This window comes from Drosophila erecta, unplaced genomic scaffold, assembly GCF_003286155.1.
Source record: "Drosophila erecta strain 14021-0224.00,06,07 unplaced genomic scaffold, DereRS2 tig00000126-arrow-pilon, whole genome shotgun sequence".
Lineage (NCBI taxonomy): Eukaryota > Metazoa > Arthropoda > Insecta > Diptera > Drosophilidae > Drosophila > Drosophila erecta.
This window is the reverse complement of record NW_020825209.1, coordinates 12,174,515-12,439,449: the sequence shown is the minus strand read 5'-3', so window position 1 is coordinate 12,439,449 and position 264,935 is coordinate 12,174,515. Positions and strand designations below refer to the sequence as shown.

Genomic DNA, 264,935 nt, shown 5'->3' with positions numbered 1-264,935 from the left:
AGCAAAATAAATATTAAGCAAAATTCATTTTATTAGAAGCCATACCTTTAGGAATATGAATTTACTACTAAATATACTGCTTTGTTTTCCGATCTATGATCAATCAAAAGATGTATCTTTAAGCAAATTAAGGAGTGCATTTTGTCTCAAGTAAGCTGGTAAAACCAGTCGCATATTAATTATTTTGCCTGCTATCGATTCGGTTTGGGTTTCCACTTCGCTGGGTCACCATCCCCAGAAGTTCCCACTTACCACGCTGTCCTCCACTGTTTTTTTTTTGTTTATATTTTTATTTCGCTTCCAGCTTTTATTTGTATTTGATGTAGTGGTTGTTGCTGTTGCGGTTACCGCTTCGGTCCGCTGTTGTTGTTGTTGTTGCCTTAAATCCATTAGGATATGACAACCCCCTGGTTAAATTCAATTAAATTGTTTTCTCTTTGGGTTTACATTTCTTGGCAACTTTATAATTGTTTCATGTGTTTAAACCACTGCCGCCGTCTGAAAAGCCGCCGAGGAACTGGCGCAAGTGGGAACGGGACCCCAGTTGGCGAAACAAGGACGACACGGAGGACAATGGACAAAGGACGATGGGCAACTGGGGACCGAGACGCCGGCCCGCCGGCCCGCCGAGGCGCAAAGCCAAGAAGCACAGCATAAGAAATGTGTACGTACGATTGCCCAAGGTAAAACGGAGCAGCAGGATCTGGAGGGGATCGGGCGAACCGGCCGGGTCCGGGTCCGGCTACGGGCTGGCAAAGTGGAACGAAGTTTTCAGTAGCCTCAAGAGATTTTCCCCAGTCTTTAGCTTTTTTTTCTTCCTCTTGCACAATTTTTATCCCTGTGTGTTGTTTCCCTCGCCAGTTATAAGTATAGTATATATACCACCCATGTCCTGGGCTCCAAGGATCTGGCATTCGCTTGGGTCTCTGTTTGCCGTGGTTGTTTCGTGAAATAATCAACGAAAACGAGAAAAAATGAGAGTAGGCTAGAAATAAATAATAAAACAAAGACAAGGCAGCCGGCAGATGCGATTTTAACTAACTAACCTAATCAGATGAAATCAAAGGTCGTAATAATTCAATAAAATCGTAGAAAACTTGTGAGCTTAGGAAACAATATCAATAAAATGACAGTGACACTTTCAGGAAGCACAGCGGATTAAATAAATTAATTAATTTATTTATTTATTAGGACTTTAATTTTTGCGTTTTAAAGTGTGTCTTTAATTGCTTTCAGGTTTTGCGCCCACACCTTTGTCACTGAATTTCCGGATTTCGAGCCCTCGAACATATTTTCGAGCATTCCATCTTGAACATGTGTTGGTTTTTTTTTCCACCAACCCCTGTACACTTCACCCTTGTTCATTTATTTTCCATTTTTTTTTTTTTTTTTTTTTTTTTGGACAGTCACAGTCGCCAGTTCGCGAAATCACAGCAGCGCACACAACATATCCAAAATGGGGGGAAAAAGATTGGAAATAAGAAACAAGAAAGCAAAACCCTCCGCTGAGGAGGTGGAGTTACAGTTTTACATGTGGTGGCGGTGACGGTGACGGTGACGGTGACGGTGCCGGTGACGTCGCCATCACCGGCGGCTGACGGACCAGAAAATAAGCATCCTGGCTCATTCCACAACGCTCCTGGCCACTCCACCTGGGCTGTCCGACTGCTCACCGCCGCCGAAGCTGATGTTTTTGGCGTGCGGTAAATGGCAAGGACGAGTCAGCGGTGGTCTCGAACCCACACCACGCCACATACCATACCATACCATACCATTCCATACCATGCCATTCCATCCCAACCCATAGCAGCGCAGCGTTTCGTTACTTGGCAGTCACCGCGCAAATGTTACAAATATTTGAAATATTTAAAATGGTACGCACACACAGGACACAAATATGCGCCTGTATGTGTTAACATGTGGATGGGTGGCCCCAAAACTTTCTCACCGAGACCTTTTTGCATTATTAATGGCAAATTTCAATTAGCCTTTTGAACTAAACGCAGCCAAGCGAGGTTCGACCGAAAAGAAGTTTGAAACAGTTGCACGTTTTCACGTTTGTGTTCTTGGTAAATATATAAATCTGTAAAAATTGTGCCAAAAAATTATTAGTATTTCTTTTTTAACTTTTGCAATCAGGCACAATGTTAAATTTCCTTCTAGTTATAGGCTAGAGTTATAGATTTGTAAGAACAATCTGACGTTTAATAGTCTGGTAACCACCCTCGCTAATGCCAATTTAATGTTTTTGTTTTGTTTGGCATAAAAGTCGAATGCTGAAAGTGTGTGTGTGTGTGGGTGTGTGTGTGTGGGTGTGGGTGAGCACCTGTGGACATATTTCAAAGCTGAGTAGGCAAACGAAGGGGATTCCCCACCTCGGCCACGCCTTCACTTCTTCCGCAGAGGACTTTCCGCTCACTTGGAAAAATCACTGCGTTTTCAAAACATTTTTACAATACGATTTTTCAAGGTCTCCACTCTTGAATTGTGGATGGAAATGTAACACATAAGCTACAGTTTAGTTTAAAAATGATTTTTCCTTTCATTTTAATTAATATCTATTGCACAGCATAATTTTTGCGAGTGCTGGATTTCAGCCTCCATAAACTCCCAGGGGCATGTGTGTAAAGGTAAGCACTTCCGCTTCCGCTTCCACTTCCACTTCCGCTTTCATGTTGTGCTCCTCCCCCCTGCCGCTTCCCTTTTGGCCAAAATATGAAATGAAAGATAAGCAAGCCCGAAATCAGCTTCGCACACAGAGGCTTCAAAAGGTAAAGTTGCCCACCTGGTTCGCCCGCACAGATCTAAATTATTTAGGGATAATTTGAGTGTGCAGCATTTTTGTTATGATTGCTCTGCTGCACTCATATTTACATATGTCCACGAGCTGAAGGAAATGAAAACAGTGAGGCGGACCAAGTGTAACAAAAGGAAATCCAGCCGAGCGCCAAAAGAGATGGAAAATTGAGCGGGCGGATGCTGAAATGTCCTTTGGTTATTTTGCGGTTTTTGTACAATATATATGTTTCGGTTTTTTTGCTGCTGTCTGTGTTTTGTCTTTTATGACAGCCGCTTCTCACGCCCACTGGCACTCCAATTTCCCCATGTCCTTGCATTGCTGCCCATGCCTGGCATTATCCTTTTGACCAGAAGCCTGTCGTACAGTGAAGCCCACCGATGCCATTTCTTAGCCGCATAACCGCAAGTACTTTTCAATGACAGCCGTTTGGCGTCCTGAGAAACGGAAACTGTGCAAAAACCCATTAACATTTAGTTATGCGATCAATCAAAATGTGCCGGAACTAGCCTTGTTTTTATTTACTCATGCATTGTTTAAAATAAAATGTGAGTGTCTAAAATGGTTTACAGCCCTGGCTGAGCAGGTAGGATGCTCCTCCATCGCCCATCGCCCATCGCCCATCATGGTTGTTGTCCTCATCTTGTCGTGGTTGTGCGACTCCTGCGGCAAATGAAAATTAGTTGTTTACTCTGTGCAACATAAACAAATAAGCGCAACGTCCACCGTCCACCGTCCACCGTCCACTGTTGCAAATGGAAGCTCCGTTGGCTGGGCCCATCGAGGCATTAAAAAGAAATCATTTATCAGAGCTACAGACGGCACCAGATGAGGAGCCATGGCAGCAGCAAATGCAAATTGAAAACCGACGACAAGAAGTGGGGCAGAGCCTCAAGATGAGGGGCACTTGCCGTGCTGCTGGGGCAATCCCAAATGGAATCTGTCATAATTCGCTGCGACGGCACTTGAATGCAGATACTCAGGGCTGCAATAAATCTGGGCGAGCTATTTTGGAATTTGTTCTTAGGACAGACGCGGTTTATTGCTCCCATGCAATGTCGCTGCATAATGACGAGATCACTCCCCAAATCCCCACCAGAACTGGAGTGGATTAGCACGCAATCTTATCGCGCTTATCAGAATGCTTAATATCAGTCAGGATTGAAAAGTAATGCATACAACATGGTGTTGGATATAATGTTTATTTATGTAGTGTATTATGTATCAATCGGCAGAACGAATGGGAAACTTTGCAGGTAGTGCTATCAAAGTGGCATGTTTATCATATGCGTTTCCGATGGATTGGGAGTGCAGTAATTTAGCTTGACATCAGGTTGCATCCACGCTCATTGAGGTTGCGGCTGGTTGGGAGCGCTCTTGCAACGCTCTTCAGATTGAAGAGCCCGCTGCTTGGCCTTCTCGTAAATGGGCATCAATTGGCCAGTCTCGCCCAGCTGCTTCAGCAGCTCGATGATGAAGGGCAGATAGTTGTGGCGGCGACGAGTGTTCTCCTGGCGGTAGCGACGCTTCTTCTCCTCCTCGAATTTGACGAATTCCCTCAGGGTGGCGATCTCCAAACGACGCTCCGCGTGACTCAGCGGCGATGGCTGGTGGACGAGCAGCTGGATCTGGCGCTCGTAGCTTCGCTGGGGATCCGAGACCAAGGCCATCAGATTGAAGTGGATCTCTCCGACGCTGTAGCGCTCCATGCGCGCCTCTATAAACGGTCTGACCACATCCAGCCAGTTCTGTTGCTGGCCAATCTCGGCCAGCTCGATGGGACCCTCCTGCATGCCGTCCAACTCGTACAGCTTGCCCTTTATTGGCATGAAGCCCACAAAGTGGTAACAGAAATCATCGGGCGAGCACGGAAGCGGATCAAGCTGGAAGAGCACGGGTCGAGCAAAGGAATTGTGTACTTTACGGATCTTCTCCTCCTTGCCCAGGCAATGACCACGGGTCCCTGGATCCAGATCCTGGCACAGGCTCTTGAAGTCGCTCAAGGTCTGACCCAAGTCGATGTCCGCATGGCGCAGATTAAGCAGCAGCGAGAGCAGCGCCTGCGTGGCACAGGCATTCGATATAACCTGGCGAGCGAAGAAGATGTCACTCCTGTCGGTGACCACGCGGCCAGCGGGCTTGTCGTCCACCCACTTGAACAGGAAAATCAGGCCATGTATGGGCTCCAGGTGGTGGAAGGCGTCTGCATCCAGGGTCCAGATCTCCTCCACCTGGGCACCCGTGCAGCCAAAACCGCGGATCAGCTCGGTGAAGACACCCGGGTCGCTCTCAATCAGGCACCAGTCGCCGTCGACCTCCTCGGTGGTTCCTGCAGCAGGATTCTCTGCGGCCATGGCTGAGGGACTTCTGGCTTGATGTGCGTTTGGTCGAGGAAGAGGAGGGTTTTTGTTTTTTTGTCTAATCGAAACCGGCTAAAAACACACGTCACGGTCGGAATTTTGGGCTCGCTGTGATTTTTGTGACACTTGACCTGCGCCGTTTGATGTGCACGCCTACTTGATTAATTGACTGCTCATTAATTGAGTTGAAACTCAGCCGTTAAAGGGGTAGTAATCAGCTATTGCCAGCATTTTTCTCAGTGCATAAAGAGCCGAAACCCATTAAACTATTTGTCCCTTCTTATCGCTCCTTCTGATTAAGCTTATCAATATTTTCCTTCCTTAAATTTAGAAACCGCTTTATTTGTGTTTTTATATTTAATTACCCGTCTGAAGATTACAGCTGCCTCGCAAGCTGGCCAAAACTTTCCTTTAAACGCCGCCAATTTACCCATTTGCTGTGCTCAACATTTTTAAGTGGTTTCCATGCACGCCGAACCTTAGGACCCTTTAAGGAATTTGAACTTCGCGCACAAATATTTTCGACAGGCATGCAAAATAAACCCGGAATTCCTCAGCAGCCACCCCTTCGCTTCCCTCCGCTCGTTTTCCCATTTTCAGTCATAATTTGGGGCTTTCTCAGCCATCGAGGACGCGCGCCGCAATTCGCCAGCCTCGGAATAAATGAAGCCCTAATGAGCCGCAATCGATCAACTTTGCTGATGTGATATGTGATGTGGCTCACCCTAATGCGTATACTCGCATATCCTCCTGATGCGGTGTATCTGGGCGTGGGAGCCACTGGGCCTCGCCAGGCGACCGCCTGGGGGATAATAAGTGCGTTGGAGCATCAAATCAATAAAACGCGCACACACGCGCATGGGACAGTGGGCACTGGCCATTGGATATGGAACATGGGACACGGGACACGGGACATGTGCGGGTCGCTCGTCCCACTGCCACAAAGAATTCGCTGCATCAGTGGCTGCAATTGCGAAACATTGTTAATTTATGCAAATTTAGCCAACGCCGCTCGCTTTGTGCAACGCCAATGAGGCAAGAGGCCCCACAACTGGAAGCTCCACGGCATCGTCCTAGCCGCGACCATGGCCAAAGCCGCGACCGCAGCGCCAACAACATTAACGGAGGAGCTGCAGCTGCCGCTGCCGCTGCCGCTGCAAAGGGCTGCGAAAGGTGGAAGCCAAATGCGGCCCTCCGGGTGCCCATGCATAATTTGACCCACCACCTTGCCTCATTTGCATGGGCCTCCATCGGCCATCGGCCATCGGCCATCGCCCGGATCCGGCTGCCAACCTCAAAGCCTATTTGGGTTTGGGTCCACTCCAGCCGCTGGGTTCCGAGCGAATTAGCACTCATCTGGCCAGAAGGCTGCTCATCGATGGCCACTCCGGCAGTCACAATATTAAGTACAGTCAAAACAATGCCAGCAATTCAATAAATAAGTAATGACCATATGTATCTAATGGATACTATCTATGCCTTGCTTTGCATTTGAAATGCCAGCTTGAACACGACTATCAACTATTTGGTAATTAAGATACAATGAACCTTTGCACATAATTGCAGTGTATACATATTTGATAATACAAATATATGGCTAACTGTATTTATTGTATTGTCTAGACACGCGAAAACCGCAATTTGACTACGCCTGCATTGCATTTACCATTTTTATTTATTGTTTTTTATTTTTTCAACTCGATATTTCGTTTTTGTTGCACGGCTTAACCGCATTAATGGCAAATAAAAAATGTGCAGCAAATTCCACTTAATTGTTCAATTTTCGTCAGTGGCCGGGTTCAAAGGGCATATGCAATGGGCCAGGGCAAGGGGCGGGGAGAGGGTCAGGGTCAGGGTCAGGGAGGCTCCAAGTTCAAAGGGACACGTGGGATCCATGACAGATGTGCGACCTCCGGGCAATAATGCACACTGCAGGTGTCCATTTCCACTGGTAATTGTGGCTTCCGGGGAGACGGGATTTCGCCGATTTCTTATGATTACTTACAATCCCTGTTCTTGTGTTACCTTAGATGCTCGGCCTCCAAGCGCTCCTCCAGTTATACAATGCCTTTGGGATCCGCTCAGCCTCCATGTCAGCTGACAAGTTCTGTCCCAACTGATTGGGATTTGGATTTGGAGTGCACTAAAAAGAAAATTTGGTAAGAAAATAGCCGCTTTGGCCAGGAAACTGCACCCGGAGACTTGCTCGTGGGTTACGCGGTCTGTTGACCCGGGTTAAGCCGGGTTAAGTGCAGCTTGACGAAGAAGTGGGTACTGTCTGTCTGTTAATATCTGTTATGATGTTTATTTAACTAGCTGGGGGCAAATAAAGCAAAGACTCCAGCCAACGGAAATGCGCAGCCCGCTTTATCAACATTTGCCTTGACGTTAGTGTGGGCCAAGATTAAGATTACGTACTCAAGAGTCAAGACAAATGGTCGGAAACAGAAGGTGCTGCCAGCCAAGATCTAAGATCTCAGATAACAAGTCTGAGTCATGCCAGTAGTTGGATTGCTAAGTGCGTGGTACCTGCAGCTATCAACTATATCAATGCCCCTTTGGAAAATGCCATATCACTCAATCGGCTTAGAAATGGCTGATTTGGTGGATTTGGTGGATTTGGTTGCTGTGGTGGATTTGGTGGATTTGCTGGACTTGGTTGATTTTGGACACTTTGTAGGCCTGTGTGTAACCTGCGCCGCAATACCATAAATTGGTTAGCCACACGGCTATCGCGAAAGCAAACAAGCGATTATCGCGTATTTGGCCAGCGTCAGCAGAGATTTTGCTCGGCAAGATTTCGCTGGAGATTGGAAGATAGCGAGATATTTTGCATAAAAACCCGGTAGGTCGGCATGCTGGGGATAGTAACGATTCTTCATTCGAACCAAAAACACATCCCACGAACACGATGACAACGAACCGATCCACCAGACTTCTGGTGTTGCTAGTGGTAATTGCATAATACCGGAACTACCGTCCTACCGAACCCCGGGTTCCATCCTAACTGGCATCGAACATGGTGGCAATGGATTTTGTACACCAGCTTTTTTTTTTTTTTTGCTTTTCTGTTTGGTTATCAATTTACTGACGAGTTGTACATGTATATATATTTTGTTGGAATCCAAACGGTGTGGCACTTGGATACGCACATGCCCACCTCCGCCGAAAATAATAACGCACCAATCAAAATCGAATCCGTAACCGAATCCGAATCCGAATCCGTAATCGAATCCGTAACCGAATCCGTAGCTCCCGGGACTCTTGTTACTTTGGATAACGTTCAAAGCGCTCGGCGATCACTCGAAAGTATCCTATGCAAGTGAAACCAATAAATCACAGTGTAATTGTTGAGGTCCCGAGACAAACAGTGCACCGACCCAATCCCCTGCAGCCCGCACCCACTAACACTATCCACCACCCACCGCCCGCCGGTGGCTTCTGCCTCTCTCTTCCACAGTTGACCGCCCTGGTGGCCAGGCAACAGGTGCACGCCGCCGCCGTGGGACTGAAGTGCGAGGGAAAGAGCGCCGTCTGCGTGGGACCACTCTCCTACCAGCTGTGCGTCGATGACCTGACCTCCGGTCCGGTGGTGCCCTGCGAACTGAACACCCGCTGCGTCACCGACGGCCTCGAGATCTGCGTGCCGGTCAAGTCGGCCGCCGAGGCGCCCACGGCGGCGGTTGCCAAGATGGTGACCATCACCGACAGCCCCGTTGTGAGTGAGTCCGCTCCGCTCGTGGATTCCACCAGCAGTGGTGCCGGCGTGGAGATCTCCACCGAGGGTGCTGGTGCACCAGCCGGCGTTGTTCCGACTAAGCCATCTGCTCCGGCGGTGACCACTCAGGCTCCGGTGGAAACCACGCAGGCTCCGCTTGAAACCACTCAGGCTCCGCTTGAATCCACTCAGGCTCCGCTGGAAACCACTCAGGCTCCGCTAGAAACCACCCAAGCTCCCGGCGAGACAACTACAGTAGCCATTGAGGAGACCACCACTGGATCGGAAGCACCACTGGAGCCGGAGTCGACGGTGCCCAGCAACACAGCTCCCGTGGACTCCACATTGTCACCCGGATCGGAAGGCACTAACCCAACCATTGAACCCAATGCGCCAGGAGCAGACCCCAACGCTCCCGCGGGAACTACTCTTGCTCCAGGCGAACTCGACCCCAATTCCCCTCTGGACCCCAACGCACCCGAAGAATCTACTAACGAACCCGGATTAGTTGACACCACCCTACCGGCTGACACCACTGTTGCTCCAGATTCTCCTGTCGAAGGATCAACCGCAGCTCCCGGAACCCCGGCTGATGTAACCACTGCCGCTCCTGGAAACCCAGCTGATGTCACTACTGCCGCTCCTGGCGCTCCAGCTGAGGGATCCTCTGCCGCTTCTGGCGCTCCAGCTGAGGGATCTTCTGCCGCTCCTGGTGCTCCTGCTGATGTTACCACCGCCGCTCCTGGCGCTCCAGCTGAGGGATCTTCTGCCGCTCCTGGCGCTCCAGCTGAGGGATCTTCTGCCGCTCCTGGCTCTCCTGCCGAAGGATCCTCTGCTGCTCCTGGCTCTCCTGCCGAAGGATCTTCCGCAGCTCCTGGTGCTCCTGCTGATGTTACCACCGCCGCTCCTGGCGCTCCAGCTGAGGGATCTTCTGCCGCTCCTGGCGCTCCAGCTGAGGGATCTTCTGCCGCTCCTGGCTCTCCTGCTGAAGGATCTTCCGCAGCTCCTGGTGCTCCTGCTGATGTTACCACCGCCGCTCCTGGCGCTCCAGCTGAGGGATCTTCTGCCGCTCCTGGCGCTCCAGCTGAGGGATCTTCTGCCGCTCCTGGCTCTCCTGCTGAAGGATCTTCCGCAGCTCCTGGTGCTCCTGCTGATGTTACCACCGCCGCTCCTGGCGCTCCAGCTGAGGGATCTTCTGCCGCTCCTGGCTCTCCTGCTGAAGGATCTTCCGCAGCTCCTGGTGCTCCTGCTGATGTTACCACCGCCGCTCCTGGCGCTCCAGCTGAGGGATCTTCTGCCGCTCCTGGCGCTCCAGCTGAGGGATCTTCTGCCGCTCCTGGCTCTCCTGCTGATGGATCTTCCGCAGCTCCTGGTGCTCCTGCTGATGTTACCACCGCCGCTCCTGGCGCTCCAGCTGAGGGATCCTCTGCTGCTCCTGGCTCTCCTGCCGAAGGATCTTCTGCCGCTCCTGGTGCTCCTGCTGATGTTACCACCGCCGCTCCTGGCGCTCCAGCTGAGGGATCTTCTGCCGCTCCTGGCGCTCCAGCTGAGGGATCTTCTGCCGCTCCTGGCTCTCCTGCTGAAGGATCTTCCGCAGCTCCTGGTGCTCCTGCTGATGTTACCACCGCCGCTCCTGGCGCTCCAGCTGAGGGATCCTCTGCTGCTCCTGGCTCTCCTGCCGAAGGATCTTCTGCCGCTCCTGGCGCTCCAGCTGAGGGATCCTCTGCTGCTCCTGGCGCTCCAGCTGAGGGATCCTCTGCCGCTCCTGGTGCTCCTGCTGATGTTACCACCGCCGCTCCTGGCGCTCCAGCTGAGGGATCCTCTGCCGCTCCTGGCGCTCCAGCTGAAGGATCTTCTGCCGCTCCCGGCGCACCAGCTGATGTTACCACCGCCGCTCCTGGCGCTCCAGCTGAAGGATCCTCTGCCGCTCCTGGCGCTCCAGCTGAGGGATCCTCTGCCGCTCCTGGCGCTCCAGCTGAAGGATCTTCTGCCGCTCCCGGCGCACCAGCTGATGTTACCACCGCCGCTCCTGGCGCTCCAGCTGAAGGATCCTCTGCCGCTCCTGGCGCTCCAGCTGAGGGATCCTCTGCCGCTCCTGGTGCTCCTGCTGATGTTACCACCGCCGCTCCTGGCGCTCCAGCTGAAGGATCCTCTGCCGCTCCTGGCGCTCCAGCTGAGGGATCCTCTGCCGCTCCTGGCGCTCCAGCTGAAGGATCTTCTGCCGCTCCCGGCGCACCAGCTGATGTTACCACCGCCGCTCCTGGCGCTCCAGCTGAAGGATCCTCTGCCGCTCCTGGCTCTCCTGCTGAAGGATCTTCTGCCGCTCCTGGTGCTCCTGCTGAAGGATCTTCTGCCGCTCCTGGTGCTCCTGCTGATGTTACCACCGCCGCTCCTGGCGCTCCAGCTGAGGGATCCTCTGCCGCTCCTGGCGCTCCAGCTGAGGGATCTTCTGCCGCTCCTGGTGCTCCTGCTGATGTTACCACCGCCGCTCCTGGCGCTCCAGCTGAGGGATCCTCTGCCGCTCCTGGCGCTCCAGCTGAGGGATCTTCTGCCGCTCCTGCTGATGTTACCACCGCCGCTCCTGGCGCTCCAGCGGAAGGATCTTCTGCCGCTCCTGGTGCTCCTGCTGAAGGATCTTCTGCCGCTCCTGGCGCTCCTGCTGAGGGATCTTCTGCCGCTCCTGGTGCTCCTGCTGAAGGATCTTCCGCAGCTCCTGGTGCTCCTGCTGATGTTACCACCGCCGCTCCTGGCGCTCCTGCTGGCTCAGTTATACCATCGATTCCGGTACTTCCTGGCGGAGCTGGCTCTTGGCCTTGGCATCCTCGACCGAACATTCCAATCCTGCCGCCAACCTGGAGGCCTCTTCTTCCTGGACAAAATGGCTCAGGTGCTCCTGGCAGTGGGCTAATCAATGGCAGCGTCAACCCGCCCCAACGCCCACATCCCTTCTGGCCCAACTGGCAAAACTGGGTGAACAGCTGGCGGCCAACAAAGCCAGTTCCTGTCCAACCGCAGAACCCTCAACAGCCTGGAAACAGCAATTCCGAGAACGCCGAAAGCGTGGAGCAGGCTGCTCCAGTTCCACCAGCCGAAGGACCAGCGTCCAACGAGAATGCCTCCATTGAGGACAGCAACAAAGCTTCCAGCGAGAAGTCGAAGGACAAGCCAAAGTCCGGCGAGGATCAGTCCAAGGAGCAGGAGCAGAAGAAGCCGAGCTCTGAGGAGAAGGAGAAGGACAGCAAGGAGAAGAACGACAAAGACAGCAAGGAGAAAAAGGACAGTGACAAAAAGGAAAATAAGGACAAGTCCAAGGAGGAGAAGGAGAAGGACAACGAGTCCCAGAAGGACAACGAAGGCGACGACGAGCCGAGCTCCAAGGAGAAGAAGCGATTCGTTAAGGAGCTGATCAACAAGCTGAAGAAGAGCGACGAGTGCGACGAGGACGACGTCTATCCGGATGTCCGCGACTGTCGCAAGTACTACCGCTGCGAGGTGAAGAACTCCGGCAAGCACAAGTTGGCCCACCTGCGCTGCGACAAAAATGAGCGATTCGATTGGCTTGCCGAGTCCTGTGTGCCCAAGGACGAGGCCCGCTGCCTGGAGAAATAGGACCTGTGCCAGTCCACATCGCCACCTCCGTTCGCCCTGCCGCTTTCCTATGATAATCCACAATCAACTGTAATATTGGCAATGATATTCTATCTCCATTTGCTTGGTCCAACCTAATTTATTGCGCTTAAATATCCTTAATTTGTTTGTTTTCCCTATTAAATCTTGAACTTCATGAAAATCTGGCAAATCAATTGTCTCCCTGGGCTAAAAACACCATCAGATTTCCATGCTTAAGTGCGTTTAAAGCACAGCTGTTTTAAGTCTCGTCCAGTCGTCCTTCTTGTTCCCAACAATTTGCTGATTATGCCTCCAATCCGCCTCAATGGTGCATAATGAGTAGGGGAAGTTTGGCAAAGTTGCCGCGGCGCTTCCTTAAAGCATCTCAGCTCACTTACACTCGCCAAGCTTTTTTCCTATCTAAATATTTAGTGTAGCATACAATTTTGAAGTGAAATGTAAACAGGAGCAAAACGCGCTGAGGGGAAAGTGCATTGGGCTGGCTCCGGTTGAGGCCAGAAGGCAGTTATAGTGGAGTCCCTGACCCCCAACTGCAGGATACCGGATCCAGAGTGGGGGAGTGAAGCAGAGCAATACACTTAAGTTGATTCGCTGTCATCCATTGCAGCTCATTTATCATTAGATGGAGTCACACAGGACCAGGCCTGGCGACAGTTTCAGTGTCGTCTAAGCAGGAGGAGGAGGAGGAGCACGGAGGTGGATCAAGGACGGGGGACATGGGCGCGTCAAGAGCAAGCCCAACACTTTGCTGGGAACGAAAAGCGGGGGGACCACGACTACGACGACGACGACGACGACGACAACGACGACGAAGTAATTCAATTTTTATCGTGGGTAATTTTGTAACGAGAAACGAAGCAAGCAAATGCAATGGGTTTGGGGTTTGCAGCTTTACGGGTATATAAATATATATATCTATATACATATATATGTATAGGGGATGCACGGGTGTGGGTGCAGGATATAAAGGACCGTCGCTGACCGTGCTGATAAGAGAGAGATGGAAATGTTATACAGCCACTGACACGGGAATTGCGTACTGACACCAAAAGCCAGAGCCTTAACCCTCCAACAGCAGAGGGACCACAGCCTATTCCCATGGATGCATCTATAAAAACCTATCCCAAAACGACTATTTCTCGCAGGTATCACGATCCACGCGCTGTTACCCATGCCAATTAAAGTTGGCATGCTGATTACTGGCTTCTTTTGCGAGAACAAACGAGCAGAGTAAACAGGCGAGCTTGTTGGTTAATTAATCAGATTTCGATTTGCAACTAGTTGGCAGCGTTAGAGGGTTAAGAGCAGAACGGGTCGAGGTCGAAATAGACATGAACGGTGGGCGGCGGGTGGTGTCGTGACACGGAGTGGTGCAACGCAATGTGCGACCATACGTTGAAAATTCAATTTGCCTGATGACTTGCTGTGGTTTAAATACGGCCAAAAAGCGACAGCGCACATTAAACTCATTGCCGCCGTTGTGGCCAAACGGATAAAAGGCGAAACGGACCGGCGACGGGCACCATGACTACAGCACCATGCTGGACCCGTTGCCCAACAGATTCACCCATCCATGTCCAGCCAGCTGCACATTATATACTTATGCATACGATGCAACAAAAAAGAAAAAAGCGACGAGCCACAAAAAAATAAAGAACAAAAAAAGTCACACAAGAGCAGCAGCAGCAGCAGCAGCAGGACCAGGACAAAAAAATAAAGCCAGCGGAATGAGACAGCGGCGCGCAAAAAGCGTAAACTTTGTTAACTCCATTTGACAACACGGCGGGAGTGGAGCAGAGTGCACGGAGCACGGAGCAGGAGCATGGAATTCAGTGCCCCATAGTCCGGTATGGGTATGGAATCCAGGCCGACAGCCAGGCCACATGGACGCACACGGACCCACTTGAAGCCAGGCCGTTGATTGCATTTCACGCGCTTGGAAAATCAATTTTTATTTAATTAATGTGCCTCGTTGTATGCATTACACATATGCCGGACCCGAGCCATGGTGAAAGTACTACATAAAGCTAGCGATATATAGGTTGATGTAATATCCACGTAATAATAGCGCAGCGTGCTGAAGATTTAGTTATCGGGAAAAGGGTAAACCTCAACCCATCAAACGCAACCTACTCCACAGCTTTATTAGTTTGACATAGTTTCCCGGCTAAGGTATGTTCAATTAATGAGTAATATTTTCCTCATCTGATGTGTTTTTCTTTTTTTTTTGTTTCCTTTTACAACCACTCGTCAGTGGATCCGCTGCTCCCACTCATCCGACACCACCTTTTTACTAATGCCAGCTCAAGACTTCTTTCCGCCCACGCGATTCCCGTAGAGCTCTACCTTTCGCCAACTCCTGGAGCGCCCACGAAACCAAAGAGAAGCCCTCCATCTATTGTACACCAACCGCCGCCAGGGCATCCAACTGACCGAGCTTGGGTCTGGCTTTGGGAATTCCCGTAGAAGCCAGTAACATCAATCAGCGATCCCATCTAAATGCCATCAAATGGCATTTTCCACCGCCGCCCGTAAGGAAGCACAATGACGCCGCGGGGAGTTTGCCGTGGAGTCAAGTGGTGGGTGGATGAGTGGGTGGGGTTTTCCTTTTTTTATTGTGGATCTGCAAGGTGATGCAACAAACAATGGCGGGAGCACGCTAACTGGCAACTTGTACTTCCATATTTAATATTCACATTTCAATTGTTTTTTTCCTCTCTTTGTTTTCATTCCGGCGAGTGTGTGGGTGGATGGGTGGATGGTGTGCACCCGAGTTTTCACCATCACCCAAAATGGATTCATTGCGCAATTTATCCAGCTTGGGGTTCGGTTCGGTTCGGTTCCTTGGCCCCAGTGAGTTTTTCCCTGTTTGCTTTGACTTTTGAGCTTTCCTTTACTTTTCTTTACGTTTCTTTTCTTTTCTGTCAAGGAATCCGGCAACAGCTACTCCTGCACATCCTAACCCATCGCCAACGCTGCCTTGTATTTATAAAATTTTCATAAAGTTTCGTGTTATTAAAAATGGAATATATTCTCGCGCGAATACGCAATGGAATATTAATAGCATGAAAGAGCTTGAATTTTAATACAGATCCGCAAATAACTGGTACATAAGTAGCAGCCAAGGCAGCACAGTTTCATATCCTTTAGGAGTCAGGCATGAGCGAAAGTCCTTTTCCTGTCAATGGAAAATCTGTGCATATCTCCGTAAGGGTCAACATTCACGTTTTCACACACTTGCTTGCCGCACTTTCAGAAAATCATCAAGATAAGATCGCGGTTAAAATGTTTAACGATTTGCGAAAAATCCAAATCCATAAAGGATCCACAGCCAACTATTTGAGTAGTTATGAGTTTGAAATTGGTCAGTCACAATATATATGTACATATTTTAAAGCCAGCAGCTGGCTCTTTTTGTTCAGTGCATACACGCATCCATGGCAAATGAAGGTGTTCCGTCAAAGGAAACATGCTCGGCGTTTTCACAATATATCACAGCGTGAAAATGGAGCATGGCCAACAGGATGACCCAGTAAGTGAACCCGAATCCGGAGTCCAGACCAATCTGGGTGCCAAAGTTCGCAGCCAGTCAGGCCGAAATGCTGTGCAGGTGTTGGCTGCCAAAGGTAAAGCCAGGTCCTTCTGTCCGCCAAGCGGATGCGGGGTAATTGCCTTGAAAGGCCGCTGAAAGCCCTCAAACAAATTATAAATTGTTTCTCCACGGCGAGTGGCCCGACTCAAAAGGGGTTAACAACATTTGACGGCAGCAGCCCAAATTCAACTCACTCATTACCCCGACTCTGGATCTGGATCTGGCTCTGGCTCTGGCTATGGCTCTGGCTATGGCGCTGCTTCCAGGCCCATCTGCAGCTCTAGCTCCTTGTCCTTCTTCGCCTGTCTTATCTGAGGCCGCTGATCCATCACCTGGCGCATGGAGCATGGCGCCTGGAGTCGAAAGTGCCGGGCTCTGGTGTCCTGGGTCCTCAGTCCGTTGTGAGGCATTTTCTGATTGCGTGTGCATTTTTAATGCCGCCTGACTTTTGGCCTTTCAGCCACTACGCACTTCATTCATCAATGTGCCTGGCCTAAATGGAGCCACTCTCCACTGCCTCGGTGGCCACCGCCTTCTTCCCGTCAAGACAAATGATGATGTGTATCCAGATTCCTTTTCGACATTTCCCTTTTGTTTTACTCGCTGCGGAGCTGACCTCCTGCTCCTCGGTTTTCGCATCCTACTCTTTCCGCAGGTCCGCTTACTTTTGTCGGGTGGCTTGCACTGCTCATATGGTGTTATTATAATCATGTGCTTATCAGGCCAAATGCAATGGCAAAAATGGCTCTTACAGAATGAATATTACTATTTGGTTTTAAATGCACCATTCTGTAGTGGATTAAACTAAAACTGTGCAGTAAATAAATCGAAACGAGCTTCAATTCAAAAGATTTTGTTGCCTACTTTCGGGCAACTTAAAAGGCGATTTCTCCAATTCTGCAAAGATAAACAAACATATATGTATGCACATTTGTATGTAAATATTTGAAGGGTATACCAAGTTCGGCCATCAGACAGTCGGTCTCCTTGCGCTCGCAGTGCTTACTTTGATTTTTATAAATTTTAGATGGCACACGCCTTTGCCCTTTGCCATCGCATCGCATCGCGTCGCCTTCACCTGCGATTCTGTGCTGTTCGCTAATGAAATATGAATAATTAACACTGTGTTTTCTTTCTTGTTCTACTTCATTTGGAGTTCATTATTTTTGGCTCACTGCATTTGGCCCTGCTATTTGACTTTTGGCCTCGCCCGCGTTGTCATATCTTGGTGAAGGGATTCTATTCCGTGATTTCCGGCTAATTACGCCGTAGTGGAGCCAGTTATTTCGTCAATTATTTATGCAAAAGCTCTTGCAGATTGGTAGCAATTTTGTTTGTTTTCTTTACCGCTTCGATATTAGATCGCTTCAGCGATTCGATACCGATTCTCAACGATAAGCTATCGATTAAAAGGCACTCGGTCCACATGTCCTCAAGTCTAGTAAATAATTTCTTCACTAGTAATTTTTAATTTTCCATACATATGTATACAAACCAACCATAAAATATTGCCTGTAAATATATTGGTATAATATAAATAAGTAAGTTTATCGAAAACAATCGATTGCTTGTAAGAGGTGTAGTGTGAAAGAATCGAAAGCAGAAGAACGCATCGTTTAAAGTTTTTTGAGATGTGTTTAAAAAATGACATTCTATCTGGAACACGTGTTTACTGGCGATATGATTCACCTGGACGAGGGTGTCCACATTATGGGACGTCACTCTAATTGCACCTCTATACTGAAGTACGACTACATGTCCCGATTCCACGCCCTTGTTTTGGTTAAGCATGGCAAAATTTTCGTCAAGGAGCTGGTAAGATACGTATTACGATGGTGCCGCCGATAGTAAACCTCTTCGCCTTCCCCAGGAAACCTACAACGGCGTATTTATCAACTATTCGCTGGAGCGAGTTGGCACGGAATGGCAGGAACTGTCCGTGGGCGATGATCTGTGCTTTGGGGTTAAACTATACGGCGAGGTCGCTGAGGAGATCCCGATTACGTTCGGGATTTTCACCGTTAAGGAGGAGGAGCTGCACCACTCGCTGGCTGTCGACAACGGTAATGGACAACACAACGGAGAGCCATCCAGTTCCCCATAAACCGGGTGCAGAAATGCAAATGCCCCACTTAACGACACAATCCCGTTTGGGGCGTTAATTTTCCAAGCCCGATAAGACCATGGAACTGGATCCTAAGGACCAGAGTCCTTGCATACAAATCGCCAACAAGAAGCTTCTGCAGTCCGACAAAAACCACACACAGTTGCGGCTGAAATAATAGGAATTACTTATTTGTATCAAGTACAATCAACTAATAGTATAATATTTGCACTTTCCTACATTCTAAATAGAAATGTATACCTATGAAACCCCTGAAAACCATTTACAAGAATATTTTAAAACAAAACCTTTAAAACACTTCTTTGTGTTGCCCTGTAATTTCTTAAAGAGTAATATATTTATGTATTGTATTTTAGTATTAATCAGCATTATGTTTGAATTCAATTGTTAGCTAATGCTTCGATTGTAGCTGTTTACTTTGTAACCCTCTGAGTATCTCGCAATCCTTATTGCCTTTGTTATATGGCTGTTAATTATGCAAAAAGATATCAGGCTACGTGTGGAGATTTGGTAGCTTTCCTTATGACGACCACCACAATTGGAAATCCGCCATAAAACGCAACACGCTTTTTAAGTTGTAATGACCACAACGAATATAGAAACGTCCAAGCTAACGAATAAGTTGTATTATAGAAGTTAAACTGTTTTGCCATAGACTGCGTGTGCTTCAAGGGATATTTTGGACGCAACCCGTGTCAATTGTAGCGCTTTCAGTGCCGACGCCCCTGACTAATTTGTCACTTTTGTTCTCGCCTCGAAGGGACTTTCAGAATTACTTGTTTGTTTTTCTGTATAATACCAGTTGCCATTTTTGGCAGTTTTTTTTTTTATTTATTTTTTGCTTACAACCCTTTTCAAGGGCAATTTCGTATTCAAATGTTGTTTGGCTCGGTGTCTGTCTCGCTTTCTCTGCATTTAGTTGCTGTACGTGTTCGTTGTGACCTGCCCCGCTTTCCATTTGCCTCGTAGCCAGTACTTTGAGACCACATCCCCACCGGAGAGCTTTCATTCGCACGTAATTAGCTGTTAATTTGGACTACCACTTGGCAGCCGGGCGTGGAATTTACTTTGTAACTTCTCCATGATTCGGTTTGGGACAGGGCGCTCATGGGGGAATTGGGAAAAAACGTTTTTGATTTGCCACAGGAGACATGGGTTTCGTATAGTTTATTAACTATGCCTTTGCTACACAATACGTTTGATTTTAATTGGCGAGATTTTCGAATGTCAACAAATGTTTTGGGTGCTTAGTCTAATGGTTATGTAGTATACATATATAATGTATAATATTATGAAATATAGTATAGTTAGTTTAATACATATGTGCGCTTACAACAGAAAGTACGCTTACAATACATAATACATAATGCAGGACTTAAGCATGTCGCATGTGCAAGTCCTCTCAATTAAAGTGTAGAACAATTTTAATATTAACACGATATTCCTTACTCATTACTATTGGTATTAATGATTGAAAAAAATTTAACATAACATGGTATGTAGGGGCTTAACATTAGCCTGTTTCAGTCTAGCTTGTCCGAGGTAACCACTTCGTCCACAAACTTCTGAAGCTCGGCTTGGGCCTCTGCGTCGGCGGCTTCCATGATCTTGTTGAGAATGCGCCAGTGAAAGTGCTTATTCAATAGGCCCCGCTTGATAACAATGGCGGGCATCATGATGTCGAAGTGCCGTGGTCTCCAAGCGGCACGCAGCCGCGGAATGTGGATGCGATTGTTGACCACCTCGTAGTCGTCCGCCTCGTAGATGTTGTGCTCCACGCGCTTCTCCTCGCCTGACAGGTTCGGCTGCTGTGGTGCGATGTTCCTAGCCCGGCTACGGGGCTTCTTTGGCGCTGGCGGAAGTCGATTCGAATCTGGCTGGCGGTTGACCAGCTTCGCCATCCATCTAACATGCAGTGCGGCCAGCGCCTGGCACTCCGTGTGGGTTAGGTTTGGGATGTCGTGGCACAGTCCTTCCAGCATGTCGGACAGCACATGCTGCGGAAAGCGGCACGAGTCCGGGATCCAGTTGCCACTGTCACCAATCATTGTGATTGAAATGGATTTCCGAATGGATGTTATGCTGAATGAAAGCTCCCAACGCGGATCGATTGAGTATGCGATCGATATATCGATACTATGGTCATCGGCTTACTCAGTGGGTGTATTATAGACCGTGCACACTGGCATTAAAGCAAATGTAAGTGTTGAAAATACAAACATAGTTTTATTATGAATTCATAATAATCTCTGAACTTTTAAATACCTATATTGGTTTAGGCTCAGTTTTAGAAACCATTTACCCATACAAGAATGGAAGCGCACATTTAAAGAGCTACTAACTGTGTGGCACCACAACATCCTGGCCGTTGGACAGCTCCAGTTTCGTGTGAGACGTCACAAGGAGCAGGGAGCAGCAGCCATTGGGGCACCACCCCTGCAGTGCAACCGCACCCGCTCCCACCCATTTGGGGACCCAAGTAACCCCCGGAACCCGACTGACAAGCAAATTACTTGACCGGGGCCACACCAACCACAAGTCCAAGGTATGGCTGGCAACCGTTGACTTTGCAGCTAATTATAAATGAAATCCGATATCGAATGGCACACTGGGACACGCCTTTGTGCAACACCCAGCCGCCACCACCCGCCCTCTCCCCCTCACACACACACACACACACCGAATCAGCCATCGAGTACACAGACAGTGCCAATTCATTTGGAGTTTTGGAAGTCCTGGTCTTGGAGTCCACAGTTCTGGAGTCCTGGAGTCCTACCGGCCGCCAGTCTGTGGTTCTCGGCAAACAAACAAATAATGAAAACACCACAAAGGAGCGGGAGGGGCGGCGTGGCATTGTGGGCGTGGACCGAGAACAAAGTGGAAAATTCATAAAATGTCATTGTCGCTTTATTAAAACGCGCCAAAAACCTTCACGACTCCCCACCACTTGCATCGCAATCTAACCCCCATTTCTAACACACAATTATGCAGTGCAAGAAATAATTCTTGAGTGTGTAATTGATGGATACAGAATTTACTGATATGCGCCTAAGGGTAAGGAATTATTTAATTTATTTGTTATATAATGTAGCTAGTCCGAAAGGTATTTTTTTGTTGCATGCCTAAGAATGTTTGTTGCATGTTGCTTATGCTTTGGAAACCTTTTAGGTGGAGTATTTTCACCAGTGTACCCACACATAGATGTCAATCGTGGTACAACAAAGGGGGGTGTTTCCGAGGGTGGGGTTTCGAGATGGGTGTGGGTGTGTGTGTGTGTGTGTGGGTGGGGGTGGGGCGAATGAGTGGGTGTGTGCTTTGGCAAATTGGGCGGACGGCGACGTTGTCTGCTTTGCCATCGACAGCTGTTGGCGTCATTTACAAAAGCTTTTTGGCCGTTTTATGGGATTTTGCAACAGTTTCATTTTCATTTTGCGCAGGGCGCGCACTCACACTCATGGGCGGGGCAGGGAGGAGGTGGGGGAGGAGTTTTGGGGGTCGCATAATGCCGCCATTAGAAGTTGCCGCCAAGCACTTGCTAACGCCAAAAGATGATGATGAGCAGCAGCAGCAGCGGCAGCGGCAGCAGCGGCAGCAGCAAGAGCAACAAGGACCATATGCCACATGCCATATATGATGTGTATGCAGTGGCATGCGCAGCAGGGGTCCCAAGCCCCATATTCAAATACTACTTAGAATATACTATTTTTCATAAGTGCTAGATACCCTTGAGAGTAAATAGTAATAATCAAACACGCTGCGATTTTCCCAAAGAACTGTAGCCTCGAACCCCCCTAATAGCATACAAGAAACGCCCATGCATGTTACGCCGCAGTTGTATCTGTAGTTGTGCGATGTTGCGACAGCGATAATAGCTGCAACGTTTGTTGATTCGTTTGCCGTCTATATACATATGTACGTGTGTCCAACTCCCCTCCAAAGCCCCCAAAAAACCCCTCCCACGCGCCCATAACCATTTTCCCTTGCCCATTTTCCCAAGCGTCGTCATCGTCAGCGTCATATTTGAACTTTTAATATTGACGCCATTTAACACGTTCGGGTGGAAATTTTATAAATGACTCTGTCTGTCGTTGGCTGGCTCCCTACTGCAGCCCCCTTGCAACCCCCTTGCAACGCCCTTGTAACCTGCTTGTAACCTCCTTGCAACCTCCTTGTAACCCCCTATGACCCGTGTAACCCGTGTGGCCCCGCCAACCTTCGATCCCCATCGACGCGACAAGGAACAATGATGATAATGATAATGATAGTGACGATGATGGCGATAGCGCTGATTATGCGGCTGATTTGGGCCGTGAGTGGTGCGCCCTGAAAATGCAGTTTATTCGATGACTTACCCGACTCTTTGTGGCCATGGCATGGATAATTGAATCAATGGAAAATGCGATCAGGTCCCGCAAGTCACTGCAATTGCTTTGAAATGGGCTCCAGCTGGTTAAATGCTCAAATTTCATCATAAATCCATTGCATTTGGAAATATATTTGAGTATTTTTATGTTATATGTTTTGCGAACCGAAAGCTGTAATCCGAAACCGTAGTTTCAGGTTTCCCGAAGTCACTGCTCAACCTGCTGGAAGTCACTTGCGGCTTTTGGCTGGGATTGTCTGCGAATTAGCTGGAGGCGAATCACTTAAAGCGACCGCGCAGCTCAATCACAGCGACTCCAGGACTTTGGGGGCGGAACACTGGGACATTAGGACATCGGTACATCAGGACATCGGTACATCAGGACATCGGGACATCAGGACATCGGGACATCAGGACACGACAGTGGAGTCACTATCGAATGTCAGGAGTGTGTGGCATCTTATAAATCGATATGAGTGTCTGTTGCACAGACAGCGCGACTGAAACTGAGACTGAGACTGAAGTTCGATCGTTACTGCCGCCGCCCTGAGTGCCTGTGCTGCATACACTGCAAGAACTCCACTAGTTAGTTGCGGAATATCACCCACTTAACCAATTGCTTAAGCAATTTGCTGTAGATAGACCAAAGTGTAGTATGTTTTTGACCAGAGTATACACAGCAGTTGTGCGTCTTGTGGCAACTGGCCAAAAGGTGGCACGTTTTTCTGCCTGTGCAGCTGCGAGGGGTGCAAATGGGCGCCGGGGCTGTGGCATCGCGTCATCTTGTCAAATATTTCGCGCTAAATTAACACGACAGCGCGCCCAAATGGAGTAAGAAGATGTCAGCCGGGCCGAGAGGACAGACCTGGCACAGAGTCGCTGGTTGCAAGTGCCGGGTCCTCAAAGGACGCAAAAAAAGTACAGCTCAAGTGGTGCAGGGGCGTTGCAAAAAGGGGGAATGGTGCGGATGGCATAGCCATGTGCCGGCTCCTTGCACATACTGGTACATAACTCAAATAGCGACGCAGTTGTCTGCCCCCTTTTGTGTGTGTGTGTGTGTGTAAGTGCATAATTTGTTGGCTTTGTGCAACACCCTCCTCAGCACGCCCCTCGCGCCCTCCTACCATCTACCCCCGTGCATGGCAGACGAAGCCGTGCCAGGCATCAAGACAGGCCAAAAGTCGTTTGGTCGACCAGGACATCAGCCCGCAGTTTCGAGCCGACGATCGGACTACCCTACTGATACCCTACATAAATCTCAAATTGATCTGGCAGCTATGAAATGATCTACTATCTAGGTATCTAAGGTATCTAAAAGTGATACTCTAAATTTCATATCATATTAGATCCTAAAAGATCTCAAGGGCTTCCAACAACTGACAAGCCCCCAGAAAGGGTATAAGTGGAAAAGGAGACTGGAAAGATGCTAGCAACAGCTGCCGCTTGCAAAAGTTAACACTAACTAAGGACAGGCGGAAAGACAGACAGGGTGGCAGAATGAGAGGGCTTGATAGACAGAAAGAGGCGGCAAGAGTTGGTGCGACAGACCAGACAGAGAGGCAGCGAGTGGGAGCGAGAGGGAGAGCGACACAGACACGGCATATTATTAAAAATGATAGCAGCAATTTAGGCGTCGGCGTAATTAAAATTAGTCAACCTAATGATGCATCATCATCATTATCAGACAGCGGTGGCAACGAGTTAAGCCTGCTATTCAGCCTGCCCCATTTTGTGCCCACTGCTTCAAATACCAAAGTGCTAATAAATCGGCATTTTTAGATCTTGAGAAAGTATCACAACGCGGAATAAAACAATAAATAAAAGGATGCAGTCTTATTTACTATAATTGAAGTACATTTTACAGTTCAATTATGTTCATAGATCATTAAAAATACTTATACACATCCAGTTGAATTAAACCCTATAAATTCTTATGAATTTCGGCTAAATGGCAACGCATGGCACATAAAGTTCTACGTAAATCTGCGGTCATAACTCTGCACTTCAAAATGCCAGTTGTAAGTACATAATTTTCAGGCATTTATCCCCCCATCGATGACGTCATTATGGGGGGCGCATATGGCGCAAAAATTGGCGGGCAGTTACAGGCACCCAAGGACGCATTAAAAGCCAATAAGAACATCCGTGATGAGCATGAAATTAATTTACAGAAAGCACTTGATGGGCTTATTGACAGACGCGGGCATCGCACATTTATAGCCGGCCATGTTCGCTCTAAAACTGTTTGTTCTTCTGCCAGACTGTGAAAAATGGGGCGGGTATGGATACACATACACAGCTATACATATGCATGTGTATAGGGATATACATATATGGGGGGATGCAACCATAAACAGACGCACACTTATTAATTAAAAGCATACATTAAGGCCACACTCACCCACACAGACGCACACAAGGAATAGCGCTTTATGTGCGGCCAGATCATAAACTTCATAAAATCCTTATACGACCACCATCTACCATGTGCACTGCCCAAAAAAGTGCAAACCAACTATTCGATACTTACGTATTACTCAAATATATTAGCAGACCAATATGACTATTTTACTGGAACTATCTAATTTAGTATTGAATACACTACATTGCAAATGATGTATTTTTAATATGTATTATGTATTTGAAGCAAAGTAAGTTTCGTAGATACGTACACCTTTTTTCCCAGTGCCTGCTAACAGCAACATTTGGTGAGCATATTGAATCGCCTTCTTGGCCTTTTCGGGATAGCAATTGGCTTTGGTTTTGGGTTTCGCTTTGGTTTCGGGGCTTGGAGCTCATAAAAATTGGCTTAGACCGCATCAACGTTGGCCTGTGTGCTGTGTGTTGCGTGTGTGAGCATGATTGTTTATATGGGCCACTATTAGGCGAGTTGAAAAGTTGACATTATTTTTCGTTTATATTTAATCATAATTTCAATTAAAATTGCCTTTTACGACACTGCCAACAATGATGCCAACGGACTGATGGCAAAAAGGGAGTGCATCGTTAAACTCGTAAAACCGAGTGTGATGACTAAGTAAATCTCCTCGGGGGGTTCGAGCGATCATCTGGGATAGTGAAAGCAAGGGTTTTAGGGGCTGAGCCATTACTTGCAGCTGTGCGTGTGAGCATGGGCGAAAAGTTGTTAAGAAATTGGGGAATTAATAGCTTATAACAAAATAGAGGGAAATTAAAATTACTGCGCAAATATTTCTTAAAATATTAGAACATTATTATACATTTCAAATAGTTTGACAGAGTATCGACTGAGGATAAAATTTAAATTGCTAAGCAGTGATAAATTTGGGCAAAGCCTATTTGGTAATTAGTCATTTCATTATACAAATGAAATGTATTGATTAATCATCGATAACGATAACCTGGCCAGTTATTCAAAGAGATATATTAAACAGTCGGGCACAAATGCTGCATTAAATGCAAATGGGAAATAATTATCTGATTGTGATTCGGCTGCAAGACAGAGACAGGTGGGTGTCGGGTGCGAGAGATAGAGAAAGAGACAAAAACAAGTACACAGGAGTCAATAAAGGATCAAAGGAGAATGCAAATCGCAATCGCCAGTGTCAATGGCTGTTTTCATTTTATTTGCCTGCTTTATTTATTTTCTAATGATTTATTTATCTCTTAGCCTTTGTGGTCCGTCGCAGTAGCTGCAGATGTATCTGCATCTGTATCTGTATCACTGCCTGTGGCTGTATGTGCAATTGTATCTGCATCTGTATCTATGTCCGTAGATTTGACTTTCACACATGGCACGTACCGTACCGGACCGGACAACATGAAACGAAATACAAATAAATATTTTCGCAACAGCTGCAGCTGAAAATAACTACTATATATGCCATAAAAAGCGCCTCCCATTCATTCGCATTCATTCAAATGCATGGCACTTGCTGCTGCTTGCAGTCCAACCCCGTTGCATCCCCCAATCCGGCGAGCTCCGGCCGGCTAACTGTACTGAACTGAACTAAGCTGAACTGACCTGACCCCTCCTAATCCCCTGCTAATAGTTCCATCTCCACGACCCTGCGGTCATTGCATTTGCGGGCAGTTCAATTAAATTTTCCCAGTTCAATGCATGCGGGTGGCCCAACACTAACTAACAGGATAGGTCGCCGATGAGGAGGATTCGAGTGAGGGTGACGACGGGGGTGGAAATGCATTTCTATCACTTCATATTTCTTTCTATTAGGTGGAAACACAAGCCCCCTGGCTCAATTAATTTATTTGTTTATTGCATTTCATGCGCCATATTTAAATCATTGGATTCTGGAGTCGGGGGAATCAGCCGATATGGGCGCACACACTCGCATCGTTTATCATTATATGGCCTATTAATTACCAAATACCGTTTGCCAGTCTGCACCCCTGCTCATCCAGGGCTCACTATGATACCCCGCACAAGGGGTATGTTGCATTCACGATCGTGTGGGTGACAGGCAAGTGGACAGATCAAATAGGTTGGTACTTTCGATCTTTTGTGCGATCAGAGTGCATAAAGTGCATAAAGAGCATAAAGTTCCATAGCTAAAAAGAGTTAAGATGTACATATTTCAGCGTTGGCATAGCTGCGATTCATATCTAATTAAGATAATAATATTAATATTATTGATAATAACTGGTATAATTGGCGGGTATCCGGAAGTCTGAATAAAGGGCATAAGCAACTTTCTTGTTTTCAAATTGCATTTGCACTTGTTTTTATGGCTTTTGCCGGACTCCCGGTCCTTGGTCCTTGCATCCTGGCTCTGCTTTTGACCAACGCCTGCAAACGGACGGACGGAATGCAATGGAAGTGCAGCTGGCGCCGTTCCTGCAGAGCTCCTCCGGCGGGAAGAAGAGTGGGGGGAGGGGGGCTCAATGTGGGGCAAATGTGAGTTGGAGGTGTTGGCTCCCCGATTGGCTGCTCCAGTGCTCCTCCTCCAGATCTGAGTTGCTGTTGTGTCTGGCGCATTTCACATGATAAATGATGCAACAGACTAAACGTTGAAAATAGCTGCAACGAGGACGCAGTGCAGGAATGAGTGCGGATCCGCCCCTTCATGTGGATGAGTATGGAATTGGGAACTGGGAGCTGGGAGCTGGAAACTGGGTACTGAATCGAAAGGGATTCAGGATGGGCGATGGGCGATGGGCGATGGTGAGGTTGATGATGATGGCAATGGTCGCCTAATAAGCCAACACACCAGAGCGTGACAAAACAAACAAATTGATGGAATGCCAGGCATCATAAATAATGACTTGCGATCCGAGCAACAAAGGATAATAATAAACTTGCAGCAGCTTCTGTCCCATTTTACCCTGAGTTATGTGAGAGTAAGTGAATCCAGAGCGTCTGCCTTGGCCAAGTGGTAAAATTAAAAATTCCACTCGAGTCATACGGTTTAATTACTCGGAATTGATAAGCTTTTGTAGTAAGGAATTACACTGATGTGCAACGTATGCGAGGCAGCTAAATAGGTACAGTACACAGACTTTCCAAAAGGAGCAAAGAATTCATGTAATCATCCAGGCCTATATTTTCTTTCGATTTCCTTGCTACTTAAAAAGTACTTTGCCGGCTTTCGAAACCATTTTTATGTTCTGCTCGCTGTGGTTGGCATACAAAAGTCACCATTAAGCCGGTCCCATAAAAAACATATTGACCATGTGCCGACAATGATCTTAGTCGCTGGAAGGCCTTTAACAATTTGACACACGATTGTTCACATTTTTCGGTTATCTTGCCACAATGCCAGCCACCCCGCTACTCCCCCAATCCCCATCCAATTTTAAGGACGTGCGTACCGCGCACTTCCGCCAGCCTAAAAATAGATGAAAAATTATTAAGCCGGAGTTTTCATTCCTACAGTGGCCGCCAGGAAAGTGGCATTTAAATTGCTGCTTTGCTTAGGAACTGGAAAATATTATACCTTTATAGATTATATACATTATATATTATAGAACATATAATAGTTCTTAAAATGAATGGTGAAACATGTAAGTGTTTCGATGGCAAACTATTATGTTGCATAAAACATAAATAATATAAATATTGTTCTACTTTCACGATTAAATTATAAGTGCTAGATATAATGCCTAATTATTTGCCTCTTATTATTTTGACCTCACTTGCAACGTATGTACTACATGCGGATGACAATGGGGCGCGAAGAGAGTCCAAAAAATGTTCGAACGCATATTGTTAACAGAGGTCGGTTGTGTGGGGCGGTGGGCGTGGCGGGCCGAAATCGGATATGTGCACAACAATACACACACACACACACACACACACACACACACACACACACACACACACGCTCATGTGCGGCATACGACAAATTCCGCTCGGCCGGAATACATATGCAAAATGTATAATTAACCATATACACACTCACACTTTGAGGGGCAAAAGGACCAAAAGGAGCGTAGGTGCTGTGTGTGTGCGGGTGGGGGAGGGGGAGGGGAAATGTTACGGCCGCTTACACAGCCAGCCGGGCACTTGGACCACGCTCCGTGCTGATCCTGCCACTCCTTGCCATCCTGCCATCCTGCCACTCCTCGCACTCCTGCCACTTTGTCCTATCCGGCCGGACATGGCCGGCAAGGCATTGAATATTTTGACTTTCCCAGATACCCTGCCAAAGGCCAGGCACTCACGAATGGAGTAAAGCCTTGTGAGTGAAGCCACACCTCTAAATAGCTTTTTATAACATCCAAGCATCTGGAGATTTGAGATGTGGGATCATTTCAGACTGCCATTATGGATTTGCGGTGCCCGGAGACTTTCGGCACTCGCAGAGCATCCAGATGTCGTATACACTTCCCCAATAATTGCACCCATTCACTTCGCTCGGCCCTTTTTACGAGTGCAACCTGTGTGAGTGAGTGCGGCAGTGGCAACAATGAAACGGGGAAAATGTTGCTCATTTTTTGTCGGTCCTTCCGTCCAGGCACTCAACCCCAGAATTTTTGGCCCACCCAATCCCAGCCAACCCATCCGCTCCATGGTCCTGGTGATGTTTGGTCCAATGGCTGCTCCTTTGGCAAATGCTGCTGCTTCTGCTGCTGCTGCTGCTTCTGCTGCTGCTGCTGCTGCTGCTGTTGAATGCTGTGGTCAGCATTGTTGCCCCACCTGCTTCCCCCGTTTTTGCAAAAATATGGAAACATTTGGCACTAATTGCATGTGCTCAGCAGCAATGTTGCTGCTGCTGCTGCTGCTGCTGCTACTGCTGCTGTTGCTGTTGCGAAGCGACAGTTATGACAGCGGCAATGGAAAATGGAGGCGTCGGCGGCGGCGGCTGCACAAAGCACAAAAGAAATTGCGCAAAAATCGTTGTAACAAAAGAACAGGACACGCACACACACATGTAGCTGCCACATGCGAAATGGGACAATTGCAGGACATCATAAATGTTTGCCACACCTCGAAAAAGTCAAGCAACTTCTACTGCGAAAATACCTTTAATAGTGCCAAAGGCTTACAATGAAATGCAACAGTTGAATATGGAAAGATTTATGCTCACTTCAAACTTCAAACATCATACTGAAACATCGTGTGAAACACACAACTCGAGCGCTTTTTCCAGTGTATCGCAGGGCGAGGCCAAAAATGTTTCAGAAAGAAGCAAAGAATGAGAGAAATAATGCGCGTGGCACAGAACAAGGAAATTGGGGGTATGAGTCTGAGTGTGGGGATCGGGATGGGGACTGGCATGGCAGAAGGTCCTCCTGTTGCTCCTGTTCCATTCTGTTTGCTACTCCTTTCTAATAGTTGTTACACATACGCATAAAAGCCAACGATGTAGCAGTGGCAACCAACAGCAGTCGCTGAATGCGAGAAATGCGAGGGAAAAAAGCGGGAAGAGCGGTGAAAGTCCGGCGGAAAAGTGGAAAATGTGGGGGCAAGGACATCCTTGTAAATGGCAAATGACAAAGGCAACAATCCGCGGCATATGCACGTCCTGCATACGCCAGCATATTTTACTGACCATGGGCTTATGGCCCCCTATCGATACAAATCCAGCCCCACTCAAACATGAAAAGAGTTGAAAGATGGCCAATTAATGAAAAATTCCAGCATCACGGTGCATCATGGCACAGGACACAGAACGAAACATCATTTGACATCATTAGCGAGTTCTTAATCGGCTTAATTTCGAATGGTCAAATGATTTAATGGCAAAGTTAATAAATAGTTGTCATTTACTGTGCCAGATACTTTCAGTAACTATTTAGCATTTTAAAGCATTTTCCCATCCTGTAACTGTGGCAAATTGAGTGATTATGTCGCCCGAAGAGAGCACATTCCAAAGACCAATAACCGTTATTGGCAGGCCACTCACCTGTTACCTCAAAGAGCGACCTGGTACTTTTATGCCGTTTCTAATTGGTTGCTGCGCTCGTGTGGAAGCATCTCCAATGATGCTCCTCGAGACAAAGTGTTTTGGGCTACAGCAGCCAGTAGGACTTCATTTTGGCCATGACGAAGACATCAAGGGGAAAAAAGAGGCGAAAATTTATTGAAGAGCAAACTCATTTGACTATAACTTATGATTGGATTATCGGTTTAGTATGGCATTTGACAGCAGCCAGCCATGTGAGTGTGTCGGTGCGCCTTTGTGTGTCTGCGTGCCTGTGTATCTGTGTATCTGTGTGAGTATCTGTGTGGGCATCTGTGTGTCTGTGATAAGACATATGCCTGTGCGCCTACATGCAGGCTATGCAAGCCAAGAGCTTCGGTGGGAAAGTCATAAATGCGCCGCAGACAAGCGGAAAGATGCTGGCTGACTGTCTCCGGCACTTTTACCCCTTTCTCCTTTTCGGGCTGCTCTTTTTGGCCAGCACATTCGTCTGGCTGGTGGGCACTGCACAAAATACTGTGCATAAACGCAAATTTTCATTTTCTACTCATTTCTCCTACAATTAATCACTTATTATTGATAGGCATTAAGCAGAGCCTATATTATTGATAAGCATTAATAATAGCCTCTATTATTGATAAGCATTAATAATAGCCTCTATTATTGATTAACATTAATAAGAGCCTAAAGATGTTTGTTGCTTACTTATTTTAAATTATTTTAAGTGATGGCTGCACAGTGTTTCATTTTCTTAAAAAGCTGTCTATGGTAGGCAGCTGTTTATTTCAAATCAAAGTCTATTTCATATTGCACACTTGAGGATTTTCTAGGAGGATTTTCTGCTGTTGCATTAATTACACTTGATACAGTTTATAGCGGCTCACCATAATTTCTTTCGGTGCATCCTTGCTCCTTGGTCTTAGTCTGGCTCCGAGTTTTGGTTTTTTGGGTCTCGCTTTGGCTGCTTCATTTGGCCCTGGCAACATGCAACAGCAAGAGCAGTCAACGCGATTGCTTTATGTCTATGCTCCAGCCTGCAGCCGCCTGCCTCCGAGCATCCAGCATCCAGCATCCAGCTCCCAGCTCCCAGGTCCAACCCCCATCCGCTCCGCCCATGAGCACCCACCCATCGCCCTTCCAAAGCCACCCCCCTGCGCTTTGTGTGCGAGCCTGTTAGGGTCTGTTTTATTGCGCCATAAACACGCACTTAGGCACATACACGCAAAAAACATAACCAAATACGTAAATATACACTGCGAGTAAAGGCTGGAGCTAGTTCCACATTCTAAATCAATGATTATAGCTGTACATATAATACCAGGCAAGCGTTTCTGGGCCATCCGTTTGCTTTATTCGAATCAAATCTTTACAAGATTCTTTTCGCCTGTGTACAGATACTTTTGCATGTATGGCCTAAGTAGTCCCAGTTCCCCGGCCGCCTTCTAGCCATAACTTTCGGTAGCCTTTGCAAGTGTGTAGCCGAGTGTAAAATTTTGATTTTTCAACCTAAAATAAAACTCAAATAAAAGGGCGACGTCTTAGGAGCGACACAAAAGAATCTCGTGGATGTGGGCGCAACGGAGAGTCGGCAATTTGATAACGATTTCAAGTGTTGCCCCCGCCCCAAAAAGCATCGATGGAAAAATATGCGTGATAATAAGATAACGCCCACACGGGGCAAGGTGTTATTGAAATGTATGTTTCTTTTTTAATACCAAATGCACTACTTTGCCCAACTACCAAGTTACCGATCGATGAGGTTATACAAATATGCCAATTAATTACAAATGGCTTAATTTACAGTTCATTTTTCCGCTTTATTGAAAGAAATTCGTTATTGTTGGCCGTACGAAAGCATCGGCTTTTCCGTTCAATGGCAAATGAATTTTCCCTGCGGGCGACCTGAAGCATTATTTTCCGGTCTAATAATACGAGTAGGTCAAAGGACTTGGGGCCTGTATGGTGTGCACTTTGCCCAAACTTTAATGCATTTAGATGGGGCAAATGGAATGTCCTTGCTCCTGCTTTTGGTCCTGCTCCTGCTCCTGCTCCTGCTCCTTTGGCCAAGTGTCGCGCCATAAGAGACGCAAAAATCTCGGCATAAACTAATTATGTCTGCTTTTTAGGCGCTCAGGCAGGCGAACGAGCATTCGCACACATACGCACAGCCAAGTAAAGATATTGAATTTCCCAGTGAAATTTGCCTGCAGGAAAAGCTGCTGGCAGATTCAACAAGTTATGGTTGGGTGCGTGCATTATTTTCCTACCCCACATTCGGTGTGTTTCTCTTCTCTATATGCACGAGCGTTCAAGGAAAATTAAGGATGATCGCATTTTTTTTTCGATTTTTCCTTCCTTTCGGTTTCAATAAAAATGTGAAAAAATTGTTTTTGAGTGGCCTTAAGTTCGCCTCCTTGGCCATAATTGGTTATCCTTCGCACAGGACTCTGCTAAAATAACAGTCTGTTGCGCTCTCCGAAGAGAGCAAGAAAAACAGTGCGGCTCAGTGCGAAAGAGAGCCAGTAAATAAGGGAGAAAGTAACTCTCTTAGTGACCCTCTTCGATTAAGTGTAACAGTTAAACTAACACAAACTGTTACAAATAGCACTTAAGAGAAAAGTCCTACGGCCACTTACTAATAATTACCAAACCATAGGTATTCGTTTTTCTTCAAAATGTGCCATGTAATATTTTAAATAAATTATACATTTTTTAAAATTTATTTTTAAATGATTTTTAATAGAAATAAGTTTGTTACTTGATAGAATCCTTTTAGCCAAGACAACAACCCTCTAATATAAGAGTCGGCTGCCACAAATCTCTGAGGCATTTGATTAACTTAATGTAACCTCGACAAGCAGTTCCAATTTGGCGAACTCTTCTTCGAGAGTGTTCTCTTAATTCTGCTCTTTCGCCGAAGGACGCAGGCGCTCAGAAAATATACATTTTTATAGCATTGAAGTACTACTTTTTCGGAGTCAAAGGTTCATAGAGCGCGATATTATAATACTAATTGGAAGGGCTGAAGCAAGAAAGGAACGAAAAGCAATTAAACCTTTTGATATTTTTGACTTCAACTAAAATCGTGTACAGGGAAACTTGAAAGCTGATTAATCTTAAGATCTACTGTACATTTTTGCTGCTTTATTCGCTGCTTTATTTATTATATCACAGATTGAGATAGGCATATATATGTTCAGAACTGACCTTATCGGACAAGCAAAGATCGGGACTCTTGTCGTTTCCATTGGTGGGTACACCTGGGTGGGTGGATTCTCAAACGAAATGCTAGTCATTTAGATGCAGTCACTATTTGAAATTTTGTATCTTGTATCTTTTGTATGTTACTTCAGTGGGATTTTCTGTAATAGGTTTCGAAATGTTGTATCTTGTATCTTTTGTATGTTGTTATCGCCAATACGTTAGGATATCAAACTGATGGCTTGAGCGAATGGATTTCCAGTTTTCTAAGCAGCGCCAACTGCGATGCGATCGAAAATCTCGTATCACATTGTCCTTGGAACTAATTTCATGGAACAAACGGAGCTGTCAAATCCATGTGCCCCGTCCAGCCCGGAAAATATTCAGTTTGCCACCAGAGCTCGTCTGGAGCACAACTCGTCTCGGAGCAAATGACTTAAAAACGAAATTTTCAAAATTTTTGTGTAAGCTGTAAGTTACAAATCTTACAACCAAAAATAAGAAGCCAAGAAAAACCACCTTTTTTTCATAGTTCATGCTGTTGTTAACATTCACACTCGCCATTGCTTTTTTTAACGTTGGGGAAGCAATGGCAACGGTTCGCACTTTAACCGGCTAACAAAAAAAAAGTATACAATTAATATGCGCTTAATTTTTTTGCATTCAATAACGCATTTTTCATCGCAGCTCAGAAATGGACAGGATATTCTAGTTGGTTGCTATAGTATTGCTTTGAGATCGATGGTACCGGTTCTGCTGGACGAGTAGCTTGCGTCGGATCTACTGCAATATATATATATTATGAATATATATATACATATACACAAATATAAAAATCGACTTACACTACGTGCTTATATGTATACACTTGAACAACATTGGCGTTGCAATTTAAACAATTAAACCGCTAGGCGGAGCCAACAACTTCTTTGTATTCCTACATTCGGCAATTGGGCGGGCGAATCTGGCGGGGAATGGGGGAGTGGCACCGAGAATATCGGCATATCGTGATGCGGTTGCTTGCAACGTGTCACGGTTCTCTGCTGCTCGATAAATTTGTATTCAAAATGCAGCCCCAAATGAAATTATCGACCACAGACAGATTTCAGACGTGGATTCAATTACAAGGCATGTGCGCACTTGGACACTGGAGGAGGCTTGTGGGTTAAGCTGGTTAAGGGGTTAAGGGGGTTGTCCTTTGTCTTCTGAGCTGCACAAATACATACGCATAAATTTGCGTTGCTATTTACATAAATGTGTGGGTGGTTGGGCTTGGGTTTGAGTTTGGGTTTTGAGTTTGTGTTATGACATTTGCTTACGAAATGAACATCATTATCGGCATACTTGGGCTTCCCATTTAAGCACACACACTTATGCATGCACTGCGAAAAATTTTACCAAATAATATATAAAAGTATATTCGCTATGTACCATTATTGATTAGATAGCAATGCTTAGATGAACGCTGCCTGCTCACAAACAAGTGTTCTATTGAAAGAGAAAGCTTGCACACCTATTTTCTGAGTGTACGCCCGGGTGCTTAACGGCCAGTTCCTGGTGGTGGTTAATTAGCCACACAGATACACACACCTGATGAGCCACTCCCACGTCAACCACCCACCCACCACTCAGTTACCCATCTCGCAGCGTAATTGGTCTGTATACAATTATAATTATAAACCACTAATAAGATTCGAACACGATGCGATTTTCAAACTAGCATTGAACGTGGCAAAGCGATGGTGAATGAAACCCCCACCGAGATGGTCCACGTTGAATTGAACCCTTTTCCCAATTCCCACTTTTCCCGTCAGTTGTTACGGTTTCGTCGTCGTTCCCACATCAACAAGTTAATTTCGCATCGGCGGGCGGAAGGGGGGGTGGTGGGTGGGTGAGAAATAGGGTGTTTTTGAATCTCAGTGCATTCAGGTGGCCGGAAAATGGGGGCGTGGCGGGTCGGCGCTTAAGTGACTATTTAATGCGATTAAAATTGGAAAAGCTCCGCTTGACCAGGACACTCTCTCGAATCGAGGAGGGCGTGCAAGGAGGGTGGGGATCAAGGGATCAAGGGGTCAGGGGGTCAAGGGGTTAAGAGTGCCCCGATCGGGGAAGGGGTCACAGGTGAGCGAGCCCGGTTACGGATGACTCCCAGATGCACCGCTTCCAAATTGCATTTACCTGCCAACTCGCAACTCGTCGTCCATGCTGGCAAATGGAAATGATTGAGTTCCTGGGAAATCAAGTCAAAGAATATTAAACCGAATTACGCTCCAAAATGGACGAGAACTGCAAAACTGAGTTTCGAATCGATAAAGCTTCCTGTACAAAATCAATTAATTGCCCCCATTGCGAGCGATGAATTGGGAGCGGCTTTGGCGAATTTCGAGAGCTACAATGTAGGTAGGCATGCAAATAAATACACGTATTGAACTAAATAATAAACAGATTTTTTCTTTTCATAAATTGAAACTGGATTGGACATACAAGCATAGTTATTTGCACGCAGAATTAGCCTAATCGTTTATTAACGACTTGCTTTGCATTTCAATTTGTATCAACTTGAATATGAAATGCCATTAGACCCTTGAATCGATGACCTTGTCTAACTCGTTCACTTCCCCGCTTGAGCTGGGATTACGCGTTTCGAGGACCCTAGTCGCAACTCTCTCAACGACGGAATGAAAATGAAAATGGAAATTGACAAGTGGCCAAGCGACTGGCGACTGGCAACTGGCAACTGGCAACTGGCGAGAATGTGATGACCACCAAGAAAGAGGAATGCACTCACATGTGAAATGGAAAAAATTATAATCCAAATAAGAGAATGCAAAGGGATATGGATGTGGCGAGCGAGCCATTTGGGGTCAGCAGGATTCGCAGGACTCGCAGGATTCGCAAGATTCGCAGGAAAACCCCAGTTGAAACCGGGCTGAAACCACCGGGGGGCCTGGATGGATGGTTGGCTAAGAAGCCGGCCAAGCGGAGCGAGGCAATCGAAATCGATGACGGATACGCTGGCAGGACAACAAGTCATCGGCTGTCCCGCAGATTGAGCTCCTGCTCCTTGGCTGCTCCTTGTGCGGCTACTGCTGTAGCCATTTTTGAAAATTTCTTAAAATTCAATAAATATTTATGAGTTGATAATGCCAAAGGCACACACACACACACACACACACAGCTGGCATGGTCGCTTGGTTGAATTAAATGGATTACAGATACACAGTGGCGTCCAAGCCTAATGCGAATGTGATATGAAATATTTGTGAGCCCTAAATATGGATATTTACAAACTAATTTGTGTGATATTTGTTTGACTGCGAATATATCAGCTTTTATTCACAGCTTTAAGATACAGGCACAAAAATAACAGGCACTATTATCAATAGATGAAATAGAAATAAGAACAGCACTACTTTTGTGACCTCCACTGTGCAAGGAAGCGCTCAGCGCCACGCACAAAATGCAAACACGCACAGCGGAATAACATCAGCGAGCGAGATGGGGCGACAGCGGGCGAAAGAGACGGATATAGAGTGTGGGGTACACCACATGGGAGGGGGCTCGAAAGAGAGAGAGAGAGAGGGATAGGGGGATGGGTTCAAAGGGCACGACAAGATGCTTGGTTAGCCGGCTTGTGCTGCTCAAAGTGGAACGGAACACATCTCAAGTAAATGTGCATAATTCATACTCGCAGTTATCCGTTTGCAGTTCGCATTAGTGGACAATCGGGTGAAGGACATGCCACTTGCCAATAGTACACCACTTATTTAAGGACTAGTGTGAGGGGCATCTAAATAGGAAGTCAACTTTGTAGTCGGGAAACAACTAGCGTTGATATTGTGAACGCAATTGCGGAATAATGAAATTTCTTTAATAAAAAAATATAGTACATATATGATACATAATATATCTCCCAAGACATGTATAGATTCTAACTTCATGAGAAAGTTACTACGATGGGGCTCAGAATTAGTGATCACATTGTCCCTGGAACTAATTTCATCGAACAAACGGAGCTGTCAAATCCATGTGCCCCCGTCCAGCCCGGAAAATGTTCAGTTTGCCACCAGAGCTCGTCTGGAGCACAACTCGTCTCGGAAAACTACAAATTTCAAAAAGCCCCAAAATTCTTTGTAATGCGACGGGTAGGTTGAAAGTTTCGGCTCAATACTTTGCCAGCAAAAAAAGTACACTTCATAAACTGAGAAACTACACTAAAAATTTAACATTTTTTCTCTTTCAGAAATATTTTGGTTAGCTTTTTGTGTTCGCAACACACCGACGCACACGTACACAGAGAATCATAATGCCATGCAAGTTAAACAGATGAAAGCCATACATACACCCATTTTAATGAACTGAGTGCAGCTGGTAAGTACTTTTCTATACCATCTATACCATCACCTAATCCTATTGCCATCCAGCCAACACAATCATTTTAGCTGCTTACCGGTCAAAACTTACACAAATGATGAAACTAATGATGATCGTTCCGCATACCCTAGGTTAGATGATCGCCTGGTCTTTTTATAGGTTGGTTTGCCTAACTGAAGTGTTACTCATGTGCATTAATCGCACTCCTTCCGCAGGTAGAAGGGGATTCAAATCGATGGTACCGGTCCCAGTGGACGAGAGGATTGCATCGTTTGAATACAACTGTGAATGCTGTTGTTAAATGCTATGGTTGAGCCAACCATGCAGTCCGTTGAATGTTAACCTTTCGCTTGCCCTGTCTTAAATAAACGCAATTCATCGAAAACACATTAAAAAAAGTTTTGATCTGCGGCTTGTGTGTGTTGGTCCCTCACTTCAAGAGGTCCTGGGCTCTAAGCCATCGGCAAACACGTCGAAGCTGATGAACAAACTTTGGCAAACAACAAGCGCGGACCAATGCCCAAACTTATTTATAAAGAAATGTTGGCGGTAAGCTGCAGCACGCCGAAGCTTCAAATACTCTAGCTTACCTGGTAATTGTTTCAAATTTTGTTGGTTGAGATGCTTGGAGCTGGGCAGTGGAATAAGGTATTTTATTTTTGGTCGTACATTGTTAATAGCACAGTCGTAGTTCCCTTTTGGCAGCGTATGAAAACGTCGAAATGGAGGCGTCTTAATGAAATTCTGTGCATATTCCAGCACACGCACACAAACACCAGTGGCCACGCCCAGCCGCCCCCACGTTCGTGTTTTTTTTTTTCATTTTTTTCTGCATAACTGTAAGTTCGTCCCGTGCGATTGTCTTCCGTCTCCGTCTGGCTCAGATAGTTTCGGCGGCGGAGAGAGCGAGAGGAGGGGCAGTACGTGATGTACATATTTTCATAGATTCAATAATTCATAAATTTTATGCGCACACGCATACATTGATCTGCGCTGATTTGAGCATCCTTTCTGCGGAATGCCCATGTCCTGGCTTTTATTGGCATTCCACTGTCTCGAAACTTTTCGCAAAACGGGAAGGATCTTCGGGCCGCAGACAGGATGCCCCGACTCATTTAATCCACAGCTTGAAAACTATGAGCACATTGGCTTCCATTCAATTCCACACATTCACTTAATTATTATTAAACCAGCGGTATTTTATTAATGTATTTTGCTTCCTATTTAATTGCCAACGACAGGAAATAGATGAAAATTGGTGAATATTCATCCAAACCTTATTATTTATATTTTCTATATATATAGAAAATATATTATTATTCTATTATATTATAGATAATATATATTTCTAGTTTTTCGCAGTTTTTCTAAATGTTTGTCCAAAAATATTATATCATTTGTACGTTATCTAATAATTACGGTCCAAATATGGATTGTCATACCTCGTTGAGGTGGCTTTCAAATTTGGAAATTTTAATTTTTTGCCATTTTTTGCTAATTTTACTGATGTAATCAGTAGTTTTTCAGTTTTTCTTTTATCTATACCATTTTTAGCCAAGTTACACCCTTCGCATATATTGCATTTTTTTTCATAAATGGTATTTACAGATATTTTGTAAATAATGGTCCAAATATGGATTGTCATTATTCTTCGAGCTTGTAATTCGAATGCGATGTAACTGGAGTGTGAAACGTTGCTGGTCGCAAGTTGCGGATCGCTAAAAGCCGTCTCCAATGACTTTGGCGATGAGTTGGCTAATCGTGTTGCCTACTTTCGCGGGAGAGGCGGGCGGGAAATTCTGGTCATGGAATTTCAGGACATGCGACGAACATGCGAAGCACATGCACATATGTACATATGTACATATGTACGGACGTGGGACGACATCGTCGACACTTTCAGTTTTTTAACTCAATTTTCAATAAAAACAGTGCTGGAAACTTTTACTCGCTGCCTCACTTTGTTGTTAACTTAATTTCGTTTGGCGCTGTTCAGTTGGCAGTTTCGCAGGCTAAAAGCATTTCATTGTTGTCCAACTCTTTCCTCCTGCTGTTGTTTTTCCTGTTGTAATACGCACCAACATACCGAAAAGGCATTTTACACGCACCGAGAGTTTCCACTTACATCGACTGTAGCTTCCAAAGGCAAACAAAAGAAAAACCCATGGCCAAATGGAGTTATCGCCGATTGTGCATGTATGTACATATCCTCGATATGTGTGGCATTCCAAAGTCCTGACATCCTTGCACCGATTGCTAATTGAATTGATCGATTGCGATCCGCCTGCAGAGCCGATTCAAATCCAAGTCCAAAGGACCAAAGGACCACAGGACCACGACTCGAATCCATTTCAGTTACCGACCAGCTAGGTTACCCGATATTCCTCCGAGTTTCCTTATCGCCAAGCTCCCATCGCTCATTATGGGCATATTTGCTTATGGTGGCCTAGGGTGAACCACTCCGCACTTCCTCTTTTCCAAAATGTGGTATTTTAGAAAACCCAACTGTTATTAAAATGTTAGATAATGCAGGGCAATTAGTTCATAGCATCTAATGTTTGAAGTGATTTAGAACAAAAACTGCGTTTTGGTCCACCCTACTGGCCACAACCATCGATGCTATCGCCATCGTTTTTAGCCACTAATCACTCTCGAATAACAGGCCAGTGGCAGCGTCATAATAAAAATAATGATGTGACATAAAAACAAATTCCTGGGTACAATATGTGGCACTGCCTTCGTATCCCATCCATTTGAGCTCCATCACCTCACCACTCCACCATTCCCTCGATGTATTGTCATAAATCTTTTATTGATTGCAAATGAAGACGTCGTGGTAGTGAAAAGTGGGTGTTGCAAGGCATTCGATGTCTGTTCAATGGTGGTTGCTGGATCAGGCGACACACCGTGTGGCGTGGCAAGATAGAAATTGTATAAAGCGGCCAAGCTGAAATAGATATAAATATTTTAGCCATCGTCGCCAAGGCAGCTGGCTGTTGCTCCTGTGCTGCCACTTTCCATCCGCAAATACCCTTCCGCGGAAAAGAAATTGAGCCCATTGTATTCCCTTTACAGCATAATATTCCGTTTGGTCTTAGCACTAAGTACACTTAATAAGATTTCGGTCGTATTACTGCGTTATTATTCAAAATGTGCTCACTGCACTGAAATCTATAGACTTGGAAACACATATATTGTGCCATTCCATATGGCATTTACTAATGTTATATATAGGGTCTGTACCGATTCGTTATAATAGCCACGTATGCCATTGTTTGTCTGCGAATCTACTTTTTGTGCGTTCGTTTATCTTGTTTATCGCGGATTTCATTATGCCCGTGGTTGCGTGTCTTTTGCTCTGCGGTGGCTTATGCCGCCATTCGATTTTGAAAATGTAAATCTCTTGTCGTCGCCGCTGTCGATGGTGCCCCATGCCACCTTGCCACCTTGCCACCTGCCTCCTGCCGCTCTTGGCTTTTCCCTGTTGCCGGCTTTTCCCGACTCCTCTCGACTTGCCGCTTTTCCAGTGAAGTTGGTATGGTTAGATGGTAATGTCGGCGGGATCGTTTGTCAACATGTCGGCTGCGCTGATTGGTGATTTCGATCTGAATTATTAAGTTGCTTTTAATGCGTTTGCTTTTGCTTTTCGGCTCCTTGCCTTGGCAACGCTTTTCACTGGCCTTTTCTTTGGCACACTTTTAAGCCGCGCAGCTGGGGGAAGACATTAGGCAAATGTCGGGGAATTTTCCTGCACTACTGAGGACAACTAAAAACAAGCACAGTTCATTCTAGGGGTCATCAAATGGGCAGAATCAAATCAGAACAATAAATAACCAATCCATTATTACACGAATCATCGTAATTTTATAAATATTCATAGCTACATTTAGCAAGCGGAAATTGAGACATTAGTAATACTGAAAATTTATTGAGCTGATCAGAGATTATCCGACATGCTTAGAGAACTTTCTCATGTAGAACTCCAAAACATGGCCAGCTGATGCTAGTCCCCTTCGCTGCGCTTTCTTTTTCTGGGGGAGCCAAAGTCGAAAATCCTTTCGCCGCCAGGACTTCATAAATATGCCAAAAAAGCGGACTCTATCAAATTGCCGAGGCAACCGCTTCGGTCTCGGTTTCAGTGTTTGCAAAGTAAGCAAAGGAAGCAAAAGGGCCGCAAGTTGAGCAGCTAGTAAGCAAGTAAATTGAGACACGACGGACACGTGAGTTTGATAGATTGAAGGATATGCGGGGGGCACTACGCACACATACACACAGCCTTGTTTCCTGGAGCGCAGGAATCCTTCGGCGCTCGGCATCCTTGCTCGTGATTGCGCCTGTGTGCGTATTTCATTAACGTCGCCTTTGAAAATCCATTCATTTATCAAAAGCAAACTTCAAACACGCACAGCTCGCGTTGTGTGTGTGTGTGCCAGGATGTGTTCGAGTATTAGTGCGTGTGTGTGTGTGTTGGCAACAGATACTGCAACAATTTAGCAAGCAGCGCCGTAAAAACGAGACGGCCAAAGGGATCAATGAAGTATGCCTAAGAATCTGTCATTTATGACACATGACATACTTTATGAGGCCTGCCAGCGCTCAGCATCCTGGAGGCAGGACTCTGAATGGGAATTTGGCCAAGGACCTCGACTTTGGGGGGCCAGGATAATAACAGCGGCGATAATAAAGATAAGCCGAACGAAACTTGGCCAAAATGCAATTGAAAGTTTTGCTCTTGGCAACTTGACGCCGTCGTCCAGGAACATAAAGTCCGTGTCCTGCGGCTGTGCGTATCCTTGTATCGGCTTTTCATCCAGCCTTCCCCCTCCCCTTTTCCCTGCTCGCCCTCCGCTTGCCACCTTCGGTTTAGCTCCATCCTAGGCCAAAGTCATGTATGTATTTGTAACTCTTGAAATCTGCTCGTAAATCTCATAGACTTTGCTTTATCGAAGCTCCAGCTCCCGCTGCCGCTCCTTGTGGCATGTAATCCTTTTCCTTCTTTTTGCTGCCGCCTCGTAAAGCGCCTGGGAATTTATATTTATGGCTTGCCATGTTACACACAATACACACACACACACACTTGCAAATATGACGACCGCCCTGCCCCGCCCACTTTCCATTTGGCCAATTTAATGCGCTAATTTCGTGTAGAGATTCCCTTTCGGCATATGGAACACGAAATTATGTGCCTTTCAATTGGATTTTCAATTGATTTTTGCCAAGCAATCTAAAATTGTGCTACACTTGAAATTCTTGTACTTTGCAATTAACTAACCAGTTGCGTAATAATTATACTTGTGACTGGCAAACCAAATTTAAATGCAACACCTATTACTGGATTATTCAATCAAGCTTTAGTTTGGGCCAAAAGGCTGATTTTTCTGCTTATGTCAATTCATAAATATTAATCCCTTAATTACTATGCCTTCTATGTGAGTCGCCTGCCTTTTCGCCATTAGCCTTTTGTGTTTTATGGTTTCCCCAGTCCCCCGCGTATGGAATCGCTCCTCCTCGCTGGGCTCCAACTCCCTGAGAACCAGAAGGCCTGGCCAAAAGGCTGCAACTCCAATTCCAACTCCCCACTTCCCTTTTACCAGCTTGAGCTCGATGCGCATTATGAATTAAGCACAAGGCAGTGCGCCTCACACAATAATTGCAAACTGCTGAAGCATTTAATATTTTGAGTGCATTTCCGCGTTACGCGTTGACCAAAAAACCCGAAAGGGGAAAACTGTTTTAAAACAGCGGACGGGGAGGGGGCCATAAGCTGGCCAAAGGATCTGGAAGTGGAGTCGGGCATTTCCCCATCGAATCGAATCGAATCGAATGCAACGAAATCCATTCGAATCGAATCGAATCGAATCGATGGAAGCGGATGGAAATCGAAAGTCGAGGGCTGGAGATTGAGCCGCCGGCAAGGAGGAGGGAGAGGTCAGTTCTCAGTCGGCCGATACGCCGTAAAGTTAATAAAGAACCCCTGGGGGCGATAAACAATTTGCGTTGGTAGAAGTCGAGATATATGTATATAGTAGTGGGGTTGGAAAACCCAAACACGGAGCGCTTAAGGCGCACCAACGGACTGCGAACTTGAAATTCTAATTGGCATTTTATGCCATTCCGGACGAGAGGGGCCGTGATTGAGGTCCTGTCCGTATTCGTGGCCAGTTGCCGCTGCTGCCCGTCGAACAGGTGTGAAATCGCTGACGAATTCTCACGAATACGTTTAATCCGCTTTCGGATTTTTGCAGCTACGTTCGTGCCAAGGATCTGCCGGGAAATACAGTCAGCACTGGCTAAACTGGCATTTAGTACCTCCACTGTTATGAAATCTTACTAGATAAAGCGTTGGTAATTAGCTTAAACCTGTTTCGATCTTGCCAAACTTTTTATAACTCTATCTAAATCGGTTTACAACTTAAACAAGGAATTCTGAATACGATTTTAGACACCACCTTGCAGCTTGATCCATGGAGGTCGCACTGTACAGTGGAGCGACCTCGGCCGCTTTGCATTTTGTGGGTGATATCATGTTGGATTAAAAAGAGCGCTCCTCCACCTCCACCTCCATCCTACGCGTCCTTCATCCGGCTGCCCTGGAAATTAATTTCGTGCACATGTCCTGCAGCCTTTTTGCGGCAACTTTGTTTGGCGCACACACAATGGGCGCAGCGTATCGCACCGTATATCGTGTCACCCGGTCTACCTGTCCACTCCATCCTGATCCACCAGCCCCAACCCCAACCCAAAGGATCCCCACCAACGCCAAAGGACCAAAAAAGATGCAAAGGAACCCAAAGGAGGCGAAGGAAACGAATTGTCCACAGCCTCACGTGCTGACCGCAAATGTTAAAGCGGCGTGACTTTATTCGATTATATGTGAGTGTTGGAGTGTTGGAGAGTTGGAGTGTTGGAGAGTTGGAGTTTTGCCGCCCCACAGGCGGATTGGTTACGTAAAAACATTAGACCCGGATCCGTTTAGCATAACACCATTGTAGCGCCGAAATGAAATTGAAACCCTGTCATTTGACCGGTACAATTGTTTTCCGCTGGCCGAGAGTCCCTCGCTGCACTGAGCCAAAAGTGTGGAGCGTTGTTAATAGAAAAGCCCACTTTATTGGGTTTACTTGGAGTGTCTAATGTGTAAAGTTTGAGGTACATATTTATATGCTAGTTGCTTCAAAAGGGCTACCCTTAGGAACTATTCGTTAGCAATACTATTATTGTTTTTATATCATATGAGTGACACATGATTGTTCGTATTTTGGTTGCAGACTTAATGTGAAAGTGATTTACTTCTCAGTGCGCGGCCTCCCCAAGCGAATGGGCAGCCATTCGTGGAGTGCTGACAGATATCGAGTTGATGAACAAGTTTGGGGCAAGTCCTGGAGATTAATTTGCGCTTTGGGCGATGGTTTATCGCCGTTCACTCCCCTGAGGGTTAATGCGCCCTTCTTCCCCTTTTTTCCCGATTTTTGTTGTTTGACAACTCGTTGGTTGGCCGTCATACGAGCGCGTAATCGTAAAAAGTCTGCAAAATGTCCATAAATGGCGATTAAATCTTTATTTTCCGCCTTGGCGCACGCGGTAGTCACCCTGAAAAATGTACACATCACCCTTGATGAGGGTTGTGCTCGAATATGCGCTCGAATATTCGGTTATACGGTTATTCGGATATTCGGATATTTGGATATTTCGTTACGCACTTTTCTTGACTGCTGATGGACGTGTGACAGGCGCGATCGTGCAACCTGATGATTTAATAACTCGCCCAGGCGAAATTACGGATTTGAAATGCCCCTCGGAGGACAATGACCGGAAGGATAATGCGAGCCACGTCTGTTGGTGGTGAACAGTGCTGCGAAAGTGAAAGGATACAAGGATTATTTTAGCTGGAACTTAATAGAAGATTGGTCGTACTGCGTATCTTTTCATCTTTTTAGAGAGTTTCTTCAGCTCATTGAAACGTTCATACTAAAGGTATTTCTAGCCGAGAGTAAATTGTTAACAATCCTATTTTCTACACCTGTTAAAACAATGAAACTTGAAGGTGTTTTTACCGAAGATTTCAAGCCCAAAAGTTCTTGTTTTTGGTATTTATAATAAACATGTCCAAATGACTACCAATAGTTGAGTGCTATGCAGCAACTGTAGCTTAAAGATCCTGTTTCAAGTTGCGCTACATGCGGATATCTAGCTATGGGATATCACCAGCCTTGTTGGCCAGGGGTTGCAAATTTGCAGATACAGATGCCCCTGCCGCAAAAACTAACCATACGGGATAACGGTGAGACAGCGGTGGGCTCTCCTTTTTCCCTTGTTCCTGTTGTTGTTGTTGTTGGTGTCACCGCAGCGTATCCTCTGCGTGTGAGTGTGTGTGTGTGTGTGTGTGTGTGCGGCGTGTGTGTGATTGATGACAACTCGAATAGGCGATGATTGATGCTTATTTTACACTTTTCGCTACAACACACGGCGACACATGTTTGTTTGGGTGCTTGGGTGCGGCAAGGTGGTATTGGTGGCATTGGTGGCATTGGTGTCCTTGTCTATGTGCGTGTGCATTGGTGTGTGTGGCCGCGATCCTGGGAGTTTGGACTAACTGCAGCGGCGGCTGGTGCAACAGCAGCGGTCACAAAAGTGGGAAAAGGTCATTCAAATGAAGTTTTTTCTTTTCTGTTTTTTTTTTTTGCATATTTAAGCACAAATGTAACAGTTGTAATAACTATGTTAAATGCAAATAATTATGTTAAACTAATGTTAGGGACATGAACGACTTACAGATGTGGTTCAATAATAATCATTACAATTATTACTCTTTTATAGTTATAATTTGTATATTAAAAATATTCAATCCTATTCTTTTAACGCAGACTGTGCGCCATGGGATTATTACGAGTACACGTTCCGGCGTCTCCAGACGCCGCCGAGCCGCAATCATCAATGTCACCAGCTCTCCGTTCCACCAACCCGGTTCCGGAGTACTGTATCCCGAATCCTGCATCCTGCACCCACCTCGTCGTCCCTGCCCTTCGGAAACTTGGAAGTGGGTGCGATTCGATGTCGGTGTATTAGTAATTGTTTGATTTCACCCGCCTCCCGTGTGTGTGTGCTCCTCCTTGTGGTTTGCTTATTGCTGTTCGGCAATACATCATCGACTGGCTGACACTCAACCCACCAACCACCATCCACCATCCACTCCTCAGCGATACCCACGTTCATAGCCCATCAGGATGTCTGGCCAGAATCTGCGATGCCTTTTTGCATACTTACTTTCGCACAGTTGCGGTCTGGATAATAGCACACATATCTTGATATTTTTGATGGGCATATTTCCAAAAGTGAAAAGCCTGGTTTTGAAGTCTGACTTAAGCTGGCATAGTTGGGCAAGTACTTAGTGCTGTTTTATTGACCGCTGCTGTAGAAACATGCCTTTAAGAAATGTAACTTAAAACGCCACACAATATCAAATTCGAAATCCTGGCCATTTGGGCCAACTTGTAATTGTTAATTAGAGCTGACAACGAACAGAGTCGACCGGAGGGCTCGTCATAGACTGTGCGAAATGCATAATTCTCCGCTTACCAGGCCAATTGATTAACTTTTGTTCGATTCAAATTGACAGGCAAAACAGTGGAAATACCAAATTCACAACACATTTTGTAGCTGTTCTGTTCAACTTGCACTAACTTCTTGTTCATTGACATTGTGATCTTTGGTTGATATCTGTCAACGCATTGGCAAGTTTTGTATTTCACAGCTTAACTTTGATAAATGATGACATGCAAAAGTGTACAATTAGGTTGGAGATTTCCTTACATTTTTGCATTGAGCACAGTAAAATGGCAGTTAGTTGTTTGAATAAAAGATGCTCACATTTAATTACTGCCTTTTGTCACACTCATTAAGCTGAACTAGTGGCAAAAACAGCCTTTGGTAAAAAAACACCTTAATGGCTTAATTTAATTTTCTTTTTTGGCACTTTAAATGCGCACTCAATCACTTTTCCTAAAGCTTATTAGTTTCTTCTGGTTGCGAGTTTACATAGAAAATGTTGGGAGGTGCTGTACTGGGACGCACTTTCTTCCCACCAAATCCTCGGATGACAGGCAATATCTGTGGGTATTTCATAAAGTTCATAAATAATGTAGTTACAATTAAACTTGACTCACCTTGCGCGCCTGTCGCCGAAAACGATGTCTATGAACTTGAGCTAGTTTTCCGCTGGATAAAAGCGATCGCTTTCGGCGCTGCCAAACCTGCAAAAAGAATAGTTTAAATAAACAAATATGAGGTATAATATATTTCTTAGTTTCCTGGCTGTTGCCTCACCTGCATATTTACATCGTACCGAATCCGCTGATCCAATTGCGATTTTCTGGCCAACAACTGATGGCAAAGCCATCGCATTCCCCGCTGCAGGTCCTCCGCCTCGTCCATGTGGCAGATGAGCAGTGGACAGCCGCAGGATTTGGCCAGCTCTTCCAGGCCGAAAGCGTATTCCACGTCGTACAGCTGGACACCAGCCCGATGACGTGATGCCACCAGGAGCACTGGCTTCCCAGCCAATAAGGCGTTGTCCATCAGGCAATCGGTTAGCAGTGAGAATGTGCCCTCGATTTCCGCCGGATCCGCACCCAGATCGAAGCAATATATCAGGGCATGGGCGGAGGCATAGTAGTGCTTCCACAGGCGCTGCATCTCCACATTGCCACCGACTTCGGTGAGCCGGAGCTGCGCAGGTGGCTCCGCCGCTGATGATAGCATCTGATAGCAGCGCACTCCATTCGTGGCCACCTGGTCGTCGGGGGCACGTGGCACTCTGCTCAGGCGGTGTCCCAGCTCCGTTTTGCCACTGCCCGATGGTCCCAGGATGAGCACCTGGAATTCCTCCAACGTTGGCGTGGAGTTCCGACAACAGCTGATGGCTTGGTAACAACAGCAGTCGCGCAGCTTGGCGCACAGTAGACCCATCTAGCAGCACGTGGCCATTTTTTGGGAATATTTCTATCAGAATTCGATTGGTTTTCACTGCAACTCCATTTGGTTTTGGTGGAAATGCTTGTTTATTTACCAGCCACCGGCGGGCAGCTGACTGCGACAGGTAGTCGTCACGGGCAACGCCAGAAAGTCCAATGTTTTGGCCAGTATTCCTAGGCCAGTTGCCAAGCCAACCAAGTCGACGAGGGATGGCATTTCCACGTAAGTGGTTCCTAGTTCACTTTTTAATTGGGGAGGGTACTCCAAATTTGGGCCACTTTAGTCCGTGTTGCCCTGTGAAATACCTGTAATGGATATTTAAAATATTAATAAAGTACCAAACTGTGAGAACTAGATGATCGTGCAGTATGTCAACTTTTCATATAGCTGCATTCTGTTATAGCTAAATGCCCAATTCTTTCATTAGAACATTTTTTATGTCGCACTGATGTGCTTATTTATTTATTAAAATATTTATTTATTTAAATAATGCATTTTATAGTTGTAAAGCGTCTTAAAATGTTGTTAGCACTCGCCAAACGACTGTTAATATTAAAAGTGTTACTTATAAAGTTCTAAGTTCTGTGTTTCTTGAAGTTCGAATGAAAAGCTTTTGCCCATTTTTGCCGCTAGCTGGCGCCACTTGTCCCAAGATTAATAGAGGGATTTTTCTGCGACGATTTCCATGTTTTGCGAAGTCTGCTTCGGGACTTTTGCATTTCCCACTTTGCTTTGATTAAGGGGAATTTTCACATTTCCCATTTTGCGCCACCCCGACTCCTGCCGATTTTAAACACCAACTGTTTGCTGTTTGTTCAAACCAAACTTGGCTAGCTATTGATTCGATTGCATTTCCTGAGTGCCGACGAGCTGAACAAGTGGCCTTTTGCTTTGATAATGGTTAAATAGCCATTGCCCGATGTTTATGAATGTACATATTATCAATGCACACACATAATGTATCTTTGATGGAGCTGCGGTGTTTGTGGCTTTGTGGTTTCAAAGTGGCAGCAACCAGAAAGGAGTCCTTGATAAACTCGCGCTAATCGCTCTCCATGTGGCCGCGTGTGTGTTGCCATGTTGGCCCCACCCAAGTCCAAAGTCCAAAGTCCACAGTCCAAAGTCCTTTGTGCCATTCCATTGCATTATGATGTGAATGGAGTCTGGGCGCCTGGACCGCCCATTCGCCTTCATCTTTTTGGCCAACAAATTGGAAAGCAAGCAAGCTAAACGTTCGCCGAACTTTGGGTGGAAGAAAAGGCGTCTGTGGCCTTGAGGCAGTCGCCAGCCATCCTTTTGTCCAGGTCCTGCTCCTGCTCACCAGCACAAGGAGTGGAAAATTGAGGCACAGAATGTTAGATCTGCTCATTCCTCAATTGCTGTTTGGACACAAGCATTTGTTTAATGAATAACTCAGTGGATTTCCGTTTTTAGCTGTGCTCAACTTTGTAACAATTTAAAATAGTTGTACAAAACAACGCTGCTATATTTGTAATAATGTCCAACAGTAATGTTTTATAAATACGTGTATAATTATTTTAATAAATAATTTGTCCTGAACTTTCTGAAAATGTGCTTCCCAAATTTGATTTCAGCTGTGAGCGTTAAACAAATATTTGCTTTGCTAATTGAAATTTTGTTTATATGGACTTCATGGATTAAAAATTTATTTGAGCGCCATTTGCACTTCCGCCTCATATGAATAACAAGTTTCTGGGCTTTTGGCCAAGTCAACGACTGGCATTAGTTCTGCATGCCTTCGCCAACGTCTGCGACCATTTTAATATGCGCATTAATGCGGCTCAAAGCGGTGCGAAAAGTGACAACCCGGTAGCTGCGTCTTGCGTTTTGTCAGGTGGATGGATGGACGGATGGATGGATGGATGGACGGATGGATGGATGGATGGATGGACAAGTGCAGGATGTGGGGGCAGGACACGGCATATGCAAATACGCGGCTGCTGGAGCGGCAGTTGATTGCTTGCTGCACGGCACCCTCACAAATTGCAGTCGAATAGCGAGTGGCAACCCACTGAACTCGCCCAGCTTTAGCACTGTTTTATTAAGAAAATGTTTACTCGTTTGAAATTCGATACCTGCATTATTTTTTTTTTTTTTTTGCATATTACTAGGGCGTACGCCACACTTTTGGCAGTGATTTCTAGTGATTGGCATTCACAAATCCGCTTCACGCGTTTCCCACCGCGCACAACCGCTTGAACGGCCCTCGCATGTGTGGCTTTTGCCAAGCTTGAGTCAAATATTTGCACGTGGCTGACGCCGCAGGACCTCTCCAGCTCCACTCCGCGCCATTACAGCCCCCCAGCTAAATGAAGCGGCTCGCAATCGCCCGTAATCGCTCCTCGACGCACGCTGGCCACGGACGCCCACTCAGCTGGTGCCGCAGAGGCAGAACCAGAACCAGGCCCGGGAACAGGTACAGAAACGGAGCCAAGACCAGGACCAGGACCAGAAGCAGGACCACAACCCGGCCCAGACTTCATTCGATTATTCCTGCGCAGCAGCATCATTCCGTTCGCTTTCCGGTTGCCTAAGTTCTGGCTCCTTGCGTCCTTCGTCTGTCGTACTTATCCCAATCCGCTTTGACGACTACACCCGCCACATGGCGACGTCATATTTCCTTGTGCTTGGCGGACGAGCGTCCTTCTATGATTTTTTTTTTTTTTTTTGGTGCGGCTCTCGCAGATTTCGCAGATTTCCCAGCTTTCCCAGCTTTCCCAGCATTCCCGACTTTCCCGGCCAGCCGCACTCGTCGAGTCGTTCACCGTGGCAAAAGTTTAGCCAACGGAGCAGCAGCTTGCCTCGGATTTCATTTCCGGCATGTTGCGGTTACGTTAAGTAACGGAGATTGCATCGCTAATGATGCAATTGTGTTTGGCGGAAATGAAAGCGGTTTCGTGTGACGACTTGACGCGCTTAGTCCGCGCGAACACCTCGTCGCCGTCATGATCATCATCATCATCATCATCATCTTTTGTCCTGTCCATCATGGATTCAGTCCTCCATGAAAAGCCAATGAAGTCGAAGGATAACCGAATGAAAAACTATGTGCCCGCTAATTGCTAATTGTATCTGCTTTGCTTCGCCTTCCTTTGGCTTATTCAAATCGAAAAAGCGCCAAGAGACCGAACGGAAGTGGCTGTCAAGTAAGAATTGCAATAAAAAAACCTATAAAGAAACGAAAAAAATGAAATCAAGACGCTCTCGGCGCCTCTCGAACAACCTGCCTTAATGAGCTCTCCATAATTGTTTAATTGGATAAGAAATAGAGTCACGGATGCTTGACACACTTTGCCAGTCTGTCTGCGCAACATAAAAAAGGAAATAAAAATGGGAAAAAATTGAAAGTGGGAATGGAAACGGAAATGGAAATGGGCTGGGAACGATGCCAACGAATCGGAGCAGCCACTGACCTACTGGCCTATTGATTTTCCCACAACTTTCCACAGCCTGAAGCAGACGACACACCTCTCGAACACTTTCCCTCGCAGATTCGGAACCAGATATTTTCATCCAGGCTGAATGCCGAGCCAATATCACAACTAGCGGGTAGCATGAGGTGAGTTGGTAACGCACTTTCAATGGGAATACACCATTCTACCCAAGGATATTCACAGTAGGGACAGGGGTCAAGCTGGTCCAAATGGATCCGTGGACTGCAACAATAGGTGAGTGTACCTCTGCCATGCAGCGATTTTTGCCTTTTACACAGCACTTTCGCTTTTTTCCTTGGTCAGAAGACCGAGAAGTTGCCCGCCGCGGGACGCCGATTTGGTTAGCACTCCGGAGCATCTTCGTCCTGGATTTCGTGGACGGGCGCGCCGCTACAACCCAAGCGACTTCGGGTTGACTGGCAACGAGGAGTGGCGCCATCCACGGATGTTTAGGGACATGACCTGTGGGTATTTGATTAGTTCATTTCCCCTTTAGTTTAGTTTATTAATCCTTTTTAATTCATTGCTATTTTTCTCAGATGAGACGGATGCTGCGGCCATGGAAACCTTTCGCCAAGCACAACCACGTCGCCAAGCGTATGAAACGGGGATTAATCTGAGCAATCTGCCCGAGGAGTGCCTGGCGGATATGTCGGCACCTGGTTTTGATCTCAGCCTGCCCTCGCAGATGTCCGATTTGCGAGGAGAGCTCCTGGCCGATGTGTCGGCTCCGGATATGTGCGATGTCTCGCAAAGCCATGCGGATGATGTGTATGGTGAGATTCTGGACCGCTTTAGGAGCATTCGAGAACGCATCAATCGTTCGAACCAACGCCGCCGATCGGATGACTGCGCGATGCAACAGCATGTAAGCATTTACCTAACACCAATTTCACTCATTTATGGGTATTAATATGTATTGATGGAATGCACAGAAAACGCATCGCAGAATATACACCCACCGGGACCCGAGTGGCCATATAACCAGCCACGTGGATGAGACGACCATTTCAAATACACCCTCCATGGATTGCACGCCGGCTGGTGAGGGCGGAGAGCCTGGACGTCATCTTAATTTCTCGCTGCCAGACCGATCTGAGAACCTAATGGATGAGTCAATGCCCTCGTATCACGAGCCGTCGCTGCCAAACGAGTGCTTGGAGGTCATGTCCTCCCAGGACGTGCTGGAGAACGAGACCATGCCATCGTTCGCCAATAGTTCTGTGCTCTCGCGAAGACAGCCCACAATGCCGAGCGAATGTCTCGAGGATGTGAGCCAGCCCACTTTCGACAGGAGTAGATCTCGCAGACAGAGTTCCAGAAGGCAACTGACGCTGCCTTCGCAGAACCTTTGGGACATATCAGCGCCCTCGTTTGGCGACACTACCAACGAGTGCCTGGAGGATATATCAATGCCCTCATTTGCAGGGGTGTCCAATGTATCCAGGAGCAGAAGTCCCCGGCGGCGGCGGAGATCTAGGAGTGCGCGTAACATAAGTGATACATCAGCCCCAACTCTGGTCAATTCCCATCGAGGGCAAACCACAAACGAGTGCCTGGATGACGTGACCATGCCATCGTTTGGAAGATCATTAGGCGCCTCGCCGCGCCGAAGCCGTCGTCAAACGCATAGATCGATGTCGAAGTCAAACATCAACGACATATCTGAGCCCACATATGTCAGTATCTCAAGGGGACCCATGACTAACGAATGTCTAGATGATATCACTATGCCATCTTTTGGAGCAACATCGGAGGTTTCCAGGGGGAGAATGTCGCGGGGGCAAGCGATGCCCAGCGAATGCCTGGAGGACATGACAATGCCTTCTTTTGGAGCAATATCGGAGGTTTCCAGGGGGAGAATGTCGCGGGGGCAAGCGATGCCCAGCGAGTGTCTGGAGGACATGACAATGCCTTCTTTTGGAGCAATATCGGAGGTTTCCAGGGGGAGAATGTCGCGGGGGCAAGCGATGCCCAGCGAATGCCTGGAGGACATGACAATGCCATCTTTCGGAGGCATTTCAAGGGGCAAAAGTCCCGAACGACATCAGCGATCCATGCCGTCGAGGATGACCAGCGAGTGCTTGGACGATATGACCATGCCATCGTTTGGTGGCGTTGCAGGATCCTCCAGGAGGCAATTGACGCTTCCCAGCGAGTGCCTGAATGATGTGAGTGTACCGTCCTTTGCGAGGAGCAGTTCTCGAGCATCGAGCCGCCGGCAAAGAACCAATATCGACGACATATCGGCCCCCTCGTTTGCACACTCCACCAAATATGGAGACTCAATGGGATGCCTGGAAGACGTGTCAATGCCATCTTACGGCGGAGCATCGGAAGCATCGAAAATAAATCGATCAAGGCGACAGCAGCTAACAATGCCATCGCAAAATATTGCAGATATATCTGCACCATCATTCGCGAGTTCCGGCCGTGGTAATGCGACCAATGAGTGCTTAGAGGACATATCGATGCCCTCTTTTGGAGAGGTGTCCACCAAATCCAGGAGCAGAAGTCCCAAGCGCCAGCCAAGATGCGCAAGGTCGCCAAGCCCGTGTGATGCCCCAAGTACAAGACATCGTTCGATGACCAACGAGTGCTTGGATGATATGACCATGCCTTCATTGTGTGGAGCATCTGCTGCGTCCAGAAGACAAATGACCCTGACAAGTGAGTGCTTGGACGATGTCAGTGCCCCATCCTTCGGACGAAGCGTCTCCCGCGGTTCCAGCAGAAGACGAGGCACACTGTCAACCCCAAACCCATGTGCCAGTTCCACCAGATGCCAGTCGACAAATGAGTGCTTGGAGGACATAACAATGCCTTCGTTTGGCGCCGTTTCTGTGGCTTCCGCACACAGACAGTTGACCATGCCCAGTGAGTGCCTGGAGGACATGAGTGCACCGTCCTTTGCAGGTGTTTCTGGTCCATCTAGAAGGCACACTACTGGCCTACCCAGCGAGTGTCTTGACGACATGAGCATGCCCAACTTTGGCAATATTTCTGGAATAATGCGAGGAACTGAATGTGAGCCCGCATTTGGAAGAAGTAGATCGCTTGGTAGGAGTGGCCGAAGAAAGTCCTCCAGTGAATGTCTGGCGGATGTGACAATGCCATCATTTGGTGGGATTTCATATTCTTCCAGAAGGAAGAGTACCACACGAAGTCAGAGAGCCATGCCACCTATGACCGACTTATCTGCCATGAGTACTAATGAATGCCTGGAAGATGTCACCATGCCTTCGATTGGAGATGTCTCCAGCAGATCCAGAGCAAGTAGTCCGCGGCAAAGATTAATAACTCCGAGAAGGGGGCAGTTGACAAGCGAGTGCTTGGATGATCAAACAATGCCATCGTTTGGGTGTGTTTCACAATCTTCAGGTCGAAGGACTCCCAGACGACATTTCACGAATATCCCTGGCTCAAGTCCGGAATTTAATACTAATGAATGTATTGGGAATATTTCCATGCCTTCGTATTTCAATAACACGGGAGCAACCTTTTCGTCAGTGCAAAGGTCAAGACCAGGAGCACTGACCAACGAATGCTTGGATGAAGTTACCATGCCATCCTTTGGCACTTCTACCTTTGGCACGGCTACCAATGAATGTCTCGAGGACATTTCAATGCCTTCATATCGGGATCACACCGGATCGCTTAGGCATAGATGTCCAACACCAATGCAGAGCTCCAGACCAGAATGTTTGGATGATATGACTATGCCATCCTTAGCCAGTACAATGCAAACTTACGGAGAAACTACACGGTCGTCTAGAGGAAAAAGTCCTAGGCCAATGCAGAGCCCAAGGCAAAGGACATTGACCAATGAATGCTTGGATGATGTGACCATGCCATCATTTGGAAGATCCTACGGAGAACCGCTTACCAATGAATGTCTTGAGGATATTTCGATGCCAACATGTGAAAGTACAGGGTCGTCTAGAGGACGTAGCCCTATGCAAAGATCCAGACAAAGAGCGATGACTAGCGAGCGGCTGGATGACATGACGATGCCTTCCTTTGGAGGTTCAGCGCGTGGACACGCTACTAGTGAATGCCTTGAAGATATTTCAATGCCGTCATATGGAACGCAGTCAGGAATGTCTAGGAGCAGGTACCTCACGCCATCACAGAGATCGAATCAGAACGCGACCACAGAATGCTTGGATGACATGACCATGCCATCGTTTGGTGATCCAAGTCATGGAACTGGATTTGGCGAATGTCCTGAGGCCTTCAGATCGTTTTCAAGTCGAAGCCCCAGGCAAATCCAAATATTCCAGGGCCCGATGACCAACGAAAACTTGGATAACATTACCATGCCATCGTTTGGGACCTTCGGTCAGAGTCGAGCTACAAACGAATGCCTCGAGGACGTTTCAATGCCATCATTTATTAGAAACACCAACTCAATACCAGGAAGAAGCACCACGCCAAGGCAGCGGACCAGAAACGAAATGACGCCTAACGAATGTCTAGATGACATGACCATGCCCTCATTTGGAGAAGTATTTGCCACACCCCAAAGGCAAATGACTTTACCAAGTGAGTGCTTGAACGACGTGAGTCAGCCGTCCTTCGCAAGAAGTACTTCTGAGGGAACCAGCCGGAGACATGGGACGCCCCAGACCACAGGCTCGCGTGGTAGAAGCCCTAGGCCAAATCAAAGGTCGGTGACAAATGAGTGCCTGGATGATATGACAATGCCAACGCTTGGCGACATCTCCGGGTCATCGCGACGTGGCATAGACAACAGCCTTTGCCTGGAGGACATCAGCATGCCCTCAGGAATCCTAAATCGAACTCAGCACAGTGAATGCGCTGAGGATAAGGTGAGCGGAACGCAAGGAGAACCCTGGACCAACGAATGCCTCGAGGATGTGAGTGCTCCCAGCTTTGCGCCCAGCTCTCGAATGACCTCAAGACATATGCCCGAGATGACGAAGGAGTGTTTGGAGGACGTGTCTATGCCGCTGAATGAATCATTAGATATGAACGATTCGAAATCAATAGCGCGACGTCCCCCCGACATTTCATATCCCTCGGAATTGCTGGCCAACGAGAGTGCTCCATCCTATCACTCGCGCCAGGATAAATCCGAAAAGTCGGCTGATTGCCCTGCCATATGTACCCAGAAAACTGGCAGAAGTCGAGCCTGGGAAAATTCCAGTGGTGATCGATTGGAGGATGTGTCAATGCCCACATTTGAGGATGTATCCTATCAGCCACGTCGCCACCAATTGACCATGCCCAGCGAGAACTTGGCGGATCAGACTCAGCCGGAGTTCTTTAGCTCCACGGCACTGCCAAGTTCTACTAGAACGGAGAAGCACCAAGCCACCAAATCCCCTCGACAGGAGCAGAAAAGCAGCAGCAAGCAGCTCGCCGATGAGAGTGCTCCAGCTATACTGAAGGACACCACAAAGGGACCCTCCGAAGTGGTGAAGGAAGTGACCGTTCAGAGCTCGACCACTTCTGTGACCAGGGTTTTCCAGAAGACCCCAGAAACCCCCAATAACACCGGTCATCCCATGATAGAAGACCTTTCCATGCCGCAGTTTGAGTCCACGGGCGCTAGCACCCATCAGGATGCCTCCCTGCACGGCTTTCAGTCCATGGATAACTATAGGCCATTCGATCAACTGATTTACAGCCAGAACTCGGTGGGTAATCAAACTCAGCCCGAGACTCCGCAGCCAGCAAGATCCACATCTCGCAGTCGAATTGGGCACAGAACACCAAGAACACCCAGAACACCAAGCACACCAAGAACACCAAGCACACCGAGCACCCCGGGTAATCGAGGAGCAGCTTCTCCCAGCTCTAGTACTGGAACTCCAGGACAACCATGCGATATGATCAGCACTAATTATCCCTACGGAAAACCACACTGCTATAACCGAAAGCCCTGCTAGCTGAATATTTGTCTTGTAAATTGGTTTTAATACGGCCTGGTGATATATTTTTATATATTTTTTTTTAAGAGGGGAACAAAAAAAACTGCAAACGAAAACGTTGTTTAATATTCGCATTCTACGGTTGACTTATTAGGGGAATTAATCGGGCCACAGAGTTAAAAACTAGGTTCATTAACTTAATTCGGCATATTCATCGCAAGCAAAAACGGTTGGGAGATAGAATTTCAAAAGTGTGCAATTACTTACATCATATTGCAACAATTTCCGCGACAAAAAGCATGAAAGGTATATATATACTATATCTACGAAATTGTTAACAAATAGGTTCAGGAATCGGAGAGGAAGCTTTCAGCGGAAAGCGTTCATTGTTGGCTTTTGTCAGCCGTTTGGCCTTCTGTTGTTTCTCCAATGCTCATTTCCTTTGTTGCCGTTGTTGGTGTTACTATTACTGTTTTGTTATCGGTACTATATAGGGTAAGTAAGGGGTATCTGTATCTGTATCTGTGTCTGAATCTGTGTCTGAATCTGTATCTGTGTCTGTAGCAGATACTCAGACGAGCGTGTCGAGCGATGCGAGCTATTTAAAAACAATTTATTTTTAGCAAGTGAAGCGCCACAAGAGAAGCAACCTGTCGACCGCCCATAAAAGCCCTACACAGAGAGAAATGAGTAGGAAATGTAGAATGCTCAAAAACAATTACAATTTGGCGCCCACTAACACAGATTAAGCGCACATTTCCCAATTCATGTAACACATTTGGTTAAAAACCGGCTTTTAATCCAAGTATAATTCAAACCTTTTGTGATAGGTTTTTTTGCAAGTGTCTTTTGCATCGCTGCGTCCTTACCTTCACTTCGCTTCCCTTCACTTTCGCTCCTGTGACTGCGACGTTGATTTCGGTTTGAAAAATCGGCGAGGTCGACGAGGTCGGTTAGGAAGGTGCCAGAGGTATGCAAAACAAGAGCTGCAGATGCTTCAGATTGGTTTTCCAATTACTCAACATTTCAATGCAAATAACGCCGGGGTGCAAAACGGGATGGCAAACGGGGTGTATAGAACGAGTGAGTCAAGTCAGGAGAAAGATGGCGACGTAACGGACTGCGTGGGTAACCCGTTGAAGAATTGAATTGGCACACGCACACACATCCTTATAGCCATCCCTATAGCCATCCCTATAGCCATCCCTATCGCCAGCCCTATCGCCAGCCCCATCAACATTCGCATTCACATTCACATTCACATCGAAATCCCCGTTTGTGAGCGGCGGTTGAGATTGCGGCTGAGATGCGAAATGTGTGGGGGCGGTGACCCAGCTCACATCTGGGGCTAAATATATCTTTCGATTTCTTGTCAGAGATAAAATTTCAATCACGTTCACTTCACTTTCACTTGGCCGTTCCCGCCCACTGACCCACTCAATCACAACCAGACTCAACCTGGGGGAACTGGTCGTGTTGGCCAGCACTCAAAAGTTGGCTAAATGAGATGAGGTTTTTTCAAGCTAAAACTTCGGGTGTATTGGTTATTAATTGAATGTCATTGTTCGTTGAGTTCTACTCATACACAAAAGTTTTAAATGCGCAAACCAGTATTTTTATTTCATTTAGTTTTGTGTAATATTATAGCACCTAAGACTGTGTTCTAATATGACTGTTATTCAATCATCCATTTTTGTATTGTTTGATAACGCAAACATTTGCACTCGCATTATATTTGCCAACACTGGCATTATCCGCTGCTGGCTAACTTTTCGAACAAAGCAATCGTTTGTCAACACTGAAGTGGGCGCGAATAGTGAACTACTGGGTGGCGGATGCATAACTTGATTTTCATTTTCATTTTCCATCATCATTTCCCGAGGACGAAGAGTGGTGGCGGGAAAGCCTCACACGTAGCAGCCACTTAAAAGTTGAAAATTACAATTTACAGTTTTAGCCCCCGAAGACTAGTTTACACACGCGCACACACACATGCATGCATATTTAGTTTGTTTTTTTCTATTATTTCTCTTTTTTTCGCAGTTACCATTCAAGTGGCAGTTAAAATGGCTTCAGCCTCAATTGCTGGCATCCTGGTTGGCGTTTCTCCGGTTGCATCCACCATTTTACCATTCCACAAATTCACCGCCCTACCAATTCGCCAACAGGACCTGCATCCAACATCCTTCGGCCAACATCCTACATATAACATTCAACATCCAGCGACCCGCTGCATTAGGAAAGTTGACGCTGTTGATGCTGTGAGCGATTTATTGTTTTTGTGTAGAAAGCGTAAAATGGAACAAATTTCCCCATAACCCCCCCCTCGAAGCCCGCTCACTCACACACACACACAGAGGCATACACGCACACACTGTCACACACTTACATTCACAGCAGTGATGCCGGCGACCCATTTCAAAAAACAGGACAAATCGAACTCAAAACTAGACAGAGCGCTGTAGTCGAGTGCGCGACTATTGGATACCCAGTACTCTGATTATGAAAAGCCAGGGAAATTGAGACTCAGACTGAAATATACAAGCAGCTGTGTGCTGTGGTATAGAAAATATTCTTTTATATACTTTTCAAAGAACCAGGTATACCCTTACAATTGACGAGTAACGGGTATAATAAAACGGCATTAAAAGGACAATAAAGACAAACGGATTTGGGTGAAAATTCGGATGTTTAATCAGATTACCACACAAAAGGTAATTAATTTGTGTTCCGATTATGAAAGCAATTTATATAAAGAGCTTTGCAAGCTTACTTATAGGGATTTTATTAAAGTAGTTATTTTCTTCAGTTCATGTCGAAATTCAGTCAAAAAATCGCCAAAAATTGTTTTATACATACAATTTTATACATTTTTCTTTTATTTTCATTTTCCTTTCATTTTATTTTTCATATTTGCATAAATTAAATACATAAATATTCGTAAATTATAATTAATTATGACTAATTAATTATGATAAAATATGTATATTTTCTAAAACTGTCAGCACTTACGCGCACACACACACACTCGAAGTGTTTCCTGTGAGTGAGGTTGCATACTTTTAGGCGGCAACTGCAACTGCTGCTCCTGGTTTTTGGTTCTGCCAATCCTTTCCTGGCTCTTTCAGGACCATTCATGGCTAGGCAGTTAATTGTAATTCTGCAAAAATGCTGTCAAAGTTATGCAAGTGCGAAAATGTCCACGGGCAAGGGGCAGATGGCGGTTTTTTGGGAAAGTTGGGGCAGTTTGCTGCAAATGGAGCGGGCGGAAAATGGCAAACCAAGGCGTTGGATAACAGCAGTCGACCAAACCCGCATTTGTTTGAAAATTGCATTTTAAAGCCAGTCGACAGAATTTAAGCCGCCGGCATCGATTGCCCATGGACCAGAAATCCGGAAGTGGCCTAAATCTGAACAAGCTGGCTTCGTTAATCGTTTACGGTTTGCCAGCTCGTATTTTTAAAAATTCCATGCATTTGGGTGTTGCATAGTTATGGCCAGATGTGTGCAATGAAAAACAGCAATGCATACAATTTTTAGGCACTTCTAACACCTTTGTGAAAATATGTGTCGAAAATATATTACATGTGTTTCTAAACATATTTCTAACAGTTTAATAATACTAATCTAAATATTGACCATACTCGAGTGCAAAGATTTTATTATTTGTCCTTAATAAATCTCAAGCAACTATAAAGTATAACCTTATGGTTCTTAATAATTTCGATCTTCAGTGATTAACTCAACAATTAGCGTTCAGCAAAAAGCATTCATTTAAACCACTTATCGCTTGATTCCCTAGAATTTTCTTTGCTTACATTTTGTTTTGCAAACTTTCACGCATTCTATTCTTGACGAAATCTACAGTAGCTGTGAATAACTTTGTTTACATTGCCAAACTTGGTGTATTTGATATACAACGCCACCAGAAAAGTTATGATATTCAAAGGCGAACTCCATGGCAACTTTCTGCTATACTATATAGTAGTCTTTTAATAGCATTTTAAAGCCTTTTGGTCTCCCAAGGCGATAATTCGCCGGAAAGATGAGCCCCAATTTGGCCGCAAATTGGACTCGCGAAACCAAAATGTAATCCTATAATAACATGCTTTAATTTTATTGAATTTTGTAGCCCATCGAAATCTTGTCTTTGGCCCACTTTTAACCATGACGGATTCAAACTTTTCTTGGCTCTGCAATGCCAACAAACATACACCCACCCATGATTTATCCGTTGACGTTTGGCGAATTTGGCAAATCAGTGCCGGAACTTTCGCAAATGCTAAAAGCAATATTCACACGTTCATAATTTACAATCGCAAAGTTTCATCTGCCATTTGGTTGGCTTTCTGCATATGCGTATGTAGGTATGTATGTATATTCGTACGTCTATATATATTCCCACATATATTACACTTTTTTTCGCCCCCCATACAGGAAGGAAATTATTACTTACATCAAAGATTTGCATACATCGTCTTAGTGGGTTAGGCAACGGCAAATTTGTCCCTGCCAGGAAAAGCGGGAAAAGCGGGAAAGTCGATGGTAAGAATGGGATTGTGCGGCAAGTGAAGGAAGAAGTTAAGTAAAAGAATTCGAAGGGAAAACTTTTGCCTTCAATGAAATGAAATAAAATTGCATTACAACGGCACAAAAAGGGGGCGGAAAGGGGTTCCTTTGCGACGTGTGCGAAAAACTTTCGCCTTGCTCCCATTTTTATTCCTGCCAATGGGCAAAGTAAAGTCAAGTCAAGTCAATGAACGACACACACTCGCACACACACTGGCACACACACTGGCACACTCACTTGGACGCACATAAATTTGTTTAACCCGCACATGTGTCAAAGTTCTGCCCTCCCCATCCCGCACCCCTGCACTCGTAATTTTCTTCTTTTTTTAACCCAATTTCCGCAATTAAGTTTATATCATTCACCTGAGCTGACTAAATCAGAGGCAAAAGCAAAGCAAAACCGAAAGCCAAAGTAAAATTTCCTTGTCCAAGGACGAGGAGAAACTGACAGGTGAACTTTGAGCCAGAAGATACTACGTTTATACGCCTGCTGTTTGCAAAATGAATTCGAAAATAATAGCCTGCCCATTTGAAGCAGTTTCAACATTTTCAAGTGATATCACATGTAAGAACGCTTTAAAAATCCCACGATCTTCATCATAAAAACACGTTTTTGTTTATTAAATTTGTTAGCACAAATTTGTTAGCCTTGCGTAAGAGGCAGGCGCATAAACTTGAATGATATGCGTTTGTGATTCTGATTTAGTGATGGTCGCATGCCAAACGCTGCAGTTGGCAAAAAAGGGGAATCACACAAAAGAGCCGGGATTCCCCCATTTCGCCTGTGCGAGAATGGTTTTGGTTCTCTGATTTCACTCTCTGTTTGACTATTGCTTCATTAGGGTTCTATGCAAGTGATAGACATGGATATAATGCAGGCGATACAGGTGCTGCAGATACAGCTGCAGTGACAGATGCAGATACAGCATTTGGCTGCTTAATTTCCAGATAAAAACATGCTTACTGGAGTTCAAAGAAGCTGGATAAAGAGATTTCCTTTCTGTTTGCCTTTGTAGGCAACTACATACTTAGCATGACGAATGAAGGAACTGAATTTAGGCCGCTCCCGGATTTTGTGCGTCTCGTATGGAAACTCCTTTCCTATCGCGGAAAACAATAGTTATTGGCCTCACAGGGGATAGATAGATAGATCCTACGGCTCTATAAATTCCAATCGTTGGTCCTCTAAGGATTGCCATTCTCTTCTCGGTTGGGGCTGGCCAGCGTTTGTATATGGATTGATATAGTGACGCAGCAGACAACGAACACTGTCTTGGGGTAATAAATGGCAGGACAAGGGAATTTGCCAAGTTAACGAAGCGTTCTGGACCAGGCCAACACACACACATACACACACACACACAAACATAGGCACACAGTGAGAAAAGCAGTCGACTTAAGACGCTAAGGACGACGGGGAGAGCAGGGAAGTCGGGAAGCAAAGAAGAGCTGCATTAAATCCATGCTTGTTTGTTTTTCATATGTACTCGCAAACAAGGACGAGTGCCACATATGCACCTATCGCACAATGTATCTGTATCTGTGCTGTGCATGCGTGTGTGAGTGTGTGTGTGTGTGAGCGGCGCGGCTTTGCGTTAGTGGAAAAAATAATTCTAACAGCAACTCAAACAGGCAAACAAACAGGCAAACAAACAAACAAACAAACCAACAGAAAACATGAAAAGCGGCGCAAAAACGAAGAAAATAAAAGAAAACTGCACTGGAGAGTGAAAGAGATAGGCGACAAAGTGGATAGCGAGAGGGAAGCGCAACATTTGATGTTTGTGCTGAACAAACTTTGGCACGAAAACTTGCTCCAAAAGACACCTGAGCTGGCTTTCCTCCTCCATGTGCCCCAACCTCCAGATATCCAGCCAAAAGGCCCGAAAATTCATCCGTACCCGGCCACGCCCATCGTCCCAAGGATCGATCACGTGTTTGAAATGCGCCGACAGGATACACGGGGAAAAATTCTTAGCAACTGCAAGTATGCTGCAAAGAATACAACATTGTCCAACTATTAGTTCCCATTCGAGTTGACTGGAAACGAAGAAACCTAAACCAGTTGAAAGCACTTTATCGCTAAATCGATGGAAAATAAGATGGAAAAATATCTAAGACAACCCAAAGGAAGTGGGCGAAAGCAAAGGTTTATTGCATACTTTTAGACACCATAAGCAATGTTCCGAAAGCCCCAGAGTTTTTCTCAAAAACACCATGTTTTCTGTTGCCGTGCAGGAAACACGTTGGGCGCCAATGGAGGGACATGTGTTTGCATTCAATTCATTCAAATATATTTTCAGCAATTTTTTCTTGTCATTTCATATGTGATGATGGGTGCTGGGACCCCCGCCCCCCGCCCCCCATCCTGCGTTCTATCTTTCACTTGTGTGTTTTCTCCATTCAATCATTTCATGGACAACATGTAGCCTAGACATCTATTCCATGTCGCCGTGTGTTTGTTGTCTGGTGATTGACCCACAAAAAAAAAAAAAAAAAAATATAGCAGAATCGAGCAATGGCAGTAAGGAAAAGGAGTGAAAGCCACCTGAGTGGATACCGCACATCCCGTCCCTTTTCGCCTCCGTTGCACAACAAAAGACTTGGCGCCCGATTTGATTAGCAAGAGTAGCAGAGCGGCCACATGGAATAGAATGCTGTCATGTGTCCGTACTGCTTTTCCACTCTCCACATTTCCACCATTTTTTGTATTTTTTTTCTTTTGGGTCGTCTAAGTGCTCCGACTTGAGACACAGAGCATATAGCATATACCATATAGCATATAGCATATAGCATATAGTACGAGTGTACACCATATATCTTCCGAATGGGCTGGACGATTGCAGATGCATTTATGAATTGCACATGACTTGTCGAGAGTGGTGCAGAATGGTCGATGGTTTTTCTGGATTGATGGGGTTGCAGCAACCACAACTCGGATGGATGATGCAGAAAGGGAAAAGCACTTAGCCGGGTGGTATCCTGAAAAAAAGATATGAAACCAGTTCTAGAAGTACCAAGTAGAAGTTCCAAGTGCAAGAAACTAATATGTAATATACCATTTTTTATATCCGTTACTCGTAGAGTTAGAGGGTATACTAGATTCCTTGAAAAGTATGTAACAGGCCCACTCTTACGCAGAAATTCAAAAACATTAGGAAATGTCATATAGCTGAAGTTCTAAGCTCCATAACTCAACTTATCCTAATCGGATTTTGAAGTGGCATACCTCTGAATGTTTCTCGATCTCAGGACTTACAAATTATTCATTATTATTCATTTTATTATTTTTTCCCCAATTTCTAACGATATTCCACTAGCTGAGTAACGGGTATCTGATAGTTGGGAAACTAGCCTATACTATTCTATGTTGTGTATAGTATAAACTTTTTACTTTGGCTTGAGCAATTATTGGGAAAACCTAGGCAATATCATAATTGCATGTGTATAAATTAAATTTATACAAATACTATGTGCACACATACTCACTTTTACTATTCGCAGAATAACCAGTAAATCAAATGCACGCCAATATTGTGCGAGTGTGTGTGCGTTTGAATGGAGGTTGTGTAAAATGTAATGCAGTGCCGTAGCCCCACAATTTGGCTTACCTTTTTGGCTCAACACATTTTGGCTGTTCCGGCAGCCTTAGATTCTCATCCCGTTCATCGCATAAAGTGTGAAAATGCCAAAAATTGTCGTACGTTGCGGTTTTTTTTCGACTTCCAACCTGTGTCCTTGCACCCGCTTTGGTTCTGCAGAAAAGAAGAAAAAAATGAGAAAAATGAAAAAAAATATCGCAATTTTGTGACTGGGCTACGTGAATTTTACACCGTTTTTACACCATAGTTGTGTCTGTGTGTGCGTGTGTGTGAGTGTCTGTGTGTGAGCAAGTGGATTTGCTGTTTGCCTTAGTACTTTCCGCACACTGAAAAACATTCATAAAGTTGGCTCACGCTTAAGTAAACACGAAAAGTGTAAAATGATTTCATCTGATGATGATTTGGCTTTGGGAATTGCACGCTCCATTGCGTCACTTACGAGTCCTGCACTTGTGTAAGTGTGCGGCATGCAATTATGTATTATTACACACACCACCCACCCACACCACACCACACACACCACACCACACACACAGCCAAATGAATTTCCACGAAATGTAGAGCAAACAAGCTGGGAGACATTTACATACACTCGTAGTAAAGCACAATTCCATTCGCTTATAGTGGATGCTCTCTAAGGTGAAGTTTCCGAGATTACTTGGCAGTAAATGCACTCTTAGCCACGGTAACTCTGATTTAAAATCTCAAGCATTATGTATTGGTTATCAAATCACTTATTTGCTAGGCATATTTAACTGATTTTTTGAATTATTCAGTCCGCACCGTATTTAACTGGTCAAGTTGCGCATATTTTTTTGCATGTGGCAGTCGCTTAATGAATTTGTCTAACATGATATGATGCGGAAGAGGCCCTCGGGTATTTCGGGCTGTCAACAAAACGCATTCAACTGGATGCATTTCCTCCGGTCGGCCAGCTGCAATTTGACCAATTCGCTTTTGGCTTTTAATTAAAAAATATGTTTGCTTATTCGTGCGTTTGTGTGGAAATCCTGAATCAAGCGCGTCGCAAACCGCATTAATCTGGCAAACATTATCGGACTGATTTAGCCGCTTGCTTTTTTCGCCCCAGGCTTAGACAAAGTGGCATTTGGGGGTATTAGCCTAATGCCAACGCAAATCCACCTAGAATAACGAACTGTTTATGGCCGCGAATCCCCCAAGATGATTAGCCAAAAGCAAGGCCAGCGGCAAGATGGAAAGAAAATCTTTGTGTAATCTGGCTTTGAGGTCGAAGTTACAGGGACTCTTTTATTTGTACTTTATTATCTCGTATCCGATCACTTGATAGATTGTTCTTGCCTATATTAATAGGTAAAATGACTTGAAGTAAATATTTTTATAAATCACAAATTCCCGATTTAGTAGAACTTAAAATAACATAAAAGCGAATACAAATTCCACTTAAGCAGCTTCTTGATTAATCTATATAACGTTTCCGCTTCATGGGATTCCAAAAACGACTAAATAAATTGGCGATAATCTCGTTGCTTGGCAAGTGTATCCTTGCGGTGCGCCTAGGAGTAGGCAATGCTTTTGATAAGATCAACTCGGTGGCACACTCTTCGTGTGTTAATGTGGATTTCTTGGGGATTTTGGTGGTGGGGTGTTCAACGCACACTTGTTGAGGATGTAACTAAAGGCACCCACATTCAACGCGACACACACATTAAGGACTTCCCACACACACACACAGAATGGGTAGAGGGCGTGCTAAAAAAGTTTTCATAATTGACGACTCGCTGCAGGATCCCGGGGCCAACACTCTTTTGTTCTCCGCATTTTCTCCCGGTGTTCCCCGTTTCGTGGCGATGATGATGGGCAAATATTTTACGTCATTAATTAGCGCATGGCAGCGCGCTTGAAACTATTACGTAATACGATAACACCAACAACAGCAACAACAACGCGAACAGCATAAACTATTATGTGCAACATTTTTAATGACGTTAGTGGGTGGGCTTTACAAAGGGATTCCAGGATGAAAAAAACCACAAAACGCACATTGTTCGAGGCATTCCTCGTCTACTTTCCTTCACCTCGAAATTTGCCCTTTTTGGTGATAAAAGTATAAGTTTGCGTATAAAATATAAGTGGTAAAACGAGTTGCAAAAATGACATTAATATTTGTATTTGGTTTTGCTAACAACAGTATTTCCATTATTATAACTGAGTCTTTAATAAACACTAAGAGGGTTCTCGCTTAATTTTATTATAATATATTTACTACAAAAGGGTGTTCGCAGTTTCGTTTTACAGTGTTAGCTTTTCGCTTGCTTACTTTTCGGTTTCTTTCGCTGTTATTTTTGATGCCCTTATAATTAAATTATTTTGCGCAAATTTGTGCACAGTTGTTGCCTCCCACACACAGACACACAGACACACACACAGCGACACAAAAGGACACTCTCACGCACATATTAGATATGTTATCATTACTGTATAGCGCCCTCCCGCTCGCACACTCCAGTTCATCTCTCCCTCGCAGGATAATGAGAATTTAAAGCGCCATAAAGTGGTGCTACAGAAGATGGAGAAGACTCTGGGTGAGTTGGATTAACAGATGCCTCCACTCCGCACTCCTCCGCAGAAGAAGGACGCAAATATAAACGGTGGCGGTCCGTTTGTCCGTCCGTTTGTCCGTTTGTCCGTCCGTTTCTACGCAAAGCTTCTATTTTCTAATTAAAGCTGTGTTCCTAAGACTTTCCCAAACGTCTTCTTTAACTGGAGGTATTCTATTAGTCGTAACGGATCACACCAATCGAAAAAGAAAACCAGCCTTTGTTCAAACATTTTGGGGAGAAATTTTCGCATTTTTTATACATTTACATTTTCGAATTGGGATTTAAGTATCAAGCTTAACGAGTTACGACATTTCATATTTGAACCAATATTTCGAATGTGCTGACCAAAATACCGATTATTTTTCTTAAATAAAATCTGGCAAAAATGCAATATTTACGATTACTTTCATTTCTGTACAACTTGGCTAAAAATAACCATTACTTACTTCAATTTGTGCAGGACTTTGTAAAATGCATTTTTATTTCAAAATTTTCGACATTTTTCAGTACTTTGGCAATATAGAATTTCGGTTTCAATGTGGTCTAAATCGGAGCTGAAAGAGGAAGTTAAATGAAATGGTTGAGCCAAGAGGTGCCACTTCTGTGACCTCGGCTGTAGCTCCGCGCCGCACATCCATTGCGTGTTTATGTTTGCTGTGCGAGTGTTGGTAAAATGTAATTTGGAAGCGTGTTTAAGGCAAAACCCGTGTGCAGCCTCCGCCGGAGTCTCCGAGTCTCCGAGTCTCCGAGTCTCCGAGTCTCAGTCAGAACCGTAGTCGAAGTGGCAGTAAAACCCGTACCGAGTCATAATCAACGACTGCGTCTGTCTCGACTAAGGAGATTATGAATCACCCGAAGAGATATTCTCGCATGCAGCAACGCTGCAAGGATCTTCAAAATCAGCAGCACTTTCACAGGAATAACATCAGCTGCGAACATTAATCGCAAGGCATTGGGATACTTAAACGAAGCAGCTGAAGATGTTCTTAAGCTTGTTAACATATTGCAATGCCTATGAATTGATTCATATAGCAGTACATGTATGCATATTTGGTGTTTATGGAATCTCCCTTTTTCCTTGGCGGAATGGCCACTGACAATGGGCGATTCCTCGTTGCAGACGATGCCTGGGGCGCAGACACATAAATGCTTATTAGCATTAGTAGCACATTATGAGCATTCGGGCACAGACACACATACACACTTGCCGAGGGTGGGAAGCCCCCAAATATGGCGCTTACTCAAAATGCTCCAGGTATCGGGTGGAGCTGGCATTTGGCATTTGGCATTTGCCACCGCCGGCCTTTGTTGTTTGGGGAATATTGTCAAGCGATTTGTGTGTGTTTGCCTGCTGCTCAAAGGTGGCTGCTTTTGAATTCAGCATCCCGCATCCAGCATTCGCATCCAGCATTCGCATCCCAGCTGGATACGCGTCCCAACCGGCGGCATTGAGCTGCAATTAGAGCCTGCGTGGCGCCCGTGGAGCTAATCAGCCACTTTCTGGTTGAAAAAGTGGGATAAGGCCGCTTCGGAGTCATCATGAAAACGCTGTGATTGAATTCGATGTATTTGATCTACCTAATTTCTCACTAAAATCACTCAAATCTATATTTCCACAGCGCGCTGGCCTTTTTTGCCACTGTACTGGAGCGGCGTGAACATTTCGGATGCAATCTGGGCTCGTCGTCAAATCGCTGCAGCCAGATATTAACCAGTTACTGTGTCTTTCATTCAGCGCTTTTTTCGCCCTTTTTTGTATTAACCCCTCTGCTGATTTCGTCACGCGCAACCGGAAATTACTTTCCAGTTTTTTGTTGCCCTACCAGCACTACTGCTAGCAGTTCACACTTGGCAGATGCGACTTTTCCGGCGGAGTAGGCGCTGGTGACCCCCACTTTCGCTGCACTTCCTCCTCGGCAGCTGGCTGTCTCCTTCTCTCTCTCTTTTTTTTCTATCGATAACAAAGGGAAGCCTTATTAGAGTGTTCCTTTATTTGAATGCCACATTTCACGCCATGTGGGTGATAAATGCGGGGATGGCCGGGGGGTCGCGTCTATTGTGAGAGTTGGTCTTTTTTCCAGCCAGCGCACGGCGTCCCCCGGAATTTCCCCGCCGAAACCCCAAAACCCCGACAAGTTGCCATTGTCAGCCATTGTGGGGTCCTTTGTTTTAGCCTGGGCTTTGTCAGCTGGGGCAGCTCCTTCAGCCTGTCTGCCTGTTTGCCCACTACCCCAGCAATTTCCACCAGCCGCTATGCCAGTTTGCAGCTTTTCTGCATTTTCCTTGGCCGCATCAGTGGCAACTTTTCATTAACCAAAAAAAGAGCTACCGTAGATGGAAACCACCATCATGCATGCTTAAAAAAAGACACTTGCCAGTGGACACTGGCAAAAATTTGGAAAAAATTGTTTCACTTTCCATAATTAATTTTAATTGACTGCATAGCAATTAATAAGTTTAATTGCCATGAAGTCAATTAACATTACCACAGCCCAGCTTTTTCGTTATGAAATGGGCTTTTATTTATAATAATGTTTCTGTCGAAATATAAATTAAATCCTTTAAGTTAAGCATTTATACCTATATATGTACGCTCCTTTCATTTAATTTATACCTAAATTTCTATTATTTTTAGAAGCTAAGAGTGATGCACTTACTGCCGCCACACAATGCACTTATTTCTGAAAGTGCACTTCTGTGCGCCCTACTTAACCACAAGCATAAATGAAGCCGGATGAATAAGTTCGACGCTCGTTTTGGCGGGAACTTGTGATCAGATTTCATCATTGAGTGCCTGAACGTGTCCACTTTAAATGCCAAATTAAATCGAGTAAGCGCCCATAAACAGGGTCGGAAATTTTGGCCGAAGCCGCCTGAACTTTTGCGGCTGGGAGAGAGCAACAGACGTCTAGCCGGAAAAGGCGGCAAGGCGGCAAGGCGGCAAAGGCGGAAAAGCCGGAAAAGCTGGAAAAGCCGGCCAAGATGCGGAAGGGGTGGCGAGTGCGAAAGAAACGCGAAGATGGATGGATGTGTGGGGGACATCAACTAATTGAAATTGCGCGCCAATTTTGTGGCTAAGCCAGAGTCAGTTGGCCCTGGATGAGTTTGTCTTTGGCCCAGTGACATGCGCAGAACAGATACGATGGCCAAGAGCCGACGCTTCTGGCCTTTCGTGTCGTGGCTCGGCGGGCAAGTGCAAAAGGCACGAAACAGCGAAAACCGAGTGATATGCTACTTCGTGCGTTGTCGTGGGTCGTGGAAAACGTAGAAAACACCAGCTCGGAACTTGGTAAACTCTGGATACTGGATGGTCGGGCTGGTGCGGGGGATGTGCGTGTGGATTCATTCGCGTGGCCAAAATATCGGCGAGTGCAGTTAACGTCGGTATCTGCACGGTTTCGCATCGGCGGCGGCGTCAGTTGTCGAGCAGCGGTCCAACGGTGCGTATGCGTAATTCAGGCGGCTAACGGTCCACGGTGCGTATGCGTGTTATTTGACCCACAGAAGTGAACTGGTGGTGTCTGTTTGTTCGTCGCTTTCGTCGTCTCGTGGTATCTTCCTCTTGTTTGTTGTGAGTCGTCTTCTTCGCGCGAATGCTCGATTTTTTTGTTTGAGTCTAATCGACTGCGCTACTTGCTCGATATATATTTTTTTTTGGCAATTTTTGTTGTTTGTTTTGGGTTCGATTTGTATGGAATGAAATAATAAAATCAGCGAATAACCAAGGCAAGACCCTAGTGAAAAGTGAGTGAGTGAATATACCCGAAGGAGAGAGGGATAGTGTGTGCAATGTCGGTTTTCGGTTACCATTGCTAAATGGCAAACAAATTGAATGGCAATGGCCGGTGAATACTAAAAGGGCCCATACAAATACAAATAAAGAAATTGAGAGAGGAAGGAAGGAGGCCAAAAACGCCGCTTCAAGCCGAAATCAAATCACACGTGTCATATCCGTTTTCGTTTTTGGGGAAGGTAAGTTTCGTCAAGTAATTGGTTAAATGTTATGGAAATGTTTACATCCGATCTCCGGTTTCCCTCGAGCCCATTGGGGACTTTTTTCCTTAAATTTTCGCTTAATTTGTAATTCGAGAGCGGAACATTAAACATTTGCCGCCCGGGGAAATTGGGATATATGAGATTTTAAATATATGGGTCTGTGATTTATTTCGTTGATAGAAATTCAATACATATCATCATTAAAATCGTCGAGTTCATTGAAAATTTGTGCGTTACCAATTAAGGAAATCAGGAATTCTTCATTTTTTGTGGACGGCTTTTGTTTCTATTTGCTGGTTATTGGTTAATTAACATTTGTTGTGGGTCACTTGGAAAATCCCCATTGGCACAAAGCATTCCTTGTTTAAAATGCATAAATATTCCAATGCGGTAATTTTATAAATTATTATCGACTGTTTACAATTGGCTAAAAATGTATTAATAAGCTTTCATCTTTATGAATACAAGAGGTAAGTAACTATGCCACCATTCAAATAATCAGTTTGAAAATCCAAGAAAGGGTATTCAAACATCGGCTTGCCAGAGTTTGGCTGTCGCTTTTGTTTGAGCTTGGTAGGTGCAAATTACGGCATTGAGTGACAATAAATTGTTATAAATGCCATGATTACAAAAAATTGCAGTAAATAAATGACGCTTAAACAGTAATTTTTAAATATATGTCACTTAATAAAACTGATTACCGATCATAATCGTTGAAGTGCCGTTACACTCTTATTATCAGCTTATTGAAATGGGATTTTAATAGTTTTCGATCAATATAATTCGCAACAGCATGCAACAATTTTTAAATATTGGCTCTGACGTCTTGCATATTGTTAAATGGGCTGATATTCGTTAATTAATACCCCTTTTAAACTCCGGCGATCAGCCGAGCTGGACAATTGCCATGGCTATGGCTGTAAACAAATGGAAAATTTGTTTGCCAAACGCTTTCACCCAGGGGTCTAATTCGATTTGGTCAACTGCGGCTAATAAGGTCAAATCGGGAACGTGTGTGTGTGTGTGCGTGTGCTAGTTTTTGGCCGGCGATATATTTAGCATTTTACACGATAGCAGATTTATGGACCACATCCTTGGTTCGAGGTATCCATATCCTCCGGTGGCGGCTCCATCATCATCGGATGCCGAATCGAATATCGTTAATAATGGAGCCCGGCCGGGGGCCAATGAATTTCATAATAATTAAATTAAAATCTGTTTATTTATGCACTTAAGCCGCAGCAGCAGCAGCAGCAGCGACAACAACAGCAGAGGCACAAAAATGCCAATAATAATAATAATAATCACTAGTAATAATAATAACAAGGCTTACAAGCATTCGCAACCTGGGCGCTCATTCGAATGAAATATCTAGATTAAATATTATTTATAATTAAAGCAAACAAATGCTTCTGTGCCCTTTGAAATTTCCCCTTAAATGCTGCCGAATGTGCAGTAATTAAAACAAAACAAAAATATGTGTATAAACATGCCTATGCATTTTGTATTTAAATCAATATTGCGGCCAAAGAAACTGAAATGTTAGGCTGAAACACCCACTTTTGCAAGATGTGCAAACTAATTTGAAATGGAAATATGTCCTGATCTGCCGACATGCAACTGCCGTTGCCGACTTTGATTCAAATTTTATATTTACCTCGCCTCCTGCGTAATCTCTCAATTAGCCCGGAAAATGAAGAGATTGCCAGTTGAGTGGGCGATTTGCCTCCTCGGGCGGAGAATTGCCAGCAAAATGAAAATTAAATATTTATGATAACTATCGGGCCACGACAACTTGAGCGAGGCGTATCAATGTATGAACTGGGCACTTTCTGGAGGGGATTGCGGATTGCAGATTGCAGATTGCAGATTGGCTGCTGCACCACCTTGTCATCCCTCAAATTGCTTGCAACAAAGGAAGATGAAAAATATCAACAGGAACACAATGAAAGCTGTAAGCGAAAAAATTAAATAATAATTGTTGCAAATGGAAGACAATGGGACATCGCTGCTGCAAGCTCAAAGCTTATTTTATTTATTTATGTTTTACCTACTGAACTTTGGGACTTCTCTTCCGGTTTTTCATCTTCCCCTGTTTTTCCAAAGCTTTGTCTGCTTACTCTGTACTTTCGGAATAAAAACCATTTACGTGTTATTCATGCATTTTTATTTAACTTTCATGCAAAGCTGCTTGCTGCATTTATGACAGATATGGTTTTCTTAAGACGTTTCAGATTATATATCTCTATATCACTTTGCGTACATTTATGATTTCGTATCTTTGTATCTGTAATAGCTTATCTCTTTAATATACAATTACAACATTTGCGCTGGGCCATTGAGTTCTCTATAAAAAAGTGACAGCTATTATTGTTGCATCAATTTAAGTCACATCTGCATTTCGTTTTTATCGCAACTAGTAACTGTATATATGGTGCATTTGCATTTGATTCAAAAAAGCATTTCAAGTAAAACATTTATGTTTTATTTTTTTCTTGTCTGATTGCTACACTTTTAATTGCTTTTTTGTTGTTTTACATGTCAATTGTTTTCGGGTTGTTGCAAATTGCCCTCATAGTCGGATTGAATATCGTATTTTGTTCAACAACTGATGATTGTGTTGCGAATAATATTTAGGAAAATTTCTGATAATACTCTGTGTGCAATTAGTGTTTTTTTTAGCTTTGTTTAAGTTATTCTAGCATTTCCTATTCCAGAATTAGCTGTAGGAATTTCGAGCACTTAAATGTTTGAGTATTTCGTAGTTAGATTGAAGATCATTTTAATTGGCACATCTAAATTACCCTGCATTGTCTATGAAGATTTTTAATTGGAATTTAATTGACTGTTTAAAATGTTTAATTGTTGTTTTTTCCTTTTACTGCCCACCAATGTTGCACGTTGCAAGGTGTCACTTTTTATGCCAGCTTAGCCTGTGGCTCAATCTGCATGGAATTCGTGGCAGGTTCCATCCTGGAGGAGCTCAGTTCCCAGCTTGGATATCGCATGGGGATTTCTTTAATGCATCTTTTGCTGGCACTGATTTTGCTCCACGTGCAAAGTGCATTTGCACGCAGATTGCAGATAGTAAACATTTCGCTTTTTACTCGGACACTTTCATTTAATTTCCTTTCCTTTTTTAGTATTTGTACCCATTTTTGTGTAATGGGAATTAAGCCTTCGGTCGCAATCAACCTTGTTATCGTGCTCAAATGGCAAAATTTACATACATTCGGGCTCCAAGGGTAAATAAGATTAGGCATGAGCCTCGCCTCCAGATTCATGGCCATGGAATGCAAATGGTTGTGTGCGCAAATGTATATATAATATATATATAGTACATGTGGACTTCTGGCGAGGATGAGGGATGTGTTTTAGGTAACCGCAAGTGGGCGATCCTAATTGATGGTTTCGAGATGCTAGTTATCCTTTCGGTTCATTGGTTAATTGCAAATGTGCATTTCTAACAAATTACGGTGAGATAGGAATATTCGAACCTTGCCCCCAAACGAATGGTAATTGTTTTCAGTAAGCAGCTCAGCTCGTGTATATTGTGCTTCAAGAATTACAGCAAAATTAGCTCCTTTAATATGCTATTAATATGCTTACACACAATTTGTGGGGCAGACTAAGGCAAAAGTGAAATTGAGCAGCTTAGTTTATCTTAGAATAGCTAACATGCTCTTCAATTCAAACGGCTGGTTGCTGATAAGCGCATTAAAGTGAACCTTCTTTTGGCAACAGTTTACTTTGCGATCATGAGATTGTCCAGCTACTTTTTGTCCTGCTCCTGTTTTTTTCTTCATTCAAATGAGATTCATGAGTCCGGCGAACACGTTCCTCATTTTACAGTAAAATGGACATTGGGCATTCGTTTCATTTTAATAGTGTCACGTTCGGCGCGAAAACGGAAGACCCGAGGCGCTCGTTTGATAACTCAATTGTGCCAGGCCCGACGCCTCAAATTGAATTTAATATTAATTAACTAATTTCAGTGCTGACTTCACTTTTAATTAACTTGTGACCGCCCATCGCCGCACATTCTACTATCCACTGTCTAGTACATACATATATATTGTCGCATACAATCTTGAAATCATCTCGGAAGCGACTGCGACGCTAATTTCATTTGATTTTGGCCAACATTTGAGGCAACCTGTCCCTCCCTAACCTCCCACGAGAATTCCTCTCCCAGCCCCACTGCTTCCGACTTTTCCTGAGGAGAAACGACTGTCCTGGCGAATCTCTCAGGTATGGCTACGTTGACTTCACGTAAATACACGTGCCATCGCCTCGCTGGCCACCAAGGGATATTATCCACTCACACATGTTCAGCCGTACACAGCGAGAATTGAATGGGCAGATATCATAAGCTAGGACAAATTTAAATAAACTTAAAATAACACACAAGTTCTAGCACACAAAATACTAATAACACTTTCCTTACTTCTATTAAAAAATACCAAAAGTATTTTTTTGTGTCTAACTTAAAAAAGAAAGTGATTATTATTACAATTAGTTGCATTTGAACAGGGGCGAGTGATTTTATTTAGTTGTAAGGGTCATCATGTTCTTGCTGTGTACAAACGGCAAACGATCACACAGATACGTTCGTACATCGATGTGCAACGTGTTTTTCCGGCTTAATACCTTTCTCAACTGAATGTGAATGGAAATAACGGTAAATGTACATATACCAGGAAAATTTTACGAAGCGTAGAACGCAGAGAAAAGGAACAGAAAACAGCATCGGTGTTTCACTGCGAGTGTGAGTGTGTTGCAGTCGAGCACGCGCCGCCTTTACGTTACGGTCGTGACGTCCAAAAATAAAAAAAAAAACAAAAATAAAAAAAAAACGCAGACAGTTTGCGGAGTTTTCAGAAGCAGTTTAGGGATATCGAGGCAGTACACCCCGCTAACATTTGGCCAACAAAACAAAACGAGATCGGGGAAAAAAGTCAACGAAATTTCCTTTGTCATGTGCAGCATTTTTGGAAGGGAGAAATCTGGAAACCCAAGCCACCGTTATTGACAGCACTGGCTCTCGAAAAGATTTCCCAAAGCATTCAATGAGTGACGGACTGACTAAGTGTGCCGAGCACAACTGTACCAGTTGAACCGGACCCAGCACGCCATGGAAATTTATCGATAGCATGGGGCATATCGATTATTGCGGCTTGAGTGCCAGTTAAGTTGATTCCTCGCACAAACTTGCGTAACTGTACTGAGGAGGGCATCGATAAATTATGCAAGCTATCAAACCAATTCAGATATTACTGATATACCATTTATGTATCAGAAGTTAAATAGGTATAATTTTAGTTTATTGTAATTGCCGAAGCTTTGAATTTGCGCCCCTAATTGAGGTTATAGTTTCGTACAATTAGTTTTAATTAAACATTTCTCAATTGACTAGTTGAAAGCGTGTGCAAATTTACCTTGAAAGATGTCTCTCGAATTCAAAGTTGAGGCATCTAATACCTTATGAATTGTCTGCAAATTAGCGTTAATTGTGTGTAATCACTTTCAATGTGCAAACAAGGTAGGATTACCCATTAAGGTTCCGCCTATACATAACACATATAGTATTTATACGAACTGGCCAATTAAAAGCAGAAGTTACTTTGCATCAAAATTGGGTATAATAAGCACTTAAACTATTCATGCTATTTTAAATTTGACTTTCGGATTTAATTGAACTTAATAAACACAAATTTAAACTTTCTCTATATTCATCTTAACATTAACACAAGTTAATCCTTGAAGTTTATTTGCAAATATCCGAATTATAAGATATGGTGTCAATGCATTGTTTAAGGAGTTAGGCAAACGAATGGTATGGCTTATTTTGAAACGGTAAGCCACATTAAGAGATTACGACTTCGAACCATTGATAATGATATGTTTTTCTGTTGGGTATCCGCCCAAATAAATTGACTTTACTTTCTGTTAGTTTGCTGTTGTGTTTGTTTATTTTTATTCTTCTGTATTTGTACTTATTTCTTGGAATCCCTTTCTCTTTGCTCTCCTTTACTTTGGGCAAACCTTTTTGTTTTCGTTTTGCTTTTTTTCTTGCTCTTTCGCTTTGTGCAGCGATTATTGTTTATTTTCCGCGGCTCCGCTTTTGGCGTCTCTTCAGTGTGTCAGTGTGCTAGACACACACAACCACACACACAGACACATACACACACACACACTTACGTAGCGTGCACACACAAATATTCATATACATATCTGCAAATGCACTATACGTATCTACGATCCCAGTGCCCGTTTCAGTTGTATTGATATTGGCGAAAGGGCTTTGGATTTATGTTTTATTTGCCATATAATTTGCGAGGTAGTTCGGGGTATTTTGGTCCAATATCCGAGATATTTATTTATTTACTTATTTACAATTTTAAGCAGCACCATCTTGCCATATTAGCATAATAATAATACAAGTTTTCACAAGAATTCGTTGCGTGAAAAAATCGTAGCATACATTTTGGGGCTGCATAGATCATCCATTAGTCGATTCCCTGCTGGCAAAACACTTTCTCAGTTACAGCTGTTTTTGCAACTTCCGCGGAAATCGCGTGCCAGAAAACGCTAAAAATGTTTGCCGCTGTTTTTGCTGCTTATTTCCGTTTGCGTTTATGTTTAACTTAAATTCCCTTTAACCGGCCTCAACTTCCGCAGCCCCGTTGCCATTTCATTTGCAACCTGTCGTGTATTCAACTTTTACGCAATGAGAATTTTACGCTGTTGCTTTGGGCCTTTTCATTTGATTGTTTTTTGTTTATTTGCTGGCTTCGCTTTGATTTTTTTTATTTTTAAATTTTGTTTTTTTTTTTTTGGTTTGCTGTTGATTGTTTGTTGCACTATCACGTAGCGCGGCAATGAAGTCGTAAAATGTCGGTTCACTCTTTGGCGCTTTGAGCGTAATCCCTGCCGGAATTTTCATACCTTTTCCGTTCACCATCATCATCCACGGATGGTAAACTCAATGGTTTTCGTTTTGGTCCGGAAAACAAGTGGAAATCAATTCAATATAATTTTTCATTGAGATGCGGGGGATTCACAAATAATCAGATATGGGCTTTCGTGTATATCGTAATTAAATTTTTAAAAAATATAGATTTATTCTAGTAGTATTACCCGTAAAAATCGCAAGCTTCCGGGAAAATTTGTATTGTTATAATAACTTACCAAGTGCCACGGTCTTAAGTTTTTCTTAAAGTCCAAGAACTGCGGAAAACTTAATTCCGTTGTGGGAAATTTACAGTTGTCAACCCGTTGGTTTCCCCCCATTATAATATATATATATATATATGCATATAAATCAAACAAACAAAAGCTAAAAGTGTGAAAATAGAGTAAGGTAAGAAAATGCCACCTAAAATGCAAAGTTACAAATGAGTGGGGTAAACTTTACGCAAGAAAATTCATTAAAAAATCATATCAATTATTCGGTGACCTGTCAAAGTGTCTTGAAGTGTGGTGACCACTTGGGGGTGGGGCGGGGATTAGTTGGATGCTATTTTCCGAGTCCTTGGGGCAGTAAAAATATTGATGCTGGTGCATTAGGGAGATTATTTCCTGTTGATTCAATGGTTGCGTATGCGTATGCGTATGTGTACGTATCCTATTGATCCTGAGCCTTTAAAGCGCCTTAAGTCAACACAAAGCATCTCTGTTTAGGCCTTTGTAAGTCAGCTTAGCCGCAAAATGTGTGCACTGCGAGTCTACTTGACCCAAAGCACACATTCCCAATCACCCAGACACCCAAATCTGACCAAAGGCCAGCCTCAAAGCCAAACGAAATGACCTGAAAACTCATCGGGGAGTCCCAGCCACCGAGCACAGTTAACCGGAATGATAATGATAATGAGCATGATAGGGATGATGGGGTTTGGCATCGTCATTATCATTACCATTAACAAAAGGCCACCGAGTGGTAGGCTGTACAAAGTATACACGTATATATAAATACCCTCACAACCATCTCTTGCCTTTTTCATTGACGCCTTCGACTGACTAAGCAGAATTAGTTACAGCTCGTTATTGATTTTGGTTAGAAATCAAATGAGGCAACACTTCTGAGGGCCAAAAGCCGGGAAATTCCATTTAGGGGTAAGTGCTGCAGTCTCAATGAAGCGAATCCGGCAAAAGTAATTGGGGGATTTAATGAAACGGAGTCAACCCCTCAGGTTGCCAGGAGTTGCTAGAAAAGTCAGAAAAAGGTGGAAAAAGGATAATACACTACATATATTTATATTATTATTATATTAATTATACTATTAGAATGCATTAAGTAAATTAAATTTACAAAATACAAGTAATTTGAAACAGAGTGGAGATTTTTACTCAAACATTTCACAGTCAGGCAGCTTTCAACTTCAATTTAATAAAAGCACAGCAGATTGCAGGGCAAAGTGAAAGTGGCTCGGATAGGTCAAATCCATCGGGCAGATCTGGTGGAAAAGGGGCGGCGGGTAAGGGGCGTGGTGTCGCCACAAGGCTATTAACAACAGTTTGCGCAAATGACACTGCAATAAAGTATAGCAACGAAGAAGGAAACACATTAAAAAGGGAAACAGCGAGCATAAGGATATAGCCGCCCGATCCGCCCATTTACAGAACCCAGCCCCCCATCCCCCCAACCCCCTTTACCATCTTGACCAATGGTCAGGGAATGTCTTATGCACAGATTTATTATGTGGCCATAAATAAATTACAGGACCAACACTCACAAACACAGACACTTTTCCACGGCGGCTGTGCGGCTGTGCGGCGGGGAGGGGAGGGGAGGTGCGAAAAGCGAAGGAAAATGGCAATGCAAAAACAGGGGTTAAGCAGGTCCAGTGGCTCCGGCGATTTATATGATAAGGGTTAAAGGGTCCGACGACAGGGGAACGTCATCCATCGCCCTGAAAATGCTTATTAAAATGCATGGAAAATGTTAAATGATCTAATTAGTGAAATATTTTCACCATAATTAACCAGCCGAGTGCGCAATGCGATGTGCCACAAATGGGAAAATGTATGTGTGTGCGAAAATGTTCCCTTTTCTCAGCTCAGGAATTAATCGCCTTCAGAGCAATGTGTGCCAGAAATGTCGGGAATTTTAAATGAACAAAAGACCAAGAGATACGAACAATTCCCCGGGTTGGCTAACACAAAAATGAGTTAAATGGGTTTGAATGGTTGTTAGGCAAGGTAGAATCTTTTTTTAGATTTCATTTATAATTACGCTATTGAATGCAGACATTTTGAAACCGTACCTATACAGGTGCCAAGTAATTAGCGCCTAATTACCCACGTGAGTGGCGCAATTAGTTTGACATTAGAATAGGTCCTGTTTGCTAATTAAGGCATTCGAACTAAAAATAGTTGCCTCTCAATTATTTTAATTATAGGCAAAAACAAAGTATTCAATTACGATTTTTTTGCAGCAAATAAATATGGATTACAAGGCTAATTCCAAGTCAGAAATCGTTGATTTTCTGCCTGTCCCTGGTACGGCTCCATATCAACATGACGAAATCTCGTCCACGGCACTTTAATCTCAGTCCGATTTTCGGATTTTTTTTGATTTTGGCCAAATGCCGAGAGTCTGCAGCAATAATTGCTCAAGACTCGTGAACTTAATTGAATCCAGTGGGTGGCCAGCAGTGGCAACTGTCATGGTATTAGTGCCACATACACGGGTGGGGGGCTCTTCAATTTGAGTGGGGCTCTTGCTGCTGCCTTTGGTTTTTGGGGCGGACCAGATTAGCCGGCGCTATCGACCCGCCTGCCATCCGGTGGCGAAATCCGTTCGCCTCTGACTGACAGCGCCTATCAGTGCGTTTCGATCTGGGACAGGAACAGCAAAGGCAACTGAAACAGAAACAGAAACTGAAACTGAGACTGAAACTGAGGCACAAGTGGCAGTGAGAACGAAGGACGAAGGACCCATGTCAGGCCAGCTGACTGCGACAACAAAAATGTGACAAAATAAATAAATTAAATTGTTCAAAAATGTTGCAGGTTGTTACTGCTTCCAACATCGCATGTTGCATACGAAATGGAAAACGAAACTTGCCAAAGTTGATTTCTCTTTTGGCACGTGTTCCAGCCAGCCTGCTTAGTGGGCCAAAAACGGGTACCCCCGAAATGCTCTGGCCAAATCGCAATCGCTATCCTGCAAAAGGTACGTTATAATATTGGGCATTGGGCGCCGACTCAAGAGGACGCACTCGGGCGTACACTCATTAGGAATATGGATTCAATTATATGTCGCTGGTGTTTGCCGCTCTCGCACATAAAACAAGAAATACAGTTCGCATCGGGCCGGAAAACGTGCTCGAAATGCTGATGAAAGCCATCCCGTCGGATATGGTCCAGAAATGTTGGCAAATAATGGAAATATTTACTTCGTGTTTGCGAAACTTTGGGCTTGCGTGAGCAAACATCATCACATACGCCAGCACACCTATTGAGCTATTACGAATTATTTGGCTGGCAGCTCAGCGAAATGGCCAACTTTATTCGGCTTATAAAACAATGTAGACTTTGCCTAAGCCCAAATTTTGTTATAGAGTGAGTCTTGATATTGTCAGATTTATGGAACATGGAATTTGTTTCTCAGGCCAATAGTTCAAATTTAAATTCGCCTAAGCCACTCATTAAATCATAGACAATATTGCTAAAAAATGCACATTTAAGGCATGCAAATCATTCATAATTGTACTTCAGCTGCTTGGCACATCAGTAATTAAGTCAATTTATCATTAACCTGGCGGAGCTGCCACTTGCCCTACCAATTCCCCTCCTTACCTGTTCCCCCTCCGCCCCTGGCACGTATATATGCATGTATATTATGTATAGGTAGGCCATGTATCTAATGGCGGGTCGTAAAATTTATTGCGTATACGCCTTCGTGTTCCATGGAATGCTTTTAAATGTTAAATGTGCAAATTACGCTGCACGTGACTGCGACTGCTACTGTTGCTGTTACAATGACTGCTACTTGGCCAGTGACTTGGCGGAATGTGTGCGAGTGCACTGAAAGAAATTTCGAATGAAGCAGCAAGTACAAGCAGCAAATACAATTGATTGGATTATTGAAATACGTTGTACATAATAGTAGCATTTGTATAGTTTAACATAAATATTACAGCATTACTTGAGGTGTAGTTTTGCTCAGTGCTGCTGCTGTCTCTGCCCAAATGGTGGGAGGGGCGGGCGTGGCAAGTGGGCGGACTTCTGGCCATCGGTTTGAACGTGGGCGTGAATCTTCACAGCCTCTGTTGGCTTTGACGGCAAACAAATGCTTTGATATTTATTGCCCTTGCAGTCAGCCGCAGTTCACCTTCGGCTTACCCCCCTCGCCCACTTTTCCGCCCACTCTTAAGTGGCCAAAATGCGCGAGTAGCGATGTCATCCACGTCCTTGTGTTGCACTTAATGGCACAGGGAGAGAGAGGGAGATGGCGTGTGGCCGAAGAAAGAGAGCGCGCGAAATTGTTGTCGAGTGGGAGTTGATTGGTTTTGGGGGCGTGGTGCATTAGGCCACGATTTAGGAGTTAACTTTTAGACCGCTTCAAGGAGGATGAAAATGAAAGTGAAATCTAAGGGGAATTTTTTGGAAACAAATTTTCGGGCGTTGAAGGAAACTGAAATTACTAAAAATTATTAGAAATTTTAAATAGTTAAAATATTAGTTATTTTGTGCAATAGTAGCTCAAGTTTACATAAGCTAGAAATAATAGCGAAAATTGTGGCAAAGTGTGAAAAGTGTGGCAAGCTCGAAAATCAATCTCGGCCAAAGGATTTGCGTTTGGCAGGTGGTTAGTCCCACTAAGAAAGGCACGCCTACTTTGTTCCATTATTTGCATTTGGCTGTTTGGCTCGCTTGAATCTTCATTCTCACATAGTTTTGGCCGTTTTCCACTGCTTCGTTTGGCGCAATCTAACGTGAAATGAGAGCCAGCAAAATGTCAGCTTGGCACAGTTAAATTCACGTGACACGCCAATATTAAATTTGATTCAACTGCAGCAGATGCATGGGCGTGGAGCGGGCAAGTGTAGGAGGGGTCGTGGAATGGCATGAAATCGATCGTTGCTTTCGGGCCTTTTGTGTATTTTTTTTTCATTTGTCTTGCTTTATTTTTCCGCTTTTTTGCGACACTTTTTGGCCTTTTTTGCTGCGTTTGTGCTGCTGCAGCAATTAAAACTGAATCAATTATGATTTTTGGCTTTGGCAGTGGTGCGGAGAATTGGAAATGTCCAAGTGGATAACAAAATGTCACTGGGATGCGCCGATCAAATGGGTAACCTAATTCCATGATGCCACTTGCAGCCAGAACTTTGGCAGAACTGCAACTAAAATTGCATACTAAGCATTTGCAAGTACGAGTGGCTTGTGATTTTTGTCTACAACCCTGCTATGTTAATAACCTTCAACGTAGTTTGCATTTTGCGAATGTTTTCGCTTGTTTCCACTCGAACACCCAACCGGCAATATCCGTTCGGAAAATTTGGAAGCTTTCTACCTGCTGGCAGGCCATATGTGCTTTTCTTTTATTTTTGGCCATTCGTTTAAACAATAAATATGTATACACGTCTTGCGTTCAATTTCTGGCAATTTATGTGCATGCTGCGCCTTCAAGGAGACTGGCTGCTAAAGTAAAAAGTAAATACCATTTCGACCCGTTCGGATACCTGGCTGAGCTAGTTATGTATGTCTACAGTTTGGTTACCAATATGTGGCCTGGCATTTGACGTCGACTTTTGATCGCCCTTTTGACCGGGGAGATTGCCAAGCGGCTTGCTGTATTCTGGAAGCTAGAAGCTGGCAGCTGGATATTGGGGGCAGTTCCTGTGGCCACTGGGCCAATGTGGCGTATGCGCAATATTTGTATTACAGTTTCATATGCAGTGCTGGTCGTGCATGTGTGTGTGTGTGTGTAAGTGTGTGCTTGGGGAAAATGGGGAAATACGGCGAGGCAGGAGGGAGAGGGACGCGAGAAAAACGGCATCAGTTATGGCTAACGAATGCGGCGACGCTTTGCGCCCTTAACTCAAATGTACAACATCAATAAATAAAAAAGAAACGTAGGAGCAGCCAGCTAGGATATAAAAAAGGATAATAAACAGGGTCCCCAAAGAAATCTATAACTGAGTAAGCCACACACACACACATCTGAGCAGAAGCAGCAACATATCGATGAGGATGTATAAGGACATGTTTGTGGCACACACACACACACACACACATGCACACACTCGAGCACGTTCAAATTTAAACGATTTTCGCGCAAGTTTATGTGTGTGTGTGCGCGCACATAAATTTCCATATGGCGAACGACTCATGCAATATGCAAGATAACTTCGATGAAAAGGCGATAAAAGACACCAAAGCCTCTGACCGCCCACCCACCTCATCTACCTAATGTCGCTGGCATTCAAAATGTATAAGGCAGCCCCCCTACCACCCAACCCAATCGGAATCCCCATACCCATAGCGATCCCTCAATCCCTATCGCAATCCAACTCACATCACACTAATGTATCTTCGTCCAAATTATGAGTGACAGTTGCCAGTTGAAAGGCGGAATGCGCCAAAAGACATCAACTTCATATTTTTGCCTTGTCAAGTAGCTGGAGGATGTAAGAAATTCTCAGGGAATGCAGTGGAATTCGCTTGAAAGGCATTCGCCGATAAATACTGCGGATTATGGAAAACTCCTTGGCATTAAGCTGTTTTGCCAGCAGTCTGCTTAAATATTCCCTTTAAGTCTCACAATTTAATATTTATTACTATAAGGTGTAGTCAAAAATGCCAAATATTTACTCTGCACAAAACACCTTAAAGATTCAATTCCCTGCAAAGGAGAATTGTAATCTACTATAATTTGTTGGCTTTTAATTAAATAATTTTCACAAAATTCTAATAGTACGAATATTGAAATTGAATAGTGAAGCTGAAACTCTTTATTATAATATATAATATATTTTCTATACTGCCTAATTATGCTGCTCTTTTAAAGGTTAAGCAGTTAGAGTACTAATGAACCAAACACGATATTGGCTGAACTAAGCGTCTTATTTGAGCTCCCAGTAAAGCCTTGTAATATTGACTGAGATTTGGAATGCTGTAGCCAAAAGCAATTACCAGATAGATTTGGGTTAAGACCAAACGCTTGTACCTTTGCCTATATTGACGATGAAAATCCGGATAATGATGATGATGATGATGATGATGACTTCGAATCGGATGTTTATGATGATTGCGATGGCCCGGCATGATATTTCATCAACTCTCGACTGGCAATCAAAGCTCGTTATCCGCTGGGGCATGCCGTTGGCCTTATAGCAATTCATTTGCCAGCTTAGCTCCCGGCCATCACCCCTTTTGCAGTTGGACCCCGTTTTGTGATTTTCCCACGCCACCCATGCCACTGCTGTTGGCAATACGAGGAGCACTTGAGCGTGCGCCAAATTAAAACGCCGCAAAATGTCAAGTGCCGCAAATGCCAAAAGAGAAAGAGAGAGAGAGAAAGACTGGGGAAAAGTGAGTGGAAAATGGGTGGCAAGTGGGTGGAAAATGGGTGGAAAAGGGGGGTGTGTGGAGAACGGGCACGATAGTGGGACAGACAGAGCGGAAGGATACGCATCGCAGTTATTTTAATGAGCATTAAATGATGTGGCAAGCCACCCACCACTTCCACAACCCCTCCCCAAAGCGCCACCCCCTTTGCGCCTCATTTACGGCTTAATTATGGCAATCGACAAATATGCAGCAAAGTATGCAACACATTTTTTGCACCATTCCCTGCTGCCCCATCGCACCCACCTAAAACAAATCTCAATTGCTATGTTTTACAAGGCCAACACAGAAAGCCCCAACCCATTGATAAGAAAAAAAAAAAGTGGCGCCCGACAGCGCTGCAAATTTATGGGACACACAAAAATCTTTTGTACTCGAGCCCCAAACCAGGCTCAAATGCATTTTATGCAAGCCAGCAGCATCAGGAGGAATGGAGTAGAATAGAATAAAATGGAATGGAATGGAATGATATTATAGGGGCTCATATCGGGTGATATAGGGGTTGGGCCGGATCCCAATCGCTTTTTGGGGCATCCGATGTGACATCCGTGGAATTGGTTGAGCGCGGATTAGGGGGTTGTAAGGGGGGTGGAGTGGGGGAAATTGAAACAAATGTTTTAGAGATATTTATACGCTATTTGCATAATGCTCTGCTGCCTCGGCTGCACTTTTTATGCAGCTTTCTATTATTCATATAGAAATGGCAGCCCATTTCCCACGCAACCGACAAAAAATCAGGCTTATTTTCAATCTTTCCAACTTTATGGTGCATTTATAAGTGCCACCGATCAACTATGCACTTTTATGAACTGGATTTTGTAATAATCGTTCAACGAAATACGCTAACTTACATGATTCAACGACTTAAAAATTTTATTTATGCTAACCATGCTAGAAATGAAAGCTAAATACGTTTTTGTTGTTTTCTTGCTTATCAAAAGTAATCTTTATACATCCTTTTATACCCTTTTATCTCTTGCAGAGTATCTCTGATCATAAACTGATTGATAAGCAAGGTAAGTGGCTTTTCCAAGAAAAAAAGTTGTATTTTTAGTATTATTCTGCATAGAAAGCCATTGGTACTTTATAACTTTATAGCTAATCGCTTTGAGTTTCAAATGAAATAGTTACTCTCGCATATCCAATTGCCACCATCTGTTTAGACAAAGTGATTAAGTGGCTAGTTTATGGCTTTGTTTTGTATTACTTTTTTATTTTGCCAAAAGAGATGGATGACAGACACACGTTGTTGTGACAAATGGGATTCGAATCGAATGGGGCCAAGTGTGTTTTTATGCCACACACATTTAACATTTAACGCAGTGGCACTTTAGTCAATTAGCTGAGCAGATGTTTTCATGTTTGTTTTTTGTAGCTACAGTTTTAGTTTTCGGTTTTATCCATTTGTGACACGAACGTGCATCAATGTCCAGAAGAGAGTTGCGTTTTTCGCATGATTTCGCATGCATTTATTTATGATTTCGATGGATTTCTATGGTAAATTAAAATAAATTGGTAAATAAATAATGCACACACAACAGCAAAATCATGCGAAATTATTTATTTAAATTTTTGCTCTCTACTTTCCTTCTTTTTTTTTGCATATCCAATACAATGCAAAACAATAAGCAAATTGTCCATCTATTTATATCTGTTTGTTGCCGGCGTGCTGTTGTTGTTTTACGCACATTATGTATTGGCATTCAATTTTCGATAATTTCCTGTAAAACCCCAGAGTGCCCAAATATACATATATATGATATACGGATGGGTTATGAGTAATTTATTTATTAGCGCACTTAATAATGACTGAAAGCCAAGGGAAATGAAGACTCAGCTGCATTTCAATTATTTGTACATGTGCTAAATACCTGGCATCGAAATAGGGACAACAATTTCAATTCGATTGCTTGTGCCAGCCAAATACCAGCTCTTTGACACCCACCACAAAACAACCGCCTTTCCAGGTCATTTTCCATTTCCCATTTCCCATTTTCCCAGTTGTCCCAACAACAGAATCCTGCGTGAACAACATTCAAAGCGTGTCGAAACCTTGGGATTTGAATTCGATTTGAGCAAAACTGAAACTGTTCAGCCATTTAATAAGCAACCAGAACATCTCGCTTCCACTTTGCCATTCGCAAGAACTGATGTTAGAGCACATATCACTAGGCTTTGTAATGTTTTCAGTAGACTATGTCTGGCTCAAATGCAGATGTTAGTTAAATTAGTATCAATGAAATACTGCGTGCTATAAAATTCATGTTAATACTTTCTCAAAATGCTGTGCTCGACCAACAAGTCGCATCATCATCATTTATTTCCCATCTTGATTGAGTCCATCAAACATTTCTGCCTCCAACACATCATTCAATTGGAACTTCGCATGGCCCCCGGCTGGCAGCATTAGCTTCAATTTGCATTGTTTTTTTTGTCCTGGGTGTGGAACCTTTGGGTGTGGAACCCTGGCCACAGATATGCCGACCACTCAGCAAGGTCACCAATGGGTGCGAGTTGGTCGGCATTTGGAGTGCTGTGGGCGGCAAGGTGAGAGGCTCGCATCATAGCACATTACCATTCATGAAATGCAATTTCACAGCCAAAGGATACACAAAGCACGGGCGCACATAGATACAAAGTGCCCATACACCGCACACACACAAGCATGGACAAACACACACAAACACACGCACACACCCATGGACAAAAGGTTGGTCGACAAAGTAAAGTGCCTTTTTATATGCCCCACACACTAGCCATCGGTATAATGGGATATGTGCGAATATACCTTGAATTTGTTAAAATAACTGAGTGGTTAAGTAAGCTATATAAAAATTTCAAGTTGCTGGGCATTTGTGCAACTGGGAAATTGTGCTTGTTTTTTGGCATTTAGTAATATTCCGCACATACTTCTATTATAAAAATGAAGCCACAAAACTTGTCAAAAACATGAAAATGTTCCATAGTTTAGCTATAATTTTAAATACACGCACGTTTTTGTTGCTGTTATAAGATATTGTCGAATTTGACTCGGTAGTGACTTAGTTTTCATAGGGTATCAAACGAACTCTATGATTTTTCTAAGCTCTTCGAAAATTCCACTTGCGTTGCTTCAATGATTTTCGGGCTCACCGCATTAATGTGCGTGCATTAGGCTTCGTATCTGTGTTTATTAGAGTGTTGCTGGCTGTTTGTGTGTGTGCGCGTGTGTGTGTGTGTATTGATATGCATATGGAAATAGATGAAGCTGTGTGCTTGTGTGTGCTGCTGTGCGTGTGTGGGTGGCGGCCTTACCTCAATTATGTATGCATGCGTATTAGGCAAAAAGTGGCAAAGTTTTCTGCCTTGCCGCCATGCAAAAAGAGTGTATGGAAAGTGCACTGAAAAAAATACTAGATTTTAATTTTAAAAAATGCATTTTTAAGGTAGTTCAAAGAATATATTTATTATATATTTTTTCCAGTCTTTTATCTTTTATACTGCTGTTTTGTTAGTATAATCAATCAAATTGAATCTCAAATTGCAGGCTGTGCAGAACTGGCCAAGTGATGAATGTTTAAAAAGTATACAAGTATTAATTTTAATTTTTTTATTATTCAAATTCACACATTCAGTGCCCCATTTCGGCTCTCATTTTCAGAATCGAAAGATTCTCAGAAATTGGTGCTTAGCAACGTCTTGAATTTCTTGCAGTGCAGCAATGGGAATACAGGGAGTGGTTGCCTGGCAGGCCTGTTAATTAGTGTGGCACACACACACACACCCACACCCACACCCACACACATGCACACACACACACACACACGCGCGCCCACATAGACCGCTCAAAATGCAAAAGGCAACGGCAACAAAATGCTACAAATGCGACCAACTTTGCCTGATAATGAAAATCGAGTTCGTTGTCGTGGCGAAAAGTTTTTGCGAAAAACTTTCATCAAAGGTTACAATTTGTGTCGGGCCGCTTCTTTTTCCTCTCGCTCGCACTCACGGCCGCGGGCCACGAGGGGTCACGTGGGTGGGCATTGCGAATCGAGTGGCGCTGAAAGGTGAAAGGTGAAAGGTGAGAGGTGAGTGCGGGTGGAAGTGATGCCTGTCATGGACACCTGATTATATAATTACCTTGCGGAGTTGTTGTTTTCGCTGCTCTCGTTGTTTGATGCTTTCAACTTCAGCCTGTTGTTCTTTAATTCGTTTCCTCCAATTTTAATTGTTCACTGAGCGAAAATCACTCAGGCATGCGCCTTTTAATGTAATTTAAAATAATTCAGCTGTTCTTGGCAACGGCACATTTCATTTAAATTCATTTTGAAATCTTGCCCTCATTTGTACTTTTCCCTAAGTTAATGTACGATGTACATTTAAATGTAGTATTTGATGGGGCTGCCTTGATATTTAAACCTACTTTTTGTCCTCTTAAAGTCCTGCAATGGAGTAACCCTCGACCTTTCTGGCGATCGTTGATCACCCATTGGGACTTCCGCTGGAGAGTCCTTCTGCAATGTCCGACAGGCGAAAACCGGAGACGGAAGGAAGTTTGGTGTCGGTGGAGAGTCTAGTGTAGGTACGAGTGTAGTGTGCTTTAAGAATGAAGACGAGGTCAACGGAACTGTGTGTGAGTGTGTGGGTGCCTGGGAAAAGCATAATAAGAAACCAGGAGCAGGAAAATGCCAACTCGCCGTGCACATTTCCATTCCACCACCACCAGCCACTGGCAACAGCTGAAAATACCCAGACATTCGCTGTGCGCCACTTAATTTGCTTTAAAGTCCCGCCGAAGAGTTCTCGCCCGAGTGCCGTTTGCCGAGGGCAGACTGTACTCTATGCTCGCAGCGAAAGTATTTTTGCATTTTGCAAGGGGGAAGTCCTTTGATTGGCATCTCCGACTGATAATTCGTTTTATTTGCTGCGGAAATTCATCTGCCTTAAATTAAATGTATTTACTGCTGAGGGAATGCCTCGAAAAATATATGAAGTAGAAATAAACAAACCTTTAGCTGCAGAAAAGAGCATTTAAACAATGCTTGGTATTTCTTGTACAATTAATGTATATTCCTAAAATTTGTTGTCGCCTGCAAAAGTAAAGGAATTCAGCTTGGAATTTCCAATGTTTCACCTGTAAAGTCCGGTGCCATTGATTGATGTCCTTGAGTCCTGTTCAGATTGTATCCTGTGTCTGTTCGCCGTCGCCAGTCTCCTATTTTCGTTCGTCCACTTGTCTCCTTATTTGTTTGCCTGTCACCGAGTCATGAAAACAGTCGAAAAAAGCCAAAATTTAAATATTTTATAAGACCTGAAATCGAAGAAGAAAATGAAACAGCAAACCAAATCCATATATAAACTGGTACGAAAATTTCCGGCAAATTTGTTTCTCCATCTTCTCACTTTTCTCTCTTTATTTTCAATTTAGTTTTCTTTTTTTTGCGTGTTTGGCTTTCGGCTGAAATGGCGCGTAAATATGCCAAAGGAATCGTCCTTAAGGGGCAGGATCAACAGCACAGCTGTATAAAAATAGATGTAAATCGGGCTGGTGCGGCTGATGGGGCTTGCCATAGCACTTATTCAATCAAAATCAAAATAAATAAACATGCGGAGCCCCAGTCCTGGCCCGTTTTCTATAAATATTCCTCGCTGCACGGTCTTTGGGGACCTTTGTCGATTGTCAAATTGTCATTGTTGTGCATTAGAGGAAAATTGCGCATACGCCGCGTTTGCCAGCATACATACCTTTTATAGAAAGCCTCAAGTTGCTTTTATTTTTGCTGCCTCGATTGGCAAGCAAACAGCGGGATAAACTGTTAGTATGTACATATATATAAATATATATATGGTATAGTATACATAGTATGTAGAGTAAAATGCAACTCGGTCAAATTGAGTTGAATCTCCATTGATTTTCTGTTCGTCGTCTTTGCAATCCGAGTGCAGGGCAATAAAATAGTTTCAATTTATGCGTGACTATCTTGTGTGCTTAAGGATTGCGGAAAGTTGGCTAAATTGAGGCAAATATTGTGGCACCAGCCCTCAAATAATATTAGTGGCAAGATGTCCTTACTTTCCTGGCATTTCTTTCCCCCAGATTTCATTCGATTAGTCGGCTCGTGACCAGTTTTCCCTTTATGTAAGCCCTCCGCATTTGATTTGCTTGCCGGCGGTCAGAAGTTTATTCGGTTGGACATTTAATGAAATCGTGTCTTAGTTCTTGTTTCATTTTACGTGCTGCTTTTACTATTTTTCCGATATTTCCTGTCCGATTTTTAATCTTCTGGCTCCCTAAATAAAACTATTTACGATTCCTGTGACGTGCAATGGCTGTTTCTTATCAACATTTTTGATTATTCGCACAGAGTATTCGAAATTTTAAGGTAGTTTTTTATTAACCACCGTTGGCTTTCAACACTGAGAAAACATAGATACCCATGCCATATAAATGCCATCAAACGGATTAAAACTGATTAATTTTTAAGCGATTAACGAAAGGCTGGCATTTACTGGCAGCCTTCCAAATTTGATTGGCCATAATGATGGACAGATGCCCCACAAGTTTTGCACAGTGCCCGTCTCGCGTTCTCAGTCGCCGATTCGCACACAAGTCACGCAGTCGAGTGTCCTTGCTGTTATTGTTATGGCCGTTAAGGCCATATCCCGTCCACCTCCGCCCAGTTCATCAATCATACGCAACGTTGGCACGTGCACCAGTGCGTTAACAGTGCAGGGGTAGGCGGGGTTTGGGGGATTGGAGGGTATGGGATTGTCTACCCGCCAAGAGCCAGAATGCCTGGATGGAAACATTCCTCTGATAGGGCAAAGTGTCATAACGTCGCTCTAATGAAGCGTCTCAGTTTTGCCGGGGTGTCCATAAGCTGGATGTGACTGCAATCGCCAACAATTACAAAACTTGCAAGTTGCGCCAGCTAAATCCATACCAGCCTCCACCTCTTCTTTCGCTTTGCTAAAGTTGGCGGATTAAAACCAGGACGAGAACGATACGAACAAGTATCTGAGCCGAGCTGAGCTGAACTGAACTGAACTTCGAGGGGGGTGTTCATAAACTTGAACAAAAAATTGTTTCGCTCTGCGAGAAATTTTGCGGGCAAGCTGGGCGAAGTGGGAGGTGTACGAAACAAACAGAAAAAAAAAGGGAAAAGTTTTATCTAACCGAAGAAAGTGGGCGTGACTGCGTGGCCTGTCGCATTCTGTTTAAAGTTAATATTTACATGCCACGAAGCAGCAACAAATTCTTGTCATTTGCAGCTGCGAGACAAGACAAGGACGAACGGCAGGATATGGCACATCAAAAGGGATCCAGGCGGGGTACACTCGGAGAAAACAAGTACTGCCTCACACAGTTTTGATATGCACTCATATATCCGCATAAACAAATATAAAGCTATTATCGCTAAATTTTGTTATATACGTATATATTATTTTGAAGAATTTATTAAGCTACTTGCAGCGTAGCCGAAAGCATTTTAATGCATTAAGCTGAATATTGAAATCTCCACATAACTGAACTAAAGAACCCAGTTATTACCATCTAATACGTGGCAGCAAATTATTTTCAAACTTTTACCATTTGTAGCACGGTTTTCAAACTTTATCCGAGTGCGGAGCAAGACAAACGAACATCAAGTTTGTTTTGGGTCGCCGGGCAATGACAACTTGAAGTTCATAAAAGCGCAGCTAATGTGCATGAAATACGTTTTGATATACTATAGCCGCGCACACAATGTCGTCCATTCGCTAAGCCAACTTGGCTTATTTGGCCAGGACTTGCCAGTCATTTTGGCCAGGACGACACCCTCGTCTTGGATTTTATTTGCCACCTTTCTGGGCCATACGTTTCCCTTTCATATTTCGTAAACAAAACATCAACGTTGAACTTTTCGCAGCCTTTCTTTTTTTTTGTACTTTGTCGTTTTCGCCTGCTCGTTTTTTTGTTTTTTTTACCAACTTTACTGCGATAACTTGCAATAAGGGAAACAAGTTTCGGGAAATCAGAGAGGGAACGCAATATACAAGAAAAGAACTTTTCACATTGACATGTTTGGAGCTAGACCCGCAATTTTCCCCCGACTTTTCGCCGACTTTTCGTCTCGATCCCGGTTACCCGGCAATTTGCGCACCCTTCGCCCATTTTGCTTGCCATATTTCAGCCATTTATCTGAGCTTTTCCCCCTCCAGCTTCGATTCCTCGGTCTCGATGTAATGCATTTTGACGTTAGCTGGCTCAAAGTTTCTTGTTTATATTCGCTTATTGTTTATAAATGGTTGATAAGTGACGGCGCCCCTTCACACCACCCCCCGTCCTTTCTCGCTTCTCCTTCGAGTGCTATTCGAGTTCGTCCCTGATTTTCCCTGATTCTCACCCCACACCCCAGCTTTTCCTCGAAGTTTCCCGCAGAGCTGTGCAAAGTCTGGCCGATTGAGCAGTGTTAGCCAGTGCAATATTGTTTTGACTGTTCGCTTCCTGTTGGCTCTATTAAACTTGTATTGAGCCACCATTGCGGCTACGTTATGGCTTCAGTCGACTGCCTTTGATTGGACCACCTAAGCAACTGTGAAGGAAAAAAGCATGTGGATAGAAGGGTTGTTCGAGTATAAGATCAGTATTTATATTAACTTAAAGGGTTGATTGGTAAATAAAGAATTTAATGTATTTAACGTATTTAAGAAATTTGCATTTGCCTTTGACTGGACCACCTAAGCAACTGTGAAGGAAAAAAGCATGTGGATAGAAGGGTTGTTCGAGTATAAGATCAGTATTTTATTAACTTAAAGGGTTGTTTGGTAAATAAAGTATTTAAAGGAAGTATTTAACGTATTTAAGAAATTTGCATTTGCCTTTGATTGGACCACCTAAGCAATTGTGAAGGAAAAAAGCATGTGGATAGAAGGGTTGTTCGAGTATAAGATCAGTATTTATATTAACTTAAAGGGTTGATTGGTAAATAAAGAAAGTATTTAACGTATTTAAGAAATTCGCATTTGTTCGGAAACATAATTAGATCAACTGGCTTAATAAAGAACTAGTTAGCCTGCACACACTATCATAAAAGAAAATCCATTGGTTATTAATTTTACAAATACGGTAATTGATGTAACAGCCTCAAAAATTCGCAAAGTTCTTAATTAATTTTGCGAATGACCTAATTTCATAACCACACTGATTGACTGTCGGAAAACGCTCGCAAACATGAACATGGAAAATTTCCATCACTGCGGCAACATCTCAACCAACATTTTCAGCGCCACCACTAACATAAATTCCTTTGTAGCCAAATCAAATTTTTCGCCAAAGGGGCGTTGCAACCGCACTGTGGCCACGCCCCCCTTGGCCAGCACACCGAAATCCATTAAGTGCATTGTGAAAAGAACTCACACTCCTTCCATGTTTCCACGTTTTCCAACATGACACCCATTTGGCAACCCACTCTGCCCGCACGAACATTATCTAAATTTTTATGCGAAAACTTTGCGCGCCTTTTTCGAGTGTAGTGAAGTGCAAAAGGGAAACTCAGTTGGAGTTCGCTGCTGCTTCTGCTGCCGCTGATTTTCTTTTCCAATTTTCCCCTTTTCCGCAGAGCACAGAAAAGCTAGAGCCGAGCACTCCACCCCCCATCCTTTTAACGACCACCCACCGCAATGTTTAGCTAATTTAACTATGTCTCCGAGCTGGCTGCCAAACAGCAAACTAATGACACTTGGCAAACCCCCGAAAATTGTACGAAATTCAGGAAAAATTAATTTCCCAGCCAGCGGTAAAAGCAGAGGGGGAATCGCTCTTAAAGAGGGGTCAGCCAACTTTTAATAAACAAAATTACGGAAAAACTAGGAGCAGCGCTGTGTGCCAAAAGCGTTTGGCCAAATAAAAAGCGAGATAAACGGCTAAAAAGGGTCGCTAATTTTTCGGTTTCTCTCTGGATAATGTTTTGGGGTGCTGTGTGCCATGGATGGGGGCTCTATTTAGCCCATAAAAGTTGTTTGTGCCTCCCCCCCATCTAAATATCCCCGAAAATCTTCTCTCGGGTGCCAAAAGTTTGTTTACTTGGCCAGGGGCCAAGAAACAGAAAAAACAATGTGGATGGGTGTCAGAGAAAGTAGGTTGCGAGTTATCAAAGCTAATCGGTGGCTTAATCTAAGGAATGCAGTCACAAGCCCTTGATCTACTTATACGGGCTGAAAATGAAGTTCGGCTGGGAAAACTAACGAGGAAAATTAGGCAAGCACAGGAAAAGTGCACTAATAACATATATAAGTTATAAAAAGGCTTTAAGGTACAACTGGAAAAGTATTAAAGGATATTCCGCAAAAATAAAGCAAATTGCACGAAATAAAACGCAGTAGCAAAAGTTTGAAACAAATGCATTGAATGGGCCAAGTCCCCAATGTAATCAGCGAAAATGCGAAACGACTGGCAGCTGGTCAAAATATCAAAACATATATATTATATGCTATATATATCAGCGCGCCAATACGCGTTGTGTTCCCCAGCATTTATCTATTTTATTCCCAAGCCATATCGTGGTGTTCCTGTGTGTGTGTGTGTGTTGTAAGAGATAAAATTATACGCAGCGGGGTCACGTGAAAAGGTCGTAAATATCAAATACACGGACACATTGAAAGAAAGACGAATCTCTGGGGGGAATGATAAGCGGCGGTACTCGAGTGGGCGGGCTAATTATGACAGCACATTTGCATTTGGACTGTTAATCACGATTATGCATAATTAATCCCAATTATGCACAAACACAAATTAATAGACAAAATATGCACATTGCAGCTGTCGCATCAATTAAGCCGGTAGCCTATTGCCCATAGCTCGTAACCCGTAATTCGTAACCCGGCCCGTCTCGTCCACAGTGCGTATGATTGATAACGCCGCCCTCCTCGGCGATTCTCATGCCGCCCAGCTAATGGCTAACCGAAAGTGTTATGCTCCACTAACTGATAACCCTATTTCATGTTTAAAGACCCGCAACGACGATGAAGGAGCAGGGCAATAAATGGAGTTATCGTAAAATATGAAACAAGTCCCAAACAAATCCTCGAACAATGGCCAACAGATAGACACATGCAAGTGTGTGCGTATGTGTGTGTGTGTGTGCAGGACGTGTTCAAGCAAAAAGGATTCAACGCTCTACTTGCAATTTCCGTTTGTCCGTTTTTCCTCCGCTCGCTGTCCGTTTCTCGTTTCTCGTTTTAGACGGGATACACATATACAACACACCAACAGACAAACATACGGACAAACGGACAAACAGGCACACAAACACAGGGGATAGATATAAATATAAAATAAATCTTTGTTTAAATACCCGAAGAATGTTGGCAAATATTTTTGAAACCGCACACATGGACACAGACATTCATGGGCCATGGCTCTTAAGGGTCGTCCCCTTCGTCCTCGAAATAAAAGGCATCCCCATAAATAATATTCAGCATCAAATCCGCTTTAAACGGAGAAGTCGTCCAACTTTTCCCACAGTCGCAGGTTTTGGGTTCCTCCTTTTTATTTTTGTTATTTTTTCCTTTGTTTTCGGTAAAGGGCTTCCCACTCGATAAGCATCGATGAACGACTTGTTGGTTCGTTTGCCTTACAGAAAAGTATAAATAGGAAGGTGGGGAAAAATGGAAAAGCCGGACAACGACCTTCGCTAATTTGCGGGATTTTCCTTTCACAATAAATGAACTTGTAGACTGGTTAGTGTTAAGAAGAAACTTTACTTCAAAAGGTTGGCCAAGTGAAATGTTAAAGGCCAAGCGTTGACAAAAAAAACTAATTAATCGTTGGATATTAATCGCTTTGAAGGAGGAGAAGTCACGCAAGAGTAATTATCCAGAAAACTTTTTAGCTGAAAAATTAGTCCTTAAAGTAATTAAAAGATTCGGTATTGATTTTATTTATTATTTAAATGGATTGTAAACTTTGCGTTGGCATTTCCTTAAATAGGCAACTATTACACAGCTCAGGCCATTTTGAACTCATAAGGACACTGGCTTAGTTCTGTGTCCCATTACTATTGGACCAAAGCCCAACGAAAATAGTCTGGACCAAAGTCATGTGCAATATCTATTGGGGTAAAGCCCCAAAACGGACGATCCGAATGCGAATCCGAATGCGAATGCAAATGCAGATGCCTTAGCAAACAACTAAAACAATGCCAGATTTTTGCAAACTTAAATCCGTGTTTATGTCTCCACAATGCCGCCCACTAGTCCACCCAGAAAGTCCCCAAACATCATTTCATACATCGTGCACATGGGAAAAAAGCGGGTTAGTGCTAGAAAATAATCATGTACTATATTATTTAAAAGTGTAATGATGAGACTCGATTTGTTTTGTACCAATAACAAAAGAAACCTTAAATTATTTGTAACATATCTATAAAATCTGTACTTGGTAGGCATGAAAGATCCAATATTCTTTGTTTCCCACTTGGTATGTTGCATTTTGCGCAGTGCATGTGTGTGCGAGGGCGTTACTGTCTGTCTATAGAAATGCCTGAATGTATGGGTATGAGTGAGCGCGTTACGCCCTAATAACCTACAAAATAGTTGGCAAACCCACCCACTTTTGGGCAACATGACTTGAACTATGCAAAAAAAGTACAAAAAATAAAGGAAAAACTAGAAAATAAAAGGAGAAGCTAGAAAAAAGAGGCGAAATGGCAGAATGAAAGCGCAAAGCAATGACAGCGCCAGATGCGAAAAAGTAGAAATGGCCCAGACTAAAGAGGAACAAACATTTGCCGCCTTTACTTATCCAAAACGAAGCGAAAGCAAAGGCTTTTGGCCAGAAGCTAAAGTTGGCCAGAACAAAGTGAATATGAAAGGAGCTGAATGCAAATAGTGTGCTATCGATATGCCAGCCAAGAAGAAGTCCAACCTAACTTCCCCTTCAAAAACATTTTTCAGCTGGATTTCGTTTGAATTTATCGCACAAGTTGGCAACAACTTCCTATATTTTTTAAGATATTTGCCAACTTTCTCGCATCATCTAATTTAAATGCATTTATTCGTAAATTATAGTTTCTCATCTATTTACTAAATGCATTTATTAAATTATGCTTTCAGATAATTAGTATAAGTTACTGGTCTTGTATTATACCAAAATAAGGCAATATTTTGCCACTTTAAACTTTTTCACTCCTTGTAAATTAAATTTAGAAAGTTTCATTTTATTCCGGTTCGCCTATGGAATATAGCATTTGACTACGGATTGATTTTATTTCTTTTCCATTTATATTTATCTTGTGCATCGAGCTCGTACAGTTGGTTTTTGGTTTTATTTTGCATATAGATGACTGCGCTCGATACACTCGTTGCAATCGATACAAATTCAATTCATTTCGCGGCCCCAAATGCATTTGAAATATTTGCCACACACGCGTTCGCACACAAAACTTCGAATCAGACCGACTCAAAATCCAAAACAGATAACTTTATTTTGCAGCCAGTCGAAAAGGCCAACAAAACGGGCCAAAAAAAAACGTGGAAAACATGAAATCGAAAGCGAAAGTGAAACACGTTTTCCGCAGAGGATAATTGAAATTTCTGCCAGTCAAATTGGCGCTGTCAAGTGTCAAAAAATGCAATTTGCACTGTGAATGAAGTGTGGCTCAAAGGACGAGGGCTTATCTAGCTATCCCAAAATAAAAAGTATTAAGCACATCTAGTTGCTGGGCTATCCCGCTTTATCAATATCGCAATGTGTATAAATCATAAAGTAATTCCGGCTAACAGAACGAACGAAAAAGAAAATGTTTGTGCTGCGAAAGCTTTACGACACTTGGCCATGGGAAATTATGTCAAATTCAAGCTCAGCCAACCAAAACAGCCAACAACAAGGACCTCCACAGCCGACAGTCGCAGAAGACGAGCCAGTAGCACTCCAAGAAGGACCCCAAGCTGAACAGGAACATGAGGAGAGGCAGCAGTCGAAGCCGGCAGGACGAAGTGCAAGTAAAGGAGTCAAGGAGCCAGGACTTCAAGACTTCCAGGCCAAGTCGGAACGTGCAAATGAAATTTATTGTTATGACTGCAGTTTAAGCCCGACAGAGACGGAACATTCGAGGGGGAGCGCGGGGTAGGAGGGGGTTGGGGGGGGGGGGCATGGGGACACTCGCATGAGCAAGGATTAAATTGCTCAAGTTAATATTTCTGTTGCCAGCCCGGATCAACTGGGTCAAGCTGTGTAATCCAGCGCAAAAGTATGCTATACTTAATTCCGCTTATAAATAGCACAAAAACCTCGGTAATCAATGCGCTTTTTATATGTTGCCATCATTAAATGGGCAATTTAGCTGGACATTTCCATGATTAAACAGAGTGCAGGTGATATTCTTAAATTTACAGATTTTCCCGCTATTCAGCTGTTTAAAAGTCTAAAGTCCTCAAACTCGATGTTACAAGCCAGAATCACAAAAAGTTTCTTTCACACAAATCGACTGCAGGACCGAATGCGTTTATTTATATAAAATATTTTCAAACTTATGCTTGCCCAATTTCCACTGATACTGTTGATAATTGACCATTTGCGTTGGCTCTAATGGCTTGCCAAGAAATTCGGCAGCATGGCTATCAATACGTTTACTTGTTTTTCTTCCATTTTTGTTTTGCTGGCTTTTTGCTGTTTGGTCGAACAGAACTCTCCTTTCGTTTGTTGGTTGTTTATTAATCATTGGGGCTCCAGTTTTTGCCTGCAATTTTCCTGCCAACTCATGGTAAATAAAATGAAAGTTTCACGTTGAACTCTTCATCATCGGCCTCAACTTGAGTTGGCCAACTTTCCCTCTCGCTCGCCCAGCCCCTTTTTCATTTCTGTGCTCAGTGTGCATCACCTTCACTGTGCGCCTGCACTGAGGGAAAAAGTGGGTACCTACCGTTAATGTATGTTATTCTTTTAAGCGATTTAGGATTTACAAACTGTATCACAAGCAGAAAGAGTAACAAAAAATGCTGTCTGAAGATTAAATTATTCTTTAATTAGTACTTGCTACACTTATTTATTTTATGTTTTGCTTTTATATGTTTTGTTGTATATTACAAAACAATATCCTATATAGCTTATAGACATATGGCCTCACAAATTAAATCATGTATAAATTGATTTCGGCTTAATTAGTGGCAATCAACCAATTATTGCTTGTGCAACTGCATTCTTCCTTTGTGAAAACCCTTCTATACCCATTATTTTTTACTCTGTTTTGTGTGCTGTGGGCCACAGGCAGTTTAGATTTGCATTTGGGAATTCGGCCCGCATTCCTCGTTTTGCCACTGTTATATGTGGGCTAAAAATATAATAAAATTTGCCTTTTGGATATTAGTTGCACTTTGCTCACGTTACACTCCAGGGGCTTCTATGTGTGTGTGTTTAGGGGGGGATGGGGGGGGGGAGGGTGCAAGGGCACGTGATGGCACTTGCCCTTTGACCCCTGCCCCATTGGCCCCTCATTGTTTGGAGTACAACAAAAAGCAAATAAAGATGTGGCAAGCGGAAATTTAATATTGATTGTATGTGTGTGTGGGTGCTTGTGCGAGTGAGCGTGTGCGTGTGTGTGGCTATCTAGCTGTATCTGTGTATCTGTGTACAAATGGTTGCGCTTTCAGTAAATTATCATGATATCCCCATGCATTTTACCATCCTTTACCATCGGCTTTAACTTTAGTTTTGGGGCTTTTGGTCATATTTTCAGCTGCTCGCCCTTCTTCTTCTTCTTCTTCTTCTGGGGTTTTCCCCCTTTGTTTTTCCTGTTTCTCGGCACTTCTCCTTTTTCTCCTGTTTTCGGTTTCGTTTTTCGGCAAAGTTAATTAAAATGCTTAGTTGATTTCCTAAAGGGATAACCAGTTGGCCGACGTCTGGGCAAGTTCTTCTTCTTGTTGTGTGGGTGTGTCTGTGCGTCTGTGTTTGTATGTGCGTGTCTGTGCATCTGTGTATGTATGTGTGCATGTGTGTGGGTGTGGGTGTGTGATTTACATGTGGGGACTCATAAATGCTTACATTACTCCTCGTTGGAATTCGTTCGCACTTTGGCACTCAGTGGGGAAAATCCCATTCGCATTTTCACTTTTCACGACTTCTTGCACGCCGACAATAAGAAAGTTTTCCAATATGGGAAATTGAGATGCCATTATTTGTGCTACTCATGGTTGGCAAGAGTGCCACAAATTCATCGAATATGTGGGGATTTGAATCAGCTCAGTTGAAAAATCAATTGAATTGACCCAAATAATTGTGTCAATTAGGGGGAAAATAATAAATTATTTATAAATTGTATAAAAATAAATCGTTTACTTGTTCTGCGCCTGCAGAAGTTATTAAAACATTTTCGATTACACTTAAAATTTGTCTAGTAATAGTAGGTAAACGTGCGTTTGGCACATGCGAATGTCAAACTTTCACAAGTGTTTGCCATTGGGGTTTTTCCCCAAACAAAACTGCCAGCCAAATTTTGTGATCGCCACCAAAAAGTAGACTTGATTGGGAACCAGGCCGATAAGCTTTATTTTGTTGTGCACCTGTCGTGGCAAAAGTCGTGGAAATTACCTGCGGTTCCCATTTTCGTTTGTTCGCGTTTCAAAGTTATTTTTCATTTTCCCATTATTTTTCTTTTTTTTTTTTTCTCCTTGTGTGACAGTGACAGTGCGGCAGTGACAGCGGACTGTGGACAGTGGACACTGGACAGAGTGGACAGAGATGGCGGACAGCTTTGGCGATAATTAAAAATAATTTGCTGCCATGCCGCATAAAACCGAGACCAACCGACGGGGCCAAAAACCAAACGGTACCAGCGGAGTCGAAAATTCCGGCAGTGTTGCCGGAAATCGAGAGCCAAAAATTGTGACATTTGCAGCGAAAAAGTTGGTTAAAGCTGTCATTTAAATGTATGCGAAATATTCTCGCATTTTTGTTTTGTATAATTTAACTTCAATTCGAATTGCAGACAGAGAGTTTTAACGAAACTGGAATACAGAAATTGTATTGACATTTTAAATTTATCAAAAGTACGTAAATTAAAGCAGCTTGAAAAAAATACTACAGATAGGTTCAATTCCTCCAATGTAACTTACCATTAGCTTGTAATTTCAAATCTTATTCCAATTTTCAAAATACACAAATAGTGTATTTTTGGCCAAAGGCCTAGTGAATATTTCCATGTAGTATAGACAATCAGGTTGGCCGATGCCATTCAGAAAGCCCTCCAGATCCAGATCCAGATCCAGATCCCATAAAAAGTCCGAGCTCACAGCACCGGCAGAAATAAAGGGTTTTGGGTTAAATGCAGAGACAAGTACAAAAGCCGAATGGGCAGGATGCAAGGACATGCTAGGCGTAATAGGACACTTGCATGCATGGAATCCGCAAACATGCAGGAGCAACAAACAGGACATGGCCGAGCTCACTGCGTTTTTGGATACGAGTTCGGTCGGTTTTTCGAATTGGGTTTAGGTTTGGGCTGTGGGTTTTGGGTCAAACGGCAGAAGTAAAGCCGCGCCCAGTCCATGATTAAAGCTGTAGAGGCGCGGAGCCCCACAAATGCTACACTTAAAAGTGTGATATTCCAAGCGATAGCTGCTCAAAAATGTTTGGTGTTCATTTATTGAAAGGATAAATATGCTGGAATTTTGTTCGTTTTTAAATAATCAAAACTAAAGCACTTAATCGCTGCACATTTGTAAGAACACTTGTAAGTAACTAAAAACTTAAGGTGCACTCATTTTATTTTAAAGGAACTTTCATGAAACTCAGTTGCGTTTTTTTCTTATAATAATTATAATATAATATAATTGTCCGCCTCTTTATATATAAATATATTTTTAAATCAGTTACTTCTAGAGTAAACTGGCATACTAACTTCCTGAAAAAGTATCTAACAGATAGTAGGAAGTGTTTCCGACAAAGTATATGTATTACTGATCAGAATCACTGGACGTCGAGATCTGGGCAACCATAAAAGCTAGAAAGTTCGAATTTAAATGAATTATTTGGCTTGCCAATTTCTATCGGCAGCCAAATAGTTGATGCCACCAGTTGAGCAACGCGTATCCGATAGCCAGGAACTCGACTTTAACGCTCCCTCTTATTTTAATTCGAGTGACACGAAGGGGGCACAAGGTGATTGCCCGATGCCAGACGTCACAGCAGAAGACATGTCCGGACCATGGACTATGGACTCTGGACTATGTACTGTGGACTAGGGACTGTGGACTGTGGAATCGAGAGTCAGGAGTCAGGAGTCAGGAGTCAGGAGTCGGGAGTGTGGAGTGTGGACTTTGGAGACGGGCCTGTTGAGTCGGCCTCGGTGACAGTGGAGGAAGCACTTAATGCAAGTGAAATCCAGCTAAAGGCAACGTCACTGGGTCGATGGGTTGTTAGGTTGCCGGTCGATGCTTTTCCGTTTGGAGCGTCCTTTGATTTTCCGCCCTGGGAGTGCAGTTGGCAGACAGACATGGATATAAGGACACCAGGACACCAGGACATCGGGACACCCGGACAGCAGGCGTCACTCAGTCAGACAAACAGCAAACAAAAACCAGAAGGAGCACGAAGGAGAACTGCTGCCATGGAATCAAGCAGGACGACTCTGGCAAAAAACTTTCCAATATGGCCTATAATATGGTGGCACAATAACTAACATATTAAAATTATAAGTGTAATTTCAGTTATATGTTAGAGAAGTTCATACTTGGAAAGCCATTCCTTGAGTGAAGCATTTGCTTGCGTACTCTATTCATTAAAGTTGTTGTGTAATATGGGCGTTGAAGAAAAATGGCCAATAGCTGGCAATAAACAATACGAGAAACGAGGCGAAATGACAAGGACACTGAAAGGAGACTTCCAGGATGCGGCGCTCCTCCATTCCCACTATCTGTGTGTTTGTGCAATTTAATTGCGTCGACGGATATGTTTTCGTCCTTTGCTTTTTGTACTTCCACTTTTCCACATCCGCTGGATACTCGATGCCCTTACCAGGGATATCGTTGCGCGAAATTCAAACACATGCATTTTGAAAGTTTAAGGTTAGTTGAAATCGAGCAGATCCTCTGGGTTTTTTCCTTTACTCACCAAGTTCAATTGAAGTATATTAAAATATTCATTTTTTTAAATTGATTGAAAGGCAAGAACATATTTCCAAGCAGCACACTCGCCGAAAATATTGTGTGTAATTTCGCAACGAGGGTGTTCTTATTGCCGTTTTCACCTCATATCTTCGTGTTTGTCAGGTGGCGACCTCTGTTGGCCGGAACCGGGCCTCTTCCTTGCGGCTTGCAATTCCTTTTCTTTACTTTTCATTATTTCCCGTCGGCAGAGGCGGCGCAATTCCTTTTAATTTTCTGTTGCTGTTGCACTTTTTGCGAGCCCATTTCGCGATCCCTGGCCAACTGACAGTCAACGCATTGCGAACGCCATAATTTATGCATAAGTATCCAGTATCCAGTATCCAGTATGCAGCGAAATATCCCTGTGTGCGTTCAATAAATTGCGAACATGGCGAAGAATGAAGGTATCCCGCCCAATTGCACCATGTACGCATATAAATTTGTATGCGTAGCAGTCGAATTTGCAACAGTTACAATTACAACGATAAAGGCCGGGCGGCAACCATGCCACACACTGAAACCAAAAATATGTGCCAATTTTTATTATGCGCTCAGTCAAACGGCAAAAGCCGAACGATGCCGCTGCACAGGCAAATGAACCCTTTGGCCAGCGGCACAGTGGGGCGAAAGTGCCGCAAAGTGGCTAAAAAGCAAGGGCTTGACCTAACTATTGCCAAATGGTTTCGTTGCACCCATTAATCTTATAAATAAAATTTAATGATAGGTTTTCAGCTAGAGTTCGTTTGAAAACTTTAAGATTGACATCACGAAAGAGTGTGACATATTCATCAGCTGAAAATTGGATTCAAACACAGCTCTGCAGCATTGTTAATTTGATGGCATTTCGCTCTACATTTGATGTGGCCTGGAAACACAGCGCCGCAACATTTGCCCCGAAACCAAAAAGCCATCGATAGGCCCTGGCTATCAAATTGACTTTTTCGCGTTTGATTACCTGGTTTTTTGCACATGGACGGACATAAATATTTGATGGATAAGTATTACGACATGCATGCGCCCCACCCATAAATAAGCATTGGCATGCAAATAGAATGCAATATGCGAGTGAAATTTTTATAATCGAGTTCGAGGCGCACACTTTGTTCGATAATTTTCGCAGGCATCTGCGTGCCTGTGTGCCTGTGTGTGTGCAAGGATATTAAACTATCACCACCCACCGAAAAACTATGTGCACACACACAGACATAAGCGCGGGATTGTATGCGGCGATAGTTCAATATTCATTGGCCGTAATTTGATTGAAATAAGTGAAGCGCATTTTTATGCGTCGCCCCACTGAGCAATGAGCTCGTGGGTGGTTTCGGGTGGTTCCGTGTGGTTGGGTGGTTGGGTGCAGAGTTGGCCCGACTCGGAGTTTCATCATAAATTTGATGAAGCACTCGGCCTGCTGGCACAGGAAATTAAAATTATCGTCTATGTTTTGCTTCATAACACTGCCAATTTATACGGAATATATTGCGTGGACATGGCAATACCCAGGGAATATACACATATCGCACACATTGTCACCACTTTTTATGGTTATGGCCACTTCAAAAGCCCGTTTAAGCCAAGGGATGCACACTTTATGCATGTTAAAATTAGATATAGTCATTCTGCTTGATTATGCTGATTAAGCATGGTGCTTGGAAAGTGATTAAATGCTAAAAGAATTTAAGTGGGGCATAAATAGCATTATTTATGCAATAGTTTCTTGGAAAACTGGCATTCTTATTGTGCTGCATGTTTATTTCATCAAGATTTTAACTACATTTTATTGAGGTGAAGCTAATGATTTACCTGCTAGTTTAGTAGCTTGTAAGCTGTGCATTATTCAGATTATATCATGCCCTTTTCAAAGTTGCAAGCCTAGTTGGCTGTCTTTAAGTTCCAAACTGCTTTCATTTATAACATCCTCTTGGTGATCAATTATATTGACCCATTTTTGTGTTGGCTACTCCGAAGAACCATCAATTGCCAACATTCCCGCCCATTATTATGGCATTATTACCAGCCATTCTGCACACAGCCTTTTGTGCAGAACAACCACAATTCTTTTACAGAGCCAGCAATTATTTAGATTAAGCAAACTAAGTCTGGAGATAAGCAGCTCAATGATTTTCCCACACTTTGGGGCGCCAGCGTTTTACACTCAGCCCGGATAAAGGTGACCCCAATACACGCACATCCACATACAAATACGTGTACACATGCACAGTCACAGTCACACTCACACACCGAAAAGTACACCCACAGGCAAGCTCAGCCGCAAAGTTTCTTCATTAGAGTGCAAAACTGTAAAGCAAATATCGTGCGGCTAGTTTAAATGTAATGAAATAAGTTCGGCGAAAGTCGGGGGCCAAATGCTGTTGGGTGAATTTAGGTGTCGGAGCTTTTGGCCCTCAAGCGAGCGAGAGTGTGTTGTTTGGCCATAATTTCGCCGGCTAGCTCATTAAATTTTGCTTGCTTACCAAAATGATAATTAAAATGCTCCCAGCAGCAGGAAAAGCGGCGAAATCAGGAAAAGGCAGCCGCCGTGCATCATGAATTATGCCCAAGCGCCACTTAACACCCGGTGCAAAAAGCCAGCGAAACGAAGTGAGCCAGAATCTGAATGTGAGTCTGAATACGAATCCGTATCCGTAGCCGTGCCGTAGCCGTATCCGATTCCCGACCAGCATCGAGGTCCCCAGAAGGTGGCAACAACTCCTTCGCTGCAAGTCATAAATGCTGTGCCACGGTCTCGTTACCAGTTTCCAGTTACCACTTTTCAGCTGCCAGCATTCCACTTGCAGATACCACTCCCCAGCCCCCCGCCCACCGTCTAATTCGCTTTCCCACACCAGCCCCACCGAGAGGAAAAGCCCTCATCTGCTGGCCATATTCCCATTTCCATTTCCCCCTGGCCGCATGCATGCCTAAGCAGGGGAGTTCAGCTGCTGGGCAACACTGCGTATGCGTGATGCGGTGAAGATGGCCAAGGCGGAAAGAAGGAGGCTGGGAAATGTTGTCTATTTGGACCAAGAAAAGGATGGAAGCTAATATATAACCGATTGAGTTTCCAAGCTTAAGCTAATAATGAATGGGCAGGGGGACTACACTGCGTATGCGTGATGCTTCAGAGATGAGTGAGATGCATTTAAGTATTTACTCAAATCCGCCTGCTATTTAATAACACATTAATTGGCACATTTAGATATTTATATTATATTTATAAGTATTGCAATTAATGGCGATATCGGACAATGAGCACTCAAATTAAATGTGTAATTCCATTAATTAATGTGAAAACATCATCTTGTCCAAATTTCGCTTCGGGCGGTAATAAAAAGGGGTAATGGAGGTATTCTTAATGTACAAAGTCTGTTGTGTGTGCTTAACTTGGCTTTATTGTGCGTGAGATCCCCGTTGCTTGTGTGTGTGTGTGTGTGGGAGGGAGAGGTGTGTGTGTGTGGGTGTGAGCGCTCAGGTGATGTGATTTATTGCAGTGCGGTAACTTTGTGGTATCGCCCCGCTGTGTGTGTGTGTGTGTGTGGCCCCTTTTTCGCTTAAGAGACAAACCGCTAATTTGTTATCATTTATCACCAGGCTGAGCGCACGATTGTGTGTGTGTGTGCGTGTGTGCGTGTGTGCGTGGGCTGCTGTGTGCGTGTCCATCTGCCAGTGTGTTTGTAAACAATTTGTAAATGTGTTACATTTAAACCCTAAAGTAATGCCTCCGCCCCGCCCACAGATATCGCCCTCGCTGATTTTGTCATTGTGATAAATACTTAAGCGTTAGCGTTACACCAGCAATTTGCCAGTGTGTGTGTGTGCACTGAGCGGAAAATGAAGGACAGTTTGCATTATCAAAATGTTATACAAACTATTATTAAAGATACTACTGATAAGCTACTTTTTAAACTACTTTTTGATGCCGATGAAATGTTCCTGGGCAATGGAGAACTCTCGCATTTTTCTCGCAGTGATAGCTGCCTGTCGCACATAATTTATGAAGCACGGGAGGTACAGAGGGACTTTGGTCCAGTCGCCGAATAATGACAGCCACACAAAACCGAAAGATAAATATTCTTTATGGAATGGCACATGCAAACAAACGAGCTGGCCAAAACAAACGGACGGAATGGAACGGAAACACCTTCGGGAATTCCGTTTGTGTGGCTTTCGGGGCAAATAATTTTCGGATTACAATTGGCCCGACTTCAAGGCCAATGCGCCACGCCGAGCCGTCATTAATTTTCGGATATACATACGGTGCTATTAATTGCCTAGGGCTTACGTTAAAAAACATTAAAACGATGCGGTTTTTGTATCTATAATGCATTTGTAAAGTCAAGAGTTTCAATCTAAGCATGGTAAAGAACATAACAAACTTGAGTAATAATTATAATACTTTCTATATAAAGTAACACTTAATAATACTTACTTTATGAAAATGCTGCTTGTTAACGTGTTCAAACAAAAAAATAGATTGAACATTAAAAAAATAAACAAACATCTGAGGCAATTGCAACAGCCTTTGAGGCTTTGTTTTTCCCAGCGATTTCCCTTGGGGGATTTTCCGGAGTCGATCGATGCAAAAGGATGCCAACTTGTCGAGCACTTTGGAGAGCAAAGTGAAATTCCAGACATGCCGTGGATTGCTGGCTGGCCGGGTTTGCCTAACGACTTAACTTTTCCTTGGCCACCGTAAACTCTTTTCCTTCGTTTTGGCCAGCTTTCGACATCTTAGCCATCTTTTGCCGGGGCATTTGTTTACCTTCGTTGCAGGTAATTTCTCTGCTGGCAACTTTTTTACGTCTTACATTGCGGATGTTGTTTTTCGTTTTTAGTTTTTTTCCATTTTTGCTTTTTGTTTTCGGTGCTTTTTTGCGAGTCTCGGCTCACTGGGGAATCCCCAGTGCGACCATCTTAAAGTTGAGAAATAAGAATGTTTCACTTGAACTTTAATGAAATTTCGCCCAGATTGGGCCAGGTCTTCGGCGCAGAAGTTTCGGCCGTTTTGGACGTGGGCCAAAATGATCATATGCATATTTCATAAGGCCTTTTTCATTTCGTTTCGCTTTTCGCTGGGAGTTATGGTTAAATTTTTACAACCTCAGATGGAATTGTAGTTGCGCAGAAAGGCGAAATGGGGGTCCTGGTAAATTTCAAGAGCTCGACGACGACGACGAGGACGAGGACGAGGACGACTGCGGCGAACAATAAAAGACGGAAGCTGGCGGCTGATGTGCCATAACGGAATGTTGTTGCCGCCATTTGCTCCTTCTTTCTTGCCGTAATTTGTCGGTGATTCATTTTTCTTGCCCTCCATTTCCCCACATAACCCACCCACCACCCACCACCCACCATCCCCATGCTCCACGTGGATATTATTTCTTCATCTGCAGCTCGGAGTTGAGCCCGCCTTTTTTTACCTGCGCGAGCTGAGCTGGAATTTTTCTACATTATTAAATGCCTAACTTGAATGTTTAACTGTTTCCCCACTGAAATTTTTGCAAGGTGCAATATAAATGTTTTTGGTCAAATTTTTTATCTTAAGAGGAAAAATGTAGAGCTCACCTCTAATGAAATTTCGTCTGCGAATGCAGCTTACACGTACACGTAAAACGCACAAATTGATGAATTTGCTGAAAATGCGTAAGCGCTAATTTTCCAAACATTTTCCCCTCTGTGGCTACACGAAAACTATTTTTGGCTAGCCCATTTGTCACACTCAATTAAGCGATGCCGAGTTGGGGAACTCTGTCCCAAAAAACAAGCTTTCAAATACGCTTTCCACTTCACATGCAAATCACTCAAATTTGTGTTTCCCACTGCAGCTCCACTAATTTACCACTAATATGTTAACATTAAAGTGATATACCTGATTTGTGTGTGCTATTTTTTGTTGCAATGCGCTTAAAGTAATCTTCTGCCTAAACATTTGCGTTTTGCTGTCTTGCATTTGGTAAGAGCAGAATGCCGAATACAAATAGAACAAGTAGGTAAATATTTCGAATATCTTTCTTATTTATAAAATAAAATCCGAAATACGTTTAAAAGAGGCCTTCTGTTTCGCTTGCAAACAAGAGTGAGAGCATTTCGCAGGCATTTGCTTTTAATTCATTAACTAAACTTTGTGTTTATTGCTGCTGCAGCCATTGTACCCGTATCCGGTGAATTTGCCGTAAAACAGCCGGAGAATTATGGGGGAGAGGGATTAGTCGTGCCTACACATACAAACACACCTACACATGTACATATGTACGTAGTTTGCCAACAGCGCGTATGAGTAATGCACGTGCAAATTTGTTAAAGTACTCGACAAAACGACAAAGGCGGCTAAAGCTGCGAAAGCTGCGAAAGCTGGCCAAACAACAAAACAACAAAGGGAGAGTGCAGATCGGGGGAAAAGGGTCGACCCAATTGATATCGTACACAGCACACAAAAAGGGCACACAAGATAATGCCCGAGGTGTGAATACAGAAGGATACGTAAGCTGATTGACGTTTGTTTAGTGTGTGTTAAGTCCTGCAATGAAGACCCCTTTTGGTTCTGGCTTAAAGGGTAACCAGCTGAAGCACAACAATTGCATATGCCTCCACTTGAGCACACCCATACACATGCACACCCTCCATCCGACCGTGTGTGTGCGTGTGTGTGTGTGTGTGTGTGAGGAGGCTCTGACTGCAACTCATGTATTTATGAAGTGTCAACAGCGTCGTCATCATGATGCATGGCACCCAGCACTATCTCCCTGGGTTAAGCCCAACTGCCCCCTTTCCCGCCCACTCTTACCCACTTTTACCACCTTCTACCTTCAGCCGCCCAGCCACCCACCCACTCAACCTGCCCCACAACCCCACGTTTTATCCACTCACCTGAACTGAGCTCTTGTCGCATTCTTTGCGTTTTCTCGTTCATTCGTTTACATTTGCAGGAGGCCGGCCATAAAGTATTTTATGAGTTGCATCTATTGAAATGCAACAATTTATTTTGGCTTTTAAGCTACATACCCTTGTTATGGAATTTCATGGCATCCATAACCCAAAAGATCTTATTTTATCAGTAAAGAGTCCTTCTACGAGTTGGTAATATTAATCAGGAGCTCATAGATAATTGTAAATAATGTTGTAATTTGTTCGAGGCATATTTAACCTAGTTATATATTTATTAGTTTATAATAACTTTCAAACTCTTTGAACCACCCGTGGTTGGCTGTTAATTTAGGCTTTATTACAACACATCAAACATAGAAGCAGAGACGGCAGGCCTGAGTAATATTTGTTTGTTTCACGGTTCCGGTTTTAATTTGAGAGCTTTTTTAAACTACTTTTTCTTTTTGCCCACTCACTTTGCAACTCAATTTGGAAAGCGAAATGTGTAAAAACACAAGGGTACGACGAGCAATACTCTAGAAACAACATATGCTAGCTAAATATCTGCACAACTGTAGTTAAAAATATATTGCAAGTGGCGTAAAAATGATGAAATAATACTAATAACACAAAGTATCTTAGTAATGCGATGGCCACAACCACTTTAAAGTATATGCCTGCACTGCAGAGGCTTTAGGGATCTTTGGAATTAAGCTGCCAAGTGTCTGGAATATTTGCTCAACAATTAATCATGGCAATACAAGACCAGCGGGCGACCAAAGGTGTGTTACCTCGTAAAAGGGCTAAAAGCAGGCGAAATGGAGGCGCCAGCGGGGGAATAAGAATAAAATGGCCGACTGTCGGCAAAATCGTGTTTCTATGTCAAGCATAAATTTCTACCCCCTACTTTGCCGGTCTTTCACCGTGATGAAGACAGACGATTATGTGGCAAAAAAAGGGGAAAACCACTAGGGGATGGGCTGGAAAAAAGAGGGACAAAATAGGGGCTTGTTGACGGCGCCAGGGGAGACACGATGCACTTAATGAATGCAGAATCCACTTCCATTTACATCTCCATCTCCATCTGCAGCCATCCAAACCAGCCAACCATCCGAAAAACCCAAGGCAGCAATGCACTTATGACATCCCACTTGCCATGCAAATAAATTACACGGAAATAATTGCATTAAGACAGAAGAATAAGGGGGTGTGTTTGTACATATGTTGCGACACCAAAAAATAAACTTCACATGTCATAACTGCAGCGCAGAAAACATAAAAATAAGGCAAAAGAAACACATTCGCCAGCAATTTGCACGACAATTTGCCAAACAATCTGTCAAGCCGGAAACAATTCGCACAACTTTCTCCAGAGTAATCAGAGCACTCGCGAAAGTGCGAACGGAACGGAGAGTTTGCGAAATAATCAAGGGGGTACTTGATGAGTAGTTTGGGCACTGGGACTTCCACAATTGCCAGCCGGCAATTTGGGCTAATCAGTTGACTTTGCAACTAAAACGCGAAGTGCTTGCCAGGATATTACATTGCTAACTGCGCGTCATAACTGCATATTGTGGTAATTTGTAAGCTTTCTTTTTAAGATTTATAGCCATGTTTTCGTATTTAACGCTTATATTTATTTATTTATTTCGTAGCGCTTATATATTGCATTGTTTTAAAGCCCTGGTTAAATGCATTATTCAACTTAATAATGGCCAAAATGCTTTTTCGGCTTGTGAGAAAGGATTTGTAAGCCTTTTCAGCGGCGAAAACCATTTTCCAAGGCGATTCCCCGGGGAAAACTTCAATTTCAGCTTTGCCCATTAGCCGCATGGAATGTTGTGGTTAAGCCAAATATTGCAATTCCCTTTTTTTGGGCCAAATTATGACGGCCTTGGCCAAGAGTCTGGCCCATCGAAGGCTGTTCATAAAAACTCAATAGCCAAAAAGGGAAAATGAAAATACCAGTCAATAAAGATGGCAGACAACGAAAGTGGAAAAAAGGAAAACTCTAAAGCACGCTGAAGTGAACTAGAAAAGAAGTAGAAACAAATGGAGATATGTTGGTACACTAATAAAAATCAAGGCAGCACCTTCCATTGCAAATGTTCTAACTATGCTATTTCTTTACTGTATTAAAACTAAGCTACAGAAATGTGTTGAAATCATACAGCTTAGCAGTGGCCATAAAGTTCTTGCTAAAATCTCTGTGCCCCCTTTTTTTAACGTGTATAAATAGAGGAACGGACGGGAACGAGGCCGCCATAAAACCGCACGGTTGCCTTAAATTGTTTTCCGACCGAATTCAACGGCGGAGCGAGAAGCGTCGAGCACATTTTACAACTCAGCTGAAGTGCTTAATTACACAGAGAGAGAGAGACGGACTAACGCCGGCGATGGAGACGGGTATAGACAAGGTGAAAGAGACGACACCAGAGACAAGCTGTGAACAATAGAACGCGCAATTCGGCGGTAGTCGTACAACGTACATACTATGTATGCACATAGATACGTGTGTTGCAAAATCAAAACCGCCGAACAGCTACTTGGTTATTTGTGCTGGCCGCAGCCACAGGGCCCTCTCCTTCTGACGTCCGTGCCAAAGAGGTTGGTGGCGGAACCCCCTCTATTTTCCGGCCCAACTTCCCAGCCCGAACCCAACTCACTCACTGATTCGGGCTTTGTAGGGATGCCCCCCGCTTAGGTGGCCATTAGTCCTAATGACTTGGGAGCCAGCTTTGCCGCTCCACGCCTTCTTTCGGGCGGATGGTACAGTAAAGCCCAGCTGACAGCGCTTGCAGACTTTCCACTCATTAAAGTTGGCACATTGTTGCCAACCAGAAAAGCAGTAGAATAGCAAGTGGTAAGGAAATATTAAAATTGTTTACCTCACGGCAAAGTTATTGTTTCTTTGAAGTTCCAAAGCCAAAGATAAACTCGCAGGCATGCAAAACAGCACTTTATCGATGTTTGCCTATCGTGCCAGCTTATCGATAGCGTGGAATTTGCAACCCAAAGTGCAGCAGAGACTTGCCTGTATTTTGAGGAACAAAAGGATGGAGATAGAGTGAAAAAAGCGTGAGGACGGTGGGTGTAGAAAGTTGTCGGGGCTAAAAGAAATGTGGCAAAGAAAGTTGCTTTGTGTTTTTAATTCATTGTTCACGTTGGCTTTGTTCAGCCGCTCCACCAGCAGCCATCTCGCTTCCACCGCCATATACATATACATATACATACCTACATATTTGTGTCTCTGTCTGGCGGCGTGTGTATTTTTGCAGCGTTGCGTATTATAAACAGTTAAAAGAAGTTTGCGCGCCACACGCCGCTGCCAACTGACGCGATTTTAATACCACTTCACCATAAGAAGGGTAATTTTTAATGAGCTGGCGGGCCGAGGAGCCAAAGGATCTGCCAGCAAGGAGTCATCCTGCCGCTTTATCATCCTCCCGTGCCTTCCGTTTCAGATTCAGTTTCAGGCCAGCTGCATTCAGCAAACAGCCAGGCAGCGAAACAAACACAGAGATAAAATAAAAGCCGGGGAATACCCTAATGCCAGGAAGGACTCCAGTGCTGGGCATCCTGACTCGATCACAACTTTCAGTCAATTCGAGTGGTCAGATGGTTTCGATAATTGCCCCATTAGGGCAATTGACTTACTGACTGGTAAACTGTATTGATTAGAGCAGGGGATTTCACAAACTCTCTTCTATAATTATGGGGCTATTCTGAAAATGATAATACCCCACACAAGGGTATAATTATAATATAAATAAAATGCTAGGCGGAGAGCCGGGGACAGCTACCTTTTTGTTTACGACTGTTAAGAAGGGAAGATATGCGAAAAGGAGCTGCGTTGTGGCGGGCGGAACTGTGGGAAAACTGGGAGGGACTAGCATCCGGCGAGACCAACATCCTGCTGCACTTAACCCATATTCCAGGCTCTTTGGCATTGCCAGAAAAGGCATAATTTGCACGCATTCGTTTAGTCATTTTCATAAATAACCCCTTACAAAAAAGGGGCAGTCCGGAAGAAAGGAAAATGCGGCAGACACGGCATTAACATTATCGTGCTCGCCTTTCCGTTCATTTTCAGGTCAATCCGGATTCGCTTTAAGCTGAATTCAATAAGTGCACAGATTTCGCTGGAAAAGCACGAAAACGAGTTCAAATTAAATACTTTACACGAGCATGAGGGCCCTGAAAGTACATTTTATGCGGAATTTCAACAATATGTAAATACCAACGTGAAATCACGTTATTAATTTAATAGATAATATAAATATGTGGCAGTATATGAAGAGGACAATCGAAAAAGTGAACTGATTTCAACACTACAAGCTCTATTGACATTTACGTATGTACTAACTAAAGCTATTGCAAAAGGGGAAGTTGCCACTTTATTGGCAAGCAATTGAATCCATACGGTAGTCGTGTTATTCCGTCAGCAATTAACATTCACCACTGACAATCGAGTATAGTTGGTATAATAAAAACATTATTGGAACAAACACCCGATGCGGGGCATACAAAAAACGTACTACCATAAAAACGGGACGGTTGAAGAGGGGCACTGGGTCGTTTGCCCGACTCCGGTTCGCTGAACATTCAAGTGCATTCAAGTGTGCTCGCTACAATGCTGCCATCGAATGCACGGAGATGGCGGGTGCAGCTTTACTGTACTAGTGCCAGTACAGTGGAGCCGACAATGGGCAATGACAATGCCTGCAGATGCTGGTGACTTGCAGCCAAGAGGAATAATCGCTTAGGGGGAGTGAATGCCGCCCCACTGGGCACCAAAACATCAATACTACAGGTGCAAGAAAGGTATATTTGTCCTGGTAGAGCATTCTTTAAGTTGGTCGGTAGTAGATATAAGATATAATAAGTTGAGGATTCTTTTAAAGCCCACATTGGGCGCCACAAGTGTTACATTTATTGGGCAAGCGGCTGTTGGCTCGTTTAATTTGTTGGATCTGAAAAGGCCAACGACCATTGTTAGTTAACCACTGTGCCAGAACCCTTTTGCACCCTCCTCAATGGTCCACCTCTTTGGGACAGCTACAGTTACAATGCATGCGGATAAACAACGAGAACAGAGAGCAACACTTGAAACAATAATAATAACACAATCAAGTGCCTGTTCACACACACGCTGCGAGAGTGTCTGTCTCTTTCTTTGAATGCGTTTGTGTCTGTATGTGACTACGCGTGTACGTGTGCTCTGAGTGCACACATATGCATTCCACCTGAATGCATTACGTATACGCCGCGTGCGCTGCAAAACGGGAGGGGTCCGCCGTGGTCGACTTTCCCCCGCCACGTTCACGTTCCTTGCTCGCATTTCTTTTCACACTTGCGTTGGCCCATGCCGATGACCCAGCAGAGGACAGGCTATCCATCCTATCCTTTTGTTGGCAAGCCTTGAGGCCATCACCATCACCATCAACAGCCCCAGATCCCCATTGCATGCACCCCAGTTTCATCCTCCGGCACACGTTCTCCACATGCTCTTCACTCGCAGAAGAGCAGCTCTACAGCATTCTGCAACAATAGTCGTGAGTGGGTTTGTCAGCTGCTGTTTGCCCTCCCGTCTGTGTTTGCTTTAGGTAATCATCTCGCACCGCCCAGCAGCACTGCTCCTGCCCAATCTCCACCTCTAACCAAATCCGAATCAGACATCCAGGTGGACAGAGACAGACAGTCGGAGTCGGCAGCCAGCTGAAAGGTGCCTGGCCAAGTCGGGGCTACTTGCACAAAGGCAATCATAAATCTCATTCCCGCGAGTCCCGCCCAACAGATAAGGGCAAAGTCATCAAGTCGATCGAGGTGCTTTTGCTGCTGCTGATCCATATAAATGGTTTGCAGCTGTGAGGGAATCTGGTTGGAGGGAACTTAAAGATGTTCTTTACTGCATACAACAAATTTTAAAGTAGCTGAGGAACAGCTTTAAGCCTACTCAACGCAGTAACTAAAAGAAAGAGTTTGTAGGAAGGAAGTTTCCAATTTTCGGTGAGTGACTTTCCTTGTTTTTCATTTCGAACAAACGGAAATTCCGTATTCTGATTTCTCCCTACGCGTTTCAATCTCGGCTTTCTTATCAATTAAGCCGACCTTTTTTGCGCCGCACTCCCTGTAATCACAATTCCTTCTTGTTGACTTCGTTCCCTGCTCGAGCTTATCCACCTCGAGTCTCGAATGTTTCATGTTTCTCCATTTTTACACTTTTTGGCGCAGGAGCAGGATCAAAGGCTGGCCGGGCTGCAGCAATATCCTTCCATTTATGCATGGTGCCTGCAATTTATGCGCATCCTTGTGCCACGTTTTCCACCCTTTTCCCCCGAAAGTCATGTCTGCAAAATGTTGCCAGCCAACACCTTCTAATAGTTTTTTTTTCTACTTTCCTCGTCCTCTTCTCTTCGAATGGCAACCACTGCTGACACCATTTTGTATCCATGTGCTGTGTGTCTGTGTGTGTGTGTGTGTGTGTGCGCGTGTGTGTAGAGTCCTCGCAAAGGAGCAAAAAATTAAAAATGTGTATAAAATAACTTTTGCCCTTTGACTTTTGGCGCCGTTATGCATTTTTACGCAAGCACTTGGCATCTCTCCACTCCTCTCAGTTTTCGGGGACCAGGTCCATGGTGCTAAAGGACTTCCAGGATGCCAGGAACGTGCCGCGTGCCATGAATTTCATAAACCCACTGCAACTGCCCCGCCCCTTCTGCCTCCCGCCATTTATCCTGGCCCATATCCTTAGCCTCAGCTTTTGCTTTTGCTTTGGAGCCGTGTTTGGCCATCGCTCCTGGTGGCATGAAAACTGCTCCTTCACTTGTTATAATAAAGTTGCGGCCACAGTGGGGCAATATCCAAAAGGGCAATGGGGTCCACTCGAAATTTATATCAATTACATTGTGAATTACGATGCGTGTGCTTACCGTTGGCTAAGAGTTCTACACTGTGCACCTAATAGTTGAAGGTTGATTTGTGGCAAAAGTTGATGGATTTTCTAAGTAGTGGTGTTTCCAGTTATAGTTCAAAGTTTCAAGATGGGAAAATGAAATAGATGTAGCACACTTTCCTACTTTAAGGTTAAAAAGGTGGGAGGTGTACATAGTTTTTTATTCAGCGATGACTTCACTTAATTTTCAGTGCGCCTAAAGCCAGCAAGTCGAGGAACTCTGCCTCGCAAAATCCTTACAGTTTCCCCATTCCGTATGACCAGCAAACAAAGGAGCTGTTTTGTGTGCTCGGCGGTGCAAGGCTAAAGGGGTGCAAGGGGTGCAAGGGGTCAACATGCCACCACCCACATGCTCGCATTTCCGACATGGCCTCAGACACATGCCGAAACTAGTGGCTAGCAAAACATGTGCCTGGCATTGTGCAAATTGCACGGAGATTGGGCGAGAAACTCCAATCTGATGGATGCGTTCAGCTGTTTTGATCAATAGAAGCTGCAACTGGTGGATCGCAAGGACTGGCGGCGGAAAAAACATTTTCATTTGTTTAGCAATTACTAAGCCTATCTGGCTCGCTTTGCTGTTACACAGGTCAAATTGGGATAGAAGTTGTAGTACACTGTACCATATAAAGTTATCCATGAAGGCCTACAGTTTTTATAATACATTTTTCCTTTTATATTAAAGCCTAAATGGCTGGCTAACTTTGCTAACGGAAAATCGTGTTCTAGCGTTGAGTTTTCGCCGAAAGAAAAAAGCGCCGAGCTGCCATTAATTGACTTGGGTTATTTTTATCTGGATGACATCGATAGACATTCCGTGGGCGTATCCTTTTTGCTACACGGCGTCATGTCAGGTCCCTCTGCTGTTCCTCCATACTGTCAATAATTTTGTTGGCAAGCCACCACAAATTGCAAAAAAAAACAACTGCGAAACAAGAAGGCAAAAAGTCAGGAACCTGTGTTTTCAGGAAGCAATTACGGAACACGCGGGTACAGCAAGGTACATAAGCGTAAGGCTCTGGCTCAGGGCTGCAGATTGTAGCTCAGATAAATGCTAACTTAATGCTGAACATTTCGCCGCAAATCTATATTTGTTCGGCTGAGTAATACACACTATTTGGGTCTTGCCTTTTATTTGCAAATTCTACATTTTTGTTATTTTCTTCTAGTTTTCCAAGTTTGTACAATAATTAGCACTTGTGTTCGTCGCTGAATATTCAAATGATACTAAATTCGTTTTATTTGCTTTGAGCCTGTTCGAAAACGCCATTTTATAATTATTCCTTTTTCGAGTGCAGTGTGTTCCATGGAATTTTTATTACTTTAGTTTACAGTTTCACTTTGTTGATAAATCTGAAACCCCATTAAAAAACCATTTGCATGCCGTTTGTAAACAAAGTGCAGCAATCTTTTCAAACAGTATTTTGCATTTGTTTAACTCCGAATGTGGAGTGCTATACCTCGTTGAGTTCGTTATTGAATTCCCAATCGAATGGCATTTCCATCTGAAAATCTTAATTATTTTTTCAGTTTTTGCATGCTTAAAAGACGAAAAACTGCGAAAGTTTGTACAAAAATTTATTTTACAAAGTCCGTCGAAAAGTGATGGTTATTATTGATAATAAGAAGCAAAAACGGTAATTAGCCAAGTTACGTAGTTAGTGTTGGATTTTTCCCCAGATATTTCGCACATAAAATAATCAGAATTTATTCGAAATAATAGTCCAAATATGTAATGCCTGTTACTCAAGTCCCAATCGACTTGGATTCGAATTACTTAAAATTAGTATTGTAAATATATTTGATTTAAGCTTAGACACACATTTCACATGGCTTTATAAATATAATTTTCTGATAAAATCAGTATAATACAAAGGCCCCCAGAAAACTACGCCCCTGACTCACTTACATGGGTGTTGTTGTTTCCAGGGGCTGTTTTCGCAGGGGTGGAGCGGGGGTGGTGTGGCACGGGGGGGGGGGGGGGCAAACATCCACAAGTGTGTTTTGGCCTATGTTCTGTGTTCGTAATGAGGTTGTTTTTGCATGTTCACTCATAATACGAAATTTTGGAGCTGTAACGCTGTTTTATCTATAAAACAACGCTGATGATGACGGAGCGGCTCAGGAAGTGCTTGCGATGCTGGAGGAAGTGGAAAATGGTAAATGGTGAATGGTAAATGGGAAATTTTTGGGCGTTGCGGAGCGTTCAAGGGGCGTGGCTCTGAGTGTTATGGTTCCTGTCTTGTTCAATGCATTTTCGCATTTTGACATGTAATTAAACGTTTTGCGGTTGCCAACGGCACGAGAAAGCGGTTCGCAGAGCCATTTTCCATTGTCATTGGATAAATGAACCTACACAGCCGAAGCGAAGCCCCCGATCTGCCACAAACATAAATATAGTCCTCTGCGAGTATATCCCCATATACACATAGTGTGGATGGAGCACATATCTGTTACACACTCGTCTGCATAAATATTGCGGCTGAAACAATGAAATGCGGCAGCAAAACGATTGATGTCAAAAGGAAATGCGTCCTGCGAAAAAGCAGCAGAGTGAAAATGCTGAATTGAAATGAAGCGATATTTCAAGGCGAAATAGCGCACAAAGGGCCAAGACCCGTGCCCAATCCATTGTAATTCATTTAGTGTCAAAGGGCAAAGCACTACACAACATTCCTGAGGTTTCGAGGTTGTGATTAAGCGAAATCAAGCAGAGATGTCATTTAGAAATATATATATATTTAGAAATATGTGTCATTTTAGAAATATAGCTGCAATGGTGGCAAATTACTCGCTCCGCTTTAATAAATCTTTAAGTACATATTATTTATTTACAAACATAAAGGGCATAAGATAGTGAACAGAATATTTGAAGAATAGTTGCCAGCTGAACTATACACAATTATTATCTCATTGAGGTCATTGCTGTGTGGGCTTCCGAGCTTCACTTAATTTGAGACCATCTCAAAATACCAGCAGCTGCAACGCGGCAAAGTTTCGCGTGGCTTAAAGGCAGGGGGCTTTAGTGGGTTAAGAAAGTTTTTTTGGGGGGAAATGAGCAAAATAGCATTTCGTTGCATACTTTTAGGGCTACACGGCTTGGGTTAACTCAATATTTTCTTGGCTCCTTGTGGCATTTGGTGGATGTGGCTGTTGTTGCTTTCGTACTCGACGTACTTAAGCATGCATATGAAAATGTCGGATTCTAGGCTTTAATGCCCCACTTTCCACTTCGAAGTGGAGGCGAGATGGAGCTAGCATTCATTCGCCCATTCATTCATGCATTTTCGCATTTCACTGGCTCACATTTCTTTCTCCAAATTGTTAAAATGGAGCATGCAAAATAATTGCGTGCACCCCGCAGCACCCCACGCCCCCATTTACCGCCACCCCCCCCCCCCCCTCCGCCCCAGCCCCTTTCCAGTGGCACAGCCACGCCCACACAACTGCCGCCTTGTGCAACATTTTGCCAGCACATAATATTTTGCTCTTAATTCGTTAGCAAAGTTTCGTTGCAGCCGATGCAGGCTTCAATTTAAAATCGCAATTGATGCTGTGCAGTTTTTTCCATTCGAGCCTAGCCGTCAACAGTGTTGGCCCGCCAAAAAAGTCAAGGACGAATATATAGCCAAGTTAGGCTCATGATCTTAGGCAAGGTTTTCCAAGGCAAATACGATTATTTTTCATACTTGTAGTTATTAAGATCACAACTGATTCCTAAGTGTTGTAAAATTTCATAAATTCGCTTAAAAACACAAATCCAAATTGGCAACACTATCTTGGTTCATTAGAGGGAGATCGCTGTGGTGGCAGCATGAGAAAGAGAAATGCGTATTTGATTATCTTTCGGTTCGGACTACGGACCAACAAAGCCATACAAATGGATGCCACAAATATGCATTTTGCAGGCCAAATTGTGCATTTGCCGATGGAGAAAAGTTGACCGGGTTGTGCGGGGCGTGCGGGGTAATGTGTGGGCGGGGCAAGCGGGGGGAGATCGAACAAAAAAAAAAAAAAATAGTTCCAAATAGTTCCGAATTGTCTTGAACTCGACTGCAAATGCAGTTGCATTCGATTAAGTTCTGTTTACCCAAGAAGCCAAACACTAGGTTACACCATTTTACAACACTCAAGTTGGACTGAGTGGGCTTTTCCTGTTTGCCAATAGTTTTCCATGCTGCCAGCTTCAGGAAAATGACTGCTAAATAACCCAAAAAGGTATTGCTGTTCGCAGAAGCAAAGGAATTGTGTGCTCTGAACATCTTAACTTGACTTGCTTCTCTTCGTCTTTAACATTTGTTTTTGTTGGAGATCTTTAATACAGTATTACAGTATTTATGCAGCATTTACCAACACTCCTGGACTTGATAAGGCTTTTCATCTATCTTAATATTGTTGAAATAAAAAAATGTTATTAAAGAGGAACCTTTTAAGCTGGTTACCTGTTGGCTTTCAAACATAATCACGAATTTCTGAATTCAAAAGAATTCAATTAAAATATATTCCAGCCCTTGTCATTATCAAGTTTTCCAAGAACAAAACCATCATGCGGGTAGCAGTCGTTCCTGTGAGTTCTAATTGATGTTTCCGATTGGACAGGACATTCAGAGGTCCTTCGAATGTGTTCAAGCCCATCCGTGCGCCAGCAACTCCGCCTCCTTCGAAGCCCATAAAGGATAACATTCGCTCACACAATCCTAGAGTCCTTGAGGCCTCGCCAGCGAAAGGTTGAGTCCTCAGCAAGGATAACCTTTGGGCCGCCCGTGTCCTTTTGAATCGCTTTGCGTGGCCATTGAGCAGGCAGCCTTAACCCGCATCGAGCGGAGGCTGTCAGTAATGACCCACTTGTGCTCCCAGCCCAGCCCTTTTCCCCTGAGTTTTAGTGCATTCAAATGCTCACTCATCAAAATCAAAAGTCAAATTGTCTGTCTAAGCCAAGCAAGCAGCGGCCATAAACAGAATGCTGCCCAACTGCGCTGCCAGTTTGGCTGTTTTATAGCTGACAAAAATGTAGCGCATTTTATTGGAGCAACAAAATTGACCAGAGCGAAATGGGCACGCCATAAAAAGAAACATTCCAGGGTACCAAACTAGAATATGTGGGTTTTCTGTTAATCAAGTTTCAAGACTAATAATACTGAGACTAAAGTGATGAAATAATATATTATAATTCTTATAGGCAGAAAAGCTTAACAAACTACGGCACCAACTATGGTTCATAGAAGTTTTACGGAATTTTTATTCCAGATGGAATATGGTATAATTTTGTAGCCTAACCAGGGTCCAAAAAATGGATATTGTACATACCTGTGTATAATAGATTTTCCATGGCCCACTTGACATCTTCCTGTAATCGACGGTGGGCATCGCTGGTTTTGTTGGGCAGTGGTAAATGGGAATGGTGTGTCTCCCTGCAATTGCTATTAAGTTCACTTTACGTACAGAAGTCAAAGTGAAAGTACCGGGGAGGGCGATTTGGCTATATGTATACCCTGGTACCGGCTGCTATTTATTTTCATTTTCGTGCATTTATGGCTTTATCTTACACTCCACTGACACTTTGTCGTTTTTATCGTTTCAGCGTTAATTCGGTTAAGCACTTAAAGCGAACTGAGGTCCACATGGACTGGCAGTTGGCCAGCCGGAGCTGGAGCGATGCTGCGTTGACAGGAGCCAGATCATCATCACCATCATCATCATCATCATCGGGAACGGCATCATCTTGGGCATCAGCATCGTGCTCATCAACAACCATTGAGGAGCACAAGACCGCTGGACAAATTGCACCTGCCTAGTCTGACTCCAGCCGGACATCCGGATTGGATTTGCCATTTAACCGGACCGCTTCCACATCGAGAGCAGGGCCATCATGTCCAGCAGTCACTCCGGAACCATTGGACGTAAACGCGTGGGCAGCGGCAGTGCGGCCGGCAGTGAATATTACTACGCTTCCGGCGGACTTGGCGGACTTGGTGGATCCGTGAACGGCGGCGGTACCGGCGGCGGGGAGCAACTGCGTCGACAGCGTTCCGCCGAGTGGCACAGTCACGGTCGTCACGGTCACGGCCACGGTCATGGCCTAGGTCATGGACTGGGTCATGCCATGGGTCACGGCTATGGAAGCAGCAGCGAGGATGAGTACCAGAACACCGGACAGTCGACGGCCTTCGACACCCAGCTGCTCGCCCAGCTGCTGCTGCAGAGTCAGCAATTGGCAAGTGAGTACACTCGGAGTTTTTTTATGGCCTTCCATAGCAGATTAAGAAAAACAAGATAGAATGCTATAGTCCAGCTTCAAGACTATCAGTTACTCAGCTAGTGGAACTGCAAACGACGAATTTCAACATTTTCAGGAATATCGGTAGAAATAGGGAATTATAGGGCTACAAGAAATTATGTTTCCTAAACAAATATTAAAATCGGCAATAACTATGTGTTCCGACAGTAAGTTAAACATTCTTCAGGCTTTAATTAAGACAATTTGTACTACTTTGTGCAAGTAACACATACACTGCATTCATACTTACATACTTACATGCATGCATACATACATACACTGCATGCATGCATACATACATACATACATACATACATACATACATACATACATACATACATACATACATACATACATACATACATACATACATACATACATACATACATACATACATACATACATACATACGCACATACATACATACATACATACATACATACATACATACATACATACATACATACATACATACATACATACATACATACATACATACATACTTACATACACCAATACATACACCAATACATACGCCAATACATACGCCAGTACATACGCCAGTACATACGCCAGTACATACGCCAGTACATACACCAGTACATACACTACACTCACTGCTCTGCTTTGTGACTCTACATTAGAAGACATGCCTTACTGTCCTCGCTAGAACCAGTTGGGAATTACAAGAAGGGCTACACGAAAATATGTTCCTAAACAAAAATCTATATTATTTGCCCTCTGGCAATCGAGCACACAGTACTCGTTAGTAAAAAGTAAAAACTCGAATTTTGGATTGCCTTAATATGATAATTATTTAATATCTGCAAAATACACATTAATTTTTTTGAAAATATTTTTAAAAATAATAAAAAACAACGGTTTTTGTTTTTATAAAACAATTTATTGTAGAGCAATGCATTAAGTGCACAAATGAAAGTAGCGATTTCTCATTATGGTTTCACTCAAATAATGACTGTTATGTGCATAATTGATACATATTTTAAACAAAATTATAAAAGTTTTACTATTCAGGCATTGCAACAACTTCTTAAAAAAATAATTGTCACGGCATAAATTTTTAAATAATATTTAGCTAATATTACGATGAAATTGACCAAAACATTAATCAAATTCGTTTCTTAGATCAAAATTGATTTCGGACCGAAAATCGTCTTCTATCTATAACACATGAAGAAAAACAAATCAATCGCTTATGAACTATAGAGTTTGTATGGTTTAAAGGTTTAATTCAGCTAGGAAGTCTCAAGGATTACAAATTATTTCACAAATATAACTGATTAAACAACCAAAACATGATCGAATAGGAAACCATTTTAACTGTGTTTTTTGCTATGCATATATGTATGTATGTAGCTACATTTTTCTTGCAGTGTAATCCAACGGATTTTCTTAGGTTGAGTATTACGAACCAAATGCGATTTAGCAGTCGGTCAGGCTAGTAAATATTCATTATTTCATTTAATTGAATTATTCAGCTGCCGCCACTGTGTCGAGGATGTCGAGTAACCAACTAACCGACTGGCTTAGGTCCTGCCACACAAATCGATTCCAATTGCTGGCCATTGAAATCGAGCTGGCCAAGATGCTGAGATACATTTTGAGGGGGTACTTGGGTGGGGGTGGGCACTTCTGACATTTCTCTGATTGAATTCCGTAAATCGTCCGCAGAAGGCGATGGGCCACAGTGAAGCCCGCTTTAAAGGAATCGCAGGAAAAAATTTTAAAAAATGCCAGGAGTAGACTTTCCTTTTTCCCTCTTTTTAATAAATGCATAATAGCTCAAGATTTTCAAAATAAATGTTATAAGATTACACTTCCTTTCAATTAAAGTAGGTTATCATTATCTTATAATAGCTAGTTTGTTGCCCGTTTTAGCGGCGTAAGTAGAAGCCCTCTGTGCGAGTACATAAAGTGTCCTTTATCTGCGAGTTTTCACTGTACTTGGACAGCACTGCGATGGCAGCACCGCGACCGTCAGCAGTCAGCAGTGTGCAATTCAATTACAATCAAGTTGGCAGCGCCGGCCTAATGGCCGATACAATGGTACATCCTCTCTGACATTATACCAGCCACCCGCCCACCGCTTTTCCGCTCAATTTTCCAACACCCCCAGCCCCCCAGCCCCCCACCGACAACCCAACAGTTTTCCCGCAGCGAACTTAATCGAAGCATAAAACGCAAATCGCAGCGACTTCAGCGGGGAAAATGCTCTTTTTACGGGCCACCTGCATTTGTTTCGTTTCGTTTTATTGTCTGTTAATATTTAATGCAATTTACGAGTCATTTTTTACAACCTAATAACGCTTGGACGGGCGCGACGATTTCTCGCAAATTGTTTGCCGGCCGTTACTCTTGCGGGAAAAGTGAAAAGCCAACGTTTTCCCCCACTTCCCCATTTTCCCATTTTCCCATTTCCCCGGCAGTTTCGCAGTTGCCACGCAACAAAACAAACAGAATCGGCATCCTGTGGCCTGGAAATTGTAAATGTTTGTTCGCAGTGTAGACATGAAAACAGGCAATTAAATAATACAATGGCTTCTCTAGAGTCCAACCAGGAATATGGGTTCCAGGGAAGCAGCCAATGAAGTTTACTAACCTTGATTATCCCAAATAATAATTATAAATACATACCCTGCATTTTCACTCAAGTTGCCGTCCAATTATTGCATCTTTGCAGGCATGGAGCATTATAACTCAGACTGTGAGCCGGACTACTTGAGGCAACGCGATCGCCACCAGGAGGACACGCCCCTGGCCGATGGCCCGCCCACCGTGGCCACCGCCCCCGAGGTGACCTATGCGCAGCCGCACCAGCAGCGCTCCACGGTGGCGGGGTCACCACTGAAGGTGTCCACCGTTTCGGCGGGCAAATACCAATCGAACGCCAATCTGGGCCTCTTTCCCAACAGCAGCAGCAGTGGCGGCAGTAGTGTGCAGAATGGCGTCACCGTCCACACGCCGCGCAGCACAAACCCCTTCCTCAACGGCTCCACCAAGTTCTCCGGCGAGGAGGGCGGCCTGGAAAATATCAATATGCTGAAACCTTCGGCCTCCTCCTCGACGGCGGCATCCTCCAGCATTCGCAGCAGCCATCGCAACCGGAATGCGTTGAATCGGCTCAGTGGCATGACCAGTTCCAGCAGCGATTCACAGTCGCACCAGCAGCAGCAGCAGCAGCAACTTCAAATTTCGCAGCAGCAGCAGCAGCAACAGCAGATTGCTGCAGTGAAGCAGCAGCAGCAGCTGCGGCCGCCGGAGGACAGCGGCGATGATGAGTTCGTCCTGGGACTGGGATCCCTCGAACTGGGCAACTGCAGCAGCGGCGGGGAGTCGGAGGAGCCGCCGCCGGAACCGGCGCCACCAGAAATCCCGCCGCGCACCCAATCCCTACTCATGTCCCTTCGCAAGCACTCCGACTACAAGCTGAAGTACGAGGAGAAGGGCGACCAGAAGCACGAGGAGTTCATCCCCACCAGTCAGCTGCAGAAGGGTGAGTTCAGCTCCAAAAGGCCCAAAGCTGCAGGTGCCCACCTAAATATCACTTAAGGTCCTTGAATCGGTTATGAAAGCTGCCAAAGATTTGATGTGTAATTCGCATAACTCCCAGACTTTTGCATAAAATTAATCATTGTCATATGTCAAGCATTCCATAAATGTCCGCAGTTAATTCGATTTGTTATTTCGCTACTTGTTTTGTATTCATTAATTGCCTTGATTAATAGTCACTTTGAAATATGTGAAGAAAAAATCCCAACTACGCGAGGCAATGGAAACACTGGGAAATTTCAGAAAATCCCTTAAGCTTTTAGTCCCAAGCTTTTCGGTACAAGCCTGTAAGCTTGCAATGTTTTTCGAAATGAGCAAAGCTTTTCGTCCTGTGGCAAAGTTATCCTTTAACAGAATTTGCCCGCCTTTACATTTATGTTAGCGCTTAAAGCTTAGGACATGTTTCAAAAGCTGCCTTGCCATACGCGAAATATTTACTACATTTTATTTTATTTCCGGCTTTTTTACAGATTATATTCTCAGCGATAACCTCCGTTCAGATCAGCAACTTAAGCCTATTTCGCCAGGCGACTCAAATGGGTAAGTGCAATTCAGATATGTTATCAAAAAGTATTTATTAAATGCAGCGGAACTTGGCATTCACGGGAATCAATTGAAACCCTCTCACATTACTTATCGCATCTTAAAATTAAGTGGCTTCAACTTGTTTGAATGCATTTCATTATAAAACAAAACGATGTAATTCACATGCTGTGACTACAGTATTTCTTTTTGGGACCTCAGGAGCTCAATCTGATTTAACCCGCTCCTTTTCATCGGATTATTCAACCTGTGTGCTGTTTCTGTCATCGAAACTCGACTTAAATCCATCAAGCGGCATTTTTGGGGCGACTAAAGTGGGTGAAGTGCAGTTTTCCGTTGGCATTTGGGAAGACGGAGCCATATGGGGTGAAAACAGCGCCGAAGGAACCTCCACATTGTCAACGTTTGCCCTCTAATCTCCGGCTGGACTACGGAACTCTTTGAAGCTCATGTTACCCGAAGCCCGGCCAGACAAAAAGCAACAGATGCACTGGGAGCTAATGCAAGTAATTGTTAGGGAAATTGGGCAAAATTCGATGAAGACTATAAAGATGGCAGAAAGTGAAAGAATAAATCGCTGGGAACTCTCTTTTAAAGCTCTGCTAAAATATGCAGCTAACTTTTGCATCCTATACAAGTCCACTTCACTTGAGCTGTTGAGAATGCAGCTGATTAGATTCGGGTGGTGTATTTTTTCCAGTGCACCCGTAAGTGCGGTGTAAAATGAAGCTCGCCCCAAAGTTAACGGCAATTAAATTCGCAAAATGGTTTCGCATTGGCTGTTTGCCGGATCGCAGTTTGTTTGTTTATCGAGTCCGTCGGTGCATCGGTTCGTCTCTTTCTCAGTTGGCCGCTCCATCCATCAACATCCCCGACTCTTGCGGCATTTTCCTCTTTTCCGGGGGTTTTCCACAGTCTCGTATCTCATCTACAAGTGCAGCTCCATTGTAATCCCAGGCAGATGTGGAGACACCAAAGCCGCAGCGCCAAACTTCAAAATGGCTGCCTTTGGTGGCCATCGGATTCGCCTTTTTTGTCCCCAGTTTTCCACCTATTCCCCCGCGGACCCTCCACGTCTTTACTCCTATCATTTCCCCCCACACACACACTTTTCCCCCGCCCCAACCCATCTGGCAAAAAAGATGTCCGTAGCATTTTGCGGTTTTGTAAGCGGCTTTCGCCTCGCATTTTGTTTGTTCTGCTCCTCTGGATTTCTCGTCCTTCAGTCGGCCTCTTTGTATGTGTGTGTGTGGCACGCCCCCTTGCCGCCTCCTTACCGGTATTCCACCGCCCCCCGATTTCCCACCGGCCACCTGATGCTCCAGTTCCAGTTCCATTGGCTGTGTGCAGCATAATTAAAGAACTCGCTTGGAGATTACGTGGTTTTATAGGTTTAACCATTGCCATTGGATTCCCTCGTCCTCCCAGCTTGTCTGCGGTACTTGGTATTTCTTGCACATTTTGGTGGATTTTCCCAAAAACGGTAAAAGCCTGCGGGGGGAAGCGGGAGAGCGGAAAAGCGGGAAAGCGTTTCAGGTAGCCGAAAGTTTCAACCGCAAGACAGACGCTAATATTACAGCTAATGATTGCGAAGCTCCTGGAGCTGCAGGAGTAGCTCCTCGAGCATCGGATATTCCACTGAATGGAATGAAAACCTTGGGCCACAAACAATGGCGGAGGCTTAAAAAGTGAGAAAAGCGAGTGTGCGAGTGGAGGGAGCCAGTGGATTTTCAACGGGAGACAGGATATAGCCAAGTGGTTTGTTTAAACTAAATTACTGCAATGCGAAGGGGGCCAAAAATAAGAGAGTCTTCATTTTGTGGAGATTTCTGGGCGGTTAATTATGTCAGGTGTAAGCAAGATATACCCCTCTTTTTTGAAAAGAGCCACACAGTTTAAAACTTGAAACTTGAAGAAGGCAGTTCACTCAAATGGTTTACTTCAAGAAAACTATACACAAAAAAGGCTTTCAAATAGTTAAATCAAGCAAAGGATTGATTTGGCCACACTGATTGGCTAAATTGGAAGGGCTAAACTACTTTAATGCTTGCTACGAAGATAAACTCATCAGCTAGACGCACAAAGGACCCTCTTTGCCTTTGGGTCTGAGTTTGGTGGACCTGCGGTGGGAACAATCCATAATGGCCAGGCCAAAAGATGAGAGATTATCGGGGCTGACTGTGCGGAGTACATGGCATATTCTATTAATGTGGGGATCATGAAAGTTTTTACAACTAAAACCGGATTGGAATGGGCAATTTCATGGTTCGAGTGCAGTGCCGCAGGAAGAGAGCTGCCATTTTTATGGCATATTCGTGAGCTTATTGTAATGAATTGCCTCGGATTTTTCCGCCCACCACCCGCTTCTATATACAGATATACGAGTATATGTTTTCTTTTTATCTCGCCCCGAAAGGGGGAGTGGCATGTGGAGCATGTGGCATTTGCTGTAATCATAATTTTATGTCCGTCTAAGTAGCTGCGCATGACGACTGTCAACGACACGGCCTTTATCCTGACCCACTCCCACTTTTCGTCCTCGCCACATTATCCTGCACGATAAAAAAACGACTAGAAATCTTAATGGCAAGTAAAACGAAAAATTGAATGAATTGATGTTCGGAACAAATCTCTCACAGAAAACTACTTGTATTTCTATTGAATTGAATTTAATTTATTAAACACTGAGCACGCTGTTTTCTTCGAGTGTGGCAAGTATGCTCACATCCTGTCAGCCAGAGTCTTAAGCTGTCTGCCACACGTTGTGGCTGCCACAATTCGAAGGACATGAGATGCGAGAGTCCTGCAACAGTTAGCGGTCAATTGACTGCACTGGGGCCGTCATACGGGCCAGTTGTCTTTGGCAGATCTGGGTCTGAACCGTCGGAAGTCCCAAACACAGAAGACAGCCAGTAACCAAAAGCGACAGATCTCAAAGATAAACCTTTAAATGCAAAATTTGTATTTATCGGCAGCTCTATAAACACACACTTTTGGGCCCACAGAAATGGATTCCTCACTTTCACAAGCAAACATTTAGGGCATTAAATGGATTTGAAAGAGGAACTGTTGTTTAGTTGGGCTGATTTCCTTGGCACATCGTTAGCGAGTGATCATTGAAGGTGGTAACAAGTTGAAGGTGAAGTCGAAGATGCCCATGATCGCTGACAGTCGAAGATGTATGATGGGAATTAATAAAACAAGCGTAAACACTTAAAAGGCGCTCCACACCGAATTGATTCAATCGTTTTTTCCCTTTTTTTGAATAATGGTAGGGGCTGTGTTTTAAAAACAACCAAAAAACCTTTCCAACGCCCTCGCACTTTTGTGCGATGAATGAGTCAGGAATTGAGTGAGTGTCTCACTTCTTCGGATTTGTAAGTCAGAAAATGAGATCTCAGACTCATGTGAGAATCAGAAAAAGTGGGATTTGAACTTCCAGATACCCAAACTGGATACAAAATTGCAGCAACAAGCATAGGCAACTGAATTAAGTCTTGTAACGTTTATATGACTAAAAAGAAACTGAATACAATGTATGATTTGTTTGCTAGCTGAAAAGGCGAGATTCCGCCACTCAATCCTGAGGTAATACGATCTCCTCAACAGTGAAGAAACCAAACAATATGGATATTTTGGTATACCTCAGAAGACGCGGCAAAGAACGGGTATCAAAGGCGAGGAAAACGAACAGACTAATTGAAAACAATCATTAAACAGAAACTGAGACCTGGGTTGCGAAGTGGAAGTCTGGGGCGCCCGTTTATGTGTATCACTTAATTATAACTGTACACACACATCCGCCGGGCGATATGGCATCCATGAGATACAGATACCAGCGCTGTGGGATGCCCGCTTCGGTTTGCCTATCCACTTCATTAAAGGAGTTGAAAAGGTGGCAGGGCAAACAAATGGACGGCACATCGTACATCGTACATCGTACATGGCATGTGGTATATGGTATGTGGTATATGTGGATGGATGGGTTAGACGGATGGATGGTAGGGATCGGGGACTGGCGATGGCCGAGAATATGGCCAAAAGCAGTAGGAGTTGACCGCGAAGACGTCCCACTGAGTTGGGTTCTTCACATTTCGGACCCTCGAAAAGCAACCTTCTCAACGGCGAAGACCTTCGTCAGCTCACTTCTTTATTAATTAGGCATTTTGAGAGCTTTGTAAATCTGCGATTTCGGCGCCCTTCTCTTTGGTCGAGGCTCATAATTTCGCGTAATTACACTCAATTGTTTAATTGTCGTCTGATTTGGCTTAATTGAATTTGTCTCTGGATGTCAAAACAAAGTTGAAAGTTCAATCGGGGGCGAAAATGTGCTGGCCTGGGAACTCGAAACGGAAATCGTGGACATTTTCAGCCAGAGGTTAAATTAGCAACACCACATGATTGAATTTACATGTTTACCTCTGTGCATTAAATATTTTAAGCTAATTTCATACATAGAGTGCAACTTTCTATTGCATAATACAAATAATCGGAAATAGTAGGTAAATATGTGTAAGGTTTCATTGATCGTTATGGTTTTCCATTGAATTGCTTTGATGAATGGCTGCAAGTTCTCCATTACTTTCAATGATAGGACTATCCCTAGTTTACGGTAGATATAGCCACCAGCCGTAGCGGATCAGCTTACCAGTAACAAATGGCCAACTATCAACCATATGAAAGGCAACAACAATGCGGGCCCACGCAACTAAAACAACGACCAACGAAATAATAGGAAAATTTGAAAATATCTTGTCTCGCTTTTCCTTTCCCTCAAGTGGCGCTGAAGAAAAAAACAGGAATGAGATCCCATCACTCATGGGAAATTCATAAATTCACGCCGACGACTGTGCAATTAATCTGCTGCTGATGCACTGAAAGAAATGGATTCCTTTTGACCATGCGATTTTATGAGATTAGACAAGCATAATTTACTAAAATTGTTTATTTTGAAAATTAGAGAACATTGCAGTTTTCCTTGTAGTGTGATTATAATACGAATGATTGCACCATTTTTCGCAGTGCATTGTACATTTCACCACCTCTCTTTCTACAGCTGTCTCTTTCTTTCAACGCGCATGCGCGACAGCTGTTGACAGCGACGCCAGCAGCGCAGTCGCCGCCCGCTGAGTCCGTTGATTGACCTTATTATTATTGTTTTTGTTTTGGTGTTTTTCTGTTTCTTGGCTGTGAGAAATGTTTTAAAAATGTTGTAACTGTTCTCCGAATATTCGTTGTATTTCCAAGTCCAAGTGTCACATTACAATATCCATTTATAAGACTGCCCTTTTAATTTGTGGTAATTAATCTTTGCAAGCACAGGCGTAAAAAATCACACAGAGCTTAAAAATGCAAATTACGAAACCCGAAGATATTAAGATATTATGATAAAAACGAAAACATTATGGCAAAGCCAGAAAAATTGGATAAAAATGCAAATCCTTCAACAAGTTGTTTCCGAAAATAGCCAAGTTAGCATCCCATTTATAGTTGCTGGTATAAGAGATGCTCCTATAACTGTTATACGTAAAGGATAAGCCAGAGAACAAGGAAAGAGCAAATAAAGAAGAGTGTGCAAACAGAGTAAGTAAAAGTGGTAAGAGAAAAGTAAATAGTTACATAAAACATTAAGCGAGCAAAGGGCATACATTAACTACAGGAAATATAATCCAAAAACCCATTGAATTGCAGAAAACTTGTAAAATTTATTATTAAATAAAATAATAGTGCACTTAGACTTCTCTGAAAGCTGACGAATACTGTACAAGTAAACACGATATATGAATAAAAACATAAATATATTTAGTAGGACTTTTACGCAAGAACAGCTGTTGGAAGTTGTAGTAGTTGTATTTTTTCTATATTTTCTTGTTTATGATAAATTCATCAAGTTAATGGAAAATGAAACAGCTGTTTGAGAAACAAAATAGCGGATAATATCGGTTAATGACAAAAACAAAGTACAAGAGAACAACAGAAACCTGTGGCGGCTAACAGAATGTAAAGTGGAATCCTGTTTACCATGCTAGTGGCCGCCAATGTTTACCAACAGACTGTTAGCGAGAGAGTAAAACTCGCTCTCCCTCTCCATCTCTCTCACTCGCTCTCTCACTCCCTTTTGAAACGCGCCTCTATCAGTCGTATCGCTCTGTCCCTTTCCCAACCATTCGCTCCATCATTGCGTCCTGCGTTTTATCGCCACATTCGTCGCGCGAGAGAGCCAAAGAGCGGCGTCGTAAGAGCGGAGAGTGACCGTTTTGTTCGGCCAGTGAAAATACACCGCCAGCGAGAGAGCCCAAACCTCGGCGTTTTCGGACTGGTCACACTGAGGCAAATGCAAGCGACGGAAACAGGAAACAGTGCGATTTCAGTCGTCGTATTCGCCGACTCAGCTCCAACTCGAACGGTTCTTTCGCGGCCGTTTACCGCTGCTCTTCGGGTGTGTGTGTTTTTTTTTATGCGGCTCCGTGTAAGCGCGTGCAAATCATCGCTGCCTCTCGCTCGCACACGTGTGTGTGACCGCGTCCCGTGTTTGTGTACGTGTGCGTGAGCCTCCGTGTTTTTGCGGAACATTTGTTATTATTTTCAAATTGTTACTGCCTTTCTTATAATTTCGCCATATTTTCGATTTTATGCCCCGTTCTATTTTGGTCCTAATCTATCCTTGTTTTTTTGTGTCGTCTCCTCTTTTTTTTTCAAGTGCTAAAGTGCAAAAGTCAACAAATACGAAAGAAGATAACGAAAAACCCAAACAAAACGCAAAACACAACAAAACCACTGAGAAAATGCCAGTTTCTTGAAACAAAACATCAATGTGAAACGGATTACAATCACTGAGAGCAGCCTCTTTATTTGGATAAAAAGCAAAAAGAATATAGAAAAGCAAAAGGCGCACGAGAGAAAAACAACAACTGGATTGCAAGTGCCGTTGCAATTACTTTGGAAGAAACAACAACAAAATGTAGGTCACCTCTGATAAACAAAAAGGAAAAAACAAATGCAAAAACATATCCCTTTTCCTTGGCCCAAAAGCAAAAAATTAAATGAAGAGAACTCACTGAGAAAAGGGTCGCAACTGTGCAAAAATCATATAACAACAACTTTGTGCAATGTTACGCTTTACTATTATTCTAACGGTGTTTTCTCGGCCCATCCTTTTCCAGTCCGCCATTCGCTTTTGTTATTTCTGCAAATTGCCAAAAATGCAAATGGCACGAAGAGAGGAGAAAATCGAGATAGCGAAAGCGTGCAAAAACATGAAAAAGCATTTATTTTATGAGGGAAAAAGAGGAATAATAAATAACCAGTGTAATCACTGACAACACTACACAATGAAAACATGCGATATGCAATTTTATATTTATGAAATCGATAATAAAATGCCATACAGTTTTGCAAGAATAACTAAATAACTTTTGAGAGCTGCTAATTAAGTAAAAAACAAGAATTTCTTTTCTTTCCTTTTAGTCCATTTTAGCACGCGCATAGTTACCTATGTATATTTACTGCGTTTAGATAGGAAATTATTACCTTAAATATCCGCAATTAAACACAAAAGAAAACGAACTTTGTTCAAAAAATGTTAAAACTATAAAAATATTATTACAAATGTTAACTGTTTTGAAACTTCTTAATACTGCTTAAACTTCAAAATATGTAGTAGTTGGAATTATTATAGGTCTTCATGCGCAGAAAATCAATTTATTATGCCAAGAAAATATACGTTGTTGAGAAAAAATATATAGTAGAATTAATAGCAAGTTAGTAAACTATTCTGTGACAGATTCAAAGCATCGTGACAGCATTTAAAAGCCCAAATTAGCAAACAAATACACATTAACTATTAGTAAACCCATGTTTTGACAACTTGAAACTTTGACATCCTTTAAACACATTTTGTGTAAAAGTGCAAAACTTTCTGATGGGAGAACTACAAACAGCAACAAAAAAAAACAATACATTAGCCAAAGTGCCAACATTGTTAATAATTTATATTCATTAGTTCTTGTGCGTGGTGTTTAATGTTTTTTCTTGGACTCGAAAATGTTGCTCAATTTGTGCGCCGGTTTGTTTATTTTCCACTGCCTTACAGTTTGACGTTTTTGGCGTTTTTATTTACTTTTTTGCACATTTGTTTAATGGACAAACGCAAATGGTTATTGCCGAGGCGGCTCATGTATATTTTTTTCTATTTCTCCTATAACTCCGCCATGTGTTCTCGAAATGTATCTTTATATCTTTGGCCATCGCTGGCATCCGCGATCTTCGCCGCTTGTGGCCATAAATCAATGACGACGGCAATCAGCGGATGGATTTATAGGCATATAGTAGAGCTGATATACCCCGCCGATCTTCAGTACGAAGAATAATTCTCTGGGAGCCCCTTTTACCCCTTTTTTTCTACCATATATGTGAAGTGAGTCTTGGCATTTTGCAATTAAGCAAATTGTTGAAAGAGTCCGAAAACAATCGACTCAATCAGCTGGGCTTTTGTTAATATTAAGCTTAATTGAATGGCATCTTTGTGGCCTATAAATTTAACATTAGGTCTTAAAAGGTCTATCCTTTCAAAATTAATTTTCTTAGGATACAAGTGGCCACATGAAAATTATATACTTTCTGCATCGGGAATAGTGAAATTTATTTACGTGCTTAGGTTTAAATAAATAAGAGAAGCAATTTGAATGTCTTATTTAGGAATATCATTTGGATATCAGTTAAAAGAAGCTCCTACAAAATTATCGTGATTTTTAAGATCGAACTTAACCAATTTGAAATATCAATTTCAATCGTGATCTTCTCGGGTTTCTCGAAAATGATACATAAATCCCTAGGAATTCCAACAGCTGTTTTATATCTTTTTTTTGCTGATGCGCTGTTGCCGCTTTTCCTGGGCAATAAAATCGGGAGATGGCCGCTTATAGCTTATGGTATATAGGGTGTATAACCTGCTTGAAAAGTGCAGAAATCCGAAATCCTGCTCTTTCACCCCCGCATCTTTATCAGTTCCTCTTTCTCGGCTCCTTTATTGTTTCGCAAATGTGCCGCACAGCTGTTGTCAGTTTAACGCCACGAAAAAGGAAAATGTATCTCATGGATGCAGCCAAGTATCTCGAGCTACCTGTGCCCGGATTAACATCTGAAAAAGGGCTCCTTTAGAATTTGAAATTGTATCTGAGGCACAACAGATGCATTTGTGCCTCCAGAACACTCAATAAAGTGCCGCAAAATAGTTGTTACGCAGTCTTAGACTCACCGAAGAAATTATATTAATGGATATAGTATCGAAAAGTGTACAAATTATTGTTGCTGGAAGTTCCATGGAAACCGTTTTAGGCTACTTAACTATAGAAATACTAATTTATTCGATATATCTCGTCGTGTACTGATTTCTCTTAAATGTCTTGAAATTTCTTGGAAATAATCCAATTGTATTGTTTGATATCTTAAACTCTTAAGATGTAAGTTTCAGACAATTAAGGGATTAACCTCCTGCAGCCTTCAGTTACAGCTACTCCTGCGATTAAGTCATAGACAATCGAGCGTGCAAATTGATATTGTATCCAAAACACAGCACAAGTATCTGCATCTCCAGCTGGCGACAGTATAATTTTACTCAAGTGCGCAAATTAGTGCAGCGAATATGTCAGAAGTGTTGACTGACAGACAGTCCGCGGCATGAGTGTATGTACGGCCCTGTGTATCTGTTCCTTGCAAATTGTTATAGTTATGGATACAAGGGAACCGAAATAGCCGGATTTTGAGCGCTCGCTGCGGCGGCAGCCACTTGAGATGATTTATGATGCCAGTCAGCCCGATTCTCCGGCTCCGGCTCCTCGCACAAGTGCAGACAGCAAAAATAACAATCCAAAAAGGTTTTGCCATTGATAGCAGGCAGGCAGGCAGCCTTAGTCAGCCTCAGTCAGCCTCAGTCAGCAGCCTCTCGGATAAATTCAAACTCTGGAACTCGGGATCTCTGGAACCCAGAAAAACGGGCCCTGAGACCATGATGCTGCACAAAAACCCAAGGAGGAGAAAACACGGAGAAAAACACGGAAGGCGGGGAGGTTTCCTTTTTTTGTATTTTATATTACTTAGTTGAAGGTGTGAAGCACACCGGGCCAAAACCTTGAATTGAAAAATTCCCTAAACATAAATATGCCCGCAAAAATATGTGCAGCTTGCACTGACCAAAAAAATAGGGGAGGAAAACTATAGGAACTGTTAAAAGTACTTGCGAAATTAATGCAAGACTGCAAAGCGCATTATAATCAAATTTGAATCATTGAACGTACCACATATTTTATTTAAAATCACTCTTTTGCGAGACATAATCAACCATGAATATGGGTCAACAAAATATTTTTTATCCACTTGTCATACGAACTTCTAAGTTGTTAGATCAGCAAATAAATTATTTAGGTTTTTGCCGATTTTGTCTCAGTGTGTCTTGTATAAGTAAATCAAAAACAAAGCTGCCGAGGAGCTTGGCAACAATGACGCGGCTAAAAAAGCAGCAGATGTAGCCAAAGAAAAGAAGGCTGTTCGGTTCGGTTTGCTTGGCCAAGAAGGAGTAGAATCTGTGGTCCAGCGGCGTTGGCTGGTTTGGTCATTACCGTCATGCCTTGTCATAGACAACATCGTTTATTTTCCAAACACTCGAGGAGTGCTCCATCCTCTCGAGTCGCCTCCAAAACCGTTTTCACACCTCTCGCCCCTGCGTTTTTTTTTTTTTTTATACATTTCTCTACATTTTTCTACATTTTTACCTGTGTGAATCAGCACAACTGGTTGGCTGGTTGCCTTGGAAAGACGAAAGATGGAAAATACTTGAATGATTTCGCGTTGTTCTTGTTGATTTTGCATTTACACAACACTACAGGAACGTCTAAGGAGATAAGAGGGAGCTGGATTTATTTTCCATAATTATTGGAAATTTATGCAGCAAGTTGCCAATGGGACAAACAAACCATAAATCCACACAAATCGCTTCCAAATGAATTGGAGCGTGTGGAAATTGGTAGGGGCGGTGCTGGTGAATGGTGATAAAGGGTGCAATCGTAAATCGTAAATCTTCAGAAGACATAGCAGCGACACCGAAACCGAAATTGCTTTTCCCGGACACCAATTAAACGAAATCCTAGTACGAAATCGAATCAAAATGTAATCAAATCGAGGTAATAATATCAGCTCGAGCTGTGAAGTGCAATTGAAAGTTTGGAAATGCCAATTTTTGGAAAGCCAGTGTGTATTTTAGATTGGCAAACGCAATGAGAGGCAGTCGTGGAAAAGCAGGGGAAAATTGTACGTGGCGAACCTGTTGAGGAAAAAGGGCGAACAAGGAGCTAATTTGCCAGGCGTGTTTAGCATTTAAGCATTTCGAGAGTGCGAGTGTGGGCTAAAGTCGGCGGAGTGGGAAAATGCTGGGGAAAAGTGCCACTCGAGAAGTCAAGTGGCTGTGGCTGCTGTGTGTTTTTCGCCTGCATCTGAAGACGTTGCAGGCAAATCGCTGGCAGGAGCGCAGTAAAAACAAACCGACGAGAAACGCAGGCGGCATAATTAAATTTCAAGTTTCACATTCCCAGCTCAGCATCCTGTCGCGAAAAATCCAGAGCCAAATAAATATATAGGTACATATATATTTATATATATATATAGATATACATTTGCAACGGATTTAAAGGATGACAAGGAAAAGCTTTTGCAGCACAAAATAGTGCGCGGAAAACTCATTAAATGACAGCGTTGCATTTTCCAGAGTTGCCAAACTTCCACTAATGCCACTACTTAACTAGGGCTGCCGTCGCTCGACCAATTCCCTGTCCGCTCGGCTTTAAAAACGGGGCCAACTAATTGGATGGCCAAAGCAGGCTTAATTCAATTCAAGTTTCATATAGCTAGCTGAATTGACAGCCAGCACATTACAACACTGGTTGGAAAAGTGCATTAACTAAAAGTAATGGTTTAGTGGCAGGAAATCATTTCAAATAGTTCAAAGACAAGTAGAATTTGCAAATATACGTAATATGTAGTCCAGTAACATAACTTTTGAGTCTCTACGAAGAAGAAACGTTGCTTTTCTGGAAAATTGGCCGCTTAACAACACTGCCTGGGCCATGAAAACGCACTTGGTACTATAAATCACTGGCGGAAAAAAAACGAAATCCAACAAAACGTTGCAATTATTTTGTTGAACTTTTCCAAGGAAATAATTCTCGTGCGCCTTAAATCATTTTCATTTGGTGGCTTGTGTTTTATGGCCCGTTGGTTTATTGTTTCTTAAAATGTATAAAAATAAATGAGCTAAATTGTTGCCTCCTTCTACGCTGAAGTGATTTGCCTTTCCCCCTGTGCCAGGAAAAAAGATGCCAGGGCAAATTTTTCACATTTTATGGGCAATGTTTTTTCTTGGGTGCTTTTTTTTAAGGCTTGCAGCTCTGAGCGTGACTTTGGTTTTGATAATTTTTATTTTCCAACGTACACGCGTGTTTGTTTACGTATATACACGTACATATACATTGCATATTTATGACTGAAAATATATTATGCGTATAATTGTTGTTGCCTCGTCGCCAAGTTTTCGCTTTTGGTTTCCCTTTTGCACCTTTGCGTCGTTTTGTTGAATCAATTACAGGAAAAAAAGCGAAAGAAAAAAAAAGAAAAAACCGAAGGGAAAATGTAAGGAAAAGCTGGGAAAGCAGGGGCAGAAAATAGAACGCAGACAGGCTGGCAAAAATGGCAAATTATGGCACCCCAGAGATGCGCGATAAAAGCCCATTTACTTAAACTGAATATTTATTATTCCTGTCGCTGCCACCTACTCCCCTAAAAATACATATATAAACGTACTTTCTACCGACTTTTCGCCCATTTCCCATGCAAAACGTTTGACTTCTCTCCTTTTAGCCTTCTTCATATGCCGCGAGTTTTTCATTTCCTCCCAAAAACTTGGGGTGTCATAAAGTTTGGCCCCACCAAAGTTTGATTGAATTGTGTGCGGGGACTTGGATGGGAAAAATCTGCTGGAAAAAGAAGATCCCCAAATGAAGATGGGTTAAGCCAGAGGATGGCCTAGGTATTGAATGTTTATAAATCAAACCAGCAGTCATGGCTTTTTATTACGATTTTAGAAACGAATGTTGGAATTTAAGTATTTTTATGGATATCCCGTCAAAGATTTCAGCTTGTTCTAATATTTCAAAAATACATACGTTTTTGTTAGGTTTCCTAAAAATAAAACTGAGTGGAAGCTGAAATGAATCCACCCAACGTAAAATAACATGGAAATCAATCCTTTAAATCATATCAAGATACAAGAATTTATATGCAGACTTCAGAACCTAATGCAACCCTCCCCTAAGTAACAAAATGAATATAATATTTAACTAAACTAATTGTTTTGGAAAGAAAGTAGAAATACTAACTGCTTTAGAGATCCTTTTTTTTTGTGCTCGACTTAAACGTGTTTCATTTATCTATTTGCAAAAGTAGTAATAATAGAATTAATTAAAGACTGTTTTTCTCTCTGTGTTGGGGGATCCCTATGCGGATCGTATTGCCGAAACCTTTTGTGCGTGGTCTTTTGATTGAACCCGATTCCAGTTGTTATGATGCCCGCAGCTGAATTCGCCAAGAATTCGATACTCTTCGCATTAAACCCAGTGAAATTCGAGTGCATAAAGCACCGAAAAAAGCCAACAAAGCCAAATAAATATAAAGAAATTAATGAAGTAAATGATAGCTGGCGAGGGCAAAAGAGATGGTCATATATCTATATGTATAAGTAAGGAGCGGAAGACCAAACCAAGCCAAACCAAACCGAAGTGTTTCATAATTTTCGAATTCTAAGCGCCGCCACCGTCGCCATCGAAAATTCCGATAAGCAGCCCCCAACGAACAGAAAAAAAAAAAACAAAAAAAATACAGAAATGCCAGTTCCCCAAAGTAAGAGGGAAAAAATTAAATAATTTATGTTTTATGTGGCAGGAAGCGTTGCCTTCTGGGGGTTGTTCCGAAATAAAATAAAATAAAATAAAATAGACAAGAGCGAGGAGCTCCGTTCGAGCACTCAAGTGATTTAGGAAGTGTTTGTCTGCGTTACGCTTGGTTAGTTGATAAAAATCAGTCGACGCTTTTGTATTCTTTTGGCGTGGTTCTTTCAAGACCATCCCCCCCTTACAAGACCCCTCCCAACCCCTTCCATCACCCATCGCCCAGTAGAGGCGTGGCCAAAAAAGGGGCGATGGAAGAGGGTTTTATATATGGCCCTTGTCTGAGTCATGGTCGCCGCTTAATTGCAGCGACTAAATTGCATTTTAAGCTCCCCGAGTTTCGTTAATTTCTGCACTATTCGTTATGATTTATAACGGCCACGCCCCAACGCCCTTTTTGTGAGTCATATACTAGCCACAGCAATCGCCTTTTCAAGGTGCTTCAAAACTCGTATCTGTGAGATACAGATATCTTACGATTTTATCTGGTTTTACATTCTCTTTCCTTGCTGGATATTTTGTGTATTTTTTATGTTTATTTCTTGGGATCATATACAGACGAATGTGCTTTAGCAGACTTAAAATAGTAACTAAATATGGTTTTTATTTTTTGAAGAGTAGTGCTTCTTTTACGCAAGATAAGCCCTAACAAATCTAAGACTTAAGGTGCCTCTGAAAAGATCTCCGGAGTTTATCGGTAAGTTCTCGTTCTTCTCAGTTCGTGATTGCATTATTGCGTGCCAAATATGAATCAAAGACAGAACGTATCTACAAGATACTCTACTCTCATCCACTTCCTGTGCGGTTTTCGGTGTGGAGCGCAGTTTAAAGTGCCATTAACCCACAATTGCACAAAAGCCAAGATACACACAATCTATAGTTCTTTATATTTTTTTCCTTAGTTTTCCTCTTTTTTTCAGTTTTGGGTTCGGTTAATTGCAAGTTTCGCCCGGTGCTGCGTGTCAAAATATAATTTTGTGTGTTAGATACATTTACGGTTCGAGCTGTTCTTTTGGGATGGCCATTAATTGTCGTTGGCCTGTCATTTTGCGGTACGAATCTGTGGCTAAATATGTGCCCCCTCTATCTACCTGAATCGCCCAGATTCGTTGATATCCAGATACGGATGAGCTGTGACAACAATCTCAATAGTTTTTGTGCTTGGTTTTGGGTACCGGGGTGGATTATTTTCTATTTACACGATTCGCAGGGTTGAAACTCGCTCGTCGGCATAGCAAACAGCTGCCCGAAAAGACACACACACACACACACACACACACAACGATTCCGCAGGACACCTTTGTCGCGATAAATTTGAAATAATTTGATGCGTCTTGTTTTATTTGACAGCCAACAAATTCGTGCTGCCCAAGGGACTTTGAAATCAACCCGGGCTCGCCAATGTAAACATTTCGGCCGGCAATTAAAAGGACCTTTCAATTCTTTTTCGTCCTGCTATAGGAAAATTCAATTTGTAGATTAAAATGTACTCCCTCGTTTCAGTTTCTGTGTCTGTTTGTTTTGTTTTGTTTTGTTTTTAGATATTTTCCCGTAATAGCCACGTGGGTTAGTCCTTCGTGCTTGAGGAAAAATGTTCAATTAAAAACTAAACGAAATTGTAATTTGTTTCGGTCAATACATATCGAATTTTCTAGGGAGGTGCAGTCAGGGAGGCAAATGAATTAAGGAATTAGCTGATCATTAAAATGGGGCGGGCAATGGTGGGGGAATCCCCACAGGGCAGATTGATTAAAATTGATTGAGCGTCTATGCAAATCAAGTTGGGATTATGTCGGAAAAATGGCATTGGAGAGCGGGTAAACAAAGGAAATAATGAACAGAACCCCGGGACAAAGTAAACAAAAATGTTTTTATAAGATATAGTAGGTAAGCAATGGGTTGAATAAATTGTGCATGATTAGGAATCAATGTTCGTTTTAAAACGCTTAAGAATAATTAAAAGCTTGTCCTTCCTTAAGCGGTTTCAATAAATACAGACTGAAAATAGTATGGATATCGAAAACTGTCAGTTTAAAAATTATTTTCTTGCCCTCTATTTATGGATCAATCGACTGTGAAATTTGTTTTATGTTGAATAAATCATCAAGCGGCAGGACAGCATTAAGTGTTCTTTTATTGCCCAGAAAGATACTTTTGAACCCTTTGCGATTTGAACTTTTATATTGCTCTTCGCTTAACTTTAGCCTCATCCTCTTGGTTCTTTTAATATTTGCATTATAAGCACTTTAAACCATTTAAACTTGCACTGGCCTCCCTTTTGCGCCCTTGGATAATGCGCTAAAAAAAGTTTACAAAAAAATGAAGTAAAATTCGAAAAGGGAAAAAATCGCATTACAAGAAAAGTAAGGCAGAATGGGAAAAGGGTGAAAAATGCAATTTCCGCACAGACGCACACATTTTCCGGCCAACAAAGTACATATACATATATTGAAATATATATTTATATAAATATATTTATATATATATTTATATAGAATGAGATAGAGGAAGCAAGCGCGCGAGTGGGAAAACTCAATTTCCAAACTAAACTCAACTAAGAAAAAATGTATGTTGTGTGCGTGTGCAAGAGAAAAAATTGTGAAAATTGTATTTGGCAAACGCATTAAACTTTCATTTTTCTGTCAGGCCAAGGATAACACACACAAACACTCACACACACACACACACACAGTAGTGGAAAGGCGCCGCAAATGCAAAACCCAAAATACAGAAAGAAAATGGAGAAAAGTACGGGAAAATGAGGAAAATGCAGCCGGAGAAGATATTTGAAAATCAAAGCGAAAGTTCTCAGCTTTTGTCTGTCCGCAGGACTCAGCCTTCCACGGCAAACTTTGCTTAGCTCTATCTGTCTATATATGTATAAATATATATATATATATATATATATATCTATATATATGTATATAGTAGCCCGATCTCCCTGTCGCTGCGCCGAAAAACTTTTGTCATGAATTGAGGCTGGGGAAATGTGCGAGAAAAACACATCAAAGCAATCAAAAAGTGACGCCAGAGCAATTGAAAACTTTTCGCATGAAAAAAAAAACAAATTCCAGCCGAAAAACAAAGAAAAAGGACAGAAATTACCAAAAAAAAAAAAAACGGAAGATGAGGAAGGAATAGAAAATGCAACGCATCAATGCATTTTCCGAGGGGCGAAATCAAAAGCTAAAGAGTCAATTGCCAAACCCATTTTCCCGCCCCCTTTTTCCGCCCAGTTAATGGCTTTGTTTGCCATGGCCATCAGCCAAGAAAAAAAATGGCATAAGAAGCAGAGCGCCGGAGAAATGCAACTCAAATAATGAGCCCCCAAATTTAGTATATACATATATAAATACTTCTAGCAGCCAGCGCCTAATGCTCCTATTTTTGCCCAACTTGTGCTCAACTTAAATAATTTGCGCATAAAATATAATTTAATGCTGATATGCCCAGCTCTTTCCATCAGAACTGTTTGCTTGCCAGAAATTCCGGGCTTTATGGCACCATAGCTTAGGCGAAAACGAGGTCAAATGCAATGCAGACGCGTGCCAATGCGAGAGTCTCAATTTGGCAGCCAACTGTAGCGGCTATGCGAGATCCAACACCACGGAGTAACCCACTTGGAAATGCAGGGAAAACCCAACCGCCCACCGCCCATCGCCCACCGCCCACTCTCACAACCCATTCCAGAAAGGAATGCACTTCGCCTGGCGATGAGATTCGGCCGCTGAACAATATTTCATAAGGCCGGAAAAACTTTGGAGCGCAGGGAAAATGCCTTAGCTGCAATTAATGCAGCTCACAGAATTTTCAAGGCGATGGTACATTGGGAAAGCATGCTCATCAGCTGAAAATCCATAAGTTTTTAATTTAATTAAATGGAATTTATTGCAGCAATATATTAAAGACAATGGCTATTAGCTCGATCGCAGTGTCCCCCCATAACTCTCACCCTTATAAAGATGAGATCACTTCCATAACTTCCGCATGCTGTGGAATGTTTTGTTGAGGTTTTCGCTGGCGGTAATAGAGAGCGATATGTCCACTTGGTAACCCCTATTTCAATCACCATATACCCAATGGAGTCTAGACTACCTATCTAGTCATTGAAATGCAGAGAAAGAAAATATTGAAGTTTTGCGCGGATCTGTAGCTTGTTTAAGTAGTTTCCATTTCCATAGTAAGAATTTTGTAGGCTCGCAAATATGAAATATCCAAGCATGGATATATTTCTATTTTATTTAATAACTAAGATCCGACGGGATTTGTCGAAATTTCTTTCAGTTAGTGTTTGTTTTGTCATTTTGTGCACTCTAGATCAGAGATATGTATCTGTATCTATTGCAGCCGTGTCGCGAGCTCTTGGGTTCAGTGCTTTGTTGTCCCCGTATTTAAGTAGCAAATGATTAGCTTCAATTGGCTTCAATTGCATATGGGCTTTATGCCCAAATTGATACGTAGAATAGCGAAGAAATCTCCAAAGCTTCTCCTCTCATCTCATTTCACCAGCAAGTTTGTAAGTTTGTTTTGTTTTTTTTCTCTTTTTTTTGTTGCTTTTCTGAGGCCAGATAAAACCGAAACCCGAACGCCCGATATCTGTCTTATTTTCTATCTCAATCGTTTTGATGGGATAAGTAGTTGGGCGACAGAGGGTTAAAGGAAGGGTATGCTGGGGGGTTAAGAAGCTCACATCACGCACATTCATTTCAAGTAGCTTCACTTTCAGCAGTTTTTAAGAGAGCGTCTGAGCCGATTGAAGTGTCTGGCAAGTTAAATCATTTGGAAATTTGAGGGTTTTCTTGACTTGATTCACTATTTCGGCGAAAAATGAAATCCCCCTTTAGCAAAGCCCCTTTCCCAATTTTACCCAGCCATCTTCGGCGTTCTCAACTTGGCTTATTCCGAATTTTAGTTGGACTGAAACAAGAAGACACAAAAGTTTCGACGACTGAAGTTTGACTTTTATTTTCGTAGCTCTAAGTTATTGGGTGTGCAAATATTTGCTTCATTATTGGCCAACTGACTTCCTTAATAACGAGTATCTAATACGAGTTAAAGTTTTCTTTTGGCCTTTTTTATCCAGTAATTTTAAACTAATTTCTTAGCTTGTTTTAACCCGTTACTAGTATTTTAAATATTAACCTTATCACTTGATAAACATATAGAAAGTTGCCCATCAGTTTGATTTGAAATTACCCCTGATCTTAAAATACCACAAATGCGTGTAATCTTGCCACATTGCTGGCCCCAAAATCCATGCACAAATATTTGTAAAATGCCGTAATTGCTGAGATTATTCAGTTTGTTTATTATTTCACCCATATTTATCTTGTGCCCCGCAGAATGCAGCCGCATTCCTTCGTTAAATATTTTTAATGATTTGTTCAGTTTACGCGTATGTCTGTTTGTTTTTTGGGCACGGGGCAGTCGGCACTGCAACGTAGCATGTCCGTGACCTTTGTCGCGGCACCCACAAGATATAGGATACAATATACACAAGATACCGTATACAGTATACGATATGCACAAGATACAGATACTTGCAAAAGCGGCAAGGGCTGCAAATGAAAAGTTAAACGTTGCGTGCTGCGCCTGTTTATCTTACGGATGCGCCCTGGGATGCATCACTCACTCAACTCGAGCATAGCATTTAACTCATTCGTATAAAAGATACAAAAACCGCGAGTATCTGTAACTCTGCTGCACGCATATATACACATGCATACATATGTCTATGTGGTGGATGTGCACAAACAAATGGACGAGTTCTTCTTGGGCTCTTCAGCTGCTTTCCTGATCCAACTTCTGCTCATTCATGGCGTTGCACTCGATTAAAAATGTTTCGTGTGTGCCCCGGCCGCCGCATTTCCCTCATTTTTCCCCGGCCGCCGCATTTCCCTGCGATTTTCCTCAGCTCAGTTGTTGTCGCTTTTGTTGCAGGAAGTGCTCATCTTCATTTACTTTGTTGTCGCTGCCGTCTCTTGACGTTTTTCGGTTTTGCGGATGACACTGTTCGGTTGCTGCTCTGTGCACCAGATACACTGCAAAAAATCTGCCTCCAGCAGTAGTCAACGACACATCTACAATTTGCAGATGACTTCGTATAAATAGTACATCGTTTGCAACTATAGATTTATTCATTTATGAAATAAATGTAGCAAATGTAAATATATGTACTAAAATACATATAAAGTTCGCCTCTTTCTGCGAGTGCACAGATTCGGTTTGAGATTATTGCCAATTTACAAGCCGCCTATCTCGCTCGTTCACTTTTTGCCCATCTCTTTCTAACGCCCGGCACTCTGCTAATTAAATATCTATGAATGGCGGTCGTAGAACACTTGTGTGTGTTTGGTGTATTTGTATCTATGTATCTGCCGGATTGCCGGATTTGCCAAATGGCGGCATGCAGATAGAGTATAGAGTATTTTAGCATCTCCCTTGCTCTGCGCCATCGTTTGTATTTTAATTTAGCATCTTCAAATTGCTACAGGAAATTGCTTTAATTTCCATTGAGTGTTTCTTCTTGTTGCCGAAAACCGAATTGCCCCTGTTTTCCGTCTGTTTCTCGTTCTGCGGTTGTTGCAAAGATTATCCCAACCGCACATCGAACTTTTCGGGGCAACTTTCCTTTAGCACATCTATATACACATATATATGTATATGTATAAAATCCAGACAGACGCTTAAGCGCTTTTCATTAATTTATATCGCGGTGCAGTCAGCTTTTTGAGAACCGAAACCCCAAAAACTGAACCGAAAAACCCACAACAAACGAACCGCAAGACACAAGACTTAACAAGATTTTTGCGTGCACCGCTTGGAAAACCGCGCGAAGAAAAGTTTTTCGCTAAAGACATCAATCAATGCGATTAGACAATCTTCATTAATCTGTGAAAGTGAAACTAGAACGCGACGCATTAAAATCCCATAGAAGAGCCAATTCGGTATAGGCACTTTTCACGTTTTCCACGAGGGGTGGAAAATCACACACACACACACACAACCAGGCCCACACCCACTCGAGAAATCAAAGAGGAGACCAAACACTTGAGCTCATTTCCCAGGCGTTTTTTTTTTCTTTTTCATTTGTTTGTTGGTTATTCGCCGCTTTTGATCTTTCTTTAGTAGAATTGAGAGTCAAAAAGGAGGCGGCCGAAGAAGAAGCCCCGCGAAAAATCAAGGGAAAACCTAAGGAAAATACTGGGGGGAAAATACACATCGATTGATTGGTCAGCCTGGGTAAAAATGCGAATGTGTAAGATGACTGGGCGGAGCAATTGAAGTGCGAAACCCGAAAGAGGCAGCCAAATGGAGCGAAAATGCAAAGGGAGACCAAATGCCAAAGTTTCCCCGAATTTTCCCAATGTTTATGCGTGCGATTTTAAGGCAAAATTGCAAAATTAAAATATAGATATAGTTACTCGTTTATAGATTTTTTTTAACACTATTTTTAAAGAGCTTTGGTATACAAATTTATAAGTCAATTACTTTATTTTCGATGGAACTTTTTCCATTTTAAAACTTTCAGTTTTCCAGAACATACATTGTAGTTTTTCAATATACTTATTTTTTTATATTTTGGCATTGATATACACAGATTTAATATTTTAATGTAAGCTGTATCAACGCATAAACACATTTCAGGCCTATCGAACGCTTTTCGGCCATTTTGCTATTTTTATTTAATTTCTTCTGGCTTCATTTCGCTGCAAAAGGAACAGAGCGGCGCTGCCACAGATACAGATACATTTTAACGGCCAAGCGTGAATTGCTCCCCTGGGAATTGGCGTTCCATTGGATACACTTCGATTTGGTAGATTTGACAATGCGCAAAGTGTCTGTATCTGTAGCTGTATCTATGCTGTGTATCTGCGTACAAATGTATCTTGCAGATTCTGGGCATTTCATTTCATTTCATTTGAATTTAGTAGTCCGTAGTTGGCTGACTAATGATGAAAGTGTGACCCAAGTTTTGGGGCCATTTGCAGGATTCCAGCGTCTTTTTGGGCTGCGACGGCAATTTATTACAAATAATATATCATCCCACTCCCCGCTAGCATTTTATCCAATCATCCAGCGGCTGTTTGCCGTTTGTCCAAGTTTTTCGGTTTGGCATATTTGTCAGTGTGGCATTACTAATTGGTGATTACGAGCGGAAGTCGACAAAATATTTTATGCTCTTATTTCTATTTTGTAAACATTTTTGTGATGTCGACTTGGGGCTGAGGTCGTAAAAAAACACAACAGCAACAGCACAGCAACAAAAAAAAAAATAAATAAATAAAAACCACGGCTGGCAAACGGCGGAAATTCAAGTGGCTAAAATTAAATCGAAAGCGCTGGGTTAAGATCTGCTGTATCTTCATCTGGCATATCGTTATATATGCGCTGCATGGATAGTGTGTATCTGCATCTGTATCTGTAGCCGATGTGGCTGCTTTTCATCAATGGACTTGGAATATCTGGCCGTGTGCCAATTATTGTTGCACGTTTGTCTCCCGGTTGTCAAGAAGTTGTGAGTTCTTCGGGCCAACTGGGCTGCATTTTTCCCTCTCGTTTTGCATGCGTGTCTTGCGAGAAATGTTCATTCATTGCAAATGCAAATGGCAAAAGGCAAAAGGCAAGGGAAAGGGAACAAAATAAATAAGCCCAAAGGCAGCTAATGAAAATGGAAATCAACTTGCCAAATACACGAAGAAAGTGCTTTTCATATAAATGGGGAGAGGGGAAAGTCAGGAAAAGTGCATTGCCCGCCTAACTGCAGTCCGCATCCAAAGATGCCAATCAACACCTTAGTTGTTCCTCTTCACCTGCCGCCCCCTGCCCCGCCCACCATGCTCTGCTCATTTGTCAGATACTTTTTTCTCTGATTTTCCTTTGGCGTGAGGTGTAAATGATTTTTGGGGCGGAAAGTCATTAAGCACCCACTTCCATTGTATTCCTTTATTTCTTAATTACATAGATCACTTTACAATACTTAAAGAAAACCCCTGAAAAAAATTCAAATAGCTTAAGTAATAATACCTAATTATTGCATTCAAGTGTTCCTTCTGGTAATTATAAAATGCCACATTAAAAATATTAACATCAAGTGCCAGAAAAATTTAGGTATTTGCTAATTGCATCTTCTAGAGCATTGCTAATTTCGGCCACAAAACATGTTGCCCCTGTGTAATTACTCGTAATTCCAAGAAAATCTCAGCCCAAGTAGCTTCACTCCTTTTGCCCCTTTTCATATTTCACTTTTTTGTGTATATTTCTTGTTTTTTTATTCGCTGGCAACTGTTGTTTTATTTACCATACTCATTTTATGGGCTGCATCTTTGGTTTTTCATCGTTTTTCCTTTTTTTTTTTTTGCCCCCATCGTCTTTGTTTTTGTTGGCTTTTAATAGTCGCCCGGCGAAAAGGAAAACTGAGAATGGGAATGTTGGCCTGTGTCTGTGATAATTATTATGGCGCTCTTGACGCCTTTATTGGGTGTAAAACGTTTCGCAGGCGGTCGCCGCGGATGGATATGCAGATACAAAGATTCACAGATCCCAGATGCAGCGATATAAAGATACAGATACTTTCAAGACCCGTGGATTGCATCTCATTTCGAATGCAAAACGATAAGCCGATCAACATCTTTAAGCCAGTTACAAGGCTTTCAAGTTGGGGATCGCCTCAGATCGCATCGGATCGGTTCTCGGCGATCCCAAAGATATATTCCCCCTTTATAGCTGTTGTTGCACCGTTAACGATACATGTGTGGGGTCGATTTTTCCACTTTTTTTTTTTTTTTTCGAAAATGGCTTGTTAAAATGCAACAATGTTGCCGGGTTTACTGATGCGGAACTTTCCTTAGACCCAGACATCGAATTCATCCAATTTCTGTGCTTGCCGAAGCGACAAATAAATGCTACAGTCTTTTACTGATTTGTGAATTTACACAATGAAAAAAACTGGAAGGTTAGGTCCTTCCAATTAAATATCTATGAAATAAAGTTGCTTCTCATGAAATCCGTGTATTATTTAAAGAGTGCGCGGTGCAGATGGAGTTTAGATATCCGTAAAATAGCAATTTTATCAGGGGTATTTAAAGTTTTTGCCGGTGTAGCTGGCCTGAGTGGGTGGAGATCGAAAATTGGGAGGAAGGGGTGGGAGAACAGCAGACTACAATAAAAAGGGTTCAGATGATCATCATCATCACCACTCGGGGCTTGGTCTCTTGCGTTTTGGGTGTCTATCGTGTGGGCAGATCGCCGTGGTTCGAATCGGATCGTATCGGATCGTCAGATGCATCCCAAGGTTTTTTTCGTCTTGGTTTTGTATTTTCCTAACAAGCTGTCAGTCAGTCAGCCCTTTAGACGGGAAATGTAACGTGGTGGTGGTGGTGGTGGTGGGGGAAAAGTGTCAGCCGAGGAGGAAGTGGAAATTAGCTCGAAATCGATGGGAATCATTGATAGATGCGATGAGTTACACAATCAACTGCCCAAGTGTTGGCAAATGGCTGGGGATTACTTCGTTTTCGAAGAGGTCTAAACTGTGGGAATGGTATTTTACACGTCCATCCCAGTCGGTTGTTTGGGTTCATTAAATGTTAATTGCAATATTTGTAATGAAATCAAATGTGATTTGAAATCGTGGAATAAATAAACCATAAATTCATATTTAGATGGGATTAGTAATTAACGATTTGTCTAATTTGTTAAACGCACGCATTCATAAAATGTATGAGCACTTTGTAAACAAAATCAAATAGGCATATTATCTGATTTGATTTTAGGTTGCCATAAATGCTTATTTGCATGGGATTAATACAATAGGATGATTTTACCTATAAGCCGGACAATCATTACTTGGTATTTATTTAGAGATAGCAAATTGCAGATAGCTAAATTAAATTTCTCTCTGACTTTGGTTTATTTTCCCTTCCCATTTTCTGCATTTTTTTCTTCTTCGGTTAATCCATAAAGGCAAACGACAGAAATTGTCCTACAACATTTTTCACTTATCCCCCCATACATTTTCCTAGCGCCCCCTTTCCGCGGGAGGAAAACAACCTCTTGAGTTTCGGCGCTTTGCTTTGTTAGCTTAACTTTATTCTCTTTATTTTCTTCTTTTTTTGCTCTTCTGTTAATGTGCGAGATGCAGATACAGATACAAATGGGTGACCATGTGTGTGTGTTTTGGGTTTTATGAGCGCATATCGCGGGCTGAGCTGCACTTGAATAAATTGGGTGTTTCTTGGTAAATTTCAGTATATATCATTACTTTCAAAATTAAATATATGGTTTAAATACCCTTAATTTTAAAAAATATCATTTGAAAACCATATAGCGCACATATTTGCATTACAAATATTACAAATTACAATAATTACAATAAATTACAAATGATTAAGAATGCTGCTCGCTTTTCCACGTGTGCTAAGATAATAATCAAAGACACGACAAAATTCAGTTCAGTTGGGATCCACTTGGAGTTCAGTTTCGGTTTCAGTTCATAGGCCGTTGTAATTCCCCAGAAGCGCCCCATATATCTGTGCCCACATATATGTCCGTATCTGTATCTGAGTCTGTAAATGTACGAGTATGTGCGTGTCTTGTGTTGTGTGCATAAGATATTAGCATTCTGTGCGTTAATGCTTTCATCTTACTGATACATTCTGCTTTTTTCGTCTGCTGGCTTTTTGCCTGCGAGTTTATTTCATTTTCAGTTTCATTAAATAACAAATTGTTCTTTTGTTGTGTGTGCATGTGTGTATCTGCGTCTTTGTATTGTGAGCTTAACTTTTTTATGATGTCTATGCAGGCTTATGTATGTGCACTTTACTTTTTTTCTTGGCTTTTCTTATAATAAAAGCTGGAGCAGTAGAGTACAAAAAGGAAATTCAAGGGAAGGTTAAGGAGACGCGACTGAAAAAAAGTTTATTTGTGTCGCCTTTCTATTTTATGTTTTCAATAAATATTAACATTTTCTGGAAAAGCAGGGCAGTAACCTTCGCCGCATCTTACTTGAAAAACTTTATGCTTTTTCTTTGTCTTTCCGTGACTTTTGTTATGTTTAGTTTACTTGACGCAAATTTTTCATGTTTTTAAAATGTCTTTCAAGATTTTAATCTCATTGAAATGGTTAGAGCGGAGGCTAAAAGCCCCGGGAGTTGGATGCCTCTGTTTTGGCCATGATAACTTATCAACAAAGTCTAAGAACCTGGCTTCTGACATGCCAAGAAAAACTTGAGTGTGTGTGTGTGATAGCCAACAAAAGTTATTTTCATTTGCAGAAAATCTCCATGTAGAGCTCATAATCTAGCGCATACCTCAAATCCTAAAACAAAGACCCGAAATACCGCAGCACTCAATCTGATAGCTTCGTTTAACGTGTAATATTAAATACTTTGGTAAATAGGTGGACAATTCTGGGCGAATTCTAAAGCAGAGCTACAAATATAAGTACCCTTACTTTTAGATCTGTTGATTTTAAAACGAAATACGGGCCTTTGTTGGGGTCATAAAACCATAAGTATCTCTTAGAGATTTCGAAAAAGGGGAAGTCCATCGGCAGATGTGTCTCTGTATTTTTGTACAATATTTTCCATAATTACGTAGGTGTGAACACTCGCCCTGTGACATGATCATCAGAAAAAAAACAAAAAAAAATTAAAACAAGAGCAGAAGAAGCCGGGCCATAAATTTAAAAGCAATAAAACTTTCAAGACAAATAAATGCGGCTTCCCTCATGCAATTGTTGTTGCGACACCAACATAAATCTCGAGGCACGCAAAATATTTAAACAAAAAGAAAAGGGGGGAATTCATTACTTCACTGAGACGCGTGCGTGCGGTTTCTCGATCCGCTGGATATACACATACTCCCTACCATCCCCAGACCTTGAAATGCACAGTGCATATACATATCTGTGTATATATATTTACTTATGACAGGGGCGTTAATTTATGTGTGACTGCAGAACGGGGGGATACCGACTTTCTGAACGATCATGTGCGTCATTGCCATCGAGGATTGCCAATCGGATTGCGTGCTGCATCTGGAATCCTGGATCGTCTGCTTTTCTTGCTGCAAATGAAATTATCAAGGCGGATCAGCATTTATGGCCACTATAATCTGCTTGAATGGCCAGTGATTCTGGTTCATAAGTTCATAATTCAGTTGTGGCTTTTTGGCATATTGAAGCGGCACTCATCATTTGGTTGCTTTTCTCTGCCCCACGCCACAAAAATCGGAAGAAAACGATCGAACAGATTGCTCCCAATTCCATAAACGAAACGATCGTGACAAGAGCTTTCGCTGCGAGTCCCATGATTATTTTGAGTGATCTTCTTGGAAAAAGATACTTGAACTCGCTGGATTTTCTTCGCTGGGGGAAATCTTCGGCTGGAAAAATGCCAGCTGTTTGATGCATCATGATCTTCTGTGACACTCGCCACCAATGGCTTTTGGCCAATTAGCTTTGGCCCCAAATCGAATCCCCCAAGTGGGGAATTATCCTTTCCATAAACAGTGAAAAAAAGATAGCAAGTTATTTACTTTATTCAAGTATTTAAATTGAAATAATTGTAGAGTTTGCGTTATACGATCTAAATGCAAATTGATCGTATATCTTCTATACTATATTTCATTTGTCTTTTGTAATTGAAAGCTTCTTTAGTATTGAATAGTATTAATTGAATTCAACAAAAAATATATAAGTTGTTTATACAAAAACTACAACTAGTGATGTGAAAAGTGAACTAGCTTAAGTTTGCTCAGTGTGCCTTAATTATTCGAGACTGTGGTGTTTGGTTGTTTATCTGAGCAAACATAAAACAGAGAATGAAAAACCAAATAAACGCTAATTGGAAAAGCATATTTTATATGGACTGTGGCTTTTCGTTCTTCCCTCCGATTTTCCCTGCACTTTTGCCCGCGTTTTCCCCCACAAGATCCCCCCGTTGTTCATGTGGCACGCACTACCCACTCATAAAAACTGGGAACATTTTTGGAGAAATATATGTGTGTTTTTGTGTGCCCCAGCGACCATAAAAATGTTGTTGGGCAACCCTTTGGTTTTGTTGAAGATCTTCTGGATTTCTGAATTTCTGAATTTCTGAATTTCTGGAGTGTGAGTAAAATGACATGCCGTGTTGGGCATCATGATTACTTTTGACATTTGTGGCAAATGTTCAAGAGTCGGCATACTTTTCTCACCCTCTGCTATTTATAAACAATCAAAAATTGTTGACACAAGTTGGGGAATGGGGGGAGGGGAAGGTTTGGCTTAGACGCCATTTAATTGTTTTATGTTTGTGGTGTTCGTAGGGAAATAAAATCAATTTTAATTACATTTAGCCGCTGACATTTTGATGCCTGACAGGCGGCGAGTAAAGGGGGAGAAAATAACCAAGGCCCTCTTCTGGTTTTTCAGATGAAAACCAGTTCTGCCCAATCTCAATCCCCAAGCCCCAATCCCCAATCCCCAATCCCAATGCTCAATGGTCCGTTTCGGTCGCAGTTGAAGTCCAAGTCAGAGTCTCAGTCCCAGTCCCAGTTTAAGTCCCAGTTCCAGCTCCGCTTTAGGTTTCCTCTTATTTTCTTATAGATTTTTTTGCTTCGTTCTTCTCGGTTTACTTTTTCTTATAAGCTGCATCCTAACGAAAACCTGGAAACTTGTCGTTGCTGTTCGTTTTTTGCTGTTCGACAGAGCAACTTGCTGCGAACTCGTTTGGTAGCATTTTGGGTGGGCGAAAGGGGCAGGGTTTCGAATGCGCAGGCGGAGGGGCGTCGACATGATTTGCACTACAAAACAACAAAATGTTTAAGGAGCAGTCGCTCCTCTCTAAATGCACTGCAATGCAAAGGGGGTTCTATAAAATATTCCCTTAAAAAGGCATCATTTTATTTTGCTAACTGTTAGTTACAAAAAGTAGCCCTTCATGGGTTTCCAAATAACTTATGAATTGAATAATACCAGCATTCTATTGCCTTTAGAGCAGTCACATCTGCAGCACCTTGACCCCTCTTTTTCCAGTGTAAGCCCCTCCCTGCCACCGCCCCTTTTCGTGGCTGCCTCTTTTTCGCGCTGCATTTTTCGCGTAGGCCGCGTGGAGAGTGCAGCGAACCTGGTAGCCAAGCTGGAGATTAATGCGCTGCCAGACAAGCTCAGCTGGAATATTTCTGGGCATCTGAAAACTGAACGGTGGAAAACTGAAAGCTGAAGCTGAAAACGGGGAGCGGTATCCGTGCCTTTGGCCAGTAAATCTTTAGCTGCTTTTCGGCCTCGGCCAAACAGCCAGTAGATTTCATATCAGCGCTATGCGTTTTGGACCAGAAGATATTTGTCCGCAGAATTCCGAGAACCCATATATGTATGCATTGAGCACAGGCCACAGGGATCAATCATAGGAATGTTAGAGATTTTACAGAACAACCGAAATTTTCCAGTGCCTGCAAGATACGCTTTGAGTAATGTAAGGTTTTGAAAATGTTTGGATAAGAAATGTTTGGCAAAACGAAACGGAAATTGTCATTAAAGCTACGAGAAATCATAAAAAAAATACATTTTTCTGAAAATTAAATATGTAGACATAAAATAACGGCATTATCAAGTATTTTTAACAAACAAAACCATAATAAACCATAAATACCAGTACAAAAAATTCCCTGGATGCATTAATATTAACAATTTATCATTTATCTTTTTTCAATATATATATTCTTTTGGAGGAATTAAAACAATTTGATTGGCAAAATACCAAAAATGTTTTCTTTTTTGTCGTGGTGTCGGCATTCTTTTCACCCTTCTCAAAATTTGTTCACATACGTGTATCTTATTTTTTATTCGCTTTTCGAACAGAAATTATGCGATTACAAGCCATTCTTGTTTGTTTTCTGATGTATCAGATACGCGTTACTGAAATATTTGAGTAACAGCAATGGATATGTGAGTTCTTTGTTGGGTTATTATTTCGCTGTTTGGTTGTGGTATTTTCGTTCTTCGCTGTTTCCGTAATGAACGTGAAATTATTTTCGTTTATGATTGAAAGTATTTCATTAGCCAACGCTGTGGAAAAAGATGCGGATTGTGTATCTGTATCTAATGAAGCATTCGATTCGCTTGCGTTGTGGTAATTAATGCTTCCTAAAATCATTCAGTGTTTTGGTGTTTGATTAATGAGAAATTTGCCAGGATAGCGGAAGATACGATACATCTTTGTCTATATGGCCATGCAAAATGCAGCAAGGAACTGACCATTTTGCGGTCGAGTCGTTGTTACTGCAACTGCACTTGCAACCGCATTTGTGTAGTCAGTGGCTTAGGAAGGGGGTTTCAGTTGGCTAAGCGGTTAGTTAAAATATTTTTAAGCTTCGAATAATTGCTGCTTTCACAACAGTTATGTTTTATTTTATATATCAAGAAAACATCTTCCGTCATTAATTATAAATAATGCTTTTTGGAAGCCCTGCTCAGTGCTAAAGTCCCTACGCCACTGCCTTGTTTTCCCTATTTTGCATCTGCATCGATGCACTTGCATCTCTGCGGTTCATTTGAGGTGTCTGCTGTCTGCTGTCGAAGAGCCCTTAGTATTACTCCCTCCTCCTTCTCCAGGCTGCCCTTTCCCTTGGTTTGGCATCTTTTGATTGATTTTGATTCACTTCGTGCCCGGCTGGGTGTTATTCAATTTTTGTGCCATATCATAAATTTAATTTGAGATGAAAATCCCAAAGATATGCCGCATTATCCCGAGCCCGTGCTGCTGCCGTGTTGGCCCATTGTATCCCACAGATACAGATACAGGTTGAGATACGAAAACGTTTCGATCGGCCTGGCCACAATAACGGATTACATTTGAAATTGTTTGGCATTGGCGCCCGCCGCTCCACAATCCCCAATCCCCAATCGAAAATCCAAAAGCCCCGCACAGCTCCAAGTATTTTTCCAATATTACACGATGACTTTGAATATTTTGTCTGGGCACATCATGGGTGGGATTTTGTGATTAGAGCCATACACCAGTCTACACCAGCAGCAGCAGTCCAATCGGATAAAGAGGGCGGCAAGTGTAACAAATATGCTGGCCATTGGCAGTCAGTCGGACATGGGACTACAAACTGCCAGATACCAAAATGGAATCCACACTTATTCTGATTGTTTGCCCAGCAGCTCCCCCCTATTTTCCCCTCGATTTTTCCATTTTGGCCGAAGGAAAACCAGTTTTCGGATATTTGAAAATGCTGAAATGGAGCCAAGAATGATTTTTGGTTGGAACTCGGGAATGAAATCGATAGATATATAGATTGCGGAACGGGCAGGATGGTAACAGATACAGATTACGCAAATGCAATCGTTGTTATCAGGGGAAAAACAATTAACATTTGCTAAGCGGTATTAGGAGAGTTTTGCCAGTCGCTGGCAAATGTGGGAAATTAGGGAAAATGTTTGAATTTTTGCTTTTAATTACACGCTTGATTAAATGTTTACTTAAATGGCGAATAAAAAGGTCGATTTACATGTTTAGGAAATCAGTATTAATGCAACTTTAATTATATTTATAATTACAAGTAAATATTAGAAAAAATAAAAACTAATTGAATGAAACGTAATAAAATAGACTTTGATAAATATGCTTCGAGCAAATAATTAAAAATATTTTAAAATATTGGGCATTTCTAAACTGGTTATCAAACGTTGGAGGGAATATCTTCACAAAGAAGAGAAATTAACTGATCAAAGAGAAACAGGAAAAGGACATAGTAAAGCGTAACGAAGGTCACAAGGTTGTTGTCTTTAAGACAACCCCACTTAATTACTCACATAAATATTTTCTATTCCCATTCAGATCGGAAATAACCAATTGGCAGCCATGAAAAAGATTTAAAAACACTTTAAGGAAAAGATTACCGGCGATCCAGAGCGAGTGGAAATCCGACAGATACGGATTTCGACGCAGAGATTTTCATTGAATCGCGGGGAATACACATCCATCCGCGGGTGGCAATGCCACCGAGGCCCCTGTGGGCCCCTCCAGCCCCTGTCCATGCATCGAACGGGGTGCAGACGACTCGCGATCGCCGCTGAAGGGTTAAATCCTGCACTTGCCATTAACAGTAATAATAGTTGTAATAATTAATAAACGACAAGAGCGAATGCAACGTCGCGAAACCGAAACAAAAACGCATAATTAAATAATAAATAATCGACATAAATCGTTAAGTAAAGTGCCCTGTCGCACTCTCGGTACAGTGAATACCAGACACAAAATGACTATGAAATCGATGAAGTACTCCGATTGTGATACCATCATGGATGGCTACAATCCGGTGCCGCCGCCCCTGCCCCGCCGAGTGCCCCCCGTGCGAAATATCTACGCTGAGCCCTTTGCCCACGAGCCGAACCATTCCAGCAGGTAAATAATGCACTCGATGCACTTCAAAAAATACTTCAAATACACTTTAAGACTCTCCGAAACTCATGTAGTATATATTACAATGCTATAATGAGCATTTTCTTAAGTCGAAAGTAATGCAAAGGAAATTACATGCATCATAAATATAAGACATTTGTTATAGAGTACGTGGGCTTAATTTGCGATCTATATAATATTTAAAATCACCCCATTAAAATCGTTTTATTCATGTAATACATTTTTTAGATACAATTTAGCAAAATACTAAATACCTAAAAATTGCACCTATTTTTCCGCAAGTGCAGTCACCTGCACACCTGTGCAAATAATTGTAATTAAGTCGAGTGTCATCGCGAATTTACAACGCCATCAAAATGCCGGGCACAAAGGCAAATGGCGATTATGCACAGGTCAACTCGGGTCAACCGAATCGCAGTGCTGTCTGACTGGCGTTGCCTTGTTATCATTACCGAAATATTGCCACAGATTTAAGACTTAATTAACAATCGAGTCCACGGGTCTGTGGTTCTTGTTGCGCTGCAATACACGTTATAATTAGGGAATACAAGCAATTCTGGGCAAAAGCAAACGTTGCCAGCCATTCGATACTCAATGTAAGTAGCAAAATAAACGTCAGCCTAGAAGGCAATGTGCTTTAAACCCCAATTAAACGGAAATTTCAATAGGAAAATATAAATTACAGAAGTGCCGAGTTAAGTGCTTTGTATCATAATTAAACAGTTTGCATTTCGAGTGTTTTCAAGCACAACAAGAAGTCATTTGAATAATGGAATGGGGCTTCAGTGTTGTGTGCCTAAGGAAAATCCAATGGTTGGATACAGAAATAAACGAGTTATGTGCTAAATATTTCACCTAGTAATGACTGACAGAAATCGGAGCACGTAGCAATAACACTGTGAACCAGAGAGCATTTAAAACCCCTTGAGTTTTATTAAAAAACAAACAGTTCCCTTATTGCCATGTCACCCAAAGGTGTTGCTTTGTTTTCATTTTTTGAGACTCCATTCGTCGGCGCAATCATCTCCAATTCAAACGCAAGAAACTGGAACACAATTGCAATAAACGCACGCCTCGATGAGTAGCTCCTATATTTTGTACCCATCCATATATCCTTTTTTCGGTCCGTCCGTTTTCCCTACACACACTCAACTGCCACAGAGTTGCATATTGAAAAAAGGATAAAATATCTGTGTGTATATGCAGATGGAGATGATAAAGAAATGTCCCATATAGAGCGGCGTGAGTCGAGTGTACAATATGCATTTTCATATCTGAATAAATAGACAGGCGAGAGGTGCGGAGTTCGCACTGGGATACAATATATATATATGTATACATATACATAGATATATCCAATTCGTATATATACACAGCCCACAACAATGACCGGAGGGGCGAAGGGGCGGTAACGAGGGCACACAGATGGAAGAGCTTACGAGGACGAGATGGAGGTTGAGGTTGAGGATGTGGATGTGGATGTGGATCTGTATGCGGAGCAACATCGCCAAGTGGTAACCAACAGTCAGCCAACTGATACAAGAGGCTGGCTGCACAGCACGAAAAATGTGCCAACTGTTCAGGAATTGCCTATTAATCAGTACTTCAAACAAATATGAAAATTCTATACATTTTGTAAAATAATTTGAGTTAAATTAACATTTTTTAATACCATGCAACTTTGTAGGTATTTGTTGAAATTTGTTTAAGGATGCTCAGCGATTTCACATGCAGTAAACTAAAATATTTTTTAAAATTATTATTATTTTTTTATACTGCATAATGACCGCATTCGAAACTGCTTTCACGATTTTATATTAAAATCGAGCAAACTTTGGGCACTAGGTAAACAAAAAAGTTTAAAAAATCCGAAAGCCAGATTCAAACAGAAAAAGGAAAAATATTTGGAGGCCAACTAAATGAGTGAAAATAAGATGCTTATGTGATTTTATTCCCCGGTGTAGTGGGTTGGAAAAGTGGGCGTTGGGCCGCGTGGGCGTGGCCGTGGGCGGGTTTCGGCAATGCGGCGCAATATGTTTGCCTGTCAGTTTCATGCATTTCATATCGAAAACCATTCGTACTTTTACTTGAGTGAGTTTTATGAGCAACGAGCCGAGCCTGCACGGGGATACACATATCCACGAGGATGAGGATGAGGATGATGATGCTCCTGCTCCACTGGCTACATTGTATCCTTTTTCCAGTTCAAAATGGAAGAGATGGATTTTTCGAGAGGGTTTCCTGGAGTCGGGTGGGTGGGTCGATCCTAACATCCCAACATCCTAACATCAGTGGCCCCGTTTATATGCATAGTTTTTGGTTGTTGTGCGATTGCAAGCTGCCAAGTGGGTTAGATTGTGTTCCGCTGCCTGTGTTGTGCGCTCAGCTTTTATATTAAATGAAAATTCCAATTACTTTTTATGGGACTGCCAGCCGAACGCGGCCACAACGGGCTGTGCTCTAGAATTCACTCCAACTTAAATAGCTAAATACTAAATTGCGGAGCGGAAAAAAAGGCACTGAAATTGGTTAAAAGTACCTTTTGTGGGTGACAAATCGATGCTTAAGCTTTTTGTAAGCAAAACAGGAGTAAGAGGATTTCAAATGTACATATATCATTTTTTATGCCTGACCTATATGTGCTAGAACAAAATTGCACTTTTTCTCCAGCTGATTTATGTCCCCTTGAATGTCAAAGTTTCCCATTTTTAAGCTGCTCGAATTCAAAGCACAAAAATTACAATAAATATTTCTGTTTCTCTCTCTTTTTTCGCCACTTTTAGGTAAGTTATGGAAACAGTCTGGCAGACCTGGAATACGATTACGAATGCGAATAGGACTTACTATATATGTATGCATGTATATATGGATGGATGGATGGATGGACGGATGGATGGATGGACGGACGGATGGATGGCTGTATATGTATATAAAAATGTGCATATTTGAGGAGCGAGGGCAGGAAAAGCGCCTCGTTTCGCTTCGCTCAACTGCCGGGGGAATTTAATAATTCAAGTGGCTGGGCAAAGGGCGAAGGCCTCTCTAATGACCTACTTGAAAACAAACAACAACAGTAACCAAAAAAAAAAATGAAATGTGTAACCACCCAGTGAGCCACCCACCGAACCACCCATCGAACCACCACCCACCATCCGCACATAAGTAATTTGTGTGTGCTCGTATGGGTCAGGTGGTTTTTCGGTAGCCAGAAACTTGTTTAGTTTTCGGTTTGCCTTAGTTCAGTTTTCAGTTCTCGAGTTTCCCATTTTCTCCTATTTTTTGTAGCTTCAGGTTTGACTTGCAAGTTTAGTTTTGCACTTCAAGTGCATTTCACTAGCAAAAATCCCACACACAAAACATAACCTCTTGACCCAGTCCAATCAATAAGTCCCACCATCTCCACCCAAAGACAGGAAAATAGGAAAAATTCGTGATGAACATTATGATTGAAATGTTGAGCTTTTCATATCATTTCGTTGGACAAATAAGTTGCGAAACTCCCAAGAAGTGGACATGTCATACATACATACATATGTGCATACCTATGCCAAAAATATATAGTATATATTTATGTGTATATCCAACCTAGTTCAAGTGTATTCTTATAGCAATGGGAGACAACTCGATTTTGCTCGTTAGACAACATTTGTTTCGGACAGTTGGCAACTAATTTGTTTTGATATGGATGTCGAGAGTGTCCTCGACCCCCAGGACTTCAATTTGAGACAGGGGACCAAGGGTCGGCAAATTGAATAAGAAACAAGGCAGCAAAAAAAGGCACAAGATATGCTGAGAAAAGTTGACCGAATATGACATGAGCATGTGCAGATTTTCTGCCATCCCAAAAATAATAATAGGCCCTCACTTGTCTGTAAATATTTTGCCACATTTTTGATGGCATCAACAGGAAAATTGTTTGCCTTTGATCCCTGAAAACCTAAGTAGTCGTGCGGTGAGCAATTCAACTATTCCAAGTTGTAAGCCATCGATTTTTCTAATAGCCTGGTAGTTTATCCCAATGAAAACGCTGGGTTTGTTGAATTTAATGTCTGCATTGGGTTATTGTTGCCAGATCCAGTAATCGCTGCAGTTCAGAGTTTGATTAGCTATCAGAAGAAGCTCGAGAATGGGGTTTTAATCAGCGTCGTGTTCATTTTCAACGATTTCCGCCAAATTCAGCTCTATGGGGGTTGAATCAGCTCCCAGAATGTCCTTGAACAAGGAATCGGCACTTGGCAGATAAAAGCTTGCATCTTGGTCGGCATTATGAAGCACTTCCAAGGCCTTAGAATCGTTGCTATCAGATGTGGTCTGCAAATTGGGATTCCACAAAGTAAATAGTGCTGGCAGCGAGACCAAAACTTCGTCTACATCTGCTCGATCCGCTAAATTGGATCTTCGCAGCTCCAAAGTCCGCAAATTGGAGCCCGCGGATGCATCGATCTCGTCTAACATGTCCTCTCTGGTATTTGATATGTTGTCTAGATGAATGCAGTTCGAATTTGATCAGATCTAGTCGCATATCTTAGTTTTGATAAACCACTTACCCAGCGCGATTCTCTGTTTGCTTTTCCTTGTTGGAACCATAAGACCTCGTCGGTTTCCCTTTTTCTTTAAAACCTGGGAAGTACTCGCCTTGGGTCTTTGTGTTGGTGGTTCGGCAATTGTAACCGAGGATTTCCCAGAACTATTTTTCACGACGGGACTAGCACTGGTGGCTGGAATGGGTAAGGGACTACTTCCCGGCATGGGCGCCACGGTCTGCCGCAGTTTTTGATTCTCCGCAAAGAGTAGAGTCCTTAAGTTTTTCATTTCTTCAATGACCTGCGATCTGCGCGCCTCCAACTCCTTCAGCTTACGATGTTCGGCATCCAAACTGGCAAAAAGTCGAGCAAATATAGCATTATTTTGGGCCCCCACGCGGCTTGTTCGGCTCTTGGATCCACTGGCTATATCTTTCTGGTCCGCAGCTTTCTTCTCGGCCATCTTTTATTTCACTGACTAGACTAGAGCTTGAGGTTCTCTGGGGTAGTCTTAACTAGGGAATCCTCAGTCGCTCTGCAGAATGAAGTGAACAAATTTTCTAGATCTGAAACAACAATATTGGGGAATTTTGTTCTATGTGTTGTGCTCAGTTACTGTGTGGTGTGCAAACTGAGACAATCAGGCTGTGTATGTTCGAACTAAAAATCAACTGTGAAATCAAGGCCAACTTGTTTTATAGACTGAAAAAAAAGGGATTTTACTTGAACCTATTTTTATCCGAAATGATGGGCATAAAGCTGTAAAGTTTTAAGTTGATCAAGTCAGAAATTGCGCCTCACAAAAAGTACAAATAAATCGGAGTGCGATTTTATTTGCACTCCCTGTGCTGCCATTATCCCGGCCTTTTAGCCACTCTCAAATTGGTCGAACTATTAAAGTGAAAAACTTTTTAGCTTCTGTTTTCCGTCGCTTCCCTTCGAGTCTGCTCCCCGAATTGGTTCCATTTTATTCGGACTCTCATATTTTGGCAGACAAACTTCAAACTATTGTTGTGGCAAGTCAATGAACTGGCAAAATCGCCTAATATTTCCACACTCCCAGACACTTGTCCCTTTTTGCTCTATTTTCCGTGTGTTTGCTGGCAGTTGTGTGGGGAAGGAAAAAAGAGTTTTCCCTGGGAGCTCCACACCATGTTTTGTGCCCTGAATGGCCAAGTATATTAAAAGTCTATTTCTTTTGGCAAGACAATAAAGTAGCGCGAGGGCGCAACGAGCGATAGTGAAGGACAGTAGTGGCTCACCCTGCCCGTTTTGCTGTAACAAAGGCACACGAAGATGAAGTTGGAGTGGGAGTGGGAGCAGGAGCAGTAGGATTCAGGATTCAGGACGCAGGACTCGGGATCCTGGAATCCTGGATCCACGACTTGCCAGTGGGTTGAATGAGCTGGCGGGCGGCTATTGTTCTACTTCGCGAAATAGCGCACATAAAAAGCCAAAGAACGACGGCCATAAATGATAAAAAAAGAAAGTGAGCGAGAGGAGCCGGAGAAAATTGGTGGAAGCCGAAACTGAACTCGAAGTGGGGATAAATGACAGCCAACTGGCACCCAGACAGAGGCGCCCAATAAGGGCGGTTAAGGGGGGTGGAGCCAACAAAAAGTGGGGAGAACACAGCGCAAGACGGCCAGCAAAATGGAATAAAATGCCACGCCGACATCGACATTCCCCCCAAGCCCCTTCCGCCAACCTACGCCCCTGTCAATTTCCAAGGAAAAGGGTTAAAAATGTTTCATTGCCTCTCTCGACAGGACTGCGAAGACAACATATGCCAATAATTTACGCAATTTAGACAAAGTAAAAAAAACAAGAACACAAATTCAAGGCGGGGTAAAAATAAAAGAAACAGCGAAAAGACGCCCCGGAAAATGGGTGAAAGAAAAGGCCCAAGAAAATATTCTCTTCAGGCAAATCCATCACTTCAAGGAGTTGGCTTGGTATGTCCAAATGCCACCAAAAAAAGAAAGAAAAAAGCCGGTATCCAAACCGAATTGATGCTCAATTTTTACTTTAAATGTTATTCAAATTGTGTCACATTTCTCAGTGTAATGGCTTGGAATTGTCTGTTGAAAAAGGGTTATCCAAGTTGTTGTTTTCGTATTTTGTGGCTTGTTCGAGGCACTCCCCCCTTATTTTATTTATCGACAGCCATTTCTCCGGGGGCACACACCCGTTTATATATACATATATATGTTGTATATAGCAGAGTATATAGAGGGTGGGGATAGAGAGAGATGCCTTAGAAATGAGCGATGCACGGGCGATTTAAACGCGCTAAGCTAATTAGCTTTCGCCAACAACACCCAAGAAGTTGGCCAAAGCAACTGACCCTCAAAGGTTGCCAAAGGCCTCTGTTTACGTTTGCGGAAATTGCGTCATTAACAGTCGCTTAGTTTAGTGTGTGTGTGTGGTAAATAAATACAGTACACTTCTATATACGCACAGCAATGGCCAAGAAAATAGCACAACAATCGGACGAAGGTGGATAGGAAACAAATCAGCTTGAAAGCGAGGGATTTAAACATTTGCATTCGAAGTTCCCCCTGAGGCAGCAAGTCTCCTATTCCCAGCGCTATAATTATGACCGCAATCGTTTTGATATCCCCACCACGTCGGTTGGCGAAACATTAACCCTAAGACCTTTGATTAATGCCGGCTCAAAAGACACAACAAAAAGGGAAACGAACAAAAAGGCGATGAACAAAGTCTCGTAATGAGACTGCCATTCCGATGATATGACATCTTGTTGTTTGGGTCCACTCGACTGGCGGACTCGAGGACCAAAGACAACCAAAGACAACCGAAGGACGAGAAGGACCTCTTCTCTGCCTTTCTCACTTTGCACCCATCTCAATTACAGTCGTACAGTCCAACTGAAAGATGAAGAGGCAGACTCATCTTCGACCTACGAATTGCCCATTCCTCTGGTCATTTCACCTGCCTCCGGGGGTAACTTTCACAAGGTGAACTCCTTAACCTACTGCCCCCCATCCACGCCCCACGACCCACGCCCCTACTAATGATGTCCAATTCAGTGTATTCGATTCGATTTCATTGCGACTTCCCCGGAGGCCAGGTGTGATGGCCAGAACAAATGAAAGCAAATCCGAATCGGAGGAGGTGGATGTGGATGAGGATTTGGAGGTGGAGGTGGAAAACCAAACGAACTACATGACATCTGGAGTACTAAACATCCGATTGCCAGTACATTCTCGACAGCTAATTGGACAAGTGAAAGTGAAATGGGGTCCTGGCCTCGGGCGCTCTTTTTGCCAGGAAAGGTTACCACTTCGCACACTTGCAGAATAAACATGACCCATAATTGGGTCGCTTGAAAGTGAAAAGTGGGATGTACATTCTTATAAAATCCATTACATGGTTTCCTTAATTGGGGCAGAAAGTTGCTCTCCTTTGATCTTATAATACACACTCGTATATCCATGAATGATGTGCAGATATTTAGAAAAAGAAAATAAATACCGTGTTGCACATGTAAAAAATCTGTCTTGCTAAACCTTCGAGGAATAACCTTAATTCATGTAAGCCAGCCATTTAAAATGCTCATTAATATTAAGCAAACTTCTGAGCTGCACACGCACTTTCTCGCTGTGTAAGCGCCACACGGAACTGCTAATAAGACGCACTCCTGCTCGACTAATGCCAAGTCACAGGGAAAAGCTCTTTCTTAGTTTTATGTTGGCTGCTTCTTTTTCAGTTTCAGTTTCGGTTTCGGTTTCGGTTTCAGTGTCAAAGTCAGAGGCCGGGTCAAAAGGCGCATCAATGCTACTGAGCATATTTTGCGGTCGCCTCACTTCCCCCGGCCCAAACCATTTGCCATTTTCCAGCTGCCACAGAGCCCGGCTTTTCCTTACTTCATTTTTTCCCTTCTTGTTTTATTTCTGTTTTTTTATTACGTCTTTTTGAGAACTTTCTGTGTGTGTGCCATGATGCTGCACAAAAAACTTCCGACAACAATTCTGCAAACGCAAGCAGGAAAACATAAATCTGGCTAAAGCTAAAACGCAAACTTTTATTTAAAAAAAAGAAATGGGCAAAAAGCGGGCAAAAAAGAATAAAAGCAGGAATTTTGTGTGAGTGCGTGCAAGTGATAGAGGGATTGGATAAAACAGAGACGGCGAGTGCAGCCGAGAGGTCCCGAGTTGTGGAGCTTGTAGACCAACTTATTTTCCGGCTACCCAACTAGGTCGACTGCCAAAGGGCGCTACTTACGCATAAAACACAGGGCTAATAATAATGCATATCCAGGTGTATTTAGTTCGCTTCATGCGGAAGTGCTTGCTCAAGATAATGCTCAAGCTTAATCTTTAAAGGCTGTTCAGGTGGATGTCTAGTGTAGATCTGTATATTCAAGTGTTATTTGAATATTTTAATTAGTTGCCTGCCATGTCGGCACATTGTTGTAAGGAATCTCAGTTGTAGGGCATTACATAAGCTTCTTGAATGGGCCAAACCGCATTTTGCAATGGACATAAAAATGCGAAAACAAGCTCTTCTTCGCCAGACTTGTTTCGTGGAAAGGAGAGGGACACAAAGAAGTATCTTGGTATCTGGATTTTTTTCTTTCTTTAAGCAAATGTCCACATTTTGACCATTTGAAATCCAAACAGGCAACTTTGCGCTTTGTGTGTGTGCGCTCCTTCGGTGTTTTGGTGTTTTGCACTACGTGTGAGTGTGGAACAGACTTTGGCTGCCATTTCGACTTGAGCTTGAAATTTTGCAACATGCCTTCGACATCTCTTGGGTATTTTTACGACCATCACAGACGGCCAAAACTGACTGACCACAAAAGCCAAGGCGCCCAAGAGCCGCGACTTGCTTCCCTCGTCCCTCCGATCATTGTATTCTCTTTTTGTTTCTGGTTTTCCGTTTCTGGTTTGGGTTTAAAGCCACACAGAGCCTGAGCCGAAAAAAAGTGCCAGCTCCTGCTGCCTCAAATGGATTTGGACCGAAACAAACACACAGAGCCAGAATAAAAATAAAAATAAAAATAGAAGAAGCATAAAAAACAGATACAGTGCGAGAAAAGCGGTGATGGTTGTACGGGCGGGGGGATCTCCATGCTGCACGTGATGCGATTCCTCGCTGGCTTAGAAAAGATACAAAGATACAAACCCAAACAAGTAGAACAATCAGTGCTGCCAATAGTGTTCCATCCAAGAGTAGCCGAGTCAATAGCGCTTAAGTGGAATAGAAAATATGTACAAATATCGAATCTTACGTAAATATTCAATTATTTGTTGGGTGGGAAAAAGAGATGTTTCCTAGATCCAAGAAGATATTTATCATTTTCAAATAGTTTTTGCTGCAGCTCCGTTGGATGTCTGGTTATAACTATTAGGAAAGTACTTATTTTGTATTTCCTTAAAACTTCTGGAAAACCCGCCCTAAAATATGAGGTATAACCATTGGATCAATTCGATTCGATTCGATTCGATTCGATTCTAGAAGAAAGCCGAACAGAAAAGCAGGCTTTAGCCAGCTGATTTGCCGCCAATTAGCAACTAAGTGGATTTGTACACCGAAAGCTTAGCCTCGGGTTGCTCTGGGTGGTTCAGTGGGTGGTGCGCTGGGTGGTGGGTGGTTGGATGCTTAGGAGGTTGGGGGAATGGCTGGGCGGCGGGGCTCTCAACTGTCTGTAACGGTGTTACGTGCCAGGTCGAAATGTGAAAAAGTTGCCAATATTTATATCGATAAACAAAGTTGGAATAAACATCAGCGATTTCAACGGCACTGTGCGAAAATAATATATTGTGCAGCATTATGGTAAAATACATATGTGCTGTATTGTATCATCCTTATACCCATAATATCTATAAAGTGCCCTGTACCCAAATAAATAATTCTTTAGGCCAGACAACTCATAGATTTCCTTGCAAGTTAATTAAAGTCGTAAGCTCAATGAGGTGATACCTATTACTTTCGGCCGAACGCCTATATAATAGGGGTGCTTACTTTCGCTTATTTATTGTGGTTTTTGCAGTGTATAAGGAGAGAGCTCCTTGGACGGGGACTTAGTCGAAAGCCACGTGTATGGTACGCGTACGTGCTGTTGTTGAAAAAGCGGTGGAGTGGGCTTAGGATTTGGGTGGTGCCGAAGCAGTCGGTGTAAGTGGGTGGTGCTGGGTGGTGCTGGGTGACGGCTGCTTGTGGGTGGCGCAGTTCGGGAGGCCAAGGGGCAACCTACTGGCGAACTACTACGTGCCCGGGTCCAGAACGAGACAAGTTAAATCGTCGCGTTATTGATGGCGAATGTACGTGATAGGCTCACATACCACATAGCACCACCATGATGAACACCATCATTATCATCACGTTGATGATCATAATGCCGATGCTGCTGCTGCTGCTGCTGCTGATCGTCATCATCATCATCATTTTGGTAATGGCTATAATGAAGGCTGAAGGGAACTTTTGCGCCGACAACAGCTTTCAACAAGCATGGAGCCCACCTGTGTGCACGCTTTTCAGACAACAAAAAAGTTTTCTTTTTTTTTTTTTTCTGACCCCCTTTCCCCCTACCCACCCCATGGATCCCCACGACTTTTCCCCTCCTACGCAACATCATGTTGCCTGATGAGCAGACCTCTTAGCTTAATGTGATTAAAGAGACTTGGCATTGGATTTTATGTTGGCCAGATTGGAAATTTTGACCTGTTTTCATTTGACGCTTTTTAAGCAGCTTTTGTTTTGGCTGCAGATGGGATTTTCTTTGATCTAACTGGGATTTAAGCTACTGGGAAATATTTGATGATAAGTTTGTGTAAATGTATGCATTTCGAACACCTTTACATTCTAAAGCGTACTTCTAGATTTCAGATAAACATTGGTTTTCAGACTAATTCCTTTCAAAAATTCGAATAAAAACTAAATTCTCCTCTGTACACCTTCCTTTGCAAAGGCAACTAAGCAAAATAATTGTGTGTTTTTGTGCTCGGAATTCTGTGTGGAGTTTTTGCTGACTCATAAAAACTCCCTTCCAACAAAACACACCCAACAAACACGACTGCAACTGACAATTTAACATTTAATTAAAAATCAATTAAAAACGTATTTTTGCACTTTGCTGTGTGAGCGAAACGGGGCAAGTGGAAAAAGAGAAGACCTATAGACAACGCCGATAGGTAACTACATACATACATAAACATATATACTTGTATATATATAAGTAGAGAAACCGAATCCAAAAGTTAGGACGGGAAATCCAGGGAGTTCGAATGCTGGAAATGTGTTCACTGAAATAAAAGTTTGCGAAATGTATATTAATGACAAAATAATAAACTGGAATTAATGAAAATTAGTGTGATATCTAAACCAAAATATATATTTAAATGAAAATATATTTCACTTACATTATATTTTGCAAAGTTTCGTTGCGCATTAACTAAAGTTTCCATGTTATTTTTCCCAGTGCCTCTCCTCTCCCTATGGACCCACAATTGTGTGTGTGTTTATCTCTGTGTATGTTTATGTTGTTGTTTGATTATCGGAACTGAAGTTGAAATTGAAAGAGCTTAATTGAATTAATGTACGTCATGAATGGGGGCCTTAGATGCGTCTGTTGCAATGGGGAATTTATTCTCTCATAATTCTTCGATTGCCGATGTTTGAGTTCTGATGGGAATTCGTCTCGGCAGTCAATCAGCAACTGCGAATTAAATGCCACGTCCACCGCCCAAAGAAGTGGGCAGTATGGGGTTAAACCGGGGGTTGGGTGGACCACCCGCATTTATTGATTCCAACGAGCCCTTCAAGTCAACTTAACCCTTTGGTGAAAAGGTCGCGACTTCGGACATCGTTTATCATTAAATTGCAATTAAAATTGACACGAAATTTGATTTATACAAGTATGGCATATACAAATTACAAGTATAATACATATTTGTGTTGAAGGGTTGATTGGCACAAAGGTTTGGGTTACATGTTTGACTTGCAATTAACCGCGCCTTGAGTGGCATTCCAGATTTTGGGAGTTAAAGAGGTATATTGTATTATATGATACCTAAGTTACTGCCCAATAGGCTTAGCTACTATAAAAAGCTAGTTACTCCAGTTTTTAAGCAATTAAAAAAAGGCCATAATCATGTGGGTAAAGACTTTTTTCAGTTTCATTTTTCATCGCCTGACAGCCGTTAATTCGGGCACTTCAGTGCTGACGATTATGAGGCCGATGATTAGAGAGAAAAATTAAAAAAAAAAAACTAAAATAAAAACGGAGAACGAGAAAATTCCAATTCATTTGAATTTGCATATAAAACGAAAAAATTCATTGGGCGTTCCATAAAATTTTGTTCGATTCGGATTCGGATTCGGAATCGGAATGGAAATCGTTTTATGGTTATGATGTGTCAGATGCGGGCTGTTTCATGATGGTCATGTTGTTTGCCCCGAAAAGCCCAAGTCAATAAAACGCACTGGGTGTTGTCACTCAAGTGAAAAGTCCGGCGAGAGGGAAATCCAGTGAGAAAGGGGCAAGGAAAATGGAAGGAAAAGCAAAGATTAAAGAAGAATTGATGTGCATAAAACGACGGTAATCAAACAATCGGAGGGGATTTCTTTCTTTCTTTCTTTTTTTTTGCGTTGGCTCTTCTGCTTTTTATTATTTTATATATGGCAGGCGGAAAATCTGCCAACAAAAGAGTCTTGAGAAGAACTCTTAATAAGGATGTGAAAAATGTTCGGCATTGCTAATTGAGCGAACATTTAATTCTTTCCGAAACCCCACCCCAACCTTTCCCTTTAATTAAGCCAAAGAAGAATATAACAAAAAAAAAAAACAAAAAGTGGAAAATAATGAAAAAAGAGGGAGTGAAAGGCAAAGGAAAACGGGGGAGACTGCGGCAGAAATGTTAATAATACTTATGAAATTTTTAACTTTGAGGAATCACAGACGATGGCCCGCATCTATCGAGGTCCGTCGACAAAAGTGCCGCATGCACAGAGAGAAATTACCACTGCCTTGCCTGAGATCCAGGCTGTGCATTTGCATATATGCAGTCTGCATGTAAATATGTTAGAATTCTGCATTTAAAAAGCCATACAAATCGAGGCAAAAAGCCGGCGATTCCCCAGGCAATTCTCCGTTTTAAACTGCAATTGGCATTGAAATTTAACACTGGCCCTTGCATTCATTTGCAGAGCATGTTTCTTGGCCTCCTTCATTTCCCGGCCCATCATTTCCCTTCCCCGCCGCTGCATTTCCCTCGATTTCCCCCCGATTCGCCTTGATTTTCCCCCACGATTTTCCATCCTCTTTGGTGGCGCTTTGTGTGTGGGCAGTCGGCAAAAGTCAGCGACTAAATTAATGTGTGCAATCAAATGTGAGCAATTCCCAACTCGCTGAATGATTCAAGTGTAATTTTATGGGAAACGTGGGGCGGGAAAAGGGGCAGTAGTGGGTTAAATTACACAGTATTCTAATATATGGGCACTGCAAGCGAAGTGGGAATATTGCTAATTATAACCACTGTTTTGCGTTTAGCTGCACCTTGAGTGCAGAAGAAATTTAAGTCCGCTATTTAAAGAAGTCGATTTTAAACCATTCTATCAGCCATCTACTGTGCGTACTTTAATAAAAACAAGAAAACATTTCTGTGGAGGAGCTAAGCTATAATTTAATTGCATTTTAATTGGCCTACATATTGAACAATTTGTGTGCATTTTAAAATTCGAAAGCCAAATGTTATTGACAGATTTAGAGCAACAACTTTACAAATTAATAAATTGTTTGCCATTTGATCGCGGCAGTTAAATCAAATTTATTGTCGAAGTGCGGAAAAAAACGCACTGCATTTGACACACCAAAAAATACAAATATTGCGAAATGTGTTTAATAGCAAATGCGATTTTGTTTTAAATTGAATGACTATCAAAGGGAGTTTGTTTCAATTCCGTGTAAGTCTTTTGTATACACATTTTTTGTGGCCTTTCAAAAGGGCTTTTAACGTTGTCTTTTTAATTGTTGCATGTTTTTCTGACTTTGTGAGCCCATCAAATTACAGTCGAAATTTGTTATCCAATTAGGAGTTCGTCCCTCGATTTTCGCAAAAAATTTCACTGCAAACTACGAGGCGTTTTTCTTTTTTTCCTTAATTTTTGTGTACGGGGGAAAAAATAAATGGAGTGTTTTTAGTCCTCTTTTGGGGTGTGGTGCTGCCAAAAAGTTTTTTGCAGCTGCAGCGGCAAAGTAGATTAAAATCTAAATGCACACACACACAGGCACTCATAAATTGTGCTCAAATAAACCGAATTAAAAGTGCAAAACAAGGAGAGCAACAATGGAAAAGCAGGACGCAGGATGGGAAAACTTTTTAAAACAGTTAAGTGTAAAGGCGCGTCATGTTAGACACACCGCAAGCCACGCCCTGCCGCCCCTGAAACCTGGTTGACTGGACTAACTTTTGACAAAATGTCGACGAACAACAGTGAAAAAATGAAAAGAGTAGCGTACACTTCAAGTTTTGAAGAAACGGGTGTCCTTAAAATATTTCCTAACATATAATAGCAGATATTTGAATTAAAAAGAAACCTTTTGGATATTGAACAACAATATTAAAGGGTTTGTATGATTTTCGGTTTTTTACCCTACAGACCCTACAGAATATTCGCGCGGTGTAGGCCAGTCAAGAGTTAACGGACAGCACACAAACGGACATGCGGACATGCGGACAGCTACCGACAGCCGCCACACACGGAAGCCATAAAAACTTATGGCAAAATATATAAAAATTCACCCTTTTTATTGTGGCAAACAAGGAGAACGAGAAAAAATAAAATGCAAAACATTTTACCCCAAGCAGGAGCTATATGCCGTACTATATGTACGTATGTATGTACGTACGTACTCCCGTGCACAAACACAATCTGCAGTCAAAAGCGAACCTAACTGAACAGAACTCAACTGAACTGAACTGAAGAGAACCGAAACCGACTGTCGCCGTCGTCGTCTCAACCCTTTGGGCCAACTAAAATTAAATGCTGAGTTTAGAAGAAGTACGAAAATAAAAAGCACATATAAAGTAATAGAAAGCCGACGGGGTGAATACTCTTTATGATGATCATGATACTTCGCTTTGTAACCAAAACAAAGCAATAGAAGGGTGATTTGGTATTTCAAATAAAACAAATACCTAAAGTTGTACATATACCTATAAATGATATGATATAATTTAATCAGGCTAGTATATGGTATGCTAAATGTCATTATGTGATATATACGGGTACTAGCATTTGGTATTAATTTTTATACTTTCCGCAAAAGCAATGCCTGGAATTCTGGGTAGGGTATGCAAGCAGGGGCAGCTAACGCGGTGGCAGGAGCAATGGGGCATGCAATTGTTGTAAAACAAAGGCAATGAAGATTCGAAATGAATACAAACAGCCAAATGGGGCGCAAACAAAAAATAAAAATAAAATGTAAAAAAGGCAGTAACGACAGCAGTGGCAGCGGCAAGGAATAAGGCACTACAGTAACCGGGAACAGCAGGAGCTGTCTCATAAGAATAATAATAATAATAATATAGCACAATATACATATATGTATATCGGTATATGTGAAAACGGTCCGCGCATAAATAACGGAATTGCAGCGCACACAAAGTGAAACAGAAGGTTGAAAATAAAGCCCACGGAAATGGAAGAGGGTGCGCTAAATGTGGGTAAAATATGATAGGAGAAAAGCAAACGAAGCATGTGGAAGATGGAAGATCGAGGGATATGCCTTAACTAGCTACTGTTATAAGTCGCAAATCCAAGTTCTATTGGAAGGCACTTGGAGGAAAAACGAGAATATTTCGGCAAACTTATTCAAGATCCATTGAGACTCATTTAGTAATACTGCATTATTATGAGATCCTCAAACCGTTTTCCTGTACAGACTGCAGATGATACATTATTATAACATTTTCATTGTCTGATTCTCTTCTTGTAAATTAATCAAATTCCTAGTGATTGGCAGCCGCGAAAAGGGGAATCTCCCTCTCCAACAGGTGGCTGTTCGGTTTCTTTAAATGGACAACGAACCGTAAGACTGAACACGAACAAAAAAACCCTAGAATGTGACTCGTGCTCTTTTTTGAGGAAAGAGAGGGTTTGTTTTTTGGAAGAATTTCCCCCGGGCAGTGACTTTTTTCCCCAGGGATGCCTGCTGTTGAATTACCGTTCTTTTTTACTTTGGCCTTGTTAACCCTTCTTCCGTGTTCCGTGTTCCGTGTTCCGTCTTCCGTCGGCTCTTCTCTTCCCCTTTGCGTTCTTACGGCTTTAACCGTTCTTCGGGGTACTCCTTTATGGGTACTTCTCAGCTGTTTGGCGAACCGAGGGTTAAACACGAGCTAAATGCCCGTACCACTGTGCGAAATAAAGAGGGCCTTTCAAAAGAAGAGAGAGGGGTGGCCGAAAAAAAAGGAGTGAAGAAAACGGGGGGAGAAACACACACCTGGCATTCAGGGATAAATGCGAAATGCAATTTTCCTCTTATGGGATGGCGTTGATTTCAACAGTGGCTCCCTCTGTCTTTCCCCGCCGGTTTAACCCACCCAACTCCCACTGACCTGCTGAAATATTCATTCTGTATTGCATTTTCTTCGGGGGCACAAGTGTGTTGCTGTGTTTTTCTGTGGCTGGAAAATGGGAAATGCTCCGGCTAACTGCATTTGGCTTGAGAGATTGCGCACGTGTGCCGCCTCAATTTCCCCCTCGTAGGCATCCTTGGGTTAAGGGTAACGGCAAGCGGAGGGTTAAGCTCACGGGTTAAGGGTTAGTTGTTGGAAAAAAGGCGAACACCACACAACATTCTACGGGCTGACAAACAAATTAGCAAAATCATTGTGCAATCTGTAAATGTCAGACCGTGGTGTGCAATGTGCTATATTCAGATTACATTTTTTTAATTATAGTATTAGTTTGAACTGTAAAAGGGCTCTTACTACAGCCTTTATGGCCTTTGTATAAATAATTATTGTGAGCATACATACTTTATTCAATGGAAAGCGGCCGCAAAACTCATCTGCAAATCCCACTGCATTTCATATATTATATTTTCAATTAAAAAGTATATGTATATGTTATATTGTGGAACCACTGTATTCCCCAGATTGAAATCCGAGTTCCTCTTGAATTCACGCTCACTTTCACAGCAATGGAGAAGTAGAGCAGTAGCAACCCCCTTTGGTGGTCATTGTTTATCGAGAGGGGCTTCTTCCAGTGGCAACAACCCCTCGACGAGGTCCTCGAATTAAAACCCAAGCCCGGAGAAACATTCATCCATATCGAGACGGGCGGCAATAAATTTATAAGTTCTGCTAATGTGCGTTAATGGCTTGTAGTGTTCGGAACAAAAAAAAAAAACACCAGGGATATGGACACAGAACAGAAAAAAAATGCAAGAATGTACGGTCGTGTGCCTACTTAGCATATTTCCCCCCACATCCCTCCTTTCGTTATTTAATTTTTTCGTTTGTATGATTAGAGGTTATTATGCTAATTTGTTGCTCTGCCCACCCTTTTCCCATCCCATTTCCAACTCCAATGCCAAAATTCGCCTAGTTTTGGCTGTGAATTCGGACGTTATGCTGTAATTAGCAATACTGTTATGTCTCGGACCTTGTCGATGCTTAATTTATGCAAAATTACTCCGACCGTTGGAGGCGGTTGAACAGAAAAACAGAAGCGGAGTAAAAAAACAAATGCACAATAAAAAGACGGCGAAAACATGAAGGGGGGAAAAACCTCCTCGTGTTCTGTTTCCTTTTTACAACTCCTCTTGTTTTGTTTTTTGTTTTGCTGTTTTTCTATTCAGCACTTTGAGGTTACGCCGGTCTATATTTGAACAATGTGCTAAATGAGTCGAATGTTTGTGTAACACCCCAAAAGAAAAGGGGAAGGGGATTTAATGTGACACATAATGACTCCCGTAATTTAGCGAGCAGGGAATATTAAACTATGGGCTTGGCATTAATAATATATAGACATATATATACGATGAACTAGCAGAAAGTTATTGAAAGGTCTCCAAAGTTGCCTACAAATTTGATGAAATTAACAATGATTTAACTTGATCTGATCCTATAGACTAAGCATATTAGTTCATAAGTGTGTTGCATATTTATAAATTGAACAATTTCCCATCTGGTTTCTTTCAGGTATGTATCAAAATTCAAGAGCGACTTCGTGGGTCATCCCAAAATGGTTAAGTACACACAGAATGGGCCAACGAAGCCAACCGCACATCATATATGCATGAGCATATAGTTTAGATATACATATATATTCCGGCAAAAGTTTGCGTTAGTTAACTGAAAAAGTATTACGCAGTCTAGTTCCCAACTATGGGCCAAAAGCCCACGAAAACTTTAAATATAGCCACAATTTTTTGGCCAGTAGAGGCAAAACTTTCCGCAGGCTTCATAAATGCTAGTCTGTGTGTGTGCGGGTGTGTGAGTGTGTGTGCGGTGAGCTCTGCTTCTCGCCGTTTTCTTTCCCCCACTTTACCACCTAGTTATGACCTCCACCTCTGGATTTTCGCCTCAGTTTTCCCGCTGTGGCAAATTTTCAGGCTAGCCTACCTAGCTACGAGATATTTTTGTGCTGAGTTTACATTATCAATGAACGGCTTTTGCGCTTTTGTGCGGCTTGGTCGTCTAAGTAGCCCATTCCCCACTCCTGCCGCCCCCTCGCCACCCAACAAAAAATACAAAAAAAAATACAGAGGGCGGTGGGCAGGCGTGGCAGTTGCGGTTTTGGGCGTGACGGCAACTATGAAATAAAGGCACTAACGACTAACGCTCCAAAGTAAGTAATCTGCACAAACACACACATTCCCCCCCACACACACACACAGACACACACACACACACACAGACACACACACACACACACACACACGGACAGACTGAAAAGCAGAGAGATGTATGCATAGATACGCGCTTACATGGCATCCAAACCCGATCCCCTCGCCCCCCAGCCACCCACTCGCCATACATTTTCCACCCAGCAGCCGTGTGTCGTGTTGTTTGTAGCCCGCCAACCGAAATTTGTTGGGCAATTTCCAAGCCAACAAATCTCTGCAATGCCGGTGCAGGCAGCCCAACCAGCTAACTCACACCAGCAAAAAAAAAATATGCCTTTGGAGCTTCGTTTGGAGCAGCCGAGAACTGCACTATCCAGATTTTGAAGCCGCCGAAAGCCTGCAAGTTCCCCAACTTTCCTTAAAGTTGGGATCATAGGTATTCCTGCTTGGTATTAGCTAATCTAGCTGAACTTGCAGCCAAAACTGTTGCCTGTATTTACCGAAAAGATGGAAACCTAGTGCGATCTTGACGTTGGGAGCCGCCCGAGCCACCGATACACTATTAACCAACTTCCGCATCGTATGAAATGGAAGTTGAACCTGAAAACCACCTGGCTGCATTTTTAGAGGGACTCCAAATGAGGTGGCTCGTTTCGGTGGGCGGTTGCTTGTGGGTTGCTCCTGGACACACATGCAGCTTGTAACTTGCACATGCACAACGCCGGCTGCTGATGCTGCTTGCTAACAAGGCTCGGACCTTAATGGCGGTTGGTTGGGGGTGGTAGGTGGTAGGTGGTGAAGGGGGCTGGCAGCACCACCCACTGCAGTGGAACAGGCCGGCATACACAAACTGTCGCCAAAAACAATTTCGTTGAGATTTAAGTTCTGTTCAACAATTTCCGCTTTGGCTTTGCCCCTTTTGCGATTTTTGCTGGCGCAAAAAATAAAAGAAATATATACGTATAGCAGAGAAGAAAATAGTGGGGAAAAGAGGGTGTGGGTTGGAAAACCACCAGCCACCCAGCACTCCGAGGCTGCACAACAAAAACCACATTCATAGATAATGTGCAGCTTGGGCTTGTGGTTATTTTGTATGCCCCGTCGGTCTGCCAGTTGCCAGGGACTTGCCACTCCCATTTCCTATTTTCCCGCCCACTATATATATGTATATATAGATATCTGGCTTACCTTTTTTTTTTTGAATTTTTTGTTGCATCAGAGGGGCAGAAAGAAGAAGTGCTCATCCAATTTTCGTTGTCGTCGAGGAAATTTTTGGTGTGCGATGCTCTCTGCAGAAATTGCATTTTTCTCTGGGCCCGCTGACAATATCGCGATGTCCTCGCTTTTCCTTTTGTCCTGGCCAACACTCATACACACAGCAGCACACACACACACCCACCCACACAGAGTGAGATAGATGGAAAAGGGAAGCGAAACTGACAACGGATTCGGATTCGGATGAGCAGGAGAGGATGGGCAGGAGGACTGGGATTGGGATTGGGATTGCGATTGGGATTCCGATGAGGATGGGCTTGGATTTGGACCGCCGCAAAGTTACCCGCCAGTCAAGCGCTCGGCCACAAACTTTTGGGCACGATTTTCGGTTAGCGAAACACAACCATTTCCTATTTTTTCGCAAGCTTTTTTCTGCTTTTTGTTTCGTCCGTCAGTCAGCGTTAAAATGTGCTGACTGTACTGCTCTTCTGCTCGCTGCCTTTTTGGCTGGCTTTGTCATTATCAGTGGGGCTTTTTCGGGAAGCCGTCTAAAAGGGGACAAATCCGGCACTAAACTGCTGCAATTTTGGCCATTTTTTGCTTTTTGGCTGCAGTTTAAGTTGCAAGCGATTGGGCTTAATGCTCAAACTAAAGTATTTTTAGCCATAGTTAAACGCTCTCAATGCTGTAGGCATATGCTCGAAACAGCCGCATGTAATAATCCCTTGTTGCTTTGCGGCTAAGTTCACAGCCTTGAAGTCACTTGACTTCTTTTTCCAATCATTTCGCTGAATCTCTCGGGTCAAAAGTTCACGGATAGATCAATGTCGCTGTCAGTCAGTCAGTCAGGCAGTCAGGCAGCCAGTCATTCAAATGGCCTGCTCTGCTCCCTCTTTGCCAGCCAAACAAATCAAAGTAAATTAGAAGTTGGAGACACCAAACAAGTAAGGAAAGAGACGGCTGGATGGCCGTAGAAAGAGACGGTGGCAGTTAAGTGCAATACACTTCGCATTGATTGCGCACTTGATTACGATAAATGAAACGTCAACAAGCGGGAGGGAGCGAGAAGGAGCGAGTGGGAGCGAGACCAAGGATATGGGGTCCTTGGGGAGGGCATCCTGTGCAGCCTGCACGTATTGTTCCCGCTGTCCTTGTCCTCCTCACACTGATTTCTTTTGTCTACGCTTGAGACACTGGGAAAATCAAATCCCCATGAGTTAACAATTCTATAATATATTTAGAAATAATATTCGTCCGATAAATCTATTCTTGATTTACTATTGCAAACGAAGTCCTCGATTTACTTGGTTTTTATTCCCATATTTGGCAAGCATTTTCGCTCAGTGCCCTGATGACTTTGCTGCGACTTTCCCTGCGACCTTCCTCTCAGCTGCGTCAGCGTTTCTCATCTCTTGTCTCGACGGCGGCCGAAAAATCACAGAGGCCATGCCGGAAAATCAGGCTGGTGTCCCCTCTCCGGCTGCTCCATTTCTCCACCTTTCCCCCGGATTTTCCCCCCTATGTGCCACGGATCTAGGGCCTTTTCTCAAGGCGCCGGAGCAAATGTTGACATGCTGGCAGCAAGCCGTGACTGGACTTTGGACTTTTGGACATGGACATGGACATGGACACGGACACGGACATGGACATGGATCCGTATCCGGACACTCGGTTACACGGTCCTAGGAGACGGTAAATGGGTTGGGGCATGGAAATGGGTGACGGAGAATGGGGATTGGGGAATGGGCGAATCCGTATCCACTCACGTCGCTGGGCCGTCTGTTTGTCATTTAGCCGCTTGGCCACTTAAGGCAACAATGTCACCTACCCAAGAACAGTAGACGAAGAAGAAACCAGCCAACAAGCCACCCCCAAAGGGGTATTCCATCCCCCTGCTGTCGTCCTCGTCCTGGAAAATCCTTGAGTGAGTGAACAACAGCCCCCCAATTCCGCACTGCCCTTTTGAGTTTTGGAGCGAGGCCCCTTTCATGTGTGTGCTCCGCCACTCTAGAGGATTCATTCATGTTGAAATGCGCAAATTTGTTATCAACGCTTTATGCCATTATGTTCCGTGTTGGTCGGAGATTTTCCCCTAACCATTTTCCACCACCAACCCACCACTTCCCACTGCCCCCTTTGTTTCTGGCCTTTGTGGCCGAATAACATTTTGGCAACGCTTTGCTCGTTTGTGTTTTTTTTTTATGTACTAAGAGTATCTTAAAGCTTAAGGAGTTCCAGCTAAGAAGAGCCCAGTGTCTGGGTTAACCCAACAACCCCTGAACTTTCCGCTTTTAACTGCCTTTGGGATGGTGATTTCCCTTTGTGGCTCATTGACTCATTAGATGTGGATAAATTTGGAAATTTAGAAAGAAATCTGACATCATTTTACGTGACAGGTGTTTTAAATTTAACAAGATCTTTAATGTTAATTGCCAACTGCCGAGTAAAATGTTCGACATCGACTACGAATAATAGGGAAATATAGTTCGAATGTAGAGGCAAAATGGGTGACAAGGGTTCTTATATATGGGCAGTTCACTATAGCCACATTAATTAGAATTATCTCAAGTGTGCCACTGACTGCTGTGGGGCATAAATGTTTCAGCAGCATTTTATGCAAATGAGTTGCATCCTCACACACACAAGCACACACACACTCGCCTCCAGGAACTCGCAAATATTTTAGTTCTCGAAAGTCCCAAAGTTCTGGGTGAAAAAATATAACTATGAAATGCCCATCCCAAAACCCACAAGCAACGCAAACAACAACGGCGGCATTTTATTGAATATAAAGTTTTTGGGGCCACCCCAAAAAGGCAAGGCCGCAGTGTATTATAAATTAATAAGCGCTCAAACACGCGCACACTCACACACACACACATTGGAGTTTTGGCATAAATAATAAAGTTAAATACGCTTACACGACGCCTTTTTGGTGGAGCAGGAGCCGAAACTTCAACTTTGCAACTGCAAATGCCGAATTTATCCTGCGAGTTCTCAATTGTTTTGTACTTTCGGAGATCCTTTGGGTAACATTTTGGGCTATTTGAGCCATTGGATGAGCGGCAAAGTTGCCAGAGAACTTCCGCTTCGCGAAAATGCCAAATACTTGAAATATTTAATGGAAACCGAAAAGGACTTTAGTTTAGGGGCCTATGTAAGCCTTAAAAGGACTGCAGTCCGAATAAAATCGGATGATGCATCGGTGTACTTTTCAACGTTAAATTGCTGACACATCGATAAACACATGAACTTTACATGGGTTGATTTTGGAAGATCCTACAGCACCCCATACCAATTTATCAACATTTTCGATTAGCTTACCACGAAACTCCATTCCGGCGGAGATTTGTCACAAGAACCGCAATCCATTGGAGCAACTCTATCAAAATTCCGAGAATTGTCAGCGCTTCGCATTGCCCGGCATTATTTTGATTAAGTAGCCCGGGCCAAATCGATATATCAACGCGTTTGCACGCGACATCCAACATTCAACATCCAACGTTCCCCAATTTCAGTTTCAGTATTCGGTGTTTTCGGTTTTCGGGCTCCCCCAGAATGTTTCCATCCATACGAAGCTGCAAACCTCACTTCCATTGCGGATGTATAGTACTACATACAAAGCCAAAACCCGAATACGACAATGACAAACGCAGGCGACAGCTACGCACTTGTGCATTTGTATCTGTATCTGTATCTGTATCTGTATCTGTGGCCGTGTATCCGCACTTGTGTGTGTATTTTGTATCTGTATCTTTGCTTGATTTATAACCGAGCGAGGAGAACATAACCGCGCACTTTAATATGAATCATTTGACATATTTCGGATGTTGTCTTTGTTTTTAACCGTCTCACATTTTTGATTTATCGCTCCCTGCGTTTTGCCCCCTTCATTATTGTTTCCTGGCTTCATTAAGGAGAAGGGGGAAAGGAGAACCGGGGCATAAAGGAAAGGAAAGCGGAGGCGACAAAAATTAGTGACAAAATTTATTGCATGTGTGTTATCGTCGTATTCAAAGGTGACTGACTGGCTGCATTCAAATTGTTTGCTCTTACTGAGTCAGAAAATTGAATCCCTTACTCAAGATACCAAAAAACGTAGGCATTTCAGGGAGAGAACGTGAATTAAGAGGTTTCTTTTAAGTGGCACTCGGAATTTGGGTACCAATTAGCACTCAGGATTATAAAAAAAAACCCTACCTCCCAGATGTATTTTAATCATCATTTTTCGTTGAAAATCCCTGAAACATAGACTAGCTTCAGCTAAATACTCGAATTTTGTCAAGGCAACTCTGTAAATTGTAGCATGCATCATTTAATGCGCGGGTTTTGTGTGTATAATGTAGGATTTAAATATTTCCTTGGAAATCCAGTAATTTAAAACGGATCCCTCCATCAATTGGTAAATTGCGTCTGCTAAACCAAGTTGTCATCGCTTTTGGGTTCGCATTTTTTATCATTTCGCATATCGGAGTGAAACAAAACAAATTTGCATACGCTAAGGAGGCAAAAACGAAAAGAAAATACCCGAAAAGGCCAAGAGAAACGAAAGAAATTGACTGCCAGGCGGAAAGTTAATGCAACTAATGACAAAAACACCGTCACCTGAAGGGGGGTTGGACTTTTTCGAGGGAATGGGGATTGAATTGAGTGGAAATCCAAGGACTGTGCACCGATTCGGGCACTTTGGCACTTGATTCATTCAGTGACACTCACTCAATTTCTTGCTGATAAACAAATTGAATGCGGATTCCGAGAAACTTGTACCCACACCTCCGCAAGAAATAAAAAAGGGAGAGATGGGAGGGTAGATTCTGCCCCTGGGGGCACACATACAAATGGAAGTGAAATAAAAGTTGAAAGGGAATAAATAACGAAAAGCGCATTGATTTATTTTAGCCAGTTTGTTGTTAACATTTTAACGATTTTGTCCTGGCATTTTAGCTCGTTTCTGGCTCATCCCTACCAACCTGCCCGCCTGACTCCTTTTCGGATTCACGTTGTTGTCTCCAGTGTCTGTCGCTTAGCCAAATTGCTGAACATTAGTCACCGATTGACAAGGCAAAGACTGAGGCCCAGAAAACCCGAATTGAAGTTGGGCCAAGAAGGGTCCCGAACATCTAGCTCATAGCTTTTCATTTCTACCTGCACTGCACCTACGCTGAAAAAAAATTGGGTTTAAGGAAAATATTGAGAATTAGAAGCCAAATATTATGTACTTCAAAACAACAGCAAGCATTTTTTAATCTATGACAACAATTTTCCTACAGTGGAACCCCACCCTATTTATAATATACAAATCAACTAATTTCCAACTTGCCGATGTTATAATGAAATAAAAAAATAGGAAATGAAAGGCGGTGGAATAGAAATCGGAAGCAGAATGGTGAGCAGGTGACTTGAAATAGAATTGGAGGCAGTGAAATATTTTTTCGGCTTCTGTCCCATTCCTCAGACATTTGTCACTGTCGCCTGTCGTTGTCGCTTGGCCAGGTTACCGGCACTTTGGCTAATGAAACGCCATCGAACCGATGGATCGTAGGCCGTATAAAAAGCATTTGGGGGCTACCTGAATTGCCACTGCACTTAAAACGAACCAAAAGTAGTCGAATTTAAATCAGAATCAGAACTATGCGTGGCATAAAAAAGTGATAAGGGCAACAGAGCCTTGAAACATTTGCTGGCTTTTAATTATGCATTCCTATGTGCGGTGATTCATGGACGAATCTTTTTCCAACCTTCTATTTAGTCATCAGGTCATTCGAATACTAATAAACCAACTTGTTTAGAAGTGTTATTTTGAATGTTCTTCCCATTGCTCTCAAGGGCTAGCTAGCTGGCTAATATTTCACATCACTTTGTGTCACATCGAACAAAGGCAACTCTGTGAGCCGCAGCTATCTTTGTGCGCAGCAACTGCAATGCGGGTGACAACCCTGCCGTAGATTAGGTTTTTGCTCACTTTTTGGCCAGCTTTTTAGTCTCTTTCGGCGCTTGGTTGTCTGCTTTGTGGCGCACTGGCGATGGCGTCTTCTTTTGTTCGCCTGACAAGCGTTCGTTTTGGGCCACCCCCCTATTCGTACACCTATGGTTTTCGGAACCCCACCTTTTGGGATGAGCATGTCTCCACCCGTTTGGAATAGTTGGCCATTGGCAATGTGTGTGAAATGAGTGTGCGACACTTGGCGATTGCCCGTGTTTGCATTCTACAATGGACCCAAAACAAGCAGAGTTGCCACCCCTCGGTTTAGTCGTCTCCCTTCTCGCACTTTCCACCATCAGAAACTCTCTCTACCATCTCGCACATTTGCCCCAAATGGGGAGGAAGGGGACAAAAACGTTGGAAATGCCTGACGAAAAATTTCAAACACGTTTCAATAAAATTCAATTTGTAGCACATTTCAACGCTTTCCGCTTTCTCCTTTCCACCTAACCACGCCCCCACTCACATATGCATGAATTTCCTTTTGCACTTTGGGTACACAAAACCCCCGTCGGTTTTTTTTTTTTTTTTTTTTTTTTGATTTTGGAACCCATCTCCAAACCATTTTGGCACTTTGCTTTTGAGCTATGGAAAATGAACGACAACAAGGCGCAGCTTGTTGTTCCTGTGAGTGTATGTGTGTGAGGGGGGTTCCAAAGGGGATCCAAACCACCCCTTAAACCCCTCCGTAAATTTCGCGATATTTTCGATTTCGCGTTTACTTTGCCTCCTTTTGCGGGACTCAAACCAAGCTCAAGGATATTTTTCATACATGTCGCACGCACGCATACCCCATTTTCCGGCCCCATTTCCCCGCCTCCTAACCACCCACTTTTCGGCACCCAAACTCATGTGTGGCATCCATTTCCCTCTGCCAACAAAATGCAAATGCAAACAGCATACGAATTAGTAAAACGGAAACAGGCGTTTGTGTTTTGTAATATTTGGCCCAAAACAACACACACACTCGCAAACACACACACACACACTTGCCCAGGAACAGGAACAGCACACTCATACAGGTAAACAGAAAGGAAAAGGATATGAAAGAAAATAGGAACGCACTCTCACTCACACTTTTCACCTCGGTTCACCTCGGAAGGCCACCTCTGGCTTTCACCACACCTCTCTTTCCACGGCCTTCGTGCCCTCTCTTTCTCGCTCTGTTTGCTGTCATCGGCTTCATTTTGATATTTTTGCTTAAATTCCCAACTGGCACGTTTTGTAAGCCAACCAAATAAATCCCCCTCCCTCTGCACAGAAAGAAAAGTGTCGGCTAATCAATAAGCTATCGAAAATAATACGCATAGTAATCCTGCGCAAAAATAAGCTAACCCCTATGCATCATTTTTTACATACTCAAAAATGCAGTCCAAATTCTCTGAATAATATTTCATAGTTAATTGGCACTTCCCTTCAGTCACATTTAAAGTAACATTTCTTTTTTTTGCCGTGCAGCTCTTCCTCGTGCTCCTTCTTTGACTTTTTCTATTAGATTCGCAGCGATGCGTAAGGTTTAATAAGCAGCGCGTGATATTCATTATCCACAAAGGCACAGGCCAACAGAAAAAAAAAATTAAATTAGGAGGTGTGGCATGGAGGAAAGATGTATTACGCTCGGCTCGTGTGGAGTTTGCAATAATGCGAAATGAATACACACAGGCGTAGAGGCAGAACTGGGGAGTCGGGGAGGGGGCTAGAAATACCCATCCATCAGGACACTGGACCCTCCGCGCCACGCTTCTAACAAAATAAATAAAGTACGAGCGGGAAAATCAAGTGAAATCAATTTAATACACTTTTCATCTGGGACTGAAACTCGGCTGGGGTGGCAACTCTGCCGGCAGATGAACAGGAAGGAAAGAGAGAAAAAAACAAATGGGAAGAGGTGGTGGTGGGCACCCTGATTCATCTGTGATTCACCATATTCTTCAGAGCGGCTTCTTTGCCTGTGGCCTAATTTATTACATTTTAATGACTTTTTCATGCACACGCCAAGTCAGAGGATATACATACATCCGAGAATATACATGTATATGTAGTATATAGTGTACGAGTATAAGGGTGTCTTCGTGATGAGCAAGGCGCATAAATCGCATCTTGATATCGCATTGATATGCAAGCTAGCACCGCTCAGGATGGGCCACATAATTAGAAATTAAAAGGAGCCGGGACAACAAGAAGGACACTCCTGCGATAAGGATCGTGACAAATACGTATGGGATATGAAGGCGCTGGAAAAACTCAAGGAAGGAAACTCAAGCAGGGGAGGGGTAAACACCTTGTGACAGTCCATTATGTCAGAAGTCCATTGATAAGTCCATGTGATATACGAGTATTGTATGATATCTAATGCATCTTGGTATGCCACGTACACTTCTGGGCTCTTGTTTTTTGAATACGTCTCCTTTAGTTTTTTGCTGCGGCTCCATCAAATTAGATTCAATTCCGCCAGACTGTCTATGACTTCCTGCCTTGGGAAACCGGAATGCAGCAGCACATTGCAGCACTCCTGCTCATCTTGCATCTGCTTGCATCTGGATGGATGTGAGATGGGAATGCTGTGAATGATGTGAATGCTGTGTTGCGGCCACATCAGCAACTGTTAATGGCTACGACAATTTGCATTTTCGGCAATCAAATAATGTTTGCCATCGCCTGCAGTTGGCGTCGTCATCATTGCTTGCCCCACCGGCGCCACCACCGCATTACAATGCTGCAAAAAGTGGGTGGCGGTGGGCTGGGTTGGGCGTAAGGTGGGAATGGGAGAACGGGAATGGTGATGGTGGTGGTGGTGCAAACGTTGACAGGCTAATTACACATGCCAGTCACAAGTCACTGAGTGCGCCGGCAGTTCGGGAAGTGGTTATTTGGCTATTTGTCATGCGGCCATGTCGATGGAGTGTCGATGGAGGTTGCGTCATAAGTGCCCAAGGTGTAGTTTCCCGATTGGTGGTGCAGGGTTAAATATCTTGTGGCATGTATCAGGTATTGTAATGCTGAAGTTTTCCATCTCACATATATGACAATAAATGACATAACATATGTAGATGCAAAAGTATCTGCAAGACCATTTTTACCATTTCCCTATTAAATACATTCAAGTTAGGGCAGATAGCAGAGTATAGCTACAGTTTTTCTCCGTGTATTCCTGTGTGTGCAGCGCGCTCAACCTGTAATTATCGCCCCGAAAGTCTTTCGACTTAATTATGGGCCGCGATCCCGGCAACTGTTGCACCCTCATCATACTTCACATAACGACAGCTGGGCGACCAACTCAAAGATACAAAAAAAAAAAAAAAATATAATATGACGCAAAACCGGAACCCTCCAAGCCAACATATCATCAGCCCAATCTGGAATCTGAAAACACCGAATCGAAAACCCTATAACTAAGACACTAATCTCATTATGGCACTTCAAATGGATGCCAGTCAGCCGTTCGTCAAACCGACGATGATGATGATGATGAGGGGATGCATATTTGGGCTTTGCAGCACTTTTGGGGGAGTTCTTTTGAAATCCGAGGTAGGTCAGATATTATCTGCTCAAAATCAACGCTAGTGCCCTCTGGGGATTCGATTTTCAAGTCTACAGAAAACTGAGATTTGCAGTGGCAAAATAAATGATATAACCGACATATATTCAGTTCAGTCAGCGCCCTAACGATTTCCCAAAAGTTCTAATTTTTGCGCAGCATTTAGATTGACACTTGCCACTCGTCGTAAAACTTTGTTGCACTTGCCGATTTCTCTACGTTCTCCTTTTCTGGCTGATGGCATTCTCATCGATCTCTTATCGCCTTGCCAAAAAACTTTTCCCACACCTCGAGATAATGCTTAACCCTATTAGGCCACGCCCACTTCCTCTGAATGTCTGTTTTAATTGCTCCCGTTGAGTGGCCCGCCCCCTTTCCCGCCGCCCCCTCTTTTCTCGCCCGATTTTTGTTGGTTTTGTGCAATTTGCATGCGATGTGTCGATGGGAAATGCCAAGAAGTTGCCAAGTGGAAATGTTTGCCGAACACTTTGAGTGCGGTTTTTCTGTGGGCTGAGGGGTGGGTGGTGGGTGGTGAGGGGGGAGTGTAGTGGATGGCTGGTGAATGGTGATGCAGAATGGCAGTTCAATGGGAAATTCTACTCGTATTTCCCACTCTCCCGCATCTCCCGTTTTTCTGGTTTCTGGGCCAGGATAAACATGTTAATTTCAAGAAATGCAAAAATTCTATAATCCGATTTAATGTTTTATTCATTCTGTCTGGAAAGGAGACGACGACACGCACACACATCCCAGTTGAGCAATTAGAATTTTAAATTTCGCCTGCCTAGACATCGGCAGATTGAAGCTTACTTTTTGATAAATATGCAAAGACACTGAGAAAAAGGAACGGATTTCTCAAACCAAGTACCACACAGAAGGGTAAAACAAAATTAGTTAAATATACAAATACTTACTGACATGTTTCTAGAATAATTTGAATTAAAAGCTTGTATACAACTGAAACCTTGGAGACCTTGGAGCGGGCATTTAAAGCGTTTCGTTTTTGTGTTTTATGTGGGCAAAAATAGAAAATATAACGGTGTATGTATATGTCCCACTGCCAATATATATTTATCGACATCGACGCACATTAACCTACTTTTGGGCGCCATTTTCCCCCAGCTTCTGCTTCTGCTCCGGCTTCCTTTCTCTTTTTTTCAGTTCTTTGCTCGTCTTTTGCTAATGTGGCTCCTCATCCTTGTTAGATATTCAAATTTGTCGAAAGACATGGCCGTGGAGGGGGATTTCCGTGGCTGGGAAGGGGGGTGTGACAGCTGCAAGGGGGGTCAGCATCTGATTATGCGTTGACACCAATTTGATTTTGGGGAGAGATTGTGGGATTGTACTTCAACTTGCTTTTAGTGTGTTCGAGGAAACTTTTTAGGTTTCGCCTTTTTACTTGGCTGAATTACGTAAATTCCAGTATAGGCTACAGTATTTAAAATATATCAGTTGAAAGTTTCGTTTATGTAAAGACCATTGTTAGAGTTATACGTTTTTTAGCCGTATTTATATGCTGCAATGCTGTGTGCTTACATCATCCATTAATATTTAGCTATTTACTAAACATAAACTCCAAACGAAAGGATGTGAAAAGCCTATGTTTAGACGGGGCTCGCTTCTCGTCCTGGTCAAATATTATTTTGAATCTTGTATCTGAGCACAGAGGGCCACCCAAACCCAAACCCAAACCCAACCCAATTTTCTGGTTTCCTTGGATAAGGTTTCCGGGGTTCGTGGCTACTAGGTTCTGTGCTGGTTGTCCGTGGGTTCGTGGGTTCCTCGGTTTTATTTACTTTTAATTTACTTTTAATTATAAATTCATGCTTTCCTTGGCTGGGATTAAGCTTTAAATGCAAAGGCGGTAAACAGAGAGTCTTGGCCACCCGCTTTTCTCGCAGGACTTTCTCCTGAAAACACCCAACTTCCAGTTCCCAACGCGCTGCCGCCTGTTTGCCTTGGCATTTCTCAAATGAGAAATGAAAAAAGCAAAAGGAGATGGTGGCGGCGTTGAAAAGCGAAGGAAATTGTTTGGGGATGCGTCATAAAATTTGTATTTGGGCCATATGATTTATGCCCCTCCAGTTGGCCTGTTCCCGGATATTTATACAGGCTCATCATTCGCTTCAGTGGGCGACCACTTGCTCCCAGATTCCGAATTCCGAACTCCAAATACCGAATACCAACTTCCAGTTCCCAGTTCCCAGATCCTGGAGCCCAGGTCCCAGGTCTCAGGTCCTCGGTCCTCCTCCCAGTTGGAATTAATTTCAAGTTTCGCTTTCAGTTCGCTCTGTTGTTTGTGGCTTTTGTTTATTTATAGCGTTTCCCTTCGCCTTTGCCAACTAATTTAGATGATTGTGGACAGAGGGCCGCCCACTTTTCCATCTGGCCTCTCTATTAGTTTGGGCGCAACATTTTCCTGGCTTGTTAATTTTCACTTCCGTTTGTCTGTATATATTTGAGGCTTCCAATTGACAAGATCTGTGGATCATAGTTTAATAAAGCTGGAAAATGTGTTGTTCTCTATGTTGCATTTCAACAGTTTTATCTGATTGAAAAATTTCCCTGCCTTGGCAGATTTTTATCTTTAAGGCCTGATTTTGTGTCCCTATTTTGCGGTTTCTCAGCGGCCCCTTTTACTTTTTGTTTTTCTTACATTTTTTCCTGCCTTTTGGTTTTCCATCTATCATCATCCCCATTTATACGCGCAAATATTTGCGCTTTACTGCGGATTTTCCTCCTTACCACCCCACTCCCCCGCGCCCTTTGTTTTGCCATTTTCCCATTTTTTTTTTTTTTTTTGTGGCCCTTTGTATGGATTTCCATTCAGTGCGAATGCCGCGCAACGCAACGCAACGAGCCGAAATGAAAATGTTTAAATGAAAGATTGATTGGATTTTGATGAATTTGGGCTACACACTGATACTCACATGTACACATGTACATCCTGACTTATGCTGATATGTGTGCCGCCCACACACACACACATTTTCCTTCTTTTTTGATGCTCCTCGGCTCGTTTTTGTTGCTCATTGATAAGCGACCCGCCGGAAAAGGCCGCAAAAAGAAGAAAATTGCACATACAAAAATTACATTGAGATTAAAGTAATTCAGGTTGAACAAAAAATGCTGTAAAAAGCGTAGAAACAAACAACAATATTACATCGCAACGAATTGAGTTTGCGAAATGTGTTAATTCGGCAAGCGATACTGAACTTTGGCTACGCCTATTTTCACTGAAATAAAGCATTTATTTTATAGAGTCCGAAATAAAATGACACATTTTGATTTAACAGAACGATTATCATTTATTTTAGCTAATTTACTTATCGCTTTAAAGGAATCATTCGATTGTTTTTATCGGACTGTAATCCCCAGAAATGGAAAACCAGCTAATGCAAAAAATCAAAAGCCCAATAAAGTTACCAGTCGTTAGCAGACAATGAGAATTTTCGATGGATTAATGGTCTACGGCGGATGTATTTATTGGCTAATGCATTGCTCATATTTCCGTTGCCCCGTTTTTTTCTTTTTTGTTATTCTCGACCATCAAGTGGACAATGTCCTGCGAGCTATGTGCTTGCGTGTGTGTGTGTGTTTGCACGAGTGTGTGTGTGTGGGTGCCTGGGGCGTCATTAGGTTCATATGTCATCCCATAGATGCGAAGCGCACACGGAACTAATGAATTTTTCATAAATCCCATCCACCGTTCGCCATCATCAAGGGTTGAATGGCCCTGTCGATGGGGTGGCTTTTCCTTTTCGGGGAAATGGGAAAGCCAACCCATCCCACCACCACCCGCTATAACGCTGGCAATGTTCGTTGGTCTGCGCTTGACACAAAAACCAGATTAAAAGATTATGTTGCAAATTAACTTGAGGGCGGTCACTGGACCCCAGAAGATCATCAGCGTTATGAAATGGCAGAAAATGAATATGGTTACGAAGGCAGTTCCCGATTATTTAATTGCATGTTGCTCGTCGCGATAAAAGGTTCTCTTACTCGATATGAGCTCACATCCTAAAATAACTTGTGACTTGTGACCATTTGAATGTCTCTTAAGGGAAATCTCTTGACGCGTCCCTCTTTTTTATTATTGGCGTCACAGGACCTTCGATAATTGATGGACCGGAAATAAAAAGCGTTCTGTTGGCAATCTAAAAATATGACCACGCCCATTGATTTGATTATTAGCCAGATGGGCGAGCATATTACTTTGCTTTATGGTCAAAATGAGGGGGTGTTTGCCGTACTGCAAAATATCGGGGATGCTGCCTGCTATTTTGCTGTTTTTCAGTTCGGCTTTCCCATTTTGCTGCTGGTGGTGACTTTCCGCTGCACTTGCAGCTGCAGGAATCTAATTCAATTTATGCCATTTCAAATCGCAATTCAGGCACAGCATCAGCATCTATATATACTTGTATATATACATATATATTTTATTGAAAAGGGGGAGGAGGCGGCCACGTGCTTGCCGGCCGATGACCCGCTGCGTTTTTCGATTTCCCGAATTTGTGTCCTGCGTTTTTTCCGCCACTCTTCCTTGGGCAATATCCGTTATTAGCTCGATTGATTTTATTGCCACACTTCTGGCAAATATTAAAAATCTTTCGCCTGCCCAGCAGGTGGGCGGCTGGAGAAGCTCAACTGAATTCCAGCCGCTTTTCCCAAGGTTTTCCTTTTGTTTTCCTTTCCTTTCCTTTCCTTTGGTGCCTTTCCGCCGGCGTGGAGTGTGTTTGCCTTGGAGCGCCGCGTCGGCGACATCGCTGCATAATCCTTTGGCAAACACCCTCGTTACCTACGTATCCTTTTTGCACAGGCTCAAGCTGCCGTCGTCACTCGACAAACACAATTAATAAGCGCTTGGAAAAATGTTTGAGGCGCTTATCGCGCGGCGCTTTTCACCCGCTTCTCCCCTTGCCAATTCCATTTCTCATTTTTCCCACTTTTCCAGCCGATTTTCTCTCACTAGTCGAGCCGAGTTGACAGACAAAATGCAGAACCGGCAAAAGGGAAAATAGGGGAAATTGGAAAAGTCGACTGGAGAATGCCCTCGGTTGAAGGAGGAAATTGCATAGGAGTTCGTGCGGCAGGGAACTTTAATTTAGTTTGTTTTTAACTACCTTTCGCTTAAAGTACAACAAAATGTACACATGATATCTTTCAATGGGTTAGTGTGTTTATGTGGAAAGGCCAGTTGATAGGATTGTAGGTGACATTTAACATTTAGCCAACATACACATAATTTATTGTGCGCAGGGCTCAGCTTTTTCTAAAATATTCACAAAAAGTACGAAACTTTAATGGATTATTTATTCCCTAGCTAAACTGCACGAAACCGCCAACTCTAATTAAAATCATTCAATTTATTCTGACAGGGTATAAACAAGTGACAGTGTGTGTGTGTGTGTCTGTGGGTTGTGTAAATAATTAATCTAGAAGTGACAGCAATTAAAGGCGCTTTTCAAACTTGCCAAAACTGTAAATATTTAATAAGGGCCCGTAAACAGCGAAAATGATGGGTGGGTTGAAGCTTGGACGGTTGGGTGGCTGGGTGGTTGGGTGGTTGGGTGGTTGGGTGGTGCCGCCTTTGTCAAACAAAGCGGCGTGCGGCATTTGCTGATAATGACGTCGTGGAAAATTCCCTCCCCCTCCCCCACCCCTTCTTTTTTTGCTTTGCTGGTGTGCCATCGCGAAATTATCAACTCAACGGCTGCAAAAAAGAAAACAGACACACACCCACACACACACACACACAGGGGAGAAGGACCAAGCGGTCTGCGCGACCCTTAATAATATTAATTCCGCCGTCATAACAAAAATTTAGCATGGCAACTCATGGGCAGACCAGAAAAAAAGAATCAAAAGGATGAACCAGAGCGCAGTGGAAAAAATTCTTTGATCATTGGCCGTCGCCGCCCCCAACCCCCCTACGCCCACGCCCACGCCCATGGCCACGCCCCCTGGCGACTGGCTGCTCCCTCGGGGTGTTATTAGTCGCCCGACTTCACCCACGGGGCCAGTGGAGGGTTAAGGCCGGGGTTTTCGTTTTACTTTTCACTTTTTTTCTGCTTATTTTTTTTTTTTTTGTATTTTTGTATTTTGCAGAATCATCTGCCATGAGAGCGCGTAACTGATATATATTCCCACTCGACGGTGGCAGAAGAGAAGGGCAACACACCCCACTTAGTTGCCATTTTTAGATCATTTACCTTGCGGCTTAGTCGCGAACTTGCAATTCGTTGAGGGTCTTAAGTGGGCGAAAAATGTGGCAATAAAATGGGGGGAAGATGCACGAGATTTTGCCAGCGGGGACTCATGAGATTGTTAATTAAATATTGGCCGAGATTTTCCCCTAAAAAATAGAGAGAAATATGTTAATATGGAAAATAATATTAATATTCTTTAACTATATATTATTAATATTGCTATGTAATATTAGACATTGAAAGTTGATCATAAAATCGCATTTAAGGCGTGTCCATACAAAGTAATAATTTTTAATAAATAATCTTAGTGATTGATCTCTTGCGGAGAAAAATCCCAGCGCATGTTTCACTTTTCGTTGCGATTTCTATGTAATAATTTTCGTGTGCCCCCCTTAATATTGCGTGCATTGGAGCATGGAAAATTTGAGGGGCATTTTGCCCCCCCAAACACTGCTCAAAAGAAAAGGGGATAGCAGAAAATGGAAATAAATCGTGTATAAAAAATTGTTCAAGGGGTTGCATTTTCGCTTGACGGCAGCAGCAGCGTTGGCAAAATTCTATACCACCCCCCTCCATCCCGCTTGGGCCGCATTTTCCAACCCTCTCGGGTGATTTTCCTACGCCCCTGTATCTCCAACGCGTTGGATATCCTTTTGCTCCTTTATTCGCTTGTTGCTCTTACGCTCGATAAAAATTGCTCATACGCGTGGCTGTATGTGTGGGTGTGTGTGTGTGTATTTTCCCCTGTGGGCGTGATTACCTGCCCCCTGCCGCCCACCACCCATCGATGCCTGCGACGTCCTTCGCGTCCTGCGAAGAGCGGCAAAAGAAAATTTAATAAAAGCGCAAATTAATTTTGCGTCCAACCCTCGTTTTTCCTCCTATTTTCTTCGTCTGCTGTAGTTAGATACAAGTTTTGTTGTTGTTTGTGTTGTGTTTTCCGTAAAAGTTTTTCTCTTTCTTTCGCACGTTCGCCTTTTTTCGCCGGCTTTTTCTTTTATTTTTGACCAAGAGTTTGAGTTTGGCGCTGGCGCTTAATTTATGGTCTCTGGGGCGCTGTCTACAGATTTATGCATAATTTGTAAATGAAAGTCAGAAACTAATTAAATTGATTTGGCCCCCTGCCACCCACCACACCGCCGCAAAATATTCCCCCCAAAACTTTCTTTGTCTGCTCCATCGTTGCGATTTTCCCTTTGTTTTTCATCTCGCCGCCTTTTGTCTCAGACAGGAAGAAAGGAAAATTATGCTCAAAGGAAAAGCGGTTGAGGCTAGAAACAAAAAAAATGTTTTTTGGCAACATTTAAAAGTTAGGCGGGATTTGTTTTAAGTAGAGAAAGTTATGTTTCCATCAAACTAGATAGATAAATGCCAAAAACAGGTGGTAAAAGGTAACACAACTGAATAATTTTTAATGAAAAATAATATTCTTTGGAAGTTTTAGTTGAACTTTATTTGTATTTCTATTTGCATTTGCATTTTCATATTCTTATAATTTGCTTGCCCATTTTTCTGTGGACCCTCGGCTTGGTTTTCCTTTTTATCCCTCCCTCGAACTTCAACAAATCGAATCCATTATTTCCAACAATTATTTGACACTTTGCGCTGGAAAAATCTGTGTTTTTCCCTTGGCAAATTCTAGCTATTTTCGCATGCGTGACAGAACAATGCAATTGCTCTGATTTGGTTGCAGTGGCAGATGATAATGTTGCACGTAGCCTTTTGCCACAGTTTGTTGTTCACCTATTTCTCCCCGCTCTCCGTCTCTTTCACTAGCAGTAGGGCTCTCTCTTTTTCGCTGATGCTGTCCCTTTTTATTGTGTGTTATTATTGATTTCGCGCTTCATTTTTCTAGCACGTTTTCAGCGCTTCACACACAGCGTGTAATTTCGTTGCGATTTTTCTTGGGTGCCGCCACTTGCTATCTCGTTCTGTTCCTCTAATGCCCTCTCTTTCGCCTCTTCAATATTCTGTGTGGCACTGTGTGTGTGTGTTTGTGAAATTTGGCGAAAATCACGTTTTTGGTGGGCGTTTTTGTTAGTTTTCGCTTTGTGCAGCACGAATCTGATGACGGGGCAGCCAAGGGTTAAAGGGGCAGCGTTAACCCAACAATGCCAGAGAAACTAAATTCATAGTTTTGTTCCACTTCCACTCTATAAATGTATGTATGTGTGTGCTTGTGCTTGTGCGCCTGTGTGTGTGGGTGGCCCATTGAAAACTTTGCACAAAATGTTCAATAGCCTCGAGGCTCGATCGTTTTTGTAGGGGAAAATCAACAAAAATGGACGAAAAGTCGAATAACGGGAATAAAAATCGGGGAAAAAAAAGCTTGGGAAAAGCCAGGAAAATTTATTTGACCACTTCCGTTGAGGGGAAATTTTCCATTTAATGTTGACAATTTTAAGACAACAATTTCATATATACTTTATACAAGCATTTTTCCTTTAAAATGAAAACAAATAACTGTTTGCCGCACTTCTGACTTTGAAAGTTTCTTTTAGTGCTACTGATACTGTTTTTAAAATTCGCAATGTATTAATATAATACCATTAATATCAGATTTCGAGTTTATGACGACTGCATAAAGTATTCCTTCAATACATTCTCAAATGCTGGCCACAACTGCATTTATTTATGTTTTTTTGCTCAGTTTGTCCCATTGGATTATGTCCCTTTCACGCAAACTATCGCCATCTCTCAGTTGTTTTCCCCATGGACAGTGCAAAAACAGTATTTATTATCACAAAGCGGAATAAACAGAAACCAAATTTAATAAAAGCAAAACTTTTTCTGCAGCTGCTTCTGCTGCTGTTGTTGATTGCAAATGAAATGAATATTATTTGATTGAATAACAAGTGCGTCGGGCAAAAAATAATTGCTAGCAATCTTTGTTATGCGTTGCTTTTAAATCCAAATTAAATTAAACAATCAAGCACACGCGCTCACACACACACACATATATATATATACAAACATTCGCATACATTCAGCAACGAACTGCTATTTTGAGTTACAAAATGCGCTGCACTTAAAAGTATGCAACATTTTTTGTGCGCTCTTATTGCACCACTCCATATTGCGTGTGCACAACTTTCGTCGAGTGTCATGGTAGTGGTGGTGGCAAGGGGAGGAGGGTGGGGGCAGGGAATTGGAGAAAAGTGGGACGAAAGTGGGTGGGGCTGCTGCTGTGGCTGGTCAACGGCAATAATAATGGCAACAATATACACACGAAGTGGAAAAGCGGAATGGGCACACACAAACTGCTGCCAAATGTATGCACAGGAAGCATTTGTAATGCCCCGCCAGCAGCGCGACCAAGTTCGCTCCCTTCTCGGCCATGCCCCCCTCATTTTCCCACCGCTTTCCCGACTTTCCCCCAGCTGTGCTTCCGCTGCTCTGTCGCCTGCTGGTCAAGGAATTCACTTGAGTTGGGCACCACGAACATGACATTACTCCGACTAGTCGGTTTCGGTTGCAAATTATAACATTTTCGCTTAAAACCATTATATAAAAATAGGTTTGTTAATCGTTTTAGCGTAAATCATTTGCAATAATTTGTTCACCATTAAAACCTTTGCTATCTTATAATTTAGATACATATGTATCTTTAAGCCGGACTTTTGTTTCTCACTACACATTTTCGTAGATCCTATTTTCTGACCTTTGGCCGTATTTTTTGTAGTACCCTTAAATGTTGCTATAAACATTTCCCACTGGGAAATTTCCCATGCCAATTATATAACCCAAACATTCGAGGGTATCAGACTTAGTAGGAACAAAACGTTGCGTGTGTGCGAGAGTGTGAGGGAGTCCGCAGGCCCGCTTGCCAGACTGTTTATGGTTTTTGGCTACAACTTAATTTAAATTGTTTAATTCTATTATTGTTGCTAATAAATCACAGGCACAGCTTGTGCTGCTCGTTGGCTGGCTTAGTATTTGCTAAGCTGTCCCGAAACTCACACAGATACACACACGCAAATGCACACGCAAATACACACACACGCACACACAGAGAGAGGCACATTTGTCTTGTGCCTGCTGGTGTAAGCGGCTTTCTGTTCCTGTCTCTTTTCCGGCAGGCGCAGCCATCTCTTTCACTCCGGCGACCCCAGGGTGCCATTCATTGTTCTGTTTTGCATTCGTGCCGTCCCTTTCCCGCTATAAATTACACTGATCTAGTAACTTTTGTGGCCAAAACTCGTAAATTTGCAGCTTGATTTTTGATTTCTTTTTTTTGTCATCGTTTTCTAAAATTTTGAATATGAAATATCATACAAAACTTTGGGGACTATTTATAAGGCCGTCTCACTCGCCGGAGTTGAAATTTCAATTCAAAAAGTAAAAAAAGATAAAACACAAATAAGCGAAGCCCGCACGCAAGAACCGCCTGTCAAATACAGGCCAAATCGCAGCGAACGGGGGCGGGGGGCGTGGCACACACTTGACCAGCCGGCGACCGCTTGACATGGCCATAAATAACAAAGCCAAAATGGCGACCAAAACGGAGAGCCGCAGCCAAAAAAAAAAAAAAAAACGAAAAAAAACTGAAATGAAGTGAATCCGAAAAAAGCAAAGCGGGCCAAACCAAAGGCAAAACGCAGAGATACGAATAGGGCCAAATGTGATATGTCAAATACACGCAACAGCAAGTGACGATGAGCTCGGTATAATGTCAATGGAGTTGCTTGGAAATAATCGTGGGTCAGCGATAAGGTCCTCGAAACGGGTTAGAACGTGGCTGGTTTAGCTGCTGAAAGCACTTGACAAGTCAAAATGTTCAAGTATTCAAAACATTAGAAATAGCAAGATATATAACTCATTAGTAGAAGAGCATTTCATAGACACTTGAATACCTAAACAAGATGTTCCAATTACAGGCCTTGTGGTTGAAGTCCAAAGACGGCTATAATTGACTATGTCTTGTTGGGAAAACAAAAGAAGAGCAAAGAATAACCTCTTAGGAAATCAAAATATTTGTCAAATAACAATACATTTCGGCCTGAGGCCATTTTTCCGCAAGACAACATTTTATGCCTTTAAGGTATTTGCTTGGCCAACAATGTGGCATTTATTAACCCAATACATATACATGTAAATAAATGTACGAGATATCGAAGATATTAAAAGTATGGAGAACGAAGAGAAAGAAATTTAAATCTGCTGAAGGAAATTAGTGCAAAGTGCCTTTATCTTTGCCAGTATGTGTAAATCTATCGCTTGGTGCACAAAAATGCGTTTCTGCTTTGACGGCTGCAAAAAGATGTAATTTCTGTTGCATACTTGCGGGCGGCTCCTGAAAATGGCAGCCACACACACGCACACACAGGCACGCACACACACACACGCACGTTTACAGGAATTTACAACAATGGCGGCAGTTATCGAGAAATGGCAGCAGCGACTGCATTTCCGCTTAATGTTGAGCGATAATAAAACACAAACAGCAACAAAAATCGCGCGACTGCCGGTCGGGGATAATGAAACTCGTCCTGTTTTTGTTGTAATTTGTATTTTTACATTGGTTGGTTGGTCTTTTTTTTTGTTTTTCGTGCAACCCATTCGCCATTCTCCATTCGCCATTCGCCATTCGCCATTGCAGCTCTCCATTCACAATTCGCCATACAATGGCCGACGCGCACACATGCATTGATTTATGTTTTTTAATTTAAAATTTCCGCATCACTTAACCGTTAAAAATAATAATAACAATAACAGCGGGCCGCGGCAACAACAATAAGCCATTGTCCACGAGGATGCGATTTAAATATTGTAACATTGCCAAACGCGAAGAAAGAAGCAGCGAAAGGCCAATGTGGAGCGAAACTTTTGCACATGTTTTAATTTCCGCATTACAAGCCAAAGTGCACTGGGCGAAACAAATAGCGCCCAGGAATGCATTTACCATAAAAATATTATAATAATAAATCTGCTGGTGGAAAATGGGTATTAATTTAGTTGTACGACATTTTAATGGCACTGACACGGATTACGGGAAAGTTTATCCCTTTTCACATAAACTGAGTTAGATTTAAGGATATATAATGAACGTTCGTTCACATGTATTCAAGTGCAATGCACCATGCTGCTGAAGTGCATTCCGAAAATTGAGAGCCAGTGGATAACCCAGTTTCCCCGCATTTTCTCCTCGTTGCAGACTGGGTGGCCACCCACAACAGATGCCGCAGAGTATGTCAACTGGCAGCAACACAATCGGCCACGGCGGCATCGATCGCGGCGGCGTTGGACTGCCGATGGGCGCTGGCACAATGCCCGGCGGCGTGGGCGGCGGACCGGGGGGCGTGGCCGGGGGAGGACCCCAGGTGGGCGTCGGTCCGCCCGGGAGCGGCAACGGTGGCAATTGCCAGATAAGCGGCTCACAGCCGCTGGTCATGCCCGGATTCCCGTTGCGTAATTCCCACTCAGCGCATGCACCGCACTATTCGCCATATTCGCCATCCAGGTAAGTTGACATCCATATGTGGTAGTACCATGGTATTGGTAGTGCTAGCCCTCCCCGTAAATACGGTGTATATCTGGACTTTTCGCCCCGGGGGTCACAGTGAACACTCTTCGAGTGAATGAGCGCTAAATTGAGTGAGAAGCGGTGCTGCCGTGGTTATGACTTTCCAGCCAACTGGTTTTATTCATGAGAAGGCGGCTCAAGGACTTCGCCTAGCTATCGAGGATGTGCTGCACATTTAAGGGCATTTTCCACATTTGCTTTGTAACTCTTTTGCTTCTTAAATTGTTGTAAAGTAGTTGAATATATAAATCGAAGTTACCGCTGACATTTCCGCCATTTTAGTTGAGTGGACTTGTCATTTTCTCCATCCAAATTGACAACACAAGAAATTCGTTTTAAGTTTTGGAATATCTAAATACAACAATGGGCATTTTCGGAACCCTTCACATGGTCCACAAGGTGTACAGTACCCAGTGGCGACGTGAGACATCGGATACTCCAGATTCCAAAGTTTGTGGTTGCTTTTCGAAATCGCATCGCCGACACGAATGCCAGTTCTTAGCATTCGATTCCGATTCTGAGGACTCGGAATCCAATTCCGGTCGCGGCGATTTCGATGACAGGACCAAGAAATTCGTGAAAAGAAATCTGAAGTCCTTGGTGTCCATAGGCCATTCGAAGGAACTGTGCCATCTTGTCAGATTTTGGTGGCCATTGAATGTCTGCAATGAAATGGGGCAGAGAATTCGTCAGATTGTCACTCGGCGGAAATCCAAGTACTCTGTCCCCCAGAATCCAGCACATTTCAAGGATAATTTGGATATGCTCAGATTTTCTGTTTGATGCAACAGATTTTGGTTTTAAAGCTGCTGTAAATCATGGTAATTTGGCATTAACCGTGAAAATATATCATTTTAGATAAATACTGCAACCATTTTTGAATACGCAATAATCCTTAAAACAAGGAACTACTCAGTCTGCTAATTTGTGCTCCTTTTAAATATCTTGCATCGTGTTGTTGTTTTCTTGTAAGATACTTACAATCCTAAAGACTTGCCTAGTTAGTATTTCAAAGCGGTGCAGAAACTTTTTTGTGCAGCTCACAGTTTCCTAGTTAGTGCCTAACTCCATAGGGAATTTTCCCCGAGGAGATTTCCACTCTTTTCCCTGTTGCTTTTTATTTTTCCCCTTCACCGAGTTGAATCACCTTTGAAGGCCTGGCTCTCGGACACTTTTGAGTCTAACCCAATTCTGGGCAAACTTTCGAAAGTTGCCAACTCAAGAATTGTTAATTCTCTTTAAGCTGGGACCTCCTCCCCCCTGGCCAGCACTGTCCCCTCATCATTTCGCCCATATTTCCCCATTGAAATTTCGTAACTCCCTCCGTCAGCGTTTCGTTCAACTTTTACGCAATTAGAGGCGACCACGCCGAAACACTTGACAGCTCCGCCTGCGGCGGCTTAGACTTGTTGGCTGGCTGTATGTGTGATTAACACCCTTTTTTGGGGCAAGATTGGGGACGACTGGCCTGGGAGCAGTGGTCCTTGTCCTCGGTCTTGTGCATCATTTTGCATGCGTTGCCTTTTCGGTCGGGGGCTTTATTAAAAAAGTTGCCAGCTGTTGCCAGCAGTTGACAAACTCATTGCCGTTTCAACTCTGCGCCACGCAGCGTTTTTAGCATTGGCAAAAACATGAAAATTTAAGATAGCTTTCTTTAGCTCATTTGCAAAGTGTTTATTATTAAAAATTGTAATTTTGTGCAAGCTTGCTTCAGCAGTCGTTGCCAACACTGGCTTTTTGCAGTACGCATAGTCTCACTCTGCTTTATGCATCCATTGTGCACACTGATAAATTGAAATCAAATGTCTATTCGCCATTGCCTATTACTTGTCATTTATTTTGTAGAGGTAGCAAAACTAGTGTATTTTTCTCCGTGCTCTACGTTGATTTCACTTGCTCTATGCGAAACGTGTTTGTTTGGTTGGATGGTTTCTGTGGTCCTTGTGATATGTCAAGCGACTAAAGCCGCAGGACAGAGTACGGGATGTGTGGGGGACAGAAAGGACATTGAGGCGAGTGGCTTTACTCCTGCCTTGCGGTCTCACTGTCCTCTACCGCCCCCCCCCATGCACCACCCCTTTTGTTAATTACAAATGCATTGCTCAGTTTGCTTAACGCTTCTATCTCATCATCATATTCTTTTCTCCTTGTGTATTTTTACAGGTTTCACATAGATAAGCGCTGTCAGCACCGATGTTCCTGGAAATGCTTGAGCATCGCCTTAATATTCGTATCCGTCGTCCTAACCGCCATGTTGGCATACTTTGCAGGTAAGAACTTCTGGCTAAAAACATCGGACATTGTGATAATGCCAACACAGTTAATGAAAAATACACAAGCCCATTCACACACACATGCGCGTACCTTTGCAAATATTCGTTCAGTGTATACATAAGTGCAAACTACAAACAAGCTATAACAAGGCAAATACATCAAGGTGTTTGCATTACATTAGCGTTAAATGGTGTTAACTTACACACACACGCACACATTGGCTAGCTAAGAAACACGAAGCATTGGCCTAGGCAAACACATACTTACATGAATATACACTGGGAAAACAATCAGGAATAAGGATGCTAAGGATTTTCTCTCTCTTGAGTAATTGAAGTTACATGTTGTGTAAACTTGTATTTGCCAATTCAATAGTTTTGCCATTCTAAACTCAATCTTAAAATAATAACGTGATCCATGTTATATTATAAATATTTAATTCGATGACCTCACGCATCATAGTTTTTTAAATGAATATTCAATAGCTTCCTTCATTTATTTAATTTCTCAGTGTATGTACATGATGTATGCGTATAAACTCAAAATGTTAATTGATAAATGTGCCAACTGCTGGCGGAGCATCCTGCACCATTGACAAGCAATTAGAATCCGCAGCCCTCAAAGTTGGATGGCATCGGAAAAACCGCCAGATGGATTGAAAATCCACGATTGCAGGGTATCCACACAATCTGGGGAAGCCCCAAAATTGAATTAACTATTGCTGCATTAGCGTGATAAAGATTTAATGTCCTAACTTTTGCATTACGTGAAATGGGCTGCTCTTCAAAACCTTGAAAACCGTATAATTGCATTTAGAGAATATTTTTGATAATTTTTCAAATAATGCTAAGCGAAAAATAAAACAGCTTCCACGTTTATAACCGAGAGCCAAACAAAGTTATGCTTTTCCTGCCAAATCTCACCTGAATTGGCAACAGATATTAAAATGGCTTTTTAATGTTTTCCCCTTTCTGCAAGTTGCACTTGCCGCATCCCCTCCTCGTTTTCGCTCGTCCTTTTATATTCCTGTGTTTCCTGATGTTTTTTGTTTTTATATTTTGCTTTTTGTTTACAACTTGATAATTAAACACGTTTTGTGCCGTCCCTGGCTGCTGCCTTCCAAATTATATTTACAGGTCAATTTAATTCTTTTTGCCCATTTCTCTTTTCTGCTCTGGCGAACCTTTGGCTTTCCTGTCCCTCCCCCGCCCCTGCCCCCCACTTGTTGGCCACCCAACAGCACAGCGCAGCCCCGCCTGTGTGTTGTTGTTGTTGTTTTGCCCCGGCAAAAACTTTGCACATTAAAATATGTAAATTTTAATTTGAAACAAAAGGGTTGACGGTTGGCAGGCAGTCAGCCCTCGCCAACCGTTGACGGCAATGGCGACGATGACGACGCCTCCTCAGCCACCTTAAAATCTCCCAGAAAAGCGCTCGGAAAACCTCGCTCGCCCACCCACATGCCGAACCCCCTTGAAAATTTTCCTGCGGTGGCCTTTGTACCCCGGCATTTTATCTAGTGAAACATTGGCACAACTTTTGGACACTTTTAGCGTCTGTGCGTCGACATCTGGGCTGCCAGGTTCTTCTCACTTTTCCGATGGGGGTTTTCTGTTTTCTGCAACTGCCAACTGCTTTTTTTTTATAAATCTTGCGCGAAGGCATTCAAATTTATGTGGCTGAACTTGAGCTAACAAAAAGAAGCCTTTTTTTGTCCGTTTGCCGAAATTTGTTTGGGGATTTTGTGAGTGATTTGCGTTGTTTTACCTGACGTTTTCGGGCAAACAAGTTGGCCGGAAACCACAAAATGATTGTTGTACAAAAATCGAACCAGAAATCAAAAGTCTGCTGTGCCTTTTATAGAATTTTGTTTTTCTCTTTTGGCTTTATGACATATTTGTCAATATATGTACGTTGCAAGTTTTAGCTGTAAAGCCTTGAATTTATTTTTTATTTTAGCAACATTATTTATTCTGGCTCCATCATCATCCATGACTTTTCCCGGATTGTTTTGCTAGTGCCATTCATTACCAATTCGAGCCACTCACTTACCCCCCACCCCCCCCATTTGCCTGCTCCTCTGCGCACTTTCTCCGTGCCCCCCCCCCCCACTCTCTCCCTCTTTTCGCACTTTCTCCCTGAGTTTAATTTATTATCTACGCAGAAGAAGCAGCAGCAGCAGCTGCTTGTGAGACGGGAGGCACTGATTTACAGTTGGCTAAAAGCTGCGGCTTGTTTGGTGTGTGCTATTTGGGGCTGGTGGGGGGAGGGGGGGTTTGGGTGGTTTTTGCTGCTGTTGTTGTTGTGGATGGGGCTGCGGTGTCACAGGATTGCAAGTGAACGAAAACAAATTTACAACAAACCACGGGAAAAATATATGTGATGCCACTTGGCACATGGCAGCCCCCCTCAATAGCCAAAAAAGGAAAAACAAAAAACGCCCCTCGCCTCTTTTGGCACAAAATGAATTTAAGTTGAAAAGTTGTGAACATTTTGTGGATTGGGGTGGCATTTTTGGGGCGCTGCTTCGTGTGGATTTCACTGATTTAATTGTTGGCAGCCAGCAGCAGCACATGCTTGAAATTTATCTTTTAAAAATAATGTATTAATTTTTGTGGCGCCCCTCGTTTCTTAACCGCCATAAACTCATTTGTGTAAAAAGCTTTTTGTGTGTGTGAGTGTTGCAAATGAATTTACGCTTTTGCGTCTGTGGTGTGCGTGTGTGTGTGTGTGTTTGGGTGCTTGGGGTCGTTTTATGGTTGAATAGTTTTAGAAACTGTGGGGTTAAGACACAGACTGGGGAACAGGTGAGCCCGAAATTAATTTACCTAATTTTTTTGATACGTACATTTCGGTTTGCAGTCTAACTTTTGCCCCACCCTCGCCCTCTCGCCCCTTCTGTGTTTGCTTAATAATTTTCTATTAATTAAGGGTTTCGCCATAAAATTAGCCAGCAATTGCGGCTTGAGGGGCGTCAGCTGTTTGGGTGTTTTAAAATATATATGTACATGTGCATGTGTATGCGGATACGTACGCATATATGTATGTGTGTGCAAGCACGCTCAGGAAACTGTATAATTATATACAAATATGTGAGGCCCATTGTCAGTTAATTAACAGGCAGACAGCTTGCGTTTGCTTGTTTGCCTTGTCAGCCTCACGAGTTGTTCTCTTTAATTTGATTTACATACTGTCTCCCTTGCCACGCCTCTCACCATCCACTTCCCAAACGCCCCAAATGCCTCAATGATGATGGAAGATTTCAGGCTTCTAGCAAATAAACGCAAAGGCTGGGCGAGTAAAGTGAATATTTTCCATTGCCTACTTATGAGGGCAGTGCAACGGAAGCTGTTGCGGCAATGGTAATTTGTATCAGATACGACCCACTAAATCAACCAATAATCCAGGGATTTCAAATAGTTTATAGTCCAGTTTATGGTGGCAAATAAATCCCGAGGTGCACTATAGTCTGCGTATTTGAATACCCAAGTAGTCACAAAGTAATATCTGATTTTAAGGCTGAGTATTTATGTTGTTATACTTTAAACTTGTCCATTTTTGGATGCGAAAAGTGATGTCGAGTGACAGCATTAAGTGCACATTTGCACATTTCCGTATGAGGCACACACAGCGATCTGCATGCAGCTGTCATATCTGTTCCGATAATCGACCGCAGTGTCAGCCGAGTGTGAGCGAGAGGCAGATGTGGGCGGGAAAGAGAGGGCAGAGGCGGTGACAAGTGCAACCGCAGCAGCAGCAGCAGCAAAAGCATCAGCATCAGCATCAGCACTCGCCGCCCATAAAGTTGCATAAATGTTTGCCCAGCGATTTACAAATGTGCCACTTTCTATCACAACAAAAGCCGCAGGAGCATCGGAGCAGGACAGCAAGTCCCAGCGTGAGAGAGATGGCGAGAAAGCAGCAGAAAAGAGACAGCAAACTGGGCGGCCAGACGGACGGACAGCAGTTAATATGCTTGACTGGCAGCTGGCCTTTTCAGGATGCGCATTGCAGTAGTTATCGGAAATAGGTTAATCGATTTTTAAGCAGATAACTATCGGAAACTCATTCGATATGCACTGTTTCACAGACAGATGGAGGCCGGCCACGCCCCTCCTTCCGATGGCTGTGTCCAGCCCCCAGTCCCCCCTCAAGAATACACGGTCAGAAAATACTTACACTTCATTTCAACCTAATGGCAGCCAATAAAACCTTAAAATGGGACTTACAAAATAATATAGTATTTATTTTTTGAAATAGTTTGTTAGTAAATATAGTAATAATAATATAATATTAATATGTATTATTATTAATAATATAATAATAATGTAATATTAATATGTATTATTATTAATATAATAATAGCACCTAACCCCGTAACGTCAGACAATAATAATTGAAAATTCCATTGAGCGCCACTTGTTTCGCACTGTGCACCTGGCCGCGCCAACTGGCCAAGTGCGTCCGTGCATCCATCTGTGCTGAAACTCCAGTGCGTCCCCTGGAAGCGCCCAAGCCGCCCAGCCGAAAACCCCCCTGGCTACGTCCATGCACCACCAGCTGTGTGGTTGCATGCCTTACTGCCTTTGCTCCTGGTTTTGCTCGTGCTTTTGGCTCTGCCTTTGCCTCTGCCTTTGCTATTGCACTTACTGGGCTATATATAACTGCTGCAATGACCCCATGGGGCTTATTCCGTACAGCTTTTATTTGCCCTCCCGTTCTATATATACGCACATATATATTGGGCTGACCACCCCGGAAAATCCCTTGAAAAACCCAGCAACTGACCCCCTTTAACATCTTATCGGCGTTGTCATTTACAGCAGCTGGCCTTGTAGTTTATGCGATTTTATTTTCATTTCACTTTGCGTTGCGGTTTGCTGGAAATTTAATTTGTTGCTGCCTTTGGCTCTGTGTTGCGGTTTTCCCAAGCCAGCCACGCCCACGTTTTCCGAACTGAAACTGCAACTGCGAACTAGCTGCGCACAGTGGGCAAAGTGGGCAAGGTGCATTGGCCCGTCCCGCAAAATGCAATGTATCAGAATGCCAACTGTAATCCGATTATGCCAGCTGTTATTATGGCCACTGGGATGTCGTCTTAGCCGCTCGAAAGGTAACTAACCGACCGAGTGGGCGCCTAATTACCGGGATGCACTTAATTAGCCGGCTTTCAACGGAAGGTGATTAAAAATGCATTTTGGGGTTTTTGTTGGGGGAAATCGAAGAAGTATGCAGTGGCAAGGAAGACAGTGATATCCACTAGAAACACTAGTTAAATATGCAAATATTCAAGCGGGCGCAAATTATTTTGAATCAATTTACTCACACATTTCTTTGCTTTCATGACTTCCTTCGCAGTAATTGGCTTTGTCCTGGCTATTTTTCAATTTCGGGATACATTTGTCTATCCAAACCCCGCCCGCCGTCAACCGCAATGTGTCCTGTCAAATGCAGTAGAACGGTTCAATCGATCGGGGGCTTCACTGTACCGAGCTGCCAATTAGTGAATGGAATTGTTCATTTTTCTGCGGTTTCCTTGTGCGCCTAACGAATTATGCAAAGCACTCGGAAATTGTCCTGCTCGCATTTCGTGTTTCCTTTTTAGGGCTACAAAAACATGGCAAACACATGGCAAGCACAGGACGCTGGGCGGGGGGGCGTGGCAGGAAGAGGGCGTCAGGCAGGCCAATCAACCGGAAATGCGAACGTCACGCACAACCGCAACAAAGAAAGTCAATTAGCAGAGGAAAAGCCTGAAGAACAATGTTGGCGGAAAAATAAGAGGCAAACAACAAGCTAGCTGGTTTCAATTAAGTGTGCAGATCGCCAACAATATGCCTAAAATCGAAAGACATTTCAATTTAAATTACATGGGGCAGAAACGCAGACACACACACACACACGCAAAAGGACATTTGTCACTTTCAACTGTAATGGCCGCAGGGCGTGCTCCATTCGCCTTTTCTCCGAAAAAGGTGTGCGCATGTCGTTTAAATAAATTATTTTCCTTAAGGAAGTGCAATTAAGAAAATGTTTCATAAATTTCCAAGCGGGTTGTAACTTTTGCCTGACCCTGACACTGGACGTTTGGACATGGTTTTTCGGCTTTTTTGTCCTCTCAGTTTTCCAGCCCGGCAGGAGCAATTAGTGCCAGTCGTCCTGGTCCAAAACGCCTGACGATGTGTCTCATTAGGCGGGAGGACAGAAGACGAGAACTCTTTTATTCATGACGACGCCCAGGATTCGAAAGTGGAGCTTCTGCTCCTTCTAAAGTTTATTGCCCACTTCCCGGACGGAGGGCGGAAATAATTAATCGAACACATCCGTTGCACACCCTTTGAGCCAGAAGCAACTGGAGCAGAACTCAAGTGCTTCTAAAAATAAAGCCAAAGGAGTGGCCCACCCACCCACATGGCGCAGAGCATAGATGGGGTTTATTAGGAAAATGCTAAAAAAAGGAAAAATAGAAATAAATTAGAGAGGGCGTGAATATTGAGGGGAAAGCTCACACTAATGATGTGCAGCTCAAAATGTTGACGAACGGCAAAGAAATATCTGCTGCCTAGCCGGTAATTAATTTTTGATCATCTCAAGTGTGATTTCTAAACGCAGATTGCATTGCTTGGCAGCAGCATGCAAGTTGGATGATACAAAAGTACAGTTTTACTCTCATTTTGTAAGGACATCATGATGTTAGCAGCATTTTCTCTGTGTGCAGCCCCCAGAATGCTACTTGACTCGCAGAGCTGAAATAAAATCTATACCACGTTTTCTGGGCTTCCACTTGAGGAATATAAAAACCAACTAAATAACCATTAGCGAGAGTAAAACGCGGGGGTGGTGATGGATGTAAGTCGGGCGTCTTGGGCTGGGGCAGCAAATTGTAATCAAATTTAATTGGTGAACGAAAAACAACGCCAAGTGAAGGAAACCCGAATCGAATCGACTGGAATCGAGTGGAAGGGGGGAGGGGGGGAAACCAAACCAATTTCAAGCAAGTTTTCCACCATCGAGGGTCCTGTATTGTGTGCGTTTTTTCGGGGATGGTGGGGGGTGGGTAAAAGGACATTTGAATGAAAAGCTTGTTAACTTAATAGAACCAACTGGGCCGAGCTCTTAATTTATTAATGATACCCACCACATATATAAGTATACTTTGTTCCTTTTCGCAGGACCCTGACCAGTTTTCCGAATGGAATGGGCGGCATTAGTTTACATGTCAACCAAATGTTTTGTGTGTCCTGTCAAAGTGTCCCGAATTGGAATTGGGCTGAGAATAAACAATAACCCACCACGCATTTGCCGCCAAACTGACAACATTTGCAGCCATTACTCATATATTTATGATCCACACGTTCTCGTCCCCCAAATGTGTGTTTGTGCGATATACATATGTACATATATGTGAGGTCTATATAAAGCGGCGCATTAACATTATTTCAATCGATATGAATGCGACAGGGATAATTGCTCGCACGGGACTTAGTTTCTTCGGAATTCTAATCTAGTATCGAGTTGGACGAGATATTCATGCTAGATCCTTTTTTGGATATTTAAAAATAATTAAACTCATATCGTTTAACAAAAGTAATAGTTTTGGGAAATATTAAAGCCTAGAGTTGTCCTTCTGCCATGGGAAACGCTCATCCTAGACTTGTTTAACCCTTGTTCGCCCAAGCTGCGCGTTCCAGCGAGTCCTTCAATCATTCGCCTGCCCTCCTCTCTCCTTTCGATGTCCTGGTGGCCAGGACCTGCTGGCGCCGCATTCCCACTGCCAATGGCCATAAATCGCCGGCCATAGTTATCGATAAACGATAGCCGGGAGGGGTCCTTTTTTTCCGCTCCGTTTTCCAGCAGCAAAATGCAAACGTGTTAACAACGGCCACTTTGTGTCTGTGTGTGCGTGTGTGTGTGTGCGTGTGAGCGCGTAGGTCAAGGGGTCATAGGGGAAGGCGGGAGTAGTTTTTGATTTATACTCGTGTGCATATTAATATGGCGTTAAAATATGATGCCAAAATTTATGTGTGAAAAACAGGGCGGTGCAGCAGCTGAAGCCACCAACTACAGCACCACAGAAGACATTATTGCGATTCTCTTGGCCAGAATGGCAGCATGAGGACCAGATTTATGGCCAGCACTGTGCCCCCCTCTCCCCTCGCCCTGCTGGCCGGCTGGCTATATCCCTCCCTGTCTGTCGATTTATGGGCGCACATTTGGCCAAGCCGAATCGAAAATCCAGCCAAGAGGCACAGCCAAATAGAGAAGGATATACATGCTTGGGTATTCCGAACAGGCGATGTGTCCCATAATCTCAAAAGCTTTAATTGCATTTTCTGTCGGCAGATAAGATGAAACAACACCTCCTCCCTATAAAACAGACCTGTAAAATCGAGCTAATTGAGCAGAGTTCTAGCAAAGACACTAGAATAATAAGATGCCATACATTGGTTTTGCACTATGCAGCCACTTTTTTGGTGGCGGCAGAAATTGCACTCTTCCCGCTCGCATAAAATTGAGCATATCTAAAAATAGAATTCACTTGCTTGTGTGAGTGAAAACAGTAGACAAAAAAGTTGTGCTAGAAGACGATTTTAGGTCCGAAATCAATTTTGATCTAAGAAACGAATTTGATTAATGTTTTGGTCAATTTCGTTGTAATATGAGCTAAATATTATTTAAAAATTAATGCCGTGACTATTATTTTTTTTTAAGAAGTTGTTGCAATGCTTAAAAAGTAAAACTTTTATAATTTTGCTTAAAATATGTATCAATTGTATGCATAAACAGTCATTATTTGAGTGAAACCATAGTGAGAAATCGCTACTTTCATTTGTGCACTTAATGCATTGCAAAATTGTTTTATATTATTTTTGTTGTTTTTTATTATTTTTAAAAATATTTTCAAAAAAATTAATGTGTATTTTGCAGATATTAAATAATTATCATATTAAGGCAATCCAAAATTCGAGTTTTTACTTTTTACTAACGAGTACTGTGTGCTCGATTGCCAGAGGGCAAATAATATAGATTTTTGTTTAGGAACATATTTTCGTGTAGCCCTTCTTGTAATTCCCAACTGGTTCTAGCGCAGACAGTAAGGCATGTCTTCTAATTTCGAGTCACAAAGCAGAGCAGTGAGTGTAGTGTGTGTACTGGTGTATGTACCGGTGTATGTATCGGTGTTTGTATGCATGTATGTATGCATGTATGTATGTATGTATGTATGTATGTATGTATGTATGTATGTATGTATGTATGTATGTATGTATGTAATAATACCACCAAAATACCAAAATATACCAAAATATACCAAATAATACCAAATAATACCACTTTCTTTCTTGCAGCCGTCAGCTCGATGAAGCCGAACATGGACAGCACCAACTGCATCCTAGTCCAGGACGTCAAGTCGCAGCCCCACGATCTGCGCGGCGGATTGGCCAAGTCCAATGAGAAGGGCGTGGCCACGGCATTTCCCACGGAGGAATCGATCCAGACCAGCACCTCGGACCACGGCCAGAATGGACACGGCCTGATGAACCCGTCGGCGGGCAGCGGAGGCAGCAACTCGGGCATCCAGCAGCAGTTGCTACTGCAGCAGCAGCAGCCGCACTCGATCAACCAGCCACTGACCCCGCTGGACGCGACCAATACCCATCTGCAGGATCACCATCAGCTGACCTACGGTGGCGCACTGGCCGGTGGTGTTGGAGGCATAGGCCTCAGCGGTGGTGGCATGATGAACGGCGGACTGAATGGCGGAATGGGTGGCCAGTTGATGCAGCAAGCGGGTGGCGGCTTGAATGGCCACCACCATCAGGCGCTGCAGCCCCAACTGGGCGGCGTGGTGGAACTGAAGGAGTTCAATGAGGCCTACCATGCCACCATACCCGCCTACCAGTTCTGGACCTTGGAATTCCGCAACAAACATCCCGCATTCATTCGCTTCAACTTCACGCTGCCCTGGGGCGCACATTTTGCGGTCTATTCGCGTCGCAATGTGGCGCCTTCGGTGACGCAACACGATTTTGTGGAGTTCATCAAGGGCGGACGCCTGGACAGCCACCTCAGACATCGACGCAGCTCCGCGAATGCCAGCACATCTGGGCAAGATGTGGAGCTGTATCGCCAGGACAAGGACCAGAGTGCGGACTCGGCTCAGGATCAGGACTCGGAACAGGACGAGAGTCGCAGCTTCGACTCCAGCGAATCGTACGATGTGGAGACACCTCTAGATACGGCCAAACAGCATCTTCAGAGGATTGGCAAGCCCCAGAGCCACTGGGTGAACAAACGGTCCGCTGGCGATGGTCTGCCCGCCCTGGATGTGGATGCCATGACGGTGAATGTATCACTGCTGCAGTACTTGGACACCGGCCTGTGGTTCATATCGGTCTACAATGACGAACTGGTGGCCCACTCCGTATCGCTGCTGGCCGAGGAGGCCGAGGGCGTCAGCACCACCTGCCCCAACGATTGCTCCGGAAGGGGCAGCTGCTACCTGGGCAAGTGCGACTGCATCGATGGCTACCAGGGCGTGGACTGCTCCAAGAGTGAGTATAACAATCCCTTCGATCCTCGAACCACTGTACTTTTCAACACCTTCTCCCGCTCTGCTTTTCCAGGCGTCTGTCCCGTCTTGTGCTCGGCTCATGGACACTACGGCGGAGGAGTGTGCCACTGTGAGGAGGGCTGGAAGGGCGCCGAGTGTGACATTCCGGTGGGCGAGTGCGAGGTGCCCAACTGCTCCAGCCACGGACGCTGCATCGAGGGCGAGTGCCACTGCGAGCGCGGCTGGAAAGGACCCTACTGCGATCAACGTAAGTGTCAAGGACTGCCCCACATACACTCAAAAAGAAAACGCCTTGAATGTGCCAGAGGTTTCTACAAAAAATCATCAAGCGAATTTTATTGAAATGCTGGAAAAAATGATAATCACAAAGTGATCTGAAAAACCGACTTTAGCTAACTTTAAAAAAGGCAGCATACTTTTGGGGGCAGCGTGAAAGAAATGTGGAATATATTATGTATTCGTTGAAAACTCTTAAATTATAGGTGGAATAGAAAGATAAAGCACTCTTTTTTGTGTGTGGCGAGTGTGAGCTTTCTGCTGACTCGGCACAAAAATGCTAAAATTATTTATTTGCCTTGTTTGCAATTTGGAGCTCCGCCGGCCTCTCGGTTCCGGGCCATGTTGACACTGGCCGATAAGGCCGGCGGACAAGGACAAGTGGGCGGGCGGGTGGCCCAAAGTGGATGCCAAAATATTTCAGTTATTATGCCGACGACACCGTCGTCTGCACTTCTTTTGGCCAGAAATATTCTGTCCTCGCTTTTTGTGTGGGCCTTAAATTGACAAAGGGAAAGGCAAAGGAATGCCAGCCATTTTTGCGTCTTTTTTCATTTTATTTACTTTTTTTGCTCAGATAACTTTAAATTAGCCCTAAAGCAGGCACTGAAATCGAGTCGAATTTAAGAAGCAGACAAAAGTGGTTAAAACAACGAGTTGCTGAATAGTACTAATCAGGCAAAAATATCTTTCAGTTCAAGAAACGAAATTTTCTCTATTTTCTATTTCAAATATTGCTAAACTTCGGCCAAGAGATTTTAAATTATGTAGGTGCAAATGAAAAACGGGTTTGAAATTCAATTTCTGATTTAAAAAGCAGTATAGCCAGTGGTAGAATGGCCCAAAAATGACCTATGAAATATGCAACATGCAACAGCACACCGAGTATGTGTGTCCTTCTTAGTATGTGTGTGTGAGCATGGGACTCTTGGCATGTGATAACAAACAAGGACAAACAATAAACAGAATCCGAAACAGAAGCAGAAACAGTACCAAACAAACAAAAAATAAACCAAGACACAGGGAAAAATGAACGAAAGCCCGTTGAGCAAACATAAAACGTATAAAATCGAATTTATATGTTGAGAGCATATTTCGCATACACATGCAGGGAAGGAAAATATCGGGAGGCCACACAAAAAGGGGGCGGGGCGGAAAGGCATGACCAAAAGCCAAGGAAAACAAAAAAAAAAAAAAACAACAGTACGAACGGGGAAAAAACAAACAAAGGCAGAACAAAGCGGGCCAAAAGAAAAATTGCAACAACTGCGCAAAATTACCAACTTGAACTAAACTGGAATTTCATTTTAATGACCACTTTTGTACGTGTCCAACATACTAATCATGTCATGTGTGCAAGTATGTGTGCCGGAGGGAGCGAGAGGGAGTAGCCCAGAAAGAGATGGAGCGAGGGGCAGAGTCCTTCATGGCGGAAAGCTTTTTGTTTAGCCACGACTGTCACGATTTCACTGCCCCTCCAAATATATATAGATATACATTTCCGCTCCGGCTGCCCCTGAACTCTTTTTTTTCCGTTGAATACAGTAGAAACTCGCTGATAGAAACCGTGTAGGGATTTCTTTTTAGATATTAAGTTACTGCAATTGCTTGGCAAAATAAAACAGAAATATATTTCCATCAAAAATGCAAGGAGAAAAGTAGTTATGGAATGCAGCGGTAAAGACTCCTCCACCTTACGCATTATTCACTGTACCCATATGTCACTCGGCTGTTTTGTGTGTTGACTAACAATCGTTTTGTACTCTCTTCCCCCAACCGCCAACTGCTGACCTGTGACCTTTGACCACCACCACCGCAACCACCACCACCACCACCGCAACCACCCACCTCCGCCCACTGATTATGATGATGATGGATGCGAAGACGACTGCCTGGATCCCCTGTGCTCCGGACACGGCACCTGCGTCGCCGGACAGTGCTATTGCAAGGCCGGGTGGCAGGGCGAGGACTGCGGCACGATCGACCAGCAGGTGTACCAGTGCCTGCCCGGCTGCTCCGAGCACGGAACCTACGACCTGGAGACGGGTCAGTGTGTGTGCGAGCGCCACTGGACGGGCCCCGACTGCTCCCAAGGTGAGTGGAGATCCCTTAACCGCAATGTGTCCTTAACAGCCAACAGCCGCTGGTAACTGTGTTCCTAAATGTGCAGTGTTTGCCTTTAATGTTTGCTTGCATAAAAACAAAGAGAAAATCACAACACGAACATTTGGGGCATGCCACTTTAAAAGCGAATGCATCCTTTTGAATTTAACAGTACAACAAAGCCATAAAGTGGAAAGTAATACCTTTTGAATTTGTAACAAAGTTCCCTATCCACATATATCGCACATTTTCATGATCGAAATTGCAAAATTGCTTAATTTAGGGATATTTATGTTGCGCCTTTATTGGCCAGCTTACGATTAAGAACCCAGTTTCTTAGGGTTGGGTCACCGTTCCAAATTGGGTCACCGAATCCGGACAGCTAGCCTGCACAAGCTAAAATTAGAGTGGCTTAGTAACCGGGTTCCTTACGGCCCACCCCTCAGTGACTGGGTATTTTATGCAGTGGCCATAAAGTGCCGGTAGGAAAATCAGGTACACATAGATGGGCAATCACTCACGAGATGTGTCGGTTGATATGGAGCCAGAGCGCCGGTGCCACTCCGCCGAATATGATGATGTTTTATGGGCACAACTAAACCCGAAATTAGAATGGAATGCTGAGCCATAAAGCCGGAGCTTCCAATTAGGCCCACGGCCGAGGACCATAATCATCCGCAGAGTTTGGTAGCGAAATCAGCAGAGCATCGGCGGAAAATGCCGGGGCTGGGGCTCAATAAAACAAGCGGCTTACGATGCCACCGAAGGCCAAAGGACACGTACTCCTAATTTGCTTAACTTTTTAGCACCAGAAGGAGGCAAATGAGCGGACTGGGGTGCATACTATATCGGCTATATATAGTATCTCAGTCGGCGGGGCACCACGTTGACGACTCCTCCCGGCATAATGAAGCAGAGTCTCATAAAAATTCATTATTTATTTAATACACAGGTTGGCTTTGCCGCTGTCCTTCCCCCACTCGCTTTTGGCAAATAAAATAAATTTACGCTTGCTAACAAAAGTCATGGGTTTGCACAGCAACCCCGAAAAACGAGATTATGAACTAAACCATAAATTAAAGCCAAGGTGGGGGAGCCACAAAACAAGTAAAGCCCGAACCAATGCAATGGAAAATTTATAATTCAAAAAGTTGGCCGAGATAAAGCTTAAATAAAACAGGCTTAAATAAGACTGGCTTCAAAGCGCGACATTGCACTACCAATACTCCCAGTTTAAACGTGTTTTTAAATAACTGCTCCAGCCTCAAAGTGGCTCCTATAAAATTAAGCCATCCAAGTCATGTGCGCTGAATCAATAGCCATGAACAAGTCGTACAAGCAACCTATGAACCAACTTATGAACCAGAACCGTTGACCATTGCCAACGGAAATGCCGCAGTCGCCATCTTCTGGGGAGAAACGGAAAAGCGGCGAGGGGCGGCGAAATGGAAATGGAAATGGCATGGTGTGGGTCCTGTTAGCAAAGTGTGCCACCACGTAAATGTAACATTTATAATGCTGTTTTTATGGCTCCCAACGCCTTTCACTCCGGCCACTTTACGTGAAGGAGCCCGCGAAGCAGCAGCTTTAATGAATTTAAATGCGCACATGGAAAATGATGAAAGTTGGATGCTAGGTGCTGGAGCAAGGAGCACATGCATGTCGTATTTAAGCGTAGTTCTTTCAAACTTCCTGAAATCATAATAGAACCCTGTTTAATGCCACATTCGTGTTTTGCCTTTTGCAGCCGTTTGCAGTTTGGATTGCGGCCGGAACGGAGTGTGTGAGTCCGGAAAATGCCGCTGCAATTCCGGATGGACGGGCAACCTGTGTGACCAGCTGCCCTGCGATTCCCGCTGCTCGGAGCACGGACAATGCAAAAATGGCACCTGTGTTTGCTCCCAAGGATGGAATGGACGCCACTGCACACTGCGTAAGTTCACTGCAATTTCAGTCGTGATTTGTACACAAACAAAAAATATGTATAATCACAAGTAGCTATTAGTTTGGTAGCCTGTTAATTGCCATGTTTGGAATCAGGAAAGCATTTTTAACTGGCGGAATATTATTTGCAACGGGCTTTCAAGAGCTCAACTGCAATATCTTATGAATTTCCTTTTTGGCAGTGGCCGAATTCTGGGCAACACTGCCATTTACTTTACAACAGCAACATTGCGGTGTTTGCTGCAGCTGCCACGCCCCCGTACCGCCCTCCGCTCTCCGCCCACGCCCACCACCACGCCCACTGTCACTGTAGCTGCTGTCGTGGCTGTTTTTAAGTTTCTTTTTTGCCAACGTTGCTGGCGTGCTTTTTATCAATCCCGTTTCTTTTTTCGTGCTTTTTTTCGTTGCTGGCAGAAGTCGATGCACCAAAGTATTTTGTACATGTTTACGCCATTTGCTACCCACTTCAGTTTGCAACGTCCCCAAGCCCTTTGATTTTCCCGCATCCCGCTCTGCAGGGAGTTTTGGCCCTCTTTTGCGATTTTCCTGCTTTATTTGTTGCTTACTATATCCTGTTTTTTTTGGCTGGAAGTGCGTTTGACAGTTTTGCCGCCATGACTTAACCATGTTGTTTAAGGCAACGCAACCAAAAAAAAGAAAACAAACAACTCCAGTGAAAGGGAGCAGCAGCAGGATACGACTTTTCCCCAGGACGAAAAGCCGGCACTGCAGCATGATAAGTAGCTATCGATTGACAGTGATTAAAACTTTAAAAACAAACAGTCATGTTACAAAAACATTCAAACGTGTGGCGCCCCCTGGCGGCGGCGGCGGCGGCCCAGGCATGCATGTAATGCCATTACAAGCCCCCTTTTATCCGCAGGAAAGAGGGAAGAGGGGGCTAAAACCACCCACTACCCCCACCCGCGATCAGCATTTCGTTGACGTGTGCAAAACCAATAAAACTTCCGACGTCATTCAGAGTCACAAGCAATCTTGTACAACCCAATCCCCCCTCACTCCTTTCGGCGGCGCCCCTGCCCGCCTTTGTCCCCCGGGAAACACTCTTTCAATCGATTCGAGTGAAAAGGGGGGCTATCTGGTGTACTATATGGTATCTGTGTCTGGCTTCGAGTCTCGTATTTTTAGAAAGTACTTAACGACTTTTCCTATATATATTTCTATATATATATTTCTATATCACCTTAATTTTTGGTGTGCCCTTATGCAGGAATATATGAAGAAAAACGATAATTATACAGCAGGACTATTGAGCCTCACAAATATGGTTGTATACCTATAGACACTTCATTACTTTTACTAAGCATAGGAATTTTGTATATTTTTGGCTAGAAATTTGCTAAAGTGACAGTGCAGATTAGGGTAAAAATGGGACAAAAGAAGGATCCCTGCACAGATTAGACCTTTCAACTGAGCTGCAGTCAGACGGCGACTTCAATGCGGCAGAGTTGATTGAATTCGAAACGGAGATTTCCAGCGAATTACGCGCCACCGAAAACTCCACTCGATTGGCCCTCCCCAGGGGCAAAATAGGGGGGCTTGTTTTTTTGGGGAGTTTCTAGGTGCACAGACAACCGAAAGCTTCATGCATAGTTGATGTCGTAGTTACATTTAGTTGCCCAAACGCCGTGCCATCCAGTTCTATGCCCTTTTCTATAACCCGTCGTCTCATTCAAATATTTACAATGTTTTTCCCCATCGCTGGATCTCAGTTTTTTCTGACAATTTTTGTTGGTGCGCTAGCTGGGGTTTTATTATGGATTGTAAAATATGTGCAGAAGTGTGTTTGGGGAGATTACAACAATTTTTTGAATGGCCAGGCATAAAAAACGAGGGATTTGTACGCCGAAAGTGATAAAATAGAGGGGAAATAAGCTTCGCAGGGGGCGAAAAAGCCAAACAGGGAGGGTCCTGTAAATTATTGGTAAAAAGCCAATAGCAGACACTGCTGCGTTAAATACAATAAAGAAAAATAGTGCTGCCTGCAAGCTTGAACTCTAAAAAACTCGTAATGGGAATGTGAATGGCAAAAAATACAAGGTTAATAACGAATTCACATTTCATTTGGGTTGGTAAATCGGTTTATGCTTGTATAAATATTTTCCAAAGTGATGTTGGTCATTTATATTGTGGAATTTTCGCAGGGAGTAACAGATATTTCATATTTTTTACGTTTTAAAACTGTCGTGTCTTGGTATTTTTCATTAAAAATATCCCCATAGTTATTTTAATAGATTTGGTGTTTCCCCAGTACTTAATACCACTTTGTCCCGTTTATTCGGTTTTCGTCCTACTAATATCAGGTTTGTATGTAGTAAAGTTGGCCATTTCGCGGAGGTTTTTATAGTTTTCCGAAGTTCGAGGTCTAATCCAGTCAACAGATTTGACATATTCCCCCCTTTCCGTCGTCCCGGGAGTTCAATATTTGCAAGAACACTTGAAGTTATTGCCAATATGTGCACACAAGCACGCACTCGCCGAAAGAGACGGCGCGATGGCGCTGGAAAGAGAGGGGGCTACTCGTAAACAGGAAGGCAGTAACAACCAGGGAAGTCATTTTATGCGCCGCAAACTTTTTAACATTCCGGAAGCTGAGTTAGCAAGCCCCTTTCTTCTTTTTACCATCGAAATGGTGTGTAAGGCAAAAAAAAAAGAAGGGAGGCGGGCGTTGCTGCTACCTTACCCCATTTCGCAAATGACACATGTCAAGTGACATTAACTTTGCGTCAAATGCTGTCGTGGCACAAACAAATAAAGCCAAAAAAAAAAATGGAGGAAGGCAGAAAACGTAAAAATGGGGCCAAATCATCTATCGTTAGGTTACGTTTCGTTGGGTTTTTATGTTTGCCCAACATTTCGCCGAGTGTTCTGCCAAAGGTTAACTGCCACTGAGAGTGAGAGCAAACATCAACATTATTTTTATATTCATGATGTTGACTCGCCGAGGAAGGGAATCCCACGAAGCTGGGTTTGGGCTTGGGTTTGGGTTTTTAAATGGAAATACCCGTGCAAATGGCAATGGGCAGGGTGTTATCATTCAATTTGAAGCGCCACTCGATCCGGACAGTTTACTCTTAATTACAGCAAGCCATTGGCACAAAAATACCACGCAGTTAAATAAAACGGCATACAAAAGCCAAATCGATTGCGTGTCAAGTCGCTCGATGGGGAAATCACGCGAAATCATAATGTTTAGCAAAGGAAATGCAGAACTTAGAGCATCCCTAATAGCAATGATACTCATCGATTTTTCCCGTATACGTATTAATTCACAAACAACTTAAATATCTCCAGCTGGCTGCGAAAATGGCTGCTCTCGACATGGACAATGTACCCTGGAAAATGGCGAATATCGCTGCGATTGCATTGAAGGATGGGCTGGAAGTGATTGCTCCATCGCACTGGAACTGAACTGCAAGGATAATATCGACAATGATGGCGGTATGTTGGGAATATTATAGAAATATTATGGTATAAAATGCGAAGCAATCAGTTGTAATTATAAATCTGTTTTGGAATAGCGAATGCTGTGTCTTTGAAATGGTCTTTCAAATCCTGATACTGATAATGTTATATCTTCCAACTCCCTATAGACGGAATGACCGATTGCTCGGACAGCGAGTGCTGCTCACATCCCGCCTGCTCGGAGCACATAATGTGCCTATCGTCCAACGATCCCGTGGAGGTGCTGCTCCGGAAACAGCCGCCCTCGGTGACCGCCTCCTTCTACCAGAGGGTCAAATTCCTGATCGAGGAGAACTCGGTGCAGTCGTACGCCCACATGGACGAGTACAGCGAGAAGTAAGTGATTCGCCCTAGAATTAGGAACTAACTTGTAGCGCCCCTATATCTGTATAGCCTATATATACATATACGTATGCGTCTGACTCTTAGTGCGCAGGGATTCTAAAATGACCATATATATACCATATACTATATATAAAATGAGAGGGCCTGCCATTGAGCGACTCTTGAGTTTCCTTTCTCAGTTCAAATCTTATTCGTTTCCAGTTTGATCTTTTGAGTTACGTTTTTGAGTTGCAGACAGCGATTGTCCCGCGTATATCTTGACTATATATCTATGTATATAGTTTATACGGGAACTTTTCGGTCTGCGATTGAGAAATATTTTCATTGGAATTGCGTTTGAACTTTTTCCGTTTTCGGTTCTGTGTGATTATACTTTAAGCTTTACGGGTGCAATGAAGGGAAAAAGCTCAAATTTATTCTATATGAAGCGTATATATGTGTATATAACCAGATACAAGATACCAGATACCTGAGATACATGGCCTATCTGACCACCTATATATACATATATGCAAAAATTTTACGTTATGCTTTACAAAACGAAAAAAAAAACAAAAAAAAAAGAATCTGTTTATGTTTTATACCAACTTCAACTAAACACACTGCCAGTAGTCTCAATCAATCAATCAATCAGTCGAAAAAAGAAAAATCAAGAAGAAGCAAAAGAAATGAAAATCTAAACCCATTCACATTCCCACAATCCCGAACGCCTCTCTCCCCTCAATGAGTCTATCATTTATGCGCTGAAAACAAAAAAAAAGAAACACTAAAAAATAATATTGAGATGAGAATGTGAGAATCTCAAGTGAAAATGTTGAATTTTCAAAGTTTTTTTTTCTCTAGTTCCTCTGAGTTCTTTTCCCAACCGTTCCGTTTCGATTCGTTTGGTTTTTTTTTTTTGTTTTTTTTTATCAATTTTGTTGATCCTTATTTCTCCTGATTTCTCCCACAACAACAACAAAATGAGGAAAATGAAATGACATTTTCCTAGTTTGAGCTTTTTCTTTTCTTGCCCGCCTGGGAAATGCCAAGCCAATGCGAAGAATCAGACGCTGATGATGACTACTTCCAGCGCAAAAGAAAAAAACCCGAAAATAATATCTATTTCCATTGTTGTTTTTTCGACTAAAAAAAAAAACTATACTTATTTTCTTTGGTTGATTTCCTTGAGTTTTTGAGTTGTCGGATCCTTGATTCTGCGCTCCTTTTCATTTTCGTTCCTTTCTTGCCGCCTCATTTCTCTCATTCTCTCGAACTCTACATGGAGACAAAAAAAAAATCAGAACTATTTGATGAGAACATTACGAGAAAAGCGAATATATAATGATAGCACTTCATTGAGTATGTGTGTTGTCTAGTGTTAAACCTCCTTGTGTTCGTCTTTCCCCAAAAAAAAAATATATATATATACAAAATATAAAATATAACCAAAGCAATGATATAAAAAATCTCTCAAAGTTAGGCCTCCATCGATGAGTAAGTGATCGATCAGATCGAGTGTAAACTAAGACCAGACCTAGTTACATTACCGATAGTTAACTTTAAATTTAATTTGCTTTCGTTTGGTTTCTTAAGCGAAGTACAGTCTGTCATTGTATCTATATATTACCTATATAGCGTGTCACTTGAGTTGTTGCTATGATTTTGATTCTGATTTAAAGACCCCTGACCCACCAAAAAAAAAAAAGAGAACTGCGCTGATGCCAAGACCAAGAGGAGAGGATTCCCTAAAACTGAGGATGACCGAGGAGCGAAATTGATTTTTAGTTTTCCGTTTCCGATGATTCCCCCGTTCCCCCGATCGTTTCGTTTTCATTTCGTTTCGTTCCGTTCCGCATTTAACCAACTAACCATACTAAACCAACCAAGATGATATATCAGTCAATCCCGAAGATGTCTGCCGATCTCCGCCTCCGTCTCTGTCTTCGTCTTCGTCTCATCATCCGACTAAGTGTGTTCGTCAAATGTGTTATTTTGCGTTACTTGTTTCTCAGCGTGTCGTTTTCGTTCCATTTCCGTTTAGTTTCCATTTCCGTTTCATTTCTCTTTGGTTCACTAAGCTATGAAAGTACAAATCTCCACCTTAGGTATGCTAAAAGTAAATCTAAACAAAAAAATTATTACCAATTGTTAAGCAATATCAAAGTTTGATCAATTCGTTAACGAAACGCATTTTTGTCTTTTAATTTCTTTTTTATTGTCCTGTCAATTAATTGTGTACTGTCCTACTCTGTTGCTGTGGCTCGATACCTTCATGTTGTGTGCTAAACCAAAACCAAAAACCAAAAAAAAATCAAATCCAAATCAAATTTCAACACCAAATCAAAATGCATTTCCCATATGCAAATCAAAATCGAAAAAAAATCAAAAAAATATACAAAAAATCCTACGTTTCAACCCGTGAATTTGTAGTCTCTTCTGGAGCTCGTTCACACCTTGGTAAGTCGAAAACAAAACACCTAAAGAAAAAAGGAAACACAGACGTACAATTTTTTGGGTACTCCAAACCAGAATGAAAAAAACAAAAACAAAACGAAATCTTTGTTACAGTCGCATCTTCTTCAGTTGATTCTGAATTTTATGTTCACCTCATCCAAGCATCCAATTGATCCATTGATCCATCGCATCCACTTGTCCATCCACAAAAAGCATCGACTTTTGTTTGCCTTCGGTTTTTATTCGTTACGAGTATATGCATCCATATAATCACACACGAGATTCTTTGGTTCACAAATGTAGGTGGCATCTCTCATCACTTCTTTTTTTCGATCCCTCACTTCCGCTCTCCAAACTCAAATCAGTTGCAGCTTCGAGTTAATTAATAGAGCTATTAGTAAATGTGTTTTCACGTTAATGAACAGTTAAGGACAATTAAAATTCCAAAATTAGATCTAAACAGCAGAGGTATAATTTGTATCAGCTACTTTCGCAATTAGTTAAATTCAACCGCAACTAGTTTTTTGCGTAAATTATGGATTATCTTCCACTTTAATACCCAAAGTGCCGACATATTGAGTACAAAAAAAGAAATTACGTTTGAAACGCCTGCAATTGACTTTCGCATTTTTTCCCAAATTGTTGATCAACATTTAAATGCCTCTCGGCTGTAATTGCATTATAATTGTACCAGCACCTACCCCATTCGCACCACCCCTGCATATAATGCCATTTTGTTGATTTTAAATTACATTTCAATACACACAAAAACTGAGAGCCGCAAAAGCCAGAGATCGAAATGTCAACAAATCATTCATGTAAATAAAACACGACAACAAGAGGAGTGAAGACAACAAAAACGTACAAAACATAAATTAACAACGGAAAAACTGCATTCATAATTTTTTATCTCACCAACACAACAGCACGCACACTTGCAAAAAAAAAAAATAATAATAAATAAATAAAAATAAACACATGCATATCATGAGTATGTTTTCCATATTTATTTCCATGTTCATTTTTTATCGTTTTTCGTTGGCATACTTTATAGGGCAAGATGAAAGAATCTCGATATATATATCCACATATATATATAGATAAATAATCGTATGTGTTATGTGTACCGTGTCTATATGTGTATTTAGTTTGATTTCCGATTTGTGTTTTTCCTTTAACCAATCAGCCAGCGATATTAACACTCATACTAACCCATTTACCCACACCGAAAGTCATCGAAATATTATTGTTATTATTATTTTCTCTACTCTACTCATAGTTTGGCATGTGAGCATTTCGAGCAGAATTTTGGTTGATTTCTCCCGAGGTTCTCCCTTTCTCCAAATCACCTTTTCTCACATTCTCTCTATATGTCTGTCATCACAAAATGCCCCGGATCGTTATTGAATTCTTATGTTTTGATTATCCATCAACGAAACTCCACCAATTTCTTCCCTCATCTCTCTCAATCTCTTGATCTCTTTACATTTTGGATTGTTTTGGTTTGATTTTTGATCAAAGCTTTTTATGGTAAACAAATCTCATCAAATATAATCACTTTATAAGTTTTCGTATCGATTAATATCTCTGTTCATGTTTTGTTAACCAAACGAAGGAATTATGTGAATTATGTATACAAAAAACAGAAACTCGATAGGTTTCCCATCCAATAAAATGAAATGAAAACCCAAAGGTCAGCAGCAGAACAAAGACAAAGAAAGAAACAATCAATGCTAATAAAAATGCAAGTAAAACGAAAGAAAATATCTGTATATCCTTATATGTTATCACTCAAAAATATAACAACGAAAAAAGAAAAAAAACATCCCTACAAAACCCCCAAACGTATCCCTAAATGTCCTAATTGTCTGCGTCTAAGCCATTTGTTTATATGTTTTCCAAATACAATAAAACTCACCCAATCACACACACACACACACAACCACACGCATACATCCATCCGTTCCAACACAGAAAATTCTTCACAAAAAAGGAAGAAAAATATCAAGGTTTTATAAAAAAAATTAAGGAAAAACAGAAAATTCTTTACAAACAATTCTTAATGCAAATTTTTCCATCAGGTTCTTGCGTTTCATTTTGAGTTTACCGCATTTCAATTATTCTTTTTCTTTTCCGTTGATATATGTATGTATATATATATTTTCAAACTGTCAATGCAATAATAATTCTTCGGCATACCGAAGTTCTATAAAATGCCCTTGCAGAAGTCCCTTAAAGTAAATTAAAGTAGATCAGTAACGCAGTGTGCCATACAAGTAGTTATGGGGCAGCTAAATAGTTATATGGTTTGAGCTAAAAATGCTATTAAAATAAGTCACGAGTGATTTTAATAATGGGTCAAAAAAATATTATAGAATGTGTCACCATCCATGGTCATTAATTGTGCAAAAGTGTAAAAAGCGTGGGTATTAATTACGTAAAAGTGTTTCTACTAAGTTAATGAACGAGTTGCACTGACAGCCATCCGATCAGCGTAATGAACTGATTTTTACTGAATTAATTAAGTGGTTTCATCGGCCGAGGGATTAGTCAAACTATTTTCCTCATTACCTACAAAAAAGGGATTAAAGTTTAAAACTGGGGAAATGGGAAGCTGCGCCTGCAAAAATTGCCATTATATCTGGAATATTGCTGTTGCTGGCACCGCAACAAAATTATAGGGCATTTGCCTGGGCCAGAGAAATGGCTAGAAGAGAAAAAATATCAGTTTGAAAAATAAGACGAATTCTAGAACTCACAAGGAAAAATGCTTCTTCAGATCAGTTTTGCGTGCTTTTGTTTAAAAAAAAAGGAAAAGGATTAATTAACGCACAGCCAAGCAATGTAAGCCAAAAATCAAGAGCTGAAAAGATAAGCTTCTTATTTGTTTTCAGTGTAGGGGTAACGGAAAGAACCGGATGATGATGATGATGATGGTGATGGTGACGATGCCATGGAAACTGGGTGACGTTGTTGTCGTCGTCGACGGCGGGTTGCTGTTTTCCTTGCCGCTCCGATAAAGCGAAATTCAAGTAAATGCGATACGGGCGTGTCATGACTTCAAGGAGGCGTTGTTTAGTGGGTGGCGGTGGGTGGCCATGGGTGGCTTGGGGCTGTTGGGGGTGCAAGACTGCCGCCGTTGTCAACGTCTTCGTCTTTGGCATTTCGGGCCGTCTTTGTCTGCTGTTGCGCTCCTCGCTCCTCTTCCTCCTGCCCCTCCAACCAGTGTCCTCTTTTCCATTCTTTTTTTTTTTTTTTTTTTTTTTGGCTTTGTAGTGCTCAAGTGGCATCGTTGAAAGGCAGGGCAGTTAAGGTGGGGAGGTGGAGCGCGGGGGAGTCGCAGGAGCGGGAGTGGAACAAAGGTCCATTGTGAAAAGTTTTCGCTACTTGCAGCGGCAAATGCAAAAACTGTTAACAATAGAAATAATACAAGAAGAAATGGGCAAAGAAAACGCCGAGTGAGGTGGCTGGTGGTTGGATAGGCAGTGGGCGGTGGGGAGTGGGAGGCAGAAGGACGAACAGGAAGCAGGCATAACCAGAACGGAGACTTGGCCGGAGTCAAAAGTTGAGCAACAGCAACAACGTTGACTAAAAATTAAACAATAAACAATGGCGGAGCGACTATAGATTACTTCCTGTTTTGGCTGCCATTTTGCGGGGGCGCTGCGAAAATAAAAAGGGATAAAATGGAGCCAGGAAGGGCGCCTAAAAAGGGGGTTAAGTGTGAGCATGGCTAAGGGAAAAAGCCCGACTTTTCTTCTCCTTTTTTGTTACCCCTTTTATTCCTTTTTTCCTTCTTGCTGTCCCAACTGACTGACGGCCTGTTTAGGTGTGGCTAGTTGCCCGCTTAAGTGGTTTTCCCACCAGTTTTCCACCACTGCTCCACCATATTTTGCACGCCGAGCCCCCTCGGAAAAATCCCCCTGCCGTCCATGCGCTCTTGTGTATGCAAATCAAGTTGTCTGCGTCGGGCTGAAGCTAAACTGATTAGTGTCAACTTGCTGGCAGTCATCAAGTGGCTACTGGAGAAAGTCGCTGGATTATTGTGGGTGGTGCAGGGTTGTCGCCAACAGAGTTCCTCGGCGACAACCCCTTTTCCGCCGCCTTCTAAGCTGCTTTTTGCGGTTCCTGCTGGCTGTCAAGTGTCGTAAGCGTTTGATCCTTGATCTTGTGCGCTTCGGAAAAGGGGAATGCTAATGCTGCCGAGGATACATAAATGTAGATACAAATGGATTAGATAGCTCTCTGGTAGATCTTTTCTACATTACGTTGTGAAATACGGGTCGTCAAGTAAATAAACTAATATTTTGGAAATACTTCATTCCGTGGACACATATCTCGCTTTATCGTTCGTTGCATATTTTTCGCGACTCCTATCCGGGTTTCTTTTTGCTTCGCTTCAAGTTGCCAAGACATATGGGAAGAGATACATCCTGAATATGTGGCACAAAAATATCTGTTTTCACATGTGCCTGTGCCATGCATCCGAATGCAGATATAGTGTATATATAAATTAAAAAGGCGCCAGTCCGAATGTTTTCACAGGCAGTTGTCGTTGTCCTTGTTGTGATTTTCTGGTCTTATCAACGGGGCACTATAGCTTTACCGGAATGGTTATTGTTGTTGGTGGTGGTGGTGGTGCTCTTATCGCCATCCGTTTGCTCAGAGGGTAAAAACGAGAAAAAATCCACTTCAGGAAAAAAGGAGGGGAATTTACAGCGTACAAGTTGCACATAAACCAAAATTAATACCCATATAAGTTGCAAACAGTTTGAGTGCGCGGTGTATGTGATGGTGGGAAAAAAGTAAAAAGCTGCACGGATACGGATAAGAGAAAGGATAGTTAGCCCGCTTTCAGCCAACAGCCTTTTCCAGTCAACGTGGCCAATAGAAATGGGCAAAACACAACTGGCCAAACGAAAAGGCGCGCCGTAAAAACCCCATGAAAATAAAGTGAATATCCAGAAGGACTGATTAAATTCGAACTTTGAATGCACTTCAGGTGCTTTCAAAAGGCTTTTATGAAGGCTTGAGTTGTATGAAAAAGTGAAATAATATCAAGTAGCTTTAAAAAGAATCCTTGGCTTAAAATAACACACAATATTCAGAAGCTAAATAACCTGGCATTAGTGGCTATGTTTTAGCCCAATTAAAGATACAATAGTTTGATATCAGTTTTGCCGGATTACCCGTTAACAGTGGTAACACTTTTCAGTTAATTTCGCAGAACTTTTGTGTCAACCGGTTCCTTTGTAAATATTCCGAACTCATACAACATACAACATATATATATTCTCATAAGCCGTATATGTATACATCGCTTGATCGCTGCCAACTTTATGCCAAAGTCCATATATCCAAGAGTCCCCCACTACCATCCTGTTTTTTCTCTCGCGCGATTTGTATTTTTTCCCCTTTTTTGGCATCCAGTGAAAAAGGGAGAATGTGGGAAAAAAGCGACGAGAAATTCGCGGAATTTTCGCTGCAGTCGCACAAAAAATGTGGAGAAAAAGGCAAATATGTCGACGGGGCCAAAAGGGAAACATTGGGGATAGTAGTTTGCCATAGTTATGGTCTGCGGTCGACGGCTTCTACAATCCGTGGCCGTGGTCCGTATCCATATCGGTGTATCCATATCGCATATCCTATATCCCATGTCCTGCGTGTGTGTGTGTGCACTCAATATAATTTAATATTTTTCGATAGCAACAACGGCAGCTGAAAGTAATTACTTTTATGTGAGATTAGATATATTTATGTGTTTGTTGGCGGGCAAGCGGCCAGTGTAAGCCAGTTGCTGTTGCAGTTGCAGTCGCTCCACGCTCGCTAATTCGACATCAGCACAAAATTTTTAATGGCCTGCGGCGGAGTGGCAGTGGAGCCCCACCCCAAAAACACCGCCGCCCATGGCTGGTAATAAGTTTCCATTGAGTGGGTGGCTTACATGGTTATTCTTTTGACGGTCGTCGTGCGGCGCATTTAAGTGAAGTGCAAACTGCAGGGCTACAAAACTGGATTTCGTGCCACTCCGGCTGAAAAATGGGCGGTTGTTGTACGGACAGACCACTGTAATGGCTTCATATAACTATAAAATGTATAAGCCGTGTGCCATTGTGGCGGCGACATGAGAAATGAGTGGGCGGTGGGCGGTGGCTTGCGGCACTGGTGGCACTGGTGGTTGCATGCCGCCATTGCGGCAAAAGTTGATGAAAACTGTTTTGATTGCGGTATAAAATGAAGGCGATCTACCAAATGCACGCCGCCCTCTGAGATCCCGAATGATTATGAGCGGAAATGGAATGAAAACATAGGCATCGCAAGGAGTTGCAGGCGATTCTTGGAAATATTTTATTTGATACCGGGCTCTTCGTACAGGGAGAGAAAATGAACAATGCCACATTTACAGACAATCATGTTACTCTAAGCAAATGCTTTGAAGAATTTAAAACTCAAACTTCTATTAATCCATTTTAAAGTGTGACAGTTTGAGTAATATTTCCAGATAATTGTAACATTATTCTTGATCGCATTTGTTCGAGTGCAAACCCTAAGTGAGCGCTTTTCTTATCCCATTCTAGTTTTCCTTGCCAGCGCTTTTTCCGCATAGGAAAAACATTCGATCCATTTCCATTGCATTGCCTTTAAAGCCAGGTGGCCAAAGGTGCCAAGTGTAATCTTCTTAGGGACAAAAGTGTCATGCAATCCACTGCTCCGCCTGTCCTCGGTTTTCCCAACCCGTTGCTATCGCCTCCTCTGCACCCCCTTCGATTTTCCCGGTGGCCAGGGAATTTCCCAGTGAATGCTGCCAAATGAAATTTGTTTTGTGTGCATCAAATTGAACAGCCAAAATGTGGAAAGCGTAGATATGCTTTTCCGGCAGCCATGCATGTGTGTGTGCGCGCCTGTGTTGGTGAGCTGGCAGCATTAGCCGCCAGGTGGCGCCAGCTAATCTGTAATGAAAAACTGAACGGAATGGAAGGAAAAACCCCGAAACTAAATGGAAATGTTGGAGCCAATGAATGGCATTTTATGCAGGCGTGTTTTCCCAAGCACCCAGCACCCGGTCACCACCCCCTAATTTTGCCAGAGTTGCTTACTTAAAGCGACGACACATGGCATGGCATTTACATATCGTCTCTATCTTGGACTTATGCCAGTTTTCCCCTTAGTTTTCCCAGCAACCCCCCGCCCGCGTTCCCCCGCTGTTTGTGTGCAGCTTTTATGCAAATTTACAAAGTGCAAATTACACGCTACTAAAGGTTTTCTTTGCTCTCCTATCGGACGGTGTCTGTGTGTTGGTAAATGGCAAACTTAAAAATGCTATTCAAACTTTTTCTATACACGCCGCTCTGCCTTTGTGTGTGTGCCCGAGTGTGTGCTGTGTGTTGTGTGTTGTGTGTTGTGTCCCTATTTTAGCTTCAACTCGCCACTCCACACACCTTTTCACACACTCCTCGTCCAATTTGCCGTAGAATCGCCCTGCAGCTCCTATTTATTTATAATGTGCATGGATTTTCCGAAGCTTTCATCTTCGCCTGCCGTACGATGGTAGAACTGTAAGGGTAATCAGTTTCGGTTTCAATTAAACATGGAAATTGTTCGATTTTAATAGAGTTAGGTTAATGGGCAGTAAGCGAATGGTTACTTAAATAGGTACGATATTTAAACATATTACGCAAATCAAAGCAGTAACAGTTTATGTGATTAGAAAACAATGCATTACTTAAACTTTTGTTTTAGGAAAAAAGCAGTTGTTATGAGTCCATTGTTGTGGGTTTCCTGCCTAAGCTCCTCCTGAATTTAACCCCTTTTTTAGGACTACTAGCTCGCTACTTTCTTCGCATTTCGCTTTCGTCCCTTTCAGTGCGATTTTTTGCTGTAATGAAAAAGATGCAAGATGCAAACAGAAGCGAGCAAAAGAAATGGCGAAAGTGCAGGAAACATTTCATCAGGCAAGCCAAACACACACAGGCACACAAACGCCCCTCGGTGGCCATGGAAATGGTCTCATCTCAGGCATCTCGCTACATAAAGCACATTTATCGTGGTTACAAAAGCGTAAAAGAAAAGTGTGGCCCAGGGTTTTCCCCTGAAAAATGTTTCAAAAACTGTTTCAGGCTAAATGAACATAAAGCGGGGCCACCACCAACACCACCTCCTCCTCCTTGAATAACCAACCCACTCACAGAAGCACCCAGCAAACCAAACCGAACCGAACCGAATCGCCTGCAGTCCTGGCTTTGTTTTTCCTTGCCAGCTTCCTCTAAAGCTGCATCCTCGTGGGCGTCATGAAAATAAAGCCAAATTAAAATTATATCCTTTTTCTCTCGGTGTCTGTGTGTGTGTGTGTGTGTGCGTGGAGTGCGAATGTCCTTTTGTATGCACAAAAGTCAACTAAGTCGTGCTCAATTTTTATGATGGCAAGACGACGCTGCCGTCGCCACTTTGTGTGCCGTGGTAAGCCAAGTTAGTAAAAGGTGGCCAAGAGTTGGGGGTGGCGGTGGTGCAAATGAATGGCAGCCAGCCGCTTTATGAATGGCCACAAGTAAACCATCCAGCCGCCCTAAGAGCCACCCATACTGAAACTCTTGTGTCTGGCAGAGTTTTCCAGTTTTCCCGCCGCGCTCCACACTCCGCCCTTCGGAATACGGCACAAAAAATGGCCAAAAAGAAAAGAAATTAAATGCACTTCCTTTATGCGCCGGCTTCTCATATTTTCCAGCCCGGCTTTCCCCCCTGGGTTTTCACCATTTTCCACCCCCTCGCGCCCACACAATGCGCTAATAATGGAAGTGCACTTTTGACACAAAAGGTGCAGTGGCGACAATGCCGTCTCCTGGTTTTTGGTCCTTCTCGCTTTCTAGGCTACCCACTCCCACACCCACACCCACATCCACACCCATTGTTGCTTCTATTGCTCATTCGCTGCAGGGCGATTAGTCGGTGGGTGGTGGGCGGCAAAATTGGGTAGGGCGGTGCAAAGGGCATCTTTTGAGATTAGAACATTTTTGTGGCATTGCTTTCACTTCATCGGAGGAGATTGCTTCTCCTATATATACATGCAATCTCTTTCAGCCTGGCTCATCCATTTCCTTTCGCTGGCTAAATGCCTTTATTGCCTCATAATTTTGAGTGGCTTTTACTGATAATGATGATTATGCTTAGCTGATTGAAAAGATTGAAAAAGCAGGCGGGTTCAGGAACATGTCAATAAACTCGCTGAGTGTATGGGACTAGAGTTTAAAGTTTTCACTTTATACTTATGCTTTCTATAAGTAATATTTTAGTATGCGCTGGTTTAAAGCCTAATCGATGCTAATTAATTAAGTGTTCATATTTGAATTTTTTAAATTTCCATTTTAACTAAGAGAAAACAGAGGTTAAATGCTCTGCATCGCTTTCCACAAAACAAATTCCTCGAGCAAAGTGTTGCGTATACGTAATGTGAGTCCTTGAGGCGACGGCTGAGTCGTTTTCCCACAACCCCTTCCGTTTTCGTCCACTAAGTGCAGCATTTCCATTTCGATGGTAACAAGATCAAAGTGAAAACTGCTCTCATAACCAAATCAAACCGAATTGAATTGAATGGCAGCGAGACGAGAGGCAAGGAAATCAGGGCAGAGCAAACAAAACGAAATGTGCTGAAGACATTCAAGTGTCGGTGGCGTATGAGTGATTTACCTGGCCAGCAGACGAAGGAGCAGGCCAAAAGTGTTCCTTCTTGGCTACAGCAGTGCAAATAAATCAAATAAATAATAAATGAAACGAAACGAATCAAATGCGGAATAAAAATCAATGGCACTCACCACTTCAATGACTCGGGCTATATGTATACATATATATATTATAAATGTATAATATATATACACACATTTATATACATATATACCCCGCTGAACGAGCACACACATGTGGCATAAAAAAAAATGTTCTTATACCCGTGCAATTTTCCTTTCGGCTTGATTTCAAATAAAATGTTGCTTCATTGCATCGAATTGAGGCAGAAAAATGAAATTGTGGGAAAATACCGTTGCTAAAACGCCCACTTTTGCGGGAGGAGGGGCAATAGGCGTGGCGCACGCACACACACAAGCATGCTCAAAAAAAGGAGCTAGTTGGGCATGACTTTTGAGCACGGAACCTCGGACGTTGGCCAATTGCAATTAGAAGTCAGTGAAGAAGTGCGCTGCTCTCCAAGAATTCCAATGGGCCTTCGCCTCAGCCACTCCCCCGCCTGCTCCCCGGTGACCCTGGTGGAAACTCCTTTCCCTCCCCCACCCCTCACCGCCTCTCCTCTCCTTCCTAATAAAAATGCAACTGGGCACATAAAACTCTGACCCAAATACTGTACATTATGTGTTTATGTCTGTTAGAAGTAAAAAGCAGTGTGTTGAAAAGGGGGCGGCGGGCTTTGCGGCAAAAGATGAGGGGGGGTGGCTGTGGGGGAGAGGGGGCTGAGAAATTGCAACACTTGAAAACTTGAAAATGTTTTCGAGAACTTGCGCTGCTGGCACAAAAGTTAAAAGAGGCCAACTGCAGTCCTCGGACTCTGGAAATGGAGTGGCATAGGGGGAATGGGAGGCTGCACCTGATGACGGGGGTCAGGGCGCCACATGGGACGCCCCTGGGACCCCCTCGAAACTCCCCAACTATGCAGCAGTAATTAGTGCAAACAATTGCACTCGTTTCCGATATCCTTGGTAACTTTCCCAAAAAAATCAAAAGGGAAAAAGGAAACCCCCTTCGGTGCACGCCCCTGCCTTTTAAGCCTCACTGCGGCATTTTGTTTCAAGGGGCGTCTGCTGGCTGCGCTGAAGAACCAGCTCCGAAAAATTTGTATATACATGTAGATGAATATATATACAATATACCGAAGAAGGGACCGCTGCTATATTCCATTTATTGGAAATATAAAGCATATTTTGTGCGCTCTTTTGTAATAATAAATTGGCAAACTTGAAATCGGATATCGGTGCACGACCCAGTCTCCTCAAAGAAAGTGACAAAGAAAGCGGGTTGCCATAGTTTCTTCTCATTAAATGGAAATGTAAATGGAAATGAAAATGATTTTGGGCGCGCAGCTGCGTCCCTCATCAATAGACATTGCGAAAAGGGGCGATTCGTGGAGGGTTAAACACTGCCAGAGGACACTGCAAGGGCAACTGACTGGTTTGCATTTCGACCCGTGGAAAGTATCGCATTTCGCAGCCGAACGCCAATCGATTTATGTTATCGGGTCAAATGCTTTCTTGATTTCCTACAGCTTTGGGCCCTTTTGTGTTCTTGGTTTCACATTTGTTGTTTTTTGAGTTGATCGTTTTGGCCTGGTTAGCCGTTAGTCGCATTTATCGAATATCGTTGAGAATCGCAGCAATTGCGTTATATATCGAAATAAATTTTAAAATAGTTTTTTCTCTAATAATAATTATTGTCAATTATTGCATGCATTTAGTTCAATACATATGGTGGTGCTGAAATCGGTGGGGAAAGTTATCGATAGACTATAAGCTGTGGTTAAGCAAATAACCGTGACTTGTAAAGGCACATATAGTAATTTCTAAAAATGTTAACATTTTGTACCACTTAAAGGGTATGTTTCCAGATCTTATATATACATTTCTAGTTTTTGCAACAATGTTCATTAATTTTAATTCCTTTTCACGCTTGACTCTCCAAAGGAAACTGAGGCCGAATGCCTTCGATAACATTCACCCACCGATCGATAGACCATCAATCGTTGCACTCTCCCATTCCCTTCATTTGGTCGCAGCTTCCACTTCATACCGAAACCAACTTGAAATTCTGATGAACTCACTGAGAAATGTTGAAGGATTCGATATATATTGGCATTCCAAAGTCGGGTCTTGAATATACCCCTCATCCGCCATTCCGCCCCACATTTTCCCCATCCAAGCTGCGTGCCAAATGCCATTTGCACTTGCAACCCGGGAAAAGTAGGAAAATTGGGGAAATCCATCTCCTCTTCCCCTGCTCTTCCCCCGCTCTCTTTTTTCAGTAGCTCATTGTTGGACATTCATTCGATTCATTCCACACACTCGAAGATACACATTCACACCCAGTTCCAATAATTGAATTACCCAAAGCCAGGCAAACACTTTGAGATTGTCCCGCAAAGAATTTCCCAGAACACAGAAACACACGCTCACAAAAGATATAGACACACTGCAGTTTCATATATACATATATATATATATATAAATATACAAAAGATACCGATACAGATACAGATACAAAGTAGAGAACGCATTCCTGGCGACAAAATTCTTAGAAACTCATCCCATTACATTCTCATTCCCCGTCTCGCTCGCTCGCTCGCTCGCTCGCTCTTTCCGTCTCTCTCTATCTTTATACATACAATCCTAGTTGAAATACAATACTTATACATATGCATACGAAACATAGCTATATTACATCTATATTATATATATATATATTCATATATATTTATATATATATTTTCTGAAATTATTGCATATTTTTTTCGGTTTGTCCTTAGAGCCAAGTGCTGAGAAAACAATCGAGTCGCTTTTCAGTTTTCCCATTCCATCAATACAGACAATTGCTCAATGTTTTCTTCACCTTTTCAAAACGTATGATTTCAACCACAAAACTAAATTAGAAACAAACGGAAAGAAAAGAAAATAAAGAAAAAAATGAAACAAAAGCAAAACTCGAACGCAAATTTGCCAAGTAACTAACATATATATTTTTGTCTTTTGCAATAATCCCAATTACGAAACCATAATCCCCACCCCATCCCAATTCGACGTGGATTACTCTGGATTGGATAACAAAACAGCCGTGTATCCGTAATGCGTGGACAGGTGATCACTCCCCAAGGACTCGGAATTGTCGGCATTCGGGTCTCCGTGGATCGCGACTCCCGATTTGGATTCACCCTAACTCGTCAAGGAGGCTGGTGAGTAGCAAACCCTATATTTTCCATAGTTATACCGAAAACGCGATTTCCAGGGGAAGTACTGCATGAAATATTTTGAAAAGATACATTATATTAGCTTCCGATTAATGGTTCCCTTGGCAAATGCAAGTAAATTGCGTACGGATGAGCTGCTCCACTGAGGGGTAGTTTTTTTGGTTGATAAAATTCTGCTAATGGAATCCGCCGCCGATGGCCAGAGGCCCAGTTGCGCAGTCCAAAATTAAGGCGAACAAAATAGACAAAAAAGAAATAAAAATTGAGAATATAGAAGGTGAAGATGCGCCAGCGAGGGCAAGTTATCATATTTTTAATTAAATCTCCGCTTTGATGTGCGGCCAACTTCTTCGAGGTCCTCCGACCTGCGTCCTCTGTCACCAACTCATCAAGCTTACACAAGTGGTTAGCATAATTAGAGCAGACAGGCCACAATTGGCCAAAAGCCGCAGGAGTGGTTCAGTTTCTTGTCTTTTGCAGGAAAGCACGGGGGGAAATGGAATGGACATTAGTTTCAATTATTTGACATTTCATTCAAATTGCTTTTTAAGCACAAATGCTCGGAGAACTTTTGCTCTAATTGAGCCCATCAAAGATGCAAGGACGGCACCGAAGTCTGAATCAAAATCAGAATCAGAATCTGAATCTGAATATTTTCTCAACTGTGAATGGATGGCAAAATTCGGTGAGGAGGGGGAAAGTGCCGGCAATCCAATATATCTAATATAAATATTTTTGCAGTTGTTTTTCTTTTTTGTACAAAGGATTTCCGTTTGCTGCCATCAGCAACATTGTTTGCTGTCCTTGTTGTTTTGCCATTTTCTTTTCTCCATGTGTGTGTGTGTGTGTGTGTGTGTTGGCCAATTTAAATAAACATTTCGCACCCGACTCTGCCTGATTTTATTATGGCCAAGCGAAGAAATACAAACAAAATCTGTGCAGCAGACAGACAAAACTCCGACTGTCTGATGATTATTTGTGTTTACTTTCCGCACACACACACACACAGACAGACATAGTCTCGCTTTTATTTCAATCTCGCACACACTCGCACATTAGCCTAGACAAATATGCAGGTGTATAGCATAGCATATCTTTGTGGGCCATGTGCTGGGCTCTGAAAATAAAAAGGAAACGGCACTTTTGCCCAACTGTTTCCCTGTCTGAGTGTGTGTGTGTGTGTGAGTGTGTGGTGGCCATAATTTCTCATTAGGCCAATGGCCAAGTAAGCGATATGTTGCATGTCGCTGCCGAATATCGCAACTGCAACTACTTAGTGGGCCACAAAAAGAGGTTCTGGCCCGACATAAATTCCTCCGCTCTTATTTATACATTATTATGACAACATGTGTTGTTGTTTCTTTTTCGACCCTTTAAGGGTCCTTAAAAATGTCCTTGTTATTTTTATATCCCTGCTGGTCGCCCTGCTCTTGCTCTTTGCCTCGCCATAATTCCTGTTTATGTTCGCCTTATTTTTAGCTGTTTTTATACACTGCCAGCCAGCAAATTAGTAACGCTTTGCCTTACTTTCAACTGGCTATTGATTTGTTGCAAAGCGCCTAGTTACTATTCAGTAACTATCGCGGAACCAGATAAACAATGTTGATACGGGATTTATTGAGGTTTTTGGCATTGAGAAACGCTTTTGAAACCCTTTTTCTGCGTGTACCTAAATAGGAGTTATTTTCCTGCATTCGTTTTGGTTTATGGCATGCCCTTTGCAGCTGAAAATGCTGAAAATGCTGTAGCTGCTGCTGTTGCTAATGCCGCTGCTGTGCCATGTTATGCGGCCCAATAAGCAACAGTGTGTTGTTAGCGGGTTGCCGCCCCCTCATTTTCCGCCCAGCGCAGCCCAGCTCGCTGGCTTTCCCGGGATTTCGCACACATATGTGTATCCTCTTACTTTTGGCCTCAGATTGTTGTAGCCGGCTGGTTCTTCTTGGGTCTGTTGCAGGATTTTATGGTTTTGTATTTATAATGTTTATTTCAATTCTATGCTTTTATTAGCTTCCCCGCCCCGCGCACTCACTCGCATTTTCCGCTTTCCTTTCGGACCGGCTGGGCTCTTTTCTCTGTTGCTCTTCTGGCTGCCACCATTTGTTGTCCTGCTTAATTTTTTTTTATTTTTTATTATGGTTTTTTCCGCTGCTGTAGTTGTTGCTCTGGCTGGCTGACATGCATTGTTGGTTGTTGTTGTCATAGTAATAAAGGTAATAAAAGTCATTATATTGTGCTGCAGGGAATTATTGTTGGCATTTTTTATTGCATAAGTATTATTAGAGTTGGCCCAGCGAAACGTATGTCCGCATGTGTGTGCGCGTGTGTGTGTGTGTGTGTGTGTTGGTATAGGTTTTTGGGTTGTTGCCTCCGCTAAATGCCACACCACCCACCGCACCACTTGCCACTCCCCGCATTTTTCCGGATATTCGCTCGTGCTCATAAAATCCAATTCAATTACAAATAAATAAATGCAATGCCACGACGGACTTTGGCTTCATACAGCTGCGGACAAAATAATAGGTCCGCGAGCTAGTTGGCGCAAAATACGAAGTTCTGGTGGTCTTATTTTTAGGTAACCCATTCGGTTTTTTTTAGTAAAAACCCATGAAATATTTAAAAAATCGAAAAGAACGCTTCGTAATATTTGAACTTTAATCGCGATTATATCGAATTGCAATGGCCCATTATTTAAGCCATGGAAACGTCAAAAATGAAAAAAACAGCTGCAGCGACAAAAACAGTGAAATTAAATTAGCAAAAATTGTAACCAATTTCAGCAAATGCCCTTACATATGTGTAGTTTTTTCCGCTTTTTTTGTAACCACTTTAGTTTTAATGAAATGCATGTCCTTGTTTATGGACATGTTTATGGGCAGCTTTGGCCGCTTTGGCCGCTTTGTTTACGAGGCAATTCAATTGAATGTTTTGTCATTTGATTCGGGGAAAATACGGCTGGGGCATTGAAACATTTTCCAGATGCAGCATGCCGTCCCACTCGCTGGGCTGCTGTCTGCTATCTGCTGTCCCTGTTGCGCGCACGAAACACAATTAAAAATTGCATTAATTAAATATTTCAAAAGTAAAAGTTTCTGCCATTTCTTGAGTTTCCAACGCAACTTGGCTTTGTAGAACCCCACCAGCCCGTGCTTTTCCGAGCTCCTGCTCCTGCTCCTGCTCCTGCTCCTGGATTTCCCTCCCCAGTTGTTGTTCTGTCCCTTTGTTTTCCAACATCTTCGTCCTCTTGGCAGAAGTTTGTGCAACTTTTCCGTAGCTGCAATGCGAATTTTCCCCCGTAATAAAGGCGGCGGCTCGCAATCGCCATCATTATATTTAATGCGGCTAACGCATGATAAGGGCCAGAGGGGGGGGATGGGAAGGATCTTAACTTGTGCTCTATACCTTCTGCAGCATCCGAAGTTTTTCAATTTCCCACAAACAATTGAGGTATTATCTGGGGCTCCACCTTGGCATTAGGTTGCGGGTGGAAGCTGCCAGTTCATTAAAATATTAATTTGCATGTTTGCCAGCAACTTTGGCACTAATTTCGTATTCCATTTCATATTGCTCATGCCACCCCACTCCATCCGCAGGTTCGATGTGCTGGTGAATGGCGGCGGGGCGGTGACCTTGCAGTTCCAGCGCTCCCCCTTCCGACCTCTGACCCGCACCGTCTTTGTGCCCTGGAACAGGATCGTGGTGCTGCCGCCGGTGCAAATGCAGCTCAGCGACGACGACGAGACGACCAGCCGGAATATCAAGTGAGTTTTCCAGTTCCTGTCCTGATCTCAGCACCTGAAGCTCAGGAAACAACAATGGCGGCAGAACAATTGATTGGAGTAAATCAATCCATTTCATCATTCCTCGACGCCCTAACATCTTTATTTCAGGCAAAACACTTAGTGACAACCAATAATTGATCCCTAACTATAGTTAACCAGTTCTGAATTATTCCGGCTAATAGCTACGCCTCCACTTCCAGGGTGGCGCCACTGAATCCCGCCCTGACGTTCCTCAACTCGATCCACTACCACACGGCGGACGAGGCCAACGACGCCAGCAAGGTGTGCATGGATCACGACCACGAGAAGCTGCGGCCCCAGCTGATCAGCACCTGGATGCCCAACGGAGTGGGCGCCATGCCCGGCAAGAGGGTCATCTTCGCCGAGACTCAGGTGGGTGTCGGGGAGTAGCAGCCCCCATTTACCACTTGCCATTTACTACAGCGTGGCCCGTCCCTAATGCCATTCCTAATTAGCAGTCCGGGCAGCAGATGCTGGACGCAGCGCAGTTTTAATTAATTTAAAGTTTGCCTTAACGACATTATAACTTTGCATCTGCCCGCTGAAAAGCGGGGGAGCTGTGGAGCTGTGGAGCTGGGTGCCTTTGGGTGACAGGGCCAGTGAGCTGGACATTAATTCTGGCCGAGAGCGGGGCAGCCCTACTCGAAGGTCTGGCCCTCGTCGGCGTCGGATTCGCAGTGCGTTTAATTGCAGCACTCGAACCTGTCCAGCTGCGGTCACCAGCAGACACTTGGCCATTACCTTTCCACAGCCGCTTATCCCAGCTCCGGGCCAATTTTCCCAAGTTTGAGCCGATGAAAGCAGTCGCTAGGGCCTAAGAAAGCAGCAACTAAGCCAATAATGTGGCTACTACGAAGAGTGTTAACCCAGCGCCTCTGCTCTCCATCCACAGATCGTCCAGGAATCCATCCAGATTCCGGGCTCGGACCTCCACCTGACCTACCAGTCCTCGCAGGCCAGCGGCTACCTGAGCATTGTGCGCATGCGGCTAACCGGCGAAACGATTCCGCCCACCCTGACCCACGTGCACGTGGGTGTGGAGATCGAGGGAGCGCTCCATGTGAAGACCTACGAGGCGGATCCCAGCCTGGTGCACACCTTCGCGTGGAACAAGCGCAATGTCTACCGGCAGAAGGTGTACGGAGTGACCGTGGCACGGATTTCGGTGGGCTACCAGCACAGCACCTGCCAATTGCCCGTGTGGATTGCCCAGACGGCCAAGCTGCAGGGCTACGACGTGGACATATCCGACATCGGTGGATGGGGCCTGGACATACACCATCACTACAACTTCCACGAGGGCATACTGCAGAAGGGCGACGGCAGCACGCTGCACATGAAGGAGTACCCGAGGACCGTCAAGGTGGTCATGGGCACCGGTCTGCAGCGACCACTCACCTGTCCGGATTACTGCAACGGCGTGGCCAAGGATGCCAAGCTACTGACGCCCATCGCCCTGGCCACCGGGCCCGATGGCAGCCTCTACGTGGGCGACTTTAATCTGGTGCGTCGCATCACGCCCGACGGCAAGGTGTACACCATTCTGCAGTTGAGCGCCACCCAGGTGTCGTATCAGTACTACCTGGCTGTTTCGCCGGCCGACGGCCATCTGTACATTTCGGATCCGGAGCGGCATCAGATCCTGAGGCTCGTGCGACTGGAGAAGGTCAAGGATCCCAGCATCAACAGTGATCCCGTGGTGGGCAGTGGCCAGCGGTGCATTCCCGGCGACGAGGGCAACTGCGGCGATGGTGGACTAGCTCTACTGGCCCGACTCTCGCATCCCAAGGGCCTGGCCATCGCAGCCGATCGCACCATGTACATTGCTGATGGCACCAATATCCGAGCCGTGGACCCCAAGGGCGTCATTCACACGCTGATCGGCCACCATGGACATCACAACCACTGGAGTCCCGCTCCCTGCAGCGGCACCCTGATGGCCAATCAGGCGCAATTGCAGTGGCCCACCGGCCTGGCCCTAAGTCCGCTGGACGGCTCCCTGCACTTCATCGACGATCGGCTGGTCCTGCGGCTCACCTCGGACATGAAGATCCGCGTGGTGGCCGGCACACCGCTGCACTGCAGCAATGGCGGCCAGGATGGGCGGGTGAACAAGACCGGAGCGGACAATGTCCTCGGCACCGTGCTGGCCATGGCCTTCTCGCCCTTCGGCAATCTCTACATTGCGGACAGCGATTCGAGGAGGGTCAACTCCATTCGCGTGGTGGACACGGCCGGCAATATGCGGTACTTTGCGGGAAAACAGGAGGGCACGGGGTGAGTAGATACTGCCAACTGTTTATCTTTCGGATGGTATCTCTAAATCTGTTGGATTGCAATGCTAAATTTGTGTGCGATATTTCCGTAGATAAGGTTGCATTTAAAATATGTAGTACCAATTATAGTTTTGGGGTCATTCGTTTATGTTCGCAGCCGAATTCCGCTAATTTAACGTATTTATTTCACAATAATGGGAAACATTCATTATTTTCCATTAGTTTTTATCCCAAATCTAAATTATAAATGTGGCTCCAAAGTTTAATAGGCAATAATTCACGCAGTTTGAGTGCGCTTAGCTGCAAAATTATAATTCAAAGGGTTCCCAACTCGCTGTCATTGTGTTTGTGTATTTGCACTTTGCCGAGTTATCAAAGTGCACTGAAAATAAATAATTCCCAATAGTTAGTAGTGCTCCCTGGGGTACGTGGCCATGGCATATGCAGCTCGAAATTCGAGTACCCGACTATTGCATTCCTAGTTGTTTTATGCCCACAAATATTGACTGGCTACTGGGTCAACATTACAGGGAATTTGGTCAGCAGGCCGCTGGCCAAAAATCGAACGAATAAAATGGAATCGAATCGAATCGAATGGAATGGGTGTGGATGGCGTAATTGGCATGCAGGAAAATGGGTTGGCTGACTGGGTGGCTAGATTGACTCCACTCGGACTTGTTTATGCGCATACTTGACCCAATTAAGTGAGCTCCGGGCTATTTGCATATTGCCGAGCGATATCAGCCAATTTTTCAAAATGTCTACCAAGCGACACACGGGACAAAACGCACATAGCACTGAGGAGCGAGCGAGAGAGTGAGATGGGGAGGGAGAGAGAATACTCGACCGTAGAGTGGAGCATAAATAATAAAAATTCAGCAAGAGCAGCACAAAATTGCCAATGCACCAAAACGGCCATAAATGTCAGGCCAACTAGGCAATACCCCCTAGTGTACCATATGCCCATCTCTCTCGCTCTCCATCTATTGCTCTCTTTCCATTCCATATAAATGCAATAGTGCCGGTATGCAAAATTGCATCGCTTTCTGCTCTTTTAGCAATCCACAGTCATGTTAACTTTATTTGACTTTATTAACCCATTTTGAAGGCATCGAAAACGGTGACCAGAAATTAATTGGAATTCTCACATTTGGGAATTTCATTGTCTGATTTTTCATTGCCCCAGCACACAACATACACACACACACACATGTGTGACTGTGTGTGTGTGCGTACATGTGTTTCTATAAATGTGCTCGTGCTGCAGCGGCACTAAAGCCATTTGCATTTTGTGCATTGATTAAAGCGGGGCAGAAAACGGAAACGGAAACAGCAGTCAATGAACTTAAATTTCTGACGCCAACGGAATAATTTTATGCCACGTTGCCCAGCGCACAAACGCAGTGCTACATAGTGTTGTAAAAAGCACTTTAGTGTTGGTCAGTTTAATTCGAGCATAAATTACAAAGAAGGAGAAATATAACTTTTTATAGCTGTGGCAATAAAGAAACCGTTCTTAATACCTATGTAGAAAATGTGGATAAGGAGTTTTTGAAGTAGCCGCAACTTAGCGCAATATTTCTAAATATAATGCAAATCCATAGTAAGCTCAGCTCTATGCGCACTGAATTCCGTGGGGTCATGTGAATGGCGTCAGGTGTCGGGGGGTTAAAGCGTTGATACGGGCGGCGGACGATTGAAGTGGGCGTGGCCGGCAGACGTGGCAAAGTAATTAGCGGCCGTTGCGCCACAGACAGAAACTATAAATCAACTTTTCACTCGTTTTTTTTTTTTTTTGTTTTTTTGTTTGCTTCTTCCCCCGGCGTCTTTTGTGCGGAGCCATATCTTTGGAGAGGTAGCACAGGCGGGTTAAGGGCCCGAGGGGCAGCTGGCGGGGCTGCCAAGGGTTAAGGGCGGTCTGTGTCTGTTGCGGGGGCGTGGCTGCGATAAGCGGCACCCGGAGTTCGCTTTACTTTAGACTGTTTATCGAACAAACAATGTCATCATAAATATGCGTCCCGAGCAGCCAGAAAAGCAGGGGAAATCCTGTAGGAAGACCCGAGCAAGGGTGCGGCCAGAGATAGGGAAAATAAGGATGACAGGAATGGGTTGATTGCTCTCAACCCTTCGTGGTATATGAAGCACATCTGTAGCAGTAGCACACAAGAAGGTGGCCTACACCATCGTCCATTTGGCTAGGAGTGGGCCATGTTCGGTTTACTTTCAATAGATTGCGTTCAAGTACATCAAATTCAGCAGGACACACGAAACTTGCACTAGTAATGTTGATAGAATTTAAATGCAACTTATATTTACGTACGCTAGGTCTTTCTGCCACATTTTCACACGCAATGTGCTCAATTTTCCCCCTTTTCCCCCTCAGATCCCAGACGTGCGACTGTGCGATTGGAGGCGGCAGCAATGGCAGCGCCGCCCACTCTGGAGTGGGCGGGGCCGGCGGCGGCGGCGCCTACTCGACGACGGTCAATCCGACGCGTCCGAATGGCGGCACCACCCCCACCACCCCGTCGGGCGGAAACGGAAGCGGAAATGGCAACGGTTCGTCGGCAAGCTCGGCCGGCGGCTCGGCGGGTGGTGGTGGCTCAAACGGCGGCGGAGGTGGTGCCAGCGGAGGTGCCTGCATCTGTGCGGGCGGCATTGCCCTGTCCACTGGATCCGGATCGAACTCCGGCACCGGCAGCAACGGCGGCGGCACCCTGGCCAGCATCGTCGGCAGCGGCGGTCTGATGTCCACCGGACCCACCACCACCACCACGGTGCTCCTGGGCGCCAAGACCACGGCGGCGGGCATAGGCGGTGGTGCGGCCACCTTGAACGACGACGGCACGCTCAGCAATGCGGAGACGCTGCTGTCCTCCAATGCCCGATTCCAGGCCATATCCGCCATTGCGGTGGCGCAGGATGGAGTCATCAATGTGGCCGATCAAGGTGAGTTCCCGCCCAATTTTGCCCACTTGGTATTAGGCTTGGTTTAAAGGAAGTACAGCTGTTCACCTACTTAAAACAGTTTATATTCACATAATTGGTTACCCATTTAAAGTGAATGGTGTACATCTTGGGAATATTTAGTCATGCGGAAAACTGGCATTTCAGTTCAAAGTTCGCATTACTTGCGGTGCATTTTTAGCCGTATCCGGTGGGATTTTATCTAGGGCTCCCCTCAGAACATATTGCTTTTCCAGGATCCTGACAGAGGGGCCCAGCAACTGTCATCTGATACAGCAAATTTGTCATCTTCTTCGCTGTGTTTTCCCACGCATGTGTGAGGAGGTTTCTGTGTGTGGGTGGAACAGGCAATTTGCTTTAGTATTGCATACTCACACACACACACACAAGCACAGCGACATGGAAAATGGAACATTTCCTTTGGCAAATTTTCTTCGGCTCGCACTTCTTCTTATTTCTGCTTTTCCTTGGCCAAGTTATTGTGTTAACAAGCGGGAAAGGGAGCAAAAATAGAAAATGTTAACTGCTGCTGGATGCGAAAGCATCGTATGAGTATAAAAAAGGAAACAAACGGAAAAATACGGCAAAACCGGAAGTTGAATTTCGACATATTGCAAAACACAACCACAGCAAATACAATAATAATAATGACAGCAACAACAGCAGCGGCAGCAGCCACGGAAATGGCAACAAAACTCGAACAATGAACAAGCTGCGTAGGAACAAGCAATTGTTGTTGTAATTGGCCATTAGGGCCAAAGGCGGGGGAGCCGTGGAAAAGTGGGCGGGGCCAAGGAGCGCAGGCCACAGAGGAAAGGAGCGAAACCAATTTCCGTTACCATTCGAACGACGACAAATTAGGACCCACTCTCACACGCACACACACACACACACTAGCTCACACACCAACACACTCGCATTCTCTCAGGTAACTGAAGAAAAACCCAAAACAAAATGGCCGCCAATAAATTTTGGGGGCCAAGGAAAATTGGGGAAATGAAGCACAGGAGAAAATTGTACATTTTTTAAATGCCAATGTGCTCTACTTCCAATCAAATAAATACACAAATTACAATAGTTCACTATCGAATATAAAATTGCCTTAAATTATAATTACAGAACCTAACATATTTTTGTTTTTAACATTAACCCCTATGGCTTTTTGCGCAGTGTACAACTAGAGAGCCCGCTGTAGAAGCAAAAGCTCAAAAAAGCACGGAAGGTATAAATTTGAGTGCATTAGCAGAGCGTAATTTGATAAGACCAAAAACGTAATTAATAAATTTCCACAAAAGCAATGGGATGGGGCTGCGGATGTGGATGTGGATGACTCCCCTAACGATGGACAAAAGGGTGGATTTTCGGTGGATTTTTGGGTGGCGTCGTTTCCTTTTTTGGGCTTCCTTCCTGGCGGATGGATCATCATCAACTTGGTAACTCGGCGCGGAAATTAATGAAAAGGCTGGGCGAGAGTTGTAGCCAAAGCCGTGGAAAGCAAATCAATGGCTATAATTAATCAAGTTTTAGTCTGCATCGGTGTTGGTGTGTGCTGTGTGCACACGTGTGAGTGATTGCTGTGTGAGTGTGAAAGGCGAAAAAGTGAAAATCAATCTTATTACCTACGCGGCATTGAATTGGCAAAACTTTTTGCCCCCTTGCCTCCAAAAAACGCGCCGCCCATCGCAGCATTAATCAGCAATACAAACAGACACACCATTTTATATATACACGTATATAGCAATTGCGTAGGTGTGTGGGTGCTTTCGCATCTGTGGCAGCAGACAGACACATACAAATGTAGCTGCCGGTCAAGGAAAAACGTAAATAAGCTTCATTAGCAGCTCGCAAGCTTAAGTGGCCTTTTTCCCCGGCGAGTATGTGAAAAATTATTGCATTAATTGCCCCGCCACGAAAAAATGTGAAGGAAAAGCGCGCTTTAAAATAAAGAAATGTCGATGGCATCGAAGAGTGACAGCAGCAATGCGTGAAAAACTGAGACAGTTGGTGATATCTGCTTGTTCTAGTTCCAACTTGGTCTAGATGATTTAGAAACATTTTTGGGATTTTTTCTATTTTTTATAGGGGTAACATCATCGAATTTTGAACAAAATATGGTTTAAATTACGCTTTTGAAACTGAAATGCAGCCGATTTGAAATTAAGTTACGAGCTCAGCAAAAGGTACGGAAATCCCTTTTTGGGCCAATATTTCCATTGTTTTGGCAAGGAAAAACACATATTCAGCTGTGTAGACTCAGAAAACCATTGACAATTTGAACCACAATGGCTCACTTCTCCCAAGTTACTGCCAAATAGGTGATACTTCCATGGGAAAATTGGGAAAGCGCTGGGCAGAAACATCCTTGTACCGATATCGGTATGGGGCTCCATTATACATGCATCCGCAATTCCCGTCGATATCAATTTCGCCAGCGATTTGGACATATGCCAGCTGGCCATGGCGACTGTTTAACGCTCAGGACGACTGCAGGACATCCAGGACTCGCGTGTGTGTGTGTGTGTTACAAACCCACTAAGGATGGTTTAAAGCGGGGCTGGTTGAGCAACAAACAGTCGGCGACACAATGGCAACAGCCCTTTGCACTGGGCAAAAACAAGTTGTTCAGTTTATGGGGTCATTACCATTACATTACAATTCACCCACACACACACACACACATACAGCAGGGGGAGGTGGTGGGTGGTGGGTGGTGCGCTCCAGCTGAGCGTCACACATTTATTGCATTGAAATTCGCTCAATCGCCGGTCTGGCCCTTTGCCAATTCGAATGCCAATGCCCCAGCTTCAGTTGGGAAAACGAGGCGGCTACACTGAAGAAAAAGCCGCATGAATGGATACCAATGCCCAAGTAGGCAAGTTTGCAATTGAAATGGATCAAACTACAATGGCCCAAATGCGATGCACTTTTGTCCTAATATTTTTTGCTGTGCAACACGCCGAACGCGATACCAAAAGCTGCTCTAAAATGTGACCATAATGGCTTACGGTCCAGCTACACGAGGTCACCGATGGGGGTGGATGTGGGTGGATGTGGGTGGAGCTGTGGGTGGTGGTCATGTGCCTTTCGGTGTGAAGGATCCTGCCTCCCCGCCGCTGTGCTTTTGGGTGCTCGGATGCGGATTCGCATTCGCATTCGGATTCGGGTTCGGGTAAATGAACTGTAACGCAATCAAATCAAATCAACACTGCCCGCACCGCAACAAGGAGAAGCCACAATGTATTTAATATTTTTATTGTGATATGTGCAAATAGCAGCACACTGGCACATAATTCGCAATCAGCGGTGAATTGTTGCATGCAATAATTGCGCGAAACGGCGGTTGGTGGCGGGTTGGATTTTGAAAAGGTCCCGGAGAATGGAGAATGGAGAATGTGTGGCTTTTGGGGCACAAACACTACGTTTTATTTAGTCACTGCCATGATTGTTGCCCTAAAAATCCGTAGGAAGCATCCTTCAATTTAAGGATGAACGCAGTGGCGGGCAGTGATGTAAAGTCAATGTGTTCCAAGGAGCCCGCCTCCCTGCGCTTTTCCACTTAGTTGCTTATACAAAACGCTGTCATCATCGTCCTTTGTTGTTGTCTGTTTGCAATGCAAAGCCGGAGGAAGAGGTGTTGAAATAAAAGGGGGATGATACCAGGGCGCTGCGAGGCGTGAGGCAAGCAAATTTATGCAAATCCAAAGCGATTTTCCACACTAACTAAAATGAAACGCTCTGCAGGGGCGCACGGGCAGGGGGCGTGGCCGGCGGAGGCAGGATGACTAGTAGTTGTAGCAGCAAATTGCACAAAAATACTTAAGACACTCGCTCACAGACGGAACCTACCTATGCGATTTTGTATTTGTGCATTTGCAGTGATTCTGAAAACTGAAAAATGGGGGTATTCAATGGATGGGGTGGGGTGGGTGGGAAAAGGCAGGGAAAACTGAGGAGGGGAAAATGCAGAGCAGTAAAAACAAACAGCTGCTGGAAGTTGGCGTTTAGCTTAAGCAAATGATCAACAAACCGAGGGAAAATCGAGTTTGGAATGGGAATGGAGCGTTAAGGAAGTGCGAATAAATTTGATGACCAGTTAAAAGGAATGCTCCAAGGAGCTGGGAATGAATAAATGAGTCAATTATCTGGCGAGGACAACGAGTGTGCGACTTTTTTTTTACGACTTTTCCCCGGCACTCGAGGCAAAGGTAATCAAATGCCGAGCAGCTGTTTCTCGAGCTTTTCCAGCCACCCATTAGGCAGTAAATAAAGTTGAGAAGCTACGCTTGTAAAAAGTTGCCTTCAACTGCGGAAAGTGCTCCTTTAAAATGAACTCGTCACACTTAGTGGACAATTCTTTATTCCTAATTAATTCGTTGCTAATATTGTGAATGTGTTTTACAAGTATATAAATTGTATTGTATTTTGCCTTTCCAAGGATGCCTCGTAATATTTTCGCCCATCTTTTCAGGATCGCTGCACGTTCTGGCCCTGGAGCACTATTTGCCCTCGCACGATGAGAACGGCGAGTTCCACATTCCGTTCCCGCCGTCCAGTGAGATATACGTGTTCAACCGATACGGCCAGCACGTAGCCACCAAGGATCTGACCTCCGGGAAGACACGCTACAGCTTCCTGTACTCGAAGAACACCAGTTTCGGCCGCTTGTCAACGGTGACAGATGCGTCCGGCAACAAGATCCAGTTCCTGCGCGACTACAGCAACGTGGTGAGCTCCATTGAGAACACGCAGGATCACAAATCGGAGATCCAGATCAATGGCATTGGCATCATGACCAAGCTGAGCGAGAAGGGTCGCCAGGAGATCGAGCTGGACTACGATAGCAACACGGGGCTGCTGAATTCCCGATCCTCTGGCGGTGAGACGTACATCTACCAGTACGATGAGTTTGGTCGCGTCACCGGAATGATACTGCCCAGCGGGGAGATCGTGAGAATCACCTCCCAGCTGGCCGACAGCCAGGGTCTCACTGTGTACGTCCATGCCTCCGTGGAGTCGCTGTTCTCGCGGGAACGGATCGCCGGCGAAGCCAATGAGCTGCTGGTTCTGGGCGGAGTGCGATCCACCTTCCTGAAGCGCGGACAAGCCCACGCGGATGCGGAATTGAAGGCGAACAACACCCTGGTGATCCATGGCGATAATGGCGTGGTGGTGGAGGCCTCTGCCGTGGCCAGACACCCGCTTCTGGAGGCAGCCCTGCCCGTGGAGGCGGAAATGCTGGCCATGTGGTCGCATCAGAGTGTCACCATGGGCGAGGGACTGACCAACTCCATGTACTCCGTCTACAGTCTGGTGGGTGATGTCAGGAATCCGCAGCAGACGCTCAACCGTGAGATTTGGGTCAACCAGTCGCGGGTGATTGGCGTGGAGTTCGATCAGTTCACCAACCGGGAGACCTTCTACGATGCCCGGCGCACCCCGATCCTGATAGTGGCCTACGACCAGTCCGGCCTGCCCAAGTCCTATTACCCCACCAATGGCTATCCGGTAAACATCACCTACGATCGATTCAATCGCGTCGAGGGCTGGGCCTGGGGTCCGGCGGAGCTGAAGTACAGCTACGACCGACATGGCTTGCTCTCGGAGATCACCTCGCAGCAGGATGGCATCGTGTCCTTCGTGTACAACGACTGGAATCTGGTCTCCGAGATCGGTTTGGCCAGCCAGCGCAAGTTTGTGCTGCAGTACGATGATGCCGGCGGCTTGCGGCATGTGGTCCTGCCCTCCGGCACTCGTCACAGCTTCAGCATGCAGACCTCGATCGGATTCATCCGCTGCACCTACACGCCGCCGGGCAGCACAAGAGCCTACCTGCAGCACTACAGCCATGCGGGAGCGCTGCTCCAGACGATCCTGCCGGGCGATGGCGCCCGCATCGTATATCGCTACAATGCCGCTGGCCAGTTGACGGAGGTGGTCCATGGCGACGGGAGGAGCGAGTTCCAGTACAACGAGGCCACCGGAATGCCGAGCACCGTTTCGCATACGGAACGGGAGCTGGAGTACCGCTGGGACTTCGAGTACGCCGCCGGCTTGCTGGCCGAGGAGCGCATCGATTATGTGGCCAAAACGGGTCTGAGCAACGCCAAGTTTAGCTACGAGTACGACTCCCAGCTGCGAGTGGTGGCACTGCAGGGCAGGATCGGGGGTCAGAGTCTGCCGACGCAGGCCTTTGCCTACGATCCGCGCACCGGAAGACCCAGCCTGATTGGCCAGTTCCGATTCTCGCAGCCGGCGCTGAATCAAACCCAATTGCACGACGGAACCGCTAGCTTCACGCGGACGGTGGACGGACGCTTCCAGACGCAGCGTATGGCCCTGGCCATCCATCGGCTGGAGGTGTTCCGCATGGAGTTCTCCTACGGCGTGCACGGCAGGATCTCGCAGACGCGCACCTACACGCGGAACATGGCGGTGAACAGCTATACGAATGTGAAGAACTACACATGGGACTGCGATGGGCAGCTGGTGGGCGTGGAGGCCCAGGAGCCGTGGGGCTTCCGCTACGACGACAATGGCAACCTGCTGTCGCTCACCTACAGGGGCAACACCATACCGATGGAGTACAATGCCCAGGACAGGATTGTCAAGTTCGGCGAGGGCCAGTATAAGTACGATGCGAGGGGTCTGGTGGCCCAAAACGCCAGGGAGGAGCGCTTCCACTACAATACCCAGGGCCTGCTCGTCCGGGCCTCCAAGCGCGGTCGCTTCGATGTGCGCTACTACTACGATCATCTGAAGCGGCTGACCACCCGAAAGGATAACTTCGGCAATGTCACGCAGTTCTTCTACACCAACCAGCAGCGACCCTACGAGGTCAGCCAGATATACTCGCCGCGGGATGGCAAGCTGATGTCACTGACCTACGACGATGTGGGTCATTTGATCTACGCCCAGGTGTACCGGCACAAGTACTATGTGGCCACGGATCAGAGCGGCACTCCACTGATGCTCTTCAACCAGTACGGCGAGGGCATTCGGGAGATTATGCGCTCGCCATTCGGCCACATCGTCTACGATTCCAACCCGTACCTGTATCTGCCCATCGATTTCTGTGGCGGCATTCTGGACCAGGTGACCACGCTGGTGCACATGGGCGATGGTCGGGTGTATGACCCATTGATTGGCCAGTGGATGTCGCCGGATTGGCAGCGTGTTGCCGAGCGGATCATCACGCCGACGCGTCTGCATCTGTACCGATTCAATGGCAACGATCCCATCAATGTGGGTCACGAACGTCACTATCCGGAGGACTTTGCCGCCTGGATGCGCACCCTGGGCTACAATGTAGGCAATCTGGTGCCGCAATTGGCCCGCGATCTGTGGCAGCCGCCGGCACTTTGGGGCCGACCACCGGCCAATCCAGTGGCCCTGAATCTGCGGCGTCCCTTCGATAACATTCCCACCATGGCGGTGGAGAGCGGTTTCCTGGCGCACCTGAACGTGCGCCGCATGTCGGACTTTGAGCAGCTGTCGGCACCACCGCGTTCCGCCCTCAAGTGCGATGTGATGGACCCATCGCCCAAGACAATCGGATCCGATACGGAGCCACCGTTTGGCAAGGGCATTGTCGTCTCCCGCACCGCCGATGGCCAGGCCATAGTGTCCAGTGTGCCGGCGGCGAATGCCATTTACCGGGATGTCTACACCAGTGTATTCAATCGCTCCAAGCTGCTGCCCTTCACCTTCGTGGTGCACAATGCCCAGCAGGACTCGTTCTTCTTCGTGAAGGAGGACGCCTGGCGGGCCACCGAGGATCGCCAGCAGCTGAAGCGTCTGCAGGGCCAGGTGAACACCACGTTCCATGAGATCACAAGGGAGGCGACCGTGGGCAATGGACCAGCGGGCGCAGCCAGTGGTGGCGCCGGCTCCTCATCTTCCTCCTCCTCATCATCCGGTGGCGGCTCGTCCTCGAATACGGGCAACTATCTGGACGTTAAGATTCACGGGGCACACGCCATTATCAACCTACGCTACGGCACCACCGTGGCCAAGGAGCAGCAGCGCCTGATGCACCACGCCAAGCTGACGGCGGTGCGAAAGGCGTGGCACCGCGAGAAGGAGGCACTCCGCAGCGGACTGACCACCGCCCTCGAGTGGAGCCAGCAGGAGACCGATGAGATCCTGAAGCAGAGCTATGCCAACAACTACGAGGGTGAGTACATTCACGATGTGAACCTTTATCCGGAACTGGCGGAGGATCCGTACAACATCAAGTTCGTGAAGAAGAAGGGCGCCACCGGCGGTGCGGCGGGGGTGCCCAATTCGCGACGTCGACGCCGCAGATCCACCGATCTTATCCAGGAGGACGAGGAGGAGCTCCACCGCCCAGCCGACTGTTAGCTCCGCAGGAAAGCCCCAAAAACCAGCCACTAAGTCGCGAGGAGCGCAGTGAAAACCGAAGAACAGGAGACATAATTATTTATATTTATACATATACATATATATATATATAGACGTATATATATATATATAGTACACAAATCTATGTTATCGAACCAGTTTTTTGATGTCAAGGAACATTATATATATATATATATATACACGTATACATAAAATATTTTTTTTTATTGTTAGCCACTAGAGAAGAGTAATTAAAAGTAAAGAAGGCAAATTAATGAAAACTAAGAAAGCGACATGCCAACATAATCCCATGTAGCTGCATGTACGTTTATATATGTGTGTGTGTGTGTGACGTCAGCTAAGCCGCAGATACATTTACCGTACAGATACAGATTGCAGATACAGCCGCGGATATAGACGGAGTTATAGATATACAGTTATATATATATGTACACCATATATATATATAGTATATATTTATAAAGATAATGGATAGCATAGTGTAGTAGTCATACGAGCATAAAGCGTACCATACATACAGAACATATGTACATGCATACTCACCACAATAAGGGGCGCAGGCGGAAAATTAGCGGGGCGGGAAATTCACGGGAATGGGCGTATCTAATTTTTTTTTCGTGGTACTCGAGCTTTTTGAGACTGGCATAGTTTTAAACAAAACCAATTGAACGGCAACTGACCGACGGACCTTCAGGAGCTGATCCCTTGGATCTTCCATTTGATACCAACCATCCAATGTACATAAGCGGAAATGGAGAGAGTGGTGGCGGGAACGGAAGCGGAAGTGGGCATTTTGAAGGACAGGCCCAGACCAAAACTTACACATACACACATATAGACAGGCACACCGACGGACTCACTACACTAGACAACCGGTTTTGGGTTGTGGGAGATTTTTGCTTAGCGAAAGCTATCTCTCGTTTGCTTTGCACAGTGTCAGCTTTGAAAATTAAATGGAAAAGAAACAAAAGTAAGAAACGTAATTATAGAGATCGAACAACAAAATGTAGCTGTTAGGAGAAATGGTTTTTTTTTAATAAAATATAAAAGGATATATATTAAATATAGAACACACACACACACATATATATTTATAGCGAGAAACCTATAGCTGTAATGTCCTGATAGATAAGTTTAAGTTTTGTCCTACTTAATTAATTAATTTATTCATTATTATTGTTCATACATACATATATGGCCGAGGCAAGGGCAAACACATCCACAATCCAAAAAGAGAAAAAAAAAATATTGAAAAGTATATATCGAACTAATTTTAATTATACATATTAATGCTATTATTATGTGGAATGTGAAATGTTTTGTTATTATTTGTAAGTCTGCTTTTCTCGAACTCAGCTCAATGCGGCCCAAATAAACTCAAAACCATAAAACGAATCGAAATAAATAAAGCTTAAAACAGTATTAAAAACAAACACAAACACGAAATAGATATATGATTTCAGCCTTGGAACCCAGATCGAGATCGTTGAGCTTTCCGTCCAATTTGATTGAGATTGCCAGGGATCCAGAAAGATATTAGATGCCAATTAAAGTAGAATTTGACCGGATTAGTTGACCAATATTGCTTCGCTTAAGAAAACCCCACTTTTTGCAGATCGAATTTCACTTGTTTTCCATGAATTGGTGCTTATCGAATTTATTGCCACAACTATATGTGTAGGTATAGTTGAATAATTGCGTGTGTGTGTTGATCGTTTCCTTGCCTCCTAGAAAATAAGCAAATACTTGCTAATAACAAAATACCGTAGAAAAGGAAAACAAAAGATTGCTGAATTAGTTGCGAGCAAGCAAGAAAACGAAAATTTTATAAAAATTACCAAATCGAAAACCAGACCACAAACGAGGCCAAAACGATCGATCAATTGGACAGGAAGGGAGCATGAGGAGCATGAGGAGCCAGCCAAGTATAACGCAGCTTAGAGCAGAATGAGTGTCCGTATGAGTGTCCGTTCAAGGGAGCGAGTGCTGTCCGCCCAAGAGCGATTAGTATCGGTAGAGCTGTACTGCTGAATGTCCGCGCGGACACATGCCAGCTCAAGAAAAGAAATACATTTTGTCCGCACATGAGAGAGATAGAGTCCGCGTGCGTGCGATAGCGTTATATCAAAAAGCAAGAATGGAAATTAGGAGTCTCCCGATATTTGCCGGAGTATCTGTGTATATATATTAAGGCTAATCAAGGTAAACTAGTGTTATATCGTATATGGCACCGTGCATCGTAATCTCTAGTTATATATACGAAAACAAAAAAAAAAAAAACTTAATATACAAGCTCACACAGAATAGTGTGAAATTTTTTTTGCTTTTTTTTCTCCATCGTTGTCGCGCCTAACTAGATGTAAAATAAACGAGACAAACTATCGGATAAATGGCATATATAAATATAAATAAATATATGTAATATGTATAGGAGTCGACATGTTAGTTGTACGTGTGCGGGGTACCACTGTACTTTCCGCTCGAATTTCTCCCATCTGGTTTTCGATTCGTTTCCATTTCCGTTTCGTTGATTGGCAAACCAAAACAATTCGAAAAAGAGCAGGAGTCAGTTACCTATTAGAATTTGGCAAGCATAAAAAGCAAACAAGCAACAAAATGAAAACAAACAAAAAAACGACATGAAATTGCTTCAAAAGCAAACAAAAAAAGATAAACAAATGGCACACTAAAATAAATATTATTGATTAGAGCAAACTATGAAATGGCTTGAGAACGGAGAAACCGAAATAAAATAAATGAAAAGTAAAATATAAAACAAGAACAGCAGACGCAGCAAGAAATATTTATGTGTACATAACTGAAAAACCAAGTATTTTAGGATATTTATGTTAGAGCTACATAAACTTCAACTTAAACCGAAGGAGTAACTTACAACTAAACCTAAACTTAAAACTAAACTAATGCTAAAGTTGAAGGGCGAAAAAAGAGGAGAAATACTTAGCAAATAAAGAAACAGGGAAACAATTGAGATAAATTAACATTTAAACGTTTTGCACACCACAAACAAAATAAACAAGCTAAACAACAACTAGAACAGAGCTCACACAGATACAAACACACACACAGATACAAACACACCCTCCCACATACACCGACATAAATACAGATGCAAGTACATATACACTCGACAGCAAAGCAAACAACAAAATTTAGCAACAACAAGAATTTATGAGATATAATAAACAAATAAACAAAATAATACAAACAAACCAACCAAAAGGCAGCGACGCAACAAGAAAGTTGAAATACTTATTATAAACAAATAAACGCAGAGGAGAACAATTAAAACAAAAAAAAAAAAAACAAAAAAAACAAGAAGAACAAATTATATTTATTAGACAAAATAGCAGAGAAGATGAATCTGTAGTATATCGAACTATGTAATTCACAAATAGTAAATAAACCGAGGCAAACCAAGCAAACCTAAGGAATATTGTAGGGCAAATTCAAATTAATTGTGAAACGAACAGAAAACACTCCCACTTTTTTTTTGTCTGTGTAAGCTTAGTGGAGAATCCAAGGGCCGGCGGGGGGCGGAAACCCCTCCTCGACCCCCGCATTGTCAATGCAAACGATTAACGATAACCCCATTCATCACCTAGAACCCCCTAGGCATATGCATATATGTATCTATCGGTAAATGAACAATTATATATGGCATTATATTACCACAGCAGAACAGTAAACTAAAATGACATAAAATAAAAGTAATTACGATAATTATTGCAATAATGATAATGATATACCATATATGTAATGATTTCAACGCGAAACGAGAATATTTTAAGCGTATTAAGTTGAACTATATTATATATGAAAATATATAAATGGAAAAAAAACAAAAAAACGAAAAAACAAGCGGTAAAGATAAACCAAAACAAAAAAAGAAAACCACACAACACAACTTCTGAGGATATCAAGGGTCTAAGAATAAATAAAACTAATGAATTAATTAAAAATAAATAAATGAATATGAAAACTAAATGTGAAGCTATACCCCTGTGTTTTTATTTTTCTCTGCTCCTCAATGGCTGCGACCAACGTGAAAAGTAAGTACGCAAATTGTTCAAGCGAAATACATATTTCTGAGTGTGCTGACTTACAACTTGTTGTAAGTTGGTGATGCGTGGGCCTGAAAGTTACACCCCATTTGATCCTGCAGCTGTGCTGCATTCAACTATGCCCATGAATAGCTGGCGTAAATACCCTGGAAACGTGATCGCTGAGGCAGAGGGTGCTTGCCAGTCGAGCCACTTGCCCCCAAGGAAGCTAAGCCCAAAATGCATACATAATAATCAACTTAGTTGGTGTGGCTGCTGTCTTGGCCAGAGCGTTGACACACATGCATGCCAAATGCGTTTTGGGGGCGGTGGGTCGCTCCGGCGACTTGCCAAAAGATTTG

General features: G+C 43.4%; 10 protein-coding genes and 3 long non-coding RNA genes across 13 annotated transcripts; 8 read left to right on the top strand and 5 right to left on the bottom strand.

Moving 5' to 3' along the window:
• Positions 1–3,985: 3,985 nt before the first annotated feature.
• LOC6551219 (ubiquitin carboxyl-terminal hydrolase isozyme L5) lies at positions 3,986–5,282 on the bottom strand. Its single transcript, XM_001978356.3, has one exon. It carries the CDS (start codon positions 5,149–5,151, stop codon positions 4,144–4,146), a length of 1,008 nt encoding a protein of 335 aa, XP_001978392.1. The 5' UTR covers positions 5,152–5,282; the 3' UTR covers positions 3,986–4,143.
• A 905-nt stretch (positions 5,283–6,187) lies between these two features.
• LOC6551218 (collagen alpha-1(I) chain) lies at positions 6,188–12,674 on the top strand. Its single transcript, XM_026981975.1, has 3 exons — positions 6,188–6,355; positions 8,618–11,564; positions 11,598–12,674. Exons 1-3 carry the CDS (start codon positions 6,188–6,190, stop codon positions 12,482–12,484), a joined length of 4,002 nt encoding a protein of 1,333 aa, XP_026837776.1. The 3' UTR covers positions 12,485–12,674.
• Positions 12,675–16,787: 4,113 nt separating this feature from the next.
• On the bottom strand, positions 16,788–17,487 carry LOC26526399. The gene is made up of 2 exons (XR_003408059.1): positions 17,056–17,487; positions 16,788–16,994 (listed from the first exon to the last, which is right to left on the bottom strand). It is a non-coding gene; the product is annotated as an uncharacterized LOC26526399 (long non-coding RNA).
• Positions 17,488–17,644: 157 nt separating this feature from the next.
• Positions 17,645–18,473, top strand: LOC6551216 (protein phosphatase 1 regulatory inhibitor subunit PPP1R8 homolog). The gene is made up of 2 exons (XM_001978353.2): positions 17,645–17,912; positions 17,968–18,473. Exons 1-2 carry the CDS (start codon positions 17,742–17,744, stop codon positions 18,199–18,201), a joined length of 405 nt encoding a protein of 134 aa, XP_001978389.1. The 5' UTR covers positions 17,645–17,741; the 3' UTR covers positions 18,202–18,473.
• A 1,243-nt stretch (positions 18,474–19,716) lies between these two features.
• On the bottom strand, positions 19,717–20,375 carry LOC6551215 (moonshiner). Its single transcript, XM_001978352.2, has one exon. It carries the CDS (start codon positions 20,268–20,270, stop codon positions 19,746–19,748), a length of 525 nt encoding a protein of 174 aa, XP_001978388.1. The 5' UTR covers positions 20,271–20,375; the 3' UTR covers positions 19,717–19,745.
• Positions 20,376–34,600: 14,225 nt separating this feature from the next.
• On the top strand, positions 34,601–34,962 carry LOC113564529. Its single transcript, XR_003408071.1, has 3 exons — positions 34,601–34,620; positions 34,682–34,778; positions 34,837–34,962. It is a non-coding gene; the product is annotated as an uncharacterized LOC113564529 (long non-coding RNA).
• A 3,233-nt stretch (positions 34,963–38,195) lies between these two features.
• Positions 38,196–38,932, top strand: LOC113564523. The gene is made up of 4 exons (XR_003408068.1): positions 38,196–38,294; positions 38,393–38,520; positions 38,574–38,682; positions 38,739–38,932. It is a non-coding gene; the product is annotated as an uncharacterized LOC113564523 (long non-coding RNA).
• Positions 38,933–48,472: 9,540 nt separating this feature from the next.
• Positions 48,473–49,694, bottom strand: LOC6551214 (probable ADP-ribosylation factor At2g15310). The gene is made up of 3 exons (XM_001978351.3): positions 48,847–49,694; positions 48,687–48,773; positions 48,473–48,630 (listed from the first exon to the last, which is right to left on the bottom strand). The coding sequence occupies exons 1-3, from the start codon at positions 49,486–49,488 to the stop codon at positions 48,523–48,525; spliced, it is 837 nt and encodes a 278-aa protein (XP_001978387.1). The 5' UTR covers positions 49,489–49,694; the 3' UTR covers positions 48,473–48,522.
• A 1,691-nt stretch (positions 49,695–51,385) lies between these two features.
• On the top strand, positions 51,386–58,929 carry LOC6551271 (mucin-12). The gene is made up of 7 exons (XM_001978350.3): positions 51,386–51,418; positions 52,965–53,074; positions 53,133–53,183; positions 53,253–53,413; positions 53,489–53,817; positions 53,885–54,706; positions 54,887–58,929. The coding sequence occupies exons 1-7, from the start codon at positions 51,386–51,388 to the stop codon at positions 58,862–58,864; spliced, it is 5,484 nt and encodes a 1,827-aa protein (XP_001978386.3). The 3' UTR covers positions 58,865–58,929.
• A 68,032-nt stretch (positions 58,930–126,961) lies between these two features.
• LOC113564500 lies at positions 126,962–130,939 on the top strand. The gene is made up of 3 exons (XM_026981974.1): positions 126,962–127,310; positions 130,071–130,389; positions 130,711–130,939. The coding sequence occupies exons 1-3, from the start codon at positions 126,962–126,964 to the stop codon at positions 130,937–130,939; spliced, it is 897 nt and encodes a 298-aa protein (XP_026837775.1).
• Positions 130,940–137,683: 6,744 nt separating this feature from the next.
• Positions 137,684–264,517, top strand: LOC6551267 (teneurin-a). The gene is made up of 16 exons (XM_026982279.1): positions 137,684–138,024; positions 138,183–138,443; positions 163,299–163,865; positions 208,859–208,965; positions 218,317–219,522; positions 219,595–219,789; positions 221,703–221,912; positions 223,669–223,854; positions 227,181–227,327; positions 227,480–227,687; positions 242,953–243,072; positions 246,678–246,845; positions 247,067–247,259; positions 247,780–249,164; positions 251,547–252,112; positions 256,599–264,517. Exons 3-16 carry the CDS (start codon positions 163,720–163,722, stop codon positions 260,489–260,491), a joined length of 8,730 nt encoding a protein of 2,909 aa, XP_026838080.1. The 5' UTR covers positions 137,684–138,024; positions 138,183–138,443; positions 163,299–163,719; the 3' UTR covers positions 260,492–264,517.
• On the bottom strand, positions 167,916–169,061 carry LOC6551268. Its single transcript, XM_001978347.2, has 2 exons — positions 168,431–169,061; positions 167,916–168,364 (listed from the first exon to the last, which is right to left on the bottom strand). Exons 1-2 carry the CDS (start codon positions 168,867–168,869, stop codon positions 168,018–168,020), a joined length of 786 nt encoding a protein of 261 aa, XP_001978383.1. The 5' UTR covers positions 168,870–169,061; the 3' UTR covers positions 167,916–168,017.
• Positions 206,978–207,557, top strand: LOC113564538. The gene has a single exon (XM_026982280.1). It carries the CDS (start codon positions 207,059–207,061, stop codon positions 207,476–207,478), a length of 420 nt encoding a protein of 139 aa, XP_026838081.1. The 5' UTR covers positions 206,978–207,058; the 3' UTR covers positions 207,479–207,557.
• Positions 264,518–264,935: the final 418 nt, after the last annotated feature.

Excerpts from the sequence above, each read along its gene's own strand:
- LOC6551219 (XM_001978356.3), bottom strand. The coding sequence starts at position 5,151 with ATGGCCGCAGAGAATCCTGCTGCAGGAACCACCGAGGAGGTCGACGGC.
- LOC6551218 (XM_026981975.1), top strand. The coding sequence starts at position 6,188 with ATGAGGCAAGAGGCCCCACAACTGGAAGCTCCACGGCATCGTCCTAGC. Across the intron at positions 6,356-8,617 it reads AGCCAAATGCGGCCCTCCGG|TTGACCGCCCTGGTGGCCAG; the intron begins GTGCCCATGCAT and ends TCTCTTCCACAG. Across the intron at positions 11,565-11,597 it reads TTCTGCCGCTCCTGGTGCTC|CTGCTGATGTTACCACCGCC; the intron begins CTGCTGAAGGAT and ends CTCCTGGTGCTC.
- LOC6551216 (XM_001978353.2), top strand. The coding sequence starts at position 17,742 with ATGACATTCTATCTGGAACACGTGTTTACTGGCGATATGATTCACCTG. Across the intron at positions 17,913-17,967 it reads AAATTTTCGTCAAGGAGCTG|GAAACCTACAACGGCGTATT; the intron begins GTAAGATACGTA and ends CGCCTTCCCCAG.
- LOC6551215 (XM_001978352.2), bottom strand. The coding sequence starts at position 20,270 with ATGATTGGTGACAGTGGCAACTGGATCCCGGACTCGTGCCGCTTTCCG.
- LOC6551214 (XM_001978351.3), bottom strand. The coding sequence starts at position 49,488 with ATGGGTCTACTGTGCGCCAAGCTGCGCGACTGCTGTTGTTACCAAGCC. Across the intron at positions 48,774-48,846 it reads GGTACGATGTAAATATGCAG|GTTTGGCAGCGCCGAAAGCG; the intron begins GTGAGGCAACAG and ends TTCTTTTTGCAG. Across the intron at positions 48,631-48,686 it reads TTCGGCGACAGGCGCGCAAG|ATATTGCCTGTCATCCGAGG; the intron begins GTGAGTCAAGTT and ends AAATACCCACAG.
- LOC6551271 (XM_001978350.3), top strand. The coding sequence starts at position 51,386 with ATGGATGGATGGATGGATGGACAAGTGCAGGAT. Across the intron at positions 53,075-53,132 it reads CAACTAGCGGGTAGCATGAG|TAGGGACAGGGGTCAAGCTG; the intron begins GTGAGTTGGTAA and ends GGATATTCACAG. Across the intron at positions 53,414-53,488 it reads GATGTTTAGGGACATGACCT|ATGAGACGGATGCTGCGGCC; the intron begins GTGGGTATTTGA and ends TATTTTTCTCAG.
- LOC113564500 (XM_026981974.1), top strand. The coding sequence starts at position 126,962 with ATGTCCAGCAGTCACTCCGGAACCATTGGACGTAAACGCGTGGGCAGC. Across the intron at positions 127,311-130,070 it reads GCAGAGTCAGCAATTGGCAA|GCATGGAGCATTATAACTCA; the intron begins GTGAGTACACTC and ends GCATCTTTGCAG. Across the intron at positions 130,390-130,710 it reads TTCCTCAACGGCTCCACCAA|CAGCGGCGGGGAGTCGGAGG; the intron begins GTTCTCCGGCGA and ends GGGCAACTGCAG.
- LOC6551267 (XM_026982279.1), top strand. The coding sequence starts at position 163,720 with ATGACTATGAAATCGATGAAGTACTCCGATTGTGATACCATCATGGAT. Across the intron at positions 247,260-247,779 it reads TCATCTTCGCCGAGACTCAG|ATCGTCCAGGAATCCATCCA; the intron begins GTGGGTGTCGGG and ends CTCCATCCACAG. Across the intron at positions 249,165-251,546 it reads GGAAAACAGGAGGGCACGGG|ATCCCAGACGTGCGACTGTG; the intron begins GTGAGTAGATAC and ends TTTCCCCCTCAG.
- LOC6551268 (XM_001978347.2), bottom strand. The coding sequence starts at position 168,869 with ATGGCCGAGAAGAAAGCTGCGGACCAGAAAGATATAGCCAGTGGATCC. Across the intron at positions 168,365-168,430 it reads CAAACAGAGAATCGCGCTGG|ACAACATATCAAATACCAGA; the intron begins GTAAGTGGTTTA and ends GCATTCATCTAG.
- LOC113564538 (XM_026982280.1), top strand. The coding sequence starts at position 207,059 with ATGGGCATTTTCGGAACCCTTCACATGGTCCACAAGGTGTACAGTACC.